The sequence below is a fragment of the Oxyura jamaicensis genome, chromosome 10, assembly GCF_011077185.1.
Source record: "Oxyura jamaicensis isolate SHBP4307 breed ruddy duck chromosome 10, BPBGC_Ojam_1.0, whole genome shotgun sequence".
Classification (NCBI taxonomy): Eukaryota; Metazoa; Chordata; class Aves; order Anseriformes; family Anatidae; genus Oxyura; species Oxyura jamaicensis.
The window spans coordinates 8813699-9021057 of NC_048902.1; the positions used below are offsets into that span (position 1 = coordinate 8813699).

The 207359-nt window shown below is 57.7% G+C and overlaps 3 protein-coding genes and 2 long non-coding RNA genes across 13 annotated transcripts in view; 3 read left to right on the forward strand and 2 right to left on the reverse strand.

The window, feature by feature from the left end:
• The first annotated feature begins 5285 nt into the window (after positions 1 to 5285).
• LOC118172364 lies at positions 5286 to 20757 on the forward strand. Its single transcript, XR_004753660.1, has 3 exons — positions 5286 to 5298; positions 16057 to 16060; positions 19530 to 20757. It is a non-coding gene; the product is annotated as an uncharacterized LOC118172364 (long non-coding RNA).
• An 18385-nt stretch (positions 20758 to 39142) lies between these two features.
• Positions 39143 to 164558, reverse strand: LINGO1 (leucine rich repeat and Ig domain containing 1). 7 transcript variants are annotated; one of them, XM_035336215.1, is made up of 6 exons: positions 164306 to 164558; positions 149419 to 149540; positions 121487 to 121529; positions 88716 to 88874; positions 84849 to 84934; positions 39143 to 41427 (listed from the first exon to the last, which is right to left on the reverse strand). In XM_035336215.1, the coding sequence occupies exon 6, from the start codon at positions 41413 to 41415 to the stop codon at positions 39574 to 39576; it is 1842 nt and encodes a 613-aa protein (XP_035192106.1). In that variant the 5' UTR covers positions 41416 to 41427; positions 84849 to 84934; positions 88716 to 88874; positions 121487 to 121529; positions 149419 to 149540; positions 164306 to 164558; the 3' UTR covers positions 39143 to 39573. The 7 variants fall into 7 exon arrangements, with proteins under 7 accessions (XP_035192106.1, XP_035192107.1, XP_035192105.1 ...); XM_035336216.1 differs by lacking the exon at positions 164306 to 164558 and adding an exon at positions 163455 to 163583; XM_035336214.1 differs by lacking the exons at positions 149419 to 149540; positions 164306 to 164558 and adding an exon at positions 137888 to 137976.
• On the forward strand, positions 163564 to 167394 carry LOC118172365. The gene is made up of 2 exons (XR_004753661.1): positions 163564 to 163692; positions 165477 to 167394. It is a non-coding gene; the product is annotated as an uncharacterized LOC118172365 (long non-coding RNA).
• Positions 167395 to 182063: 14669 nt separating this feature from the next.
• On the forward strand, positions 182064 to 202617 carry CSPG4 (chondroitin sulfate proteoglycan 4). Of its 3 annotated transcripts, none has more exons than XM_035336207.1 (10): positions 182064 to 182642; positions 191260 to 191423; positions 192211 to 195894; positions 195926 to 196486; positions 196740 to 196916; positions 198603 to 198801; positions 198921 to 199052; positions 199144 to 199298; positions 199563 to 199746; positions 200130 to 202617. In XM_035336207.1, exons 1-10 carry the CDS (start codon positions 182549 to 182551, stop codon positions 202019 to 202021), a joined length of 7242 nt encoding a protein of 2413 aa, XP_035192098.1. In that variant the 5' UTR covers positions 182064 to 182548; the 3' UTR covers positions 202022 to 202617. The 3 variants fall into 3 exon arrangements, with proteins under 3 accessions (XP_035192098.1, XP_035192100.1, XP_035192099.1); XM_035336209.1 differs by having other exon boundaries at positions 182065 to 182642; positions 192211 to 195780; positions 196007 to 196486; XM_035336208.1 differs by lacking the exon at positions 182064 to 182642 and adding an exon at positions 185797 to 187449.
• A 2680-nt stretch (positions 202618 to 205297) lies between these two features.
• SNX33 (sorting nexin 33) overlaps positions 205298 to 207359 on the reverse strand; it is a 3926-nt gene continuing 1864 nt past the window's right edge. The window contains exon 2 of the mRNA XM_035336219.1: positions 205298 to 206155. Coding sequence (XP_035192110.1) covers positions 205902 to 206155 — 254 coding nt within the window. The 3' untranslated portion in view covers positions 205298 to 205901. The remainder of the gene's footprint in view (positions 206156 to 207359) is intronic.

Consider the following 207359-nt stretch of genomic DNA (forward strand, 5'->3'; position numbering starts at 1 on the left):
TTTTCATCTTCTCTGTCACAAGCAGTTATTAGCCTTCGTCTCTTGGAGAGCAAAGAGCTCTTACGGGGGAAAGTGGGAGCCTGCCAGTGCCTCAGTGTCCTCAGCAGGCTCCTGGCCGGGGTGCTCTTGGGGCTGCGGGGTGGATGTGAGTCATGCCTTGCCCTTGTCGTTCCCTTGTTTCCTGAGCCGCGCTCGCTCATCTTTCTGAGCGCAGGATGTGGCTGGCTTTATTTGGAATGTTACAAGCAGCCCTGTCTGAGTTAATTGACCAAGACAAATTTTGTTAAAAAACCTTGACATTAATAATGAGAAATAAGAGCTGGGAGGTAAAACACATGCTCTCTAGACATGCATTAGCAGTGCCCCCACCCTTCCAGTCTCTTCCTGAGGTAGTACGGCAGAGAGCTTAGGTCAGTTAGTTTTAAAATTAACTTCTAGTCCTCAAGGCATCCTTTAAATAGAGTTTGAGCTGTGACTACTGCTCGTCTTCTTAGGCTACGTGGGGGTGTGAGTCAAGGAGGGATGGAAGAGCATAGTGGTATGGGAGACCCAGAGAAATCCATAACTGCTGCTGGCTGCTCTCCTGGATCCTGCTGATCCTGGGTGGATCCGTCACCTCATCCCCCGGGCCTGCGTGCTGAGCTGGGATGTGGTGCCCTGGGCAGCACCAGGAGGGGGGATATTCCTCTCTGAGGCATGGTCTCTCCCTGCTGATAGGCTGCCATTTGCAGCCCTAAACTGTCAAGGTCTTGCTGGGATAATGCAATGCAAAGCAATGGTGGTCCTGCCCCTCTCTCTTTGGGCACTGCCATGCTGCTGTAACCACGCCAAAAGGCAAGAGATGGGAATCTCTTCCAAAGGCAAGGGACGGAATTTCTTCAGATGAAAAAAAAAACAAAAACAGACGCCCTCCAACTCTGGTAAGCAGAAGATGAAGCCCCTGGAAAAACACCTGCTCATTGTTCCACGTTGTGATGTGACAGGCTAAGCTGCAGTGGTGCGGCCTTTACCGTGTCAAAGCCTGGCAATATTAATAATCTGCTCACCTTCCCTCCCTCCTCAGTGGGGAGGAATCCCCAGAGGGGTTATGACTGCTGTAGTGTGATGTAATGTCATGTCATGGACATCCTTTGGAGCAGCGTTTTCCCTGTTTTCTGCTTGTGGACCCAGACAGAAATTAGTGATGGAAAGATGCTCCTGAGGACAGCACCAAAAGGAATACCTTCATTTGCTTCTGGAAGCGGGCACGCGTTTGAGTCTCAGGATGGCTCCTTCCCAAAGTCACGGTGCTGTCCTGGTCTCTGGGGACACTGTGCTCCCGTGCCTTTCTATGCTGATGTGGGCCTTACAGGCAATCCATCAGCTCGCATCTCTTCTGAAGTGGCAGGACTGCAGCCGTACATCTCTGATCGATACCGCCCAACCTTGACATGGAATCAGTCACTCGTAGCCTGCTCATTACTGCTGGCTAACCGTTTGCCTGCAGCAGCCCCTTAATAGCCTTCCCAGGCTGCTGCCGAGCCACAACAGGAGTGTTTAGCAGCCTTATTTACATGCAGCATTTCACCAGTCCCTCTTTCCCCTCGCTCACAGCGTGCCATCTGCTCCGGAGCCTCGGAGGAGCTGGAGGCTGCGGCGCGGGGCCGAGCACGGTGCCTGTGTTGTCTCTATGGTGACTGCGTGCCCTGCCTGGTGGCAGCTGGGGGGGCTGGCCACGCTCTGCCCACGCGAAAACCTTTGTTATTCCAGAAGATTTTGGCCTCACGCTTTGATTCTCTTCTGCCTTTGAAGCTGATTTTAGTTGTGCTGATTTTAATCTGCTGCGTTTCGGTCTTCTCATCTGTGCTTACACTGAGGATGGGGAGGGCTTGGGAAGTACTTCCTAGAGAGCACCTTTAGGATGGCAACTTGTTATTTATAAGCTGGGGGCTGGAGGAGGTCTGGGAATGGAGTGCCTGTGAGTCTATTAGCTGGGCACATTGTGCCCTGTCTGACTGCAGAGGCTTCCCCTTGTATCAGCAGTGAAGTCTTAAGTCTTGACTCCTGACCTTGGTCATGAGCTGCTAATGATCTCTGAAGAAAGAAATACACTGACACATGCACTTTGGGGGATATTTGGTACATCTGCTCTAGTGTGCCATTGATTTACATGAGCAGGCTCAAAGTACAACTTTATAGTGGCTTTTATTTAAACTGAAGTCCAAGTTTCAGCTTGGCTTCTGGTTGCTGGGAAGAAACAATCGCACCCTTGGGAGCGGGGTTGTGGAAGATGACAAGAAATAGTGTGTGTGCAGGTAGCAGGCCTGCAGAAACACCTGACCCAGGTGGGGAGGTTGGAGCAGCCTCTGTGTGCTTGCTGCTTTGCTGGCTGTGGTGTGGAGGGGCTCTGTTGTGGTATAGAAACCCCATGTGCTGGCACTGCAAACACCCAGACCCGAAATGCAGCCCTGCCGCGCTCTGACATCAGCACTGAGGGTTAAGCGGGTGTATGGGCCATCTATGCTGAATACAATTCAGGGCTCTGTGAATCTTAATTAGTGCACTAAATTGCTTCAAGTGGTCATTCTGTTAAAGTGGGAAAATCTTGTATTTAAATACACAGAGGGCGAGACTTTATTCTTAGATGCTTGGGGAGGAGCCAGCAGTGCTGTAGCATGAATAGTGTGAAGGGAATATTTACTGCAGTGTGAAAGGTGGCAGGGCTCGCTCCAGGAAGCTGATGGGCAAGGAATGTTTTCCAGTCCTGTATCTAGAATCACTGTCATGGGAAGGCCTCAGTTTTTCAGTGGTGAGAAGGAAATGGCTGCTTGGATTTCCTTCTAGTAGGAGCCAGGCTTTGAGTGTTGTGTATATGCTCCTGCAGCCACCCCGTCAGCGCTGTTCACCTCCCACCGAGGGAGCGGCCGCGTGGAGCTGCACTGTGTTAACCTACAGGGTTACAGGGAGGGATTAGGGAGGAGAGGCTCTGAATGCTGAAACCGTGGGAAAACTTCAGTCACATTTGTGCTTCCCACCCTGGCAGCGTGAGGCACAGTTGTGGATGAGGTTCAGCACAACGCTGTGCACATGGAACTGCTCCTTTCTGGGGGCCCCATCTCCAGCGTTATATCCTAGGGAGGACCTTGAAAATGTGGCTTTTAGCTTCAGTACCACACAGATAATCTTCAATGCATTTGCATGTGTTTTTGGAAGAGTTAGAAATAATTTTGGAGGCTGGGGTTGCCGTTACAGTGAACTGATTTAGGAACACCCTTCCCTCCATAAGTCTCCTGCTCTCTTCCCCTAGAGACTGTGGGGCGCCACAAGCTGCTCTGGCACGCTGCTGGTTTGCCTGTCAGGGTTGGTAGCTCCCCTTTTGCCCAAGTTAATTCTTAACTTCTGCCTCTAGACCTTTTTTCCATGCTTGCCTGCCTCAGTCCTTATCTGATGCTCATCTGCGCTGCCCTTGCAGGCGTGCGGCTCATCTAGTTCATCTGGGACTCTGGCCTCACATGAGCTGCTAATGGGAGTGTTGTGTTTCAGGGTAAGATTTGCTTCTCCTCTTGACTTCGAGATGAATATACGGTTTCACAAGTGAGGACTTTGTGTTAGCTTCTCTCCACGTTCTCTTGCATACAAATGTGGCTACAGAGACTTGGAGGACAAGGGCAGCCTGAAATGGGTTTGCAAACTGCCTTCTGTAGCAGAGACTGCATCTTAGCTGAAGTTTAGAAGAAAACAAGATAAAGAGTCCTCCCTTCTAAATAGGAATTAGACAGCTGTTGAATTTTCTTCTGTGTGTAAAAAGTTGGGATTTCTCTCTGGTGTGAAATATAAAAATAGATCTTGACTTGCTGCATATTGCATGTTTGCCTGGATTTTGTTGTTCTTGGAAAAGTTGTTTGGAAAAATGAAACTGTCCTTGGCTGACTAGATAGCAAGAAGATGAGAGGACTTGGCTGGTGGCGAGGTCAGGCTAACACTGCTGCTTTCCCAAGAGGCCAGCTGAAGCTTTCTGGGGGCTGAACGACCCACCTGGCTGGGCAATGGGAAATCCGTGGAGGAGGTGGGAATGCCAGCTGGCTGTGGCAGGAGGGAGGCGTCTCACGGGAAACTGCAATTCCAAGTCACCTTTTCTCTTCAGGATTTCTTTCCCCATTTGATCATGCTGAGACTGGGGACCTGAGAGGAAAGCAGGCATCTCACAAATCCCTCTGGCCTGTTTGGTGTTCCAGAGTCAGAAACTGAGCAACCACATTTGTTCTTAGGCTTCTAATCTCTGCAGTCCTAGCAGCTGACATGGTGCATCCTGCCTGCAGGCTGGGTGCTTCAAAACTAGTAGGGCTACACCATAGCTCTGGGATATAGTTGTCATCCTCCATCTGAGGCTGAGGGCTGTGCAGTCCTGGTGATGCATGACATCAAGGTCTAAGCAGCTGTCTGGTCCGTCTCTTTCTCATCCTGACCTCAGCCCCTCTGCTCTAGCAATCCAGATGCAATCAGTCTGGCACTTTCAAATACTTATGAATCATTGGATTTTTTTTTTTTGAGGTTTGAAGTTGTAGCTTTCATGGAATTTGGTTTGATTAGCTGGAAAGTCAATATTTTCAGTGTGCTGTCTGAGCTGCATTAATTCCAGCCCAGGCAGCAGCAGTAACAGCACTGTAGTGCTAATGGCTCTCTGCCTGCAACAACTGGTGTTTAGGTAGTCTGGGATGAGCGTGGAGCATGTGGAGGAGCCTTGGAGAGAAGATGATAAAGCAATCCAGCTCATGGTGCAAATTGGCAGAGGCAGGTAAGGAAAAGGCCTACAGTCATGTTTGGGAATCTGGAAGATGAGACCTTGAGGCTGCCTTTCTTTGCATGTTATCTCTTCCAGCACATCCGAACAAGGTGGGTTGATCTTTACCAGAATTCCTATTAACTTGTCTTTTTATTTTTTTAAAGAGTACAGCACCTTCAGCAGAGTGCATCAGAACCTCGTGGGACCAGACCTTTATCTTCTTGGCGGATGCAACTATCAATTGATAGGTGAGCAGAGTTATCATTGTCTTTACAGATGAGGAAGCTAAGCCATGGGGGGATTGTGTGATCTCAGCGGAGGCACAAACACAATCCTCTATTCTGTCACTTTATGCCATGACAGTCATTACCTGAACAGGAGAGCCCACCTCTCCTGCTCACTTCTTTAATATGGGTCCTGTTCCAAATGAATTGAACAACTTCCATGCTAATTTGAGATGGGTGAACAGGCTGACCAAGAGCATGTAAGCTCTCCACTGCTTGTGTGGGCTGCAGACAGCTTCCTGTGCTCTCAGGGTGTATAGCTGAGCATCTCTGAGTCGCGCATTACAGTGAATGTGTCTGCATCTGTCAGGGTTTGGATATTTCAGTGTCTTCCGAGGCACTAAGTGCCTGCAGTGGAGTGTCATGTTCCAAGGTAATTCCTTCACATCCACGCCGTGGTGTATTTCTGTCAGATTAGGTTGCCCTAAGATGCCCAGCTGTTTGCACCAGGAAATGTTTATGAGAACTTGTGTTCGACAGGGGGACTGAGGAGGCTGGCTGCTGCGTGTGGATGAGAGCCCTTGTGTGAGGTGCAGTGGTGCTCTGTGATGATCGAGTGTGCTATGGCCAGCACTTCATCCTGGAGGGCAGCCTCAGCTCTGCCAATGAGGCTATGGGGAGATGAGGGCCAAGGCCTCGAGCCTGCTTTCTGCTGGCTCTCTCCATCAGGAGCCTGCTGTGGTGGTGCTAACAGGATTACTGAGTGCTCAGGAATGCAGCGGGTGTTTCAGCTGGAGCCTGCTGCAGGCTTCAAGGTAAGGCCTGTCATATTGCTGCAGTCAAGCTGGGAGCTGTTAAAAGGCGTGAATAACCGAGGCGCTGGTGCTGCTCGCGGGCTGGGGTGATCTGAGATCCTGGCCTTAATGGAAAGTGTTGATCACAGGTTCTCTGACATGGTAGCTTAAAGGCAACAAGGGATACATAAGCTAAGGACTGAACTGACTGTGCAATAGCATCATGAACTGCTGGCTTCCAGCACTCAAAATGCATTTTTTGTGGTGAATTTACTTAGCTTGTAACTTGTAATCAGCCTCCACTGTGGTCTGTTACCTGTGAGCTGATCTTGACTAAGATCTAGGACACCCTTTTCGCATGGGCATCCACGTGGCTGGCAGAAGTGATGGCAATCCTGTTTCAAACTTCATGGTCTTCCTGGTACTGTTACATGTGCAGTAATAATGATCAAACTCTCCTGAAGGAGGAAATGCAGTGGCAGGCTGTGAGCCTCACTTGAATGATACGGGGTTGTCCAATGCTGTGAGTCTCTTTAGCCTGCAGGGTGTATGTGGAGGGACGTGCATCAGCCCATCCTTCAGGACAGAAACCACAGTACTGGTAAGAGGTGACAGATCCTTATGGATCTATGCTGATCAAAGATCTGCTGATGCCTTGGTTTTATGGCTTGATCTTGCTCCAGTCTTTTGTGGTGACTAATAAATACAAGCCAGTTCATCTATTTGCTTTGTCTCCTCCTGTGACCCGTCTTTAAAATTGGTCAAGTTCCTGATGTGTAGATTGTTTTACCCTTCGCGATGAGGAGACCTGCTCTGGGGTGACCCTGAGTCACACTAATTTCAGCTGCGATGCTTTATTTCTGACTTTATACTAGAGGGACAAGACTGTATTCAATCATGCTCCACGGAGTGTTAAAAGCCCTTGGTCTGGGTGATGCTCTGTGCAATCTGCCTTGTCAATACCCACTGCTCACGTCCACAGCAGCGAAGGGAGTTTTGCCAGATGACTGGCTGCTTCTGAACCTGAAGTGCAATGCTGACTCCTTCCCCAGCCTGCCTCTCCTCCTTTCATTTCAAGCATCTGCTTCCCATTCAGGGTTCTTGGAGAGCCTGGCAAATGTGTCATACCCTAGGAGATGCGCACACAGGGAGTGTGGTGAAGGTTTCCCTCGTTACGTGTGAGGGAAGTGCCCTCCTACGAAGGCAGCTGTGGGGGACTGCCATCTAGTCCTCTGCCTTTGCTGTTGGATCGTGTTCCCATTAGTCACCTCTGCAGGAGCCAAATCAATCCATTGCCACTTTTCAGTCTTTCCTGCAATTGGCTCCTGAAAGCAGCTCTTCCAAGGAAAACAAATGCCACTTACTTGGAAGCTCTGCTTTCTTATTCTGGCAGTGAATGAACTCACCTGGAACATTGGGGTCCCTGCGGGTGCAAGGTCTTGTTCCCAGCTCCCTCTTAGATGAACCAAATGTGGTCAGCGTAGCTGAGACCAGAGGGGAATGCTCAAAGGTTATGTGGAGGGCGGCTGCAAGTGTCTCTTCCCTGCAGGCTGGAAATTCAGCTCATTGCAGGGGCTTGGCCGTGGCTTTCCGGAAAGTGCCATGCCTGGAATTGCTGGGTCATTATTTTTGCAAGGGATTTGTGCTTTGTTTTGCTTCCAGTGGCAAGGTTGATTGTAGACCACAAGTCCTGGTCATGCAGTGACTACAGGCTAAAATGACGAGAGAAGTAGTGGGGGAGAGGGGGATCACCTGGCAGCTGGCTATGGATTGGGCTTTGGGCAGCTGGGGCAACGTCACGCAATGTGTATGGTGTGCACAGCAGTCAGACCTCATATGTGCTTGGCTGCCATCGTTACGTGATGTGCTGCTGGCGTAGGAACACCTTCCCTGCTGAAAGCAGCTCTCAGAAGAGGTGGAGAATGTGCCAGCTGCAATGAGGTGACAGTGATGCAGTAGATAAAGAGCAGCCTGGGAGTGGGAATTCGTGTCCTTCTGATCCTGTTCAGGGCCCTTTGAACTTGGTATTGATTCTGTTTGCAGGCTGCTTGGGGGGAATGCCCTGGGTACATCCCTGCCTAGCACAGTGTGCTGATATTTTGCTTGGACCCTAGACGCTACTCTCTTCAGGTCAAGAACAAGAGGTGCTCAGACCACTTGTGGCATCAGTAGCTCTTGATGTGCAAGGTTAGTGAAGCAAGTCCCTGAAAACTTGTTTTCTTGTTCTTGGGCAGCTGGTTATTCCTGCTTGAGAGAAAAAACTGGCCTTTGTCTGCCTGAAAATAGGATGAAACTCAGACCATTCCTCCAAGCTATCAAGATTTCATCGGTCTAATCCTGTCTCCTGGAAGTACCTTAAGTCCTTCCCACCTTCATGTCACCTGCAAATTTAATAAGTTTTCTTCTTGCTCCATCATCCAGGTCAGTAGTGAAACCCTGAACAGAGCTGGGCTATGACAGACTCCTACAAAATCCTGTTCATCAGCAGGATCTTCCTTTGTATTAGAGGAGACTGCTGGTATCAGCCCTCTGCACGTGGCTAGCTGAGCAGTTTTATACCTGTCCTGTCATAGTTTCTCTTCAGACCATATTTCCCTTGCTTATGGGAATGGCAGGCAAGGCAGTGTGAAAAGCCTTCCTACAGCTGAGATGCTTGACAGGTAGTGCTCTCTGTGCCAAAAGCCTGTTACCCTGTTATAGGAAGAAGATAGACCAGCTTGATGTGATTTGGTCGTGACAAATCTATATTGGCTGCAACTCATCTCCTTGTTATCTCATTGATTTCTTTGGAGGGCTTGGAATTGGGTCCCTGGGGAACAGGGCAGTGTGCAGGGGAACACCAGCTTCCTAACATGCTGGCAGTGGCCAACAATCCCTTGTGAAGTGTCTCTCTCCTGGTTGCCAAACTGATGCTTTTTAGCACCAAAATGGCACTGGGGTGGTTATCCGTATGCCCTTGATGTGGTTTTGTCACACCCTAGTGGCTACATAGCATGGTCATGGACGCAGTGCTGCTGCAGGCTTCAGGGGACTTGCGTTTTGGTGTTCTTCTGGAAGCTCTGGTCCTGTCATGCAGTGGCCTGGGACTCAGTCCCCCCTTGCTTGCAGCATGCCCGGCTATCTCCCTGCAGGCACTGACAGCTCACATCCCAGCTCTTCGCACCACCCCTCTGTTCAGCAGCCCTTGGCGTGTTGGCCTGCTGCACCACGTGGAGGGTGAGCTTGTTTGTGCTTCTCTAGCACCCATTCTCTTCTCCTGTTTTAGAAAGGATGATGCTTTTTTCCTATTAAGAGGCGTGGCTGTGAAAAGGCAGGATGAGATGCCATTTACCTAGTTCCGGTCCTGTGAGCTCACAGTGAAGATGTGAGTTGTCTTCTGGCACTGCAGTGACGATGCCAGTGAAAATGGCCTCGTGGAGTCAGCACCAGTTCGTGCCCACTGGGAGGCTTGGCTAAAATTGTTCACTCCTGGGGCTGCTTTGGGATCGTTATTGTTCAACATCTTCATGGGCCTTAGGGTCAGCAGCTGGCTAACAGTACAGCATACAGACCCCAGAGCTGGGGCAGGGGGAATTTGTCACACCTCAGTCACACCTGGGCCGTGGGCTTGATGCTGTGTGAGTTTGGGCTTGGTCCTGTTCCCTCCTGCCTTAGGAAATGGGAGGAGGGCTGTTACCCAGTCCCAACCAAGGCATATTGTGCTGTGGGTGCGAGCTGAGCTGCGCTGACTCACTGGTGGTATGAGCACTGTCGCAAGCTCCTTGGTGGCTGTTTCTTTTTTAGAGCTCCCTGAGCTCTGGGTGGTGATGAAAGCTGCTTCTTTGCAGTCTTTGGGTTATGGCTACCAAAGGAGGCTCTTGTGGCTCAGTTGTGAGACCACTTCTGCACTCTCAGTAATCTGAAATTGTAGGGCTACTGACATATCAGTGCTGACATATCAGTGCCCCTTTTGGGAATGCTCTGCAGGTGGAAACCTTTTTCCTTGTCATGAGGCAAAGCAGGGGATGGTACAGTGAACTGTGCTCAGGTGGTTACTTGTCCCATTCCCTTCCTGCTGGAGAATGCTCTGATACACTGAGAGTAGGCTGCTGCTCCCTAGGCAGGTGTCTGGGTGATTGCATTTGGGCCGGTGGGGAGCAGAAGCTCCTTAGAATTTTAAAATCCAGAAATAACCGGAGCTGTGAGAAGTCTGCTTCAAATTCCCATCCACCGATCAGAAGAAAATTGCTGAGTTTGTGCCCTTTCCCTTACGGAAGCGGTGAGCATGTTTTCTGCTTACAGATGTTCAGGAAGTCAGTGCTGTTGTGATCCCAAGTTGTCTTCTTTGCAGAGCTTTTATCTCACCTTTGTCTTGTGCAAGCGATGTAGCTGAATTCTGATTTCCCACTAATGGGACTCTTGTGCCCTTGCACTCGCCCTCCTCCTCCTCTCACTTTGATCATGCTACCTTTAAATATCCTTTTCCAAAGTGTCTGAGTAGCATCTGGAGTGGATGGAAGAGAATATATTTGAACCAAAAAGATAAATACAGGCTTCTCTCAATGGTCTCTCTACTTGTTCACAACATGAATCTCAATTCTCACGTGCTCCTGGGTGCGATTGCCGCGGAGGAGATCTGCTGAAGGTTCAAGGGGTTGAACCTGCTGCCTAGTGCTGGCTCAGGACTGTTGTGGGGAGAGGCTGGGGGGCATGGGGACACTGTCAGATGACAGCTGATGAGTGGTACCTGGTGGTGGCTGTGCAGCCAAACAGCCAGTGTCAGATCTGCCATACTCATCAGGCTGTGTTTGACCGAGCTGGGCTTCTTCAGGTCACAGAAAAGCCCGGAAAGCACAGCTAGCTTTGTCATAAGGGTGTTTGATAGCTGGAGGTGAGCTGAGAAGCAGGCTGACCCTTGTCTTGGAGATGGAATTGACTGGATCCAGGGCATGGGGAGCAGCAGGATTGGAGGGAAGGTGACTCTGTTCTTTAGAGCTTAAGAAATGCAACCAAACCCAGGGCACAACATCTGGACTGGCCTTGTTTGGTTTATACTCTTTACCCGTATCTCTGTTCAGAAGCAAATCCTGCTCTTCATTCAGCTGGAAACTTAAGGTACTGGTCAGTCTGAAGTAGTCTTGAACTCATTTCCATACAGGTAGCACTGGTGGTTGATTTCCCCTGGAGATGACCGTGTGTGTGTGTCTTGCAGTGGCCTTGCAGTCTTGCTGCATGGTGCTCAAAATAAACGTCAGCAGCTTCAGATCCACGGGGGCAAACCAGGCCTTTGTGGAGGCTTGGTTCCTGGACTTGCTCTGCTGATGTGCTCTTGGTTTTCCTCTCCTCCTCAGCCACCGGAGGGCAGGCAGGAATCCTGTAATTACCAGCCTCTGGGGAAGAAAAGCACTGGAATAATTAAAAAGCAATTAATGCTTGCACTGCTGGATCTGCTGTGGCCGTGCTCTTTCCAGTTGCATTCTCTGCTTCTGGTCCCCTCACCACCTACTTGATTTGTGGATTTTTCTTTATCATTTGCTTTTCATTTTCATTTGAGCTAGCTGTGAGAGCTGAAGTCAAAGTTCAGATTAAGTTGCAGCTGAGATCTGCTTTGCTGGGGAGATTTGGAGCTGGCCGTGATGCGTTAGCTGCCAGATAGGGCGAGCGAAGCAAAGCCTTCAGCAGGCTGCGACCAGACAGAAGCTTCTGCTTCCTGGGGCTGGAAATGCCACTGTGGGGCCAGATGCTCCTAGGCTCAGGACAGCAGTGGTGTAACCCCTGTAACTTCCATCATGAAACTGGTTAATTCAACCTAAACAGGAGAGCCTTGGTGAGCTGGAGCTCATGGGCCAGCCCTGTAAAGCTGTCAGCTCTGGTGGAGTTCCAGGCAGCAGCTGGAGAAGAGCAAAGCCTGTTGCCAATGGTGCATTTCGGTCTGATGCAGGTCCTGAGTGTAGCAGAGAGAAAAATTAGAGCTTTGAGATATATCTCAGCTTTTTCAATTGCTTGGGTGAGCTCCATTTCTGTAATTACTTCCTCCAGGAAGCTCCCTGGCCGTGTCCGTTGTGCATGCCGAGGAGATGCATCACCTAAGGATTAAAATGCTGTGAGGTGGGAAGCAAAACAGGCCAGAGCCAGAAGCTGCTGTGGATGGAGAGGTAAGGCACCAGTGAATGCTGTGCGTGCAGTAGGGCTAGTCAGAACACACAGACCATGCTGAGCTCAGATAACTGATGCTGAGTGGCGGCTGCTTTCACACTGTCAAAAATATCCCGGTTTGTCCTTGAACCCAAGAAATGCAACTGCAGTTGCCTAGCACGGGTGTGGATGACTGTCCTTCCTCAGTGCCCTGGTAGGAGCTGCAGCACTTTTACCTACCTGGTATTTTAAGGGTCTTTACAGAGTAAATTGCTTTCATTGCTTTATCTGTAGCTACATAGCTGGGATTTAAACCAGTGGGTAAAACCAGCTTCAGGGTAACCTGCTCCTTCCAGCAACTGAGCATGAGCTGCCCCTGTGTACCTGTTCTTTCAAGGTGGAAGGTCCAGCCTTGTCTTCTGTGGCTGAGTGAATGTTTTGAGCAATTTTCTGATGGCTCCATTTCCCAAAGCATGCTCTGAGAGGTGAGATGCTCCGCTCCCCCCAGGATGGAAGGACCTTCTTGCTTGGGCTGGGAGGAGGCTTCCGTGAATGCACTTACCAGAGCTGCAAAAGCCTATTTGTGTGCAATTCTGCCAGACCTTTCTCTTACCCCAGCTGCCTGCACTTTGTCCTGCTCTGGACTGGACCCACTGCTCCATTTTACAGCTGCAGCGTCCCTCACCACCATGCCACAGCACTGGGGCTTTGCTGTGGCCGCAGTATAACAAAAGTACATGGTAGCACAGCGATGCTGTTCCTTCACCCTGTCCCTCGTACAGCTTTTCACAGCAGCCTGCTGCCAGGTGCTGCTGGCATCCTCCCCTCTGAGCCCTGCTGATGGCAGACCAGTCTCCATCCTGCTACCTCCAGGATTTTCTCCTCCTCACTCTCATTTCCCTGGGTTGCTTCAGGAGAATTTCAACCAAGTCTGTTGCTGGAAGGGCTGCCACGTTCAGAGCTGTAATCTCCCTACCCCACCTGCTCTGAGCTCCCTGTGTCACAGGCACAGCCTCCCTTGCTGTGTGCTTTCAGCTCCAGGATACACAGCGGAAGTACTGCGCAGGTTAGCAGGGGGCAAGGTGATCTCTAAAGGCATCTGTGTTGTTGAGATAGTGCTTATCTGCTGGGAGAGAGGGAAGGAGCGAGCAGGCCTGACCTCCAGAGCACGAACGAGACTAAAAACTCATGGCTGAATCTCTCATCTGATCTATCAGATCTCCCTCCACCTATAAAAAACATGAAAAATCAGTAAATATGATAGCAAGGTACTAGAAAATGCTCAGATGAAAGGTGTGGTAGTAATGGAGAGCCGTAAGAGGGGAGCGTGGTACTGGCAGCCCTGAAGGATGCTATAAATTGAGTCCTGTGTGATGCTGAGCCACTGCCACAGCATATGGCAACCAGTGTGGGTTGTAAAGTCTGAGCCCTTCGCCGGGTGCCTACTGCCACCCAAAATGGCTCAGAGCCATCTGCTGTGCCTACCCCTCCTCCCACCTCCTGCTGTAGTCGTGGCCTGAGCATGTATTTCCTGCTCAGAGCCTTCGTAAAGCGATTGCGTCCTCCTCTTAGGGTGCAGGAGAGTTTGCAAAGCTGTAAAACCAAATGTTTCATGTGAGCCTTCATGTCAGCAGCACGTTAACATGTTGGAGGTGCTACAGATGCTTCCTGTCTTCCTCGTTTGTTTGGTCCCTCCTGAAAGGTGTCAGGGTGCTGAAAAGTAGCAGTCCTGAGAGTTCATGTCCAGGCTGAAATTCCCGAAAACGACGGACAGTGAATGTTTGTTTAAAATTCCCTTCCACCTAATCTTCGCAGATGCTAGTAAGATAAGATTTTTGCAGGGTTACTCAGCAACGAAAAAATATTTGGGTCAAGCTGAGCTGTTTACATTCATCGTGGTTTATCCATCTTGTGGGGAATGAAACAGTTTCTGAAGTTTTTCCCCTTCATTTTATTTTTATCTCTGTGCTTTGTATAAAAGTCTTCCATGTGAATCATGGATATTATCATTCCAGTCATGATGAAGGCCTTGTGACATCTCCTTGCTGTGGTGGTACATCAGGATGAGTAAGCTGGCTTGGTGCAGTGAAGCCCAGCTCGCTGTGTCTCTGCACTTCCTTGGCTTTCTGGTTCTGGGCACGGCGGCCCCGGTTTGTGAACTGCTGATGGAAATAGCAGTAAGTTTAAGCTCTGTCTTTTAATGAGATGCCCAGTAGCCCCAGGTTTCACATGTGGTTCTCCAGTCTGCATGTGAAAAACCTCTCAGGAGAGCAGACCTGCTCGCCACACTCACATTATGCTTTCATGAACTTGTTCTCTTTCTGAGCCTAAGCGAAGGTACAAATAAAGTGACTTTGAAAAGTCAGTCTCTGCGTTGTATCATCGTGAAGTCCTGATAAAAAGCTGGGGAAGATTGGCTGTGCTGGTCTTGTGAGAAGCTGAGGTGGGCATTGTGTCTGTGGGGGATGAGTCCTTAGAAAGAAACAGCCCTAGCTGACTGGTGATCATCCTCCAGCTCCAGAGGAACACCACGTGCTTGCTTTCTGATTTGTGGCCTGTGCCCTGGGGACTCGACTGGTCTCGTTGAATTAAAACGGTGGGCTCTGGCAAGTTGGAAACGATCAGTCATGGCTGGGAGAGGCCATCCTGTCTGTCAGCCTGCCCTGCCCACCGGTCAGGGGAAGTTGTCTGTCCCTGGGCCTCCCTGGGAGTGGAAAGCACAGAGAAAGCATCCTGAAGGCACTGGAGAGGGTGCTGCACCAGCTCCAAGGGCTGCCTGCACAACCAGAGCCCTTACCTGTCACTAAAGCTGGCGGATGTTGCCCCAGCAGCCAGGGGGCTGCCTCGTGCGGGGCTCCCAGTGCTGCTGTGGTGCCTTGGCAAGGTGAGGATGGCTCCAAGCACCGCGGGCTGCTGCAGGAGGCGAGAAGCGTGCTGCAGGCACACGAATGAAAAGTAGGTCAGCGGTGGGGAGCAGGTCTCCATGGGCATTAGCATGCTTGCATGTGTCTGGCAAAGTCAGGGAATGGAAAAAAGAAAACACTTCTTTATCCTCTCCTTTCTCATGTGTGCTGTGGAAGGAAGGAGGGGTCTTCAGGGACAGCAGGCCAGATTCTTCTCTGGAGCAAATCTTTGTAGCTCCGCTGATTTAGTTGGCACTTCCCTGATTAATGCCAGTTGAGAAACCAGGCTGGAGTGTTTTGTATGCTTGTAAATAATTGAAGACCATGTGAATACAATGATGTAAGAAAGGATGAGAATAAAGCAGAGACTCCAAAAAAAAAAAAGGGGGGGGGGGGCTGCAATGAAGCTTTTATGTGGAAACACATTGGCGTCTTGGCTGCGAGGCACTATGGTCGAGTGTGAGGTTTTTTCATCGTAATTACAAGAACTAGAGCTGGAGAGCTGTTGAAACTGTGAAAAATGGCAAGCGCGTGTCAGATGGGGAGAGGGAGGCTGCTGCCAGCTGTTTCCCCCTCCCTGCTGCCTGACAAGGTTTGATAAATATGCACTATTTTTTTTAATACTAAAGAGGCCTCGTTCTGGGGAGGTGCTAAGTTGACAAACCTGGAGATGAAAGCCTTCATTATCCGGGGCGAAGTGGCAACAGCACAAGCCTCCCTCGTGTGCTGAGGGACCCAGTCAATGCTGCGCCACTTCGGTGAGTGCCAAGAGATGCGACTCGTGGCCAAAATCGCTCCTTCTGAAAGATGGCCTTAGATGGCAGGGGCTGGTGTTTGTAGCTGGGGTTGTCCTGTCCTTCCCCTAACCTGGGCGTGCATCAGGGGGTCCTGAAAGCGTGTGAGGAGTGGGGCAGCCCCAACCGCCTCTCCTGCTCGCCTGTGTAACGTGGCTGACAGCTTCGGCCGCCACTTGCAGGGAGGTGCAAGGGTAGGAAATCATTTGATGTATTTCAACCTGTCTGCTCCTGTGATTTAGAAACTGAGCTGAGCTGGTGCCCTGAGACCTGGAGGCGGCCCGTGGCCACCCCAGGGAGCTCAGATAGAGGGCTGCTGATACCTGGGCACCAGCTTCAAAGCCTGGAGGCTTTCCCAAAGCTCCTTTGGGAGATGGAGCCCTGAGACCTGGGAGTGGGCCTGCGGGTCATGCAGGAGGCTCCTACAGGTCACCAGCAGATAGGGGCTGTCCATATTTTGGGTAGACCTGTGCGGTGTCGAGAGTTGGACTTGATGATCCTTAAGGGTCCCTTCCAACTCAGGATATTCTATTCTATTCTATATCACATCTCCTCAGAAACAGGGAAGAGCAAAATGTGAATACTTGGGGGGACTTAATATTCCTTTCAGAGATTAATGCCTGAGTTCCGGAAAGCTTCAGGTTTGGTTAGAGCCCGTGGGTGGTTGTTTTTTCTCTATCATGGAAAGAAATTAATGTCCCTAATTTCTTGTCCACCTCCTGAGATGCTGAGCAGGACGGAGATGGAGGCAGCTGTGCAGCCCCGGGAGCTGCTGCTGCTCTTTGTGCTCGTGAGCACAGAAGCTGGCTCTGCCCTCTTGCAGGAGCAGCTGCCATTTTGTGTCTCGTTCCAGTTCGGCTGTGCAGTGAATTGCTGTGCTTAGCCTCTTGGGGAGGCTTTATATTCGTTCTTCTATTCTTTGTCCCTGTTGTTAGTGTGAAATAAAAGTCAGAAATGCCCATTTTGCTCTGGGTGTGGGACAATGTAACAGTGGCTGCAGGTGCCCTGCGTTTCCTGGACTGTGGGCATGGTTCAACACAAGTCATTTTTATCTAGGGCTCGGACTCCTCTTGCTGTAATATTTATCAGTTAGCTATTCGCTGCCCTGCACATCCCTTCCTGCTGCGAGATGCTCTGTGTGCTGCCAGGTCTCGGCTCTGCCGGTCCCTGGTGGGGGCAGCCAGCGTGGCACAGGGATGGAGAGGCAGGAGCGTTGGCAGTCGAGGTGAGGACGTGCTGGGCGGCAGACACAGCCCAAGCTCACAGGGATGGATGCCTGAGGGCTGCTGAGGAGGGTGGTGGGAGCAGGAGGGCTGTGCCTCTGAGGGCAGAGCAGAGCCCCAGGCGGGGGCTAGCTGGGTTCTGCTGGGGGTGAAGGTTCGCCTGTGTTTTGGGGTGAGGTGACAACACTGCCACTGCTGCACCCACCCTGTAACAAAACAGTGGGTGTGGAGAATGCTGTGTCCCACCTGGGCAAACAGCAGGAAGGCTGCGCTCCCCTCCCACCTGGGCAGAGGTGCTGTGTCTGAGCACTTGCTTCAGGAAGAAAATGAGAACCGGTGGGGAAATGTCAACCAGCAATTGTTAGAGAACATGATGCTGGAAAAATCTCAACTCTCGCCCCACAAACTCATTCCAAAATATATATTAAAGGTTGCCCAGGGAACGTTAATACTTTCAGCGGTGTGACCTTGAGAATTGCCTACAGAGCAAGAAGCTTGCGAGCAGTCTCTGCTGCTGGCCACGAATGGTGCCTGCCTGAGCAGCGCCCTTCATTCCTCACCTTGGTTTCACTTGGATGTGGCTGCTTTCGCCTGAGGTTGAACTGACACCAGCTTTGGTTGACAGGCTTATTGCCCCTTGTGAGGGGTGGTCTGCTGAGGCACCTGCACAGCACTGAAATATGTTTGTTTCATAAGCATCCACCTGGGAAACTGAATTTCAAAACCAAGCCAGCCCTGGGGGAGTACTCCTGAAAGGACATCTGAAGCAAATGTTGAGCTCTCTGAAAGGATTTTTTTTTTTTTATTGCACTGAGACCTAGGGTGCAAAGCTGCCCATTGCAAGAGCGGCTGTGTTCCTGGGAAGGGAACAGCTAGTCCCTGGGCCAAACGTTTGCAATCTAATCTAAATACATGAAAATGGAATTGGGTAACTAAATCATCCCCTACTATTCCTCAAACTAGCAAAGACCTGACTTATTTCTAGGGACGGAGCAAAGTAGCAGCAGCCTCTTTGCAGCTGAAGTACTGGCATTAGGATGTTGCCTGTGGGGAGGGAGGAAAGCAGCAGAAAAAAATGCTAAAATAACAAGACAATCACAACTTGCAACCCCTTTGTCACATGTTTACATTCACCTCAAGCTTCCCTGAGGCTTGCTGGGGTCATTGAGCTCCCATGGGACATGTCAGGCTCATTGAGCTGTCACTGGCCAAGGACAGCAATGTGACGTAGGACCTGAGGGTCTGGCATGTGGATCCACACAGCCCCTTGCCCATGAACAACCCATTGCTGGCCATAAAAGTGCCACGGGTGGCCAGAAGAGTCAGGGCTCTGTCTCCTCGTGCACCTGCTCACCTGGGCTTTGGCAGCCAGTAAGGCACAGCTCATGTGCTGCTGAGAGTGCTGGTGGGAAGGGTTAGAAGCTGCAGGAGGAAGGCAAAGCTGTTGCTGAAATAAGCCCTGAGTGCTCAAGTGGTGCCTTTTTTCATGCCCAAGCATTTCATGGGCGCTTGTAAGAGCACTATTCTAAAAAGTGAGATTTCTAATATATTATTCATCCAGGAAAAATCATTTCAGAGTAAAATATTTCCGTTCTCAACCTCATTCTTAATATGCTCTCTTCTCCTTTCGCTCTCTTCCACCTTCCCTCCACCCTGCAGGGCTCTGGGGAATGGAATGTATGAAATTATTTTGTAAAATCCAATAAAAATTTTAATCAGGTCAACATCATTACCAGAGAGGAAAGTGATGGAGCTTTCCCTGTGTGGAGGGGAAAAAAGGTAAAGTAAAAAGCAAGGTAAACATGCGGTTGTAGAAAAAGAGAGAGCTCTGTGCCTGGACTCCATGCGGTCCCTCCTCCCATCCCATCTCCACGGAGCGCTGTCTCGCTTTCATCCAGACATGCACAAGCGCATGGCTGTTCACTGTCTTGCATGCAGCCTCAGCCTATCGCACACACACCAAACGTGCTGCAGAGGATGGAGATGCATCTCTGGGGATGCAGGCAAAACTCTGTTTGGCCAACAGCCCTTAGGAGAATATCCACCTCTGCTTGTGGCTCTTTTTCTGGTCTGTCCCGAATTGCCTCTAACCCTGAAGGTTTCCCCATTCCAGAGCCCTAGCCCCATATCTTCCAATATTGTCTCCACGCCGTGGTTACTAAAGCAGAGGGGCCTGCTAGTTACGCAGCAGCTCCTCTTTTTAATCCTTGTCTGTCTGATTACCATGGAGGGGAATAAAAAGCCCTGGCAACACATGGTCATGCTCTGAGGATTTGCATAGTATATTAAGGTTTGCTAAGATCTCATTCCTGTCCTGACATTTACAGAAACTGTGGCTGGTGAGGCTCCTTTCCATCTTCCCTGTTTCAGATTAAATGTGAACTTCTAAATCTGCCAGGAGGAGCGAGGGGAGGGCTGGGGAATGCAGCCATCCCGCGCTGACCTCGCCTCGTTACCGCCATCAGGAACATGGAGCTGGGCCAGCGACAGGAGTGATGGATGTCCGTGCGGGTCAACACCCGTGTGGGAGGGGAGCCGGCATGCCAGGCTCTGAAAGTAAGATGCTGTTGGCTCCATGGGATTTGCAAAATCCTCCACAAATGAGGCAATTAACACTTGGAATAATGTCACCACCACTTTTGTTGAGAGAGGGCAGGAGAGGCTGGCTGCCTGTTGCACCTTTCCATGCTGAGGTCAAGGCAGCGATTGGGGAAGGCTCCACACAGTGGGAAAAGGAACCCCAAGAGAGATCCAGGAGCTGGTGGAGATGCTCATCTCTGCATGGATAGGACTTCTGTAGGGTCTGCTGCTTCTCCTGGGGAAGCAGAGACCCATGGAGCAGCCGTGGGTCCTTGTGCTTTTTTTCCTGGGCTGGCACAGGGAGTTGACAGGTTTGGTGTGTGCTGTAGTTCATCACCTCAAACATGTCCCTCGCTTCCCCACTACAGCCACCCTTTTCCTGCCATCCTGAGGCAGGTAGGGACAAGGCAGGGTGCTGTCACTTGGGCAGCAGCTGGGGCCGGGTTCAGCTGCCCTGTTGGTGCTGGAGCCCCTCTACGTGTTGGAGACCCACATAGCTCCCAGGAGCATGTTGAAGGCTGGGCTGGGAACGTGCAGCTTGGCCCACGGGCTGGAGCCTCCCCTCTCTGCTGGCAGACAGGCTAAAATAGGAGTCGAAACGCTCGGTGCTCCTGGAAAGAAAAATAAACTCCCAGGCAAGTGCCAAGTGCAGCAACCATTTTGGCACGAGTACCATCCTGCAGGGAGCGGGGATGACAGTCTCAGGGTTGATGGGAACATCCATAAGTGGAAGCAGCCCCAGCCCAGGTTATCTGCTCCCACGGCCCCTGGCAGCAGGCAGGCGCCGGCTGTGCGGCCGGAGGCACCCTGCCCACGGCGAGCGCCTTGCCTCCTCCCCATGATGTCTCTTTGCCACTCTGAGTGTAAGCACACGCACGTCTTACAGCTCTGACGTTATTCTCCTCTGGTTGATGTGAAAGGACTCAAAAATGTCCATGTTAGGGTTTTTATATTTTGCGAGTCAGACAGAAAATCTCTTCATGGTCAGTGATGAGCAGCTTATGGGAAACATGAACAACGCTTCCAGGAATTCCTCTTATTGCTGCCTGTGTTTAAAATCTAAAGTTAGAAGGAGAAGGGGTGAAAAAATAAAGTTTGGTAGGCTGAATTCCAGTCGGGTGCTATGAGACAGTCTGCGCAGCTCTCCCTGTATGGCTGCAGAGCTCAGAGCATGCAAGTGGGCTCGGGCAGTCTGGCTGGGTGTAGATCTGATTTGGAGCAACCTCCTGCTCCCCTGCCAAGAAGCTGCTGATCCTCTCGAAGGGATCAGTCTTCCCTGGAGCCCAGAAAGAAGCAGCAAGTGCACCCAGAGGCCAACCTGCCGTGGGCATCCCTGTGGGGTGCATCCTCAGCCAGGGCTGCTGCTGTTTGCAGAGAGCACCCTGGGGATTTGCTCCCGGGCACCCTGATGGAGCTGGAGGACTTGGTGCCACCTGCAGCCACCGCTGCTGTCCTGCTGCAGTCTGCCCAGCGTGGCAGGCATGTCAACGTGGGTACTACGAGATCAGTGTCTGATCCTGGCCGCTGGGCGTTTTCTGTAAGCCTTGTGCTGCTGCCTGCAGGGCTCTGCCCAGCCGGGTCTGTTGGCAGAAGCTGTGCCTGAGGCTGGGAAGGGAGAGCTGCAGCTCCCCGTGATCGATGGCAAGAGGGACAGATTGCCCGAGCAGGGAATAAATCTTGTGGGCTGGGTGATATAACAAAGCACTTGACCTTTGCCCTGGTGGTTTATTTTGTAATCGGTGCCCAGCGATTGATTTATGGGATAATCAATCTCTCCCTCTCTCCCTTGCTCTGGCCTTGCCGCTCCCCGCACTGTGGTCCTTGCTTCTGAGCAATGACTCCGGGTTACAAACGGCACCCAGGGATGTGACCACATGCCCCTGCCCCCTTCTCTCAGAGGGGGCTGCACTATTTACAGCCTTACCTGCCCCATAAGTATTTGTTGGGTAGCTCTCATCCCTCTTGCATGGGCAGCCCTCTCTGCCTTGCCAATCTGCAGTGCTCCTGCCCTGACAGTTGGCTTCCCAGCGCCTCCGTTTTCAAGTCCTGCAACAAATTGTTCTGATTTCTCGCCTCATGATGGATTTCCCTTATGTGAAGCGGGGCTGTGAGCACCCTTGCTCTCCCCAGGGATGTTCTGTGGTAGGGAGCTGTGGCTGGAGCAGGGGAGCTCATGTAGGGGTGCAGTTCATCCCCAGGACATGTACATCTGCTGCATGCTCACGGCGTGGCTGCGAAGCCCCAGGGCTTCAGGCAACCATGAGCTGCTCAGTAAGACGTGAGTAACCTCCTCTCTGGTGGCAATACGCAATTTTTCACCTTTTATCATTTCCCCTTTGTTCTCTTGCACTGGCTTGGGCCTTCCCCATCAGTGCTACCCTGCCTGACAGTTGGATGTGGATGGGGTCAGCTGAGGGGGAGAGGACCCTGGGTGCCTTGGGATGGGGCTAGCACAGGTGGGGGCTGCCTCCTCCTCTTGCTGGGTAAATCTGTTCTTGCTGGGCCCCGGTTCCCCCGTGCTCCCTGCCTGGGAGGCTGCCAGGAACCCTGCTGCTCCGCTAGCTGCTGTGTCACCACAGCTGCCCGAGCGATCAATAGAGACCTTGGAGGGATCTCATAAATACGATACTATAAGGAGTGAGAAAAGAACAAGCGAGGGAGTTCAGCTGTAGCAGACAGCAGGTTCATCTGGTCAGAGAGAGCCCGAGGAAGGCATTTAAGTGACACTTCCAGCTGGAGGCGAGCAAATGAGGAAAGGTCTGAATCTCAGCAGGCTGTGCTAGGAGGGAGGCACCAGGGCAAGGCCCTACTTTCCTGAGGGCTCTGGAAAATACTCCCCTGCTTTAATAGCATTAAACCTGGGCGCGGATTTCTATCAGAGGCCCATCCTAGCAATGCCCTCTTACCAAGACCTACACGTCTCCTACCCATCCGTCATGAGGATATGATATCATGCACCTTGCTGTGGGCAGCCATGGTGAAATGGTGGCACCAGGGGTGCTGTCTGCTTTGATGGGGACCCACAGGATGGTCTGAGGGGAAAGAAATGATAGAAAGAAACTGCTCTGAGCAGGAGGCTGCCGGGCAGGCAGAGCCCAAACCCCACAGTGCATAGGGCACAGCTCCGTGGCAGGGGGATGCTGTATTTTTGGGGTGATACTGTGTGTGATACAGGGCTGGGTTGACCAGGCTTCAGTCCCAGAGCTCCTTCCTACTGCCAGCGCCTCAAATCCTTTCTTTCTTGTGGGGATTCTTTCCTTACATCTATTCCAAACTTGCCCTTCTCTTATTTAAGGCCATTCCTTCCTGTAATACATCATCCTTGGTCAGCCTTAAAGGTTGGTGAACCCTGAGGGAAGAACGGAAAGAGTTATAACGTCTGAGGGACTGAAGGTTTGATTTGGATGCAACCACATTTATTCAGCAGCAAATTACATCTTCAATCAAACCGATGCAAATCAGGCTCCCACTTCAGTCTATTTGTTTGGGCTTAGTGAGTGCAAAGGGATTCATTATTTCTTGTTTTTCCTTCCATCCTGCAAAGCCGCAGTGCGCATGTACAGAGTTGCACACTCAAGTCTGTAATAACCCTTTTTCCCCCCAAAGTGTTGTGCTGTAGGGAATAGGTGTGGCATGGTCTCTGGGCGTGGGTAGTCCCCCAGGAAAGCAGCAGGGAAGCAGAGGTTTCTGCCAAGGGTGGCACTATGCAAGGGAGGCAAAGGGCACCTCGGAGCTGCAAGTAGAGCTCGGTGAATAATTCAGGTTTTCAATGGGGTGTCTGAAGTAGAACAGCTGAAAACAAATCTATCTGGGAGACTGACGGTGATCCCTTTCCCCTCTCACACACCCCGAGGACGAAACAAACCATGAAAATCCATTTTGTTTGTTTGGGGTCATTCCATTTTGCTTCTTCTCTGTGCGTGCTGGCTCATTTCCTGGGTGAAAAGTGTTTGGTTTCAAAAATGGTGAGGAAAAAGACTTTTTTTTCCTAAAGTTCCCATCTGACTTTGACCCGTATGTCTCTGTATGTCTTCTTGATATGAAGCCTGAGTTTTTTGGTGTTGTTGTTGTTGTTTTTTTTTTTTTTGGGGGGTGTGGGGGGAGTAATTATCTTTTACGAACAATTTCTCCCACATTAGTCCCAGGCTGCCCTGGACATCTGCATGTCAGTCCATACCTGACCCTGCTAGGAAGGCCCTGTGAACCCTTCTACTGCACCTCGTGCCCTACAAGAGGGCCAGGGACCCGTCCATGCCCCACATCATGCCATGGACAGAGCTGTCCCGTGCTGCAGCCGTACTGATTTGGAGCATGCAGGATCCCAGCATGCAGGGCAGCAACGTGGCCCAGACATGAAAGCAGCAGTCTGATTTCCCCTGGGCAGAGGGAGGCTTCTTCCCTTGTCCTCATCCTTTGTTTCGGGAATGGCTGTGACAGTACTTGCTGAGGAGAACCCACTTGTGAGCTTTTGCCTTTCATCTGCTCCAACGCGGCAAAGCAGTGGGGAGGTGAGCGGGTGCACACCACATCCTGCAGCGCTCCTCTGCTGCCTTTTGCACACTGAGGCCCTGATCCTGCACAGGCTTGAACATGGGCTTAATTCTGTGCACTGCCAAGTTCAGTAAAACTTGGCCAGTAAAGCTCACGAGGTCTTTGCAAGGTCTGAACTTAACGGTTGCGAGCCCTTTGAGGCTGGAAGTGTCTTTACGCTCTATGTGTGTTGCATGGGGTTTTGTTCCTGCAGCCTTCTGTTACCCCTGCTTACCAGGTACTGGGTTCCCTGCACAGGGCATTTTGAGCTGGAAAAAGCTCAAAGCCCCTCCGAAAAAGGCAAGAAAAATTCCTATGCTGAGGATATTGAGTGGTGAGTGCAGAGGAGGGGCACAGCAGAAATTCACCTCTTCCTGGAAAGCTGCTCTCAGCATGAATTTTGGTGCCACAGAAACCTTGGAGAATTTGGTGCACAGGCCTGGGATTGTTTTTGTTTGTTTGTTTTTGTTTTGTTTTTGTCTTTTTTAACTCTTGAATTGGATCAAAGAGTTTTTGCCAGAGTTGTGTACTATGTTATCTGAAAGGGGCACGTGGCCCCTGATCTTGCGGGTTGCCCAGGTCCCTGGACACATTCCTCTTCGCCAGGCACTTTGCTCACTTTAAACCCAAATTTATCTCTGTCCCAAGCAGTCCAGGAGTTGTTTTGCTTAACTTTTATAAATTCTCAGCCCCGTAAGTATTTCATTGTAACACTGAAGTTACGGACAGTGTTGTACTGAGGAAATGGATTCCACCTTCTTTCAGGCTGCTCCGTTTGCTGCTGCCCATGTTGTTTTCTGGAGGCCAGGCCCCTTCCTAGGGGGTGGCTGCTGCTGGCGCTGGGATTTCTGAGCTGGTGTTCAAGGCTTTTCCCCCGATGCCTCTCACAGGGTTGGCCCACGCGAGGCTTGGCTGACCTTGCGAGGACTGTAGTCACTTTGCTTGCTCCATTACTCCCTTCCTCTTTCCCCTTCTGTCTTTCTCCTTTCCCTTGGCCCTTCACAGAAAAGATGACTTTTCATCCCTTCTACCTTGCACCCCGTCAGCTCTCCCCACCCCATTTCTTCGCCCAGCTACACGAACCTGCTGCTGATGGCTGCCCAGCTCTGCTGCCCTGCTTCCAGCACAGGCCTGCCCCCCCGCCCCACGGTTCCCGCTGCTGGCAAGCTCTCCAGGGCAGCAGCCCCAAACGGGCAGAGTATTTCCCTTCTCCCAGTGTCCTGTCCTACTGGCCTCTTGGAGACCTGTCCTCCCTTGGCAACCCAAATTGTCTCTCCTGGTTTTCTGCCTACTGATTCTCTTGCTGTGCCTGTCTGAAGATTGTCGCCATCACGCCGGCAGACACTTGGGCTCAGGAGGCCCCAGAGCCCACGTTCAGATGCCTTCACCATCCTCCTCTTCCCGTTCTGCCCAGCAGCTGTGGATCTCCTTCTGTGCTTGGTGGGGCACTGAGGGCTGCCCCCGGGCCCATCTCGGCGGTGCCTGTGGCCGGGACGTCTCCGCCACGCACTGCGGCCTGCTCCTGGCGCGGCGCCTTCCCCTGCGTCGGGTTGCTAAGGGACTGCTCGAGCTCCTCCGGAGTGTCATCGTCTCACGGCTCGCTTCCTGCAACATCCTTTTCTCCAGACTTGACAAATGCAATCTTCTCCCACTTCTGCTTGTTTAGAGCTCTGCCATGAGGATCATTTTCCTCGCCTGTCATTTTTCTTGTGTCACCCGTGCTTTCCTCGCTGTTGCTGGTTCCTGCTGGCAAGCAGCAGTTCCCTGTCCCTGCTCTCTGGGCCTTCCACAGCCCCCCCGTTAACCCCGCAGTCCCTCTCCACACACGGTGTCTCGCCGCCAGGCAGCCGCCGGTGACAGCCAGCGCTCACCGTGTCTTCAGGCGTGCAGCTCCTAGAAACACCCTGCGAGAGATGTCTGTCCCGCTGTCGTGCTTTATGGCAGCGCTTGTCAATTCAAGCTGAATTTGGCAGGCAGGGTGGGGATGTGCCTGGGTACTGGAGAAGTTCCTTCTCCGGCAGCCCCGCAGAGAGGCTGGCTTTGCCCCAGCGTGGTGCTGACACAGGCCTGCTCCATCACACCTGGCCTCCTTCCTGGCCTGGGGGCCTTCCTGCCCCGATTCTGGACAGCCTCAAGCCGGGGCTGAGGGACACGCCAGGACATCATTTGCTGTTGCAGACACACTCTGCCTCCTGGGCTAAACCAGGGCACAGCTGGGGGTGCGGTGCCCAGGTGAAGCATGTGGGCCCCGGTCCACACCACGAGTGCAGGAGGGAGATAAAAGCGCATCAATGCCTTCACCCACCCTTATGGATTTTTCCCCCATGTTTTATCAGCATTCATTTTTATTTATGTGAGGTTAAAGTCAGTCCGATTTGGAAATCAGCTTGTCTGAGGAGCTCCCCTCAGATCTTATTAGCCTCACGTAGTATTTCTATTCATTTTTGCTAATACCATTCACCAGGCTGGCTGCAGTAGCGGCTCCAGGAGGTGGTAACCCTCTCTGTGCCAGTCCGTGGTGGCCGTGAGCCCGGTGGCTGTGGGGCAGTTGTGAGAGCAGCAGGATCTGTCCGTGCAGCTCCCAGCTTTCCCACTTCTTCCAGCAGTGGTGTGGGGGCACTTGCTGGCATCCACCTCCCCGTAGCCCCCCTCGCTGTGCCCAGCATCCCCTCCGCACCTCTCGCTGTGGGCACGGAGGGCATCTCTACCCGCCTGTGCTGAAAATGAGTGGCTGCTTTGGGCAGAGAACAGTTAAGAAATGATTGGGCTCTCCTTGTAATTTGAGAAATTCCTGGAAGAAGAAGGAAAAAAAATCCATTGAGGGCTTTTAAAGGAGAGATAGGATGCCTGAGTCAGGAAGTCCTTCAACCGCAGATTGCTGGCGGCTGGAAGCGCGTCCTGGGGAAGTATCAGTGCACGCTTGGCCTGCCTTTACACCCGTCCCCTGGCGCTGGCTGCTGGCCCCTGCCAGTGAGGATGTTGGCAGGGTGAGCTGCCAGGCTCCGCTTCCCTTCCACAGGCGTTGTTTCAGGAACCCCAGCCCACAGCACCCAGTGGAGCTGATGGCAGGGGGAAGGAGTTAAGGTGCAGGTTGGGAGCCAGCCCCAGGGGGAGAGGTGGTGGCCACCAGCGTGGGGACGTGCCCCTCTGTCCCATCAGCACAGCGAGCATCCCCCGAAGTGCCCGGCACATGGTCACGGCCACCCCATCTCTCCCCTCCCTTCAATTATTTATTGAAGTGGTTTGATGCTGGGTGACTGTAATTAAAAGAAGAAAAATACACACAATAAAATGATTTCTAAAATGGCAACGTGCTGGATGCAGCGAAGCAAGGAATGTATTAAATATTTATTGCCACTGGTCTGCTGGGGGAAAAAAATTAGAATTATTTAGCCAGGGAAAAACATTTTAATTATTTAATTTGAGAGGAAGCCTCCCCCACAGCCCTCCTTAGTACTGAGCCCCAGACAAATGTCGGCATAATGTAAGGTTTGATTAAAATCTGAATGGGACAAAGGCCTGGAGATTGAAACATGGGATGAGGAGCTGTGCAGTTGCCGTCTGAGCCTGAGGTGCCCCTGCCTTGCCACAGCAGATGGGATATGTGGGATCCTGCATCTCACAGGTTCACTTTGCCTCTCGGGGGCTCAGGGTTGCAGCAGTGCAATGCAGCAAGTCCTCCTCTGGCAAGGAGGTGGAGGAGAGAGGGGAATCGTGGTGCTGCAAAGGGGCTTTTCCTGTTAGCCCATCCTGTCACAGCTGGAGGGCCTTGTCCAGAGAGGGATCCAGGTGAGGGATCACAGCATCACAGGGATCAGAGGCTGGAGAGATGCTCTGTTTGTGGTCTGTGGCCTGGCGAGAAGGCTGAGCTACACAGGAGGTGCTTTTTTCCTTGGAAGAAGATCCATGACACCTGAAGACATCAGAAGTTGATAAAAGGGTGCGGTGTTTCAGAAGCAGCGGGTGGTTCGTGCTTGGCAGCCGTTAGCCTGGGCTCTGTCAAGGACTTGCTGGGTGCATCGGTACCTGTGGGAAATGGCAGCACATTACCACAGCCCTGTCTGCAGCTGCACCTCTCTGGGTGTGCAGGGTGCTCTGAAGGGCTCTGTAGGCTCACCCAGGTCAGCCACGGGGCTGTCCGAACCCCCGTGTCTTGTGGCACTACGCCCTGCGGGCACCATCCTTCTGCTGAGAGCCTCCACGCTGCACTGGGGCAGGCGTCCCTGGCGGCTGGGGCTGCGGATCCTCCAGCCTCGTATCAAAGATTCAGCCGAAGCGTGGGGTCTGGCAGCGGCTGATTGTTTTCTGTGAGAGGAGGGGCTGCGATTTTTTCCTCTGTGTCTCCGGATTGACAGTCTCTCATTATTAGCCCCCTGGAAGCAGGCGCTTTGACTGAAAGAGCCATCCCAGCCTGCGCTGTAACAATCAAAGCGGCTCAAGAATAAACATGGCTTGGCAAAAATAAACACAAATTGCAATGCTTGCTGTGAACAGCAATATCCAAGGGAGCAAACATCAAATGAAGGATTATCCCTGTTTGCAAGGAAGCTCTTCTAGCAAGAGATTGAATAAGGACCAGCTGCAGCCCAGAGCAAAGGGGGCTACCAGGAGAACCTGCTCGTGCCATCAGGAGCACTCCTCTTTGAAGCTGGCCTGGTCTCCTGTAGGCAGTGTCTGGTTCTGCTTTACATGCTCTGTTGGCTCCCTTCAGCCTGCAGACAAAAAAAGGAGAGGAGCTGTGTAGGAGGGAGTAGAGAGGCTGGGGAGAACCTTCCCGAGGCTGGCAGAGAGGGGTATTTGGCCAGGTATGGGACCAGGCTGGGGTGGCTGCCAGCAGAAATGCTGAGCTCCTACACGAGCTGAAGGAAGGCCACAGCATCCAAGTCCCGTGGGAAGTCTTGGGGTAAAAGTCCCAGAGGCAGCTCTCAACCAGCGGCTGTCCCCTTGCTGCCGTGAGGAGCGAGCACGAGCAAGCCTTCCTCCCCAAAGCCTTGCGGAGAGGGAGCCCGCTTGACATAAATCAGACTGGGAGGCGCAGAGGTTCCATAAACAAGCTTATTTTCTGAAGCCAGGTCCCATTATGTTATCTGTCACTTTATTGGGGTTTCTGAGCCATTTATTTTTATGTATATACATCGGAGCTGGTGAGCCGGCGTTGGCCTGAGAGTATAAAGCTGACAAGACACGGTAGTGGCGTGTGAAACCTGTCAGCAAAGCAGCCGCCTGCGAAATGAACACAAGAGCCGACTCCGAGGCTTTTATTTACGGGGATCTTGGGCAGCACGTGCCGGAGCAGGAGGTCCTGGCACCCCCGTGGTGCCGACCCACTGCCAGCATGCTCGAGCATGGGCTTGAGGCAGCTGGAAGTGAGATTTTCTTCCTAAGGAGCATCTCAAGGTGTGGAAATAACTTTTGGCCAGCATAACCCATGTAAAGAGGCACATTTCCTTGGTATGGAAGGGAATGAAAAGTTATTAATCACCTTGCTTTCCGCTGTTGATCTTGGTTCTCTTCCTTTTTATGCTTTGGTTTTCCTTCTTGTGTCTTTAAGGTAGAGTCAGTATAAGAATTTGGTCTGAAATGGGAAAATCAGAGTTTCCCTGTCTGAAAAATGCAGGGCTTTTAAATGCTTTTGAAACTTTTTTTTTTTTTTCTGGTTATTTTACCCCCAAAGCAACATTTTGCCAAACTCAATAGTCTTTACAGAAGTCCAAATGAATAATAGCTTCTGTCATATTCCAGGGGGGAAATATTTTGATCAGCATTTTTTCCTCTTAGTTGCAGCAAACATTTAGGATGCGAGATAGTTTCATGGGTCATTGAAAGCCCTAACAAATGGTGTATATTGTTATCAGAGTGACGGTACCAACACAGACCCTGCTTCGACGCTGTGCTGACCTCTCTGTATTCCTCTGTTGTAGCTCAGAGCGGATGTTGCTGTCATGGTCTGGTCCTTCGGTGGGAGAAAAACACCTCTGCTGCTTTGAAAAGGTGACTTCTGGAGCCTGTGGCTGGCCATGCTGCACGTCCAGGTTGGTGCTCCCTGGCTACTCTTTCCAAATTGTGAGCCCAGATGAATGCATTTGGGCATCTTGCGCCTGTCCTTTCCATCTCATTGACACCCTGGCCGAGCCTGGCACATGGCATTTTCGTGGTAGAAGCAGCGTGGCTGTGTGCCACCCCAGCCCGGGCTGCCTTTCAACGACCAGAGATGAATTTTATGGCTTGTACTTGGCAGGGGAAGGGGTCAGCAGAAAATGCTGTGCTGCGTGCCAGCTCCACTGCTGGAAGGAAAGCAGGGCCATGCGGGGCTGGTCCTGCATGAGGGTGTCTCTGACGTGTAAACCCTTTCTTCTGCACACTCTGGCAGCAGAGCTGCTTTCCCCAAGCACCCCACTGGTGTCGGAGCATTCTTTGTGCGGAGGCTGCTGCCAAAGTGTAGTTCTGCCCAGGTCGAAAGCCACGCAGCCGTGTGCAGCTAGACTTGGGAAGAGTGCAGGAGCTAGAAAACAGGTTGGAACCAGCTATTTTGGGACACATCTGTGTGTGGGGGTGGATGTGCTGTTTGACAGGAGTAATAACTAGCAGTTTAATCCAGACTCCCACCCTGCCTTTGTGCTTCATGAGCAACAGCAATGTGTCATCTTCCCAGAGCCATTCAAGAAAACTCATTGGAGCAGCTGCGTGTCTCGTGGGTGCCCTGGAGAGCTGGAGGCCATGGACTAGGTGGCGTTTTCTTGTGCTCAAAGCAGCAAGCCCTGACCCGTCAGTAGGAAGTTTCCCAATGCTGCTCTGCTGCCGGCTTGAAAGCGAGCAGTATTATTTTCATCCTCAGCTTTCTTTCTGATTGGGGTGAAGGACACGTTTCCTTCCCTGGCTTGTCTCACAGGCTCTTTCCCCAGCACATCCCATGTCAGCCTGCTGCAGGAAGGGCCTTTCCTCCCTTCTCTCCCAGGAGTGCAAGCAGGCAGCTCTGCCTGATTGATCTGCTGCCTTCCAGCCTGGATCATTCCTCCGCAGGTCTGTCTCTCACCTGCCTGGGCACTGCTAAATCTTCCTTGGAAGGAACAGCTATTTGTCAAGTAAAATCGGAAGGTTTGAGCCTCACATTCCCCAAGGCCACTTAGCAGGGCTCTGGCTGTCTCTGGACACCTGTTTTTCTGCAGCAGAATGGTACAAGTGACAATTAAGGCTGTGAAGCTTCTCAGGAAAGAGAGCTGCCTTCATCCTGCTCGATGTTGGTGCCACTGCTGTGAGCCCTCGTGGTGAGCACTGAATGCGTTTTGCCACCCCAGCACCCTGGAAAGGAGCAGCGTGCCCCGGGTTTGCCCTCCGTGGAGCATCGTCTGTGGTCCACGTGCTGTCACCTCCTTCCTTTGTGCTGCTCTGCACCAAGCCGCTTATTGACTAGGAGCATAATTGTGCTGCATCATGTCTAATTGGTTTGCTCTGTCGCTCTCCATTTGCTTTCTCTGTCTGCACCCTCCCCGCTCCCTCCCTGAATGCACGGAGCTGTGAGCGTGAGCGGGGCACGAGGCCACCGTCCTGATTGCTGGAGGAAAAAAAAAAAAAAAAAAAGGCACCCGACTTCCTTCTTTCTTCTCCTAAATTCAAATGACAAGAAACAGAGGAAAACAATTTTGCAAACCCTTGGCGGAGGGCCAGCTCTGATAAAGAGCCGTAATTAATCTCCCCAGCTTTATTAGAATATCATTACAATTAACTCAGCAATCTTGTGTTGATCAAAGCCATTGTTCCCCGCAGAGCAGAGGAAGCCAGTTGTGAGCGTGCGAGCCTGGATTGTGCCGTGGATGCAAGCACCTAGAGCCGGCTCCTGCCTGCCAGCTGAGCGGCGCCTGCTGTACTGCCGGCGGCACGAGGGCTGGTGGAGGAGGCCCGGGATGTGGCCCCCAGCCCGTGTCCCCACTTGCAGCTCTGATTTTTTCAGCAGCTCTTTTCTTGGTGAACTTGCATGGCCGAGATCCCCGGCGGGCACTGGGTACGTTCCTGATGTAGATGCTTTTGGGTCCAGCCTTTCCCGCAGTGGGTTTGTTCCTTTGTGTGTGATCACACGGAGCTTCCCGTGCCTGCTTCCCAGTCTCAGCTGGCGATACGGCTGCTGCTGCAGTAATCCAGCCAACAGCAGCAGAACGGTAAAGACACCAGGGGAAACATTTGTGGAAGCCACATTGTAAAGAAAGGAGAGTTGTCAAAATGAAGCTTCATGAGCTCTCCAGTTAAATAGCCCAAGATGTGTGCTATAGAAAAGCAAGGAAAATGAGCGCTGTTAAACTACCCCTTTCCTCCTTTCCAAACTGTTCTTAATATCGGGTATTTATCTGTAATTTAAGCCTGTGATTAGTTTTATCAAAAAGCTAGTTCTGAGGCAGAGATCTTAGGGATGATTAGGTGTGTGTTTGAAGACAAGCACAGCCACGCTTGCACTGCAGGATGAAGATGTAGCTGCTGGCTTCCTTGAGCATCCATCTGTGGGGGCCTCGTGCCAGAAGGAATCTCTGGGTTGTACACACCTCGAAACGCACTCTGGTCTTTCAGGGAACTTCTCTACCCCTGTGAAGGTGCTGGCTCCTCTCAGATGCAGGTCACAGGGCCAGACTGTTTGTCTGGGGTGATCTGACGCCTGGGGCTCTGACAAAGCTTTCTGGCTCACTGATGTGAGCCAGCTCTGGGTGCGGGGACCTGCAGACACCTGGCACACGAAGACATTTTGCAGTTTTGCCTCAAGAGCAACCCATCAGGCCTGCTGCGGAGCGGGATGAAGAGCCTGAGGCTTCCTTCTGATCTGCTCCTGCCTCTTTCTGCCTGCTAGCAGCTCTGCCAGGCTGGAGCCATGCCCAGGAATTCTCTTCGTGTGGAACCAAGGAGGAGATTTGTTTGCTCCAAGGCAAACAGCCCGGCCCTGCCCAGCTAAGAGCAGCATTGCACAGGTGGAGGTGGTGGCCCTAGGAGGGTCATTAGGGTTATTCTGTATTGCCTGGGCCTTCCCTCTGCCATACGCACCTGGATTTAGGGTGATCAGGGCTGGATTAGGAAAAATAAAATGAAATTTAAAAACAAAAACAACCAACGCCATGAAGGCCATGAAACCTCTGATGGCATGGGTTGTGTTTTCACATATAGTCTCCAGGTCCTTCGCTGCTCTGTCCCTACGCTGAGGACTTGTCCTTTCCCACTTTGTCTGCCAGCGTCCCTCGCCGTGGGTGGTGGCAGGAGGGGTGGGCTGGGGACAGGAGGAGATGCTCAGCATCAACCTGGGGCCCATCGAGAAGTCACTGCTGAGTCCGGGAGGACACAGTGCATGCCTCGGCTGGGCTCAGAGGGAGCAAGAGCTGGGGGTGCTTTTTTGAAGAGATGAAAGCAATCCCTCTGTGTGCCCCATCCGGCCTCCCCCAGCAGGCACCACTCCTCCACCGGTGGCTGGGGACATTACTCAGGTCTCTGAGCGAGGCGCAGGGGCTGACTGTCAGGTTGTTATTAAATACCATCACCGAGTGACAAAACTGCGCGGAGCGCTTCAGGCACAGACGAGGGCTGGAGGAGGGATCGCCCGCAGTGCGCGGTGAAGGTCGGAGGCTCCTCGTTCTGTGCTTCCTCCTGCTCGTCTTCCAGGCATGGCTTTCCAGGACCGCCTGGGGGTCCCTTGGGGTCTGCAACGTGCCCAAGCATGGGTCCCCAAGCTGGCCTGTGCATGAGACAAAAAGAGAGTCTGTGCAGCCCCCAGATCCTCTTCTCCCAGCCTATTTAAGAGCTCCGGGAGCAGGCTCCCGCCCCATCACAGTAGTGCTGTGGAGGGGAGAGGCTCCTGTAGCTTCTCTGCTACCCAGCGGAGGCAACTGGGAAAGAAGTTCTGCAAACAAATGTCGGTGCCTGGGCAGCAGCAGAGCTCTGAGGAGGAGCTGGCTTTAGGGGCAGGAGCACAAGCTGTAAACAGAAAGCACGTGTGTATGAGGGCTGAGATGGAGGCAGAGGCACCTCTGGTGAACATGCCCGGACCAGGAGCTGAGCGCTGTAATCATCTGCTTGGAGCACTCACAGGCCATCAGCAGAGCAGAGAGACACTTCCCCATGTTTATTTAAGGCGAGATGCCCTAGTTTTGTGCTTTCAGCGGAGTCCCTAATTATCCCTCCGTCTTTGTAGTGAGCTAATTGGTTTTGCAGCACTCCAGACTGAGGAACACTGATAGGCTTGGGAAGCACGGGCTGGAGGGACGAGGAGGAAGAGGAGAAGGAGGAGGAGAGGGCCGGTGGGAGGTGGCAGGCTGGCTGGGAGCGGGGCAGGGTTTGGCAAGCTGTTGGATGGTGCCCTGGGAAGGACAATGGAGGAGGGCAGAGCCACAATCCTGTGTCGGGTGCATGCAGGAGAGGACAGCGGCTGCTGCCCAGTGAGGACAGAAATCCCCTAACCAATTACATTGCTGCTTCCCTGAGCAGCTCCCTGTGCTGGGAACCTGCTAACTCTTGGCCTTGCAGAACCAGCAGCGTTTTCTGACTGTCCCAGCTCTTTTCCAGATGAGTGGTGAGTCCAGGGAGCCCTGCCAGGGGAGGCCAGCCTGGTCCTCACCATGTGGAGCAGCTGGTCCCTGAGCTGGGTGCTTGCCTATTCTACATTCTATATCCTACATTCTATATCCTACATTCTATATTCTATATCCTACAATCTACATTCTATATTCTGACCGAAGCTGGTTCTTTCCAAGGTAAGTACCGTGCCCTGATACCCAAGGTCACTTCAGACAGCCGTGGTGCTCCTGCACACCCAGTCTGCTCCGACCTGTGTGTGTGCGGATGCCTCGCTGCTCTCTGCCACGCAAAACCATCCAGGCTGTGCTCCAGAGCCCACGCTCCCACAGCTGGGCCGTGAGCCTGAGGAGCACAAAGCTCTCACTGCTGTCCTTGCTGTCCCTGGGAAGCTCCCCGTGGCCACCAAGTGCAGCACGTGTGACAGCCCCAAAATGCCCAGGTGGCAGCAGGTTTATTAGGGAATTATCCTCCTAGCGCCGCAAATGGTGTCGTCTGTCTCCTAAACTTTGCACTTTATTTCAGGGAGAGGATGTTGTGTATCCAGGCAGTACGCTGTAGTTTTAGCATACGATAAAGCCCTGCTGGGAAGTGTAGTTTTATTGATTTGGGTATTAAAGTGCCACTGGAATAAATTTGCTCATTTGAATGAAATGTCTTATTACCTGGATTATAACAGGCACGTGATGAGACCTCTGGAGAGGCTGGTCACAGGGAGCTGCGGCACAGCACCTGATGGGGACCCACGGCTGCCACCCTGCTTTAGGAGCCCCCAGAGCCCCCAGCTCCTGCCCAAACCCACCGAGAAACTCCGCTGGCAAACCCCAGGAGGAGAAGGACCTACACGGGGACACCGTGTTTTAGTCGAGGTTCGTATTGCTTCTCCCATCCTCTGCTCAGGTGAGAGCATTGTTTTAAGGGAAGGAGGAAAAATCTCCGTTACAGGGCAGTATTTCTTTAGTACCACGAGTAATGGGGGTGGATTGGGAAATGAACCGTTCCCCATTACACCGGGACCTAACTGCACAGCCCGTGCTTTCCAGTTAAAATTTGATTGCCTCGAATCCTGAGGATTATGGAAAATATGAAAAAGGCCTAATAAAATTTATGGCTTTTAATCATAAACCGATAGAATTGCAGTAAATCTATCACAAGCATGCAGATGTGGTGGCAGAAGAGGGAAGCAATAGGCTCGCCTGTTCCGGGGGGGTGAGGAGCTGCAGCACCCACAGCAGGGCTGGCTGGGGGGGGAGCGGGGCTGCCCCCTGCCATCTCCTCCAGGGTGCTCAGCCCACTTCTCCTCCGTGTCCTGCAGGGCCCTGGTGTCACCGACCTCATTGCAAAGGGGTGGCAGGGCTGGAGGCACGTGGGGAGCGAGGGGGGTGAGGTGGGAACAGGGGGCAAGGGCGGGATGGTGGGGGGTAAGGGGCTGGAAAGGGGGAAAGCAGAAAAAGGGGCCAAAGCTGGAGGTTTTTCCTCCTCCCCTCTGTGCCGCTGGCTGGGCAGGGAGCAGGATGGGTCCTGCCGAGGGGACGAGGGAGGCAGAGGTCTGGGGGAGGATTTTTGCAGGGAGCACACCTGTGGTGGGAGAGGAGAGCGCCTGGCAGAGGGAAATGGCAGGAGAGTGAGACACGCACAGAAGGCAGAAGGTATTTTATTAAAAAAAAAAAAAAGAGTGATAAGGAATAAAAAAGGAGAGAGTAAAGAACTGACTCTGAAGAAGAGATAAGAGAGGAGGGTAGTTAGTGGGAGAAGGAGCAAAATAAAGTGTGATAAGGCCTGACGGAAAGGGGAAGGCAGAAAGCAGCGGCGAGGAAGCCGGGGAGGCAAAGAGCTCGTGCCTGGGGCTGGGTGATGATGGTGAGAGCCCTGGGGAGCATCAGCAGCTCTGGGGAGAGCTGGGCACCTGATGGAAAGGGAAGTGCCAGGGGCCAGGCGGTGCCCTCAGGGTGGGAAGTGTCTGTCCCCTTGTCCCCAGCCCAGCTACATCCCAACACAGTGCCCATCGTGGGGCTCCCAGCGCTGGGAGCAGAGGAGGGAAGGCACCTTTCACAAGCTACCTCCCCTCCATGCCCTAAACACATCTCCTGATTCATTTAGAGCTGTTTCATAAAGCACGTTGTATTTCTCCTTATTAAAAAACAAAAAAGAGTGAAAAATGCTGCCTGGCTCCAACACACAGCCCATGGTTAACCTGAAGAGCCGTGGTGAAAGTCAGCCCCTGCTCTCTCATCCCTGATTAAACTGCAGCAGAAACACACTGTAAATTTCAGCAAAGAGGAGAAAGAGAGAGTTTTTTTTTTTTTTTTTTTGTTTTTTTTTTTTTTTATAGCCATGAAAATTGCTGAGCCGAGATGCTGGCCACTCTGAGATGCTTTTCTTCTGCTCCATCCATCTGCTTTAATCACATGGTGAGTGAAAAAAAAATAAAAAATATCCAGTTCACAAAGCATCGAAGATTAAAAAAAAATCACCGCAGGTAACAAACTGTGTGCAGGCGACAGTGCCGCGGAGCAGCGGGCAAAGTCACTAATGAGGGACTTTGAGGTGTAGCTCAGGTGGCTTTCCCCAGGACGGGGAGCAGGGACGGAGGGGCTGGGGGTGCACGTGGGTCGGGGCGGTGCATGGCAGGGCCCTGGGGCTTTGCAGGGATGTGCAGAGGGTGGACTTGCCTTGGGAGCCCTCCGTGTGATGCGTGGAGTGGGCACGGGCAGGGGGCTTATGGCAGTGACTTGCATGGGGGAAGGAAGGCTTGTGGCACGTGTGTGCTGGTGTTCAGTGTCCCGGAAGGGGCTGAGGGCTGGCAGAAATGGTGTGATAGCACACCAAGCCCTTCTGCACAAAGAAAGAATTTTCTCTCTTTTTTAAAGCCTCTTTTTAACAACAAAAGACTTGGTTTGATTGCTGGGGTACTGCTGTATGCAGCAAATACCTTGTTGGACTTGGATATTAGTGCGTGCTTTTTTTCTAATCTGTGTGTGTTGAATTAGCTCTTTTAATTACAGCATTAAAAAAGGATAACTGGAGTCAATTAAAAAGCTCTTCCAGGCTGCCAGTGTTAATAGTTGTCCAGGAACACAGAGACCCCCCTCCACCTCTCTGCCGAACCGCCGAGTGAGTTATTGTCAGTCCTGGCAGCAGAGCTCAGACAGAGATTTCTGCACCTCGATTGTGGCTGGGCACGGCTTGCTCGGCTGGGCTCGGCTTGGCACCATCCTCTGCAGGGCTGAGGCTTTGCCACAGCCTGGCCCTGCGTCTCCTCCTCTCCTAGGACAGCGCCGCTCCCAAACCATGCTCGGGGGCCATCGAATGGGATCTGCATCTCGGACGGGGCCGGGAGCACCTGCCTGCAGCTTGAGTTGTTATTTGTGGTTTCGTATCGAGCTCGCTGGAAATGATGGTTAAACACAGGTGGGAGGGCAGGCTGGCGAGGAGGCTTTTTCCTTTGGCTCCTTTTAAAAACAAAGCAAAAGGCTTCAAAAAGGATTCGGCTTCAAAATTGCAAAGGAAGGATGGGCTGGAGAGGAGGAACTAAGAAATCAAGCATCTGGAACCTGCTGTGGAGAAAGCAATGCAAAATGTTTTGTTTCAAGGTGAATGGAAAGCTGAAACCAGCAGAAAATCCCCCCTCCCCACGAGCACAGATGTTTCAGGTTGGTTTTTCTAGATTAGCACGTTGCTGGAAGAAAAGAAAATCCATTCTTTTCTCTGTCGGCACTCCAGGTTGCTGTCGCTTATTTTTTATCACGTTGTAGTGACTTTGATCTCTGAAGACTCCTTAAGTGCTTTACAAATCAAGCATGCAAATCTGGGCTCATCCACCTCTGAGATGCCGCCACGGCCGGGGCATCCTGCCGGTGTGGTGCCACGCTTCTGAAAACCTCCAGCACCCCGTGCACCTGCGTCACGGGGACATTTTGTGCTTCCAACGCAGCCAGGAACTGGTGCAAAGGCCACTGGGCTGTGCTGGGGTCCCTGAGTGGTGCCAGCCCTGCTCCTCCCATGCACAGGAGGTGGCTTTCGCCCCACTCTGCACCCAAGGCTCTGGAAAATTGCCACAAACCGACCAGGAGCAGCTGAGCTGGTTTGATGAAACGGGTTTTATTTTCAAAGCTTGACTTGAAACACCCCTTTCCCCATCATACTCTCTCTGTATCACTCTCTCCCCGTGTGTTTGCCCTCCTGACTGGCAATGCCACCAGGGACCCCCCTTTTTCTTTTCCAGGCCATACAGATCTGCCAACACCGAGCACCAGAGCTGAGCGAAGGGAGGTCGCTCCCAGGACCACACCGTGGTGATGGGCACCCTGGGGCTAGCACCGGGGCAGGCAGCGCGATGGCAGCCTGTGCCTCCCCCCACTGCTGCCCCGGGCCTGTCTCCTCTGCCTTGGGCAGCGTGGATGTGTGCGCATTTATATATGCATGTAATGGAGCTAAATTCCCTTTGGGGAGTACCGAGGAGGCCAGGGCACTGCCTGCTTGTGCTGCAAGGTTTGAGGGCTGAGCTCACCACAGAGGGGGGCGTTTGGGGAATCGGCTGGAAAAATACAGCTAGTCCTCAGGAAAAGTCCTCATCTCGTAGCGAGATGGCTGGGAAGTGCCTCCAAGGCGAGAGTGTCGGAGGGCAGGAACGGCGTACTCGCCAGTGGTACAGAGCTGGACAGATCAAGAAGTCAAGATTTTGCATTCCAACTATCTATAGGAAATAGGGTTTTTTATTATTTCAAGTTTTCATAAAAATCCATAATTATTGAAATCAAAGTTACAGAAGAAAGTTTGTAACTTTTTATTGATTTTATTTCTTTTTTTTTCTTTCTTTCCCCCCCGTTGTTTTTCCCTCTTGGAGTTATATCTGACACCAGAGTCCATCAGACAAAGTCTTTACAAACACAGGAGTCCTGGAGATACCGGCTGAATGTTTTCCTGGTATAAAGAAGAAGAGGAGGAGAAAGAGGTGGTGACAGTGCGGGTGCAGTGGGTTTGGACTGGGACAGAGGACGTTGTGAAGGAGAGAGGTCGGTATGTTTGTAGCAATGTTTTTTTAATTATTTTTTATTTGTCCATATGTTCTTTTTTTTAAAAAAAAAATTATTTGCAAATTGTTGCCTGGTTAAATCATTTTCATATTGAACTTGCGCGGTGCATCAGCAGAGCTGATGCCCGCGTCGGACTTGCGTGGCACGTACTCGATTTCAATGTTGTGCTTGGTGTTGCCTTTTCCCCGGCTCCACAAGAAGAGGAGCACCAGACAGAAGAGCACGACGCCCAGGAAAGAAATGAAGCCCATGGTGGTGGCGATGATGAGAGTCTTGATGTCAAAGGGGAAAGGCACGGTGGCACGTGTGCTGTTGGCATCGCTCTCGTTGGGCTGGTTGGAGATGAACGCGAAGGTCTTGTTGGGTTGGTGGGGCCAGTCTGGGGAGTAGCTGCGCACGTGCAGGTGGGCCAGCATGGTGTCGTTGCCACCCGCGTTGCTGGCGATGCATAGGTAGGTGCCATTGTCCTGGATCTGGGCGTAGCGCACCTCCAGCGTGCCATCAGGGAAGACAGTGAGCCGCCCGTTGGTTTTGGTAGAGATGAGGTGCTTCCGGGGAGAGAGCCACATGATGGTGGGCGGTGGGTCCCCATCTGCCCGACAGACGAAATGGACCGTGTGGCCTTCGTCCACGAAGATCTGCTGAGGTTTACGGTCTCGTATCCGGGCTCGGCGGCAGGTGAAGTAGTTGGGCAGGAGGACGTCAGGGAAGTCTTTGAACTCCTTGCCCTGGACGAACTCGGGGGTCGAGCAGGTGGGCTGCTGCTTGTTGAAGTTCAGCCTCCATCGCCGCCGGAAAACCCACAGCAGCCGACAGTCGCAGGCCAAGGGATTGTTGTCGAGGATGAGCGTCTCCAGGTTGCCCACCGAGTGGAAGGCCGACTCCTCCAGGGTGGTCAGCAGGTTCCCCGACACGTTCAGGATGCGCAGGTAGTTGAGGCCACGGAAGGCAAAGGGCTCGACCGTGGTGAGCTGCCCTCCCACCAGCTGGATCTCCTGCAGCCTCAGCAGGTCGTGGAGCATGGAGCCCTCGATGGTGACAATGGGGTTGTAGGAGAGGTTCAGGAACCGGAGGTAAACCAAGTGCCTCACCGACACGTACGGGATGGATGTCAGGTTGCAGTGGGTGATGGACAAGGAGGTCAAGTTCAACCCATAGAGGCAGTTGGACGTCATGGTATCCAGGTAGGGCCAGTGGGAGATCTCGAGGACCTTAAGCCGGTACAGCCTCTTGAAGGAGTAATCCCGGATGGCGTTGATGTTCAGGTGACGCAGCCGCAGCACAATCAAGCCGTGCAGGTGAGACAGGGCCTCTGTGGGGATGGAGGTCAGGTTGCATTTCTCCAGGGTCAGCTGCTCCAGACTGTTGAGGCCGCTGAAGGCCCGGTGGGAGATGTAGACAAGGTCGTTGTCCCCCACCTCCAAAGACTTCAGGTTGTACAAGTCCTGGAACATGTAGTCCAGGAGGATCACAATTTTGTTCTCACTAATGTCTAGCTTGGTAAGGTTGCTGAGTCCAGTAAATACCCCCAAGGGGATCAGCTTGAGTCTGTTACTCCTGAGCCCCAGCGTCCTGAGGTTGAAGAGGTTGTTGAAAGCCCCAGGTTCAATGGCACTGATAATGTTCTCGTTTAGCTCCAGCTCCTCCAGGTGAGGGTAGTTGGCAAATTCATCCTGGTTGAGGGTCTTGATGCGGTTCTTGCCCAAGTCCAGCAGCCTGGTCTCGGTTGGGATCCCCTCGGGGACGACCATGAATCGCTTCCTGTGGCACAGGACAGCACGCTCCTGGGCAGAGCACTCGCAGCGCGGCGGGCAGCCTGTGGCAGAACCGGACAGGATGGATCCCAGCATCAGGAGGAGAATTGGCTGCCAGCAGGCCAGGATTGGGCTGCGCATACTCGCCTCCCCAGCTACCATCCTATCTCTCACCTGCAGGCAACGGGAGAGAAAGAGCAAAGCTGGATGTGAGCGAACCATCAGCGGAAGCATGGCAAAAGGTGCTAGAGCCAACATCACCTACCACCTGCCGAGACCGGACCTCAGGAGGCACTTTGACCCTGCTATGTCAACAGATTCACAAACGTGCCATGAGATGGGGTGACAGGCCTGCGGGGGGTGGAACTCGGCAGGGCGGGCAGCGGGCCCTCCCCCGCTTCCACTTCAAAAATAAAAATGAACCAAAAAAGCCACCCAAAGCCTAACGTGTCACAGTGAGCCGGGGGGGTGTGACCGCGTGCAGGACTCGCGCGTGCTGTCGACATGTATACGAAAAGGGGATCTCAGGTCACAGTGAGGAAGGGGGCACGTGAAGTGCGCCCCTCATATGGGACTGCCTCGCACCACACCTCGGGGTTCTGAGCACGCTTTGTGCACCCCTATGTAAGGGGCCGTCGTGTGCCACACCCCTAGACTCTGGCACTTTTCAATCAATGTTTCTTTGCAAGGTGCCAGGAGCAAAGGTGTTGGAAAGGCCGTAGAGGTTTCCACGCACACGACGTTGGAACCTGCCAGCCCTTGGCACACCAGGCAGCTGCGGAGCTGAGTACGAAATGCAGAGGGGCTGCTGTGACCATCGTGGTGCCTGCTGGCCTGGGGCTGGGGCTGGGACACATCGGGGTCAGTGCTGGGGAGGGTGGCAGCACCGCTGGCACTCAGCGAAGGGCAGCTGGGTGCGTGTGGAGGTGCTGCCGGGCTTCTGTGAGGGGTCCCCCCCAGTCGGTGCGGGCGGCTCCGCTGCGCTCCCGCAGCCTGCCCTGGCTGCTGTCTCAGAAACCAGTTCCCGCTGCTCATGGCTGTGCTGAGAAAGCCATCAAAGAAAGCAAAACCACTGCTTGCAAAACAAAATACAGGCCACGGGGCTTAATTATACCTGGGCTGCAAAGACTTGAGCTCATCAGGCCGCCAGGCAGCCAGCCTTATCAGGGTGCACTTCACTGAAATCCCACCTCTGCCCTCGGGTGCAGCCAGGCGTGGGGCCCTGCTGCAGAGCCCCCGGCATGAGCCCCCCGGATCTGCCCCAGGCCAACTTGTGCCTCCCCCGGGGCAGGGTGGAGGGCGCAGTGCACGTAAATCAGCGTGGCTGCTTGGCCAACGGGTGATTTACACCAGCTCTGACCCCGCTCCTAAATCCCCCGCACGCTGCTCTGGCTGGGGGGCACCGAACAGCTGCCCCGTGCCGTGCCCGAAGCGCTGCTGGCCTGGCTGCCGCTGGGGTGCCAGTGCCAGGGGATGCCGGGCAAGCAGCTGATGAATGAAGTGCAGGCGTCAGGTTGTTAACGACTAGACAAGCCCACCTGCACGGAATTGAAGTCTAGACACCCTTCACATGTTGGTAGTCTCAGCTAAATTTAAATCTGTGATAAATGCAGTCCCCGACAAAAGCAGCTGAAATCTTAATGGCCAGAGTCAGTCAGAGCTGGGGGAAAAGACAAGGAATAAATTCTGAAAAAATCTGGGCTAAGGAGAGCTTTGAAGCTCTCCTGTATCCCACTGGGTGTTCCAGAGGCCTCAAGGTGAGGTGGCTGGCAAGAGGTGCCCGTCTAAAAACGACTGATAAATCGCTGGGTTTTGGTGGCCAGGAGCACTCAGCAGCACCAGAAGGCTCAGACCAGGGCAGGGCTGGCCCGTGCTGGGGTGAGGAGGGCCCCGGCTGCACTGGGTGGGTTCGGGCACGTTCATGAGGCCAATTCTGGGGCAAGGGCTTGGTGTCGGTGGGGAGAAGTCCATGGCCGCCTGCAGGGTGCAGGGAGGTGGTGGAGATGGAGCCTCAGCAGGGGCGTTGCAAAATGTGAAGCCTCCCACATTAGCTCTGAGGCAGACCATGAGCCCTGGCAGCCCTTGGAGCTCCTGAGCCCCCCACTCCCGGGTGCCAGCCCCGGTCAGGATCAGGCCTGATGGCGGTGATACACAGGCCAGGACAAGCTGGGGAGGGCTGCAGCCCTCTGGCATGAATGTGGCTCTCATTCTCACATATATAAATAAATAAAAAAAGAATCGATAAGAAAGGAGCAGCTGCCAGCCTCCCTAGTGTTAGGCAATGACTGGATCAGTGCAAACCGAAGGAAAAACTGCCCAGAGCCACGGCAGCGGGTGCCCACCCTCACCACCCTGCTCCAAATTCTGCACGAGGGGCGCAGACGGGCGCACCGGGGCCGTGCTGCCTCGGTGCAGCGCGTGGCAGGACCCGCTGGGAGGAGCGATGCTGTTCTGGGCCCCTGCCTGCAAAGGCAGCCAAACCAAGGCTGATGCAGGAGGGAGCCCAGGAGAGCACCGGGGCTTGCCCCCGAGGCTGCGGGGTCCCTCCTGCCCTGCAGGGCTGGCAGTGCCCTCCGCTATCCCCAGGCACCCCGCAGGGTGCCCGGTGCTCCGCCGCGATGACGGCAAGCGAGCAGCAAAAATCCCCGTGTCAGCGCTAACCCCACCTGGCCTCCATAAATTACCGTGCGGGAGACGTTCACCCTTGAACCAGATGCTTTCGAGAGCATCGGACGACCGCAGGCGATTGAGGACGAAGCAAACCAAATCCCCGGGGCCCCGCGGGGCTCTCAGGGGCAGAGCTGGGCTGGAGGGGGGCGTGCGCCCACCCTGACCGAGCCGTGGTGCTGTGGGGTGGTCCCGGCACCACCCCGGGTTGCTGCATGGGCACGGTACGGGTACGGCCGGCCACGGGCTCACCCCGTCTCCGTACCACTGGCTTTCCACAAAGCCTTAGAGCCGGTGCTCGCCTCTAAGCCGCTCCAGCTAAATCAAATTTTATCGAACTTGACTACATTTTAGAGATAAAGACTCCAGGTTTACAAATAAATATTTAACAACCTTTCCTGCTGCTAAAAGAGTTGCTTATCCAGACCCCGGGCTCCGCACTAAGTGTTCCTGTAGCTATCTGCAAAGCAGCAAAACAAAGGGAGAGGCTTTAATTTGCCAAACACGTTTGTGCCTATTTCCGCCTCGCTCCATCATTCCCTCTGCGTCCAGCGTGCATTTGCAGGCCTTTTTTCTTTCTCCCTCCTCCCCACCCTTCCCGCTCCCTCCTCCTGCTCCTTCCCCACTCAGCACAGGTACTGGCACCACGCACCCCTCACGGTGCCGGGAAGGGATGGGAGCAGGGCCAGACCCCACAGCACCAAGGGGTGGTTTCCCTCTCCCTACTCACAGGCAAAAACGAACCAGTGGGAGACCCTAAAGCAAGCCCCGAGCAGGCAGAGCACGGTGCTGAGCCCGGGGGCTCCCCTGTCCTGCTGCCTTAGGGGCCCTACAAGGCTCCCTGAGCTCTGTGCTCCTTCCCTTCGCTCCTGGAGGCTGCCAGCATTCGGGCAGAGCCTGCCTCAGGACCTGGGAGCGATGGGAAGCTGTCTTCATTAGGGGATGGGTTGTTAACGAAGGGCATGGAGACGGTGCCCACGTCCCGGCCTGACCCCAGCTCCTGCAGGGGCAGCACAAGGCGCTGGGAGAAGGCTGGGAGCGGGGCAGGGGCTGGAACGGCCACGTGCAGGGCCCCTCGTCCTGGGGGGGACGCGAGCACGGGGCACGGTGCTCGGCCTGCCCAAGTATCTGCTTTCAGCTGCTCCCAGACGGAGCCTGGAATAGGTGTGCTGCAACCTGATCTGCTGCGGCAGCTGCTCCGAGGCTGTAAATGAGCACCAAGAAGCATTCAAGACGCAAATCCCCTTCCGGCACTCACAGCCTGGCCGGCCCCGCATGCCCGCCGCACCCGGCATGGCCGCGCAAAGGAGGGCCCTTACAGCAAGGGCTCTGCCACCCAAAATGTGGCTCTTCCACCCCAAATTCAGGGGCCCCAGTACCACGGGGGGATGAGGTGAGGGACTCATCAAGCCAAAGGCAGACCTGCAGGGGATGCGCAGGGAAGGCCGAGGTGCAGAAGAGCGCTGCGGTGGGCGGAGGGACCAAGGGGTGGTTTTGCCCCAGGCAGCTGCTGGGCCAGGGAGCTGCTTGACTCCAGAGATGCGAACGCTTGGGGACAAATGGCGATGGCCCAGAGCCAGCCTGGGGAAAGGTTTTCAGGCCTGTTACTGGGGCAGGGCGTTGGGAAGGAGATCCCGGGCGTCTCTGCGGGACGCCGAAGCCCAGGGCAGACTTTGCTGAGGCTGTCTCGCTGCAATCGCAGCCATGCCAGAGCTGCTCACCCCCACTCACACCTTTGCTCCCTCATTTTTAAAGGCATTTTTCCTCTCTCTTTGGCTGCCCACGCTTCAGTGACCCATCAGCAAAGAAAACATCCTGACAAGGGATCAATAAGTAATTGCGAAGGCAGCTGTGGCCGTCTGGGGGTGCAAAGCCTTGAGCTAGCGGGAGAGAAATGAGGACGGGAAGGGTGCAGCGCTCCAGGGAACTCGGGCTGCGAGCCAGCCACGCTCCCCTGCTCGCGGGCTGCTGGTTCAAGGCTTCCCAGGGCAGGCAAGCACCGCAGCGCTGCGTTTGCTGCGGGAGCATCTCCTGAGGGCCAGCCGTGGGTCTCCTGCTCTGCATGTTTCAGCCTGGGTCGGCAGGAGGATGGTGCGTGGCTGGGGCTGGCTGGGAAGGACATGCAGCAGCTGGCTGAATTGGGCTGCTCCTTTTTTTCTGTTTTATTTCAGCGAATCTCCTCGCTGAGAGGCCGCTCTGTGTGGATATCAGGTCACCGGGGTGTTTGGGGCTCAACTGAGGGCAGCCAGCTCAGTGAGCACCTGAGTGGCGAGTGAGCTCGGGGCAGAGGGGGATCCAGTGCAGCACGAGTGTCTCTGTGGGTGTTCTTTCATCCCTGCACGTAGCCTTGAAAGAAGGATGGAAAAAAGCAGCCTTTTCCTAGGACTGTGGAAACTGGAGAGGTGAAAGAAAGGTCTACCAAGAGAGCATCTTCTGGGAGAGGTGCCAGGGTCACGGTGACATTGTGGAGGCATCTCCTGTGCTCCGCCTTGGCATGCAAAGGCCCTTCTGGGGACAGCGGGGTTGGCAGCTGCTGGAGCCCAGGCCACCATCCTGCTCCCAGTCCTGTGGGGACAAGCCCACCGTCTCCTCCCAGTGCAGCCGCAGGAGCCGTACCCCACGGGAGGCTTGGCTTTCCCAGGGAGCAGGCTCCAGCAGTACCCAAACACTTCCCCCACAGCCCAGGAGCGCTCCAAGGAGCAGGGCAGCGCTGGTGGCTTTGGGGCTGGAGGTCCTGCTGTGCCCGGCTGGGCCTCAGCCACCCCGGCCACCAGCTCCTCACCCGGCCACCGTGTCCCTGCTCGGGGGTGGAGAGCTGGGGCTGAAGGACCAAACGCTGCGCGGTGCGGCGACCGGGGACCGGGGAGCGCATCCCGAGCCCGCGGCGCCACGCGGCGATGCTGCTGCCGGAGGCTGTGGGCACATCCGTCACGTGTTTAATTTAAGGTCAGCCTGTACCTACAGCACCGCTTCTGTTCCCACGCCTCTTCCCTAAAATACCCCGGCAGGCAGCGCAACATCCTAAAAACAGGTTGATCTGGAGCACCGCGCCGTTCCTGGGAACCTTCCAGATAATGGCCAGAGGACTTCAGAGGACATAAACCCCGCAGCTTCTTTGACTCCTGGACAACCTGCTGGTTTAGCTCCGTGTAGGACTGGCCCTGATATTTTTACAGCGTTGCCTAAAATAAGTGGCCTCAAAGCCTTCCGGCTGACGGCGGAGGAGCCCGGGGAAGCTCGCTCTGTGACAAGCGGGATGAGCTGCACGGCGCAACCAGGGCACGCGTGGGCAGGGGCACGGCTGCACTTCAAGGCGCTGCGAGAGCCGAAAGCCCCGGTCCTCTCCATCCACCTCCTGCCCAGACCCTTCCCACAAGCCACATCTCTGCCTCTCTCCGTTATTCTGGCTTCGTTCACGTAATAACAAGTGCAGTGTCGCAGGAATTTCCAGAGCAAAGCAGAGAAAAAAGGGAGCAAACGCCAGCATGAGCGACGGCGAGCGTGGCGAGAAGATTCCTCTTCCCAGCCTGGCTTCCTCTGTGCTGGTTTTACACGTATAATTCTTTTCTTCTTTCCCCCGTTCTTGCTTGTTTGATTTTTGCATTATTTATGGCTTGTCTTCAGGGCCTCCATTTGTTGTTATTGTTTCATTCAACAATAAAATAGATGAGATAGAAACAAACAGCGCTGAGCCGCGGCTGAGCCCGCCGGTCCTGCAGTCAGCGGTGCCGCCGGCCCGGGACGAGGGGCCGCATCGCACACGGGCACCGAGGTGTACAGCTCGGCTGGGATTTGGGCTCCAGGTGCTGCCAGCCCCACAGATACGCGTCCTTCCGAGGTACGGGGTCGCTCACAAAGCTCCGGGGTCACAGCAACGCACCCAGACCTTGGCCCCCTTCAAGCAAGAAGGAAAACGCTGGTTGAAAGGAGAACCCCAGGTTACTTGAGGGCGATTTCAGGAAATCCAACGTTTCAGCTTCACTGGTGAGGCTGTCTGTAGTCCGCTGGCACCGGCTGGGGGTGCTGCACCGTGCAATCCCCACCCCGGGTGCTTTGGGAAGCCGAGATGGGGGGGATCAGCTCCGTCCTAAAGGGAAGGGCTCAGTGCAAGCCACGCAGCACAGCCCCAGGGCTGCACAGCAGCCGGAGCAGGGGCAAAAAGCCCGGTGGGTTTGATGCCTTAATGAGGGCTGCTAGGCTTCCTGCAGCCTGCGCTGTGCCCTGGGGAGCCTCACCAGTCCCTGGCCTTTTCTGCCTGGCAGCGCTGTCCCCGTGGGCACAGAGCAAAAGGAGCGACCCACCGCGGTGACGGAGCGTCCCCCCCGCGGCCCTCGGCAGAGAGCTGCTTTGGGGTTGTTTGGTTTTGTTTTCCTTGAGCTGCAGGAGATGCTTTCCGCCCCTTCCTCCTTCTCCCCGCGGTGATGATAATAATACTGAGCCTGCACTCGGGGCTGCATGCGAGAACAAAAGTAATCACGTGGCCGTACGGTGCCTAGAAATTAAATCGGAAATGCAAGGCCAGGGTTTCCATTTCGGTTCAGCCTCTGCGTCGTTTCCCATTGAAAGGAGCAGCAGGCTGAGCACAAAGCAGTTTAATGGCAGCACCTAATGGCAGCGCAATCCCAGGCTTCCCAGAGCAAATCGGAGCCGGAGCCCAGGGCGGCCGTGGCTCCACGGGACGGCCCCGGCTCCGCGGGGCGAGGAGGTGCCCACTGCTCGGCGCCGAGGCCCTGCCTCCTGCCCTTCGCCTGGCTCTGGTGGCACACATTTCTTTGCAGCACGGCTGCGGCTGGCGCTCAGCTCCTCCAGCTAACCCTTGTGGGCTCTCCAGGGCTGCCCCCAGCCCGGGGGGGGTCCGGGAAGGGACGGGTTTGGGTGCCGGAGGGACAGAGGTGTGCCCTGGTGAGGTCCCGGCCCGGTGGGCACTGAGCCTCCGAACGTGCTCAGACTTTGCTCGGCACCCCCGGCGTGCCTCCGAGGCCTGCGTCCGTCGCTCCCCATCTCGCACTCGACGTCTCCGATCTCAACAATGAGCCGGAAGAATGGAGCACGTCAAAATATTTCTGCTTCTCCCTCCTGCGAGAATTCCCCATCGGAGACCAATCCAATTAAGGTGCTGGTTATGAAATTAACCGTAATTACAAGAGCGATATTTCACGTTTTGCATTCTGATGAAGAAACGGAACGGAAATGATGAAAAAAAACAATAATGGTGGGTCCTACCGAGATAACTAAGAGCAACGCAGGGCGCGGGGGAGGAAAGGAATACAGGCGCCGGGATGCTGGGGCTCACCCTCAGTGCTGCCCCCAGCTCCGGACACCGACCCTGCCCTGTGACAAGGGACACAGAGCTTCATGGGGCAGGCCATGCCCTGACACAGGCTCCCCACGGGACAGTCAGGTGGCGGAGGGAGAACAGGGACGCGGTGGGTGCAGCTCCAAGCAGCCGGCAAAGCGGGGTCACGGGGAGCGGGGACACGTGGCAGAGGCACGGAAAAATCTCTCCGTGCAGCCATTCCCTGCCGCAAGCTCCAATTTTTCCTCCCCCAGGTGGAGAGAGGGGGGGGGAATTGACTTGGAAGAAAATTGAGGCCATGGCCTCCAGTTGCTTTCTCCCTTTATTTTTCTTGGGTTGTTTGATTTGAGTTAAGCATTCGTAGCCCTCTTCTCTCTCCTCCCAGCCTCCCCCTGCGGCTGACAAGCTGTGCTGGCTCTTTTCCCACCAAGAGCCATTTCTGCTCGTGCTAGGGTAAACCCCGCTCCCTCTGCTTCCCAACAGGCAAGGGAGGACAGCCCCCCAGGGACTGGATGCACCCAGCCCTCGAGGAGCTGCACGCCTCCACCTGTGCCCTCCTCGCACCAGCGGGTGACAGGATGGGCGGCACGGAAAGGGATCCGGCGGATTTGGAGGAGGATGGGGGCGAGCGGCGCTGCGTGGGTCCCAGCCCAGGGACACCGAGTAGCGAGGCTTCTCTGAGCGAGGCTCTCCGAGCTCTGGAGGCTCTGCCCCACACGGCCTCCGTCCCCGCACGCCCTGACACCACTCACCCTAACAGGGGATGAGGCCAGAGCCTGGCTCTCAGCTTTGCCTGCGGCAGGAGCGGCCTCCTCATCTCTGCTCCCCGTGAGCCTCCTGCGGCCGCACGTGGTGCTCCAAGCCGAGGCCATCTACCTCCGGTCCACGGCACAGCCAGCTTGCCCAAGGGGACACGTGTGGGGACACCGAGCTCACGCCAGCCTGGAAGGATTCAACGTGACCAAGCCCCAGCTCCGCTGACCTTCCCCAGTGCCAGCAGTGCCCAAGCAAACTCCCCACGGGCCACAAGCCAAATGGGGACGAGGAGCGGCCGGGCTCCGGTGCCCCAGGGACAGCGGCTCCCACAGGTGACACGGGAAATCCTCTCTCCAGGAATTTCCACCCCGGCGGGGTCCCAGAAGGGGCGGCAGAGTCACGCTTCCCACCAGCACCTTCACGTGCCCCCGCAAACACGTCCTCCCCAGCCCGACGGCGCTGCCCCCCGGGGCTGTCACCCCCGGCCACCCGAGGCACTGTCACGGCACCTGGTGGGGTCCCTCAATCCTCACCGAGCCACCACGGGCGCCGGTGTGCCTTACAAGGCGGCGGCTGTAATTACACGATAATTACACCATAATCGTGGCGTTATTGTGAAGTGATTTATCAAGCCCTGAAATTAAAGCTCGAGGTACAGGATTTTACACTTGTTACACGCATAGAGCAGGGTAAACTCCGGCATCATTACGGGACTGTATTAAGTAGGAAACTAAAGGAATAATAAGTCGTTCAGTCATGCTGTTAACCTGCCAGTGATATGAAACGGGTAATTAGAGGTATCGCGGAGTAATTGCGTTAGAGTGTAGAGCAACTGCAGCACGGCACGCTGGTACACAAGTACAGGCACCCGCCTCGGAATTAATCCCCCCGCAAAAAGGTTCGGCGGGTCTGAGTCCCTGGGAGGGGAGGGGAGGAGAGGAGAGGAGGAGGAGGAGGCCTGGTTACGGGGAAAATGGCCCCAGCATGTCCGTAGAAAGGCATGGATGCTCAGCCCTGGGATGCATTTCTCTCTCAGCCTCGCTCACCGCTCTCGCTAAGCTCAGAGCACCGAGCCCACTGCTCACCGTGGTAGCAAACTGCAGGCTGAGCGCCCCAGGCACAAGCCAGGAGCGGGAGGCGAGGAGGCAGAGCCAGCCCAGGCAGCTCCTGCTGCTGGCCACAGCCACGCTGCTGAGACGGGCAGGGGCTGGGCAGGGCTCCTGCATGGGGTGGCTCGGCATTTGGGACGGGCACGGGGCATTTGGGACGGGCACGGGGCATTTGGGACGGGCTCGGGGTGGTGCTGGCCATTTGCACCTGGGAGAGAGGCAGAAGAGGTTTGAAACCGGGATTAGAGGATGCTGCGGTGTGGGGCTGAGCAGCGACACGGGGCTGGGGGGCTGCCTTTGGGGTGGGCAGCCCTGGGGGCACGCAGGCAGGCGTGAAGGTCAGCTCGGCACTGCTCGAGGCGGCAGCGTGGGGAGCTGAGGATAAGGCTGGGATGGCGAGGAAGGGATTCAGAGCCCGCGCCGAGGTGCTGCAGAGCAGGGGGATATGGAGGGAGGAAGGGAAAGGAGCAGATCCGGCGGGCGGGGCTGCCCTGGGTGCTTCGCCCCCCGTCCTGTGGCCACGGGGAGCAGCGGGGCACGGCCGGGCACCGCCGGGCAGGGCTGGCCGAGCCCCAGCTCCGCGATCCGGCACGCACCAGGGCACGGGGCGAGCGATGACCGCCGGTGCCCACGCTCACACCCGCCCTCCCTGAGCCAACCTCCTGGTGGAAATCACTTCCACCGCAGCGCTGCTCCCAGTCCTCCCAGGTCCTCCCTGGCAGGGGCAACCCCGGCACCCGGAGCACAGCGCGCCCCTGCCCTTCGCTCTGGGCTATTTCCACTTCCAAGGCGCAAGGTGAAAAATCCGATAGCCTCACGGCAGCAGCAGGAGCAACAAGCACTGGCGCTGTCCGGGAGGGCTCCCCAGCCGGCCAGCAGGCTCCCTGGCATCCTCCCAAGCCCTCCTGCCCCGAGAAGCCCCTTCGACATTAACCCCTTCAACATTACCCCCTTCTTTTTCTGCCGGGCACAAACCGTGCTGGCAGCCCCTCGCTGCCTCCCCTCCCATTTTCCCGTGCCGGGGGCTGCGCCCAGACAGGGAGGGGGGTCCCTCTGCGGCTCCCCAAAACCCTGGGGGTCCATCGTCCACCCAACGGGCAGCACATCCCCACAGCCCCGGCTCACCTACCTGCAGGCCGGGGGGCTGGCGCCGGCGGGGGGCAGCCCCCCTCGGCCAAACTGCCCCCCATGGCTCCCGGCTGGGGGCTGGGAGCGCGCCCTGCCCGGGTGAAGTCCTTCGTGCCTCGGTGCCCGGGAGAGGGGCAGCCTCCTCCAGCATCAACCTCGCCGGCCGTGCTGGGGGGCTCCGGGGCACCCAGGGAGCCCTGCCAGGCTGCGCCGTGCCCCACCTGAATACGGGATCCGCTCGGCTGGCGGGGAGGAGGAAGAGGAGGAGGAGGAGGAGGAGGCTGCCACAGCAGGAGGATGCGGCGCAGGGCGAGGCAGCCCCGGGTGGCCGGGGCAGGGCGCGGGGAGAAGCAGGGGCCGTGCCGAGCAGAGCCGTGCCGCGCCGCCGGCGCCCCGGGCAGCGTCCCCATCCCTCTTACCTGCATCTCATTCTCGCCGGCGGTCTCCTTCGGTCCGAAATGGCATCTCCCCCGGCCCCCCCCCTCCTCCGCCACAGCCTCCACCTGCAGTAACGCAGCTCCCCCTCTCCGCAGCGCCGGCACGGGCAGGAGGCGCACGGGCGGCGGAGGCGCTCCCGGGTCCGCCCGGCTGCCGGCCTCCCCCGGCGCCCGGTGTCCGCTCCGAGGCCGCCCTAGGGACGCTCGGCGGCCGGCGGCCTCCCCTCCGCGCCCGCCGGGTGGAGGCCGGGGGAGGCGGCGGTGCTGCGGGGGGGCGGCGGCGGCGGCGGCGGCGGCATGGCCCCCCCCGGCGGGCGGGGAGGCACGGCCCGGGTCCGCTGCCGCCGGCCGAGGCTGCTGCGGGGAGGCCGGCTGGGAGGCAGCCTCGGCTGCCGGCCTCCGCCTCCCCTCCGGGAGGAGCCGCCGGAGGGAGCGGGGCGGCGCGGGGCCGGGAGCGGCCTCCAGTCCCCTCCTCCCGCAGCCTCGGTGCGGGCTGCGAGGCCGGGCTCCGCTTCGGGGAGGGGGGAGAGGTGCGGGGCTGCCCCCCGGCCCCGGGGAGGGCCGTCCTGCTGCTGCCGCACGGGGCTTTCCGCTCCCCGGCTTTCACGGTGCTCCCCGCGCTCTGTAGGGAAGGGGCTGTGGGGCCGGGGAGACCCCCGGGCCGGGTCTGAGCGCTGCTGACCCCAAAGGCCCCAGTTCAGAGCATCCCAAACCAGTACCGTCGCACCCAGGACTTTCTGAGCTCTGCCCATGGCTTCGCCCCCCTCCAAAACGGACACTCATTTATCCAGCACCCTCAGGGAGTTTGCCCACTGCCGGCTCTCCCACAGAGGCTGGTTTCTCCGGCAGAAATGGACACAAACTTTGCTTCTCGTGAGCACTTTCCCCTCCTGCACCCTTTCAGCGGGGCTCTCGGGTGCGTCCCGCTCCGTCCCGCTTCTGCCGGCCCTACAGTGCCGCCGGCAAGGTGGATTGAGGAGCTGCACGGGGAGCCAGCAGCGAGGCTGGCTGCGCTGGCACGGGCTGAGGCTCCAAGTCCCCACACCGGTCCCATGAGCCTTCCCTTGGACGGCTCTCTCAGCCAGTGGGAGCTTTTGAGGAAGATGATGGCTTGGCCTTCCTCCACGAGCCGTTTAACAAACCCAGGGGTGGAGATTCCCACGCAGACACCACCCCGGGCAGCCCCCATCCCTCCTTGGCCTCTCCCACCCGAGCTGGGTCAGGTTCCTGTGTGTGCCCGCCCTGTGGCACGGGACCCCAGCGGCCACCCCGAGCAAACCCTGGGCTTGGAGCAAACCCTGGGCTCGGAGCAAACCCCGGGCAGCGTGAGCCTCCTGCCGTGCTCAGGCAGAGGCTGCTGCCTCCCCAGAGCCCACAGAGGAGATAACAGTTATCCTCCTGCTCGGCACACGCCAGCTTCGGAGCGGCGCAGGAATAAACAAAGGGTGGGCACCGAGAGCTCGCCAGCTGAGGGCTGAATCACTCCTCGCAGCGCCAGCGCTGCTCCCGCACGCGCTGCTGCCCACTCGTTGCCTGCTGCCTCCCCGTGCCTCCTCCCAGAGCCTCCATCGGGAGGAGGCCTCTCCGCCGGCCTCGCAGCGGGGCAGGACATGGGGCGAGGGCAGGCGTGTGCCGGTGCATGTGTGTGTGCGTGCCCGTGCCCTGCTGCTGCCACCCAGGAAACCCAGCGCGGCCCCTCCGCGTGGTGCCCGGGCCTCGGATCGATGCCTCTCCTTGTTACGGGTATCTCCGCGGTGCCGTCGATGCTAGCAGCACTTGGCAGCACGCAGACAAAGCCGGCAAACCGAACATGGCCAGAAAAAAACAAACAGAGGACAAAAGACAGGCTAAGAGCTCTGAGCGCTGTTTTTAGAGCTTCCCCCCTCCGCGCACGCTGTGAAAGCCCCACTGAAGTGCAGGGCACTGCCTGTTCGCTAATAACACTCCAGAATAATTCCCGGCATTGTCTGGTGCCAGAAGGGGGGAATTGCGCCTCGGTCCTTCCGAAAAGGCGAGCACGGCGCGCAGGCAGGGCTGGGCGAGAGCCCTGCTATTCGCTGCCGGGAAGCAGGGGGCCTCCCAAGACCATCTTTCGGCAGCCGTCCCCACCCCGGCGTGGCGGCGAGGGATGGAGGACGGAGGACTCGGCGCAGGAGCCCTGAGCCGTTTTCCCCTCGCAGCCCCGCGGGGAGCGGCGAGAACATTTGGGCGTGCATCTGCGGGGGGCTCGTCCCTCAGACAGATGCTCCAGCTCCTTGCCACCGCCATCCTCAGATGACAACGGGCCGCAGCAGATGGTTCCCGTCTGCTGGCAGGAGGCAGGGAGCTGCGCCGGCTTCCACCTCCCTCCCGGGGAGGCAGCGCCTGCCCCTGCCGGGGGCTGCGAGCCCCTGCCCGGGCAGCAGGACGCAGGGCTGCCCTTCGAGGGGGCCGCCTGGGACTGCTCTGGCGTTGCCCCGCAGCATCCCTCCTGGTTTGGGCACACGTGCCCAGGAATCCCACAAAAGGTTGGGGAAGGGCTGAGCTGGCAGGAGGGAGATGGGTTTTAATTACTGCCATTATTCTTATAGTTCCCTTTCTTTTCAAATTTTCACACTTTCGTGGTAACAAGCTGAGCTGAGAAAATACGTGCAAATGCCAGGCTGAGCTAAGATGTACCACACCTTGAAGTGCTGCCAGCAGCGGCTCTGGGAACGCCAGATCTGCTGCCGGCCCCTCCAGCCTCCTCCCTCTGCCCGCAGGGACAGAGACCTGCATTTCCCACAAGCCCGGATGGCAAACGGCTCCTCAACCCCGGCCGGCATGAAGTAGCCCTGGAGAAGGCTGCCGGAGCCTCCCGGCTGCTGGGGACACGGAGGGGAAGACAAGCCGGGTGCCTCGGGCACCACGCACACAGCTCCGGTGCCCAAGGGTGGCTGCGAGCACCCAGCCCTGCGGATACGGGCAGGGGAAAAATGTGCTGGCGGGTCTCGGGAGTCTGCTTCCCGGAGGCGGTGACATTTCGGGGTGCGTGGGGGGCAGTGGGATGAAGGGGCAAGGCAGGATGTGCCTGCTCCCCCGTCCCCGTGGCCATCTGGATGTGTGCTGCTGCCACCGCGCAGCGGGCTGAGTCAGTCCAGTGGCTTCTCATTACCAGCTGGAGGGAGTCCAAATTCTGCAGCTCACGCCTGCTCCTGAGCGAAACTGAGGATCGTTATCAAGTATTATCATAATGGTTTCTCTCTGTACTGCCTTGTACCGCTCCTTGCCCTGGCCAGCTGATTGATTTGGAGCACAAGGAGGCGGCGCACCAAAAATCCTGCGGCCGGCAGCCGCCCGCTCGGGGTGGCAGCACCGGGAGCCACGCAACGTCACCGCTGTCCCCACGAGCAGCCTCGCTGGGAGGCCCGAGAGAGAGAGGCCACGTGCCCTGATGTGAGCCTGGCTCGAGTGCCCGGCAGCCTGCTGCCCTGCCCAGCAGCCCCAATGCGCCGTGGAAAAGGCACCGCTGAATTCCTGAGCTCATTGACACACATCCAGGAGGTATTAATAATATCAAGCATCTCAGCCTCTATTGTAGCCCACATCCAGGAGATGAAAGATAATTTCTGGGACAAGGAAGTTATGACAGTGACAGCTTTTTAACAGCCTGGCATAAGAATAGGAGCTGCACAATGGGACAAAGCAATGATTAAAGATCTCTGCACAAAGGAGAGAGGGCTGGCAGACCACAGAGGACATCAGAGTCGTGCCAAAAGAGAAAAAGTCCATGACGGACGAGGAGGACTGCGGGGGGGGGGGGGGGGGGTGAGGGAGGTCCAGCTGGGCTGACTCACAAATGCCTGGCTGCTAACAGAGCGGGGTCAGGGCGCTTGCAGGGGCTGAAGGAGGCTCCTCACCTCCATGCCAGGTAGGGGCTCGGCCCTGCCCGGTGTGCCAGGCACAGACGGGCACGGTGCAGCTGGGACGGGGCCGTGTGGGCGATGCTGGGGAGCTGGGAACAGAGCTGAGCACAGCTGGAGGCTGGGGAAGGTGAGGGAGGGCAGGGGCAGGGCGAGGGGCAGCCAGAGCCCCAGAAGCGGAGGCGGCGCACCCAGCACCTGGAGAGCCCCGGCAGCGTCGGCATCACGGACATTCGGCGTTCCTTTGCACACATCCACGCTCCCCTAATGCACGCCGCACATGTAAACAGCTGCCTGGTGACATTTGCACGCCCAATTACACCTGTGTATCATTGATTTACATGCACAGTTGGAGAGCAATTAAAACACTGACGCCTGCTTTGCACTTTCCCACGGCCACCACGGGGCCAAGCCCTGGCCCCGGCCCCAGGGCTCGCGCCTTTTGCTTCTCCCTCCCCTGCTCGGCGTGCGGGGAGCCCCGGGCACAGCGGTGCTGCGCGGGCTGGGACCATGCCGGTGCCCTCTCCTGCGACACCCGCGTCGGCGGCGACCCTCAGAGCAGCTCGCTGTTTGCTCGGCTCCCTCAGAAGTGGACTGGCGGCTTTCCAAAAGGGATTAAAAGCAGGGAGTGAGAAACATTAAAGGTCGCGTAATTACGTGCAGAAAGCCCCTTAATAATTTATAGAGGGAGAGGGTAAATATCGGCGTGCGCTATTCGAGCGCGGCTCGCTGTCCCGCTTGGCTAACGCCCAGAGCGCACGCATCACGGCCTTCATCCGGGAGGCCGCTTTGCCTTTAATACCTTTCATAAATTATTGAATTTATAAAGAGGAAAGCAGGTGTCATGTCATTCCTATAAACAGCTTGTTAGTTAAAACTAACGAAGGTGGTGAGCGACACTTTCCTCTCGCCTCTCGCTGTCAGCGGCCGCCTCACTGCCAGCAGAGCCAGCTCGGGCGTGAAGCCGACGGGCAGAGGGACGCCCGGCACTACAGGCACAGGGAGCGGGATATAGGGCCGGCACGGGGGGGCCAAACGTCTCCCTGCCCCCTTGCTGAGCGAGGCAGGGCGCTAGGAGGCCGTGGCTAAAAGCAGCAGGCGTGTGGCTGAGTCAGGCAGCACGTGGCGGCGCGAGGGAGCCGGGCACAGCGCCCGCGCACAGGAAAAGCAGAGAGCGAGTGCGCCCACGCCGCCACCACCACGGCCACCCCCACGCAGCCGGTGCCCCCGCAGCCGGTGCCCCCAGCCCTGTGCTGCCAGGCACGGCGAGCTGGGCTTGGGAGCAGCTGGCTCGGAGGCTCCGCGTTCGCACCCGCTTGGGGCTGAGCCCCCACGCGTGCCCTCCCCACCGTGCACATTAAAAAGCAGAGGGGAGCTATGGGAAGGGTTTTAAACAGAGCCAGCACTGGATCAGGGTGAAGGTGCTGCAACCAAATGGCCCCAAGGAGGACGGTGAGGGTGCTGCTGGCACCCCGACGTGGCACTGGGACGTTCCCCGAGCCGCCCCGGTGCGCGACGCAGCCGCCCCATGCAGCCGGCAGCGAGGCGAGGCGGAGCCACGTGAGGAATAGGGGAACCCAGAGAAGACCCAGCAGGGCCTCGCAGGGAAGAGGGAACTGGAAGTATTGATAATCAATTAACTCCTTCAATTACAGAAGCCTAATGAGGTAGCACGAAGTCAGCTGTAATGAACATCAGTTTAATAGAGGCGGTGCCTCAGGGCGTTGCTTTTTGACTCAGTCTTTACGGGGTAGGAAACACAGTGCAAGTATCAAGCAATTAACACCAATAACGAACCCAATCCTCGCTCTGAAGCAGGTGTGGGGTGTCCCTGTCCCCAGCCCTCTGTTATGGGGCCGGTGCCCAGCGTGGACCCACCAGCGCCAGGGCAGCCTCGGGGACAGCTCTGCCTTTGCTGGAAGAGCTCTGCCTGTTCATCCCCGCCGAGAGCACTCAGTTTCTGGGGATGCTGCGGACGTGTGAGCTGCCGGAGGGGTCTTGGCAGCACAGCCCCACTCCCCCCACGGGGAAGGGAAGGGGCCCAGGCAGAGGCACGCGGGCTCGCTCCCCGAGCCCAGGTGCACGCAGCAGGGCTGCCCGTGCCTCCGGCTGCCGCGGCAGATGGAGGAGGACGTGCGCTGCCCGCCGGGACCGTGCCAGGGCTTGGCCGCAGCCTCCCTGCCCTCCCGAGGGGCTCTGGGAGCATGGCGGATGGCTGCAGGAGCCCCGGGGCCAAGACAGGGCCACGCCAGGCAAGGCAGGGGTGCGAGGTGCAAATGCGCAAAGCCTGAGGGTTGGAACCTCCAAGTTCCCATGAGCGAGTTTTTTGAGACCAGTGTCACCAGTCCCCAGCTCTTACTGGTCCCAGAGCATGGGGTAGAGATGCCAGGCTCAGGGAGAGTTGGCCCCAGGGGTGTAAAACGCCCAGGGAGGCCGGGTGAGGGTGAGATGTACGGGGGATGCTCAGAGAGCCGCTTTCATTACCAGGCACGCAGCTCCGGGAGCTGGAGATTATTCTCGCCTCTTTTCTTGTTTGTCAGACTTACCCTAAAACCATTAGCGGCTTAACCAATATTCTTACGATCCTGGAGCACCATCCTCGCTGGGGTTTAGGGATGCCGAAGGGGTTGCTCCCATGCTACCCTGGAGCACACCCACAGCTGGGCGGGCTTGCCAGGGGAGCAGGAATTGGTGCAGAGCCCTGGCATCAGCCGCTCTCTTCTCCCAGCCTGGCAGGGCTGTAGCCAAACAGTGCTGGCTGGGGGCAACCACGTCAGAGCTGGCAAGGAGACGTTTCTCCTCCTGCTTCCACCCTCTCTCTCTCCCGTGGCGTGGTGAGCGTTTTCTGGGCTGCGTGTCACCGCGAGGGTTTGGTGACACAGGGCACTGAGCCTGCCACAGCCTCCCCCCGTGGGCAGGTAGCTCAGGGAGCAATGGCCCAGAAGGCCCCGTGGCCCTGCCCCCAGCCTCCGACGAGCAACCCGACGGCATCCCAAGTTGTGCTGAGCCGCACCGCCAGAGTCCCCCCCTCCCCGCCCCGCTCCCCACCAGCTGGCAGAGCCCCAGCGGTTTCCCCCCGAGAGCGCGCGGTGAGAGGCAGCGCGAAACAACTGCAGATAATTAAAGGATTGAATGGGGTATCGGAGAGGAGCCGGGAGCTTGCAACATCCATAAATAGCTCGCCTTGCCGAGCTGCTTAACTCCTTGCTTGTTCCTGCCAACGTGCAGACCCCACAGGGATGATGCCTGTGTGCGAACAGGGGTGGAAAGTTCAGGAGCGTATTTTTAAACCATTCAAGCTTTACTCGGGCTGGGTGAGACATTATTGTGCGTGTGTCGCTTGATACCTCTCATGAATGCAAAAAGAAAAAGGAAAAGAAAAAGAAAAAGAGAAAGAGAAAGAAAGAGAAAGAGAAAAAGGAAAATAAAAATAAAAAGAAAAAGAAAAAGAAAAAGAAAAAGAAAAAGAAAAAGAAAAAGAAAGAAAAAGAAAAGGAAAAAGAAAAGGAAAAAGAAAAAGAAAAAGAAAAAGAAAAAGAGAAAAAAAAGAAAAAGAAAAAGAAAAAGAAAGAAAAAGAAAGAGAAAGAGAAAAAGAAAGAGAAAAAGAAAGAGAAAAAGAAAAAAGAAAGAGAAAAAGAGAAAAAGGAAAAGGAAAAGGAAAAGGAAAAGAAAAAGAAAAAGAAAAAGAAAAAGAAAAAGAAAAAGAAAAAGAAAAAGAAAAAGAAAAAAGAAAAAGAAAAAGAAAAAGAAAAAGAGAAAAAAGAAAAGAAAGCACCATTTTGTCTCTCCAAACTCCCACCCCTCTGCTCCTACCCAAATAGTGTCAGGCTAGATGTGACAGGCGAAAGGAAAGCACCACAAGGTACAGCTGGTTAAAGCCATTGAAACGCTCTCCTCCTTGGGGGGACCTCGTGAGGCCTGTGGGGAGCTGTTTTGGCCAAAACCAGAACCACAGAACTTGGAAGGGACGTCTGGAGCACACCCAGTCCTGGGGAGCCAGGAGGGGATGTGGGGGCAGCAGGTAGGGGTGAGCGGCTGCCATGGGGCTCAAGGGCAGGGATGTGCCAGCCCCAAAAGGTGCTGGTGACCCCATGGAGCCCCCAGGCAGGGCAGGGCAGGTGTGTGCGCAGTGGACATGGTGTCCTGCACACCACACAGCGTCACATCTTCCCCGCTGCACCCCCAGCTGCTGGGGCATCCCCGGGGGACCTGCACGTGGTGGCAGTGATGGCCGGCGGGTCCCCGGGCTGGCAGTGGGCCCCAAGCTGCGGCTGCAGGCAGGGGTGCCATGGGGTCTGACAAGCAGCAGGAGCCCTGGGGAGATGCAGCAGGACAGAGGGAAAGCAAACCAGAAACTCGCTGGGAAATCATTCCTCTCTTAAATGGTGCCGAAGTAATTAAGCAGCACGGGCTTTATGAATGATACCATCTCTGCCTTGAAACACACCATTACTTCCCTCTGTTAGAGCAGTATTTTTCAATATATATTTCTTCCTTAAACGCCTGAGGAGAAGGCCCTGTGGCTGGGACATCAGGACAAGGCTGCTAATCACCTCCTACTGCACCCAGGGGCAGGGAAGCGTTTGGTGCCGAGCTCTCCCTCCCGGCACACACACTTTTGCTCGGAGTCGCCTCGCGCCTCTCCCCATCCGCTGCCTGTCCTCCCTGCCTGCCTGTCCTCCCTGCCTGTCCTCCCTGCCTGTCCTCCCTGCCTGTCCTCCCGGCCCCCTCCCCTGCCTGCTCACAGCCCCTCGGGGCTCATGGTGCGGGTGCCGCTCACTTTGGCACCATTTGGGTGCTTCTGCCCCCGCAGGACTCAGCCAGCCCGCGCCACCTGTGCCCCGAACGCTCACCGCGAAGGATTAGAGAGGCCCGAGCAAGAACGAAGGGCTTTTGTGCTAGAAATTGAAAGTTGATGGAGTGTGTCATAGGAAAATGACAACAACCTACTGTACCTCGAAAGACAATTATTTTTCCCTCATTGGAAGTGATTGAATTTCTCCATCAGTGACACTACTGATGCCATCAACACCAACAGCTCTCTTAAGGAACGGCTTTCCCAGCTGTGCACTTGCAAGTTCCTCGGATCTTCCTGCTTTGCTTCTTCTTCTGCAGGACAAGCCCTGGGACCCTGTTTTGGGGTGTCCTGGAGTCCTGGGACCCCATTTTGGGGTGTCCTGGAGTCCTGGAACTCCATTTCGGGGTGTCCTGGAGGCTTTGCCTTAAATGTCCCGAACACGAGCTGAACACTGGCCTGGGGACACCCTGCAGCCACGTGGGACTCACTACAGGGTGAAAGGGACAACACTGCTGCCCAAATGCCCCCTCTCCAAGTGATTTTGGCCCAGAACCCAGAGCAGCACGAGCCCCAGGCAGGTTGGGGTGGGAATTGTGCGTCCCGAGGGCACCAGCTCAATATGGGATTGAAAAAGTCCAAAAGTCCAGCCAGAAATAATGCCTGCTGGAAGAAAACCAGCCTCGTTGGTGGGGTATGGGGCGACAGCGGTGGCAGCCAGGCATGTGCCAATGCCACACAGGGCCAAAATCCGATCTGGAAGGCCAGGGGGCGATGCCACGGCGGGGTGCAGTGACACTGGCGCAGGCAGGCGCGTCCCCCCCGCTCTGTGCGCCGGGGTGCACCAGTGCGCACGCTCCGGCGGCTTCGTGCCGCATATGTTGTGGGGGCTGAGAGCACATATGTTAGGTACACACACGTCGACGTGTGTGCGTATATATATACACAGACATGCATGAGGGAGACTATTATAGCCACACATTTACATACAGAATCAACAGCAGAGATTGCCGCAGGGTTTGGAAGGCTGCAGAATCGGCCCCGGGTAGCAGAAAAGGGGTGTTTTAGCTCTGCCCTCCCAGCCTGTGCCCCTGGTTGGGCTGGGGAATGGCTCATGCCGGAGCCTCAGCTGGGAGGGTGCCGGGGTGGCCATCTCCAGCCCTGGGAAGGAGCAGAGCGCCCTGCCTGCCGCACTCACCCAGAGCCGCTGAGGTTAGAGAGGGACCTGGGGACCCATCTGGCCACACGCAGCCCCTGCCCGGCCGGACGAATGCCATGTCGCTCACGGAGACAAAGGGCCTCTCCGGGGCAGGATTAATCTCGTTGCTGCCTGAGAAAGGTCAGGTGGATTGCGCCTGGCCATGCCTCTTCTCTCCCCACTGACTGCAAATGTCATCCAGCCAGCGGGCTCCGGGGCAGGTACCCACAGAGGGGATGCTTGCAGCCGGGTGAAACGATCCCGAGCACGCGCCTATAGGTGCCTCGGGATCAGCCCTGGTGCTAGGCTCATCTGCACAAAGGGCGAGCATGTGCCACTGCTCAGGGTCTGAAAGCCGGAGGTATTTGTCCCAGCCACGCGCAGGCCAAAAGCTCTTCTCTTGGGCTGGATTTTGGGGCCGGATAAAAACAGAAACTGCTTACCTAACTGCGTGCAGCATTAGCTAATTGGCAAGGAGCCGGCGAGGTCTGTGCCAGGGGAGGATTGTATCTGGAGTCTTCAAAGCACTGGCGATGCCTCTGTGCCGGCAGAGCACCCTTCTCTCCAGGGGCGCCCACAGCTGTCCCTGCACCATGCTGCGCTCCCCTCTGCCAGGACCCCCCAGGACACCCCGCAACCTCGGCACCTCCGACCTCCCTGCAGAGCTACAAGCAGTCCTCGAGCGAGGACACACGGCTCGGGTGCTGAGCAGCACCGGACGCCTTGGCGTGGTGAAATTCGGCACTCGTTTCACCGGATAGCCCCAAGCAGCACCGCCAAGCTGCGAAGAGCCTCGGAGCTGATTCAATGTCATATGTGAGTGCTGGCTGCATTCAGGATGCTTCGGAAAGGTTATGTAAACCGTTACATCAAATCCCGGGAGAGTTATTAAGGTGAGCGGCGGAGCATGGGAGGATGGGTGATTATCTCTCAGCAGTGCCGGGGAGCCACACAAGCAGTGTCCAGCTTAAGGATGTAACTCATTCTCCTTACAAGCCTCATTTTGTTTCTTCTTAGTGCTTGTAAAAAAAATTAGTAAGCTGTCTGTCAACAAATTATGCGTTCTGGAAAATAATTATGCTAGAGAGTCTCCAATCCATCAGGTAAGGTGCTGGGGAGATGTGGTTTGAAAAAGCAGAAAGCTTCCCACTTTCGGAGGTCTTCTATTTCCCCCCCCTTTTCGGAATGTCATATTTTAAATTCAGTGTGGTCTATTAACTCCGAATTTGTTTTATCCATCTGAACTCATGCCTTTGAGGACCTGGGGGAGGACTGCATGGCTAATTTTGGAGTAATTTGCTACGGACTCTTGGACCTCTCAAAAGTACGTGGCTTCCCCGCGGAGTTTCTTGAGTTTGCAGCACTTGCCTTCAAGAACAGGACGGTGCCTACAGGGGCCCGCAATTTTTCCGAGGTTGGAACTGACCCAGCCAGGTCAAAAGACATGAGGAAATCTTTAGGAGCAGCAAACGCTTTGCAGAAAAGCCCACAGCCGGTCTATTTGGGTTAAATAACAGGAAGGAGCCTGCAGGGGCAAACTAGCCCCTGGAAACTGCCGGCCTGCAGCAGGCGGTGGAAGGACTCTGAACATCCTCACTGCTGCTGCGCTGAAACAGCTGCCTGAGACGTGCCAATTGCACAGGTCGAGTCCTGCATCTAACACATCTTCTGGTGAGGAAAGCCACGCCAAAAGGCAATCGGTGTCCTCGGCCGGGTGGCCATGCAGCACCCCGGTGCCCCCTGCCCTCGCCCTCGAGCAGGGGAGGCGAGGAGCCCCTCTGGGGACCTCCTGCGGCGTTCCTTCCCGCAGGGACCCTGGGCAGGCACGTACCCAAGGCTTCGGCCCCGCGGCGGTGCTGCCGTCACCCCCTCTGCTGGGTTGGAGACGCAGTACACGCCGCTGGCATTTTCACGCTCATTGTCATCTCGCTGCGCGCCCGGCGGCGCGTAATCGCAGCGGTGTCCGACAAGGGGGCACTGACTCACGCGGGCTCCAGCAGTGCCCGGTCACCAGCTGGGGCGAGCTGCGTGACAGCCCTGGCGAGCCGAGGCTTTCTGGTGCCTCCACACTCCTCCTCACACCCCAGGCAGCCCCCGCATGACCGTGGGCCGTGTGGCAGGGTCCTGAGCCTGGCGGGTGGGCGCTGGGGACGTGCCGCTGCCCCGAGGTCCTGGGGGAAAAGTGGGGACAGGATCAGCCCCGACCCGCTCCACGCATGGAAGGGCTCCGGTCTCCTGGGCTAGGAGCCGGCACCTTGCACTGATGTTAACATTCATTTAAGAAAAATTACAAAAAACCCCAACATGGGCTAATTAGCTAATGACATTATTTTGGCCTGATGTGCCATATAATTAAACAACTAATAAACGGCAAGAGTCCTGCGCTGCTGAGGCTCCTGAGTCAATACCATGCTATTACCGCGCTGTAATTGAGTTTACAGAGAGCCTCAGCACAGACGTCCCAGAGCCCATGCGAGGAACGGTATTGAAATAGCCACCGGAGACCCACCTGCTGGATAAAGGAGAAAGACAAATCTTTTAATCTACAATACAGCCTGAAGTCACACGTGGAGAAGAGAAGGTTGTGCTTTGCACGGCGGAAAATGTGTTTGCTAGAGGAGGGTACAGGCCACCCAGGGGATGCTACATGCGCGAGAGCTTCTCTGGCTGCAAAAGGGGTTAGCTGAGCTCCGGGGAGGATGCGAGTGGGATGCAATGTGGCTTGTCCTCGCCTCTGTGGAAACACGTCCAGAAGTCTATCTCCTGGTACCCAAAACGGGTACATTTCTCCTTCAAAGGGCTGTTTCTGGTGATTGAACCAGAAGGTGCATCAGGGCTACTGAGAGGTCTCGGGGTGGCTCGAGGTCCCCTCCCGCAGTCCTGCCCTGTGGACACCAAGTGCCCCAACCTAACACTGTGCCTGCGGGCTAAGAACAGGCCAGGAGCTGGCTTGTGGGCTGCAAACCCTCTTCCTGATATTTTAGTGCTTGAGAGAGAGGAGGATAGAAGTGTGCTGGCACCCAAGCTCCCACTTGAGTCATGAAGCACCTCCTGCTGTCTCCTTTTTATTTGCCGCGGGGTGCAGAGCCCCACTCACTCTGCTTTCCTGAGCCCCTCGGAGGTGGGTTCATTGCGTGGATGCGTTGCAAATCCCACCCAGCAAACACAAGCCCGGCAGGACCTGTGCACACACACACACACAGCCTGTTCCTCGCCTGCTCCCCTGCTCTCCCCTCCCTGCAGCCCCGCTCCCCAGCCCGTGTCCCCGCGCGCAGCCGTGCCGCAGCTTGTCCTGGCTGCCGTCCCCCAGCAGTGCCACGAGAGCACCACGCATGCTCCCGGCCCCTCAGAACAGGAGGAGGGGACGGCATGGCGAGGGATGGACACGTCCCTGTGCAGCCGGGTTCCCGGGACCTGCAGGTTGCTCAGAGGGTGGGACAGTGGGTACAGATCTAGAGGCTCTGCTCACATCCAGCAGCCACTTTACGTGCTGGGGATGGATCCAAGAGGGCCCAGGTGGAAATGCAGCGGGGACTGCTGGAGATCGAGCCATCGGAGAGCCCGGAGGACTCTTCCCAACGTATCCTCTGAGCAGGACAGAAACCCCACCATCCATCCCCCAGGAGCCGCTGCATCCAACCACGAGGGCTCCTGGCTAAACCTGCCGTCATATTTAGGACACAAATCTGAGCCCTGGGGCTAGTGTAGAGGGACCCTGGGCAGTAGGAGCGGGGCTGCATCAGAAAAGGAGCAAAACCCGTGCTTGGGAGGGCAGAGAGCGGCGTGGTGCCTGCGGGCGGGCACGTCGGCGGGGCCAGGAGCCGAGGACGGTGGTGCCAGGGAGAGGGGGGCATGCAAAGGCTCGGCGGTGGCGGAGCTGCTGCTGACAGTGCGAGGCAGCTCCTGTCGTCGGCGTGAGCCAGGCTCTGCCAACCCAAATACCGAGCTCGCTGACAACAAGCCCTGCGCTCCCGCGGCGCTGCCGTCAATCAGCAGCGTGCGGGGGGCGTGCTGGCGCCGTGCCATCCCTGGCAGCCACCCGCCGCGGTGGCAGGGGGAGAGGGGACTCGTGGCTTCTCTTGGTGGCCTTGGACAGCCCAGATGCGGTCCGGCTGGGGTGGGAGGATGGCTGTGTGCCTGTGGTGGGGATGCTCCGGGGAAATCCCCCCGCCAGCTCGCAGGCAGGCTCACGGGGATGCTCACAGAGTCCTCCCGTGCCCACCGCGCGGGCAGGGGCTGAGGAGTAACATCTGACGTCTGCTGCTGCCGGGCGAGCCTTGGAGAGGTGCTTGTGTGGAGAGCGATTCCCGCACTCGAGAATTACGCACGGAGCTCTCCAGAGCCACACCGAGAGCAGCCGGGGCGTAGCAGCGAGGTCCTGAGTCCCTACAGGATGCTGCCCGAGCAACGCGGCTCCACAGCAGCCACGGCTCCTTCCCGGGGTGCACAGAGACCTTCCAGGGCTCCCTCTGGGGACAAGAAGCCGAGAAGAGGTCGGTTTGCACATCCATCGCCTGCTGGAGGCCACCAGGGGAGGCACCGAGGGGCAGCACCGGTGCTCAGCACCCCATAACACCAGCAGCCACCCCAAAAAGAGCCCTCGGGGGCTGGCTGGGTTCTCCCCTGGGCGCCGAGCTGCCCTGCTTTGTCGGGGCGGCACAGCCGAAGGAGCCCCCGCATCTTCCCTTTTATCTCGCGTTTCAAAGCTGACATTTTAAAGGAAATTTGCTCTCCTCCTTGAAGTGCGGAAATCCACATCCAGAGAGCACTCGGGCCCCCGAAGCCGGGCAGATAAACATATTTGGACGTGTGATTTCACAGTTGCTGTGCTGATAGCTTTCAGAGGCTGGGTCCTGTCCATCAATTACCCACAATGTGCATTCAGACGTGATGTGGGAGAATAAAACCCGACTCATTAGAGGGGAAGAGAGGTGAGCGAACACCAGGACTGGTTAAACGCAGCAGCTCACGTGCCGAGGAGGGAAGGGAGGCATTTCTCTCCCGCTTCGCCCGCCCCACAGCAGCCTGACCCACCCGAAGCGGGGCTGTGAGCAGCCCACCACCACTTTTCCCATGGCCAAAAGGCAGGGCACAGACATCCACACGGCGCACACGGCCTGACAGGCTCAGCCCGGGAACGGGGTGACTTTTGGGCAAGACATTTAGCAGAATTTGCTAAGCAGCCTTTGAAACGGAGCCATTCAGCACGGGATTTTTAACGCTATTCAGGCCCTCCGCTCCCGCCTGGCCTGCGGGTACTTGGGAGCGCTTTGCACAAAGAATTATTTGTCCAATATATCATGTTAGAATGGGAGATGACATATCCAGGACAGACTTTTGTATAAAGCAGGGTTTTAAAAGCAGAATTTTAGCAGTCCCGGGGGGACCAGGGCACGTAAAATATGCAGGGGAAGTAGCAGTGATTTCTGCTCAGCCTGTCCAAGCATTGCTGCCCCCAGTCTGTGTCCCCAGGAAAGACAATTACCGTTTGCTTGGTTCACTCTGGCACCTCTCAGCCCTGCGGGGCCCTGGCCAGGGCCGCGGGAGGCTCGGGGATCCAGGGATTATTTCCAACGCTGAGCAGATGGGGGCTGTGGAGTGGCGGTGCTGAGAGCTGGCTCTGCGCCTCCACCCCGCTGCCTCCCCTCCGGCTTCGGAAGAACCTGGGCACTAACCTTACAGTGGGATTAAACTATGACAGCGCCAACCTTATAGATGTTCCCGGGGCAATCGGGGAGAGACGCGGGGCAGAGCAGGGGCAGGAGTGTCTAACGGGTGGGGGACAGGGCTGCCTGGCACAGGGGGTGCCTGTGCTGGTGGGCAGGCTCCCCCCCATGCCTTCTCTGCCCGATCATCTTCCTAATATGCTTCTGCAACCCCAAGCTGGGGTCACAGCCGTCCCCCAGGCCCTACAGGCTCCCCCTTCTTGGCCAGGTCTCCCCTCCTGCCTCACCTCTCCTTTTTCCTTTCCCCGGGGTTTTTTCAGGACGTGGTTTCCTTGTCGGTGCGCTCATCCCTCGCCTGAGCACAAACCACTGCAGGCTTCAGAGGGGCAGGAAATATTTCTGTTCTGAATACTCCACAGATCCTCCTCTGCATGGAAACGGACACTATCATTATTGGTGGTTCTCTCTTTCTTTTGAACGTCTCAGCTCAGGAAACACTCTCCCATTAGCCGGGAGCCTTCGCTGCAGCAGAAGTGAGGGGGAAGAGGTGTAAAAGAGCCAGGCTCCCTGCTGCGCGTCCCTCTGTCACGCAGCCCGACGGGGAAGCTCCGGGGCTTTCAAGGTGCATTTCCGTGCTGGGAGAGGGTGTGCGACGTGCCTGGAGGCCACCCAGCTGTGTGGCGGCCGGGCTGCAGGTGACACACGTGGCCCTGATGCCCCAGCGGGGCTGGGAGGTCCCGCTGCCGGCGGCACCGCTCCGATACCCCATCAGCAAGCCCTGCTGGAGATGACGCCGAGTGAGGGACCAACCCTGCCCCTCCAGATAAATGGGAAGACGCCGCCTATATTTATATATATATATTTATAGGGATGTCCTCCCGATATAGAAAGAGCTGCTCTGCCCTGGAGCAGAAAGGAGCCCCCAGGAGCCCCAGCTGCGGAGGAATTCAAACGAGGCAATCGCATGCAGCTGGGCTCCAAAGCCCCGAGGCCGAGTAGTGCCGAATGGTTTTGCCCCATCCCAATCCGCCTGGATTACCCCCAGCCCGTGCAGGACTGCTCTGCAGCGCTGGCAGAGCCCCCAGGCAGGCGTTTGCCCAGCTTTGCAGGTGGCTGGCTTAACACATGGAGCTGCTCAGGTGGAGGATCGCGTTACTCTGGAAATGGAGGCTCGAATTATTCCATTATTCCCCAGGGAGGGGATTAAATTACCCTGGAAATAGAGGATTAAATTACTCACCAAGGGAGAGGATTGAATTACTTTGTGAGACGCGGGATTAAAACGCTCTGCAGGTGGCAGGCTCAAAATAGACCTTCACACAGAAGGCAGGATTAAATTATTCTATGGCTGACCAGGAAAAAAAAAAAAAAAAGGCAACCCACCGTACTCTGGAGGAAGCCATATTAAATTATTTCTGGAGATTAAATTGCTCCACAGGCCTGCTGGATCCCAGTGCTCGGGAGCAGACCATCTGCTTGGTGTAAGGTGTGCAGAGACCCGAGCACCAGCAGCCAGATGCCGGCGTCCCACCGCTGGTGCCCAGTGCCTCTTGTCACCGCGCTGCCCGGCAGCTTGCGCCGGATTTATTCACATGCCAAGGTGAGTAACTGCTCCCCTGCACCACGCAGGGAGGGGATGGGGTAGCCCAGAGCACCCAAGGCAGCCCTGCTGGGCTTAATTCACTTCTTTAAGCAGTTTTTTTTTTTAATTTTAATTCCAGCATAGACGCCCACAACACCATTGAGTCTCTTCTCCCAGGCAGTGGACCAAAGCCCTCCCTGCCACCAAGCAGGACCTGCTGTGCTCCCCCAAATCCCCGTGTCCCCACTGATCCCTCATCAGCACGCGGCCCGTCACCTCTCCTGCCATCTCCCACCAGCACAGCTCTCCTGGCACTGCCGTTCCCATCCCGTCCCCATCCCATGGCTGGGGTCTGTTCAGTGCCAGCACCACCCACGGGCAGCCCCAGCCCCGCGTTGCTCCGTCCCCTTCCACTTCCCTGGCGCCTGTGGCTGCCTGTCCCCTGCCACGGTGACAAATCGGTATTGGCGACGTGCATCGGTATTTTTTATGCTGATTTCTTTCGGAGGCTCCACCGCTGAGATTTTGAGAGAGAAAGAGAATGAGCATTTTAGGATAATCTTAAAAGCAGAAAAATTATTACATGTCAAACACCGAACGGGGAGTTTAAAAGGCTCCCAGGTGGGCTGCAGAATTAAATGTTTGGAGGGCTTTTTTTTTTTTTTCCCCCGTTGCCATAGAAACTGGAGGGCAAATTCTGGGCGGCAGCTCCGAGCCTGGCGGGGTGCGGAGGGGCTGGGGGCCAGGGGTCCCCTGCTGGCATCGGAGGGGGATAAAAGCAGCCGTGTGCACCCCAGCAGGATGGGCACGGGGCAGCGCCGGGCTCCTCGAGATGGTGGCAGGAGGAGGCTGCCGGGAAGCCCCGTCTGCGATGGGTGCCTCCGGGAAGGGAAGGAGGAGAAATCGATGAATCGCTCGCTGCCGCCACGCCGAGACAGCTGCAGGCCGCCCCGAGAGCCGGGGGGAGCATCGGGGGGGGCATCGCCACCCCGCTCTGCACGGGGCTGGGAGCGAGCGGGGGTTAATCGAGTGGTGGTTAACTCCTGGGGCTCTCCTCTGCTCTGCCAGGGTTGGAGTAATTAGCACAACCCGAGCCGGCTCATTAGGCAGCGAGATGCAGGTAGCAGGGGGGTTAAACTGCCCCACTTGCTTCTGTTCTCCAAAGGGGTTTGTGGGAGGGAAGCTGGAGCCTCCCCAGGGAGCAGGATTTGCTCGGGGGAATGGGGCCAAGCAGGGGACGGGGCAGGCGGGGGGTGTGCGGGCAGCGCGCGTCCCGTGGGAGCGGGCTGGGAGAGCAGAGCTTGTGGAGCACGGGCTCAAGCCCCGTGGTGGCTGCTGTCCCCGTGGGGTGTCCCAGGGACACCTCCCCAGGGTGGCCTCCCCGTGGCAGCAGGCTGCTGGCGGCGCTCAGGGCACCCAGCTCCCGCTCACACATTTAGGGCAGGACGGATTGCTCTCGGCAGCAGGGGAGGCTGCCCCTGGGCACAGGATTTACAGCGAGGCCCTGGATCAGTCGCCAGCAGCCGCCGACCTTGAAAGCGGCAGCGCAGAGGGCTGCAGAGCGTCCCGCTCCGTTTTTCCAACAGGAGGTGCCCGTGCTGGGGGGCTCGGGGATGAACCGGGGGCAGGCTGTCAACAGGAGCCCCGTCCTTGTCCTCCTTGTCCATCCTCGTCCTCCTGCCTCCGGGCACGCAAACGGTGGGAGGGGGACGCCACTGCCCTGCTCCCCGCTCGGTCACTCCCCGGCTTCAGCCACCAGCGCCTCAGCTCGGAGGACTTCTTTTTTTTTTTTTTTATCATGGGCAAACAAAGTGGAAAATGAATTCCTTTAGATAGCAAATGAGTTTAATAGAAATGGTGATGGAGTGGCTCTGTGCCAGGAATGTTAATCCCGCACCCGATGCGGCCGGACTCCCAAGCAGGGCAGGGTGGGAGGAGGAAGGCTGCAGGCACGGCAGAGAGCTCTGGTCAGTGCCTGGAGGTGGCCCCAGCTCCGGTCACACCTCGGCAAGCCCCAGGGGACGCCGAGGGGATGGCTCCGGCCCTCCTAGCCTTGAGCCTTGAGGGCTGAATGCAACCAGCCCCAGTCAGCGAATTCAGCCTCTGCCCAGAGCTGCTGGCCTCTTCCAGCAGCACCAGTGAGCAACTGGAGGCACACAGAGGGGACTCGAGGGGCCGGGGACAGGTGGGACAGACCGCAGAGTGTTTGGATCATGCCCACCCCAACAGGGAGTGGGACACAGAGCCCTGGAGCCACCTCGGAGCCTCCAGGCACCCTGCTGCGATGCCCGGAGGTCCCAGCACAGCTCTGGGGACACGGAGGGGGACACTGGGCTGTCCCCATTGCACGGTTTGGGCTGGTTTCACCCACCCTTTATCAGCTGCCTGCCAGGTCCTGGGTGAGCTGGGCAGCTCTGGAGGCTGCAGCCAGACACTGCCGTGCAGCAGGGCACCGCGAGCTGCTGCTGCTCCCACCACTGCCTCCCTCCCCGCGCAGAGTCACCAGGAAAAGCCCACGCTCCTGCTGCCAGAGCATATTTGATTCTCCTGCTAACCTGACCTTATTTAGTTCATTATAAGCCCCCAGGACATTGCAACTGTAACTTAAAAGGAGGAAAAGAAAAAAAAAAAGAAAAAAGAAAGCCTAACAAAAACGCAAACCTTTTCTCTGATCAATAGTGCAGGCAACTGGAAAAGGTATAATTCAATTTGTCAGCACACAGTTATTAGTTACCGGGATGGAGCCCTTCCTCCCGGCCCCGCCACCCCTGCGGGTCCCAGCGCCCGTCCCTGGGGCCGGGGAGCAGCAGAGGGGACACGGAGCGCGGGGGGGCTGAGAGCCCACAGCCGCACGGCTTCATGGCACCTGGGGAGAGGGGAGCGGGGGGGGACGTTCAGCAGGGGCTCCTGCAGTGACAGCAGGGTGAAATCGCCTCTTCCTTCCCCTGGCTTTGCAAATGCAGTTTCTGGAGCATACGCAGCACGGAGGGGCTGACAAACTTGTGTCCCCTCCCTGAAACGCCAGCGTCACCGCTCCTCCTAAGCGTGCCAGCCCTGCCCCGCCGCGCACCCCTCGGGCATGGTGGTAAAGCCACCTCCATCCTCAGCACGGACACACTGGGGCCTGATCCTGAGCTGCCCGTCCTGCAGAGCACAGCTGGAGGCAGGCCCCCAGTCCCCAAACGGGCGCTGCTGCGGGGAGGGTCACGGCCAGGGAGAGGCCGGCGGGGAGGGAAAGACGCTGGGCCACGCACGGCCTCGGAGAAAACCAATTCCCAAGCCTAACAAGGGGCCGGGAGGCTTTGGGGAGCCTTCTCGCCTGCTTCTGATTGCAACCTAGCCTGAAATTACCTCCCGGTGCTCCCCAGGCTCAGCGAAAACAGCGGGGGAGATGTGCAGCGATGGGCAGCCGTGAATACCAAGCGGCTCCCGCACGTGGCAGCCCTTGTCCATCCTTGTCACACCCTGGACCACCAATTTCTCCAGCCCGAGACCCCAGCAGGGAGCAGGGAGCAGGTCGTGCCTCCCAGCCCCGCGTGAGAGGCATTCCCAGCGCCACGCCTGCTCAGCTCCCTCCCCACTCTCCTCCCCCAGCTCCGGCACCGGGGAAACCTCCGGCTCCGCACCCAGCGATGTCTCTTTCCATTTGTTGATGTCGCCAGGCGCATCGCACACACATTCATTATTTAATCTACCTTTGAATTGGGCTAAATAGTTCTGACGATAATTACGGAGCGTTTGTATTTATAGAACACCGTCAGGCACAATCTGCATCCGCAGGGGTAATGCCGCCGCCACCCATAAATCCGGCCGGGGACGGTGTGGGAAGGCAGACGGGGCTCCCCCGCGCCGCGAAATGCGACGTGCACGGACGTCGGGAGGGATCGAGGGGAAGGGGAGCAGCTCTGCACTCCCCAACACTGAGGCTCCGAGAGGGGAAAAGGTAGAGCAGGGCAGCCAAAGGGATGTGGAGAAGGGCGCAAGGACGCACTGCTGCTCCCCTTGCAGCCGTACGAGCGTCAGAGCAGCACAGCCAGCTCTCAGGTTTTATTGCCCTTATCACACAGGCAGAGCTTCGCTAAGCTGCAGACCCCGGAGTCAAGTTAAGAAGAAAGCTCTCATCAGATACGAAGGGGAGAGCAGAGGGGCCAGCCCTCCCGGCTGCACAGGAACACCAGGGAAGGTGAAAACGCCCGGGTGGCAAATAAAAGGGAGCCCACAGTCATCACCCCTAACTTGTCTTTAAAACCACCTGGTGTGCCAGTTCCTCCCCGAGCGCCGCAGCCTTTCGGGGTGTTTCAGGCTTTCTGCCCCCCCTCAGGGCAGGCCGGGGCGCTGCGGGGATGCTCTGAGGGAGCCCCGAGGCTGCCCCGTGCCGTGCGCGGAGCTGCTCGGGCCGTGCAAGGCGGCATCGTCACGCTGCCCGTCCCCACACACGCACGCAAATGAGGAGTGCTTATATTGCATTAGTGCCTGGAAATTTCATTCCAGTCAGATCCCATTCAGCCAGACGCTGCACAGATACAGCACGAGCAGCTTTTTTTCTTTTTTCCTCGAGAGAAAAGCTGGGTTTCTCTGCATATTGGTTTAAAGCAAACACAGCCGGAGGCTGAGCACGCTTGAGTTATGGCCCACAGCCGTGCCAAGGAGCAGGGGAGGGATGGCAGCGTGTGCCCATGCTGGTTTGCTTCGAGATCTCCTTGTGCTGCTCCGGTCGTGGCCCTACCCAACCTCTGCAGGAGGAAAAGCCCAACCCAGGCCCCGCGTTTCCTCAGTTTGGGCCTTTACATCTCGTGTTTCCCGTTGCTAATTTACAAGCCAATATTTAGCCAGCTGGCAGCCCCATCCGCTGGGCAGCAAAGCCAACTGTTTGGCTCCGCCACCCGAAGGGCAAGGACAACATTAAACTTCCCTCCCCGGGCACCGGGCACCCCCTTGCACCGCTTGGCACGCCGCTCCTCCAGCTGCCTGGAGAACTCCCCAAAGGGCACAGAGGCTGCTAAATATGGCAGGGGAGCTCAGCAAGCACTGCTGAGCAGCCTCCCCTCAAAGGCACATCTCTGCTGGACTCCCTTACCCCTGACATCTCCCATAGCCTTAAACTCCTCTGCAGTTCTCAGTCCCGTTTCCTATCTGGAGCCTTGCCCTTCTCTCTTCCCCTCTCCTTTTACACCTGATTTCTCGTAACCCTTCCCTTTCACGCTCAGGGAGGGCTCTAGAGGATGCCAGTGCCCCTGTCCCAGCCCTCAGAGGCACAAGGGGAGACCGTATCACTGGCAATCTGGCTGACCCATTCCCAAACACATCCGCACACACCTACGTCGGGCTGCCAGGAGCCACGTGCTGCCAGGACATCCCCAGCACCCAGCTCGCCAAGCCCTCTGCATCCCCCTGTTTCCCAAACCTGCCACCACCACTCCTCCTGGCCCAGCCCCAAGCTCTCCTAGGCCCACAGGGACCAGGATTTATTCATGGCACCGCTGACCCGCTCGCTGGGCCCTGCACGAAGCCAAAGCTGCTGCGAAGGAGAAGGACTGCGCAGTTTGGCTGAACCACGCCTCTTGGCGCGGGTGGTTTGGTCCCGGCGTACTGCAGAAGGAACAGCCTAGCTGTGTTTAACCATGGCGAACAAAGCAAGCAGCAGAGAAGGAAAACGAGGGCCCAGCAACTCGGACGTGTGCAAGCCTGGCACGCAGACAGCCCTGGGTGCCGTACGGGTGTGAATCTCCTGTAGTTTCCTCCTTGGGAGAGCAGAGAAAGGGAAACTCACCGAAACCAGAGCTCTTTAACAATGAACTCCTGTGTTCAGTCAAACGGAAAAGACAGAAGGGGAAGACAAACACAGAGGGGAAAGGAAGAGAGACAACAGAAGACAGAGTACTATTTCCTCGTCAAATATTTATTTTCAGGTCTGCCTCGGAGTGCTGCTTATTGAGACGTAGAGCCTCGCCGCACCGCAGCTCGCCAGCTCCCGCTGGACGTGGGCACGGCCCTGCCTTATCTCGGGAGATTTGCCTGCCAATTTTCAGGGATTTCCACCAGCGCAGTGCCAGACCCCGCAGAGGGCAGCCTTGCTCCCCGTCCCAGCCCAGCACCAGGACTTGGGGAGCTCACCTCCTCCGGGCACTGTGCTGGGCCCAGCTGGGACATCTGGGCACACAGCCTGGCTCCGTCCCTTGGCTCCCTGGCTCCCTGTATTACCTCTGGAGCTGGGGGCCTGGCCCTCAAAGATTTGAGGTCCCGCAGTATTTGTGGTGATGCCCCCAGGGCAGCAGAGGTGGCCTACAGGGAGATCAGAGATCCCCCAGCCGGTGCAGCGGGCAAGCTGAAAGCGGCGTCCAAGCAAGGTGGGAGGGAGCCCCGGGCTGCTGGACGTGACACGTCCTGGGGGACAGCCAGAGCTGACATCCCGATCGCAGGCAGCAATTAAGAAATTAAGCTATCAGAGAGGCTTTTGGGGAGGAGTGAACATCCATCCGCGCCCTGGCCGGATGCCAGAGCGGGTCGATAACATTCGTCCTTCCCCTCTCCGCTGCAGACGCAGATCTTTGTTCCCGAAGCTGGGGCGGCTGCACAGCTCCCTCCCAGCACCACGCAGCCAGAAGGGCACAGAGGGAGAACAGCAGGGCTCTGCGAAAGGGTGAGGGAGGGGCAGAAACCCGCAGAACACAGACCTGGCAAACCCAGCAGCACCTTCCCCTGCACCGGGGCTGTCCCCAAGCAGCCCCGTGCCCCCCACAGGCACCCCAGCACCCCGTGGCCATGGCAAACCTCGTCCCCTGCTCCCCATCCTGCTCACAGCTCCCACCCCGGCCTCGTGCCTGCGTGTGCACAGCCTTACACGCCTGCAGCCGCACGTGCACGGCTTCCTCTCCGTGCCGGGCCTGAGAAATATTGATTTCCTTCCCCCCTGCAATATTTCGCTTGGCTGAGCAGATTTAGAATTGAAGAGCCAGGCTCTGCCTAGAGACCAGAACCATATTTAATTCCACGGTTTAAGAAGCCCTGGAGCAGGTTATTCTTATTTTCGACTACCAGTGCATTTAAAAGCGAGTGACATTCGGGGGGATGGGGCGGGAGATGGCTGCTGCCCTCTGCCTGGGTCCAGCCGGCGCTGGGAAGAGTTTTCCAGCCCCGCTGCATCCCCACGGCCCCATCAGCTGCTCCGCACGCGCCAATGAGAGGCGAGGGGTGGCAGCAAGCTGCCGAGCAGAACTCAGGAGACTGCTTTCCAGTCTTTTTGACTGAGGAGAAACGAGGAAACGAACAGGGAGGGGAAAGGAAAGGCATGGGAGCCTCTGATGAGAAGCGCTCGGTGCATTCTTTGAGGTTTCACCATTCAGATGGGCTGGTCCTGTGTCCAGATCCTGCTCGTGGAGCATGCATGCCATTTGCAGAGAAGGAACAAAAACACAAGGTCTTGTGCAGAAAATGGTGGCCCTGGCCCTGCCCACGGCACGCAAAGCCCCACGGCCCCAGGTGCTGCCCCGGGGTCCCCCCGTTCCCAGCCGCACCGCCATCCCCAGCGGCCCCACACCATGCCCCCGAGCAGAGATGTTCTTTGCAACTTCTAAATAATGCAGGGGAAGGCAGCAGGTGCCAGACACCCCGAGGGCACTCCCTGTGCATGCACACACACGGGTCTGCCAAACAGAGCCCAGAAACACTCGGGGCTTCCCCATGGGGCCGCAGGAGCCTGGCCCATCCAGCCTCCCCTGCACAGCGCTGGTCCTCCAAAGAGGATGTCCTCCTCCCCTCGCCGAGCACAGCAGCCTGCCCCTCCCGGTGCCGTTTCGGGGAAAAGAAGGAAAAACGGGCTGGGAGACGGCAGAGCCACTCCTCCCACTCGCAGAGGTGCCGGGCAGGGCTGCGCTTTGCAGCCCGGCAGCTGCAGAGCCCCCAGGGAGCTCCAGCTCTGCAGGGGCCCCGGAGGAGCTCAGCAGGAGCCACGATTCACAGCAGGGCTCTCTGCGGGCACCGGGGCTGGGGTGAAGCAGCCCCAGGGGCTGCGGTAGAGGCTCAGGACAGCTGCGGTCCAGAGAGATGGAGCGCCGACCGCGGCAGCCCGTGCATTAGGCGGCTGTGGTCTGAGATGACACACAGCGCTGCCAGCTGCGGCGTTGTATTTTGACTGAAGCAGACAGGCAGGAGGATGAAAATGGATCCCTTTATCTCAGCTCGCTCACACGCTGTAACAGCTCTTGACATCTTTTCCCCAGCTCCACTCCTCGCTGGCGCGCAGAGCCAGCCTGGATGGCAGCGGGCGGGGGACAGGGAGGCTGCAGCCTGCTCCTGGCCTTGGCACCGGGGTGCCACCCGCCACTGGCGGGCGAGATGCGCTCAGAGCACGCCACACGACCCAACAGCACGGTTTGGGGCAGCTCCCGGGGCTGGGGAGCATGGATGCCCTATTGCTCCCCAGCCCTAAGCTGCTGGAGGCCGGTGCAGGCAAACCCCAAAGCTTGCCACCCTCAAAAACCCCAAGCCACCCTCACCTTGCTGGCCAACCCTGATCAGGTGCAGCTCCGACATGCCTGCACGTACAGCCTGCAGGGTCCCGGTGCCTAACGGGGCCGCAGGGGGACCCGCTGCTCCCGGGGCAAGGTCAAGCGAAGAGCAGACGGGGGGGTGCAGGGCGGGAGGAGGGAAGGAGCGCGGTTAGCTGCGGTGAGAGGCAGGGCTCTGAAAGCACACTGCTGTTAGCGTAATTACTATTATTGCCATTATTTTTTTCCCATGTTTTTGACAATTGGGTAAGAATTAGCTTAACAGAAGAAAGCGTTTTCCGTTAAGTGCCAGTGAATCTGAGAGGCAGAGAAGGGCAATAATGTTTCGCTTTAAGTCTGGATATTTCTAAGCATTTTCCCATTTCTTGAACTCCAAAGCCAAGGAACTTCACAACCAAAATTTTCTTTGTAAAGGAAAATGACAATTAACATCACAGAGGAGAAAAGCTAAATGAAACCCTTGGACATTTTCTGATTTTTTTCTATTTTTCTGTCCCAAACGAACAACTCAGCAAAACCCAGGCAGGTCTGCATCATTGCAGGGCTGCTGAAGATGCGCTTTTGTCAGCAACAGCCCCCATCACCGCCAGAACCAGCGGCAGCAGCCTCTGGAACATCGTGTCCGGATCTGCTGGGACCGGGCGGCGTCACCAGAGCTCCCAAAAGCTGTGGCACATGCGCACAGCCAGGGCACCCTCCTCCTTCCCTATCCTCCTGGAGAGCAGGTAATAAACCCAAAATGAGCTGATTTTACAGAGCAAGGAGTATACAGCAGCAAAGCCAGAAGGAATCCAAAAAAGCACACAAAAAATAACAAAAAAGCACTGCAATTAGCCAAACTGATAAATGAATAAAAAGTATTAAATAAAGTTTCTTGAATGTCAAGTTGACGCAGCTTTTTGTGACGGGGAAGGGAAATGAGTCCCTGGAGTAAATCTCCCTGCTCCAGGGCCAGGCATTAAAGGCTTTCTGGCGGATGCCACCAGCTGAGGTCCCTTTGATGTGGCTGCTGGATGTGCCAGGCATCCTCGCCTGGCTGCCGCCATCCCGCTGCTCTCCTCCCATGCCCCTGTTACTGTCCGAAGCAGGGCACCAAGCTGTTTGGGGTGCACGGGGCAGGGGGAAGCAAACAATTCCCTCCTCCCCAGCATTGCCTAATGCCACCAGCAGGCCCTTTTAGCAGGCGCATCCCTGGCTTGCCATCTCTCCCCCGAGGAGGATGAACCAGCCGAGCTGCTGTCACATCTCTGCCTCCACCAGCAGTGCTCCCTCTCCGGGGACAGCAGCGCGGTACTTGTGAGCAGGGGGGGCTTTCTTCCCTCTGCACCTCCTGAAGCGAGCCAAAGCTTTGTTTCTGGGGAGGAGAGGAGATTTCCCCCCACAGCGACCACCGCCAGCTCCACTCGGGTACGAGACCGGGTTCTGCAGATGCTGCCCAAGTGCTGCGAGCACTGCACTGGTGGTGACTGCTCCATGCAAGGCCATCGATGGGAGATAACTTCTGATACGGGCAGAGACGGGTGTGGATGCACATGTGAGCGTGTTCCTCTGTTCCTCTTGGGCTTTGTACGTAGCTCACCTGGAGACTTAACCAGTGCGCTCCCAACACACACCCCAAGTGAAGCAATTTGTCTCAGACAATTGCCTGAGCTGCCTCTGATGTCGCTGTCTCAGCGCTGACGATAAGAGGCTCTTAAGTGTCCTGAAATTGTACTGCAAGTTCCCAGCGCTCTCACCCCCGCCTTCGCTGCCTCTCCCTCGAGCTCCTTCCCGTGTTTCTCCAGCAAAACACTCTCTTAGGCAAATAAACACGCAGGGAGGCACAGAAGGCATTTTGCCTGGGCTTTCAGAACAGCTGTGGGCTTCTCGTTCAAATACCCAGCTATACCCTCCAGAGATCAAAAGCACAACGCCGAGGCGAGGAACGTGCACCCCAAGCCCAAAGCTCGAGCTCCATTTCCACCCTTGGCAGGGGCCGAAGCGGAGGAACCTGTCCCCACCACGGGGTTCCCTGGTGTCGCAGCGCTGGGACGGCTGCGTGCACGAGCACGGCTCCATCACAGCGCCCTCCTCTCCTCTGAATCCTGGAGCCACGGGGTCTGGCGTGCTCACCATATGATACATGAACAGCAGTTTTATAAGCCCCTCCTGGCTCAACTCGCACTGTCACTCTAGCCAGCCTTAAACTCGTTTAAATCCTAATAAAAACACGGCCCTGCATTTGCGTGCGCCAGTCCCGTGGCTGCTGTGACAGTGGTTCCTGCAGGACTGATCCCACTCGGGGACGCTGCGTGCAGGAAGCCAGCCCTGGCAGGCGGGGTCGGGACGTGCACGTAGTGGGACGATAAAAAATAGCTGCAGGAAATGGACCTCCAGAGCGCGTCAGGACGCTGCGCGGAGCAGGCGGGTGCCAAAGCTTTCACGGTGACGTGGGAGAGGCGGGGGTAGCAGTGCCGAAACCTCGGCGTCTCGCTTCCCCTGCCTTTCATCCCAAAACGGGGCACAGGGCGAGGGAGGTGGCCCTGCAGGCAGCCCCGCGAGGGGTTTTTAAAAGAGGACAGGGAACGCCTAGGGAGGCAGCAGCACGCACCAAGCGCAGGGATGCTGCGGGAGCGCCGTGCAGGAATGGCACAGGCACCCTGGGGGCGGATGGGGACAGACGCAAGCACTCACGCCCCGCTTTCCCACCACGCCCAGGTGCCAAAGGCAGGGCTGCTGGCACAGCTCGGAGCCACGTCATGCCCCAGGGAAGGTGCTTTGCCCACCGCCCCCAGGCTGCGATGATGCAGCACCAGCCCTGCCTCCCCTCCCAGGAGGGGCTCGCTTCTGCGCAGGAGGCAGCCAGGGGACCCCGCGAGCCCCCGCACCCTTCAGTGAGGCTGGGTACACAGTGGGATCACTGCTCCTGCCCAAGGGCACCTCTCCATCCTCCCCAGCAAGGCATCTTACTGCTCCTCACGGTGCCCACGTGCTGCTGCACGCTGCGCCCAGCCCTCCACCCCGCTCGCCCAGCGCTTTATGGCCGCCTGCTCCTGGTGCCGGCATTAACAATCTCCCCTGGAACAGGGAGATTATGAGCTGAGCCCTCCCAGCGCTAGAATTGCTAATTATTACTGAGATAAATGGGAATATCAATGATGAAAGTCAATATTATTGCCTTCTTTGTTCCTGGTTGTTTTATTTGTAGATGAAAAGACCACTCAGCCCGTCTCCCCAGGATGCGGCCAGGAGCTGGAACCGCTCCTCTTGGCACGCTCGCCCAGAGCCGTGCTGGGCTAAGAAATCACCCTGCACACACGGCTGCAAAGGGCTCTCTAAATCAGCAGCCCTCAAAAGCAGGCATTGTCTTTGATTAATTCATAAAACGGAGCTGCCTCCCTTCCCCCCTCCGGCACCAGGCGAGGGAGGATTTCGGGGAGGGGGAAGGTGCGACGTGGGTGGCCGTGATTAATTGTGGAACACGGCACAGGAACACTCCTCGCTTCGGCTGGCTTCGCTGCTCACGCTTCGCCCTCCCCACCAGCAGTTAGCCATCCAAATGGGAACGGGGGGGGCCCATACGAGCCCTGACCCCAACCCCGGGGTAAGGACGGATTCCCCGGCGCGGGCGCTGCCAGGCGAGCCCTTCGAGCAGCAGGGTTCCCTTATTCAGCACGTCCGCTGCCTCTGCGTGTTCTGAGTCAGAGCTGCTGATTTCAGTGACAAGAGGCTTTTTTTTTTAAGCCCTATTAGCCTCACAGAGCAAACGTGGGGACGGGCGGGTGAATGGGGTGCTAATTTGGGATCACACATAGCGGGGCAGTGGGATGCGCTCCCCACGGCCCACCGCCGTCTCCCCAGGGCTGACTCAGGGGTGGAGAGGTGCAGCTGGGCTCCAACACCTCTGGAGCACAACCCCAGCACACAAGGGGCATTCATTTTTCCTGCAGATGACACCCCAATAGGCCACTGAAATCACCTGCTTCCCTTCCAAGTTCCCAGCCCACCCCTGGGAAGCATTTACGGGAAGAAGCCAACCCAGTGACCCCAAAGCTGCCCTCCCCAGACTCCAGTTCGTCGACAGCCTCCCACTAACGCAGCACGCCAGCCCAGCCCCAGCCCATGCTAACGAGGAAACTTCTGCTGCCTCCCTCCCAAGGCAACGAGACACCGAGAAGTGCAAAAAAGCCTTGCAGGAATAATTACGCCAGTTTTCAAGAAGCCAGCCTGTCCTGAATATTTCATGGGAGGTAATTATTTTTTTTTTTTTTTAAAAAAAATGCTCTTTAAAAACCCTTCTCCCCCCATCCCCCTTTTGGGGTGTAATTAAGCAGAAAGGATCAGAGCACAGACCCAAAGAAACAAGGGCAGGAGGTAAGGAGTGGAAAAGTAGCTCAGGCGGGGGCTTTTGTGGTGCTGCCAGGGCAGAGGAGCAGAGCTGCATGGGGACAGCCAGCTGCACAGGGCTCTGCCCGCGCTCCCAGGCTCACACCTTCCCATCTCTTTCTTCCCTCCTCCTTACCCCTACGGCCCCCATCCTCCTCCCCTGACTGCCCTTAAACGTGTTTCTGGCTCCCTGCAGCATGAGGCGGGGATGCTGGGGTGCCCACCCTCACAATTAAAGGCTTTTCTCATTATCCAGATGCTCAAAATTTGCTTTAAAACGTGAAAATCTGAGGCACATCCATGACACGAACTTCACAGAAAACCTGAGCCATTCCAAGTTTGTTCCTGTATCAGAAGTAGCAACAGCGGAGAGGAGAGGGGGGATTTTTCTGAAGCGTTTACAGCACACGCATTCAGGGAGGAAGAGAAGCATCCCTCCGAGACCACACAGGTTCAAAGATTTGTTCAATTTAAACAATAAAACTCACGCACTACAAACCCAGTCAGGGTCAGGCCTGCCTCAGAGCCGTGCCAGGCTGGGGGACAGGGCCTGGGGGCACCCGACGGCCCCATTCTTGCACGAAGCAGCAGAGATCAGGCTGAGAAACAGACCGCATAACCCTCATCATCCCCGCTTTCCAAGGCAGGAACTGTTTTTCTTTTCTCAGAAGAGGCATCAGGAAAACACACACGCTCCTGTTTTTCTAAATACTATTCTTAGCAAAAAAAAAAATATCTCCAACTTTTGCAAATGGCACTCTGGAAGAAACCACCCGAATTGAAGCCAGAACCACACGGTGCTCAGCGCTGCTTTTTCCAGGGAGGACTTAAACCAGCCTGGCCATTTCCTGCTGGCATTTTGTTCTGATAGAGGAGGGCTATGAATAGACGCCCCTGCCTCCATCTAAACACAGAACATACGGAATAAATCCCCCCTGCCATTGCCTGGCTGCTCTCTGGCACCCATCAGCCCTTTTGGGGTCTCCTCTTTGCTCACACATCGCTTGGCCTTGCTGTAGAGGGGCAACGGCAACAGGAGGCTGGAAGCACCTCCCTTCAGAGGCACAAACATCCTCCTGCCAGCCCCCTCCCCAGAAAGGTGAGCCAGGAGGAGGATGCAGGTCCCTTGGTTGATCCTGCGCAGGCTGCTGTTTGCTCTGAGCAAGGAACGTGATGTAAAGGGGAAGTTACGTATCAAGGTGCGTGCCTTTGGGTATGAGAGCCAGTTCTGCCTCACTGCTTTGCTCCTCCTTTCTCCAAACCTGAGATGGGGGCAGGATGCTGCCTCCTGGGCACCCCCTGGTGATCCCTGCTGGCGGCACCGAGGGGACAGGTCACAGCACACCCCGCCGTCCCATTCCAGTTTGGACACTACCCAACCTGAACAATTCCTCCCCCCAGCTCTGGTGCGTAAGAGATGCTCGAATCATCCTAATTTTCTCTTGTTTGTTTCATTAGGAAACCAAATCCTGCTCTTCACCGAGATCCCTTTGTTCTCTCCTGAGGACTGACATCCTGGGAAATTGCCTGAGCCCAGTCAGCTCTGATGTTTGCCGTCTCACGCAGCGCTTGCATCAAGCTGACAGCTCACAGCTTTCAGCCGAGGATGCGGATGTACAGTACAAGCTGGAACCTGCTCCTGTCTCTTTTGACTGTCCCGGCGAGGGAGCTGCAAGGAGGCTGAGGCGAGCGCGGCGCTGGGTGACAGTAATAGAGACATCTCGGGAAACGCCGCCTCTCGCCGGCCCTCTCGCTTGCCCTCTCCTGGAGGATGGAGCTATTTCTGCCCCGAATCCGCAGGCTGCAGCACGCGGCCATCTGCGACGATTTGCTCTGTGCAAACATTTGCCCCTCGCCGAGCAATCCGAGCAGAAGCAACCCACCTGTGCAGCCGAGTGCCAAGAGCCCTCTTTTCTCAACAGTGCCGTTTGCACAGAAGTGCCTAAAGCACGTTAAACACCTTCCTCCTCCAAGATAAAACCCTCTCCCGTGCCAGCACGATGGCTCAAACATCTACCTGCTCCGGGCACGTGGGTAGGGCTGGCCCCGGGAGGACCGGGCAGCAGCCCTGGGCTGCGCGGGGAGCGAAGGCGTTTCTACCGTGCTTACAGCGACAGAAACCCGACCAGAACTGGTCCCAGCGCCACCACAGCGTGTGAGCATCACACACTGCGATACGTCAGCGACCGAGCTCGCGCGTCACCTACCCGGGTCAGATGAAGGCAGGACGCGGGGGGATCAGGTGCCAGGGGCGCGCTGGGCTTCGGCCGCTCCTCTGCCTCCCGCTCATGCACTGTGGGGGAAACGATACCGCAATTAGGGCTTTAAACCTGGCGTTGGATAGAGGCAAGTGGCAGAGAAATTAAAAAGCTGTGAATACTTTTCCCCTCTCCCTCCCAAAAGGGAGCTCAGCTGAACTTAATCTTCACCTGAGCTGGTATTTAAGAGCTATAAATCAGGCTGCAGAGGACAGGAACACACGACTGTCAGGATGTAGTGGACCTGCTTCTGAAAGGACCAAAATGAACTGCTTAATAGGAGCCATTTTCCCATGGAAATAGAGCAGACCTGTACTTAGCAGAGCATCGATCCGCTGACAGCTACCGGGACAGATTTGGGCCAGAGCACTTGGGAATCATTTGCAGGGATCTCTTAAGAAACACAGGCACGCAAAAACCCTCTTAAAAAAACCCTGCTGTAAATCAGCGCCGTGGCTCCGCAAGGCCAGGCACAGCCTCCCTGGGGAGAACACCAAAGCACCCAGCAGATGACTGGGGGAGCATCAGGAGGCACGAGGGATGCCGGGGGGGACAGCCCCACCGCAGGACCCCCTGTGCCCCCCCCCCCACAGGCACACAGCGCTGGGTTGGGTGGCCACCTCTCACCTGCCTGGGAGCTCTCCAGAAGCGGTGACGCTTCCCCACTCGGGATGGCCAAGAGCAGCAAATATATCTCATCTCCAGAGGCGCTGAGCACCCTCAGCGTTGGCTTCCCACCCAGGTGCTCCTGCTCCCAGCCCTTGGCTAGCTCTCCTCCCACCTCCTCACGTCCCCACGAGGATGGCGGGGGGCTTGGAGAGGGGGGAGCAGCCCCACTGCCCCGCCAGGCCCTGCACACACAGCATCCACAGCACAAATCAATGGCACGCTGGTCGCTGGGCTTCATCCACGTTCTTGACTGCACCTCCTTATGAAGTGTCATACAGAGGATCTCAGCCATCCCAAAAGCTACCAAAATAAGCCTTCAACGTCAATTAAACAAACAGGAGCAAAGCAGCAGCTCTGCTTCGGGGGAACGTAACCTGTCCTTTGAAGCATGGCTGGGCAGAGGTCCTAATATTGCTCCAGAGCCTGGAAGAGCACCGAGAACTGGGAAACATCTTAATTTCTCTTTTTTTTCCTTCCCCTGCTATCACACATCAGTTGTTTAAAAAACCCCAAAAACATGTTTATGAATTTAATGTATTTAAATAGCTCCAAATCTGTTTAGCTAGGAAGGAAAACAACTCTCCCACCCCAAACCTCCCGTGGGCTGGGACCTGCTTTCCAATCGCCCACCCACAGGCAGCATCTCAAGCTCCCCCTTGGGCTGCAAGGCTGCTTTTGGGGACAAACCAGGGAGAAGATGTACATGGGGAGCATGGGGGGGTCCCATGAAGCGTGGGGAGGAGGCTGCTCGGCCGCTCTCCTCCAGCAGAGCCCTGAGCAAGCCTTCTCCATCCCCTGGGGGACCTGGGGGCACCAGGGCCAAGGGGGCAGCTGGGAGAGGGGACGCCAAAAGAATTTGTATGTGGGGAGAACATCCAGGGAGGATTTCTAAGGAAAGATAGATTAAAAAAAAGTGAAAAAAGTCTTCCTTCCTCCTCCTCCATCAGCAGCTTTCCACAAGGAGGATCAATGCAGCCCACTGTAACTGCACCGTTGTTCCATTTTTAATTAATGAAAGAAAAAACTAATCATTGAATTAAACTTCTCATTACTCCAGCTGAATACCCACTAAGTAAATTTAATTACGGTACGAATTGGGTTTCTCCCTGCCTGTTTCATTTGCTACCGATAAAGATGAAGGGGGGGGAGAGGAAAAAGAGAAGGGAAGATGGGAACAGTAAATGCAGGACCAGAGGGCAGGGATTCAGCAGGTTTCAGGGGCTTGGGGAAAGACCCTTGCATCCCTCCCAGGCCAGGGATTCCTGTGGGATAACCCCAGCCCTACAGTCCCGGGGGATGGCACACGACAGCCCCACATCTGTGGGGCTGCCCCACATTCACAGGGTGGTCTCTGCCCCCAACCCCCTCCCCAGCCACCGCTGCCATGCCCTGGGTTCGAGCTGCCAGTGAGATGGCACAGCCCTGACCCCGCTGGCTGCCATCACCGGGCTCGGATCCACAAGAGCCCTTGATGCCTTCCAACCTCGCATGGCTCCAAGTTCTGCCTCCGGAACGCCAGCAGCAAGCTTCTGCCGGGAGCTGACGCTGACAGGAGCACGTGGAGCACACGGGGCCGGGTGGCGAGCACCTGCTGCCCACCACGGAGCAGGACACCTGCCCGGTCCTTTGGGATTCTCAGCCCTCCTGCTGGAGCAGGCATCCTGTGCGCCCGGGCTGCCAGGAGCCGGGAAGGTGCCAGCAGCACGCCCCTGCTAGAAAACGGGTGGCAAACACGTCCCTGCAGCACAGCTTTGGGTTATGGCACAGTCTGGGGCCTCTCCTGCTCTCCCCGCTAGGATCCAGCTCCTCACTCCTCCTCCCTAAGGGCACGAGCCAGCGTGGGGCATGCCCAGCCCCATAGCACAGCCCCACGCCAGTCCCCTCTAGCACAGCCATCTCCCTTCCAGCACTTCTGCAACATTAATAGGGTCACGTTTGGGATAAGCTGGGGGTGGAGAAGGGGTAGGAGATGAGAAGTGCAGCCTCCTTCTCTAATTAGGCAGCCTCGGCTTTTTTTTAATGGTAGGAGGGCTTCCCGGGCACCAACAGTGATGGGGTTTGTGGAGCGTAGCCAGATCAGCTCCTCCTTGTTGCTGCTCAATCCTGACGTGCCCAGCAGGGCCAGCACCACTCGGGTGCCCTGTGGCCACCGTGGGGCCACCACGGCCCTGAGGCTTGGTGCCACAGGCAGGAGGATGCTGGGTGGGTTCAGCACGGCGCGCTCGCCTGGCAGGCGGGAGCTTTCCGCCAGAGCTAAAATTAGCTCCCGCAAAGCCTCTCCTGCCATCCCCTAAGTCGGTGGTACAACATGTTCTGCCACCGCAGGCTCTTCCCAAGCTCGCTCTCACTCAAGAAAAAAAAATAAACCCGCTGCGTAGTACATGCCTCGCGATCAGACGCCCGCACAAAGCAAATAACCTCGCGGGTTTCGCAGCCGCCGCCTCCCCGCGCTGCTCTGCGGGGCACAGCACCACCCTCCTGCCTCCCGCCCGCTGCTCGGGCCCCCGTGCTGCCCAGCGCTCCAGGAACTGCTGCAAAGCCCAGCTTCCAGCCCCAGCAGCAGCATCCTCCAAGGGGCCGGGCTGGGAAACCAGCATTTGGCTGTTGTTTTCTTTGCCTTCTTTGAGTTTCGGTGGCCAAAGCGGAGAAAGGTAACGCAGGTCGGCGGAGATAATCAATTATTCCCTTGGATACATTTTAAAGCCCCGGTAATAAGCCGGGGCTGAATGAAACACTGTTTGGTCTGAAATGAAGCTTTCATTTTGTTTGTAGGTGGCTTCCCCCCCACACACTGGGAGAAAAAAAAAGCTAGAAAATTTTCAAAATGAAATGTCATCTCGAAACAGATGGCTGAAAGGTTTCATTTTGAAAATGTCAAAATCAAACTTTTCACTGTTTCACTTTTTCTCCCCAGCCAAAACCGCTTGCTAAATACAACCTGAATTCGTGAGCGGTTTCTGTTGACTGAAACCTGAATAATTCGGTGCATGAAGTCTCCAAAGCCTTATTTTTTTGTTATTTTTTGCAGGTCTTCATACGAGCCCCCGCTGTGCAAGCTGCGATGGGGAGACGCGTGCGGGGCAGCGAAGCCCTGCAGCATCCCCTTCTCCTGGCAGAGGCATGGGGAAGGACGACCCCAGGACCTACCGTGGCAGCAGACCTCAGCGGCTCCGGCTCCGTGTCGGGTGCTGGGGGGGCTTCCCGTGCAGCGCAGCGAGGTGGGGGTGCCACGGCCCCGGGAGGGAAGGGCAAGGTCCTGCCCGGCTCATGGACCCGGCGCGGAGCAGCGGGGCGCCTCGCTCAGCCCTGCGGACAGGAGGGGAGGGAGAGTGAGAAGGGGCTGCGGGGACAGAGAGCAGCACCGCGGTCACCCCACGGAGCCCTGCAGCTCCTGGCCCCGTGTAACCGAGGGCACGGGAAGGAGCGGCAGCTGGGGAGATGCCCTGAGGACTTTGGGGTTGTAGTGCACAGGAAAAGAACCAAACTATTTAAAACATGCTTTAAGTTTTCCTTCTCTTTCACCCCCAGACTACCCCCTGGTGCTGACCCAAAGCCCCGCATTGCCCTGCGCTGCGGTGACTCCCAGTGCTCCCCGGGGAGCTGCGGGATTCCCGGGTGCACCAGCAGCGTGTAACAGAGAGGAGCAGAAAGAGATCAGATCCAGAGGATGGTCAAAAAAAAAAGAGACACCAAACCTTTAATCCAACCTAAAGTCACGGCTATAAAAATCTGGTTTATGTTCCACGAGAGGCCAAGCAAAGAAAACATATGCTGTAAAACGTTACAAAAACGAGAGCTGACACCGAAGCCCGAGACCCAGAGGCCACGTTCAGAGCTCAGAGCAGAGGCTCCAGCTCGTTCCCTTTCCCCTCCTGCTGGGGCCCCGTTCAGGGGCAGCAGCCCCCCGAGGCAGCACTCCCCTCCAGCGCAAGCACGTGCCACCAGATCCCGAGGCCGGTGTCGGAAAACCTGTTCTTGGGAGATCACTAGCCCGATTGCTAGATGAAAGAGGATTAGACGGAGCTTAGGCTAAGCACCTCCACAGCACCCAGCCGTACGGTGCTGCTCAGCCATTGCTGCTGCTCCGGTAGCACACAGACACGTTTATCTGCCCAGAGCCCTCCCTGCATTAGCCCACCCCGGCAGGGATGAGACGAGGCAGCCAGAGCTCCCCAGACCTCCCGGCTGAGTTCTGGGGGCAGCGGGCAGGGAAAGGGAAACCAAGGCAGACGCCAGTGGCTGCCGAGCAGTCGATGCCGCGGCAGCTCTGGAGCCCCCGTGCCCAAGCCGTGCAGCCAAGGTGGTGCCCGTCCTGCAGGCACATCCCATCGCATGGAACGGGGCTTCGGGAAAGAATATTAAGTAATCCATCATCAGCATTAAAAACAGCCAGTTTTGACGTGTTTAAAAGATCACATCTCCCTCTGAGCCCGCCTTTCAATTCAATAATCTTTTTTTTTTGGACCCTGACTCCCCACTCCACTGCCGAGCCTGAAAACTCTCTTTGCATCTCCGATGCCTGCTTGGACATAAATCCTTCGGATCCTGAAGTGAACCCTCCAGATTCCCCTCCTCCCTGGAAGGAGCACAACGCCCAGCCAGCCTGGAACCGCGCGCTTTGCCCAGCCGGGACAGCAGGGTATGGGCAGGGAGCGGAGGCGTGGGAGGTGGCAGCCAGGTGGGATCTGGACGCGCTGCCTGCGGAGCACCTCTTGGTGCCAAGGACATGGAAAAAACACCGTTAGTACACGACCTTGATCCCCGAGAGGGAGAAATAAGGAGGGATCAGGTGCAGGGAGGCAGCTCCCAGAGCTACAGGGAAGGCTCCTTGGGGACGTCATGGGCAAGACGAGGGGACTGAGGATGCGCTGAGCATCGCTCGGGGCACTGCGGAGGCACATCCAGCAGGGCAGGAGCACCGCTCCTCCCACCTGCACAGAACAGACTCAGATTTAGCTCGGAGTATTTATGAGTATTGAAAAAAACGCCACGCCACAGGGAATAGCGGGGCTTTCTTGTGGTTGGCAGCCGAGTGAAATAAATCTATCCACTGGGCATGAATTGTTTAAGCAAAAATCCCTCTCAACTTGAATATTTCGCACGAAAAAAAATAGCAACAAAAAGGGAAGGAAAACTCCGAACCCTCATCATTTCTCTCCTCAAGGTCAGAGCTGTTGTTCTCTCCCATGAAGGGGAAAACCACCTTTTGCTAGCGAGCGTAGCCAGAAGGAAACGTGGGGGAGCCACGCGCCTCGCTGCCTGGACCGGCCTGCCTGCCCGGATTAGGCTGGATCTCTCTATTTAACGGGGAATTCTCCTTTGGAAGCGAGCTGTGCGGATGCTCAGCAGAGTCCCCAGCACCTCCAGGATGGGACCTGGGGACGGGCAGAGGCACCTGGGCTAAGGGAGGCATCAGCCGCCGAGGCTCCGGCACTCAGGGAGCACAGCCACGTGCCAGAGCCATGGATCCAGAGCCTCCTGGGTTATTATGCAGAGCCCGTGCTAAGGCTGCTGCTTTAGTGCACTGCAGGCACTAAATTAAGGGGACGTTTACAGCCCACAGCACAGGGAAGCAGCTACTGAAGGTGGACACGGTGAGAGGCTTCACCTCGGGGTGGAAGGCTCCACGCAGTGTAAGCCAGGGGGCACGAGGAGCAGGGACGGGACATCCCGGGGCAACAGCCTGCTCTGCTCACCCAGACAGGGCTTCTGAGACATGCCCTGCCCAGAGGGGGTGCAGAGGAAGGCGAGGCGAGAGCACGAGCACCAAGTGTCCCTGAGGGACCAAGGGGTAGGTTCCAGCAGGGACACCCAGGTGCTCTGCTGCTGCCACCAGGTGCTTGGGGCAGAGGGAGCAACAGGAGGGCACCCAAACAGGGCAGCAGCACCGGGTGCTGAGATTGCTCTGCTCACCCGCTGGGGAACACCAACAGCATCGTCCCCACACCCCTGCAGCCCGGTCCTGTTTGGGGAAGTTACCGTGCTTTAATTAACTCCCCGACCAGGAACAACTGCTGCTCCTTCGTGGCTTCAGAGACCTCATCCTGCCAGCAGAGCCGCAGCCCCGCAGCTCCCTGCCTCTGGGAGCCAGCTGCTCAGCCCCAGAGAGTCCCTGCACTTGGCAAAGCCATCAGCAGAGGACGGTTTTTGGCCTTTGTCCCGCAGCAGGTCAGACCACTGGGTCAGGAAGCGCCTCTCCTTTAGCCTTTAAAACGTGCAGCGGGGGGAGTTTCGGGGTCCTGAACCCCGAGCCTGGAGCAAAGGATCCTGCTGCCTCAACCCAAGTCTGGGCAGCAGGCCCCGGCGTGAGCGTGTCACAGGGCACGCATCCTACAAGCCATGGGGAAGCCGAAACCAGGGCCGAGGGCTGTTACAGGAGCGGAGGTGGCTCAGACAGCACCAGGGCAGCTTCCCACCGCTTCGCAGCCCGCCACCCGTCCCGTAGCCCAGCTGGGACATCCACGGGCCACTTCACGCGTGCTGGTAACACCGACACATCACGAGGCCGGCTCAAGCAGCATCAGGAGAGTTATCATCCAAATCCAGGTGGCTGGACTCCAGCCCAGATCATGTGCAAGTGGTTAAAGTGATCGGCACTCTTCTGGAAAGCAAACCGCTGTGCCGTACCTGCCGGCCGCCTTCAGGACTACGAGCTGCATGATGGCAGAAGCAGGGCCACCTGTGAGCCAAGGCCACGGCAGCAGTGCCTGCAGCCACCGATAACGGGGTATGTGGGGGCACCGCAGCCCTCGCGAGCATCACGCTACCGCACCTGGGCAGCTCTCGCAGCAGGATCGGGGAGGGGAGCACCCCGCAGGGATGAGGCTGAATTGCTGGTCCATGTGCCCAGGCTCAGGTTATTTCTCCCCAGGGGTTACATGATGAGCCTATTCCAGCTGGGAACAGACCCCAGGCTCACAACAAGATGGTCTTAGGTTAAGAACCGGGTCCCATCCGGACACCTCCACTCCTACTGGACACGGTGACACTGCCAGCCAAGGCAGCATCCTTCCCTGTGACCACAGGCCCTAACATCACGAGCAAAATGAACTGAAAGCAGACACGGCCTGGTGAACAGAGCACTCGAGCAGCTGCTGAATGCTGCCAGGCAGACCCCACACGCTCCGAGGCCAGCTCCCAGCCCCAGCCCATTTTCAGCCCATTACACACCGCACTTCAAACCAGAGGGCGGCTTTATGCGCGGGGACAGGGCTGTTGGAGACCAGTTAGTGTTTAGGAAGAGACCAAGAGCGGGAACTTCAGTCCTGGCCAAAGCAGCACAGCCCAACGGCCCCCACCTACTCAGTGCAATCACATCACCCCAAAGACCAGCGACCGAGGATTTATGGCCTCAGGGTTATTTCACACAGCTCTGGCCCCAAGGAGCACAACACGCAGGGACCTCGGGGAACCAAGAGGTCATTCAGGAGTGGATTTACTTTTACGTCCCATACGTAACCAACCCGTGCCAAACGCTCACCTGGGGTGCCAGAAGGGAAGCTGCCAAACTTGCTGAGCCGCAAAGTTGAAGCGTGCCTAGCTGGGGATCCCAAACAGGGTAAAGTCCACATTTAATACCCATTATCGTAACATCTCCCCATCTGTCCACTTCTCTCACATGCCTGTAACTGCAGCGTGCCAGGGCTGCCTGATATCAATGGCACTTTAATTTCATCATTCCCAACTTATTTAGAGCAATTAGGAGGCAATGAGCACTCGCCGGGGGCCAGGATGCACTTGAACAGCATCCAAGGGTTACCACAGCATCGCGGGAGACCTTCAGATGGAATTATCCGTCGGCAAAAAAAACTTAAACAACAAGTAAGGCAACCCACAAAGGGAGGATAGGGTTTTTTCTGGCTCCTATAGGTCCCTTTTTAATTTGAAGTCAGCTGACAGAAATATAAAGAGATGATATTCCTCATTTAATTAGAGAAAAGGCAGCATCTCGGCTTGGAAGACAAAGACGGATGCTCTGCCTGGAGAAGCCAGCGGGGGAGCGCAGGGATTGCTGCCAGCTCCACCAAACCCCTTTTCGGGGAGCCGGTTTTGCCATCAACTTCTCTGGGTGCAGAGGTAAAAATTGAGCAGTTCTGTGAATTCTACGGGCAGGCAAAGCAAAATAGAAACCGTTCCTCCCGTGTGGTGTCTGCCGTATGATCAGAGAGCTGTGCAAAGCCAGTGCCACCACAAACGCTACCAGAAGGCGCCCAGGCTGGCTCCCCGGCACCCCCATTTCGTGCGGGGCAGGTGAGCTGCCGAGGGAGGGGGTGGCTCCTCGCTTCGCCTTTCGCCACATGCCCACACTCCTCCCGCACAGGCTCTTTAAATGCCTGCCTGCGTGAGAAAAGCAGTGGCCTATTTTTTCCCCGAGCAGCTCGGCGCAGCCTCCACCTCGCACACAGGTCTTATTTAGGATGCTTCAGACGCATCCAGAGGGACTCGGGGAACAAGCTGTGGAGAGAGAAGACTGAGTGGGCAACCTGAGTCACTTCATTGCTTACACAAGTGTACAGAAGCATCTTCCATTTGAGCACAACTCAGCGCAGCTCCCAGCGACTCCGGGGACCAGAGGGAAGTGCATCTTCTCCGGCACGCTGCTGATGCAGGAAAGCCGCACGGCACCTTCCTCATCCGAGCTTACCTGGAGAGGGATCATCCCCACAGCCCAAACCCCGACCCTGGTAATTCCTCCTCGGGGAAGGAGGAGCCAAGGGCTGCAGATGAGCTTCCTCCCGAGGAGGGGAAGGCAGAGCGGCGTGCGCATCTCAGTGCCACACGTGGCGAGAGAAGACAAGCACGGGAATTACAGGAGAGCCCAGGGGAGAATCAGAAGGAGACAGCCTCAGCCTTGAGCCCTGGCCTCAAGGAAGACACCTGAGCTGCCAAACAAGGGTCTCCGTGTGAAGATCCCAATCCTAGTGCCGAGCAGTGTCACGGCCAGCCAAGGACGTGCCCTGCCCAGGGCACCTCTCACCTCACCACTCTTTATCGGTGCTGGTTTACACCCCAAGAGCACTAGGCCAACCTTCCAAGCAGCACAGGCACTCAACCTCCATCCTCCTGCAGGGCAGGGCCACAGCCTTGGGCTCCCCGGGCTCTCCCAGCCTCACCCTTCTGTTAGAGCTGGTCCTGGAGGCACCGCAACTTCAACAGCGAGGGGGGACTCGGATGCCCTGAGCCAGCCTGGAATAAAATCCCAGCCACCACAGCTGCGAGCACTAATGGCTTCTTGTCACTGCACGGTGGTGACCAGCAGCTCTTTCACCTCTTTTCATCACCATCTTTTCCACGGGATAAAAGCCACAAAGTGCTATCCCATGCAGCCGATGTGATTTCGGCAGCCACGTGCACAGCAGCTCCCCAGGATGGCAGGGAAAGGGGTCAGGGAATGCAGGGAAAGCGCCAAGAAATGAACTGCTAATAAGATGTATTTTCAAATGTCACCAAGTTATGATCCATTGATCTCGCACCAGAAGCTTGACTTTTTTTCTGTGCAGTATTAATCCACCTCACTCACACTTCCTGGCAACTGCAGACTGAGCGAGTGCCACCACGCTAAAATTAGCGATTACAATTACCGAGCGCGAGGGGCCCAACCCCACAAGGTGCTGAGGGGCCAACGCAGGGAAACAGGGCCCCTCTGGGAGCCCGCCTGCAGATGTGAGCTCAGGCACCTCGGGTCGGGCCCCTGCAGCCGTGTGGGACAGGGCCACGGGGCTCGGTGGGGAGCAGGCTCTGCCCTCCAGGTCACAGCCCAGAAGAAGCTGATCCGAGTCCAGCAAGGAACAGGAGTTAAGTCCTGCCCTGAATCATGGAGATCCCAAGGAGGGGAACATTTCCAACCCCACCTAACTAAGGCAAGAGCCCGCCCACCCCCCAAGCCGCTGCAGGCTCCCCCAGCACCCGTGCCGCCCTGCGCTGCCCCCCGTGAGATGCTCCCCCTGCAGCCGCACGGCCCTTCTCCCCCTGCCCCAGCCAGGGCAGGGACATGGGGCAGGGCTGGGTGCCAACGACACTGCTGAAGCCTCACAAGTTCCTTCCCCTCCACGTCGAGACAGCCACAAACCTCCATGCACGTTGGGGCAGGGGCTGTAGGCGCAGGGAAGCCAAGTTGTCTAGCAGAAGGTTTCCCAATAGCTGAAAACGCTCCAACGGGGCTCTGGCCAAATATTTTAGATCCCTTTTAAAACCACGGCCAATCCATAGCTGCTTCTAACGATCCACCCGGCTGTTGTGCGCTGAGTGCTAATAGAGACAAGTTGTCTCCTCCAGACCACTACATCATGGCTGAGAGCATCAGGAGGGGAAGATGATGGGCTCGGAGAGGAAGAACATCCTTCCTCTGCTCCCCTCCAGCTGCTAATAGGAGTGCCAGAGCTCCCCAAATGCCATTACATCAGCGCAGCACAGAAGCAATAAAGCCCTGGAACAACACATTACATATTCACCGAACTACACGCCACACAAAAGACTGTCCCCAGGACACCGCACGAGAACCTGAAATAGCAAAGCCAAGGGCTGTAAAAAGCACCGGGCTGGGCAGCCATCCACGGCGCCTGCAGCTGGCGTTAGGGCACGCGGGATTATCCAGCCACTGCAGCTCGCCCGAGGGAGATAAAACACTCAGCCTCCTCTGCCAGCAGTTTGGGCAAGCCCCAGGTTTTGGGTACAGAGTCTGCAGAAAAACCAGCACCCAGACGAGGAATGCTGTGACCAGGGTGAGACCTGGCCGCTGCCTGCCTGGCACTGACGCATGATCCCCCCAACTCCTTTGTTTTCACTTCCAGAAAGTGAAAATTTCACTCCTGTGCCCTGTGAGCCTCCCTGTGCTGCACACACCTGGCTGCTCCCCCGGCACCCCGCTCCGAGCCCCTGGCAGGCTCAGGGCACGCTTGCACAGCCGGCCACATGGCGAGGTCACCAAGCTCTGCTCCACCACCACAAAGGCCATCGAATGTACCTCAGCTGGACAGGGGATGTCCCCGCTGGCCAGAGGGGCTTGGCAGAGGACGAGCTGGCAGATGTGCTGGGACCGAGGTGGAGAACTGGAAGGGGCCAGAGGCAGCACAGGGGCACCCCCATACGCGCTGCTGCTGGGGAAGCGCAGCCACTTGGAGAGCTTTGGGATGCGTGTTTCCCCCGGGCTCAGGAAGGACAGCTTTGCTAGGGCAGCATAGCTTCGCAGGAAGGTTTTGCCCTTGCTGGCAAGCAGGAGAGGCTCGGTTGCCCTTTGTAGTTAAGCTGCTGGAGGGGCACAGGAAAGCCTCATCTAAAAGCACCCCCAGTTGGATGCTACCAGGGAACGCAGCTGACGACACGGAGAGTTAGGGCACAATCAACGTGTGTGATGGCAGAGGGGTTGGGACACCCACAGAGTCCACCACCACCTCACAAAAACACCCCGAGGGTCTCTAACCCCCCTCGGGGGGAGCCACACCAGCCAGGAGAGCAACACAACCCGGCACGGCTGAGCTGCCAGCCCCATGGCATGGGGGCCCCAGCCCTGCCTGCACAGCCAGGGGGGCAGCACATGGAAACGCAGCACCCCCGACGCACGGTGAGTTATTGTGTCATGCCAGCAGCTCTGACCGTATCACCACTCTCCCTTTTTACTGGCTGCCCGTTTCCTCTCCATCCCCACAGACCCATTAGAAAGCAAACGGAGCTGGAGACAGCTCCGGCAGCCAACACGGTGGCACGGTGCTGGAAAGGTCAGAGACGAGGGGGCCGCGCCAAGGCGCTCCCAGGAGGGCGGCTGAAGCAGGGGGAGCCCTGGGGCAGGGTCCCTGGGGGGCAGGGACCCGCAGCCACATCTGCCCCCAGACAGACCAACTAGGCAGGACCGGCACCTGAAAGCGCCCTGCGGGAGGCTCGGTGGGGAAACCTGTGCCAAATACCCCACAACGCAGGCGCTAACCCCAGCCCCACGAGCCATGCCCTTGGCAAGGCTGGGGGACCTGAGCAGGACCACGAGGGGGGACCAACGCACACAGGCGGGCCCAGCTCCCCACCGCAGCCCAGGAATTACACCCATAACACATGGAAAAGCCCGGCCCCAAGAAGGCACACGGGGAACCTCACACAGCAGGGAAACTGGCACCTCTACAGCTCTGCTGGGGGGGCAAAACTCACTGTAATGCTTCAGAAACGCACCAGGAGGCAGCGAGGGCTGGCTGCTCCCTCTGACAGGAGCCAAGGGAGCCATCAGAGCCAGAGCAGGGGCCACCAACAGCCAGGGACAAGCTCCATGCAGGCAGCAAGGGAAGCAGCCCAAGATGCACACACCTCCACACAAGCCCAGGGGCCTGGGCTTGAGCTTACGAGCAGCTCCTGGAGCACCAGGTGGTTGGCATGGGGGCTCCGGGGAGGGCTGATCAGGGCAATTAAGGCCAATTAGCAGGGGCCCAGCTGCCCTGCTTGGTGTCCACCCTCTTCTCCTTGGCATAGCACAAGACCAGCACTAACCAGGTGCACGTTTTGGAGGCAAAGCCACAGAAGCGTTTGCTGGGGCCCTCTGGCTGGCTGTGAAGTGCAGGGCAGCCACATTAAAATTAATTAATTAATTAATTAAATTAAACATCCCAAAGGCAGAAAAAAATAAAGGGTCACAAGAAACAAGCAGCCCGAAACCCCCAAGGGAGGAGGGCCACCCGGAGGCAGAGGTGCCCAGCAGGAGCCAGGAGAGCAGAGCCCTTGGGGATGAGCACCAAGGGTTAAACGCTGCAGCAGCGACTTTCTGAGAAATGGAAAATATCACAGCTCTGGCAACACGTACTCTGATTTTTCTAAAATAATGTTAGATTTTAATGTTTTCAAAAAAAAAAAAAATCTAGATCTGGGCAAAGGAGTGCATTGACATTAGTGACAGATGGGATGGAAAAAATTTGTTTGGAAAAAATACCTCTTTTGAGTCACATGCGTGCAGCAAGGAAAACAACTTAACCCCTCCAGTCCTCCTCCACGAGGAGCTGTGCCACAGCAGCGAGGAGCCAGGTCCTGGTGGCAGAGGTGGCCCCGTGCCCACCCCGCTTGGTCACTAGAGGCCAAACCTGGACCTAGCAGAGGAAGGGGGGAAATGCCTCAAGGAAGCCTTTTCTTTCTAATCCAGCCCTCCCCACCAAACCCAGGCGGAAAGGTTTTATCGTGCCAAGGCGCTGGGGCTGTGCTGAGTCCTGGGAACCACTCCAGCACCCCGTTCCCACTGGGAGCCCCAGCGACCCTTGGACACCATCGACCATGAGTTACCGCAGAGCTCTGCAGAGATGAAAAACGTTAGAGGCAAGACCTGGGGAAGAAGAACAGAGATGAGACGTGAAGCTCAGAATTTGTGTTTGCTCGCCAAAGGTGGGCAGAGAGGAGGAGAGAGGGGCAGGAGGAGGGCTGGGACGCAGCACGGGGCAGGGGGAGGAATTACAAAGCGTTTGCCCTTGTGGTGCAACCGGCTGGAGATGAACTCCCACCGCTGCTGTTTTGACAGCCTGAACGCAGTCGCTCGCACAATATCTCTGTCTTGTTAAAGGTAATTACAGTTCTTCCTGTGTAATGAGATGGTTTTTAAAGGCCATTCAAAAGAAATTTTCTATAATGAGGTTAAGGGTTTTATGGTGTTATACATCAAGGGAGCTGGTAATTGGTCGGATCCAGGCAGCATCCTGAAGCAGGGAGATAGGAGGGTTTGTGAATAATAGGCTAGCGCGGGGTGCAGTCTCCAAAATGTTTTGGTTCTGCAGGAGAGGGAGAAGAAAAGTGGAGGAAGAGAAAGGAACAGGCAGAGAGTTGGGAGCTGCCAGCTTCTGCAAGACTAAAAGTTGGCTGCTGTGCTGCGTTGGGCAGGTTTGGAGGGGCTCCATGGGAGGAGAAGGAGAAGACGAGCAGTAGGTCCCTTGGGACAGCGTTTCTGCTCCGGGTGGGCAATGCTGCTCTGCCTGCTGGTGCTGGGTGGCAGCCACCTCGGTCCCCAGCAGGAAGCAGGGAGAAGCTGCACGGCACAGCAGGGCTTGGCACGGCTGCAGGAGCTCGACCTGGCTGGTGCAGCCTCACAACCCGCCCCCATCCTCTCCGTGTGCAGGAGGAGGAGCAGAAGGCGCTGCCCACGCAGGGGTCTCCGCGCTGCGCATGGGGGCACGCTGCAGGCAATGGGGTGCCGTGGTGAGATGCAAACTCCCCGGCTGCTTGCTCTCCTCCAACAAGTCCTTGTGCAGGAAAAAACCAAGTGGGTCTGGTACCCAGCACTCAGCCCGAGCCTTCCCCAGGCCCTCCAGCGCCGGAGAGCTCCTCGCTTGTTGTTATTGCTGCTGCTGCTGCTTCCGCTGCCTCCCATCTCCGCTCCACCAGTGGGATCATTATTCCTGGGCAGTTAGCGGCAGCTCCCCAGTGCTGCTGCAGGCCTGCAGCATTTCTCCAGAGTTAGAAAAAGCTGGTGGTGGCTCAGCCACTGCTGGGGGTGAACAACAGGGAGCCGAGCTCAAAGAGCGGCTATTTTCGGGCCACCCCCAACCCACGAGCCCCGGGCACTGGCAACTTCAGAGCAAAGCTTGTTCTCTTGGGATTTCCAGCCCACTTGTTCGCACTGAAGAGGCAGGAGTAGCAGTGGAGAGGCAAGTACCTGAACTCTGGGAGGCTTAAGTGCTCGTCTGATTGAAAAATCAGCCTCTAGATGTGTGGAGGTTCACCCACCACTTGTGCTGGCAGTGCTGAAGGAGCCGGACGAGTGTGCAGGTGATGGCAGGGGAGGATGCTCTTTGCATCGCTCCCACCTCTGCTGCGAGGACTGCTGGCTCGGGTGCTTAGGAGGGACGGGCTGAACCCTAGTCTTGCTAATAAAGCTAAATTTTCCCACGACGCATCAGCTGAACCTTCTGTGAACTTCTGAAGATGTTTTACTGGGGGCTTTTCCTTGCTTTGTTGCAGATTTCCCAAGTGTTATGTACCCACACATCTGCTTTATTGGCTGTAACTTGCACCAACAGGCAGCCCCAAGCCTTGGGTCTCCTGGCGGTGTCTCACTGGGGCAAGAGAATTGTCTTCCTGAGGGATCAGCTCCAGCCAGGACGTGTGGGGCTGGAGTTAAAGCCCTTTGGAAACCTGGCACAGCTGGGGGTGGGAATTTGCAGCAGAACCCTCCGCAGATGCAACTCCGTGCTGTTGCACTGCGGCTGGAGGAACTGCCACCGCTGTCACCTGCAGAGAACGGGGCCACCGGCCTCGTCCCCACCACTTAGCACCTATAAATTGCATGCTGAGGAAGGAGCTGGGTGCTGCCTGTGCGGTGCGAGAGGGGCTGAGCAGCAGATGTGATGCTCCTGCGCTTGGGAGCGAGCCTGAGCCTGGCCAGGCTTCTCCAACCACCTCTCCATCACCGTGCGCCTGGGCCCTGTCACCAAGCACCGGGCTGCGGGTTTGGGGTGGAAGGAAACAGGATTTTTCTGAGCACTGTTGGCTTCCTGCTCCCGAGATCACACCGAAGGAAAGGAAACGCTTCCCCGGCCCTAGGTTTCCAACCACACTAAGTGCATTTTGCAAGATGCCATCGGTCTCTGGGTAACAAACGCGACTTGCCTTCTGCCTGAGGAGTTGCATTTAATAGCCTGCCTATTTATGTTTTTTAAAGACCAATTAAATATTAAAAGCATTTAGCAAGGTTTAACGCTGCAGCGAGTGCAACAGCTTGGACGCCGGCGATGCCAGTGCGGGAGGTTTCAGCAGGGGGGTGCACGGGGAGCCCTGCGCAGAGCCCCGAGGGCTGCAGGGGGCCCTTTGGGGTGTCATTTTTGGCACAACGACTGCTGTGGAGCTGGGCTAGGTGGGTGGCAGGGTGCTGAGACTGTCTGAGAGGCCCCCCCTGCAGCACACATCCCCACCAGGACGTGGACGCTTTCAGTCGTGCACCAAAACCTTCCTCCACTCTGGAAGGCTGAGATCACAGCCACTGCGTGAATAGGACTGGTTTGGGAATCCATCAACTGAGTGTGTCTTCATCAGTAAATACCCGTTTGTTGAAATTCAAAGCCTTCCCCAAAAGGATCAATTGTGACAAATTACCCATTTCACAAAAATTCTGGAAAAAAAAAAAAAAAAAAAAAAAAAAGCTCGGAGGGGTCAAAATGTCCCATTTTTGACACATTCCAGATGAAAGAAAATCAATTTTTTAGGTTAATAAATCTAAGGTAATTTATAGTTTTGCAAAAAGAACTAGAAATGAAAAGCAAGTATCAAAACATTTCGAAATTATTTAAAGACCCCTATTCAGTGGAATCAAAAAGGTGGGGTTTTTTTTGAATTTTATGTCGCTGTGGCTGGTGGGAACTCCTCTCCGACACCTCCCGAGTTGCAGGGCTGGGGAGACGCTTCCTCAGCGGGCTCTGGTCTCGCTGGCGTGACCTCGCATTGATTCCTGCTGCTGGTGACAGTCACTAGGGAGGGGGGGGAGAGGCGAGGCTCCGCTGCCTCAGCCTGTGCTGGTGACACACGGCGCTGCTGGAAGTCACCAAGAGGGCTCCGGGGCCCCTTCTGGCTGCCGGGGGGCTCCCCGTTCAGCCAACCCCACGCAGCTGGACCGATGTCAGCAGGGCTCTGCTGAGCAGACAGCGGGTGTGCTTTCCCTGCCCTCCTCGGATGCGGCTGTGTGCCCCCAGACCCGCAGCACCACACAGGGCGCCCGGCCCCGTGGCGCGCAGGTGCGCCGGAGCTTTGCGATAGGCGTCTGGGCGAGGATAAAGGCGGCACAAGGGGAAAAGATGCTGATGGAAAGAAATGAGGCCGAGATAATGAAGCAGCAGCCAGCGTTTCCAGCGATGAGTAATAGGCAGGTAGATCAAACAGGTGCCCTGTTAGGGGTAGAGGCAGCAAGCCGCTCCCCTCCCTCTCCCCGCGTGCTTCTTCCCCCTCTCCCTCCCCTCCTCTCTTGCCCTGCTCCCCCTGCATAAATCTTTCATCCAGACTAACGTCTCTCTTCATAAGGAGAGAAAGAATTAAATATTTCACGAGACTGCAGTCAATCTTGCAGGGCCCTTCTGTTGACATTTCAAACATATATTTGACATTGCTTTCTCATTCCCTCCTGGTGGAGCGGAGAGCTCTGCAGAAAGCCCATTACCCTCCGCGCGGAGGGGACACCGTGGGCTGTTCGAGCCGCCCTAATGGGAAATGAGATGGAGGCAGCAGTCCTTTACCTCCCTCCGTACCCAGCCTTTTATCCTCCTCCTTCTCTGCCTCTCCCTCCCCAGCTTTGGGAGCAGAGGCAGCTCCTGGGCTGTGTTTTGTCCCTTCCGTACAGCACAGGCCAAGCCCTCGCCGTGCCCCTGGCAGGAACGAGAAGCCACCGGCTCAGGATCAGGCATCCTGGGGGAACGAGGCATCTTCCCTGAGCTGCCCTTTGCTCCCGCCACTGCTCCAGGCTCTGCAGCAGTTCCCTCCCAGTGCACCTCACCACCCCTCCTTGCTCAGGGGGTCTCACCCGCAACCGGAGCCCCGAGGGCTGGGCAGCCTTCACCCCATGCAAGAACCAGGGGAGAAGAAGTGCTGAGGGACACTTCTTCCCCAGCACCAAGATTTCCAAGCACCTCTCAAACACGTAAGCCACCTCCAATAGCTTCCCGGGTACCAGAAACCCCACTGCTCTCCACGCTGCTGCCAAAATCTCTGGTGTCCCTCCTGCATCTCAGGAGGCAAAAAATGCAGCGCTGCGAGCGTTTGTGGCCGGGCAGGACAGGGCAGGGTGACACGTCCCCTCCAGCCACCGTGGTGGGATGCGTGCACGCCAAGACCTCCAGCAGCTCATGGCATAGACAGGGGGAACCCATCTCGGCCCCTGAGTCCCCCAGCTCGGTGGATCCCCACGCCTGCGGGGGTAACAGGAGCAGTTTCCCCTCTGCAGCGCAGCAGCGAGTGGCTGCAGGCTGGAGGAAGAAGGAAGGCGCAGAGCTGGTTGCAAAAGCTGGGTGGATTCGCAGAGCCTCTCCTTTTTAATGAGGTTTTACAAATTGTTTCTGAGGTCCTACAGCTCCTCTGGTGTGTCAGCTGAACAAATCCCATCCTTCTTTTTAAGTTCTGTGTTTAGTTACATTTAATCCCCCTGTTAAAATATTTCCCGATTCCTAATAAAATTACCGAACCGAGATTTTTATCTAGTTCTACCCCTCTGACTCAAGGTCTCCCTGTAACCTTTGAGTCTTCCTTAGAACAGCAGAGCTTGATGTTTGCAGATCAAAAGGAAAGATTCATGATCACCGGTATTTCCCCTGGAAACACCCGCGGCCCACACGGGCTCACGTAATGAGATCCAGTGGCTGGAAGTCAAAGCCGCGAGCTGCAGAGGAGACACCGGGCTTAGGAGGAGGAGAAATGGAGTGGCAGGGCTGTCTGCTGACACGCGCGCCGCTCTGCCCAGCGGGACCTCACAGCCCAGAGCAGAGGTCCCAACAGCACGGTGATCCCCCAGCGCTGCCCACGGTTCAGTGGGGCTGCTGGCGTGGGCAGCCCGCCCCCATCACCCCTCTCCCTTGGGCCCTGCAGCCTCCGGGGGCTGTGGGGACCAAGCAGTGGCTGCAGGGACACGCGGGGATCGTCCCCAAGGCCGGGGTGGAGGCCTCGTGGGAAGGTCAGCCGAGATGATCCCATGGATTTCTTGTGGCATTAAAGCCCCAGGAAGAGAGAAACGCCTTACACCGCAAGGAAGCGTTCTGCAGCGAAGTGTTTCTGTGCCAGTTCCCTTCCCTGCTAATTTTTTGCTTTGTCAAAGATACTGGAAAGTATTTCTTGTGACTGACAAAGCGCTGGAATTTATGAATAGGCAAATTAAGAATAAAGAGGGAAGAAAGAAGTCTGTTGATAAAAAAGCTGAATAATTCAGCCGAGGATCAGTTCCCCGAGTCGATTCCCCCAGAATTTGAATGAAATAATTTTTACTTAAAGTAAGTTTGTCTTTTGGGTTGAAAACCTGCGAGCCGGAAAGCAACATATTTGCATTTTGCTTTCCAATACATAAACTGAGGCTTCATTTCGTAGGCTTTCTTGTTGAATAATCTGCTCTAATTTAATTGGAATTTGAATCCTATAAAAAGCATTTTCTACTTAGTTTTCTACTGATCTTGGGTATCGAGATTTTGAGATCTGAAAAAGCAATATGTCTGTGTTTGCGATTACCATACTCAGAGGAGCTTCGTTGTTTTCGCTTTTCCTACTGAATAATCTGTTGAATCTAAACTGCAGGTTTGACTTAGCTCCTTATTGATATTTTTATTTTAAAATGTTGTGATACAAAGAGCAATTTGTTTGTGTTTTCTGCCGGGAAGTGCTTTCTGTTGAGTAACAGGGGGGCTGATCCTGTCAATGTCTGTACAGGAGTAAGAAAATCACCAGAATTACTCACACAATTAGCTTTACCTGGCCCCAGCAGCCAGATTGTGGAAACGCGGGTCGGCATCCTCCGGGCAAATTCAAAGGATGCAGATGCCTAATCTTTGTTGGCTTCCCTCTGCATCTTCAGGTGCCTAAATGCCTTTGTAACTCCAGCCCTAAGACTGTCACCGCACAGAAAGTGGAAAAGGCTGGAAAAAAGAAGCAAGGTCATGGGCTGGGGTTGGTTCTGCAACGTGTGCCAAGTGCCCCGAGTCCCTCGCTCCCTGGCCTTTGGGGGATGCGTTCATGGTGGAGCATCGCTAGCGGGTGTCCACACAGGACCGAGAGGATGCTGTGGGTGGTGCTGAGTGCAGAAACCATGCTGGGACGTTGCAGGATCAGTCCCACACGTGCTAACACGTGCTCAATGGGCATGGTGAGCTGCTGGCATGGCAGCTGGTGCAGGGCCTTGGCCAGCTTAGAGCTTTTGCCTATAAAATGAATTGATTTTTTTTTTTTCTCTTTTAAAAAGGCCTAAATACAAGGCTGCAAACTGTGAGCTAAGAAGGAAACAAGACTGGAGCGACGCAGCTGGTGTCCCGCTGCTGCTGCTGGGGCCAGGGGCTGCCCCTCGCTGGGTGAAGACGCAGGGCCGTGGCTTTAAGACAGTCACAACGCACCGACCTGCGCAAGCAAGCAGCCACCACGGCTGAAATCAAGCAATTGCACGCACCTGAATCCCTCTGGGTGGGTCTGGGCCAAAGCCCTGCCTGGAAAAACCAGACCTGTCTCATTTAGCAGGCTCATTAAGCCCATCCCTGGTAGTCAACCCTGCCGTGGCTTGGAGCAGCTGATCAGTGCCAGGGAAAGTACAACCTGGCACGTAATGTAATCACAGTAGCAATCAGAAGGAATTAAAATGAATTTATACACGTAATAATCGCTCGGCTCTGGGTTATCAATAATACAGCAGCAGCTTGCGCAGGAGCGAGGGAGCCCGTGCCCCGCTCCTGTTCTGCAAGGTAGATCATAACTCACAGCAGCAGGCAAACGCTGCTGCCCATGAGCAGTGGCAGCTCGCTGCTTGGAAACCAAACGGACAGCAGGAGTGCTAGGGGGAATAGAGCATTTTATTCGGTGCATCAACAGAAATGGATTAATATAAGACAGTGATCCTTTGAGCAACGGCTGGGTAAAATATCACCGAGAGGACAGGAAAGCTACATCGACTGTGAAATAACTCCAAAGGGCAATATCATAATTTTGGTATCATTTCTGTCCCATGGGTGTTATTTCACCACTCCTGCCATCCAAACAAAGGCATGCAGCGCTACAGACCCACCTCAGCGCCTCGCAGGCTTGCAAACAGGTTCCTGTGCAGCGGGGCCGCGGCGCCGGCAGGCACGGGTACGTGCGGGGCCAGGTCCCTGCTCGTGGCCCACAGGGGGGCTCGGGGCTGCCTTCGGGTGCAGGGTTCCCAATGAGGGGGCTGCTCCTTTGCTTTGATGCCTCCCTGCTTTGAAAAGCAGGGCTGCGACTCGCCGGGGGCGAGGGGAGGAGAGCCACCGCGGTTTTCCCGTGCACCATCAAAGCGCAGCGAGCGCCGGCCGCGTTCAAAGGCTTGCAAGGTGAAGGCAGGAGGAGAAACGCACCGGGAGGACAGAAGAAAGCCAAGGGAACACGGGGAGGCTGCAGGTGCACGCGGGCCGGCAGAGGCTGCCAGAGCACCACGCCGCTTTTGCTAAGCGGGATTTTGCCCCACCTGCCTGCTTGCACACGTGCCGCCGCGGCCAGGCACGAACGAAGGACGCGGGAGCCACGCGGTCGGCCTGGATTCAGGAGGTGTCCCTGGCACGCACGCACGCTCACACGTCTCTGGAACGTGCCGTAGCAGAAAGCCCGTGCTCCAGGCTCCAGTCAGTAAGCAGATGGCTCCCCAGCACTCCCATTTTACAACGTTACAGCTTCTGCTCGGCTCACGCAGCAAACATTTCCTGGTTTGTTGCGTGAGAAAAGGTGGGCAAGGTGGCTTTGCAAAATTCTAAATTTCCTCCTTTATCTGTTTATCGGACGCTTTCTTGGGGGAGGGAAGAGCCTTTCTGGTTTTGATTTACATCCTGTAGGACTCGGATTTTTCCTCAGATCCCAGTGGGCTTTAGCTTCTGTTTGCTTCTCTCCAGACTGTGATAGCTCTGTCGTTCTTCGTGGGGAACCGGGAGATGGAAGGCTGTTATGCAGACATCAAGGGGTTGTGATCGCATGCTGGTAAACATGAGAGCAAGAGGGATTTCTGATGGCATTAGAAACCACAAGGTGTCTGCAGGTGGGAGTGTTCCTGGAGGCACTGGCTCTGGCTGTTAGCGGGCTGATTAGACCTGGCCTTATTCCCAGCCCTGGGGTCACCTCGGAGGAGGTCCCCGTGTCCCACCACGTCCAGTGGTGGCACCCCTGAGCCCTGGGCACCCCCACAGGGATGGCTCTGGTATCTCCCACCCTCCGCCAGAGCACCACTTGTTCCCACTGGGCCTTACAAGGTCGGGAACAGGGGAAGGCGATGATCTGAAGGAGACAGTACCATGCCTTGCTTAACATGTACTGCAATTACCGAGCTGGCATTTTCCCTGTGTTCGGAAGAAAAATGTCAATAAGGAACAAGTTATTAAACCAGCAAGAGAGTGGAAATGGCAAGAGCTCCCCGAGGCTCAGGGCTGAGCGCTATGGCAAATGCAGCCCGTTCCTGCTGTCCCTGGGCTCTGGGGTGCGGGGCCAGGGCTTGCTCCCGCTGCCCTCCCTCCGGGACAATCCTGCTCTGCAGCACCGTGAGGCTGTGCCGGGAGAGCCAGGTCCTGAACTGGGCTTCCCAGCCCCGCAAGGCACTGCAGGACTGGGGAGGGTCCGGAGAAGAGCCGTCAGGATGGTCTGGGGCCAGAGCAAGTGGCCGCTGGGTTTTAAGCCTCCAAGCAAGACCTCACTTCCCTCCTTGGCTCCCTGACATCCTGAGGCTGCCCCAGTAACTGGAAAAGTATTTTTCTCTTTTAATGAGACTTTTCTGTCCTTTTTACTTGCCTTTTCCTTCCCAAGCCTTTCCTTGGTGCCCTGCTGAGCTTTCTGCCTCTACCAGCAGAGCCAGGACAACCCGAGGGAGCGACATTTGGAAAGGAAGCCAAGAAATTCCCCACTATCGCTCAACTTGAGGGTTCCTGCATCAAGCAAAGCCCACAGAAAAAAGCACCTCAGGCACCCAAGATGCCAGAGAAGACCCCACCGTGCCACAGGGTGCAAGCAGGGTGCCCGTGGCACCATCCTGACGGGATGAGGCAGCCCCGAACGCACCCCTGCTCTCCTGCACCTCCAGTGCCTCCCTCTCCCTGTTTTTAATTACCGAAGCAAAACCCAACAAAATAAAATTGCCACCCTCCAGGAATTAATTAATGATTCATGTTGGAGCCTTGGCAAATCTCGCTGTGCAGAAGTTCAGAGCAGGAACAATAAGTCTTTGGCAAGGAGAAGGCAAGCGGCTCATGCTCGGAGGCGTATGGCGGGGGGCGCTGGCGGTGCCGCATTTCGAGCGGTGCCTCCAGCAGGGGCCCTGCCACGGCCACACAGCCCCCGAGCGCAGGGACAAACGGAGAGGTTCCTGCCATCATCGTGGGCATCCCGCACCAGCGCTGCCATGTGCCTGTGCCCTCCCGAAATCCTGGGCCTGGGCAACTTTGACTTTGTGTCGTGGAGATTTAGGGCAATGAGAGGCTTTAACTGCAGTCCCTAGATGTCGTGGGACATGGACTTGTGAGGCTGGTGCTAGCAGGGCTTGGGTCATTGGCGCTGAAAGCCGGTGTCAGGGAGATGGTTTGTCTTCCCCGCCAGAGGCGGAGGCTGGGACGTGCTGGGGCTGACTCCCTGCAAATGCACTTGGCTGTCTGCTGACGGCGTCTTCCAAACGAAGCCGTGGTGTGCAGGACTGCCAGGCAGCACCACAATCCTAGCGGCACACAAGCTGTCGCTTGTTATTTAGGGAAAAATGAAGACCTGAGAAGTGTCTTTATCCCCATACGCACACACAACACCGACGTGCTCGCGCGCATGTGCCAGCGATGCCCTGAGCGATGGGCAGCCGGGCGGCTCTGCCTGCAGCTCCGCGCTGCTCCGCTCACAGCCCCCAGGCCCCAGCATCGAGGGGACTGCCCCTGCTCGGTCACCTCTCAGCGAAGACTGAGGGAAGAGGTTGGTCATTCTCTCTGCATCCAGGAAAAGAAGACAGAAGGTAACCTCCACCCGAATCGCCAGCTGCCACGGCCGTACCAGCAAGGGGCAAACACCAGCACCCAGGAGAGTCCCCCAAGGACATCTCCACCCCGGAGAGGCGGCCACCTCAAAGCCATAAATCTTCCCCGGCGTTATCTCAGGATGCTCACAGCTCCCCAGCCCCCTCGGGGCCTGCTCCGGGGCTCAGGTGCCTCTTTGCAGGAAAGGCCTCAAATTTGGCACAAAATGCAATATCCGGCCCGGGCGAGACTCCGAAATTAAAAGTTTTGTTTTGCACTGAGCGAAATGAATCAGAATCATCTGCAGAACAGGGCTCAGGAAAAAAACCAAGCCCTCACTGGGAAACATTTAGGCATTTTGCTGCAGTAAGGGAAAAAGTATTTCATTTCTCAAACACTGAACCATAAAAACATGTTAAATATAACCTGGATATTAAATTAAAACATAAAAGTCAAAACATGTCGAATCAAAGAGATACATTTGAATTTCCTGGACACTGTCAACAGACGGAAGTCAAAATGATTTGCCTCAGCGCTCTCCCAGCTGAATGCTCGCTCCACGGCTATGTGCTGGTTCTGATAATGCAAGCTGATAAAAAAATGTATTTTCCGATGGAAAATTGTAGCCCCGGTACCCTCGGCCTCCATTTCCAAAGCATCCAAGGTGCTGCCTGGTGGGGTTGCGGCTCTGGAGACCAAAGCCCTCCCAGCCACAGGGGACAGCGGTGATGTCCCTGGGGTGCCCGGTCCCCCAGCAGCACCCGGAGGTCTCCAGCTCCTGTCTGTGCCGCTGGACGGGCAGAGCAGCCTTGCTGGGGGTTATTGAGCATTTGTGCACGGCTCTGGAAACGGCGACCGTGTCGCCCCGCTGTGACTTTGGATAAATACGGCGCGGGCAACTGGAGCGCGAGGGAGCGCAAGGCTGGAAGAGGAGACGGGGATGGGCAGCCTGAGACATCGCCCTCATGGCCCAGCGGTCCCGTTCCCCTGCCCCGGGTGCTCCGGGCTTGCCAAAAACCACATCCAGCTCTGGGTGCTCCAGGCTGAGCAAGGCAAAGGCGGGGAGGATTCCTCCAGAGCTGCCACAAGTTGCCGGGATCGGGAGCACCTGTGCAAGCAGCGGGGAAGAGGAGTTCCTCCAGACGTTATCCCAGAAGGGCTGGGATGTGGCATCCCAAGGCCAGCAGGAGCCAAATCCTGCCCGGGGAGATGGGGAAGCACTGGGAGAGCCTGAGCAGCACGAGGAGGGTTAACTCACAGCCATGGGAGCAGAAAATGAGGTTCCAGTTATTAGTTGATTTATTGGTCTGTCCTCAATTGGCACTCAGAACTCAGAAGAAAATGTTCCACTCCAAAGCATTAAGCATCTTCAAAGAGCAGAAGCATTAAAAATTGAAATCATAAAATAGACATGTAAATATAGCAGAGGTAAACGGGGCGGTGAGGAGCGGAGCGGAGCCGAGCCTGCGGGGCACGGAAGCGGCCGCGGGGTGCAGACGTGTGGGGGCAGAGAGGGCAGGTGGGAGCCACTCACCCCGTGCAAGGACACCCCAAAAGCTGTGGGGTCACACCCAGGGCTCCCCCTTCTCCCCTTCTTTTCTTTCCCAAAGGATTTGAAGCACGGCGCGAGGGGTGGAGCAGGGCTGGGGGGACAGAAGGGACAGAAGGGGGGACAGCAGGAGACAAGCAGGGAACCCAAGACAAGCTGTAAGCGGGCTGCCAGCCCCTCGCAGCGTGCCGAGGCTGGCCGGATGCTCGGGACGTGTTATTTATTTGTGGGAGGTTTCACACCGGGGGTTTGGCACTGTGCCTGCAGCGAGGCGGTGCCAGCAGCAGCCACCAGGGCTGGGGGCTGCGGCATGCAGGTCGCACTGCACGGCTTCCCAGCAGCGAGTGTGTCGCGGGGTGGATGACTGCGGCCCGGGGCCGTGCACCGCTCCCTGAGCTCCCCAGAGGCTCGGGCGATCTCAGTGAAGTCACCCGGGTGCCCAGCTCTACGTCAGGGGCACGGCTGGATGCCAAACCAGCGCCGTCACCCCTAGCACACGGCAAGGGCAGCATGCCACGCGCTGTATTTCATGGGATGGACAAGCCCTCAGTTTTACAAAGTCCCCCGCGCCCCTCTGGCCCTCTGCCTGGGCAGCAGCAGGATGGCACCATCCCAATCCCAGCCCAGGGAGAGGAGCTGCAGGATGGGAAGGCTCCAGCCCAGTTGGGATCAGCTGCTGCAGCTCCCAGCCTCTCCCCCAGCTTGCAGAGAGGTAAAGGACCCGATGGAAACCCCTGCCCATGTGCAACAGCCCCGTGCTGGGCCTGGGGGTGTAAGCAGGAGCTGGGAACTGCTTCTCATCCAGCATGTGGCCCAGCATAAGGCACCGTCTGTCAGCCGGGACAGCACACCCGGGGAAAGATGTGGAAGGAGGAAAAGGGAAGGAGGGGAGGATGCAAAACCTCTTCACCAAGGTGGGACTCAGCAGCTGGCTGAGGACTGGCAGCTGGGGATGAATGGGTGGCGATCCTCTCCCCACCACGAGCAACGAGCGGTGCGCGGAAACCCCCATCAGGGCACGGGCAGAGAGTCTGAGCCAAAACACAGCGATAAAACCCATCATGAGCCAGCAAACCAAGGCACGGAACATCAACCAGCCGAATGCCGACGGGCACGCCACCTCTGAACCCTCTCGAAGCACGCCACCGCCTTGGTCAAGGTCGGTTCTGCGAGGACCTGAGGAACCACAGTGTCCCCGGGGGCTGTCCCACCAGCACGAGGGCCGGCACCCCGTGCCGCCGCTACCCCAGCCCTCTTGGCGCTAGTGCCTGTTTTTCCCCTCCATGCAACTTCTCTTAATTGGGAGCTCGTTAATTATCCCAATGCTTTGCGGAGGAAATAAACAGCAATTAGAGAACCAAGCGGGGTTTTCACTCCCCGGCAGCCTCGCCGCCTCCCAGCCACAGCTCCCACGCGGGCGTGCCGCTGCCCGGCCGCTCGCCGTCTGTTCCCCCGAGCGGGGCGCGCGGCTCCTTCCTCCCTCGTGCTCTTCCTCCCTCTCCCCGCGTGGGAAGCGGCAGGCTGTCCCGCTCTCGTCTGCTTTCCCCATCTTAAATCGCGGGGAAAAGGCGCTTTTCCTGCACGCCAGAAGGTTAGCATGTTTAAAGACAGCACTGGAGCTGTTTTTATTAATCAGAATCGCTATAAAGAAAGCGTTTTAATTAACATAATTATCCCATTTGAGGGAGGCAGCCCGCACCTCGCAGACACTTTTCAAGCTGAAGACGCGTGCTGTCACACTCGGTCACCATTAACCAAAACGAGCCGCTTTGCCTTGCCGAACCGCCCCGTCCGCACGCGTTCCCCCACCGTAGGTCAAGTGGGGATGGCTTCGGGCTGTGGGATGGCACACGGGGAGCCAGCGGGGTCGGTCCCCTACCTCCTGCACCCCTCATCCCTGCCTCCAGCATGGCCCCGTTGGCACTGGGGTACGTGCCCTGGGGCAAACCCCGCTGGTGCCATCCCCCGTCGGGGTCCCATTCCTCCGCTGTCACTTTTGTCATGGGGAAAGCCCCTGGTGCAGCCCGGGCAGGACTCTGGCTTACACCCTCATCAGCCAGCCAACGTCACGCACAGACACCTACTGAACTCACGTCGGTGTCCTAGCAGCTATTTCCGCTGCTGTTCCACTCTTTTGCTAACATCTCGCCTTGATGTGTGGTGTAATACTGTTAACAATTGGTGCTTTTTGTTAAAACCTCCTTTATTTAGGGAGGACAGCTCCGATGTGATGGGTCTGCCCTGAGAGTTGGTGCCCCTGGAGGTGTTTGTGCCATGTCTTTGGTGCCAAACCAGTGTCATAATGGAGCCAGTCACCACGCCGAGCACCCCCTGTGGCCCTGGGGACACGGTCACGGGGTGGGCAATAGCTACCTGCAGGTAGAGTGAGGCAAAAACCCACAAAAGAGGGATTTTTAGTGCTTTTTTCTTCCCTTCTGGCCATGGTTTCCTTAGGAAAACACGGTTTATGCAATCACGTGCTCCGCGTGTTGTCTGTCTCCCCTAATCACCCTCCAACTCAGCAGTCAAACTCCACAGAAGGTGACTGACAGCTGGAAATCTCAAAGATATTAAACTCCTGGCGGTTTTGTGAAAATAGGCAGGCAGATAAGAGCTGAGAGGTTTCCTCGTCTCGGCTGAGCCAGGCTGCGGCGGGAGCTGGGGTTCTGCGGGGCTCTGGAGAGTGAGGAGGGAAAACCTTCAAAGCCCCAGTCCCAGGGCCAGGCTGGATCAGAGGGTGCCTCTTCCAGGACGCTGAAATCAGCCCATCTGCCGGTGACAGCCCCTCTGTAGCGCTGCTAGGCACCTAACAACCTGCTTCCACGTGGGAAATGCAATTTCCATGGGAAATACGTGTTTTTCTTGGAAGAATTAAAATATTCAGAAAGAAAAAATCAAACACCTTTCTCTGCTGTGGTTCAGCACACACCGGAACATTGCAGGTGGCTGAAAAAGACGACGAAGTTTGGCTCCGATCCCTCTGTGTGCTCACAGGGCCACAAACCCCATGTCCCTGGGCTGGAGGTGCCTCCGAGCACCCCATCAGCACACGAGGGAGCATGGCCAGGCAGTGGGACACAACCCACAGGTGGCACTTGGATGATTCTCTTGAAATGGTCTGCTTAAAAACCATGCTTTTCATTTTTTATTGCTTGCTTTTCCCCTGGGATGAAAAGAACACATCTGCATGTGGAGAGCCACCAGAAAAGAATCCAGAAGCATCTTTAGCAAACCATGTCCACGTGGCACGTGCCTCTCCCCATGGTCTGCTGCCAGCCTCCTGGCCGGGAGGGCTGGAGCTGGGACAGGACATGGAACGGGAGGAGGGCAAGGGGCAGGGAGAGCGGCGCGGAGCCTGGGGCTTGGTGCTGTGACGATTTTGCACGGCGCACGCGCGGGTTTTATTTGCATGCAGGCTGCGAAGCACCCACTTAGAGACGTCTCAAGACCTACTTGCAAGACCAAATAAAAATACCTCTCCCGGCCCTGGATCGCGAGAGCTGGGAAGGAGGTTTCCAAAATTGGCTCCTTTCCCTGCCTGTGCAGAGGCCGGGGCTGTGACTGCGCCGAGGAGCTGTTTGTAGGTCTGCGTTCACGGGCTACCAGGCACGCAGCCTCGCCGCCCTCACCCCCAGCGCCCGCTCGCTGGTATAAATAGGGCTCCTTCCCGGGAACGTCTGGGTTGGAGGCATTACACAACGCGGCTCGGCGGCTCTTCTGCCCTATCCCCTCCCTCTGCCGCCCCGACTGTGGCCAGAAAGCAGCCCTGTGCTTCGGGAAGCCGGCCCACACGGGTGTCTTATCGGAAGCCAAAGCTGTGGCCAGCTGAACAGCGATGCTCATAAACGCCTTAAAAGGGAAATGTTAATGAGCACTGAGCGGAGGGTGAGAAAAGCCCTTAATCGCATTAGCTCCACTGCCAGGGCTGATGAGTGTCCCCAGGCTCGGCTCCCTGTCCAGCCAGGCGGTGCGAGCAGCCGGGCAAGCTCCCAGCCCTGCTCACCGCCCCGCCAGAGCCAAGCCGATCCCTTGCCTGACCCCAGCACCGCTCCAACAGGATGGTGCTCACGCCACGGGGCTCTGAAGTCACGGTTCCCACCAGAATTCAGATAGCTCTGCCCAAACGGGAGGAGGAGGCACGGCACGGCTCCCCGGCGAGCTCTGATGGAGCTGGATGCTCTAGGGCACGGGCAGAGATGGGGATATGGAGCAGAAACGAGCCCTGCCTTTGGGGACAGCCGGGCAGGAGACACTGTCCCCATGCCAGCTCATGCCGAGCCCCCTTTGCAGGGTGCAGGGAGAAAGGAGCGGTGCCAGCAGGTGACGGGAGGCAGGCAGCGTGCAGGAAGGCTCCCTCCTCCCCTGCTTTAACCACCGTAATTACCTGTCCAGGCGGCTGGAGGGGAGGTGAGGGTGCAGTTTATGCACTGCAGCTCGGGTTGCATAAAGAAGCCACGTGCTGGGTTTTTTGCTGGAAACGCTGCTCCGAGCTTGTGTAACTGTCTGCTTTTTTTTTTATGCGGCCAGGAAATTACGATATAAAAATATACATATAAAAACCATGGTTTTCCTCTGATTGAACAGCCACGTGAGCCGTGCCTTTTGTGCTGCCCTGCCTGTCGGTCCCGCACGCCCTCCACGTGCACGGACACACGTACTGCTCCATGACACACGGGGCCGCGGCTTTTTACAACCTGCAGATCCCCCTTGGGGAAAAAGGGGGTTTAATTTTTATTATAACCTTAAAGAGGAGACTGGCGAGGCATCTCGGCCATAAATTTTGGAGGCGACATTTACGTCTGGGCGCGTTATGGATGGTGATAGACAAACCTCGAGCGCAGGGCCTCGGTTCAGAGGAGCAGCCATCTCCTGGGAAAGGCGGCTGCTGCTCCAGCTTGGCTCTGCCTGGAAGATTTCCCTCCTCTGCTTGTTCCCTGCCTCCAGCTTGTGTCCCCTTTTGCCTCGCTGAGGGCTCTCGGGACACTTTCTTGTCTCCACAGACATTACCTCCAAGGAGCCCCAGCCTCGTGGCACAGAGGGTACCAGCACAGCCCTGCTCCTCGCTCAGCAGCTCACCCATGAAAGCGTTTCTGGCCAGCTCAGATTGCTGCCATCCTGGCCAGGGCACAATGGCTGTTGCTGTAAGAGCACAATAGATCTCCTTGGTCACTGAATCCAGCTCCCTGCTAGCCAGGAGCCTGCCAAGTTTCAATTTGAATCCACATAAAAGATCTCAACAGCTGGGTGTTTAATTACAGGGCCTGGCACTCAGGCTCCGCAGAGCCCTATCAGGCTGTTCCAGCTCCCTGGAGCACGCCAGGACCGGCTCCGGGCAGCCCGGCACTTCCAGCCCTGGCTGAAGGTGCAAAGGCAGAGGGAAACAGGAAGTGGAGAGATGGTGCTACCCCAAGGTAGAGCTCGGGGGAGCAGGGACCACAGAAGCTCCTGAGTGTGATGCTGGTGAAGCTGCCCCTCCTCCTGTCCGTCTGTCCTGCCTTGCCCTGCACCCAAGCTCGCCCAGCCCCGTGCTGCTGATGTTGTTAGGATACCTGACTGATTGCTCAGGGAAAACAGGCAGCTAAGTGTGATGCAGTTTGTGGCACGGTTATATTTGCGCCCAGGAGAAGGCAGGTGACAAGTTAGGAGGTGGCAGACCCACTGTCACATCCCTGAGCTGGCCACCACGCTGCCCTACTGCTGATGTATGGGGCCACAAAGAGGCATCGTGCATGAACTGCTGGGGAGCAGGACCTCTCGTGCCCGAAGGCCAAGAGCTAAAAGGCTGCGGGGTGAGGAGCTGATACCCTCCAGGGGTGCCTGTCCTTGCCCCTGCAGCAGTGAGCATCTTTGCCCATGCTGGATTTTGGGGTCAGCAGCCCAGCTGATGTGCACAGGGTCCTGAGCCACCGGACCCCACAACGGCACCAAACAGATGAGCTTTGCTTTTGTGCACACGTTTCCATCAGCAAGTTCTGGAGGAAGGGATGGGCAGAGCGAGCAGTAAGTACCTTGGCTTTAGCGCTGACTTTAGAAGATTATTAATAGCAGAAGGAAGCCTGATGAAGCCGGAAACCTTGCCAGGGCTGAGCAGCACCGACGCCAGCACCAGCTCAGATGGCACCGGGCTGAGCGGTGGCACCTCTGGGAGCACCTTCCCTGGCAGCAGAATCTTGCTCTGGGCTGTCTGGGAGCCTTAATTCCTCCTCTGCCCTGCCTGACGGCCTCACCGCACCCGACAGTCCCCGGGGACTGAGGATAAGGATGGGCATCAGGGCAGTGTGCCCCGGGGACGTGTCAGCAGAGCTCCTCCAGCCCCAGAGGGGCTGGGAAAATCAGCAGCTGCGCTGCGCTCAGCCGTGCTCATCTGCCTCCCCGGGGAGCTTTGGGACACGGCCACGGGCATGGCCCAAACCTGCCCCAGAGCACGCGGGTGATGGAGGAGGGAAAGCGAAGGGCAAGGGGACGGGCAAGTGGCAGGCAGCGAGGTCTGGGGACGGTGCTGCGACAGAGATGCTCACGGCCACAGGTGCCTGTTTGCCAGAGACCCCCGGGGGCTGCGGCAGGCAGTGGGAGGCAGGAAGCCCCGAGCGACCCTCCTCCCTCCCCAGGACGCTGTGTTTTCTGAAAGGCACCTTACTGTGGGCACAGGGGAGCCCACATCCTTCCGAGTTAAGCTCAAGGAAAAGGTCTAAAGATTTTTCATTGTTTTGTCTGGGCGAGCTGCTGGGAGCACCAGCAGCTCAATTTGTATTGATAAAAGCCTCTTGCCTCTGAAAACATGGGACCAGTTCTCCCCCTGACAGGAAAACATGGGCAATGCAGAGCCTCAGATCACAACGCCCTGTTGTTTCTGTGCATTTCTGCAGGGCCACGAGGCAAAAAAAAAAACCACATCTGACAGCCTCTGCAAAAAGAGACATTGTGAAACCCAGTGACTGGCGGGCAGAGCAGGCTCCCAGCCCCTTCCACGAGCGGCACTGAACCCGGCTGAAGGACTCCCTCATCACCATAGCTCCTGCAAGGTGCTTTTCTTGCTCGCCATCATCTGGCACCCCAAAGCAAGCTCCCGGCCGTACTGGCACCTCCCCTGAGGTGCTGCCACGGACCACGGGGGGACAGGGCAGCGGGAGAGCAAGCAGCCAGCGTGCAACGTCCCCACCACAGAGGGACGGTGGGGCTGGCTGGAAGATGTCCAATTAGTTAACGAGCACTCCGGTGCTAAGCCTTGTCTGCAGTCTGTAATTAATTGCCACAGGACGAGCAGCAGCGCGTACATTTAAGGAACCCCTGCCTGTCCTAAGGATGAGGGGTCCTAGAGGTCCTAGAGCCACACTGCCCTAGCAAGGGAGGTGGCACGAGCGGTCCCCGGTGGCAGGCGAAGGGGACAGCTTCTGCCCCAAACCTGTCCTGAAATGGTGGGGAGCAGCCGGCAACGGCTTTGGGGATTTTGGAAAAAGGGATGGAGTTTGGAAAGGGATTTTGGAAAGGATGATCTGGATCTCCAAGAGCCACGCGTCCCCCTGCACAGCACCAGGAGCGAGCACCATACCTGCTCCCAGACAGCTCGGACCGGGAGCTGGCACATGGGGACACGGAGCAGCAGCCCAGCCCTGGTCCCCCACGTTCGCAGCAGCACGTTGCACGCCCGCTGCAGGCACACAGCCCCTGCAAGCTGCTTTTGATGAGCAGCGCTGCAGTAATTAAGCAAAGAGGAGACGTCAGCCAGCCAGGCACCTCCCGCTTCCAGCAGCCACAAGCACCCACTGTGATTTTGGAAACCCTGGGATCATTTCTTCACGTTTCTTTCCCTCCCCGGCGCCCTGTTGCTTCTGCTGGGGACACCAGGCAGCCCCGTGGGCACGAGCTGCTTCGGCAGAACGCCACCTGCAGCAAACCGGAGCCAACGGGCAGCACCGGCGGGTGGCTGTGCCCACCCCTGCGCCCAGCACGGGGCGCAGGGAGCGAGGCAGAGCTTTTGTCAGCCCTGCTTTTGGCTCTGCCTCCAGCAGAGAGGGGAGGTGTGTCGCTGCGAGCCTCAGCCCTTCGCCTTCTGCATGCGAGCAGCCTCCTGCCAGGCTCCTCCAGCGGAAAAGCAGCGGCAGAGCTGGGGGAAGGGGGAGGAGACCTCCTGCCGGCGCCCGCACCAGGGGGCTCTGCCTGGCACCGCGCGGGGGGAAGCTGCAGAGCAGTTCTGCGCCTGGCCACCGTGATAAATTAGCCGGAGAGCCGGGCATTTCACGCAGCTGCCTCGTCCCCTGCCAGCGTGCCAACGTGATTAATTTGCAGTGCAGATGAAGCTCGTTTATCACAGGCACGTGATGACCACGCAGCCGGCGGGGGCGAGCGGCGAGCACAGGGGGACAAAGGCAAAAGGCAGCGAGGAGCTGCACTTGGGGCAGCGCCGGGAGGAGTTTGCCACGTTCGGCTGCGATTAAGCACGCCGGGGAAGGAGAGCCCCGCGTGGGCTGGGAGCTTTTATCTCCGCTAACACAGGCGGCCGTGTGGCGGGAGGACAGTAAGAGGATTGGGGAGCAGCAGCTGCGAGCTGATTACCGTGCTTGAGAGAGGCAACACTGCCTCTGCTGCCGTGCAGCCCTCTTCTCCCCTTGCTACTCTCTCCTTGAGGCTGTTTTCCACCCCATCCTCTTTTTTTCCTACCCCTCAGCTCCTGGGAGAGGCACGTGCTCCTGCGTCCAGCATCGCCACCCCACGAGCAGCCACGTGGTGGCACGGCTCCGCTCACGCTCTGGGAGGAACCGCCGGGAAGGCAGGGCTGCGTGTGAGCTCCCTGACATCACTCTGCTGACACGGGGAATCGCTCTGACACGGTGTGCCTGCGGATGGGAGTTGCTGCACGTGTAGGAGCGGTGCCCAAGGCGGCTGTGCTGCTGGCACGGTGCAGCACGGCTCTCCCGAGGACCAGCGTGCCAACACAGGACAGCAAACTGTCCCCTGGCTCCGGGGCTTCTGGCTCCGGTTTTTGCTCAGGGAACGGAGACACTGAGCGTTACCCCTGGACACCAGGATTGCAGGTGGTTGCACAACAGAGGAGAAAGGCAGGAGGTCACAGCAGGCACGGCACTCGGGTTGCACTGCTCCCGCATGGAGAGCAGCCTGGGGAACCGGGAATCAACGCAGCAGGGACATCGTTTCGGAAAGGAAAGCAATTTCTTCCATGCCCGAGCATCTTGACTCAGCCTACAGAGGCAGCAGCCATGGAAGCGACGCGGCAGGAGTGTGGCCAGGCCACATGGGCCACCAACAGCGGTGACAAAGCCTCAGGCCGGTGGCAGTGCATGTGGTGGGACACAATTATCGGCCCTACGGGCAGCGCCGAGCACAGAAGATGTGTTTTTCGCTCTATGTAGTTCTTAAAGAAAACGTGCCGAGAGGCCAGCCGGGCAGATGATGCAATACGCGACGGCCCTGCTGCTTTGGGGACAGCCCTGCTAATTTCTCTCAGCACAGAAACGGTGCCTGATCTGCTGGGTTGAATTACATTTAGAAAACCCGGAGTGACTTGGGAAGCGCGAGAACATCACACACAGAGGGGATTTAGGGACCAGCTCAAGGAAGACGGCAAAGGGGGGTGTCATGCTGCCGCGTGCCGACCACAATTCCCAGTCCGCGGGGACGCTGGGACACACGCACACACTTGGGCTAGCACCGTGCTCCTGCCACCCTGCCGCACAACCCCGAGCACGGCCCGGACCCCGTGAGGCCGTGTTCCCAAAGCCCGGCCCCAACAACATCCCATCTGCGCCTTCAAAGGCATCCCGACCCGCGCATCCCTGCGGCCCTGGCACCCCCTGCACGTGGGGTGTTTCAGCCTGAGAACTGCACTTTTTTCTTGAAGACGCAGTTTTCAGAGATGGTAGCAGCATTAAGAACATAATTTTTTTAAAAAAAATAAAGGAACTGAAGGATTTTTGCCTTTGTTTACTGAGCTCCATGGCTGGAACGGGGGCTCGGCCAGGCCTGATGCACCCCGCGAGCACCCTGCCGTGAAGCAGAAAGCGACCAGGGCGCTGCAGCGAGCCCGCTGCGGAAAGGTTGCAGTGATGGCACTGCCTGGCCCGGCACCCTGAGGCCAGGACTGCGACCTCTGACTTTCACGTTTCTTCCAAAGTGATCTGATCAAGCCACATCCAAACCCTGCTCCTCCACCAGTCCCCGGGGAGGTTTTGCTCCTCTCCCACCTGCTGCTTCACCCTCTGCTCTTTGCAGAGCTCCCAGAGCCACCCCCGAGCACCTCGGTGCGGTGGTGGCAGAGGCATCCCTGCTTTTATTTAAATCATCATGTCAATTACTCCACCGAAACGCAAAGTTCTCATCCGTCAAAGTTTACCCAGAAGGATCAGAGATGCCCACACACTTTCCCTCTGCAGATTACAGAAAGGCAGCAATGAATGTTTCCCAGCCAGCTTTCACACGGCACAGAAATAACTGCACCAGCATGCACGCCTCTATGTGTGCTGGGCCAAAACGCGCCAGGGGCCGCGTCCTGGGCTCCTTCTCCCCTGGGAGCAGCAGCAGGGAGCTGTGTGTGCCGCACGGAGCAGCAGCAGCGGAGGTGCGATGGGGCGACCTCTCCAGAGCCTGGGTGATGGGGAATATAACCCGACATCACAGCCAACCTCCCCGCTCTGCTTTGGGAAAGCTCCCCGCAGCAGGAGGGGTCCCCTCCCTCGCCCCGCCAGCACACGGAGGATGCTCCAGCACCAGGCACGCCCGCAGCGAGGGGGAAACGCTATGGCACTTACCGGAGCCGAAATCCTGCGAGGACCTGCTGGCTAGGCACGGAACCTGGAAGGGAGCAGAGAGAGAGACGTGCTTCAGCGGGCTGGCTGCCGACAGCAGCAGGCATCTTAGAAGTGGGACGCGGGAGGGCTGGCATCGCACCAACCCTGTGGGAAGGGGTCCTGCCTCCCAGCCACCCCTGGCAGCACGTAGAGCGGGCAGGGGGCTGCTGGCCTCAGGAGAGCCCCAGGCATCACCAGGTTCACTCGGTCTGAGCCCTCCTGGCTTGGCTCTCAGCCACTGTGCTGGGTCACTGCCAGGTGCCCGAGCCTCGGAGCAAGAAGACGGAGCCTTCCCCCTGCCCCCTGAGCCATGTGGGCTCACAAAGGGCTCTTGGGGTGGGCCAGGTGGCCACCTCCTCCCTCCCTCCACCTTGCACAGGGTCAGCAGCCTCCATGGGGACACCGTCCTGGGGGACATGGCCTGGGGGTCCCCACCGAGGAGCACGGAGGCTCCCGGTCACGCAGGGCACCAGCATCCCAGAAGACTCGAGCAGAGGAAGCAGGGTGTGCAGGGAGGGAACTTTTACTCGCTTTTAATCCATAAATTAGTTCTCGTGCCCAGGCTTTGCATCTGCTGCGAGCCTGCTGCCCTTTCCCACGCCAGCCAAGGCTGCGCACCCACACCAAGGAGCCGTGTTGTGCTCCTGCCGGCTGCTCCTGTCTCTTTCTTACTACTCTCCGTGCCAATAGCTGCAGTGGGGTGTGGGCACATCCCAAAACAGAGCGATGCACTGCTGGCACCCACCCTGGTCCAGCGCTTAGCGCTCCCCTCTCCAGTGCCTCACCAGCCCGGGTACCGCGCTATGCAAATCCATGCAAAGGAGTCACAACAACTATAAATATCCATGAAAAATCTTCCCATAAATACGAGGGAAGGGGAATTTACAGCGCTTTCTTTGGAGATTTCTCCAGGTGTTCCCTATTAAGCCATTGTGTTCGTTTGCATAAGTATTCCTCAGACAATAACGCACGGGCTGCAATCAGTTACCGGCTCTGCAAACAGAGCAGTGGCGGCACGCTGCACTCCAGCAGCCAGCCGTAAAGATGACAGACGGGCTCCTGACGTCACCAGCTCTTTGGGGGAGTTGTTTGAAATCAGCCACGGCCAGCAACAGGTTGTGCTCACCCGATCCTACAGCAGGAGAAGGAGGGGGCGAGCTGGGACCCGTTGGTCACGTCGCCGAGGGACAGCCTTGGTCCCTGCTCGGGGACGCTGCCTGGCATCACCCTGCTCCTTCGGAAGAGGGAAATGAGCAAAGTCTTCCTTCCTCGCTCAGCACACATCAGGTCTCATCCTGAGCAGCTCTTGCGAGGCTGCTGTTGTGTTTTTCAGATGTGACAGCTCTTTGCGTGCTTAACACATCCCTGTCACGGCTTCCGTGTCCTTCTGGGGAGATGGGAGGGAGACGGGAGGAAGTATAACACATTTTCTCCCCGCACGAAATTCCGAGCATGTCCTCCTCTGAGTGCAATTACTGTGTGTATGACTCCTGTAATCTGGCTAATACAGTTAAGTATGCTGGAGATTAAGGGATTTCGGACTGCAAAGTCCATTTCATCTCGCCAGGCCTGTGCGAGGCGAAGCCAGCGGAGAAATGCTCCTGCAGAGGCACCTGGACCGAGCCGGGGCAGGTGCCAGCCACACCACGTCCCCAGGGGACCCTCAGCAGGGAGAGCAGTCCCCGCGCTGTCCTCCCCGGGCAGGGTGCGTGGGGACAGCACCGCATCGCCCTCAGCACTACCAGCCTGGAGCTGGTGGAGCCCAGATTCAGCCTCTGCAGGAGCCGGTGGCTCTTGATGGCCACGGCCCCAGCTGGGACCCAAAGAGGCTCCTGGGGGCTGCTCCTGACCTCGTGCCCAGCAGCAGGGGAGTACTGCTGGCCATGCGGCACGCACAGCCCCTTAGGGGATGTTTTCTGCTGGCTCTGCGTGCAGCGCAGCCGGCTGGGCTGCCCAGGGGTTGGAGTGGATGCATCTGGGGACGCGACAGAAATGGTGAAGGACTTGAGCAGTCACGGCACCACTGCTTCGAGCACTCTTCAGGCAATAGGAGAAGAGCCTTTATCTCCAGGCTAGAGAGTTAATAACAGCACAGGAATAAAAGCTCAGCTTTGGCTGAAGCAATGGCTTGCAGAGAGGGAAGCTGGAGCACATGGTAAGCCCCAGGACTGCAGGATGAGATGGACAGAGGGAAAACCTGCCCTGGTTCCTGCCCTGTAGACCTCCTGCACAAGGAGGTCCCCCAGATAAACTCCCTTGGGGGCCAGCGTCCTCCCTGCCATGTGAGCAAGGGCACAGCCTACACCCAGACCCTGCTCCTGCCCAGTGAATGCCGTGGAGAGCTGCCTCCAGCTCCTCCAGCCCGAAGCAGAGGAGACACGGGGTTGTTCTACAAGCACAGAAGACCAAAATGGAGCAGGGAGGTGGCTTTAGGGGGTAAAAGCTGCCCTTACAGGGCCGCCCCATGCCCCCACGCAGGCTCAGCCCCAGCCAAACGCTGGCTTGCCCTCGTGGGTGGATGCCTGGCTCCAAACATCAGCTTCTACGCAGTGATGTACAGCGCAACCCCACACTGCCGGAGATACCCCAAAGCTACCCACACATCTGGATGCAAATGAGCGTTTAAGCGCCCCGCACGGTTCCGTGCATACGCCATGGATTTACTGTCGCTTCTCGTAGCGTTAGGAGGGATGAGAGAAAGCAGCCGAGCAGCAATGGCAGGGGGAAGCAGCCACCAGCCGACTCGAGGGCTTCGGCTGAGAAGGGAGCTCTGGAATAAAAACCAGGGGTCACTGCATTTTCCACCCTACAGAAGCTTCCCCTTTATGTACCCCATCTTTTAGCTTCACAGCACCCTTTTAGCACTGCTGATTCCCCCCGCAGGGGAATTCGGAGCGCACACAAAGCTGCCCAAGAAGCGGCTCCTGTTCACCTGGTGCCCATTTTTCACCCAGAAGGATGCCAAGAGGCCTCTGCCCGCCGTGTTCTCCCAGGAACCGGGGCCATGGGCTCTCATTTGAAACGGGCTGTGCAGGGGAGAGGGTCCACCTCTGCAGCAGAAAGCCCATATTTTATCTGACAAATTGAGCTCTGCCCAAACTTCGGCTTTCCATCAGGAAGTGTCGGCAGAGGAAATTTGTGGCCAGCCCTTTTCATCAAACCCGCGCAGCCTCCGGCATGAGGAAGGGCTTTCGGATAGCGCAGCGCTCCTCGAGGCAGCAGATAAATGTCCAGCTGGGGAGGGCGGCTGCGGGCGCAACCCAGACACGCTCGGACTCGAAAATAAGGTGGTTTTTAGAGTGTCAACGACTGGAACAGGAGGAAATCTCTGCCTTCAGATATCACAGGGGGAAGACGGGGTTAAAAAAGGAGAAGAAACAATCCCAGGGAAAGACTGCAACACCTTGAAACCTCTTCCTGCTTTGAAAGGCAGGCCTGGTGCAGGGAAAGAAAGCCTCATTACCATCAGAAATCCTCTCTCCCTGCCCTTACCTCCCCGCTCATTTCCATATCACAGGGCACACAATGCCTTTCTTCTCCGGGAAAACGTCCCATTTCGCAGCGACCCGTGCCCAGCACGGCAGTCGGGAGACAGGGAACAAAAGCCCCAGTCCAGGCGGCACCGGTGGGTGACTCCTAAGACCCTTATCGCCAGTCAGGGACAGGTTTTATCATTGTCATTATTACCAGACTACTTTATCTTTTTTTTTCTTAGCTTCGAGATTCCTTAGTCAGTCAAATAACACCCAGGCGTAGCAGAAGCGGCAGAAAATAAAGCATTGTAAGGGGTTCAGGAAGTTATTTTCATCTTAACGAACGTGTGAGAAAGGTTGACGAGTCTTTATTCTGCTCTTAGGGGATCATCTGCAGGTTCCGGGCTGATATGAGGAAAAAAATTAAAAACATCAGAAGAAATGACCAGAAGAAGGAAAAGCCACTAAATGTACGTGATGCGCACCCCTGCGAAGGGTGCCTTGGAGCCGGCAGGGAGCAGGGTGCTTTGTCCCAGCCAGAATCAAAAATCTGTGGTTTTCCACAGAAAGTGCCCCAGCCATGAGCCAGCCCAGGCGACATCGGTCCTGGCCATCGGTCCCACAGGCAGAGCCTGGCGAGGAGATCCCGTCTCAAACCCGACCCGCGCACACCTCTTGTGCGCAGAGGTTGCAATAAGACCAGGAGATGCTGAGCTCCCGGGGCCCTGCTCCTGCCTGGCCATGGGGTGATCCTGGGGCTGTTTCCATGCTGAGCGGGGCCACCCTGCCATTTTCCCATCCCAAAGCATCGCAGGTGGAGCAGGGAGGGAATGCAAAGCAGCACGGACAGGGAGCAGCATCCCTCCAGGATCGCTGGATTCATCCTGCTCCAGTCTGGCTGTTCCGATAAAAGCAAGGTGAAACCGGCGGTGTACGGCAAGTATTTCCTACAAAGACCTTGGGAGAGGGTGCTGGGGCTCCTGGAGCAGCAACAAGCAAACGAGGCTGTTTGCGGGGCGAGGAACCCTTGCAGGATGCAGTGCCGGGGGGCAGAGCAGTCCTGGCACCCCGGGGGTGCTGGGGGTGCTGTTCCCGGGGACTTGAGGTCCCCCAGCGAGGGGGAGCGGGGCCAGCCCGCACCGTGCCGGCTGCCCAGCGGCTGCGCCGTGGCGGGGCTGTCAGCGGTGATTGATGGCGTGGTTCAGGAGGAAATAAATTCGCAGGCTTTCGCAGGAGGTGAACTGGGGGGTGTATCCATCTTAAAGATACTTAATGAATGTGCCTCAGCACGCCGAGTGGCAGCAGATACATCTCCGCAGCCAGCGCTCCCTGCGCTGCTCCCTGCAAGGTGCAGGCGCAATTTAACAGCTTCTTATCGATTTTAGTAACGCTCCCAGGGCCCCGGCAGTGTCCGTATTGCCCCGGCCCAACGAGAGCCCTGTGGCCACGGTGGGGTCTTGCCCAGTGTGAAAGCACCGCCACGTGCTGCCTCTGGGGACAAAGCCAGCTGTCTGGGCAGAACAGACGTCCTTGTGGCCTCCTTGAGGCACATCAAGGTTCGTACGGGATTCGGCTCAGCCTCAAGGGAGAGGATGGTGCTGCGCTGCTGGAGCCTGCCCAGAACCGAGGTGGGACAAGAAGGATGGTCCGAAAGGGAGATGCTGCAGTATTGAGAGGTGGGAGGGGAATTCCAAGAAAAATGATAAAAGGGCGGACCTTACGGGCGACACCCATGCAAGACTTTGAAAGCCTTCACTCTTAAGGCAAGAAAAATGGCAATCAGCAGTTCTGGTGCGTGGCTTCGCTTTGTTTTTCCCTCGCAGCACAGAAAAGCAGAGCCCTGCCTGACCTTTCTGGCTACGTGACCTTGTCTGAATCACTGGCTGGTAACAATGAGTGAAATGCCAGTGCCCCGGTTCCTAAATACCAGCCTCCTCTCGGGGTGAAATGCCAGCTTTCGGATGTGTAAATGCCGCCAAGCAAATGTCACCCTCCCCAAGGTGTCAAATGCCAGGGAGGCTCGGCCTCGGGCGGGCACCAGGGCTGGGGCACAAGGAGGGTGACCGTGACCACGGGTCCTGCCCAGGACCCTGCCAGCTCCTCCAGGCTCTGCTCTGCTCCGGTGCTCCCCCACACCAGCGGCACGAGGCGCGAGGAGGGCAGGATCCTGTCTCCTCGGTGTCCCGACAGCACCCCAGCTCGGGAGAGCTGCCCTTGGTGTTGGTTTTCACCCTTCTCAAGTGCTGCTCCCCAGCGCATCTCCTCTCAGACCTTTCAGAGCGGCCAGCTAACCAAACAAATCCAATTTTCAGATTGTTTCGCATCCAGACGACATGGTTACTTCCAGTTTTCTCGGGTAAATGAAAAAACAAGCGAGTAGCAGGAGATATTGCCATCTAACGAGTTTACCGCTACCTGGAACTCCTCGTTTTCAGCCAGCGCTACTGTTGCTGCTCTTAATCCCATTTATTAAACACGAGGCATCATCAAGCACACCGTGGTCGTGGCACTGAGCAAAAGCAGCACCCGTGTAAAGCCAGGGATGTTTGCAACATCTCTTCCTGCAGCCCAGGCCTTGCTGGCCAGAGCCACGTTCTCCAGCAGCTGCCCCTTCCCTTCTCCCCACTTGGCATCGGCGTGGGCTCGGGAAGCCCATCCCGAGCAGATTTGTTCACCCAGCCCCAGGAGAAGTCACTGGGGGCTGTACAAACAGCCCAACCTTCCTACCTGCTGCCGGAAACACGACAAGCCACGTCAGGAAATGAATGAAGTTGCTTTTTGTCTTGTGGGATTTGGAGCTTCTCTCTTTCCCCACACCCACACCTTTTTTTCCCCCTGTAGATGTGTGAAATAATTTTACCACCCTTTTTATTTTTTTTCTTTCAGCTACTCCTCCTCTCCCCGGATCTCGCCCTTCCTGGCATTTGAAAATAGCTCACGCAAAGGAGGAGGAAGAGGTGGAAAAAAATAAAATGAACCGTGTGGGGATGAAAAAACGGAAGGGGAGAAAAGGGAAAAATACAAGAGTGGAAACATTTTTAAAAGAGAGTCAGGCATGGCCGATGGCTTCGACCCGAGCACCCCAGGCTGCCTAAAGCTTCCCCGGGCAGCACAGCACCCCCTGCCCACGCCAGGCATGCGTCCTGGTGTCATCCCCAGTGACAAAACCCTGACCCCTGTGCTGCACAGGTGCAAGCAGGGCATGATGCACCCTCCTGGCGGAGATCAGACGAGGATGACCTTTTTAACCTTTTCCTCTGAATTTTGCAAGCTTAGGAAGGCTCTTGGCATCCTGTCATGTGTTACACAATGGATAGAAAAAGTGGGGCACGCATGTGTAAGGCACGCACCCTGACACACCTCGGCAGGAGAACAAGCCCCTCCAGTGACTCCGAGCATCGTCTGTGATTAGAGCTGGTTGGGAACCTGCTGTCCAAATGGGTTTCCTCCTTGCACCGTGCTGACTGCCAGAACAGAAATGTTTGGAAAAAAAACATCGGATGTGATAACCCTCTGAGGAGCAAAGGCAGGTGTGTGTTCCTGAGCTGCGTGGCCAGGGGACAGGGCTGCACCGGGCACTCTGCTTTCAGCACAGCTTGGGTGCCCACCTCCCATCACATCCCGTCCCATCCCGTCCCATCCCGTCCCATCCTGTCCCGTCCCATCCCATCCCATCCTGTCCCATCCCATCCCATGACCCCCTATCTGCACTCCCCTTTGGGGAGGGGATGACCTGGCTGAGTTTGGGCAGGAGAAAGGGGTGAAATAAACAAAGGAGCCAAAGCAGGAGCAACTGGGAGACTCCCTAATTGCCTCTCTACATGCTTGCTTAGGATTTTTCATTTTCTGCATGCAGCAGCAGCACTCATCCCGTCCCCCGGGGACGCACGTGCAAGCAGAGCGAACGCTGTCACCCCGCCTGGCAGGGACAGGGACACTCAGACCCTGCTGGGCCGCCCCCCGCCGCAGGGCAGGACGGTGGGAGGAGACGCTCCATCAGCACGATGGAGTCTGAACGTGAGCAGACGCTAGAGGGACGCTTCTCAGCTTTTTTCCTTTAAAACTAGATAACTAAGCAACCCTCATTCACCACGAAGCAAACGCTCCGTGCCTGGCGCAGGAGGGGCCGGGGGAATTTCTGCCAGCAGCGGCGTGGAGGGGAACCCACGGCTGGCAGCAGCAGGGGGCCCGAGGAGCGTCCCCGAGGAGCACGGCTCAGCAGGGAAGCGCAGAGCGCCCAAAGGATGCTCCCCACCTCACTCAGGGGCACTGCGAGCTCCTCACCTCCGGCACAGCGGGAGCCGGGAGGGGAAGCATGGCTCATCCTGCGCGACATGAGCACCCGGACGTGCCAGGGAACCCGGGGCTGAAGCCCGGCTCCGACACAGCGCCCCGCGTTCAGGCTGGGATTTTCAGCAGCAGGGAGGGAGCAGAGCCCTGCTGAGGTGTGGTGCTGTGCCAAACCAAGTGGCTCTGTCCGTCTGCACTGCTGCCATGTCCCTCAGCACCAAGCAGCCTCCGAAGCTGGCCAAAATCCCGAGGCTGTTTGGGATACCGAGCGTTTCTCCGGCTCTTCTCGGGAGCTGTCGCCACCACGCTCCCCCCTTCCACCCTCCCACTTTTCCCAGCTGCACCGAGGAACAAACAAGCCCTCGCCCACTCCAAGGAGGTGTCTTGGCGGCGGCCAAGGAGAGGATGCTTGCTGCTGGGCGACAAGCCACCGAGCTAACTCAGCACAGCCAGCTGACGGCCAGCGAAGGCGCCCCTGCCACAAAGAGCACCGCACACATCGCTCCTTCTCAAGAGGTCTCGAAGGGCTGAGCACGCACTTCACCGTGCCCCGCTTCCCGCGTGCAGGAGTGGCACTTGCAAAGCTAATCATTTTCTAGTGCATCTTCATTAGCCTGGAAACACTCCGCCGCTGGCCTCCCGCATCTCCACGGCTGCTGAAGTCCTGGGCCAGACCCTGCTCTCGTGCACGTGGGTGTAAAGGCGCTCACTCGCAGCCGAGCTGAGGTTGTAACCTCGTCCCTGTACCCCGGGGTCTGGTGCGGAGCTGGGTTCTCAGCCCCAGCAAACTGGGGGTGTGCAGCCCCAGTCCCTCCTCGTGTTAGCTCACCAGGCATCTCTGGCACAGAGCTGCAGCACAAGGCTTCACCTTCCCCTTCGCTTCCATCAAAGCCACGTGCAAAGAGGCAAACACCCCGAAATACACCTCAGTGCTCGCTCACAGGAGAGCCTCTTCCCCAGGCAGCAGAACTACTGCACTACAGGGCAAGCACAGCCAGGCACCACGCAAAAAGCCCTTCCCAAGCCAGGGACAAACCACCAGCCGGCAAGCCCTGCTCCCCGGCAGGCAGCAGCACCGGGGGGGCACCCTTCTTCCCCTGGTCAGTAGGACGGGCTTTGCGAGAGCTGGCTTTGAGGGAATTCCTCACAAATCTCTGTCTGAGAAGCGCTGGTAAAGAGCTAACTCTCTGACCCTGCCTTTACCTTTGCCTCCGGGCACGACTGCAAGAAGACAATTCCAAATCCAGGCTGAGGATATCCTGCCCAGGCTGCCCCAAATCTGGCAGAAAAAAATCCTCCTGTGCTGCAAGGCTAAAGCTCCCGCCTGGCGATGAGCCCGGGCCGGGCCCTTTTGCAAAGCAGGTCTCAGCAAGGCCATGGCATCCCCGTCCCCAGCAAACCCCACAAAGCCTGACCCAGCGTCCGTGAGGCTGGGAAGGGGGAAAGGGAAAGGATTAAAGATAGATTCCAGTTTTGTTTCAACCGCTGTAAACTAAAAGGTCCCCCAGCAACCGCTGCTGAGCCAAAAAGCCCGCCTGCGTTTTGGGCCACGAGGCAGCCGAGCAGCAGCTGTATTTTTTATTAAAAGGCTGGTTAATATTGCAGCTTGCTGATGCAGGCCTGTTTGCCTGGGTCTGGCTGCTGTTTCTTCACTCTCCGCTGCCCACCCTAACAAGCAGGGCGGCAGGAAGGTAAATAGAACATAAATTATCTGGCACTTAGGACAAACAAACAAACAAGGCCAGGGAGCGCCCTCCCGACTTCACACGCCCGGTGGCTGGTGGGGAAGGGAACTCATTTTCCCGTAATGGGAGATGACTACACTTCGTTAACTCAAACTTTCTCATTAATCACCTTCGCATCGCCTCTGTCTGCCTCGTCGCTGTCAGGCCGCAATAAAACATGGAGAACGTTCATTTGTTGCCCAGCTTCCCACTCAGTAAAGACACACGGCGCTGCAGCGATGGATTTACCCTGACACCCGGCTCTCGGCACAATAAGGCTAATTTCAACACGCGGCTGACTCAAACCCTGCTTTCTTCCTTCCCTTCCTTTCATTCCGTTCTGCAGGTGGCAGGTGCCGGGCCTGGCAATTAGAGGTGACAGGCGGCTGCAGGCAGAGCACCGCCGCTGTTGTTGTTCCAGCGTGGGTTCGGGTGAAGGCTTCTCCTCTCCTGCCTGTTCCTCTCCCGACAATGCCCAGCCAGAGCCACGTCGCTGCTGGGCAGAGGACGCTGGAGACAGCCGGGATTTCCCCACCAAGGCACGGGAGCGTCGTGGCCACGGGGCCCATCCGAAGCAGGAGAGCTGGCGGCGCCATCCCGCGGTGTGCCTCTCGGTTTCCCCGTGTCGGGTTTGACACCCCCGGTGTTTCACAACCACGCCGTGTTTTATCGAAATCGTATGCGGCGCTCCTCCGGCCTCCCACGCATCTGTTTATTTTCCAGCCGGGCTCTGTTTGTTCCAGGCTTGCTCCTACAAGGCGGGGAGGGAGGCGGTGGGAGGGGGACGCGCGGTTGCAGTGCGGTGGCCGGATCCTGCTGCGGGGGCTCAGGACCAGCAGGGATGCCCCACGCATCTGCCCGGCATCCCAGCCCACGCACAGCTCTGAGCTTCCAAGCAGAGGCTGAGGAGGATGCAGAAAGCAGGCAGAGCCGGGGGGACGCTGCCCTTGCAGCCCCAAGGGCTCTGGCAGAGCCCGCTTCTCCCTTTTGCAAACTGCACGGCAGCCCCTCCGTAAAGCGACAACCGCTGCTAAAGCACAGCCTGGCCGCAAACGAGCTGCTCCTTTTTTTAAAGGAAAGGATCTGGGATTAATTAATTCTTAATTAATTAACAGGGACTTAAATGTTGATAGATGTCGAATGCAGAGGAAGAGAAAAAAAGGCAAAAATCCCTTGTTGGACAGGTTTCTTCGCGCAGAAAAGCCTTTTAGGAGATTAAAAAAAATAAAGTCATGCTGGGATGCTGCGGCCCCCTGCCTGCTTTTGGCCCCCTCCAAGCTCTCTGCGTGTGTTAAATCCTGGGGACACCGAGGCAGGGCTGGGCGCCCTGTCCATGCTGCCAGGCAGGAGGGATGGTGACCAAAGCCTCAGCTTTGAAAAATGGAACCTACGGTGACATCCTTTGCAACTGAAAGCATCCAGTAAGGGGAACCTCACCCCAAAGAGGGGTAAATAGGGCTGGTGGTGCTCAGCCAGCGCTGCTCCGCCGCAGTGAGCAGAGACCCAAGAAATCTTGTGGTTTGCCCCAAAAAGCCAGCAGCCACGCACGGGTGAGAAACAGGCACACACAAAACTGATGACGCAGCTTCCATGGCTCACTAACATCTCATCTGTAAGCACTCCGATGCGTTGCATTACCCTGAACATTAATGGAAGCCATGTATTAAAAAAAGTAGGTGTTAAAATCGGAAATTGCCATTTCTCTGCTCATTGTCGCAACGATCCCTCGCTGATCTCTGAGTCGGATCCATGCTTAAGAAAAAAAAACACCCACATGCGCACACCGGGCCCTGGGAAGCACAGAGTGCTGGCGATGCACGAGGCCATCGATTAAAAACCCACGCAGGAGCTGGAAATCAGGAGCAGCAGGAAGCGTTGCCAGCCTGGATGCAGCGTTCTGCACTCTGTCCTCGGTGTGGGGCATGGAAAAGCATCCAGAAAGGTGCTGGGGGTCTCCGGGCCATGCGCAGCCTCTCCATCGCTCGGGGGGCACCGTGTGCCACAGCTCCCCTTCCCTTGCCGGCTCGGGAAAAGGGGCAGCTCCCAGAAGCTTCGTGAGCACAAAGAGGAAAAGGAGCAGAGCTTCCACATTCAGCACGGGATTTCCACCAGCGATGTGCACCCCGAGGGTATTGCGCTGGGCTGGAGCAGGGAAAAGGAGGCGGCCCCCAAGCGCCCGGTGTGCAGCAGGGCCCGAGGGAGCCGGCGCTCGTCCTCCACACCCGGCTCCGTCCCCGGCGCGGCGGCAGGATTAAGCGCAAGTTATAATTAAGACTGGATGTTTGAAGAGAAACATAATCTCTGTTCCGTGGGATTCGCCGGCACAACAGTAATTAACGTCTCATTAACATTCGCCTAATTAAGCAGTTTATGAAAGTGGGTAGATTTGCATACTGCTCCACTTCAGCTCGGCTGCGCTGGCTCCGCTCACGCGCCACCATTAACCCTTCCCTGCACAGCACGGCTCATCCGGGCCCAAACACCGCCTCGCCACCGCCTCTGCTGCGGGCACAGCCTCCCCGAGCCTTTCTCCCGCTCTCCGACGGCCATCTATTTTTAAAGCCCTTGGCCGCTTTCAGTGCTTTGCCCTGGATTCTCTCTGCGCCTTCATGGCAAACAAAAGAGCCTCACCAGAATTTCTGAGGACCTGGACAGTCGGTCTCCTCAAGCGCTTCACGCTATGCCCGCTCACTTCCAAACCTTCTTTGTTTAATAATTAAAAACGGTGACTTCAAGAGCAAAGAGCCGCTCCAAATTTCAAACAGCAACTTAAAGGACGTCTCAGCAGCTTCCCAAAGCGCTCTGACACAGACCTTGTCCCTCTCCGTTAGGGTCTTCCTGTTTCTTCCTCCAAAGCAGCTCGGACAGGAGCAAAAACGGACAAGGAACAGCTCCGAGAGCTGCAAGGTTCTCCGCACCACCTAGCTTTAAACAGCTTAAAGGCTTGTGGCCTCGCGGCCATTGAAGGCAAACCAGCGAGGCACTCCCAGAGCACCGAGAAGCCCCCAGCCCCTTGATGTGCCTTCCCTCCCGAAGACGGCAGGGAGCTGGGATCCCCTTTCCTGGGCAGGTCCCGGAGCAAGGAGCCACCGCATAGGACGCATCCCATGGCTCCATGTGGCGATGTCACTTGGAGTGCTGGACCTAACATTCTTCAGTGCTAACACCAGCTTTCTGTTCTGGGGTTGGATTAGCAAAGCCAATGCATCCATCACGAGTTTAAAAGGAACGCGTGCAACCCTGCCTTTTTTTCCTTTTCTTTTTCCCTTCCCACTCCCCTCCTCCTACGGGGGGGAAAATGAGCTCTCCCGTTAGCGGTTAATGCCAGGAGTCAAGATGCAACTTTGCAGCAAATACAGCGGGAGAGAAAAATTCATGACACAGCCTTTCATTGAAAATCAATAGAGCCCAGCCCTGCCCGTGATATACGCACTCAATTTATTCCCCGCCTGGCTCACAGCATCTTCACCGCCAGCCTGGCAGAGCCGCCCCTCTGTGGCAGCGAGGGGAGGGCACGGGGATTGTCCCAGGTGTGCTGGTGCCCTACAAAAAGGGGGGCAGCTCTGCGCCACGGAGAGGCCCCCGGTGCTGTGCGGGGCTCCAGCACCCCCTTTGCAGCCGTCTGTGTGCGCTGCCGCAGGAGACCTGGGCAGCCTTGCCGGCATCCGAGGAGGAATTTTGGCTGCCCCAGCTGGCACGCTCAGCTAAGGCACCACGGCAGGGTTAGCACGTGTCCCTGCATGGCATCACGAGCACGCAGGAGGTGGGAGCGGCCACCAAGCCCTGCTGACAGCACCGACAGCAGCAGAGCTCCGGGCTGGGCTTTGGCAGAACCTGCTCCATTCACCCGGCTGCAAACGCGTGATTCAGAGCCGAGCAGAGCACGGCAGATTTCATTTTGTCTGAGCTCGGCAGCAGCAGCCAGCGAGGCCAGGTCCTTGCTGGAGGTGGGGAAACATGCAGCCTGTGCTTCTGGAGCAGCTCATGAAGCTGGAGAGCCCTCTTGCTGAGCAGCCACCTCCCCAGGCGTGCTGGAATAGCTTCGTTCAACACCCACAACGATCAAAATACACCTGGGAAAGCCTCTCCTCACCCTGACGGGCTGCCTCAAAACGAGACAAGCGTTTTGGAGGGGGGCTGGGGCCCCACATGCCCCCCCCCGCTGCTGTAAGGCAGCATCCCTTCCCCAGCACAGCACAGCCCTGCCCTGGTGCTGCAAAAGCAATTTCTGAGTTTGCTTCCATCTCCCAACAGCTGCCTACAGCTAGAGCAAAGTGCTGCTCCCCAGCTCTGCCACCAGAACGCTCCTGATTTGCACTTAAAACACCTCTGCCGTGGAAGCACGTCTTCATTTTCCCCTCTCCACACAGCTCTGGAGCCTTCCTGGAGGGGTTGCGGCCATCTCCCACCACCCCACCACCCTGCACGCCTCACAACCAGCCCGCAGAGCTCCCTTCTTGTTTTTATGGGTTAAAAAGGGGTGGGGGCACCTTCAGTTTTCCTTTGGAAAGGGCTGGAAACAGGGTGGAAACATCTCATCCCTCCGAGAGGGCTTTGCTTGCACCTTGCGGCTCCACAAATCACCGCTGCCCCACACCCGCAGCCAGACGCCTGCACAGGTCGATGCCTCATTCCTTCCTAAAGATCCTTTTCTAGGGGTTTTATGGGTGCGTGGGTGCTGGGGCTGGCTGTCCACACCCGGGGCTCTGCAAAACAGCCTGACCTACTTTCAGGGGCTCCTTCTCCTCTCCGACACGCAGACACCGCATTGTGGAGCGAGATCGCGGCTGGGGTCCCCTCCCTCGGGGTCCCCTCCCTCCCCCCCCCCCCCCCCCCGTGACGTGCCCAGGCCGGGGGCTCTCCACCTCCCGCCCCCTCCCCGACCTATTCCCAGCACATGGCAGCCAAGGGCAGGACTCATCGATCGCCTTATCTGCGCCTCATCCCCGCCGGAGCACCGGGATGAATGGAGCCAGCTAAACACAGGGTCCCCCAGCGAGGTCCCGGTGTTGGCAACCTGGGGGTGCAAGGCGGGGGGAGCAGACCCGCAGAGCCCCCCCCAGCGCAGGGGGGAGCACCCCCAGACACTCCTTTAGGGCGGGTTAAAGAGGGTGCAGCAAGCACCCATCCGAAGCTGCGGGCAGGGGGACGGAGGGGGGCACAAACCCAACCCCCAGCACTTTGTGTAATCGATGGTAAGCAGTTTACCCACGGCTCCTCTGCAGTGCGGGGAGCCCTAATTCAGCCATGACCTGAATCTCTAACAGGGGGAGGGAGGTGGGGCCGGCAGGCGACGAGGGGGAGAGGAGAAACGCCACGGATGCTAATTTGTCCCCGTTCCCTCTCCGCGGGTCGGCTCCCAGGAGAAAAAGCGCCTGCTAAATCAGAGGGACCCCACGGAGCAGGGACCTGGGGGTGGTGCGTGGAGAAATCCCTCCCCGCTCCCCAGGCAGAGCAGAGCAGATGGAAGGACGGACACAGCCGGAACGACAGCGCCACTGGTGTCACCAAAGGACCTCCGGGCCCTGGCGTGGCACCAGCAGGTCCCCATCCAGGCACCGTGGGGAGGGAGCAGGGGGGACGCGAACTGGCTCAGCCCCAGCGCAGCCGTATCCAGGTCAGCTCGGGCTGTAAAAGCAGGGGGAGATGCTGGGAGCACCCCGTGGCTACGAGGAAGAGGCCGCAGCCACCAGCGTGGAGAGCAGCCCTGCCCTGCAAGGGTGCTGGGGTAGTGACCCCGTCCGTCAGCAGTGCCCAGCAGTTCCTGCCCCTTTGCCAGCTGGAGAAGGGCCGTGGAGGGAGGGGGACGGGCTGCAGGGGGATCCAGGCTGCTGGAGGGGTGCGGGGGAGACGTGGAGGGGACAAGGGGCTCCAGCACAGCCCCAAATACAGGAAAAAGGGAAAAAAAAAAAAAACAGTTGAAAACCCCTTGATTTTTCAAGTTAAAATCAAGTGTGTCACTCGGGTAACAAATTGGCCTGCCTGACTGGCAGAAATAGCTCTGTTAAAATACCTCTCTCTATTATTTTTTTTTTGGGTTGCCTTTCCCAAATGAGTTCAAGAATGGGGAGGGCTTGCAAGTCCCTGTGGACAGCCAGTCTCTCTTTTCCCTTCCCTGCACGGAGCAAGGTAATTATCTGCCAGGAGCCCGGCTGCTGGATGCCTGGTTACACCGCTAATTAGCGGGAACGAGCCAGTCCCCCAGGGCACGCGTGGCCTCCCCATCCCGCTATGCCTTCCTCGCTGCCCGCTCCTCCTCTTCCTCCTCCGCACAGCCCAGCGGGCAGGGCCCTGCAGAGCACCCCGCACAGCTCAGCCACGGCCTCCCAGGGGCAGAACACCCCTTCCCACCCCAGGGGTGGGGGACAGGAGGATGCCAAAAACCTCTCCACTGCTAGGAAGGCACGAGCTGAGCTGAGGCAAGCGCTGAGGCACCCCTGGGGGCTGCCAGGACTCGATGCCGCAGGCAGGGGGGGACAGCAGCTCGACAGCACACAGACAGACGTGCCCCCTGCCCCGTGTCAAAAACTGCTGGGTAAGCCGAGGAGCTCCAAGCGCAGCTCCTGCTCCCCAGATTTACACCCGGCCCTTCCCACTGCCCCCAAAGCAGGGAGCGCAGCCTGGCAATGCTCAGCCAGGACTTGGAGGGGAAGCCAGCCCCAGATCACGCCTCCAGGAGCTGTGTTGGATGCCAGCTCCCAGAGGTTCCCCTCGCCATCTGTACATCCTTCCCCACGAGGACAAACCCTCCAGAGCAGGGTCCCCAGCAGCCCCCATGGGGGGACCCCATTTCCTTGGAACGCAGCGGCCCCAAAACCTAAGGACCTGCTTGGAGGCTGCACCACCCCAAACGAACGGTAGGAAGAGACACTCACCCAGACACAGGTCCCGGACCACTCAGGCTCCTCTTCCCATGTCCCCCTCTCAACCAAGAACAAGAGCAGTGGCAGGGTGAGCCGACGGCTGCGGCTCCACCGCTCACCTGCGCTCTGCGCCTCCGGAGAGAGCCTTGGAGTCGCTGAGCCTTTGAAACAAACTCCCCTCCGCAGCGAGGCATCCGTTGGTGGGTGCTCTGCACGCCCTGGGGATTTTTTTCCCCCCTTCCCGTTCTTTCTTTTTTAGAGCGTTTTGAATGTGCAGATGCCCCAGCTTCTTAAAATTCAGCCCGGGGGCGTGGGAAGTGTTTTGGAACTGGCCCAAGCTGTCTGCTCCGTGCGTGCGCGCTGCTAAAAACGAGCCACCTCCAGCCCCCAGCCCCAGCCCCGGCAGCGCGCCGTGCTCCGAGACGAGGCCACCTGCACCCACCGAGGGGGATTTGGGTGCCAGGGGGTGCCGGGCAAACTTTGTGGGCAACCTTTCAGAGAAGGTCAGCGAGCATCGCGCCGGACTGCAGCCCTCGAGGAGATGTCCCGGAGCCAGCAGCCATGGGGACATCCACGATCCCTCACCCTTCCTCCTACCCCGTTATGATTTTGGGGCTGTGCCATTAGCACGCGTTTAGGATACCCAGCCCGGGAGCCCTGCCCTCCAGCCGAGCATCCCTGCAGCAGCGCCGGCCAAGTGAGCGTAACGCGCCTCCTCCCAGGCAATTCCCAAGTGCTTTATGAACAAATAAACGAGCTACAGGGATTTAATGACTTAACCTGTGAGGCACCGCTGGCGAAACCCAGCTCGTCTGATAGCGCAGAGCAACGAGGTAGCACGCAGCCCGCCCTGTGGCGGGGCAGCCGGGGAGGGTAACAGTGTCTCACCAGTTTGCACCAGTCCAGCGTCTGAACTGGCAAGATCTTAAAAGGGATATAAAAAGCACTCGAGCTGCCCTTGCAGGCTGTGCGAGGCTGCAGGGCCACAAGGGATGAGGTGCCACCACCAGCAGGACAGCCACGCTCCAGCCTCACGGCACAGGCTGCTAGAAATCAGGGAGAAGGCTGCTTTTTTTGTGGTCTTTTACAGCCCTGCACCAACCCGAGCTCATCAGTTCCTTCAGGGTAGACTCCCTCCCTTCCTCCAGCATCACTTCTCTGTAAATTTGAGTGAAATTCCTGTTTTCCTATCAGAAACATGAGCTTTCAAACACGTCGAATTTGAAGGCTGACTTTTGTTGGGAAGGTGCCTGTCTCCTTGTTCACAAAAGGGCTCATTTTTCCTGGAAAAGGGCCCAGATTTTGAGTGAAAGATCAATAACATGCAGAAAACAGGTCCTTATATTTAATTTTCCATGATACCAAAAGAAAAAGCAAACCAATGAGGAATGAATTCAAAATATTTTGCATTTGTTTACCCCACGGCTGTGCTGGAGCATCCACTCCACCCCAAGGGGAAGGATGCGGCCCTTGGGGCTTCCCTTAGAGCACCCTCCTGCTGCCTCCCCGCCGGGGTCAGCCTCGCTCAGGCTGCAGGCTGCCGAAAATTCAAGCCCTGCTTTCCCATCCTGCCTTTCCCTCCCTTCCTCGCCTTGGACGGGCTCCAAGGAGCATCGGCGGTGCCCCCCTGCCCGTGCCAACGACAGCGTGGGGAACGGGAGCCAAACCTTCCCTGCAGTCACAGCCCTTGGGGGGGGGGGGGGAACACGAAGGCACGGCATTCAAGATGCTTGTGCAACAGTCATGACATGCTGCATCCTCCCAGATCCATATGGGGGAAAACTAACACTTTGGCAAATTTATGAAGATGTGTGAAAGTGATTATATTCCTGAAAATATCTCAAGTGGAACGGCCTACCTGGCATATTTTGTTAGTCATGAAACACGATCCGTACACCGACTGTATTTTGTGGCTTCCCATCTGTTTAAATACTTTAAATACTGATTTTTTTTTTAATTTTATTTTTTTTTAAAGAGCACGACGACAGCAGCGGCACACTGCTGACTCAGGCTCGCGGGGGGCGCAGAGGGGGCCGCGTTTGCCATCAGCAGTGTGATGCAAAAGGTGCCTCGCCCAGCCCGAGACGTGCCGAGGAGCCCAAAAACAGGAGAAGAGAGCACTAAAACACGCAGACCATCGCTCACGGCTTTGGCCACCTTGCGGCACTGGTTTCCAACCATGCCACCTCGCTGTGCTGGAGGAGCTGGTGTTGGATCCCTCCCCTTATACCAGGCGGGGATTTTACCCCGTAGGAAGCGTGCCCCCCGGCACAGCGCCCAGGCGAGCGCATGGACCTGCTCCCTGCCCGAGCATCCCCTCGGCCGCTGCCTCCCTTCCCTGCTCTTTATTTAATAGCTTCTATTTTAAACCTCGGGCTCAAGCGGCTCTCGCTGCGGTGGCAGGAGGGGATGGCACAGGGACACAGCGAGCTGGGAGCCAAGGACGCACGGCCAGCAGCCCCCAGCTCCAGCAAGATGCCACAACAGGGAAGCTCGAGGTCACTTTTTCCTGCTTTCACCAAAACGCCCCAAAAAGGCGGCTGCTCCTTCTCTCACCCAGTAGCTAAGGCAACCTGGCCTGACAGGCAGAAAAGCAGCAGGTTTCAGGAAAAGCATCCACGTCTAAAGCAACTCTGCTCTCCGTGCCCAGAGGAGAGGGGACTTGGGGAGCTGCCATCAGCACCCCCAAGCCATCCCGTGCCTTTCAGGATGGAGCACATCCCCCCTTTAAAACACACCCTCGTAAAGGGAGAAACAGGCATTTTTCTCACCTTTGACCACGGTAATAGCTGAAAAGCAAAATACCCTTTTATGGCACGGTCACCTCGCAACACTACCGTGCCATTGAAATGAGACTTCAGGTCTAAACACAATGATTTTCCACCCCACTTCCAACAGAGCATTTAGCCACAAAGGGATAATTTGGAGTTATTTAAGCAGTTACCTCCTGGTTACACGAGGCAATGGCAATTACACAGGACAAGGTGGCAGCCCATAGTACTCGCAGCGTAACTACATTGGAATTGCTCTTCCCCTGATTATGGACAATGATCAAACGAGATCAGAGCATCCCGGACAAATCCCCTCCTCCCCAGCGAATGGCAGCTGCCATGTGGAAAACGCAGCCGCCGATCTATGGAAAGGAGAGCAAAGACCAGCAGCAGAATATGATGAAGGTTTTCCCCAACGGCAGCACGAGGCTGAATATGAGGTGATTTATGGCAGCTTCCCTCACAGCGAAAATCTCTCCTGCCACATTGGTGGGGTTTTTTGTTTGGTTTGTTTGTTTTTACAGCTCATTTGGCTCTTTGTTTGTTGAACAGCTTTGTGCTGTTTCCTGTCCTCTTGCAGGATGGTGCCTTGTTATTTGCGTTCCCTTACCGCTTTTTTTTCTCCCCTCCCTAGGAGAAAACCACCTCTGCTCGTGTTCTCCATAAGCCTAATTCCACGTCCCCACTGGTGTGTGACAGCGCCGGAGTTCTTGCCACCTTCCAGAGGGATAAATCACGGCGGAGACAGGGGCTGGTGTTCAAGGTCCAGCACGTGGAGGAGGAGTCTCCCGTTCCCCACGGAGCCAGTCCCCGGGAGGACTAATCCCACGGGAAATAATCCAGAGCAAAGAGGTTTTACAGCGTCTTTTCAAAGGCTCTTTCTTACTGACAACTGATGAGTTCATATCCCCCAATATCCATTATAGGGTTTATTTTATTTCTTGTTAAAAAATAAAAGGGCAGAGCCAGAGAAGAGTAAAAACCAGCAACAGAGGCTGAAGACTGACAGCAGCTGCCTGGCAGACAGTGAGTGAAAATGCTCTGACAAGATGAAATGTTTTTTCTTTCATTGAAATCACTCCCTTTCGGAATGACTAATACGCAGCTATCGCACCATGGATATTTCCAGAGTGATGAGATGTTTTTAAAATATCTCACTGTGCCTCAAAATATCTCACTCTGGCTCAATAGATCATCCAAAACACCACCCACGGAAATCATAAATAAATAGATACTATAGTGCCACAAAAGAGGAGACTGTCCAGGGCCAGGGTGGCATCCTTCATCGGCAAGCAAACGAGGCCTCTGAACTCCTCACCTCGGCACGCGGCTGCTGCAGCGAGGCTTGCTGGAAGGGCCAGAGGCACCAAGTCACTGCGAGCTGAGCTCGATGCCTTCTCCTCTCGCTTCTACAAGTCTTTGTCCTGTACGTGTGTCCTTGGAGATGCGCGCAGCCCCTTGCCTACACAGCGGCTTGAAACCCCAAGTGGCAGTGCCCAGGCTCAGGCACCCGGTCCCAGAAGTGCTCCTAAAAATGCAGCGACGCCAAGAAGGGAGGAGTGTGCACAGGGAACTTGGTAAGGAAGGACCGGGGAAACCACGCCCAGGTCCACTGAAAAATAACCAAAACCTCTGCAAATCTGTCCCACAGCTGCGTGGAGGCAATGCTGTCACAAAAGGAGCTGGAAGCCTTGGGGGAAAAACAGCTCCTGTGGCTATTATCGCTTTCCCTGTGCCCTTTGCTGGGACAGTCCCTTTGGGAAACCGATTTTTACACATCTCAATGCACTCACGCCAGGCTAGGATGAAAAAAAAAGTAGCCAAAGGCAACACAAGGCAGCTGACTTACATTCTGTGCTTCACAAGCTCACCGACACCCCGGTGTCCCCCCGGCCATGTGCTGCCCCGAGGCACGGCGCAGTCAGGGCACCCCAAAATCATCAGCCAGCTGCAGCACCGCTCACTCCGTACGAGCTGCATCTGCTTTTTGTCTTTCCCAGCAATCAGACAACACATTTTGTTTTGCTGATTGAAGGAAAAGAGAGCCAGCATTTCGGAGGAGCAGAAAATGGGCTCCTTTGCTTTTCTCAGCAAGATAAAATTGTTTAGGTCACCTGGACCACATCATTCGAAAATTGTTTCCTCTTTTGAGAGGTTTGCCAAAGCGTGTTTATAAACTTTTGGAGATACAGTGGCTTTTCAGAACAGCACAGTCAAAATGCATCACTTGGAAACCCCAGACAGACTTCTTCTTTTACTTTTTTTTTTTTTTTTTTTTTTTTTTTTCCCCAAAGGGCTGGACCTAATCCCCAGCATGGCAGGAACTGGAGCTTTTCATGGGTTGGAGAAGGGTAACACCTTGCCCGTAGCAATTCCGCCCTGCTGCTGACAGAATTCAGGACCCTGCAGCAGCTGATTAGCAAAAACCCCGAGCTCTGCCAGCCAAGAAGGTGCTTTTCCCTTCCCTTCGCTCCTCCAGGAACAGGCAGCACCAGGGAGCTGCAGAGCTGCTGCAAAGGGTGGGGAGAGAAAGCCAAGGCCCCGCATCCCCAATGAAGATAGCTCCAACATCTGTCCTCAGCCAGGAATGTATTCACCCGCACAGACACACTCATCAGATGAGGCTCTAAAATATTTACTGCCCAAATATCAATCCTCATAAAGCGAGGCAGCCATTTGGGCTCGGGGAGGGGGAAGGAGACGGGGCGGGTTGTCAATAATGTCATAAACACGGGCAATTTTATGTATCTCTGGAAATGGCCAAGGAACACGCAGCTTGACAGATGTGCGAACGGGTAATGCAGGCTCCCTAGTTATGAGCATGAGGATGTCAAGAGGAATAGATGAGCAGTAATTCAAAGTATATTGGGCTTAGAGAAGTACAGGGGCATCGCAATGAATATGTGATGGGCACCGCGGAGAGAGGGCTGGGGAAGAGCGAGGCACGCCGATTTGGGAACGCACCCTCCAAGGACAACCCTTGAAATGTCACAGAGGACCCGGGCAGAGCCACGATGCCACAGGGTGTCACTGCGGCCAGGGCCACATCAGCCTGCCTGCTGGGTCTTGGGGCTGGACCGATCTCCAGGCTGATTTCGCATGGGAGCCGCTCCGATGTTTCCATGCCAGCCTCTCCCCTGGAGCAGACGAGCATGGGGACAGAGCTCCTCAAGGCTCCCGGCCACCCTGCACCATCAGCGCTGGACCAGGGAAGCCCCGGACCCTTTAGAAAGTGCTGTCAGATTTCCCCCATACCCAGCCACGCACCGTTTGCTTTGCAGGGAGGCGTTGCTGAGCCCATCATGTTTCATAGTGGGGTTTTGTGAGGGTGCCCAGAGCAGCTGGGCAGGCGAACAGCCAGAGCTGCCTGTCCTCTAAATCCAGAGCGCTGTTTGATGCAGGTGTAAGAAACCTCCTGCACTAGAGGAAGCATCCACAAGGGGACCCCAAAAGGCACAGGTTGCTTTTGGAGACCTCTCCTTGGGACTCAGCCTCTGCAGCAGAAGCAGCACCCTACGGGGCTGCCGGCTGCTCCCTGGGGCTGGGCCGACCTCCAGGCTGGCTTCCTATCCGTGCAGGCTTTGCTTTCTTGGGGAAACTGGAGGGCAGAGATCCTTGGCTCCTCATGCTGAAGTCCTTCCTGCGAAGGTATAGATGAGGTCTGCCTGCCCCACAACCCCACCACAGATGCACAAGCCAAAAAGGGGGACTTTGCTGCTCCCCCCTCCATCATGCCACCTGGCCTTTCCCACACCCAGAAACATGACGTTTGGCTCAAACGCATGTCTTTTCCTTCACGTTCAGAAGGCTCAAAAAAACACCAACCCACCTCAGCAAGAAATCAAAGCAAGTTCAACTAACTTCTTCGCATCCATCCCCAAATTACAAAGCCCACCCCCAGAGCCGCAGCCAGGGAGAGGGACACCACCCCCGAGGTGCGGGCGGCAGCAGTCACCGCGATGCGATGACTCGCGGCCGGCATTTCCCCAGCCCACCCCGGCATTTCTCAAAGCAGCACCAGAGACTTTTCGAGGCAGCACCAGAGATTTTTGAAAGCAGCACCCAGAGACACGCCGCACCCCCAGCCGCACGCTGCCGCCTCCCGCACACAGCGCGGGGCTGGCGGGTTTCCAGCCCGGAGCCAAAAGGGAGCAAAATAAATAAAAATGAAGCTGTGCTCGGGCACGCGGCTCCTCGCCGGGCTCGCTCTCCCAGGGGGGAGCTGCAGCACGTTGCAAAGGGGAGCCTCAGCTTGTCCAAGCTGGCCTCACTCAGACCTCAACGCCACGCTTTTTTCCTTTTTTTGCTGAGCTTTGCCTCCTTCGGCATCCCTGCCGGTGAAATTCCCGCTGCCCACCTCCCGCGGTGCTCTGCAGCGGGATGCAGTCATCGGCACCGGCACCAAGCACACCCGTCCTCCCCAAGCCCCCCGCCGCTCCCCGGGAGAAGTTCATCATTTTCACACACCCCCTCGGTGCCTTCTGCGGAGGGAATTACTCACGGCGGCGAGCAGGCACCCGCACACCAGCCACCAAGGTGATTTTCCTGGCGGAAAAATCCATGAATCACTGTACAAGTAAGTCTGGCTTCAACCGAGACCCAGCGCGCGCCGTTGTTTATTAAAAATCAGCAATCTTTCCTGGCTTGTTCTGGGACATGACTTATCCTAGCCACTCACTCACAAGTTATTGCGACACCCGGCTGCAAGCTTCCCCTGCTCGTGCTCCGGGAGCTTTTCCTGCCTCTCACGGAGAACCACAGGGTTTTGTTAGGTCAGATGAGAGCACTGAATAAACGCAAACGCAGAGGAAATGTTTTCTGTACGTCTCAGAGCTCATCCTTCCACCCAGTCCCGGAGATGTGTCACTCTGAATAATCCTGAAGCCAGGGACTCCACGGTGCCACGGCCACCGCGGAGGTCAGGCAGCAGGGAGGGAAGGGACAGGGCTTGCACAGCCGCAGCCACCCCGACACAATGAGACAAGCAAGCGGGAACAGACTGATAATGAGAGCTTCTTTCCAAAAAAAAAAAAAAAACTGGCTTGCTCTAATTTGACTTTTTCTCTGGGAAGTGCTCTCCTGCGCACAAGAGCTCTGCAACGACACGGTGTAATGGCACCAACCTTCAATGCCCACAGCCACAATAGCAGCAGCAGGAGATAATTGCACCTGTAACTCATCTCGGGGACACTTTCCCCACTAATGAGGCTGTCTGAGTCAAAGTGGGTGCAAGTTGAGAGGGCCGGTCTTGGTGCCAGCCTGCTGACCAGCCGTGGCCCCAGGCTCACTGCTTCGCAGCTCACAGGAGCTTGGCTTCCACCGCCAGCCCTGCACCCGCCTTGCATTTCTTCCTCCTTAGAAAAACCTCCCCGGGTAAGCTCTTATTTCCTCTGCTTCCATTTGCTGGTGGTTTGAGGGCATCTCCCGGCAGAGCTGCACCTGCCCTCCCACCCCAGGCCCCGCAGAGGGTTTCAGCATCGCTGCCCGTGTGCTCGCGGGGCTCAGGAGCGCGTGGCGGGCACCACCGGCGGGGACAGGGACAAGCCTCACTGACAGCCGCCGTGCTGGTGGCTGGGACTGCTACCTCTGCCTTCAGCTGCTGCAATTTGTGTGCTCGCCCGGAAAGAAAGGCAGAGAACCTCCTGCCCCTCGCTGAGCTGCTTTGAAACCTGCTCCCGCCCCGGAGTTAAACAGCGCTCGCCTCCAGCAAGGAGCTGCTCTCCCTGAATTTAAGCAGCTTGCCCGAGTGGTGGCTGCGGGAGGGCTGGGACAAGTAGAGCGGGAGAAGAGGAAGGGGGGGGACGCCAAAACCCACGGCAGGGCACGACACAGCGGTACATGATGCACAGCAAAGGCAGTCGGCATTGCTCGGGTCACCGGCGTGACCTCCAGAGGCCGGGACAAGCCATAAGGACAGGAGGAAAACTCCAGCAGCTGCTCTGGGAGCTGCTGAGGACCAGGAACCCAGGCGTCACGCAGAGAAGCTGGCGCCTCAGCATGTGCCAGCCCACGGTGGAGCTCGCCAAATGGGTCAGCCTTCAGCCCCTTGCTCAAGAACACAGCTCAGAAGTTTCAGATTCCCCTCCCCAAGCCCCCAGGGAGTGGATGTTTGGAGGGGTTGCACCCACAGCTGCTGTGAAGGGACCCCAAAAACCCCAAAAGCAGACAAAGGAGGACACCGGAGGACGGGCAGGCAGCACCCCTTGGCTGCAGCCACAGCTGGCAGGATCCCTGCAGGGTATGTATCTTGAAAGCTCAGAGTAAATACTTAAAGGTGGAGGGAAAAAAACACTGTTCCTCCCTGAAAGCAAGTTCTCAGACTTTGCTCTGGGATTTGAGGCTGAGGCAGACAGAAATATGACAAAGGAGACACAGGTTTCAGCAAATCATAGGCACATCGGAAGCAATAGCTTTCAGCTCCCTGCTTAGCTGCGAGATAAATTCCCTCCTGGCCACACGCTTGGCAACCTCGGGGACAGCAGCTCTGCTCTCCCTGCATGCACGGGGGGCTGTGGTGAGCCCAGGCTGCCCTCTTACCTCGCCCCCACCCATGCTGGGGAAGTGCTCCATAGGCAGTGAGAGCCCGGGCATCACCCAGACCCATTTCTAAACAATTACAGCTGGCCCCATCCATGGGATGAGTCTCCCCTCCTTGGCCTGCCCCGTGAGCATGCAGACACCAGGGTTTGGGGCAGCACACGGGTCCCGCGGTGCTCAGGGATGCTCCCAAACCTGCATCCCAGCTCCACACAGCAATGGCCAGAGGAACAAACAATGTCCCAGCCTTCCTGAGACCTCAGAGGGATGATGGCTAGGGAGGATGGGCAGCGACAGCCTCCTCATGGTGCCCAGCAGCCCAGCACCGGGACATGGCTCAGAGGCGTTGGCCGGAGGAGCTGCTGAGCACGGGCTGTTCTGTATGGCTGGGCTGTCCTCAGGATGCTTTTATTTCCAGAGAGAACTCATTAGCTCTGCTTGTGCAGGAGTTGGGTTTTTTTCCCCCTGTTACCAAGAGCTGGAAAACCACTGAATAACATCTCCAAGCACAGCTGGAACAAAGACAGGGCACAGGGGGAGAGTGGCAACAAAACCAGAGATAATCAAAGCTGCTGCTGCAGCCTCACATCGCCAACGGGAGGTCCAGATTCCCCAGGCAAAGCTTACTCAGGCCCCAGCAGCTTTCCCCATGCCGGGTCTGTGCCGGGGCTCTTTCGGAGCCAGCTGCAGGGCAGAGCTTGGGGTCAGAGGGAACCAGACTGGACCAGACAGATTGCCAGGAGCACAGCCAGGGGAAAGGCTGGAGGAAAGCCAGGAGCTAAATGGGCTCATGCACGCGCTAGGCAAGGAGGCAGGCAGTGCTACAGGAAGGGTTTAGCACAGGCACATCCTACCAGGGGTGTTCCCGCAGCCATGCCCTGCAGGAAGCAGCCCAGAGCCACGCCACCTCCTCAGAGTCCCCGTGCTCCTCTCCCATCCCTGCACAGTCCCAGTGCGCTGCAGCCAAGAAATCATGTAGGAACAGCGAGAGATAAGGCAGCTCCCAGATATGATCTAAAGCTCCATTATCTCTTTAACCCTCATGCGATTCATTTATCCCTCCCAGATCTATTCCTCCCTCTCTGGATCCTCCTGCTTTTCCCCTTCTCTCACCCCACGGATGCTCTCGGAGCCCCATTCAGCGGGCTGTCACTCGCCACAGCTAACGGGACGGACTCCGACTGAATAGCCCCGACGATGCCAAGTTAATAAAACGTTAAATGCAGCCCTATAAATCACCTGCCCGGGAAGTGACCTGGACAGGAGGCCTAACGAGTTAGCAGAGGGTTTTATTTAAAAGCCATTTGTCTAAGAAGTGCAACACAGAGAGTCAAATAACTCTTAGTAAAGCAGAAGCACTGAAGCTACAGGGAGGATTAGAGAGGACGAGATATTTATGGCCGAGGATGTCAGCGCTAACCAGCCCCTGCTTCCCCGTGGCTGCACGTAGGTGGGCCGGGCTGAAGCACACCACGTTTGCAGATTTCAGAGTAGGTTTGAGGAGAAAAGTTATATTAGGCTTGCCTGAAAAGCCTAGCTATGAAAACCCAGCGGGAAATGGTGTTTTGGGTGGGCTGAGCTGGGACAAGGCGGGTCCCAGCTCTGGCTCACTGGAGCTGCTGTGACCATCACTGGAGACCCCCTGCCTTGTACCCTTTGCCACCTCGCAAAATGCTCGGGACATCCACATCTTTCTGCTAGGCCCAGCTCGTCTGCGCAGGAGATTGAACAGACGGAGAAGTAGCAATGCTCACGCATTAACGCACACATCTGACACCTCTGTTTGCAAGGAGAAGCTTGAAAACAAAGAAGTCTAAAAGCCTCAAAACCGCCAACACCAGAAACCAAGTTTTTGGTTTCTAAACCCAATATCTACTCCTCAGCTGAGAACAATTTCACAGCCAGCCCCACATATCCCCCGTAAACCTAGCATAATTTGAGAAACCTTTAAAACAATCTTATTGCAAATGGCAGATACGAGAGAAGACAACATGAAGTCTGAGGTAGCAAGAGGACACACAAACCCCTTCCCAAATACCATCTCGGGGAAGCTGAGACAATCAGAAGGCACCAGTGCCACCCAAGCCCAGTTCCTTCCTGGGCAAGGCAGAAGACACAACCAGACAAAAAAACAACCAAGCTCTCACCCACTTTAGCAGACCCGTTTGCTCTTCACAGACAGAAACTTTAGCAGACCCGTTTGCTCTTCACAGACAGAACAGCCACAGTCCTTACCTCAGAGGGGATGCAGGAGGCTGCAGCAGGGAGCCTAACAGCACCGAGAGGCTGCACACAGGGCGCTGCTCCAGGGGCTCTGCAGGTGCTGGGGGCAGCTCATGGCTCCTGGGTGCAGGGGGCTGCAGATGAGAAGGCACAGGAGATGTCAGCATGGGAAAGCAAGACCTCAGGCCCCCATCCAGCTTGTGACCACCGTGAGTTTAACAAGAAAGCTAGGACAGCAAAGAATGTGCTTAAATATCAACTTTTTTTCCTTGTTACTCTTATTCCCACTGCCATCAGGGAAACCAGATCAGGTGGAACCCTTGCTGGTCCCATGCACCTCTAGGCACCAAGTTACAGACACCTACACATGTCCACAAGCCCTCGAGGGGCTCCTGACAGCTGTAGGGTGTTACATGTCAGAGCCTAAACACAGCAGCTCCCAGAAGGAATTACTGTACTTTCACCACCTGCAAACAGAAAGGAGGCACAGTAGAGGTGGAGGTGACACTCATTATCAAGATATCAGAGTATCATGCATTCAAGTACCAGTGAGACAGGTAACAGTTTTTTTGTTTTTTTTTTTGCTTGTTTGTTTGTTTTCCTGCAACACAGCAATTTAAGTACAGTACAGAGGGGTCTAAAGGGAACTGGGGCACTGCCACAGTCCCTCAGGCAGTCCTGTGCTATGGGTGATGTGATTGTGGCCCAAAAGCATCAGTTCTGTGAGCGCCAGAAGAAAATCGTGGGCTAATGTTGCAAAATCATTGAGGGCATTCTAATTTCCAGTGACCCGGCTGCTTACAAAAATGGCATTGATTGTCAGCATGCACAGGTTGAATAGGGTTTGAACCTAATTGCCCTCAGGGGCCAGACATTCTACTCTTACTCTGCCTACAGGGGGTGCAGGCATTTTCTAATTGCTGAATTTGTAGAGCCATTGATTTAGCTTCACCCCTTTGCTTTCTTAGCTGTGCTATAAAAACGCTGAGCAGCTGGTAATTCCTTTATGCTTTTTCCTTCCCAGCCAATCATTGTACTTTGAATATTTTCACAAATTTTAGAACCCAAGCCCTGAACAAAAACTGAAACAAGTGCAGGTCTTGCTTGCTTCACAGGGTTGTCTATTTCTGTACGTCTTACACAGAGTTCTCAGTCTATCCATGTAGCTGGTTGGATTTTCATCCCTGAATTGTTTGCATGCATAAACTTTAGCCCAATCTGTTTTTCTAGGACATACTTGGAAAATAGCATTCAAAATAGAAACCCTGTGTGATCTAATGTCAGTGTCTGGAATTGGCTGTACTGGTCACTTGGCTGTATCGCAGAGCCTTATTAAAGTTTCTTCTGGTACTACAGCTCTAAGAAGCCGGTCCATATTAGCTGAGGTTAGGTTATAACTTTCTTATTATCCAAAGCTCCATAAATTCCTCAATTTCCCCAGTAGTTTGGGAGGTAAAATAAATAAAAAAATAAAAAAAATAAATATCTGTTGCACTCCAGGGAATGGACTGAGACAAGGTTGCCATCGGATCCAGCTTCTCTCAGTGGACAATTTAGTGTAGTTTTTACTGTTTTCTTCTCATTTTTCTTAACATTTTCTTTTGTTGCTGAGTGCTAGGGACCTCAAATTTCTTTCTAGTGGAATAGTGAGGTTCAGACTCAGGGCGAGTGGTGGAGTCAACTTCCTCTCTCAGTTCATAGCGGTTATCTGGAAGATAACCATACCCCTGGGAGATATAGTGGTAAATGAGAAAAAAACCTAGGTCATCTGCAACCTCCAGCTCTATCACAGTGCTAGCACAAGAGTATAAGAGAGATACAAATGCTGGGGTGGTTTAGGCTCTTGATCAGTTAACTTCTCCTAGATTTTTTAATTTGTATTTAACTTTTCCTGGGATTCTTTTAGGCTCTGAGGTTGTGACTCAGTGCACTGTTTAGATGCGCTGTAACAACTAAAAGAGGCATCCCACTGAGTTCAGTTTGGTTTTGTTCTCTTTTTGCAATCAAAAACCAAAAGCACTTTAAGGAAAACTGTTTAGGAGGATCATCCTGGGTATAGCAATAGCATTTTTCTTACAGACTTTAGGGGGAGTCATTTCTGTACATAAACTGGGGCAAGATCCCCTTAGAGAACCACTCTTGCTTTGGACTGCGCATCTGGAGTCAGTTTCATTCACACACACAACCCAGGATTAATTTTCAGGGAATGCCAGCCTGCCTATAAATCTCCCTGAGAATATTTTTGTCAGCCCATGATTTTAGAAGTACCTTTTAATTGCTTGCGAGACTCACTCACACCAAGACAGCAAGCTGGTATCCAAATGGAGGCCCACGCTTCGGGCCCAGTAAGATGGCGGCCCACCCAGGGGCGTCAGCCTGCCAAGATGGCGGCCTGCGCAGGGGAGGTAGGCACACCTTTCAGTCACACTGAGCTGGGGCCCCCAGGGGTGTCAGGCCCACATTTCAGTCATGCCAGGATTGCTTATACAGTGCTACAACACAGGGATGGAGACAACACACAGCTGAGGCCCACTGAAGTCAGACATCTCTGCCTGACCCGGCCATTCTGGCAGAGGTTAAGCTTCTTCAGCGATGGCGCTCAAACAGCTCCTGCAGAAACTGGAGGCCTGCAGGATGAAGAGGACTCTCCCATTCAGTCACGAGGCCAGGAGCGGACCCCATGGCTTTCCAGGCTCCCTCTGGAGCCCGGGTGCACCTGGATCCAGCCCTAGTCTCAGGCTCGGTTACTGCTTTGTGTCTGACAGCTCACACGTTCACACACACCGCTGACCAGACGATCACCAACAGTTGCAGACAAAACAAAATAAACTCCCCAAACAAATCAAGACCTTACACTTATCCAAACTAATGAGATTTTCCAACTGAATTTATCAATTACAATTAAACTTACTTTAGCCAAGTTTAAGGTTCTGGGCTCACCTGTATTTAAAGTCCAAATAGTAGCGTTCAAGCACAGTGAAGAGCTTACAGACAATCCTCACTGAAGCCCCTGTGGGAAATGTTTTAATTTATTTTTAAAGAAGGTGCCGCACCTTTTCAGTTTGGCACCTGGGGTTCAGAGGAGATAGCCTGCAGTTCCTCCAAGCTATGGCACAAAATAAACCATCTGAGTCATGGCATCAAAACTGCTGGAGATTATCATGACTGAGTGCATAATAACGCAAGCACAATTTAGGACAGGTCAGACGGAAGCTTATTAACCACCACCATAGTGAGAGGCAGTATTCCCCACCCACCCAGGGACTGCAGAGACCCAGATCTCCTCTCTTTGAACAGTATGCAAGGGGTAAGGAAAATAAACCCAATGTTTGAGCCAGGTATGCACGCCAGGGAAGAATGGGCTCCAGACAACTTCTTGCAAGTTAACAAAGCCGAGTAACCATTCACAGGAGGGAATGTTCCTTTTGTTAGGACAAATTTCTTAGCTAGACCTCTCAGATCTGAAATAGCAATAATTTTAATTACCACCACAAGGAGGAACAGAAAGCTACATAAAGCATGCCAGCAGCATCCATCCACACTGGGGAGAAGGTCACAAATAGCAGGGGGAGGAAACAAGGACCCAGTAAGTGCCAGGGTACAACCCCGAGCTGCACACTGTGGTGCACACAGAGTGCTTGAATGATGGGTCCCCAGCTCTGCAGCCCCACAGGGGGTCCCATAAGGCCAGGGAGCCCTCCTCCTAAGCCGAAGTGTCCCACAAACACCTTGAAAAATGACTTGTCCTTTGTCTGCTGATCAAGGAGCTTGATTTCAGCACTGAACGAGAAGCAAGACCCTTTCCTGATGGAGAAGGATGCATCTTCACCCGTCTCCTGCCCAGCTTCACTTTCACACACAGCACAATCACCTCCAGCCTGGGTTTGATTTAATACATTTATTTCACTGTGAAGTCCCCGTAGCAGAGCTCAAATCCTTTTTTGCATCTCAGTTTTGATCAGCCAGCGTTTAACAAATTAATAATAAAGAGCCTGAAAAATAGTCTCCCGTCCCCCAGAAAGTGGCTGTGCCTCCCAATCACTCCAAAGGGCACCACTTCAGACCTCGCTGAGCAAATGGTATTTAGCTGCAGCCACCTCTTAATGGGAATGATGTGCTCCTACAAGGAAAGCAGTCAAGTGTATCACATCTGAAGATATCCACATGCTGCATAGCAAGAGGGCAAGAAGGAGAGAGGATGTAAGGAAATACTGTTAGTATTTTGCAGCAGCCGTTCCTGGTCCTGTCCCGAGGCCTGACATCCTACCCAAAGTTGCCCGTTACATTCAGCTTTGAGGTCACAAGAAGCATTTGCAAGGTTTACCATGGAGGCAGGCAAATATTTGCCAAGGATACTTCCAAATCTCTAGTCCCGCTACGTGCTTTCTGCAAATTTATTTGCTGATCATGGTCCTTGCACAAATTTGCAAATGAAGAGCAAAGACAGAGCACTGTGTCAGAGATAACTCCGCTGACTTGAATTAGGGTACAGTAATTAACACCCTGAGTGCTGGCAGTCTCACTCCCAGCTACCAGAGCTGGTTTAGCCTTCTCATCTCATCTTGGGTCCTTACCTCCAGCTCGAGCTTGGCCAAGCACCCTGCTAATTTGCTGTGCTAATTAACCACAGTTTCCATTGTTTATTCTTTTGTTCTTGTACAAGCAGCCGTCATGGCTGGGCACATGCCCACAGTGGTAAGCTGGCATCACCTTCAAGGATCAGCACAGCTCCACTGTGAAGCTGGTAGATGCCAAGAGCTCTGCCATCACCCCAACACACAGGCAGCCACCTCCCCTTGCTAATCCCCCCGCATGCCAAAACCCACCGCTGAGCCAGCATCGCCCGGCTGTGCTGGGGACAGAGCTGACAAGCTATTACCTCTCTGCTTGCTCCCTTTTGTCAGGAATTGCTTTAAACAGGTATTTTTTGCAAAAAGACACTAAGAGGAGAGAAAAGAAATGTTAGTCTGAGTGAGCCTGTGTTGTTAAATACCAAGAAATCCAAGCCTGGAGTCCAACAGAGGCCAAGGTTTCTGGGCTTTGACACAGCTGACAAGCTGCAGCACAATGAGGAAATGCACGTACAGAAATAGCCAGCCAGGATAAAGGATTTACTGCCTCTTTCACAGAAAAGAAAAGAATAAGCTTAAACACTCCATTTAGGAGCTGTAAAAAAAAAAAAAAAAAAAAAAAAAAAAAAAAACAGGAGGAATATTTCAGCAGCAAGATTAGCAGGAGGTGAAGAAAAAACAAATCCTGCCTGTTCTGAGCACACAAAAGGACACTGACCTTCTGCTCCAGTTTGCCCCCATCCCACCATGTCCCCAAAGGTCCAAGCACAGCTCCTTGTCACACCAGCTTCTGCAGGATCAGGTCTGGAGCATTCTTCCTGGACTGATCTTCCTTGTTCAAAACCCTTTTCAGGGCTTGTTGCTGCTGTGGCACCCACCAAAAACCCCAGCTAAGGGGGTCGTGCTGGTCAGAGCGGTGCCACCTCAGCCAGGGCACCAGCCCTTTCCCACCCCAGTCCATGGTCTGAAGCAGAAAGGAGAAGTTTTGACTTCCCTGAAAGTTTTTCCCTCTGCCTTGAGATGAAAGAGACACTCTAGAGGAAGACACAGGAACCATATTTCTCTGATGAAAGCATTTCAGCTGTATTATTTCTGACTAGCACCAGTCAGAACGGAGCGACACAAAAGGTCTTACCCTTCTCATGGCATGAGACCAAGTCTCTCAGCTGGAGGCCAGAAGAGCAGCAGAACCACCCACCCACAGTCCTGCTGGGAAGCGAGTTAAAAAATCACAGCCATCATTTCTGAGCTGAAACAGAGCAAGATTCACAAACACAGCCTGAAAGTGCTCATGGCAGAGCAGCTCACAATTGTACTTCTGGCTCTCCCTGGGTAGACAGGATGATCATTTAATCCCCTTCCCTTGAGGAGCAGGAATTTCACCATGCCTGATAGACACTGTCAAGCCTGGCCTTAACATCTCCAGCAACGGTGACCCTGCAGACTTCCTCAGCAGCTTGCATACTGCCTAATTGCCCCCATAGTCAGGCACTGAAGCTTTATACTGTATGCAGCAGCTAATTTCTCAGCAGCAACAAATACTTGGGAACGCTTTCTCCCTGGCATACTCTCTCTATTGTTCATCTCTTTCACATAAAGCGTTCCTAATGAAGAGGGAAGGAAGGATCTTGGCTTCTTTCAAAACAATCTGAAATATTATATTAAAAACATGCACTGAGTGTTGACACATTTAGCGTGTTGCTTTATAAAGCAAATTGCCCGAGCTCATTGCGAGCTTGACACTATTAAGACAGCACAGAGCTGCACAACTGGAAGGATGGGGCTGCAAGAAGTCCCACTTCTGAGAGGTGCAGAGCACCCCGAACTGGGGGGCAGCTAAAGCCACCAGCATCACCCAGTCCCTCCAGGACTGAGCCCCCAAAGGGAGCAGCCGAGGGGTGTTCGAGCACCGCTCAACATGCCAGGGTGAGGACTGCAGCAGGCTGCATACACGTGAAGCCTCCCTGCCCAAAAGCCCAGCTCCTCATATAGAGATCTCCAAACACTCAAGGCTGAGAGGACACGGTATGCACTGTGCCAGGCTCTCCTAGCAAGGTACCCATGCTTCAGGAGAAAACCCAGGTGTCTCCACCTCTGCACCAAGCCCCATTGCTTAAAAAATGGGCAGAAAGCCTAGGTTCTGTAGGTTTTGAGCTGGGAGACATTTGGCTTTCTTTTTTCCTTACTTGCAAGGAGAGGTAAGGAGACAACCCACCCTTGGTTTATGCAGAAGCTGTGAACACACCAGAGAGCCAGAATTACCCAAAAGCTACCATTTCTGCCCAAGCTTCAAGCAAAAGCCCTTCAAGAGCCCAGCCTCAGGAGCTCAGAGCCCCCCAGACATCAGCCTTCATGCCGCAAGGCACAGTGGCTGCAAACAGGCTGAAACGTGCACGTCTCCGCACACAGCCGAGCCCTGGTGCTCGAGGCACACATTTTTATAGTGGGGAAAAAAAAAAAAAAAAAGAGTGGGGCAGCAGGGACTGCAGCTCCTGGGGCTGGACTGGGCGCCTGTGCTCCCAGCACAGCAAGCCCCAAGGTACCAAGTGATGCCCTGGGGTACTGGAAATAGGGAAAAGGAAGGAAAGGGGAGATCTGGGATTTCTTCCCAGCTCAAGCAGGTGGTTAGTGGAAGCCAGCACATGGCTGATTTCTCTCCATGTCTGACATATGCAGGGTCCCTGCAGAACACCTGTCCTCTCCCTGGGCATCTTTGAAGTACTCCAGGCTCTGCCGCAACAGGATTTTCCAGACAGTGAAACGATGCTCAGGAAATAAACAGAGATAGGAAAAGCTTTAATTACAAGGCTGGTAAACATCCAAGAGCAGCCGAGGGACCAGACTAAGGTAGGAAGCTGTACCTGAACAGCCCCTCGCCAAAGGCACACGGAGGGTACAGCTCTCCACGGACACAAGATCCATGCCAGCTGTGCCTTTGTGTTGCAGGATGGGGCAGGAGCAACAAGGAGGTTTTCCAGGCAGCACCCTGGCTCTTTGGGGTCCAGAGACCCTAAAGTGCCTCCTGAGATTCTGCTGCCCTCGGCCTGAACACCCCTGGGGTGGCCAGCAGGGCTCTGCCTCCAGTGCAAGCACACAGGGAATAGGAAAGGGAACCCCCAAGGTTTCGATTAACACTTGGTATGGGTTTCTTTACCAAGTTCCCACCTGAACAACCTGCAGTGCCATTCATTACCTGCTCATGGAAGTCACCATTTGTGCTGGAGAGGCAGAGCCCCCCTCGCAGGTGCTCCTCCACACGGCTGTGCCAAAGCCCTCAGCTTGCAGCCCCGCAGCAGGCGTCAGCCTTTTGAGGCTCAGGCTGGAGAAATCCTGCACCCATCGCCACCACCCCGCCATGGTTTTGGTCCCAATGCTCACAAGGATGATCGTCCCCGGGGGGACCCCATCTTCCCCTCCAAGCAGATAAAGAGCCAAGGGGCCTGGGCACGGGGCCGGGAGGCTGCAGCACGCACAGAGCAAGTTTAGGTGCGTTTACCTCCAACTTGACTCCATTTGCAAGATCTGGTCCTTGCACAAGGTCCTGCTTCCCCAGGACTGGCTAGGGCAGTCAGAGCATCGCACAACCAAAGGCTGTCCTCCATCAGGAGGTGACAAAAGCCACCGCAGCCACCCAGGCAGAGCAAGAGACATCACAACAGACGAGAGGGATCTGGGGCTCCTCCTCATTGATATTCCTGTTCAGCCGTTGTTCCTTCGCCATGGCTGAGGAAGGCAAGGCAAGACGAGGCCTACAGAGAGCGCCTACAGATTATTTCTCTCAGATTCCAATTTACTCTCCATCATTAATGCTTTTTGAAAGCCCAACACGTCTTGCAAGCAGAGAGAGCATGTTAAACACTCCGGCAGCAGAGTCACTCGAACGAGAGCAGCACGTGCCCGGCACACATGCCCAGCCAGCCCAGGAGATGGGACCACGGTCACAGATGTCACGATGCCATCAGCACAGCCGAGGAGCCACAAAGCATCACCCTTGCTCAGCAGAAGCTGCGATAGAGGCCGGTCCTCCCCCCGGAGGCTGGAAGAGCGAGGGCATCACCCGGGAGCGCAGAGGACGAGAGGCAGCGCAAGGCTCCGAGCGTCGCTCAGCTGCAGAGGGGAGAAGGCAGGGCTGGGGGAGAGCGGCTGCAAAGGCTTGTGTGAGGGATGAGATGAGCTGGAGGCTTCCCTAATGTAGAGCAAATTGCTTTTGCCAACTATCTGCAGTTTTAAAGCAATTACGGTTGGGGGAAAGCCGAGAGCACATCTGAATGCTGTACACACGGTGTGTGCATTTAAAAATGCAAGAACCATGTAAAAAAAAAAAAAAAAAAAAAAAGAGAGAGAGAAAAAAATCGTATAAAAAAAATTATTTTATGCATTAGGTCCTGAGAGGATGAGGTATTTGTAACTGAGAGGACAGAGTGCGGAGGCAGCAGGCATCCCAGCCATGGCGAGAGCCCAGAGGAGGTGGGACTCGCAGGCTGCTCCGGGAGCACCAAGTCCCACCACAGCCTCACTTGCCAGCCACGCAGCAGGCTGAGGGCTGTCCCCCCCGGGGCACGGGGTGCTGAGCTGCAGGCACAGGGAAGTGGCCCAGGAGAACTTCTCCCCAGCGGGAGCAAGCAGGAACCACCTGGAGATGCACCAACACCTTTGCTTGGCTGCAGCTGAGCTCCTTCAAGCTCTAGGAAACACTTCTCATCTTCACCCTGCAGCCTTTCACCCTTCCTCACCCCCTAAACTCCTGGGATTAGAGAAGATCCTAGGCCATTAACACATCCCTGCTAATTACCGAGAGGCTCAGCCACGAGGAGCTGCTGCATCTGACACCCAGCAGGCGCCCCGCGTGCCTCGGGGACAGGTCTGGGAGGCAGGGAAGTGGCATCAGGCGGTGACAGAACCCCTCTTCAAAGCACCACTGCCATTGTTACCAGGCCTCGCCGAGCGGAATTGAGACATGAAGTAGATTTGTGCCCAAGATAATGGCATTCATTAGACAAGCTATTGAGGAGAAAACAAAAGCTAACAGTGGAGAGCCTCTAAGAGCAACGCTTTAAGAAAATCCATCAAGAATACAAAGAGGAGCAGCGTTAATAGTCGGTGCTTCCCATCGCTGATTAGAAACCTCGAGCAGTCCCTCACAGCTCGGGGAGAGGGGTGACTGCTGTCACGGGGCAGGAGGTGACAAACACACAAGCGGTGGTGACAGCACCAGCCTGCTGCCATTCACCGGGGCTGCGTGAGGACAGGGCATGCAGGCCTGGCCGTGTCCTTGTCCCCAGCTCGGTGGGGTGCACAGGGCATTCCTGCCTATTTTTTTCAGTATAAATATACTTTCCATTGGGAAAAGGCTTCCCTAGGGCCTCCCATCCAGGCTGGTTCGCTGCCAGCCAGCCCAAGACACCTGGCGTGCCCCCACCAGCACGGATCCAGGCCACGTTATCCCACATCCTACGGCCAGCTGCAGGGCAGCTTCCCAGAGACCAGAGCACGTCCGGGACTTGCTCACACCGTGACACAGCCAGCCCTTCTCCAAAGGCCGAGCCATAGCAGAAAACCTTGGGAAAACACAGACTGCGGCCACCGCACAACTCTTGGTCCATCCCTAGTGGTTTCTTTTACATTTCCAAACAACACGAGAAACCACCGGGTCCCTGGGGGCAAAGGCAGCCCCTGGGAAAGCCTCTTTCATGCCACAACATCTCCATCCCGAGCCTCTGAGCCTCCTCCCAGGCTGAGGCCGAAGCGCGGGGTCGGGGCAGAGCCGGCAGCAGGGAGATGGGAACATGAAGGCGTCCCTGCCGCCCCGCGGCTCGGCAGAAATTTATTGCTTGTGACACGTTGTCAGAGTGAGATGCGCCTCGTTAATCAGAGCCGAGGCAAACAAGAGGGCTCCTTAGCAAATTGGGGGGGTGGGGGAGGGGGGAAGCAGGGAGGCTCTGCTGGGCTCACTGCCACCTCGCCTTCACGCCGGGGGAAGCGAGGCACGATGCGCAGCACCTGCTGGCTGGCAACGCTCTTCTTACTCCCCCAAAAATGAGACCTGAGTGCCTCGAAATGCTGCCCCTCGGCACCGTGGTGGTCGTGCAGAAGCAATGCAGCAGGCTGCTGCCAGCTCTCGCTACCACAGGAGTGCCCAGGGCTTTGTTTCCAGCAGGAACCAGCCTGACCCGTGTGGCACACAACCAGGGGCTTCTCCCCGTCACCAAAATGCCCAATTCCCCCGTTTCCACAGGCAGCAGCAGCTTGGAGCAGCCAGCACCACCACAAAGCCAGGCTGGAGGCACACAAAGCTCCAGGAACCCCACCTGGCACCGGGAGCTTTAAAACGAGAGGTTTCATCACATCCCTCCCCAGGCACTTCATTGCCCGGCTCAAAACAGAGCAGCATTCTCTGCTAAGAAAAAAATAAATAAATAAAACAAAATCTATTTTTAAAAGCTTTGCTTTTTCAAGTGATGTGGTTTTCCTTTGTGGGCTAAGCTGAGCTGAACACACATTGCTTTGTTTTCCAAGACGTATCAGTGCACAGGGCTCAGCCGCGCTCCTCCAGCACCGCAGCAGAGTCCCAGCGTGCAGCACAAACCGGCGGGCCCTGCACACGGAGCCAGGGGTGCCCAGGCCAGAAGCAGCTTTCCCCTCCCAGGCAGCACCTCCAGCTACCAGCAGGGGAACCCAGAAGCACGCAGCTCTCCCCGAGCTGAGCCAGCACCCAGCAGGGCAGGCCGCAGCACCCAGAGGTGGCAGCACCCAGAGGTGCCACCATCCTGGCGCTCCCCCTCCCAGGGCTGGGGACAGGTCCCGAGGGGGCTGCAAGGAGCAGAGGACACTCAGTACACTGCAGGAAAGCCACCCACGCACCTCTACACCCTGCCCAAGCAGCTCCCAGCTCCTCCCCAGGCCCTTACAGCACCTGTGGGTGCTGACACAGGTGTCGCCCATCCCCTGGCCAGCCCCAGCTGCGTGCCCTCCCTGCGTCCCCCGAGCAGGGATGCTGCACATGGGGCACCCCAAGTCCAGCCTTTCCCTCAGCAGGCTGCGTTTTCCCTGAATTAAACAATAAACAAGGAGCTGCTTCCTATTTTCCTTACGCTGCAGTTCCTTATTAATCCCCACAGTAAACACAAAGAAGAAAAAAAAAAAAAAAAAAAAAAAAAAAAAAAAAAAAAACTAAGAGGGATGCTTTCTGTTTATGGGTACAGACAATGCTGAAAGCTTCAACCCAAAGGGACAGGGGGCTGCAGCCCAGCTGCTTTCCCCCTGGCAAGGGGCACCCAGCCCCCTGCACCCGCACCCAGCCCATGCTCGCCTCCCCACGGGTCTTGGGGCTGTGGTTTGGGGGTCTCACTGGGTGGAAAAATGCAATTATTCACCTGGAAAAGGGCCAGGCCCCTGGAAGAGGCACCCAGCTCCTGGTGGCTCACGTCATACAGTGCCACGTTAGTGAGAAGGGGTGGCGTGGAGCTGGGCACCTCTCCTGGCACCTTCCCCCCTCTCTTCCCACCGGAGCTGCCTCCCGCCCACTGCACCCAGCTAATTAATTACAGAGCACAATCCAATCAGCCCGGCCATCCTATTTCAGTTAAAGGCGTTTAAGGGATAATGCCATCAATCTCCAGATGGGCTGGCCTGACCCCAGCCTCCAGCAGCGCTGGGGTCCTCCAGGAGCTGCCAGTGCCACCGCTTGGCCCCAGGTCCCAGCTGCAAACCCGCTGCCAGCACCTCGGGGTGCTCAGAAGCCTGCCGGGTTTCTGAGCCCCACGGAAATTTTGGGGACTGGAGCACGACGCGGTGTGGCTCGGCACGAGCACAGGTGATGGCGCTGTCACCTGCCCAGGCTCTCGGCGTGACGGAAGGACAGACTTGGAGGACAGATGCCAGCCCGTGTCCCCCCGTGCCCCACGTATGGTCAGCCACCGTGGAGGCTGCCGGGGGGCACCGTGGTGCCGCCGTGCCGGGGCAGCCCCATGGCCAGAGCCTGAGCGTCCTCGGTGCGGGTGCCTTGCTCCGTGCCAGCCGAGCTCACAGCCTTCTCACGTTCAGCGATGAGAGCGGCTGATTCCCTGATTTACTGATCCTACACTTGGTTAATTTTGCCTGCCCGGGGTGAGGATAAGCTGCTGGATTTGCAGACATTTTGAGGATTGCGGGTTTAATTTTTTTTCCCCTCATTGTGCGTTCATGCATCAAAAGCTCTTCTGCCTTGATCCGGAGCCCGAAGCCAGCGCAGCGGATATACATCAGGGCTAAATATGCTCCTGTCACAGGTGGCATCAAAGGCTTGTTGCTGGCAAAATGAGCATGGATTCTGCTCTCGCTCAGCCCAGCCTGTCCCACGGCAGCTTGACTCGCAAGAGGAGCAAGGAAGAGTCTCTGCCCCTCGATCACACCTCTGGGCTGCCTTTGGTGGAGACACTGGCACAGCCAGCTCAGGGAGGGACACAAACCTCCTCCCAGAGCCGTGCGTGGCCAGGCCACCCTGGGCCAGCTGCCCAAGCATTCCACACCAGCCCCAGCACCACCACGAGCGGCATCACCAGCAGCTGTGCACCCAAACAGCACCCCACAGGTCTTCCCTTGCTGGTGCCACCACCCGCTCTGTCCCCAGGGTCACCAGCCAAGCAGCAAGTGCACGGTGCCTGCTAAAACAACGAGCACCACTGCGGTAATGGCTAAACACCACGGTTTCATCCAGAAAAGCAACAGTGCCGGCTCCTCGTATCCACACCGACCCCAAGGGGCCAGCAGGGGGGCACCGCTGTTTAAAACCCCCACCCCGTGGCAGCCCTGGGAAGGCTGGGACGAGGACGGAGAAGAGCCCAGCACCTCTGGCTGGGCGATAAGATAAACCATTATGTCCTTCCTCCTCCTGCTGGCGTGTCCACGAGCAGCACTTCGCAGGGGCCGGCCCCACAGCGGCATCCTTTCGTGGCGCTGATACAGGTCCTGCAGCGGGGGCCTGGAGGAGCCTCTGCTCCCTGAGCTGAGCGGGGATCCGGGGCCCCCGAGTGGGGCACAGGCAGGCGGGGGGAAAGCAGACGCTCCGTGCATCCCAGCCCCGCAGCCATGGGGAGAGGGAAGAGGCTTTTCCCCATGGAGCCGTGAGACCGCAGTCCTTCAAACGCTTATCTCGTGAGCTCCCGTGAAGCCTTTCAGAGATTTTGGCAGGAGGAGGAAAGAGGAGCTGTTTGCTAAACCCTGAAGTCATCCCACCTCGCATCCCCAGGAGACTGCTGTGCAGAGCCCTGCTTCTGGAGGCAATTCACTGGCTCTCAGCTCCCCGGGTGCCCCGTAGGATGCGTCGTCTCCTGACAACCAGGGCAAGGGCTCTCCCGGGAGCTGCCTTCTTCAGCAAGAAAGGATCAGCAGAAACGGCACAGCATCAGCTCCTCGGAGGACAGCTCTGACAGGAGGTTGTGCTACCAGCCCAGAGCACCTGCTCCACACCCCAGCCCCAAAAGCACCGCAGGAACGCACCGGAGCAATCCGTCAGCCTTCAGCATCCATCTTCCCTTCCCAGAGGCGTAGCAGGGGGATCACTGCCGGAGCCAGCACCGTCCCATTTTCTCCACCCTGACCTGAACCCTTCCGAGGAGCCGCCAATTAAACCACCGACCTGTTCTCAGCTCAGCCTCCCGTGCGCGAAAGCCTCCTGTTATTTCACACCTGTCAAGAGCTGCGTCCCAGCAGATTTATCTTGAACTGACACTTGAGGGTAATTAAACCCCTCTCCCTCCTCCCTTGGCAGCGCAGCAGATAAGAGGAGTGCCCCGGGGGGGCTGTGGTCCCTGCTGGGGTGGGATGCTGGTGTACAAGTCAAGCACCACAGGAGAGGCAGGAGGGCAGCTCTGCCTTTCACCCCATAGGCGACAGCAGCTGGGCGAGGTGTAAGGCAGCGAGCCCCACCTGGGGCTGCAAACCCAAATGGGATCGGATCCAAATCGCTGCTCCTCGGGGGCATCCCCACCGAGATGGCGGTCCCGAGAGGTCCGCGTGTGACAGCCCGGCCCCCTCGCAAGCTGCCCGCGCCAGGGACCCTGCAGAGCCGGTGGCTTTTAGGGGCTGAAGCAGGAGGGCCGCGGGCAGCCGGAGCCCTGCCGGAGGTTCCCGGCTGCATCCGACCTCAGAGCCCAGCTTCGATCGCGGCGGGCTTGAGGCGGGCGCTGCGGGCAGCTCTGGGGGGGGGGGGGCGATGCTGGAGGGCGATGCCACGGCGACCGCCACCCCCTGGGGGGGGGGCGATTGCAGCTGCAGGAAGACACCCCCCTGCTGTGCCAGGCGGTGCCCCCCACCCTTTTCTCCCCCCCCCCCCAAGCCCTCCCCGTTACCTCGGAGGGGCTGCCGGGCTGGGCGCGCTGCAGCTGGGCTGGGCTCCGCGGGGCTCGGCGCATCCTCCGCCGCTCCTGCCGCCTGCCTCCCGGCCCGCTTCGCCGGGCCCCCCGGTCCCCCGGGGGGGCGAGCTCATGCCCCGGGGCTGCGGCTGCTGCCGGCCCCGAGCACCGCGGCTCCGGCTCCGCCGTTCCCGGCAGCTCCCCCCCGGCTCCGTCCTCCCGCAGCCGCCGCCGCCGCCGCCGCCGCCGCCGCGCCCCCCCCCGGCCGCCCCCGCCTCCTGCCTCCCTCCCGTGGCCGGCCCCGGTGACAAATCGCGGCGCTGGGCTCCCGCTCCGGAGGGTTACGGAGGAAGAAAGCCGCCCCCCCCCGTGCCGGGATGCTGGGCGAGGATGCGGCTGAGCACCCCTCGGCACTGATGCTGAAGGAGCATCGGTTGGCACTGATGCTCCGGGAGCAGCGGCACGTTTAACCTTTGTAGGCAGTGGTGTGGCAAAGTGTGGGGGCTCAGCTGTGTCCCCCCAGTGGTCCGGCCAGCTGGAGATGCCCCCGAGCCCAGTGGGATGAACAAAAGGTGCAGGATATGGGCAGCCCTGGTGCAAGCAGGGCACGAAGGGCCCCTTCCTCTGACAAGGAAAGGCCCAGGGGTGCGAGAGGCACAGAAAATGATTCCAGATCCTCGCAGAGAGGAGCTGAATGAGGCTGGGGCCAGGGTTACCTGCTGCTCCTGCCCCGCACCTCCCCAAGCAGCACAGCCTGCTCCCAGCCCCGCTGCACCCCACGGCCAGCCAGCCCCCCCTGCCCCCCAAGCATCCCCAGGCAGCGCTCTGCGAGAGCAGCTCCCACCACGTCCTGCACGCGTGTGCTCACGGCTGCACGCCCGGCGCAGCACAGCAAACACTAATGCTGGCGGAAAGGCGTGGAGGGAGCTGCAGCAGCCCCGCTCCCGGAGCAGCCTGCGCCCTCTCTGCCCGTGCAATCGGCTGTAAAACCCATCGCTGGGTGCTGCGTGGGGTGCTGGCTGCGCCATGGGCTGGGTGCTGTTCCCAGACCTTCCTGCTTTGGTGCTTGGCGTCTTTCACCAGCGGGTATCGGCTGCACCAGGACCGGTGTCGCTGTGACCTTTGAGGCCACTCTACTAAGAGCTGTAGTGTCTTACTGCGCTCCCAGGCACCGTGCCAGGTTCAAAAAATGCCCGAGGCTGGGAATGCCGGGGTGTCCTCTGGTGTCTGGAAGGAGGGACAGGGTCCAAAACCCCTGCCTGGGTGCCAGGACTGGGTCTGGAACAGTTCCTGTTGCATTATGCAGAGATAAGCGAGGTAGGAAAGCCACCTGGAAGGAGGAGGGCATAAAGCAATTAATGCATAATATTAATAATGATCTTCTTATTCCAGCTCCGCTCATTATTACAAGCTTTGCTCTAGTCCACCATGATGTGCTGCATAAAGCAGCTATCTCCTGAATCTGATTTCCTGTTTGGAGATGATCTCTAGCTGAGAAATTACCTGCTCTCAAAGCTGATTAGAGTCCTAATCAGCAGATTCTTCACCAAGCCTTTAGACAGGCCCCAGAATATACAAGGAATTCAGGATAATTTCCTGCACGTGCTTGATCACCATCCAGGCACGCCGAGAGGACGCCAGGGGAGCCAGCAGCAGCAGCCTGCCTTCCACGGCTGCCAAGGGTGGCACAGCCAGGGGGCTCGGGGCACGCTGGAGAGGTACCCCCGCATCACCCGGGGGGCTCAGGGATCTTCCTGGGGCTGTTTTCCCCCTGGGGAACAACACAGGAGGGGCCCAATGTGCCAAAAGGCATTTGGGGGACTCAACACCCCTCCACTTCGTCTCCCTTCGCACCCAGTCCAGCCCCGTTCCCAAAGCAGGGAGTTATTTTCTCTCCACTGCTTCCAGAGCATCGCAGCTCCCGTGGTTAAAAAGCGGCTCCTAATTCCCAGCCTACAACAGCCAGCTTTAAACCTATTTGTTCTCATGCCAGCGCAGTCTTTTAGCTTAAATGGTTCTTTTCTGTACCTGGTGTTTACTCGCCTGATATATTTATGGGGAGTAATCATCTCTCTGCTTTGCCTTCTTTTGTGGGGCTAAACAAGCCAAGTGCTTTCAGTCTCGCCTTATAAAACAGCCTCTCCATCCCGGCCATGCTAACAGCTCTCCTCTGCACCAGCTCCGGCGTGAATTCATCCCACCGATGGCCGGGTGCATCGCCGGGTGCCCTGCGCGGTCACCAGCACCCTCTCCACCTCTGGAGCCCTCACCTCTGCGGTGCTGCGGGCTCTGTGCTCCCCTCTCTGCCCTGAGGCTGGCAGAGGACGCACGGACTCATCCCACCGAACCCGGGGGGGCGATGGCATCACCATGCTCTGGTGGTCACTAATAACTTTACCTCTCCTGTGCTATTCTCAGCAGAGATAAACCTCCAGTGTCTGATGAGCCAGAACAGAAATATCCAATGGCTTCTCCTTTCTTTTTCTATTTTTGCTGCGAGCTGGTTAACCCTGAAATCCAATTACTGCTCATTATTCGGTGGAACTTGCCTCTTATCAAACGGGCACATTGCGGGGCCGCTCTGCCAGCTCCGAGCGCTAATGGAGCTGCAAATTGCTGCAGCCACGCTGACGGACAGCCCAGCCTGAACCCGGGGCTGCCACCCCGCCGCCCCTATACGTGGGGCTGCAGGACACCAGCCCCAGCACCCCAGCCCCGGGCTGCCCCTCGATGCCAAACAGCAGGGACGTGCCCGCGGGCTGCGGGTGGGTGAGGCAAGCACAAGGGCGCACAGGGCTTGGGTGGGCTTAGCGAGCGATGAGCAGCCTTTAAAGCTGCCAGGATCCCCGGGCACGGTGCGAAATGCACGGGGCTGACCCAGGCTCGCCGCGGGTTGGCCCGGGAGGCTCGGCACGCAGGGGATGCGCTCTCTGCATCAGAGCCAGGGAAGCGGGCACCCGGCCAAGCCCGAGCGCCGCCTCATTCACATTCGGTGCTGAATTCAGCAGGTGGGAGAAAAAAAAAAAAAAAAGGAAAAGAAAAATGCTTTGCAGTTTTCTTTGCTGATTAAAGTCATAGCACAGCAAGTTTCACCTACGTTCATTAGCAGGAGGGGAGGGAGGGAGGGGGATGTTCCTGCAGCAGCAGCTGCTGCCGACGCCACTCCCCTGGCACGGAGCATCAAGCATCCATCCCCTGACCCTTCCGCACGGGCTGGATGCGGCCCCTGGGACATCCCTGAGAGCCAGGAGGTGCTGGCAGGGTCTCCCCCTGTGCCCTTGGCTGAAGTGCAGCCCCCATTCACCTCCATCCCGTGCATTTGGGGCTTCCTCGTGGCCCCAAAGCAGCCAGGGAGCAGGGATGGGAGATGAAGGATGGGGATGGACAGGGAGAAGCCAGCGAAAACCTAAATGTAATACCAAGTAAATTAATGTACAGGAGGAGGGGGGGTTTGACTGAATTTATTGCTCAGCTAGGATGGGGAATTGCACACAGATGTGACAGCCAACGGGACGGCTGGGCAGGGAGCTGGGAAGGCACTCCCAGGTGCCATTCCCTGGGGGGCTTGGGCACGGTGCCCCAGGGCTGGGTGGCAGCCCCGAAGCTGCCCTTCCTGTCCCTGCTTCACGTCCCCAGGGCTTGGGCCTGAGGGTTGTGATGTGGCTTTCTAAACTCATCACCACCACCATTTCCTGAGCGTAAAAAGGGAGAGAGGCAGGGAAGAAATGCAGCACCCATCAGCATCGGCTCCTGGAGAAGCAGGGGCTGCCACCAGAGCAGGCGCTGGAGACAAGTTACTGGAAGGCTTGAAAGGCTCCATAAAACAAAAAGGCTTTCCCCAGCCTTGGCCCATGGAAGGTGGAAATCAGAGGGAACTGATGAAAGAGCAAATCTAATAAAGGGAGTTTTAATCAGAGCAAAAGAGAGCGGGGAGGGGGAGAATGGATCGGAGTTGTAAACTGGCTGGAAACCAGTCCCTTCGTTATCGCCAACACATGATCGGAACTTAATAGTGTTTGACATTTCATTAATTTAAACCAGGCGTCTTGGGAATAGAGAGAGAAAAAGAAAGAACATTATTAATTTTAAAGACCTCCTCCCGGAAGAGCTCACGCTGAAAAAGAAAAGAGAAATGTTAGAAGAAAATTGTTTCTTTATGTTTTTTCCCCTGCTTTCCTCCTCTCCCTTCCCCCCTCCAGCTGGTGTTAGCCACCAAAAACAGAGGGCTGGGCTCCCGGTGCCTTTCCCAGCCCCAAGCAGTGAGTGTGGGAAGGATGGACAAGGAGCAGGGAACTTGAACGCCCCGAGAGGTGGACCTGGGCAGAGCCCACGAGGAGACGTGCCTTCCTCTGTGAACATTGCCAAGGCTCCTTGACAGAGAGCAGCCTTCACCCTGTCAGCCTGGAGCAGGCAGGCAGCATGGGATGTCTCATTTTATACAGAAAATGGCAGGTTCAACATTGCCCTTCCCTAAACCTGACTTCCAGAGCAGAGTAAAGGCAAGCAGAGGAATTTCCCCTGCTGTCCCCGCAGCTGAGGGTGCGGGGGTGCTCTCCGTGCCAGCGATTATCTGCTTCCCCACTGCATGCCCTGTTTAACAGCACTCGCTGGGGAAATAATACAAAAAAAAAAAAAATAAAAAAAAAAAAAAATAAAAATAAAACACCGCTAACTCCTGCTCTCAGCCCCTGGAGAGCCTGGGTCCAGCCCCACATGTGCCACGCTGAGCCCAGTGCCCGGCTCCTGGTGTGGAGGCTGAGGTCCGAGGCAGCAGGGAGGCTGAGGCCGGCCCGGGTTTGCCTCTCGCTCTCCTTTATCGCTGCCTTCCGACAGAGAAGGAACACAAAGGGGATATTTATGAGCCCTACAATAGGTTGGTTTGGCTCCAGGCTGCGTTTAAAGCACCTCCACTGCTTCCAAGCCTGAAGTGCCTCCGAGATATTTACAGCCTTTGACGGCTGGAGGCAGGCACAGGTTAAAGCTCCCAGCCTTGTACACCCGGACCTCGGGCAGAAAATGTGAGTGCCCACAGAGGGCAGATGCTCTCCCGGGTGGCAGCACGGCTTCTGTGCCTGTTCGCCTCCAGCCCAGCCCTGCCGCCGCCCCGCCCCGGCTGTGTCGCATCCTCCTCCCTCTCCCACGCTCCCTTTATCTCGTGTTTATTTCGCTGCTCCGCTTTTGCATCCTATTCATCTGTCTCTCCTGCCATCTCGCCTCGCAAGGCTTGTCAGGAGAAGAAAGAGCACGCCCGGCTTCTCCCAGCGCTGCGCACCGAACAGGGCCCGCAGTCAGGTTTTATTTCGGAGCAGGGACACCAGCTGCATGCAAGCAGGGCAGGAGACGTGCCTGGGAATAACACCGATGACGGCAAGGAGGGGGAACGCACGGGGAGCAGACCCCCAGGGGTCTGTGTCCTGGTCCAGAGGGCAGGATCCTGCCCGGAGCCCCTTTGGGGAGCTCCCCCCAACAAGCCGCTTCCCTCCCCGCTCACGGCTCCGCGAGAGGCTGCTGACCAGCCAGCTTTTGGGGCTGGGGTCCTTCTTGTCCCCTTGTCCCCATGTCCCATCTCATGGCGCCGCTCCTGCCAGGCGTGCTGGCACCCCTGCAAGTCCCCAGTTCCTGGAAGAGGACAGGACCGCAGTGCCCCAGGACACCCCCGCAGCACCCCTGTAACTCCCAGGGGGCTCCTCCAGCCTCACAGCCACCCTCTGCCTCCCTGTGCACACGCAGGAGCTCTCACGTGCCTTTCCACACAGCTTGGGTGGGTTGTTTGAAGGCAGCTGGATTAAAATAAAGATAAAAACCTTAAAAGCCTAACCCTAAAAGCCTTACAACCTTACCCTAAAACCTAACCCTAAAAACCTTAAAACCCTAACCCTAAAAACCTTAAAACCCTAACCCTAAAATTAGTAACCCAAACCCCAAACCCCGCCTGGAAGTTGGGATTTCTTTAAACAAGCATGCTTGGCCCTAAATCCCTCTTTGGGTGAGCAGAGGTGGCCCGAGCACCCAGACGAGGAAAGCGCATGGGCTCCTCGGGGAACTGAATGACTGAGCGCAGGGAACCAGCCACGAACCGGCTGCAGGCTCCTGGTGAATTATTCACAGCCCGAGTTTTTGGTGATTCCTGAAATAAAAATACCAGAGGCTGCACCACGGAGCCTAATGGGATTTTAGATCAAAAGAGTTAACAAAAAATAACAGCCAGCTCCACAAACGGAGCCCTGTAAGGTCAGCTGACAGGTGCACGGCAGTGGAGCTCTGCCTCCTCCCGCAGGGATGCTTTTCAGGCCTGAGCCCCAGCCCTCAGGTCCCCTCGGCTAATTCCTGGCCTCATCCTCCACAGTTGCATTTCTGGGAGCGGGTGATGCCCCAGGAGCCCCACGGCTGCTGTGTCACCCCGTGGGCAGGGTGGCCCTGGGGACACCCTTGGGGTGATGGTGGGGACACCCCCGGTGGCACCAGGGTGCCCCGCAAGGAGCGCAGCAGCAGTGCCAGGACGAGCTCCCCATCACCCTCAGCCCTTCGAGCAATGCCCCGAGAGCCCCAAGCGGGGGTCCCTGGGGACCCTCAGCCCAGGGCCGTGGGGCAGAGGACGGCGGTTCAGTAGGAGCCGAGCTGATCAGCGAGTGGAAGTGAACCCAAGGCGGGGGCTCCCAGCCGGGGTCCCTCCGGGGAGCAGATCCGGCCCCTCGCCAGCAGCCACCCCGGGGAAGCAGCCGCGGGCTCTCCAGCGCTCTCAGCCCCCGCTGATTGCAATCAGCGCCTCATTCACCCGCTTCTGTTTACCAATTTTCCAGGAGATATCATACTAATGAGGGAGCCTGGCAATCAGGCAGCCTCCCAGAAGCGGAGAAGGAGGAGGAGGAGGCGAGGATGCTGGTACCTGCTGGCAGCACCCACGGCACCCTCGGCGGAGGCACCGAGCCCATTTCAGAAGCCGAGGGGGAGGCTGGGGCCGCAGGAGCCCTCTCGGTGCCTCCACCTCTCCTGCGTCTCACGCAGACACCGGGCATTCACCCACCGGCGTTATTAGCTACATTATTAGCAATTAATCCACGGAAAGGTTTGGCCTGGCCTGCCCAAAGAGCACAGGGCAGCACCAATGGGAAATGGGATTATTATTATTATTTTTTCCATCTCTCCCTGCAATTGTCTGAGTATTTGCCCTCATGGGCACAAGAACTGAAGCTTTCCAAAGAGATGTTAAAAATAAATAAATAAATAAATAAATAAATAAAAGGCTCCAAGAGGCGCTGGAGCTGGCGCCCAAGTCGGGGGATGATTTAGGGAAGGATTTATTGCATGGAAAAGAGGTGAAAGGGAGACGGAGCTGGGGGAAGGCGTGGCACGACAAGAGGGATTTAGCAACGAGGCAAAACCAGCCTAAAAATACGGCAAAGGAGCAAACAGCAATGGTTCCCAGCACCAAAAGGATGGGCTAAAATCCTGGCTCGTGTAACTCAGGCGCTGGAGCTGCAGTAATTCACAATAACTGCTGGTTAAAAACAGCTCGGTTTTACGGCTACCAGGGACCGGGCCGTGCGAGAGGGAGAGGGGAGGCGAGTCGGGAAGGCTTTATTTACACTGCAGCTCAGGAGCTGCTTAAACTGATTTGGAGGCAGGTGAACAATTAATTGCATCTTTGAGGAGCCGAGCTGTTAATAACGCTCCCCGTGGTGGCGGTTTGTAAATGGTCCTGCCAGGGTGGAGCATCGCAGGGGGAGAGGCAGAGGAGAAGGGGCTCCGGCTGCAGTTGGGGTTTTCCTGCCATCCAGCTGTTCCCGACACCTGGATGCCAAATTGATATCACAACAACAGCACCACGAGAAGGGGAAAAAATCCTGTTATGACATGGGAAATATTTATATTACCTCCCACCCTCCAAGGTACAGTCGTTAACTGAGCACAAAGGGTTCTGCCTGCAGAACCCATCAGAGGAGCAGCCGATGTTGGGATTCTGCTGGGTGAGGCGGTGCTGCCGTGCTCCAGCCCAGCCCGGGGCCGCATCCTGCGAGGTGCTCACCCCCTCCACCCCTCAAACCCATCCCCAGGACCTGCACGCTGCCACAAATCAGAGAAATCCCTTTGCAGGAGCACCAACTATTTTTTTTTCTTGAAGCACAGCCTCCCTAGAGCTACTAATAATTACTCCAGACACAGACTTGAAAGCACCACCACCACTAAAAAAAAAAAAAAAGGTTTTAATTAAAAAAATAATTTTTCTGACAGCCACACTGGCTTGGCACGGCATTCAGCGGGGGGAGCAGAGCTCTGCCCTCACCACACCACCCCCAGGCTGTGCTCTGGGGCTTTGTGGCGGGGCTGGGGCAGCAAGCAGCAAGGGGTTGTGATGGGGGGGAAGAAATAAAAGCACGAACTCGCTCAGCCCCAGCCTCAAAGCTCCATCGCAAGGGGATTGAGCGTGGTGGTACCGCTCGGCAAAGCCCCCCCCGCAAAGCCCCCAGAGCCCCCATGACCCCTGTGCACCAAGGGGGTGGTGGAGTCAGACTAAGCGGTGTGGGACAGCCTCCAAAACCTGCCTGCAGCAGCCTCACGCTTTGGGAAATAACACCAAAACGCATTTTTGGGGAGGGGGCGAGGTGACAGAGCCCCCTCCCCGAACAGAGACCTCCCCTCTGCTGTCACCAAGCCACCAGTTCACACATGTGGATGGAACATCTCCCCAAAACGTGGGGACAACGTTTGGTAACTGCCTACGGGGAGCCGTGCCGGGAAGGTGCCGCCTGCTCCTGCAGCCCCCAGCACCACCGCTGGTGTCCACGCAGCACCAGGGGCCAGGGAACAGAGAAAAATTGTGGTTTGTCCACGGCTGGCTCCCGTCTGGCCCTGCCTCTCCCACCTGCGGCCCCGGCCGAGCTCCAGGCCTCGGCTGCTTTTTAATAATTCCCGTTTTCTGGACTCTCGTGAAATTAAACGCCGCTAATTCGCTGTGCAGAAAACCCCGCATCCTGCCGCGGCGTCCCTGCCAGCTGTGACCTCATCTCCCAACGACGGTCTTTGGGAGCAAATTAATAGAAGCAGCCAATTAATTAACCAGAAGAACTCGGGAGGTGGACTGGGCCGTAGCTGGTGCCTGTGAGCTGCCCAGGGAGCTCTCCGGGTTCCTGCTCGCCCAGCACTGACGGTGCTCTCCCTCCAGCCAAGAGCTCTGGAGGGACGCTCCCCAGCACCGAGGTTATTAACGAGTAGTGAACATTTAATTGCTCCCTGCTCACACTGACCTGCTGGCCCTGGGACAGAGCCGAGCCCAGCTGAGGATGCTTTTGCTGCAGCCCCGCTCCAGCTAGAGGCGAGCCAAGGCTCCAGCAGAGCCGCCGAGCCCCACACGTACATTTTCAGTTTATTCCCTCAATCTTATTCATTGGTGGTTTTTCCTCTTTTCTCCTCCTTCTCCCGGGGAAAACTTAATAAATCCTTGAAATCGTCAAGAAGAAATGCAGCTCGGATGCTTGGAGAGCGCAGTGAAGTTACTCCCTGGCAGCGTAAGGCAGGGCTGTGAAGCCAGCCATTGCCGTGCCGTAACGCAGGACAAAAACAGGAACCCAGGAGGAGAGGGAGCAGGAACAGCCTCACCTCAGCCCCATCTCAGCCTCCCCATGCTCGGGGCTCAAGCATTTGGAAAGTCTGACCCAGGGAAAGCTTCCCCAGAGCGCCAGGCACTGTCACCATACCTGTCACCTCCTGTGTCCCCAAGCTGTGCCAGGCACGCAGTGAGGCCACAGCTCCATGAGCCCTGGTAAGGGACAGGCAGGCACACCAAGTAACCCAGAGGGTGCCCATCTCTCTCCTTTCCCTCCCCTTTTCTCCTTTAATAACATTTCATCCCAGGTTGGGGCGACAGGACCTGACACCAAAGCATCCCTGGGGGATGACGTTGGTGGCACTCACCCGGTGGCAGGACCAGGGGTGGATGCAGGTGACATCGGGGCAAAAAAGCAGCCCCCAGAGGAGAAACATGGTTGCTGGAGATGCCATAGGACACAGCTCCTGCGGCACCCCAGGGATACAGGATGCACCCCCCTGCTGCCCTGCTGCAGTGGCTGGCACCGGGGCGAATTGCCAAGCACGTCGCCGAGCCCTTGACTGACTCTCCGAAGGCTCCTGCTTTTTACGCCTTGCTTTATTAGCACTGCCTCGGAGCAGAGCACAATTAGGAGTATATTAGCAATAAAAAAGGCAGGCAGAGCTCACCCCCAGCACTGCAGCAGCAGCAGCACCAGTCCTGGCCACCTTCACCCGCTTATATTGATCACCCTGCCAGCTCATTTCGATAATTAGGGCCAGATGGAGCCCATTTGGATACTTAAGGGAACAACCCCAGGAGCACCCCTGGAGCTGTGCGGTTGGGGCAGAGGGGTGCAGCCGCCTTTTGCTGTCAGATCTTCCTCCCGCTGTCACTTCCCACCACGTTGCATCCCTGAGCAGATCGGGGCAGGCAGCAGCATCAATGCTCTTATTTATACAGAAATAATTGCTGTCGCGCACCATCCCTTATACAAACAGCACTGCAGCCACGAGCCCGTTGGCAGCACAGAAATGAATCTGGCAATGCATTTCCAGCGTGGTGCTGGTGGGGCAGGAGCCTTAAGCACGGAGAAACCGATGGGGTGAAGCTGGATGGAGCAAGCAGAGCCCCTCAGCGCAGCCCCGTGCCTGGTGGTTCCCCATGCCTGGGGCCAGAGGTGAGCACCGCCAGATGATCCCAACATTTTTTTCCAAGCGTGCGTCACAGCAAGCTCACGGTCTGCAGGTGTTTGTTCTCCGGGAACGGCAGTCGAGCCCCGTCGGGTTTATTTATGCATACTTCCCGTACCTGGAAGTCGCTATTTACACGAGCCCAGCGTTCCCATGCGCGCGGGTTGTGCCGGAGCCAGCCCTCGCGCTGCAGCCTGACAGCTGTCCTGCAGCTGGCTGCCTGGCCGGGAGGCCCTGGCGCCCGCAGCCCCTCGCGGATTTTATTCACTCCCCCGTGCCTCAGGAAGGGGTCTGCATCCAACTCGAGCATCAGCCTTCCTCCCTGCCCAGCCCCGAGGAAGATGATGGGGCAAAGCTCGCCCCCACAGCAGCAGCCGGTGACGTGTCCCACGTGGCACCGAGGCTTCACGTTGAGGGTAGGAATCCTAGCTGGCTGTGAGGGATAACAGCACCGGAGTGCTGAGTGGCATCGAGCTGCAGCCACTACACAGTGCCAGCCACGGGTGGCCTCGCAGGGACATCCTTGGCCCCCTGGCACGGAGCACAGGCACGCACCCAGCCCTCAGCACTTCACTCTTTGCTCCTCATCCTTTTGCACTCATCTGAGTGCTCGCTGCCCTGCCTCAGTATTTCTTCCAGCCCTTATCACGGCAGCTTGCTCTCACTGATACTTTTTTACTGTGTCCTTCTCTATTAGTCACAGGAATTAGGAAAGACAGTTGGTATTTCATCATTAGATGTATCGCATCCAATAAATTGATCATTATTCTCTGCTGATTAGCAGCTCAGTTTCCATCAGTTTAGAGCAGTTATGGTTTTTTTGCTCTCTTCAAGCAGCAGCACGGTTTCTCTTCAGATCTGTTCTAATCAAAGGATTAGAGCTCTGCAACTGTCCTTTGCATACGCAGGAAGGTTTTTCTCCCTCTCGGAGCGAGCGTGCTTTGAAGCCCTGCCTCCCAGCCCCGCACGCCGGCCGTACCTGACCTGCTTTAATTTTAGCCTCGCCTCAATCTGCCACCGGCTCGTTTATTTGGGGCAGAGAGCTCTCTGTCTCGGCCACGGGGCAGCTCAGATGCTCTCCTTACAATTGCCAAGCCCCCCATGCTTGCCACGAGATGCCCCCCGTGCGGGCACCGCTGCCCTCCGAACACAGCGGGGTCCCCGCAGCCCCATCCTGCAGCGCGGGTGCCAGCATTTTGGGCATCACATCCACGGTTTCCCAGGCTGAAAATAAGTGTGATGGCTGGGAGATTTAATCTCTTAGACCCTGGAAATCAGCCCCACCTGCACCCGTGCTCAGCTGCAGGGTGATGCCTGGAGGGTTCACAGCCCCCTCTGCCCCGTGCCATTTGGGGTTTGGCTCTGCTCAGGGGGTCTTCCAGCCATTCCCGTGCTTCTGAGCCACTTGGGAACGTGGCTGAGAAGCAATTCGGAGCCTCTGGGGATGGGACTGGACTTGGCATTGAAGGCAGAGGGGTGAGCCCACCACCCAGGGGGTGCAAAAGAAGCGCCTCTATGTGCTGCTGCTCCTGCTGTGCCTGGCTCAGGAGAGGACCCGCAGCCCTGCATCCTCGCACCCAGCACCCCGGGGCCATGCAGAGGCTGGGGAAACACCTGGAGAGGAGCTGCTGGAGGCTTGGGGCAGGAGGCCCCCCGGGGAGCAGCCAGCCCCAGCCCCGAGCCGCTGCCAGCTGCACCAGGCAGCCATTTCGGGCGGCTCCTGCAAGGCGCTGGGCTGCGCATTCTGGAGTGCCATCTGCTGGCACCTGGCCCCACCGAGATGTCCCCAAAATCAGCCGGGGTGTGGGGCACCCAGAGGACGGCCCCTCGGTGGGGAGCCCCAGACCTTGCTGCACCCCAAAAACCAGTGCAGGGAGCCGCAGGCAGCCCCAGTGCCCCCCTCACCTCTCCAAAAAGGCAGGTTTTTTACATGATGCCCAGGCTCCCAACCACTTACTCCATTCTGCCGCCCTGGCCAGCACGCGCCCATGTGTTTTGGGGCAAATAGCCCGGCAGTGATCCCAAATAGCCCGGCAGTGATCCCAAACTCCCTGCCAGCCCTGGTGACACTCTATTGGAGCTGGGACGTTAATTGCCAAATTCCTCCACTTCTTTATTTATCAGCCCAGCACACAGCTCTGCGGCTGGGGGATGGTGTCGTTATCATTTCACATACGTTAGCTTTCAATCCCCAGTAATCCCCCCGACCGGATCCCCTTCCAAGTGAGCAGTGAAATCCAGTTTCAGATCCCCTTCTCGCCAGCCATGCAGCTGGAGTCTCCTTCACGAGGGCACAGAAATCCCACGCAGCGTCCTCACCCCTCCGCAGCCACCCTGGGAGACCTTCCCCAAGAACAGCACCGAGGCCGGATTCACAGCAAGCCCCGGGAACCAGGAGGGAAGAGGCAGCGAGGCCAGGGGCTGAGGCTGCCCCGATAAGCAGCACGAGCAGGGCTTTCCTCGCCCCGCGCTGCCCTCAGGGGCGGCCACCGATTAAAGCTGCCACTCGCATCGATCCAGCAGCCTGCCAGGCAGGGGAAGGGAGGGCTGCCATGTCAACACGTGCGGGGAAGCGGAGGGAAACGGAGCTTGCAGCATGTCAGGAGTGTTTTTGTTGATGCCAGAAATGGAGCTGGCATCCCTGGCTTCCCCAGGATGGTGTTTGCCTCGCAGGTCCCACGTCACCAGCTGCAAAACGCCAGGAGCGGGGAGCAAGAGAGGATAGGAGGGGGGTGAGGAGGGGCAGGATGATGGCCCCAGCCCACCAGTGAGCACAGGATGCCTCGCATCTCCAATCATTTTGGTCTTTGCACTGCAAGCTCACATTCCCCAAACAAACAAGTCTTTCGAGCTTCCCCCCCCAACCAATTCCCCCTCCCACCCTACGTCCCCCTCCCTCTGCTCTCCCCCAGGCACCTGCCACACTTAGAGCGGCGCTGATGGGAACCATGCACTCCAAGAGCAGCCCCCATCCCCTCACATCCTGGCAACCCAAAAAACCCTTGAGGAACACTCCCAGCCCTTTTAACAAGCATGGAATAAGAATAACGATGAACTGAGGAAGAATTGAGAAGTGTGATGTTCCTCCAGCATCACCCGCGATGGTGGCACCGCTTTCGGGGAGCCCCCAGGCACGCTGCGGTGCTGGCAGCCCCACGTGCCACGCTCACAGCCCACCCTGGCCGGGGGCTCCGGGTACTGGGGGAGCTCCTCAGGGGTAAGCAGAGCCCCGGTACCCCCCAGCACTGGGTCAGCTGATGAATGCCTGCTGGGGAATAAGGCAGAAGCCTCACTTGAGGTACCCAACTGGGGTCCCCCAGGAAGCCAGCAGGTGGGTTGCTGGCATGGGGAGCACCGAGGGAAGAGGCTGGAGACACGAGCATGTCCTCGAGGAGCCCAGCAGAGGAAGGAGATGCTGCCAGGAGTGAGGCTCTCGTTACTATGGCAATTAGCACAGCCTCCCATACCCCTTCGTGTGCCACAAGAGGCGGCAGGCGAGGCGCAGAGCCGCCCGTGCCACCCCATGTGCCACCCCCGGCACCGTGCTCGGCTCCAGCCCCCCACACCGCCCGGCACGGAGCCTCCCGCTGACGGGCAGGTTTAATTGAATGTTGCTGCCTTTACGTTTCCCTTTCCGGCAAATAAAACCAGAGCAAGATAAAAATATATGATGCTTAAAGGGGACACCGCCAAGGCGCTTTTATCGGTTTTAATTTGCCTTTTTATTCCCCGTTTGTTTGTGGCACTGTCTCACAAGATAGCATTTTTCCCCTGGCTGAATTCTGTCATTTTTCCAGCTGGCAGCTGCTGACCCAGGGCCCTCCCCCTGCTCCGTGCCCATGCAAGGCAGCGGGTCCGGCACACACAGCCCGCGGGTAACCCACACAAATCACAACGGGGAGACAGCACCACCAGAACCGCGCTTTGCCTTGGGAAGCTTCCCCATCAGGCACCAACATTTGGCCAAACGGGGCAAATCCAAGGGTGCAGAGGTGCTGTGCCTCCCAGCAGGATGCTGAGCACTGCTCTGGGGGCAGGACACAACAAGGGACCCCCAGGCAGGAGCTGCCCCTCCTGGGCTAGGGAAGAAAAATGCCATTTGTCCCACTCTTGTGATCATTATGGCAAGTCTGAAGGTTTAATTTATACCCCAGCTCCCAGAATTAACAGCTGGAAAGAGAATATTAGCTTTCAGTTAAAAGCTGGGGATTTTTAGCCCCAGCGCACGAGAAATGCCAGCTACTCCGCCCCATAAATTCTGGGGGAATTTACGGCCACCAGGACCCAGAGGTGGAAATCCCAAGCGCTGCTTTCCAGCTGGGTTTGCTTGAAGGGATGAAAGAATGCAGCATAGGGAGGGGTCTCTCAGAGCCAAGAAATCTCTGTGCCACCACCTCCCTACACCTTGTCCCCTGCTGATTTCACCAGCCGGGTGAGAAGCACCTTCCTCATCCTCATCCTCCCGAAGGCAGATGGGTGCCGCAGCAGGGAGACCCCCCCCCGCTAAGCCGGGCCAGGAAGGGCCACCTGTCCCCGGGACAAGCCGCAGGGACGCCCCCCGCCTGCAGCAGCCCCGTGCCCACCTCGGCTGGGGGGTCCCCAGCTCCTGTCCCCGCAGCCGCGGTGCGCTGGTGCCACCTCCTGGGCGCCGGCATGGGGACGGCCCCGGCACCCTCCTCTTCCTCGCTGCCAAGCAGCGGCTCAAGCCCAGCCCAGAGCCCCCTCCAGGCCCTTAGAAAGGGCTTTAGCAGGCCGGGGACTTGTTGGTGCTTGGGGCAAGGAGAGGCTTCCCCGTCTGGAGCGGCTCCCCGGGAGTATACGGGTCAGCATTCACCCAGGGTGAAAATCTGGACACCTCCTGGAGAGGTTCCTGGGCCTGCTGGCAACACAGCACAGCTCAGCTCCTCTTCCAAAGCACCCTAAATCCAGGCTAAAAATAAATGGGCTTTATCGATTTCCTTTTCAGTGCTGGGAGTGATGTGTTCGGTGCTTGGGGAAGAGCAAAGTGTTTTAGTCGAGGGGAAGTGCAGCCACAGCGCTCCCAGCCCCAGCGGTGCGGATAAAGCCCTTCTCACACCGAACCCCATGCACAAACCACAGGAAAACCAGGAGGCTTCTGCCCCATCACCCAGCACAGCTGCTGGGGGGCACTCCAGCTCCGTGCCTTTATGGGGCTTCAAAACAAGCCCCCATGCCAGTGCACACGTGGGGGAACGTCCCAAGGCAGTGCCAAACCACAGCCAGGAGGTGTTTACTCACCATGCTGCAGGCAGCTCCTGAGCCCCATCCTGGCCCTCCGAGGGTGAGGCACTGCAGGACAAGGCTCAAAACCAGGAGCAGGCACCACTCCCCAGCGGGCAGGACCCCGTCACACAGCACCTGAGATGTGCAGGATACAGCCCAGAGCCACAGCACACCTACCCCTGGTGAAGAGGAACAGGGGCTGAGGGCACCTGAGCTTAAATACACAAGGGTGAGACCCCAGGAGGGGTTGGTCAGGGCAATTAGCACCTCAGGGTGCTCTTGGGGCCCTGAAACTCTCTGGGGGGCTGTTTCTTACCAACACAGCTTCCAAACCCACAGCCCTCAGATCCCCACAGCACCCTTTTCCTCGCCCACCTCCCTCGCCCTGAGATGGGAGCCGTCAGCCTCACGGAGCCAGCCTGCAAGATGTGCCCCAGTCCTTGGGGGAGCCCCCCCACCCAAACCCTTGCAATTCTGCCCAGATGTTGCAAGCTTCCCATCGCTTTCTATCTAAGCAGGTAGCAGAAATATTACTGGCCTGGGTCAAAAAAAACCCTCATTGATGTCCTGCTCCTGGGCAAATGGGACTGTGGCCGTGCTGCACGGCGGGGAGGTGCCCGCAGCTGGCACCGTGCAGCACCCCGGGCCCCTCCAGCAGCCCCCATCCTGACACCCTTTCGGCCAGGTCGGACCCAAACACCACGGTTTGGTTCCTATTAAATCGTGGGAGCGCTTGGGAAGGCAGCTGCTGAGCAGCTAAATCCCAGCAGCATTGCTGAATGCGCTCCCTGCTGCCAGCACCGGATGGGACAGCCCGGCCAAGGGCCGGCAGCGCGCTCCAAGCACCACTCGCTGCTCTCCCCCCGCAGCCGGCTCGGCAGGGCTTATTCCCTGCTACAGCCCTGCACGATGCGAGCTCGGGGCTCCATGGCAAGGACAGGAGCTGGGACCCCGCTGGGTGCCCCTGCCCTGCCCAAGCATCGCATGGTTAGGGACCCCAGCGCCCCGACCCCGCTGGGTGCCGATGCCCAGCAGCCAGAGCCACCCTGCACCGGCTGCGCCATCGCTTCTGCCGGATGCTGGCTGGGGAAGGGGACAAGAAGTGCTCGGAGGGATGCGTCCTGGAGCTGCCCATGAGTTCCGATGGAGGTGGACGAACCCCGAGCACGTCGTCCCTCCATCGGTTCCAAAAGCTGAGGGGGAAAGGTGGGGACGGAGGGGAGGCGAAGCGAGGCAGAGCTCCTGGCAGAGCCGGAGATAAAAGGCAGGAAGGGGAATACTTGGCAAAATTGAATCTGTACAAATCAGCAAGTCTGGCTAATATGTAACCCACTGACTAAATAGAATTAGCTAATGAACTTACCGAGCCCCTGACAATTATTCATAAATAGTCAGTGAGAGAATGGCACATCCCGGGTTTATTTAATGTCTTTATTAATGATCTGAAAGCAAGAGTAAACAACACATTAATTACGTCTGGAGAAGACTCTGAGCCGGAAGGTGTTGCAAATGCTGCCAAAGACAGCAAAGTCACACCACGGGCCCTAAAGAGGTTAGAAATAAACCAGCAGGGAACGAGCCGTGCGTAATCCATCAGCAAAAGGTGTCTCAGGGGGGAAAGGAACCTGAAATATAGACATCCAAGAGGAAGGAGACGTGTGCTGCACCAGGGCTCAGCGGGAAGCCAGGAGTGGGTTTGGGGAGATGGAGAGAGGGCCTCCAACATGAGCCAGAGCAGGGTGAAGGCTTGCAGGGTGGGGACAAGCTGTCACCAAACGGGTCTGAGCTCTCCCAACATCGGCTTGGCCCCAGGGAAGGTGGATGCCCAGGGAGAAACCACGAAGCCCTTTTCCCGAGCCATTCTGCCCTGCATCCCATGAGCTGAGCATCACCCCGGTGCCCCTGACCCTGTTGTAGGACCCTCGGAGAGCCCCTCCGGCGGGCAGCAGTGGGCAGGAGGCGATGCAGTGGGCAGAGAGCACCCAGGAGCACCCCCCTTCGCCCCGCAGCCTGGGCACCCTGGGGACAAGCACCGCCGCTCCTCCCCATGCGTCGCCCCAGCGGGAACAAGGGCGCTTTGAGAGCAGGGTGGGTCGGGGAGCGGGAGGCCTCTAGCCCTTTAAGAGGGAAAATTTGTAATCCGAGCGAATTCCTCCTTTCTGACAGGCGGGAGAAGCCGCAGGTCCCTCCCTCGCTGCACTTTATTAAATATAGTAGTAGCGGCAGCCCTCGGCTGGAAGCGGGCGCTGCCGGAGGCTGCTCCGGCTGGGAGGCACCATGGGCACCCAAAGCGGCCCCGCCACGCTGCTGCTGCTGCTGCTGCTGCTGGCCTGCCAGCACCGTCCCCTCCGTGCGGGACCCCCGGGTGGAGGTAAGCCCCTGTCCCAGCACCCTGCTGCTGGAGCGGCGAGGGATGGGGGACGCTCGGCAGTGGAGGCACAGGGTAGAGTGCGGGGCTGTCTGGGCTGGGAGGGAAGGGGACCCAGTGTGAGCACCCCTGGGTGCCCTCCTGGAGGCCAAGGAGCTGCCTGGTTTTGGGCAGGGTGCTTTCAGCCCGTCCCGCTGGAGGATGAGCTGCTGGGGCTGCTTGGCAGGGCTGCTGTGCCCCGTGTCTCCCGGGGAGCTGCACATTCATATCCCACCGGCTGCTTTCCCAAGGGTGCTGGGTGGGACGGGGCCCGTGCGTCTCAGCAGTGCTGCCGGTGGGTGAGGAGGGAGCTGAGCAGCTTCACCAGGGCGTGCTTCACCTCCTGGCTCTGCTCCGTCTGTCTGTCTGTCCGTCCTGTGCGCCGGGGTGGGCGCAGACCCCAGTGTGGGGCGCGGGGCTTGCCTTTCGCCACAAGGTCTGGGCGCATGGCTCTGGGCACCCCACAGCAGGGTGGGAGCTGTTGCTGCGGGGCTGGCAGTGCTGGGGGGCACGAGGGACAGCAGGGACTGTGGTGGGATCCAGCCACCCCGGGGATGAGTCCTCCCAACAGGCCCAAAAGCAGAGAGCAGCCCTGGGGCACCTTGCGCTGCCATCCCCGTTCCCTCCCCAGGGAGCAGGTGGCCTCCCAGGGCTCGCTCCTCTCCCTCCAGGCTTGTTCCTTCTTTCCTTCATGCACCAAATATTAGGATGCCTGGCAAGCTGAGTGGAAAAAATCCCTTTGTTAATGAACAGAGTGCTCCTCTTCCTTCCAGCGCTGACCTTTAGGTCCTGGACAGGGCTTCCACCCCGCGGGGCTCTTGCCTGCTCCTGTGCGCGGGAGAACTGCAGGGGCTGCCCTGGCACCCTCCGGAGGTGCAGACACCCCGTGGCATCCCAAAATCACTGGGAGGCCACTGCCAGGCTTGAGCATGGATGAGGCGCAGGCATGACTTTATTTGGCATTGCCAAAACCCAGCGGTTTGCCCCCAAATACCACCCGAGGCCAGGGCGCGGCTCCAGGGGGCAGAGGACATCCGCTAGCACAGGCCCTTGGGGCTGAGAAGGGGAAGAGGTTTTGCACCAATTTCCTGCCGTGCCCAGCCCAAAATGGGCAGCCTGTGCCCATGTCAGCTGTATGTCAAAAAGGAAAAACACCAGAAAGTTTCTCCTCCTGCCATCGGAGTGTGAAACTTTGGCAAAGTGCTCAGAGAGGAAAGAGCGCCCGGTCCCCAGCGAGGCCATCAAAAAACGAGTCCCCCAAATCCTCATGCTGGGGACTCAGTGGGGCCAGGAGCTTCCTGGGAGGGGTGCTGGAGGCAGGGCAAGATGCAGCCCGTGTCCATCCCTGGGCCAGTTCTGTCACCTGCCTGCCACCCGCGGATGTCACCCCCGTGCTCGGAGACCCGGCCGCTCCTTGCTCCGACGCTCAGCGAGGGCACCGCACGCCTTGAGGTCACGGCTCCGGGCGGCTGGAAAAATTTCCAGCTGATGGGAACGGACAGGAAAAAGTCTGACAGGGGGGGAATGCAAACTGGTATCGTGGGAATCGGGGAGGAATATTCTTGTCTCACTCTTATATTTAGCTGCGGAGGGCTGCAGGCAAATGTATAATAAGCGCATTCCTCCAAGATCGCAGCTCGGGGTTAACCTCAGCCCGGAGGAACTAACGTCAGGTTGCAGGCTGCCCAGGAACACGGCCTCATGGGCTTCGGCGGAGGATGTGTGTCTAAATTAGGCCCCAAGCACAGCTTGGCCACCGCACAGCCCTTCCCATGTGCCTGCAGGCACCAGGCTCCTCTTCGCTCCTTTTCGGGACTCCCCCGGCGTCAGCAGGCTCATGGCTTTCCTCAGCCCCCAGCTTTCCACTGGGAAAGCTCCTCGGCTCGGGTTGGAGCCGTGCCCAGGTGCCCAAGACTGCCCTGTGTCTGCTCGCCTCCTGGAGATGTGGAACGAGCGGCTCCTCATCCCCAAACCATGCCCCAAACTTTCCCATCACCACTGTGCCCCAAAACCTTCCCATCGCCACCGTACCCATCCCCGTGGCTGGGACAGGGCGAAGGGAAGGGGAGAGCTCAGATCGGGGGCAGTGGGAGAGCTTCCCTCCTCCTGAAGATGTTCCTCTGCGCTGCTCCTGGAAAGTCTGCACAAGGACGGAGGCTTTCGGTTAACGCGCAGCCCCCCGAGAAAAAGGAAGCCCAGAAGAAAGCAGCCTCAAAAAAAAAAAAAGCCACTAGCTACCGAGCTGCTTTCACACAGGTGGATTTTTGGCCAGGCCTGTGCTTACCAAACACAGCCCCAGCATCCCCGGACACCAAGCAGCTTGTGCAGGGAGCAGCACTGAAACGGGAGCGTCCATGCGGGGTGTCCGAGGGCTCCGCGCCCTCGGGCGCACGGCGCGGTGCCGCGGGGAACCGCGCCACGCTCGGCGGTTGCTCTTGGCTGCCTGACAGCCGGACAGACAGCCGGTAGCAGACAGCAAGCACGCTGGGGAAGGGCGGGCAGTGCTAAAAACAGCAGAGAAAGCCACGGGGAAAACCGCCTGGCCTCAAGGTGGCCGGACCCAGCACGTGCCCGACAGCCTCGTGGAAATGAAAGCCGCATTCATCCAGTGCCACCGCGCCGAGGGCCCGCGCGCTGCCGTGACTCACGGGCTATTAAAGGAGCCTTTATGGGCTGTGAGTCAGGGAGGGATGGGCACCGGGAACGTCCCATGCTGCTTTTGCCCAAATCTTGTTTTTCTGGAGGTTGTTTTTCCTCCCGGCCGCACGGTGCCATGCACACCTCCCACAGCCGGCCAACGGTTTGAAGGGGAAACTGTGCTGGCAAAGGTTATTCTGCCTCGTCCCATCTGTTTGGTCAAGACCTCTCTCTTTATTATTTTTGGTTTGGAGGAACATAAGCCCAATTCCCCACATTTTCAGAGCTGAGTTCTTCCCACACAGACATCTGCCTTGGGATATCAGAAATGTCGCGCCCCATCCCACAGAAGCCCGTGGGTCCTGGGAGTCATTTCCTCTGGGAAGCGGGGCGCACGAGGCTGCCGGAGCCAAGTTTTGGCCAGAGGTAGCTGCGGCTGAGAACAGCCTCCTGCCCCGGGGGGACCTGCTCACGCCTCCCCGCGCTGCCAGCCCTCTCCCCACGTACGTGCTCCCAGCTATAAATAGAGGGCAGGCGGGCAGGCGTTTATTTTCTCTATAAACACCAGCCCTCGGCTTGTTTCTCAGAGATGGGAAAGGCGTGGGGCTGAGAAATCCCGGGCTGGGGTGGGAGGGCAGGGTGGGGAGGGGACCCCTGACAGCATGAGAAAGGGGAGAGGAAGGATTTCAGCTGCTCTGCTACAGCCAGACCACCCCAAATCCCTTTCCTGGGCACGCTGGATGGGGAAATTAAACCCGGCAGGTCGCTGCTGGCACAGTTTTGGCATCTCCCCCCTGTGCGCCCGCACGTTTGCTCCTCTGGAGCACCTCTCCCCCACCCCCAGCCCCGAATTTGGCTGGTGCATCCCCATCGTCCTGGCGCTCTGAGGCCGATCCGTCCCACGCCAGGCTGGGAAGCGGCTGCCGGGAAGCTCTCCAGCGCCGGCCGGGCTGTTTGTTTGCAGCTGCGCATCGCTCCGGTAACATCCAGCCCGCCCCGGGAGGATGCTCGGGAGCCTCTCCAAAAGGGGCGCCCGGCTCCGCTGCCCCCGGGGGCAGGTCAGGGTGCGGGGCCGTGTCCCCGTGCCCAGATACGGGGCCGTGTCCCCGTGCCCAGATTAAGGGACCGGCCGGGCAGCTGGAACCCCGGCATGGAGCTCGCCGCGAGCAGGGTGGAGTTGGGAAAAGTTGGCAGCCAGAAGGCGAGAGGCAGCTCGAGAGAGCGAGGAGAGGGGAAGAAAGAAAGAACAAAACCCATCTTGGGATGGTTTGGAAACCACGTCCTCTGGGGCTGATACAAAATTTCCAGGCCAATTTCTCCTGGCAGCGGGAGATGCAGTGAGCCTGAGTCACGCTGCCGGGCCCGTCACAAAAGCCCCATTTAGCTGCCGGCCTCCCCAGATCCTCCCACTTTCTCCCCCCCTCCCGTTCTCCTCCCAGAGCAAAACCTCCAAGCACCTATTCCAGCTTGGGCTGCCTCCCCGCATCCCTCCGGATCCGTTAGCACACAGAATTAAAGCCTCCCTGTCCCGGCCCCCCTGCTCCAGTCTGGGGGGCGCGGCAGGGGCGGGCAGCCCCCTCCCCGTGTGCCAGACGCACGGATGCTCATCCCCAGGTGTGACCCGCGATGTCACGCTGCGCCCCAGCCACCGGGATGTTTAACACGTGTGCAGGGTGTGCTCTTCCAGCTGCACACATGTCCCCAGAGGTGTAGTGCTGGCAGAGCAGCCTGACAATTTCTGGGGGTCCCCGGCACCGTGGCGGCACTGCAGGGGCAGATGCCAGTGCCGTGCCCTCCCCTCGGTGGCTCCAGGCAGGGCAGGGCAGTGCAAGGAATGCCAGCAGCACTCGGGCTGCTTGAATCATGGCAAAACTACGCTGGAGAAGCAAGGGCCAGAGCAGAGAGGCTGCGGCCAAGGCTGCTGGACCCATTTCACAGCAAAGCGCTGCGCCGCCTTCCTCCTGCCGGGGCCGTGCGGGCTGAGCGGGGGCCACGGCTGCGCCTGACCCCGAAGTCCGTGGGCTGCAGAAAGGCATTTTTGTGCGGGAGCCAGGGCAGGAGAGCGGGGAGGCAGAGAGGGAGAGCAGCTGGGAAGGAACTGCAGCAACAAACACAGGCGGAGGCTCTCACGGAGGTAGGGGCGGGTGCTGTGGGGCGAGCAGGACGTGCAGGGGAGAGCACGGCGCTTCTTCCCTGGGGGTCTCCTCCTGCAGCCAAAAAAAGGGGGTGGTGAGGCTCCTCCGCAGCCGGCGGCATTATCAGAGGCGGCTCTGCTCTCCTCTGCTTTCCAGCAATCCCTGCTGCGCCTGGAAAGCGAGGGCGGGAGCGAGGAGCAGAGTCCCGCTCCCTGCTCCGGCTGCAGCGGGGTTTGGGAAGCGCGCACAGCCCTGGCACGAGGCCGTGGGAGCCGTGCTTGCAGCCTGCAGGAGAAAACACAGGAGCAGGGATGAGGAGGAAAAGCCTTCCTCCATGCCACGGGCTCTCACTGGTGCCAGCGGGGGGGAGAAACAAGGCAGCAGCTCCTCCAGCTGCCCCAAAAAACTTGCTGCAGGACATCCCCCAGGTCCCCATCGAGCTCAGATGCTCAGGGCCAGCTCCCATGCCGCCCAACCCCTTTGCACGGGGATTACCCTGCTGTACCCATCTGGGATCTCTCCTCAGCCCTGCAGCCAGCAGCCCCCGCCCCCCCACATCCCCCGAGGGGCTTTGGGGCCCCCCTGCTCCCAGCCAAGCCCCAGCCAAACCTCGGGGCCTCTGCGCACCGGCTGTGTTTGCCTTAGCCTGCCTCGCAGGCTGCTCATTTCCTTCCCCGGCCATAAATAAAACCACGCCGTAAAACGAAGGGAATGTGGAGCATAATGCAGCCTTTCTCCAAAAAACCCATCGCAGGAGCGGGGCAGGCAGGGACCTCTTCCTCCCGCCGAGCCCCCTCTCGTCCCCAGCCCCATCCCGCAGCTCCCGGGGAGGACGAAGCCGGGGGCCACCCACGGCGGAGGCAGGAGGGCTGGGCGAGCCCGCTGCCTTATAAAGTCACCAAAACCCCGGCCCCGAGCGCCTGGGAGCCCGCTGACGCCGCGGAGGAGGAATGCGCCAGGCTGGGGCGTCCCGGAGCAGTGGCTGCCAGCGAGGGGCTCGCCGGCCCGGCACACAGGGGCCGCTTGTTCGGGGCGAAGCACAAGCACCAGGCTGTTGGTGGGGACAAGGAGCCCTCGCTCCACACCTGGTTTTCCACCCCAGGAAGGCCAGGGCAGGGAAGGGCTGAGGACACAGAGAGCCTTTCAGGTGGGGTGTGCGCACATGAGGCACCCCCGGCCCCCGCCCCGGAGCTGGGGGTGCAATTAAAAGGTTGCTTTAACGAATTCCAGTCCCCTCCCTGCAAACACAGGCGGGCGCACGGCCCCTTCCTGCTCGGGCAGCCTGAATGAAGCCTTGTTGAGCAGCCAGCCTGCCTTCCTCTGGGCAGGTTTTCCTCCACTCGTCCTCAGCATGCTACCCGGGGAGGGGACCGGCGGGGACTTGGGGTTCTCAGCACCCCGGGCACAGGGGAAGGATGCGTGTCCCGCTGCCACAGCCACCGCTTGTCCCAGCGCTGTCCCCAGGCACTAGAAAACAGCCGGAGAGGCCGCAGCAGCTGTGTTTTCGATGGAAAGGGGACGAGGCAGGGGGAAGCAGGCCAGGGCATCCCAGACCCGGCGCGTGGCCGGCAGCTGGGGCGGGCGCCCGACGCACACAGAGCCCTCGCTTGTTCACCCGGCCCCAGAGGAGCGGAGCACGCCCGGGGTTTGCTCAGAGCCTGGCTTTTGGCTTTCCCCCTTGTTATTTTCAATGAAAAAAAAAATGAAAAAAAATGAAAAAAAAAAAAAAGAAGATGAAGAAAAAGACAGCGCAGCCTATAATCTGCTGGCTGCTGGCCGGCTGCTCGGAAACTGTGACGGGGGCCCCATCGCCTCCGCAGCAGCCTTTCTACGGGGCTGGCGAGGCGCGGGGCAGCGATTTCCTGCGGGACCCTGCAGCTGGGAACGGGAATTATTTTTAGCCGGGAGGAGCAGGGCGGCCAGGGGCTCGCCCCCGGATGCGAGGATTTGCTTCTCTCCACGTGGGGTGCGAGGGCCAGCCAGGGCATCCCCTTCTGGGGACAAAACGGCACGTTTGTCACCCTCGGCTTTCAGCCACGGTCCTGACAGCCTGCTGCAAGATGTGAGAGCTGCCTCCGAGCACCTCCTGGCCGGGCTGCGGAGCAGAGGGGTGCTGCGACAAGGTTTGAAGGCAAACAGCAGTAACTCGCATTGCTCTGCTGCCGGGGAAAAATCCCAGCGCCTTCTGCAATGGGGCAAGGGTCCCCTCCGCTGCAAGCAGCATCCCTCCCCTGGGCATCGGCGCTTTTGGCAGCCTCGCGCTGTTTTTCAGCAACATCTGAAAGCCACGTTTGTTGGGCTAGGGGAAGCCACAAAAGCAAAGGCTCGGTGGGAGCTGGAGCCGTGCACACACATGGGGGAAAGCTCGGTGGGAGCCAGCACAGAATGTGCAGGCGAGGTCTCCTGGGGCCCAAATGCAACGCGTGCGTGCCTGCGTCCCATGCCTGTGCAGGGAGAGGGAAAAGCCTTTTTGCAATGTGCTGCGTCCAGCGCGGTGCCAGAAGGGCCACCGGGCTGGTTTCACAGAGACCAGCAGCGGGAGGGAGCAGGTCGGGAGAGGACAGCAAGGCTCCGGGAGTCACTGGCTCGGGTGAGGAGGACGAGGAAGCCAAAGTGACACTTGCCAACGGCATGCACGAGGACCAGGAAATGAGCAGGCTTGAGTAAGACGTGCTGGCAACCCTGAGCGAGCGGCTGGCCGTTAAAGCGGGTGTTGGATATTTCCATGCTGCCATTCCCTCCCTGCCCAGCGCGGGCGGGGTAAGGCTCCCTGCAAAGCCCTCACTGCTCTCCCGGCCCCCAGCAGAAAGCTGAGGCCCTTCCTCTGCTCTCAGAGGTGGGATTTGGGGTCTGGGGAAGGAGGGCTGCATGTCCTGAAGCCCCTTGGCTGTTCCCAAAGTGCTCAGGCTGGAGACGCTCCATGGAGGGCCCCAAGGAGCATCCCTCCACAGGGCACAGCCTGGCCAAAAAGCACAAAAAGTCACCTAAACTTCACGGAGCGTGGCCTGAAAACGTGAATTCCTCCCCTCCCAACGCATCCTCCCCAGACTTTTACATCCTACAGGTCTTGACAGAGTTAATGCTTCATCCCGCAGGCTAGCGGTGCAGGGAGCGCCACGGGGCCACATCCTGCATGTGCTCCGCAGGCGGGTGCAGTGCACACACGTGCGTTTAGCCAGTGAGCAAGCACCACGGCTGTGAAACTAAGCTGTGCCACGCTGCGGTTACCTCCTGCTTTTCCTCCTGCCAGCGCCCTGTGACACAGTCCCTGGTCTCGCGACCGCATGCCATTGTGCTGAGTCCGCTGAGGGCTCGCATACGCTGGGTGCTGAACGCCTTCCAGTGGCAGCCCCAGCCGAGCGCGCGCCCACATCCATCCACACGTGGATTGCACACACGCACTGCACGCATTTATTCCTCCGGATCCGTCGGAGCCGCTGCCTCCGGGGTGAACCTTAGCGGCGGTTCGACGTTACGGGGGAGCTGTCTGAGAACAGTGCTGAGCGGGGAGGAGATTTGCATGGCAAGGTTTCCCATTGCTCCCGAGGGGCACCGGGGTGTCCGAAATGGACGGAGCCCTTAGGCTAACAGCACACCTCCCTGCACGTGTGCAGGGGGAGGCTGGAGGCTGCAGCCTTCGGGCCCCATCGCGTGGCCGGCGCTGGAGGATGCAGCTCCCAAACGCGCAGCCCAGCGAGGGGAGGACTCCGGGAAGGGGCCTGGGAAGGGGGCTGAGGGCTCACAGCACCCACACGCCCAGGGCTGAGGGTGCCTTTCCCTGCCTGACCCTCTCCTTTCCCCCTCCGCAGCCTCTTTTTTCGGGGACAGCTACGTGGAGATGCCGCTGGCGGACGCCTCGCGCACGGTGCGGCTGCGGCTCCAGCTCTACACCAGCCAGGGCAGCGGGCTGCTCTTCCTGGCCGCCGGGCAGCCCGACCACCTCCTGCTGCAGCTGCGAGCCGGCACCCTGCAGGTTGGTACCGCAGCTCCCCGAGTCCCCTTGGGGATATTAAAGACGAGGAAACAGCCCCCACGTTGGGAAGCTCGGCCGTAGGAAGCATCTCAGACACCCTGATGCCAGCAGCCTGTGCTCATTGCACGCTCAGACATGGCACTGAGCATCCAGGAGTGCGAGGGTTTGGGGAAGGGATGGGCCAGCAGGACCAGAGGAATGAGAGGTCTCCACTCAACGCCCCCATCCCACCGCAGGCTGAGCGCAGCTGGGGCATGGGAAGGGAGCGGGACAGAAGAACAAAATTTCCTCTTGTGGTTATGGGGCTGGCACCCACCACAGAGAAAGAAAAGCAGGGAGCATCTGAGGAACACATCCCTGCTTCCCCAGGAGCTGCTGGGATGGGCCACAGACCACATCTAAGCGCGGGCAAGGAGCTGGCCGGAGCTCCCTGAGGCAGAGCACGTGTCTCAGGGGCCGCTGGCCAACCCTCTACTTAGGGAGGCTCCGGGCTGCTGCTCGTGGGGACGGTGCCCACCCCATTTCTGGATTATAGAGCAGACACATGCAAGCCTGCTATTTCCCCTGCCAGTCCCCAGGCTGACGGCTGGTGGGGCTGGGAGCAGCCCAGGCGGTGGGGAAGGGGCTGGGAGATGGAGGAGCACGCAGGGGCAGAGCAGAGCAGGGCACGTGGCAGTGAGCAGAGGGACCACAACGTTCCTAAACCCCCAGGGATGGGCCCACGCTTTGTCAGGAGGGTGCTGTGCACGAGCCCAGGTGCTGACCCCGCTTGGTTTCCTTCCCCAAGGCCAGGCTGCGGCTGGGCTCGGAGGAGGTGACGCTGCAGTCGCCAGCGGAGCTGCAGCTGGACAACCTGGCGGTGCACGACGTGGAGCTGCTGGTGGAGGACGGCAGGATGACGCTGACCGTCGACGGCCTCTTCAACAGCTCCGTGGACATCCCGGGGCCCGTCCGGGAGCTGGACATCCAGTACGGCCTGTACGCCGGCGGCACCGGCGGCCTCAACCTGCCCTACCTTGCCGGGGCCAGCTTGCCCTTCAGAGGCTGCCTCCACTTGGTGACGTTCAACGGCCTGGATGTTCTCTCCCCGTCATCCTCTGATAGCAGCTCCAAGGTCTTCCACGAGGTGCAGGAAGGCTGCAGCACGCAGTTCTCTGCTGAGCCCGAGGACCCCTTCGGGTTCCTGGGGCCACAGTCATACGTGGCGTTCCCCACGTGGGACGCGAGGGAGGAAGGGACCGTCGAGTTTGTGGTCACCACGGATGTCACCCACGCGCCCCTCATCTACCACGCGGGCACAGAGGATGACTTCTTCTACCTGGAGATCTCCAACGGGCGCCTGAGGGGCTTTGTCAACAAGGGGAATGGCGTCGTGGTCCTGCACAACAACGTCTTCATCAGTGACAAGCAGCAGCACTACGTCAAGGTCTACACAGGCACCCACAAGCTCGAGATCCTGATCGACTACTACGCCTCCTCCACGTCCAACCGGGGCATCAACAACTACCTGGACCTTCGGGGAAACCTCTTCATCGGAGGGCTGAACGAAAAGGCCCTGCAAGGGCTGAGAGCGCACCGCCTTGCCTTCACCTCGGCGGGCACCATGAGCAACACTTCCTTTGTCGGCTGCTTGGAGGACCTGCGGATAAACCTGCAAAGGAAGAGCCTGCAGGACGCCGTGCTGACAAAGAACATCGCGGCCGGCTGTGGGAAGTCAGACCATGACTACGAGGACTACGAGGAGGCGTACGAGCAGGATGAGGCGCCCACCTCCCCTCCACCAGACACCTGGCCGGCAGTGGAAGCGTGCCGGCCGGACAGCAGCTTCCCACCCGCCTTGGCCAACATCAGCAGGCTGCTGCACGTCAGCCCCCTTGTCCTCTCGGAAGGGGGCACGGCCTATCTGGAGTGGAAACACGTCCAGCCGACGGTCGACTTGAGCCTCGCCAACATCCGCCCATCCCAAATCCTCTTTACGCTTGCCGGGGACCCTCGGCACGGCCAGCTGGAGCTGGACGTCCCCGGGTCCAGGAGCAGGAAGAAGTTCACCTTGCTGGACGTCGTGAATCGGAAAGTCCGGTACGCCCACGACAGCTCCGAAGCGCCCATGGACCAGCTGGTGCTGGAGGTGACGGTGGCCGCCCAGCAGGGCGTCCCCGAGTGCCTGCGGCAGGGGCAGAAGTACGTGCTGCCCATCATGGTCAGCCCCACCAACGACGCCCCGCAGGTGATCTTCCCCCACGGGAACCAGATGACGATCCTGACGCACACGCGCAGGCAGCTGAGCACGGACACCCTGCAGGTGCTGGACGACGACACCTCCTGCGACGACCTCGAGTTCCAGCTGCACGGCGGCCAGCGGCTGGACGAGGGCTACGTGGAGTACGACTTCCAGCCGGGCGTGCCCATCGAGGAGTTCTCCTGCAGGGACCTGGAAGCAGGCAACGTGGTCTACGTGCACCAGAGCGGGACAGACTTGCAGCTCACCTTCCAGGTGAGCGACGGCTCCGTCCCGAGCCCCGTTGCCACCCTGAGGATCCTGGCCATAGAGCCCGACATCCGCCTGCGCAACAACACCGGGCTCTCCGTCTCCCAAGGGGGGGCTGCGCGCATTTCCACGGCCAACCTGTCCGCCGAGACGAACGCCGGGAAACAACGGGTGCCCATCCTGTACAGCCTCACAGAGCCCCTCAGGTACGGCGAGGTCCAGAAACAGGGGAGCACGGGAGGAGAGTGGAAAAGAGTCGAGTCCTTCCAGCAGCAAGACCTGGAGCAAGGGCGCATCCAGTATTTCAGCACAGATCCGGAGCACCACCTGGAGGATATCATGGAGAAGCTACGATTCGACATCCAGGTGGGCCAGAAGGTCTTGCCAAACAACACTTTTCTCATAAGCATTAAAAGAGCCACCATTAAGATGAAGACCATGGTCCCCCTCCAGATGAAGAACAAGCGGCACAAAAACATCACCAGCAAGGAGCTGGAGGCGATGCTGGAAGACCCCAACTCTGCCCCGGTCCCCTTCCACTATGTGATCATCCAGGCCCCCAGGAAGGGAAACCTGGAGCTGCTGGGCAGCAGGCTGACCGAGGGCTTCGCATTCACCCAGGAGGACCTGCAAAGAAACCGCCTGAGCTACAGCGCGACCGTCAGGAACTCCCAGCAAGCCGAGGACACCTTCCAGTTCCACGTGCGCGCCGGCGAACAGCACTCTCCTGTGTACACCTACCCCATCAGCATCGGGGGGGACCCCGACGCGCCCGACCTGACCAACGTCCTGCTGACGGTGCCGGAGGGGGGCCAGGCTGTGATCTCCAAGGACCACCTGTTCGTGCAGAGCCTGAACAGCATGGACTACCTCTACGAAGTGATCGAGGGGCCAGCCCACGGGAGGCTGGCGTGGGCCGCGTCCCTCGGCAGGGCGTCCAGCGAGGAGATCACGGAGTTCACCAACGACGACATCCTGCACCGCCGGCTGCTGTACCAGCACGACGACTCCGAGACGCTGGAGGACGACATCCCCTTCGTAGCCACCAGGCAGGGCGAGGGCAGCACCGAGCCCGAGGCGGAGGAGGTGAGAGGGGTTTTCAGGGTCTCCATCCAGCCCGTCAACGACCATATCCCCGTCCGGGCCGTGAGCAAGGTGTTCAACGTGGTGCGCAACGGGCAGCACCTGCTGACGACGGACGACATCGCCTTCACCGACAAGGACTCGGGCTTCTCCGACGCGCAGCTGGTGCTGGCCAGGAGGGACATCTTGTTTGGCAGCATCGTGTCCGTTGACGACAGGAGCCACCAGCTCTATCGGTTCACCCAGGATGACCTGAGGAAGAAGAAGATCCTCTTTGTCCATTCCGGGGCTGACCGGGGCTGGATCCAGCTGCAGGTCTCGGACGGCCTCCACCAAACCACGGCCCTCCTGGAGGTGCAGGCGTCAGAGCCCTACATCAAGATAGTCAACAACACCGGCCTCGCCATCCCCCAGGGGAGTCAGGGGAGCATCGATGCCTCCGTCCTCAGCCTGGAGACCAACATGGACATCAGGTCGGACGAGGAGATACGGTTCCTGATCACCGCCCCGCCGAGGTGGGGGGCCGTGCTCAGAGGGGGGCAGCCGGTTATGGCTTTCTCCCAGAGGGACCTGCTGGCAGGAGAGGTCTCCTACCGCCACAACGGGAGCAGGAACACCCGCGATGAGCTCCAGTTCACCGTGGAAGCAAACGAGGTGACGGTGGAGGACACGTTGGCCATCACCATCTTCCTGGACACCCACCCAAGCCCCCTGCACGTTGTCAACAACAAGGAGATACACGTCTTCCAGGGGGAGGCAGCTGAGATCAAGCAGGAGCACCTACTGGTGAGTATCCCCTTCTCTGCTTGTTCCCCAACACCCACATCACCTCCCGGGCCACCAGACCATGGGGGGGGCTATTTAACACCCACCTGCAGTGACCAAAGGACTTGTGCTCGCGTCAGGGGCAGAGCCCAGGGGCAGAGCCCAGGTCTGGCTTTGCCATGACCCTCAGAGCAACCCCTGGCAAATGTCAGCCCCCACTCACACCGTGCCTCCCCCACGCTCCCAGGTGGCCCACGAAGAGATCCCCCCCCAGGACATCGTCTACGTGGTGAGCAGCCCCCCGGCCTCCGGCTTCCTGGTGATGGTTCAGCACGGCCGGGACTCGGACGAGCCGCCCAGCCTCGACCCCGTGCAGTCCTTCACCCAGGAGGACATCAACAGCGGCCAAGTCCTCTACCTGCACTCCAAGCCGGAGGAGGAGCGGGACCACTTCGTTGTGGACATCACGGCTGGGGGGGCAGACCCCTTGGAGGGGGTGGCAGTGAGCCTCAGCGTGCTCCCCGCCACCGTCCCCCTGGACGTCGGCAACCTCACAGTGCCGGGAGGCGGCTCCGCCGTCCTCTCCACGGCCATCCTCAACGTCCCCAGCGACTACTTCGTGGCTCATGGCGTGGAGTTCAGGGTCCTGGAGCCCCCCCGCTTCGGCACCCTCCTGAACACCAAGCGGCCCGAGGAGGGGGGGCTGCAGAGCTTCACCTGGAGCGAGGTACGGGGCTGGGGCCACCGGGAGGCTGCAGGGGGCTGCCCTGGGGTGGAGGGTTTTAGGGGGCAGGTTCATCCCGTGTGGGTCTGCTGTGGTGGGGGGGAAAGCCCAAACCCCAAGCTGGGGGCCACGGAGAGGGGATGCGGGCAGCGCACCGGTGCCAGCCCCTCTCCCCATCGTGGTGCCGGCACCCTGCCCGAGGGCTGTACCCCCCGCGCCCCGCAGCCGGGCCCCTCAGCCAGCCCCTGCCCCGCAGGTGGAGAACCAGGAGGTCCGATACAGGCAGGACGCGCCCCGGGCTCGGGCCGACAGCTTCACCCTGCTGGCCAACGCCTCCGACAGCGGCCGGCAGAGCCAGCCCCGCACCGTCTTCGTGGCCATCGCGCCCCGGCGCACGGCGGGGCCCCGGCTGCGCATCAACGCCGGGCTGCAGGTAAGGGGCTGCGGGGGGGCACCGGTAAACAGGGGCTGGGGCCGGGCTCGGAAAGGCTTCTCCGCCTCCTCCTCCTCCTCTTCCTCCTCCCCCGGCGATGCTGAAGCTGTCCACAAGGTGGGAGCATCGCCCCGCTGCGGCCGCTGCTGCCGGCTGGCTCAGCCGGAGGGGTGCAGCGGGTTTCTCACCGCCCCTCACGCCCTGCTTCCCTAGCCCCCCCCCTCCCACCCAGCAGGGATGCCCCAAAGGAAGGCTATGGGACGGAGAGGGGCTGCCCTGCAAAGTCTGGGGTCCCCATCCGCAGCCAGCCGGTGGTCTCCCCATGCTGCCCTCGGCCCCAAAGCCCCCCCCCGCCCCGCCACCCCCCCCCCCCCCCCCCCAACCCCCTTTTTTGGGGGCGGCCCCCCCCCCCCCCCCCAGTCTGCCCCAGCTGTGCCCAAACCCCTGCAGGGTCGGGTTGACCCCTCCTCTGCCTCGCAGCCAGCCCAGCAGCACGGTCACTCGGGGAAGCTCTACTTCCCTCCCAACCACCGTAAAACTATCAAAAGACAGGAAAAATAATAACCAAAAAAAAAAAAAAGAAAAAAAGAAAGAAAGAAAGAAAAAGAAAAAACAGAAGCAGAGGTTTGTCCTGCGCAGGACAAAGCAAGCGGTGTGCAGGAGGGGCCGTGCGCGTGTTTGTGCTCCCAGAGAGATGACTTCAGCGTTTAAAGGTCAGCCCGGGCCCGGCACGGAGATTGCACAAAGCTTCCCCTGCTGCACGCACGCCAGTGGCAGGGTGCAGAGTCCACGCGGGCAGGACCAGGCCCTGCAGGCTGCGGTGCCTCCTGCCAGCAGGGTGGCTGGATGCCACCAAAGGAGGCTTCTGCTGCCCTCTGCGCCGCGCCGCCGTGCTGCCGGCGCTGTTTCGCTGCCTCCACGCCAGCTCTCCCTGGGTGCAGAGGTGACACGGAGTGTGAGCAGACATAATAAGCCAGAAAAGGAGGGCAGGAGCCCAGCTTTAATAATTCAGGGCGGATGTGGGGCTCGCTGTGCTCGGCCCCGCTCAGCTCGGCTGCCCCCGCGCAGCGCTTCCCCCATCCCGCCTCCCCAAAGCCGCGCTTCCCAGCCTCTCTCCCCCAGTCCCGCGGGGGCTGCTGACGGATTTGATTTCACTGCCAGCACCCACACCCACTCAAGAAATGTTTGGGGATCGGCCAGCTGGAGAGTGAGGAAAAGAGCTCAGCTAACCCGACGCAGCTGGCTCTGGGGAGGGCGCACAGGACCTGACATCGCAGGAATAATCCTAATCCTGGGGTCTGCGGGGCAGGGATGGGGCAGGGGATTAGGATCAGGGCATAGTGCTGCCTCCTGCTCACCTTCATCCCCCTGCAGCCCCGGCAGAAGGAGCCCCAGGGACTGAAAAGCCCCTTGGGGAAGGCAGGTGCTGTGGGATCGTGGTGGCAGCGTCCCTGGGCATGGGTGGCACGGCTGGCTGCAGGGCACCCTGTTTGTGCCGGGAAACACGGGCACGGGGTGATGCAGGGCTTGGGAGGAGGCCAGGGCACGGGTGCTTTGCCCAGCAGATGCACAAGGAGCCCTTGTGCGGCACAGACGTGCCTCCTGGTGCAAGGCACCAGCGCTCGGGGATGGGCTGGGGATGGCCGGCGTGTCCCGGGGGGGTTACAGCCTCTCCCCATCCCCCAGCTGCGGAAAGGTGCCACGGCCACCATCGGCCCCCAGACCCTGCGTGCCGAGGATGAGGACAGCCCGGCGGCGGAGGTCACCTTCTCCATCCAGCCCCCGGTCAATGGCAAGGTGGTGCTGAGGCCGGCGCCCGGCGTGGAGGTGCGGCGCTTCACCCAGGCGCAGATCGACAGCGGCCTCGTCCTCTTTGTGCACCAAGGTACAGCCAGGACGAGGCGTCCCCTGGCACCACCTCCGTCCCCAAGCTCTGTGGCACCGAGGTCCCCCTCGTGCCAGGTTAGGGGGCTGCCCCGTGCCCCAGCTCCGCGCTTTCTGCAGGGCCCCTGGATGGAGGCTTCGCCTTCGACCTGTGGGACGGCGAGAACCTGTCCCCTGGGCACTTCTTCCTCGTCAGGGCGCAGGGCGAGGAGCTCAGCCTGGCCAAGAAGCAGAGCCTCACCCTCTGCCCAGGTGGGTAGGGGGCAGCGTGCGGGGGTCCCGGCAGCCAGCCTGCTCTGGGGGCAGAGGGGCAGGGTTGATGTCCCCCCGGCGTGTTTTCCAGGTGCTCTGCAGCCCCTCACGAGTGAGAACCTGCAGGCAGTGAGCAGCAGCCCCGCCAGCCCCACGGCCCTCTACTACAGCATCGAGCAGGCCCCACGCCTCGGCCGGCTGCGCACAGCACGTGGGGATGAAGTCAGGAACTTCACCCAAGCCCAGGTGAGGTCTCGTCCCCCCCAGGAGACCCTCCATCAGCCCCACAGCTGGGGGGTCCCACCCCATTTGCTGGGTGGAAAGCTCCTGGCAGAAAGGTGCCTCCTTGGGGGAGCCAAACCAAGTCCCCACGGTGCCAGCTCCAGCACGAGCACCAGCAGTGACAGTCACACCATGGCAGCCAGAAACGAGATGGGTCATGGCATCACAGCATCGTCCGCTGGCTATTTTGCCATTACGCAGAAGTTAGCGAGCTTTCTCCCCTCCTAGGTGGACGGCGGGATGATCTTCTACCAGCACGAGATGCCACAGGAGCCCTTCTGGCTCGCCCAGGACGCCATCCGCTTCCGTGTGGTGGCTCCGAGCTCCATCTCCGACTCCTTCGTCCTGCTCGTGCTGATATCGTTCGAGGCGAACTGTTCCCAGCGCTCGACCCAGTTGTGGAGAAATGCAGGTAAAAAAAAAAGGAAAAAAATCAGCCTGGGGGGTGGTGCGGAGTGTGGCTGGAGGAGAAGCAAGGGACAAACAAGTTCTCCTGAGGTTTGCACAATCCTCTCACTCCGCCAGGGAGGGGGGGATTGTGCAAACGTCAGAGAGGCTGTTTGTCTGAAGGAAAAGCACAACTGTACAACTTCCCATGCTCCCTCCGAGCATGAGCTCTGACACCACACCGACATCTGACTAGCCACGTCCATCCTTTGCTGGCCCTATCCACACAATGCCTTCCTCCCGTTGTCTTGCCAGCCTCATCAGTCCTATTTCCCTCCCCCACCCCTCTCCGTTTCTTTGCATCCCTCCGTTCCTGACGCCGCTTTGGGTTTTCCCTCCTTCTCCCAGGCCTCCGGCTCGCCAGGGCTGAGCGGGCAGAGATCAGCACCTCGCTGCTGGACGCGTCCAACCTCCTGAGCCAAGTCCCGGCCCCTGAGAGGGCCGCGCACGACGTCGTCTTCCTGGTGACAGGGCCGCCGCTCCACGGGCAGCTCTCGGTGGCCGGCGTGGCGCTGGGGCAGCCGCAGCCCTTCTTCCTGCAGTCGGACCTGGCCGCCGGGCGCCTGGCCTACACCCACGGCGGGGACGCTGCGTCCGAAGACCGCTTCCAGTTCCAGGCTTGGCTCCGGCCCCGGGCGCAGCAGTCCCTCCGTCCTCCCCGCCACGGGGTGCTCATCTCCGAAGCTTTCAGCATCACGGTGAGCGGCGGCAGCGGGAAGCCACCGCGGGTGGTGAAGCGGCACCGGGCACTGCAGGTCCTGCACGGCTCCACCGCAACCTTGTCCCGGGAGTACCTGGACGTGGCCGAGCTGGAGGGCTCCCCAGGGGACGTGGTCTACACCCTGCTCCAGAGACCCCTCGCTGGCCACCTGGCCAACGCACACAACCCTCAGGTGGCCATCGAGCGCTTCACCCAAGCAGACATCAACGCCGGCCACGTGGTGTTCGTCACCACCACCGGCAGCAGTGCCCCCGAGTCCTTAGCCCTGAGCCTGTCCGACGGCCGCCACCCGGCCACCCTGACCTCGCTGGAAGTTGTGGTGCTGCCTGCGGCCAGCCCGGTGCCGCTGGAGGTGCCCCAGGAGCTGAACAGGGCCACCCTGACCCCCCGGCACCTCCCGGGGCAGGGCGATGCCCAGTACAGGATCACCAGGGACCCGAGGTTTGGCCAGGTGCTGGTCAACCAAAAGCCGGCGCGGGACTTCTCGCAGGCGCAGCTGGACCACGGGGAGGTGACTTTTACCTTCACCCAGCTCACCTCTCCCCAGGACAGCTTCCAGTTCCTCGCCACATCGCGGGGAGTGAACAGGAGCGGGGAAGTGAACGTCACCGTCCGCGCCCTGGTGACGGCTCGGCCGGGGAGCGTGTGGCCGCGGGGCACCACGGCCCTCCTGGACACCCGCATCCTCGACGCGAGCGAGCTGGCCAACCGCACCAAGAGCGTGCCGGTCTTCAGGATCCGCAGGTCACCCCACAGCAGCCAGCTTGTGAGGGTCTCGGGGGATCCAGGGCAGCCCCCAAGCCCAATCGAGACCTTCAGCCAGAGGGAGCTGGAGCAGGGGTTGGTGGGGCTGGAGGTACTGGATGCCAGGGACACCCACCAGCACCCGCAGAGTGACAGCTTCCTCTTTGAGGTGGCGGCTGCTGGCGTACCACCAGCACTGGCATCCCTGGAGTACATCACCGAGCCCTACAACGCCTCAAAAGTCTACGGGGTCACCCTACTCATGGCCCCGCCAGCGCCGTCGTCCCCGGTGCCGTGGCCCCAGGGCACGGCACGGAGCAGCCCCAACGCCAGCGAGGTGGGCATGGTGCCCCCCAGCGCCTGGCCGGGCCCCGGGGCCACCGCCAGCCCCAGCCCCGTGGAGGGGGGCACCTTCCTCAGCTTCATCGAGGCCAACATGTTCAGCATCATCATCCCCATCTGCCTCATCCTCCTGCTGCTGGCCCTCATCCTGCCGCTGCTCTTCTACCTGCACAAGCGCAACAAGACGGGCAAGCACCACGTGCAGGGCGCCCCGTCCTCCAAGGCAAAGAACGGGGCCGTGCCGGAGCAGGAGACCTTCCGGAGGACGGACCCCAACCAAGGCATCCCCCTAACGACTGTCAACTCCCTGGAGGGCAAGGGCACGGCCCCCCCGCCCCAGGGCACGGGTCCTGGGGTGCCACCGGACCCCGAGCTCCTGCAGTACTGCCGGACATCCAACCCCGCCTTGAAAAACAACCAGTACTGGGTGTGAGGGGCTCAGGCGTGGGGGGCACAAGTGGCCGGACCCCCCCAGACCACCCCGGAGCATCACCAGCACCGCCACCTCCTCCCAGCTCTCCTCCTCCTCCCCGGGAGCCGGCACCGCGCGGGCGCAGGAGGACCCTGGGGACGGGGGGGCTGCCGGCGTGGCCCACCCAGGAGCCCCGAATCTCCAGACAGCTTTGGGCAGGGGGGCACTGCAAGAGGGGAGGGGGGCAAAAGGCCAGCGCGGCCCTGGGGCGCTCGCAGGGACACCCAAGGGTGCTGGGGGGGAGCGGGGGGGCCCGGCGGGGGCGAGCAGCTCTGGGCGCGAGAGGGAGGATGATGAGCAGCTTGCACTGAGTCAGGCTTGGGATGAAGCTGCCCAAATCCCCCAGGGCTAGGCGGGCTGAGGCACTGGAAAAGAGGCTCGGAAAAACCCCGGGGCCAACGCCGAGGGACTCCAAGGGGTCCCCACCCACTTGGAAAAAAGGCTCGGAAGCCGGAGAGAAGAGCAGGGCACGGGCCCCGACGTGTTTTCCCACTGTATACTCCAGCACGGCAGAAGTGCAGGGAATAAAGTGCCTTTTCCCGAGGGGCGTCCCAGAATTGGTCTGCCCCAGCCGCCTCCCTCCCAGCGCCGCTCCTTGCCAAGCCCGGCGAGCTGCAGAGCAACATTTGGAGGTGGCGGGCCGAGCCCCAGGCTCTGGCTCAACTTTTCCCCGGGCTGACGGCCTGAACGCTTAAATAGAAATTATCCGAGGAAAAACTGAGCGCTGGGCTCAGGATGGGGCCCAACAAAAACACCCCGCGGGGCTGCAGCCGAGAGCCTCCTGGCGGGGCACCTCCTGCTCTCAGCGCACTACGGCGAGGCTGAAATGCCCCCGGGATGTCCCAAATCCCCCTGCATCCCGAAAAATCACTCTGGGGCCGTGGAGCCGGGACGTTTGTAGGACCAGCCCTTTGCGCAGCTGCATTTACGACCCGCTACTTGCCGTCCTGCAGCCGTCCCGGCTCCATCCCCGCCTGCCCCAGCCCTGAGCCGCCGCCAGCTCCCCAGCACTGCCACCGGCCCTCCCTGCCCTCCCTCTGCTCCGTGCCCCCCCGGCGGCTCGCAGCAGCCCCATCTCCTCCCACAGCGCGCCCCGAGGAGACTCGAAAGAGGGAACGTGGCCTACTTTGAGGAGCAAAGTGGGTTATTTTTAAGGCTGGTGGTTTTACTCCCTGCTGCCAGGAAATACCCGCTTCCTGGGGTCACGAGAGGACAGGCAGCAACCTGGAAGACGCCAGTGCTGAGCGTGCTTCTGGGGGGGCAGGCTGTGCTGGCAGCAAATCCCCCAAGAGCACCACCCAGTGCAGAGCCACCAAGGCGCTGAGGGACGGTGTCCTTTGGCCACGGTGCCACCTCCTGCACCCCGAGCAGCCCGCCTGGGGCCGAGGATCCTGGTTGTGGGTGCCCACCAGGCTCTGCGGGGCACCAGGGAGCTTCCAGCCTCCGGGGCAGGGGCTGGGGCAGCGGGCAGGGCGAGGAGGTCTGTCGCAGCCCGGTTACCCGGGCTGGGTTTCAGACACCTATTGAAAGGCGAAAAAACACCAAGCCAAACAGGTTTCTTTCAACACCACCCAGGGCAGATCGGCTCGGGTGGCTCTGGGAACCTCCCATGCAGGCGCAGGGATTTAAGGAAGGGGAGGCTCCATTCCTGGCCGGGCTCCATCCCTGCTCCTGGGCCCCAGCACCCTTCAGAGCCAAACCCAGCACCCTGGGGTGCCCGGAGCCCTCCGTGCCCAATTTCGGCAGCCCGTGCCAGCAGCCTGCAGGACGGGAGCTCCCCAGGCCCTGGCAAGCGAAGGATGGCGAGACGGGGACCTGGCCACCAGCCCCGGGTGCACAAAGCCTCCCCCGGGCAGCTGCGGCAGCGCTCCACCCCGGCTGCGCATTGAAATTCAAGACAGATCCAGCCTGACCCGCGCCTCCACACCCAGCGGCTCGCAGGCAGGCAGGCAGGCAGTGACGGAGGGACGAGCTCCTGCAAAAACAACCCGCCCAAAGACACTGAAATCCAGGGATGCGCCCCGGGACGAGCCCCGCCGCCCCATCGGAGGGGACCACCAGCACTGGGGGGACAGGGAGCTCTGGCCAACCCTCCTTGCCACTAAATACGGTCAATGGCACCGTGGCCAAGGTGCTGCCAACCCCAGTAACACCTCGGGGTGGCTGTAGGAGAGCGCCGAGCGCCAGCTCTTGCTCCCCGCCCGGAGGAGCGCCGCTGGCGGCTGGTGCCGCGCCGGGGTCACATCCCCAAGTATTTGAGGAACGCGGCGATGACGAGGAGCACGCCGCGTGCTGCCCGGTCTTGCTCCCTGCGCGCTGCCAAAACCCGTCCTCACCGGCCGGGCGGGTTCCGCATCCGCCGCCGTGCCGCCCGCGGGCACCGGGGCATCGCCGCCTGCACCGCGCCCTGCGAGGCTGAGCGGGACGGAGGCGGCTGTCCCTGCGGCTGCTGCCTGCCCCGTGTCCGACCTGCAGGCTGCGGTGTCCCCGAGCTCGAGCCGCCTCACGGTTCCCTGGCTGCCTCATGGGGACGGCAGGGGACAGTTCTGGGGCCACACTGTCCTTCCCGGGGGGACTGGGACCGGGGATGGGGACGGGGTGGGATGGGGACAGAGCCACCGTAGGATGGGGACCGGGTGTAAGAGGGTAAGGTGGAGACAGGGAAGGATGGGGATGGAGTAGGATGGGGATGGGGACGGATAGCACCAGGGAAGGACGGGGAGAAGGCGGGGTGGGGATGGGGAGGAATGGGGACAGGGCAGGATAGGGATGGGATGGGAACGGGACAGGACAGGATGGAGATGTGGAGGGATTACCCAGGGTGGAATGGGGACGGGACAAACTGGGGCAGCCCCAGGCGGGGATGTGGGAGGAAGCACGTCTGCACCACGGCGTGCCCATCCCCGTGGGGAGGGACGGGGGGGCTCTGGCAGGGCCTCACGCCTCCCGCTGCCCCCCCAGCGCCGCCGCTCTCCCCGCGCTGCCCCGCCGGCCCGCGCGCTGGGGCTAATTTTAACCCTGGAGCGGGGCCAGGCCGGCCCCGACTTCCCTCGGCGTGATTTATCCCAGCCACTTCCCTTCCTCCTGCCAGCCCCGCTCCAGGGGGACGCGCGGGAGGGATGCTCCACGCCGTGCCCCCTCCATGGAGCCCTTCCTGGAGCGGCTCCGCTTCCCTCAAAACCTCCCAGGGATCGGGGGGAGGTTTCTACTGACGGTTTTATTGAAAACGCTGTGGGCTGGTTTGTTTTTTTTGTGTTTCTTTTTTTTTTATATATATATATATCCCTTTTTCTAGTCAACAGCAGTGCTTGAGAAAAGAGATTTCCGTTCGCTTCTGTGTCTATTTAAAAATCGGTAAAAATGCTGCAGAAACGGTTGCGAAAAATGGAAAATATTGAAAATATCTCATGACCCCAAAAGAAAACAAAAATTTCTCTTCCAAATAAAGACCTTTCCCCTCAGAAAAACTCTCAGTGTGCAAAATGTCGACCGCTTTGATTCCTCCTCCCGGCGAGCCGGGATGCGCCCACCTCTCTGCTCCGGGAGGACGGGTTTGTGTTTTTTTTTTTTTTTGGAAAAGCTAAAAACGGCTGGGCAGAGCTACCAGCACCGCCACGCCGCTGTCCGTGTGTCTCGTGGGAAACACCCGCGTCCCCCCTGGACCCGCTGCGCGGTGGCACGGCACCGCAGCCCGCCTGGGGGAGACCCCCCAGGTATTTGGTCACTAGCGTCATGAGTTCCCACTCGTCCTCAGCCCCCCTGAACAGAGAAGCTCTGCAAGGCCGTGGAGAGAAAACTGCGTGGTTTCGGAGGGGCAGCAAGCAGGCACGTCGGGGGGGCGTCAGAGGTTGTCGTACATGCGCAGCGTCTTCTCCAGCTGCTGGCTGACGCGCTGGTAGAAGATGATCTGCTGCTTCAGGTAGGACTGCATCATCCTCTTGAAGTCGGCCACGCGCCGCTCGTGGAAGTGGTTCATCTCGGCCTGCAGGGCGAAGCCCACCACGCGGCAGCGCTTGCGGATCCCGTCCGCCTCCTCCTGGTCCATGCGGCCCTCGTCGCTCATCCGCTGGCTCTCCTTCACCTTCGCGAAGGCGCCTGGCGAGGCAGGGCAGAGTGAGAGCTGGCGCGGACCTGCGGCATCCCCTAAGGGGATCGGGGATGCCTTTGGGGTCCCCCGGCCCCTCCAGCCCCAGCTCCCGAGAGCCCCGAGCTGCTTCCCACCAGGAGCAGCTCTCCACGGGGCGAGCAGCGTGCTCAGGCGGTTCCTCAGCACACGCAACCCTTGCACCGGTGCCGCTGCCAGCTGATAACAGCCCTGCCTTGGAGCTGGCAGCTGGGGAGAGCTCCCGAAAGAAACTTTGCTACAAAGTGCAGTTTGGGCTGATAGCTGCATGGGGCAGCCCTGGTGGGAGCTGGAGAGCCGGGCAGGACATTGCTGACTGCAGCATCCTTGGGACGGAGAATGCCCGAGCCACGGCCGATGCTCCGACACCAGATTTCCCCCTCCTTCCTTTTATTTTTATAGCTCGGTTTCGAAAGAATCCTGCCTGGCTCTGGCCCTGCATTCCTCCCCCTCCTTAGCACAGAGGCTGTTTGCCTGAAAACAGGATCTGGCCTCCAGCGGTGGCTGGGAATTCGTTCCCTCTCCCTGCCGGCAGCGGGGACCTGGGGTCGGGGAGCTGCCACTGCCCCCAGAGGAGGAGGAGGAGGAGGAGGAGGAGGAGGAGCCCAGAGGAAGCAAAGGTTGGAGGCCAAATCCTGCCTTCCGCTCTGCCCACGCGGCCTCGCTTCCGGACGGGATCCAGCCCGCGGTGGTAAACAAAGTGAGGAGAGGAGCGCAAGGAAGCGGCCAGGGCTGCTCCTTCACGCCGTCCCCTGGGGACGTGGAGCCACGCGGGGGCTCCGGGGAAAAGCCCCTGTCCCCAAAGCCACCAGCCAGCACGGATGTCCCCTCCCTGCCGTGTCCTGGGAGGGGTGCATGGACTTCGGCCCCGCTCCCACACCCAGCCCGGGTGTGCGTCACACCCGGCCAGGGCACGGGGACACGGCCGGCAGGGATTTATCCACCCTGCACAGGGTGCTGAGCACCCTGGGCAGCCGGGTGCTGGACCCAGCCATCCTCTTCTCTGACATGCGGGGATGTAGTCACAAAGACTTTGACCCTGGTTGTCCCCAGGAGGTCGAAAAACTGAGCCTGGACCCAGCAGCACCTCCAGGGGTTGGGAAGTGCTGCCACGTGTGATGGTCCCGATGCCCTTCCTCATCATCATCCCCATCCTAATGGTCATCGTCATCCCCA

What these genes read in the sequence shown, in the direction of transcription:
- LINGO1 (XM_035336211.1), bottom strand. Translation starts at nt 131,205, where the DNA reads ATGAACGTTCTCCATGTTTTATTGCGGCCTGACAGCGACGAGGCAGAC. An exon ending in CAGACAGAGGCGATGCGAAG is followed by an intron (nt 121,530 to 131,142) that starts GTGATTAATGAG and finishes GCTCCCTTCCAG; the next exon opens with GTTCCGTGCCTAGCCAGCAG. An exon ending in CCTGCCTTCATCTGACCCGG is followed by an intron (nt 41,428 to 84,848) that starts GTAGGTGACGCG and finishes CGTTGCCTGCAG; the next exon opens with GTGAGAGATAGGATGGTAGC.
- CSPG4 (XM_035336207.1), top strand. Translation starts at nt 182,549, where the DNA reads ATGGGCACCCAAAGCGGCCCCGCCACGCTGCTGCTGCTGCTGCTGCTG. An exon ending in TGCGGGACCCCCGGGTGGAG is followed by an intron (nt 182,643 to 191,259) that starts GTAAGCCCCTGT and finishes CCCCCTCCGCAG; the next exon opens with CCTCTTTTTTCGGGGACAGC. An exon ending in AGAGCTTCACCTGGAGCGAG is followed by an intron (nt 196,487 to 196,739) that starts GTACGGGGCTGG and finishes CCTGCCCCGCAG; the next exon opens with GTGGAGAACCAGGAGGTCCG.